Source organism: Lutjanus erythropterus, chromosome 2 (assembly GCF_056507025.1).
Source record: "Lutjanus erythropterus isolate fLutEry1 chromosome 2, fLutEry1.hap2, whole genome shotgun sequence".
Classification (NCBI taxonomy): Eukaryota; Metazoa; Chordata; class Actinopteri; order Lutjaniformes; family Lutjanidae; genus Lutjanus; species Lutjanus erythropterus.
This window is the reverse complement of record NC_139318.1, coordinates 14,127,880-14,416,237: the sequence shown is the minus strand read 5'-3', so window position 1 is coordinate 14,416,237 and position 288,358 is coordinate 14,127,880. Positions and strand designations below refer to the sequence as shown.

General features: G+C 40.0%; 1 protein-coding gene across 3 annotated transcripts; it reads left to right on the top strand.

The window, feature by feature from the left end:
* The first annotated feature begins 76,613 nt into the window (after positions 1–76,613).
* Positions 76,614–255,933, top strand: tafa1b (TAFA chemokine like family member 1b). Of its 3 annotated transcripts, none has more exons than XM_084729250.1 (6): positions 76,617–77,300; positions 80,754–80,890; positions 223,067–223,207; positions 241,447–241,571; positions 245,178–245,269; positions 248,279–248,915. In XM_084729250.1, exons 2-5 carry the CDS (start codon positions 80,767–80,769, stop codon positions 245,202–245,204), a joined length of 417 nt encoding a protein of 138 aa, XP_084585376.1. In that variant the 5' UTR covers positions 76,617–77,300; positions 80,754–80,766; the 3' UTR covers positions 245,205–245,269; positions 248,279–248,915. The 3 variants fall into 3 exon arrangements, with proteins under 3 accessions (XP_084585383.1, XP_084585376.1, XP_084585367.1); XM_084729241.1 differs by lacking the exon at positions 248,279–248,915 and adding an exon at positions 254,562–255,933 and having other exon boundaries at positions 76,619–77,300; XM_084729257.1 differs by lacking the exons at positions 245,178–245,269; positions 248,279–248,915 and adding an exon at positions 254,562–255,933 and having other exon boundaries at positions 76,614–77,300.
* Positions 255,934–288,358: the final 32,425 nt, after the last annotated feature.

Below are 288,358 nucleotides of genomic sequence, written 5' to 3'. Positions count from 1 at the left end.
GATGGGAAGTCCCAGCTGTGATTGGAGTTGCGTGTGCTAAGAATGTGTTAATGTGCTGTGTCAATTATAGATGTGTGCCAAATATTATTTTGTGGATGGAGTTGCACTCATTTAATTTATTGACTGTTCTCACTGTGCACTGAAAGCACCTCCTGAATGCTCTCTATGATATTTATTTACCACTCTCGTTTACCCTTTTTTTTCCCCACTGGTTAATCCCATCTCATGAAAAAGTGCCAGGTTGTGTGAGGTGGGCATCACTCAGCTGGAGATACGCATCTGCAACATTAAGCCTCATTAAATCTCAGGATGTTCACTTTATGCCACAGATGTCCCACAGCTCTTACCTTTTCCCATTGCACCTTGTGATCACACAAGGATTTGTTCTGCTTATGGAAATAAAGACATGAAAAAACTCTTCTTTTATTGTTTTTCGCATTAATGGTCACTCAATCATCTATAATAATGCTATTGTTTAAGTCTGAAAAAGCGTTATATGCATTTGGTTATGTGCTGCATAAGGCATCTCGATTATGCATCATGAATTATGCACATAAGCTGAAGATTTGTATGCGAGCACCACACACCCGGAGTGGCTCAGTAATTGGTTTTATGTAATAAAACTTTTCCCCCCAAAGTATTTCCTCTCCTTGTGTATGCAGTGACCCAAAGTTATCAACTGACAGCCAGACTGGATCAGGAATTTAAGATGAATAACACAAATCAGCTTACTCACAATAACACAAAAGGTCTGGCGAATACAGAGAGGCGCTGTCAGCACTTTGTGAGCGGTGGCGGCAGGAAACGAGCTCCACTGACAGTGTAAATCATAGATCAGTTCATTAACAAAATGGCACTGATGGATTTACATTGGGGTCAGAACATTACCGAGCGCCTGGAGGATCCTGACTCTCTCCTACAACCTTGTGAAATGTTTCGCCGCTCCATCCTTTTCGCTGAACATTTAAATTCTCTGTTCCACACCTCAGGCACAAGTAGAGGAGATTTACACCTTAAAAAAAGGCCAAGCATGAGAGAATCTTCCTCCCATTCAATGTATAACATTCAGCACAGCACAAAGAGATAGAATTCATGTGGTGACATACATCCATACATAGCATCTTATTTGCATTCTGTCACAGTGACATTGCCTCTAATGCTGTCACATAATCTTCCACATGAAATCTCCATAGAAAGCCTATTAGTTACAAAAAGCCAAAATCTTAAACATATCTACAGATATGTAACCAGGCAACAATCTGCACATCTCTGAACTGCCAATGTTAATGTCTGTGTCTGATTTCATGAAAGCAGAATAAGTTGTGCAGAGGCTGATTGCTTCACAACAACAATGCTCATGGCTTGTGAAGTTTTCACATTATTCCTGCATCTATGTATCAACAGGTGCAAATTTCAATGTGAATGTGATGGTTTCAATCTGCTTTTTTTTTCCAAAGCATGCTGATAGCAGGCTCATATTATCTTGAATAATCATCAGATGCAGTGGCAGCTGGGAGCGCTAGGGTGCCACTCCACCTCTCCCCACATCCTAAATCTTCAGTGAAGAAGACTTAATTACTTTAAAATATTTACTGTATATTTCTTTAAATGTGCAACGACAATATTGTGTAGTTAGTGAGTAAAATGTATCATCTGCACTAAAATGTGTTGTTAAAAATGTTTAACAATGTCCAAAGTTATGGATAGGTCACATGTTTTCGGCTTGGGGAACAATTTTTTCATCCATTTGCTCTCACTATAAGTTGTTCATGCACAGTTGGATCCTCTCAATACAAGTGATAGGAGCATGGTGAGGCGCACAGAACCTGCGCCCTCAGCATTCACCTGAATGCTGCTGGTTTACACATCGTCAACCTCTGGGTGGCAGCAGAGAGCGACTGGCTCGATCTACATCTGACAATTAATACAGCAGAGTGAGATGTGTTGATACTTGGAGGAAAATCCATGAAGTCATCATAAACAACGTGTTCTGAGAGGAGAACATTGGAAGAGAAGCTGAGAGTTAAAGATCAGTCCGACATCATAAAGCAACAACAATGAGAGGAAGATGATAAACTCTCTGTGGAGAACATAGTGACAGTGGAACTCAGCCTCACTCTGGGACCAGGTGATCTTCAGACAGGTGAGCTGTGCTGGATAAAGTATTCACATCATTTACTTATATAAAAACACTAATACCACACTGTGAAAATACTCCACCACAAGTAAGTCCTGTATTCAAAACCTTACTTGAGTAAAAGTGTGTAAACATTATCAGCTGATCTCAGTATGAAAAGTAAAAGTAACCAGTAGTAGTAGAAAGTAGAACTATAAAATAATATAATATGGATGTAATTCGAAATTAGACTTAGGTAAAGTACTTGAGTAAATGTAGGTAGTTACATTCCCCCATTGGAGATGACAGAAGGTGAATGTGTCTTTTTGGTCTTTTACAAACTTTTAAATAGTTTCTGTTTTGTGAAAAAAAGAGTGTGTGACACACCTTAAAGTAGGTACTTTATATAAACCTGTTTTATTTGTTATTTTGTAAGAGGTTTCAGTGTGTTAATTTTTTTTCCCATTGTCTAATGGTTTGTGGTATCAGATTTCTTCCATACTTATTGAGGTACTTTTTTCTTGCTTCAGTCTTTCAGCATAAATTGTAAAATAAAATATAATTATTATGAAGGATTTGCATAAATTGAAGTACCTTCACTTATTTCAACTAAGCAAGTTCCATTAGGTTATAAAACATGTTCATTTAGTTCTGCAAGTACAAATAAAGGACCTTTTCATACATTAAAATACACCTATACCTTAATACGTTCGCCTCATTTTCGCCGCAGCCCCCCATGGAGAAGAATTCACTGGCTGCCACTGATCAGATGGAGTCTGAATGAGTGAACACCCAGTGCTGACCATTTTATTCAATCAGTCATAATGTGCAGCTCATATGTAACAAGCCATCTATGATGCAATTAAAGAATATGGAATTGTTCATGAGTGATTTGTGCCCCAGGGAAAAAGACTGCTTTTCTGTGGGATACGGGGGTAAATTAGGCTGTGAGTCACTGAGCAAAGGTTTCTTTCTTTTCTTCTCTTGCGTGAATTACCTTTCCCTGGAGCCGTCTCTTTTGAAAGTCAGAAAGGACATTCACGCACCATGCACAAACTCTTCAACAGAATTACATTCTATTGTAAAATAAAGAATAAACTCCTTTGAGCTTTGGAAAATCCATTGACTACTTATTTTGGTGGTTAAAGATTTAATATCAAAATTGTCTGTCATCTGATGGTACTGGATTTTGTTGGCTAAAATGATGACTCTTGCTAACAGATTTCCAGTGGTGGAAAGAGTACTTAAAATCTGTACTCAAGTACATTGCTAAAATATTACTCAATTACAAGTAAAAGTACTAGTTTTAGAAAAATACTTAAGTAAAAGTACAAAGTATTTGTCAAAAAAACTACTCAGAGTATTAGTTCCTTTTAACCGATGATGTCACCGTCACCTCTCCAGACTAGGGCTCTAAATTTTCTGTGTTTTGCTTTACCAATAGTTAAAACACTAACAGTCAATTAATAATTGATTTGATACAAAACAAATGTTTTTTTCCCTCATTTTGATTTGCTGTCTTTTTTCTCTCGTTTCAAGTTTTTATTTCCTTATTCAGCAAATGTCTCCCAGAGACAAAACAAAGCTAGATGAGGTACAGTTACTGCCATGATGATTGATTAAATAGCCATGAATACATTTTTTCACTGGTTAAATTCTTAACGAAAAATCAATTAAAGATAAGTCATTAAATATACTTTTTTTTGTTTTGTTTTGTTTTTTGTCCATATGTCCTGGTTTTCATTGGCTTTTTTTCTACAAAATCACTTGATTGGCTACAAAAATGCAGATAAAAGGTTTGGATATTAATTCAAATTGTACTCAGTACTCAACTATGATTTTAAAAGTAACAAAGTAGATTACATGGAATAATGAATACTTAAGTACAAGTAAAAGTACAGCCTTGAAAATCTACTCATAAAAGTACAAGTACCCCAAAAAACTACTTAATCACAGTAATTTGAGCATTTGTAATTAATTACTTCCACCCCTACAGATTTCATAACCATAGCTAGCTAATGTAAGCTAATGCTAACACTTAGACTGCTTGTGGTAGCTGAAAAGTCCATCTCCAGCTAACTTTTTAATGGTTCCATCTAAATCTGCACCAGTCTGCATCCTCCTCCTCAAACTCCCCAAATTACAAATCCCAATTTACCAATTCACTCCAAACTGAGCGAGCCGGGTACTGAAGGGGCCTCATGTATCGTGGGGCAGACGGCGAGTACTCACCATCCGACTGAATGTCGTGCAACACTGGGACGGGACAGATCTTCAGCTCCGTGCAGGGAGTGGGTGCCGGGCTGAGAGAGCAGTGCTGAGGAGAAACAAGCGCCAAAGTAGCTGCTTTTCTCACAGGGCTGATTAATACAGTAATGAACTTGATACATTTTCAGAATTACTGTTAATATGTTAGAAGTACAACTGACATGTGATCTCACCTCCTCTTCTCAGTTTGCACTTGTTAGCAAGCAGGAGGGGTGAGTCAGTGAACAAGTTAATTAAGATGTGGACTTGGCACTCCCACTTAACTGATGAGAATCTTGAGTTATGAACGATTGACTCATGACTCGCACATCACTAGTCTCTCCCCGCTGACTGCCATTCCCACGTTCCCGTGGTGCACACTAGAAATGGAGGGACTTTGCTTCTCTATTGGACAGTTGCTGTTCAGAGTCAGAGGAGGGGCTTAGCAAAAGGTCGATTACTGTACTTTCACGAGGTTACATTTATTCACAGCTCAGTGCTTACACAACCACTGTATTGGAATGAATTAGTTATTTATAACAGACTGTCACCTGTATCTGAACCCAACATGTAATATCATTCAGCCGCCCTGAGGGGGATGTGTGTGTGTCATTGTCTGTATCAGAGCTGTCCAGTGATGACTGGCTGCTGCTCAGGGGCTGTGAGGTATCTCTCACTGACTTTTTTTCCCCTTCTTTTTTCAGAGCAGCAGCAACTGGCCGCTGCCTGCTGAGAGCAACTTAGTCCATACAAGGTCAAGTAAAGGTGAGGCGCTAGTCTCTTCAGCCCCGGCGTCTGCTTTACTACTGTGTGAGGAGTGTATTCTGGGCTCTGCTCTCACTCCACCAGACTAGAATGAGTGTCACTCCCCCGAGAGGAGCTGTCACAGGCAGGAACTGTGCTCTGAGAGGACGAAGGCGCAGTTTCCACCACCGCTGACCACTGGCTGACACGCACAACTATGAAGAAATGAATGGAAGCCAGGACTGGAGCAGCAAAAATAGCAATGGCTCTTAATTAGAAAGGTTTAGCTGAAAGGGTTTTTATCAAATCTTGTGGCAGGTGGTTATTAGACATGAAATAGATTCTGTTCAGAGTTGAACACTCCCTCCTTCAGGACCTGGAAGAGCCACGGAATTACAATTACACACCTGGAGAATTCTGCACCGCAATCAGTAAACATGATTAAAAAACATTAAATATGAGGTGGTCTCCCATGAATTTTAATTTTCTGAAGCGCTGGTGTGGTGGAATTCATTGTTTTTTATGATCTCCAAGTGGTTTTAAATGTTTCAAATTATTATTATAATTACCAATTATATTATTTTCCCAGCTTTACATTTCAGCCTTCATTCAAGATTAGATTGTATTTCCAATGCAAAAGAACTGTTTATTTATCTTGCATTTAATGGCTGACTGGCATATGTGTAAGATAGGTGGGTTGGGGGAGATAAAAGACTTTACTATTATTTAATTCAACATAGAATTGTCTCACAAAAAGTCTATTATAAGTCTCAAACACAAGCAATGCCTTAAAATACCCTTAAAGGGTAACTACACCCTCAAATTCTACTAGAACTTTGCTTCAGTATATTTAAAAAAAGACAAAGAAAAGAGAATAGAGATGAGTATAGGGCATCGACTATAGGAGGCTTGGCATAATGAGTCATGGCTACGCTGTGTGTGTCGTGTTGGGTCAGCAGGAGACTGAGTGACCACTACTTAGTGTAGCATCGTGAGATAATATCAGGCTCTGTCTCAGACATTTATGGCACTTGTGGAGAGTTAATGTGTGGGTACCTGTGTTTCTAACTGGGCTGGCAATGCATGAAAAGGGCACAGACACTTTGAAAATACTTAGCATAAAATACAACTACACAACCTTGTCAAACAATGGAAAAATGCCAATAACAAATCTTCCATTGAAAGCACCAGTGCATATTATTCAGCCCGGTGGTAGCAATATCCAAAATCACTGCCCTAAAATGTGACACAGTAGAAACAACGGAAGGAATAATGTTAACAACCCTAGCTAAAGATTTATTTATATTTTTTAAAATCAATCTTAAGGTATTAAGTTAAGCTGTCTTGAAGTTTCAATGCTGCAAACTTCAACCTTAGAGAAACAGAAAGTTCAGGAGTCAAGTACAAACAATTCTCAAAGTGTTCTCATTTATTAGGTAATATTTCTTGGTGCAAGATATTTTTCAGAATATTTTTGGCAAACTATGCTTATAAAAAGTGAGGAGGACAAAATCGACCATTTCAAAAGGTGGTGTCCCCAGTCTCCACGATGACAATGATGCCTATGTCAATCCATAGGCATAGCCCTTATGTATATAGTGGTTGTTCATAGGCCCTAAATATCTCTTTTTTTTTTTTTTTCTGACGGCACTCATCAGGTTTGTTAACACAGTCAGAAGCTACATGTGAGAGGCTCAAACTGGGACCATGGCTGCTACACAATCAGGGATCAACATACCTAAGAAACCTCGGTCTCTTGCCTATTATATCACAATTAGGGAACAGAGAAACCGGCTGAACTGAATTTTCAAATCCCAGCAGACACAAACAAGCAGAAAAAGCAGTTTTTACATCCAATATGCGTATTGTTAGAAAAATAACATCATACATCAAAAAGAATCTACATGATTAGTCTATGTGTACAGGGCAAAAATAATAATGCAGTGTGGAATTCCTCTTTAAAAATGCCAAATGAAATGAGGAAAATTAAAGTAAAAAAAAAAAAAAAAAAACATGATGAGAGCTCAGAGGAAATGCCAGGTACAAAACAAACACTTTAAAAGTTCACAAAAATTATATATGTAAATATTTATCCCTGTAGCCTTAATTATGGAGTGTAATTGACTAGCTCTTGAAAATGAAGACCCTTGGCTGTTTTAAGTTATTTAGGATTTTTTGAAACAGTTTTTTGTGAGTGGTAAAACAACGAGAGAGAGAGACATAAAATATTTCAAGGAAGCATTAAAAGATACATAGGTGCACTGAATACATGGAGATTGGCCTGGGTTGACACCAAATTCCTGAGTTGAATTGTTGTCCCAGTCCGACCCTGCATAGTGAAAGTTTTTAGACAGCAGAAATTACAACTACACTATAAAAATGAAAAAGACAACATACAGCAATAGATTTTTGAGGTTTGATCCCAACTCAAACTCCTTTGTTTGGAAAATGTTTGACCAACAACTAATCTTTTGTTGAAATACTTTACTTTTCTTTGTGACATAAAATTGAATCTTTGAATGTTAGAAACCCCAAAAAATATTATTAAGTAAACTGACTGAATTGAAGGTGAATGATGGTTAATATTGTAATATTTTTAATTAAAAACATTTAATTTTGGGCCACACAAATAATGACAAATAAGGTTCACAGCTCACTTGACTCCACAATCTATTGCAGTAAGCTGCCTTGAAATTTTGAGTTGTCAAAACTTATTTTTTACTGTGTAAAAAGGTTTTTTAAAAAATTACTTTAGAGGAGAGCTTTTGTCACTTTTATTGATATGGATGACACTAAATCTCAATTACCTAAGTATTGATGATGAAAATAACAAGAAGTACAACATGCTTCATTTTATCAGACTGATGAAAAAAATGCTGCTTGAGAAAGTGAGTGCAACAGAGATTAGCTCAGACTTAACGTTATGACTTACAAAATGGAATTGTCCTTCAAGTTTGACTGCAAGAGGATTTGTGTTTGCTCCGTATCATTTTTGCTATCAAAGACTGCAAGCCTCCCACATGTTTGTTAAATTATTTACCTGAAATGTACACTGCAATTCAACCTCAATATATGTTTGAATGGCAAGTACAAGCTCAGGGCCAATATCAATAATTCCAATTCCCCACTCTTCAGAGGCAGAGACAGACTTGTGTGTTTCCACATGATATTGTCCTCAGATGTGATTTTATGAGGCATTTCTCATTGATTGTCTAGTTTTCACCCACAAAAAACACGGTGATGAAAGTTAATGATGTGTGTCTGGTCTACCTACAACACTATTAATTATTTTTAGACTGTGGGTGGCGAGGTCACGGTGTGAAATGGCACTGCTCCAGTTTGTCTGAGTGATTTCCCTAATAGACAGACAGACAGGCGGCGATGTGAATTGTAAAATATATGCGTGTGTATTGCTGTGGCCGTTGCATAACCCAGACAGACGGATCAGTGACGGGGGAACGAGGGAACCCTAACTAAATTTGGACATAATGGCAGATGCTCTGCTGTCTGCCAAATGTCTCCGGAGAGACCTGTCGACGAGGGTGGAGGAAGGGTACGGGTGAGTGTTGCGACATGGTGTCCGATGGCAGGTCTTTTGAATGTTGTGAGGGTGATTCGGCTAGTTATTCTCACCTTTGCCGCGGCCTGCTGTCCTGTTTGTTCCAACCTCAGGTACACCTCCAGCTGCACCGCCATCGAGTGCACCTTCGCAGCCAGAAGCAGTCAGACACGGCTCCATGTTGCTCGTCAGAGAGCCTCAGGGATAAATGGTCCTGAGTGTTGACAATGGCTGTAATTTTATGAAGAGGGTGAGGAGCTGTGTCTCTTTATTCAGCTAACCTGATTACAGACCTTCTCTTTGCCGCTGTGAGCACACAGTGTAATCTAAAAGCAACACCTGGGCCACTAGGCGATGCAAAGACGGCGTGCCAAAGTACTGGCACACCACCAAAATGAATTAAGGTGGGCTATTCAGGTCTGTCCTGACCTTGGGGAGACGTGCACACTGGTTTTTGCTCTCGGAGAAACAAGCTGAATACAGTCTTTTATTACAGAGTCACTGTGAAATGTGTAATGTATGTTAATCCATCCGGGATTGGGAGGAGGAAAGCCAGGTTCTGAAGGGACAAAATGATGGCATTAAGAGAGACGAAGAGACGGAAGAGAGAGCAGGGAAGGAGAGAAAATTAGTTCAAATGGGACAGTGAAGGAGACCAGGTGAGGAAGAAAGAGACATTGAAGAAATGATAGAAAGGTGACAGGCGCAGGCAGACACAGGCAGGCAGGAACAGCCAGCAGAGGGAACAGACAGAGAGAGCCAGGATAGACAGATGGAGAGACAAGGGCACATTCATACCGCAGCTGAAGAGCTCCCTGATTCTGATTGTCCTGATTTTTCTCTCATGTCATATGTACCACAGGTTTGATATTTTCGAGTCATGTGACACAAAGAGCAGTCTGACATCTTTATTTTTTCTGGTCTGTAGCCATGTACCACAGAAAGTCTGGTTCTGATGCATGTGAGAAGCCTGCAACCTAACAGTGCTGACAGCTTACATACTGCTGCTCTCCATGCTTTGCTGAGGTTAAACAAGATATGTAATTTTTGAGAGAATAAATAGCACATTGCACACTTAGAATTCCTTTTACCTATCTTTACCTATCATACTGTACCTTTCCCATGCAAACTCTGTGTTTCATTTATCTCAGAGGTTGAAAGTCTAAGCTGGGAATGATGCCACACCCGTTTTGACTGCGTTCCTGGACAAGAAGTTGGAAAAAACTTTGTGCTTTAAAACGATACATTTCGCAGTATTAAGTGCATGCAAACAGAGTAGCAACATGTCCACAGACAGTACTGTGTTTGACTGATCTAATGAGACACAAGTGTTAATAAACAGCTGTTGTCACAGCTGTTGATTGCAGAGCAGCAATATTGGATTTTGTGGTTGAGGTTGGTGAGGTTCCTCAGACTTTCCGGCTTCCAACTGAGAACCAACCAAATGATAACTCGGAAATTTTGAGGTGCCAGTTGAAATGGAACACACCGTTAGATATGCTACATGCTAGACAAGCTAACTAACTACCTAATCTAGATCAGTTGTTAGTTAGCTAGTTACCCAGCATTTTGCTAACATTAGCCTAATTAAAGCTAGTACAAGGAGTTTTAACTGATTATAAACAGTCTCGGTTTACTACTGATGCTGCTATATGACCTACGTAAGTTAGTGAGCTGACTGGCTATTTCTTGCTCTTAATGCACGACATGGAGTCAGTCTCTCTGTGAAATCAGATTAAACAAGCCTGTGTTTACATTTTCCCAGCCAAAGTTGCAGTGAGCAGTACGTTACATTTTAATTTTTGACATTTGTAAAGTCTACAGCCTGTAACATCTTTTGACCATCTTAAAAAAAAGCAAATGAGAATGTTGACCAACGTTCCAAAGTGGGCAGAACTTCAGAAGGGTCAGCTGTGGGGGTGGACCTTGAAAACGACTATAAATTCAATAGTTCTACTACAAAAACAAGCCATACGTGTTATCAATAATTCTAATAGATACTATGGTCCCACTAATCCACTGTATTTAAAATCCCATGACATTTTAAATTTAATATTTTGGTTTATTATGAAATAATTCAAAAATCAAAGTCACTGTTTTTTTGTTTTCTTTTTCTTTTCTAATACAGGAGTCCAAACATGATCTGAAAGATGTTTGTGAATTTACCTAAACAGCTAAAACAAAGTGATTAAAAAGAGATGTGTTTCTACTGTTGGGGTAAGGGTTTATAAAGCCATTTTGCTACAAGTGTAAATGATTTTTTTCTTTATCGTTTTTTTTTATCATTATTATTTCAAGACAACTGCTTAAATCGATAAAAAAGTAGGACAGGCATATCAGAGCATTTTGCCTTTGCCTGTTCCTTTTCAGACACCTCTTAATACATAGACTGTTGACTGTGTTTAGTTTATACTTATTGTATATTATACTGTGTATGCTGCTTAAACCTACATTCTTTTACATGGCAAGTTGAATTAATAGGCATTCTTACTGAATGAATTACTTCAACACACAGAGGAGTTTTGCTGCTACATGCCCAGTCAATCAAATGAAACAATCAGTGTTGCTGAACTTTGACATATTAATTTGTGCCGCTGACTAATAGTAAGCTGTCTTGACAGCACTGACCTTTGAGGGAGCAGAGAGAGGGCCACAGAGTCCACTGGTATGAAGTATGAAGAATGCTATTGTGGCATATTAACTGAGACACAGCATCCACTTTTTATTTAACTGTCCGCTGTCAGAATATAAACTGCTCCACAAAAAGGGGTGGTTAGTTATGTTACGTGACAAGTTAAAAAAAACATTCACTCGTTGTCTGTTACAAGTTAAATATATAGTGATTCATGGTCTGTTATGAGGTTTAAAGGATAAATATATTCACAAGGAGCATGCCTTTAAGCTGGGTTTATGGGTTTTCATGGTAGGCCTGTATGGAGCCTATAAGCAGTGTGGGGCTACACAGCTGACTGCTGTCACAGAGTGTGAAAATGGTGATGGCACAGCAGTTTTCTCCTTGGTAATGATACAATAAGCAAAATAGAAGTGATCTGATGTGACACCAGTTCAGTGATTTCAGCTATTTTTATTAGGGATGCACCAATCGACTGGCAAGAGTGTCACATATCCTATTCTGTGCTTGTTATCGTCACACACGTGTTCTGCACGATGGTCACGTCATGCGCGCAGCAGGCAAACTGACCGTGATATCACACCCGCCACAGCGCTGATCACAGCTACACACATGAAGATGGTGTCAGAGACAGATTCCAGGAACAGGATAAAGAGAAGACAGACAGACTACAACGAGACAGAGCAGCTGACAATGTCACAGAACAGCCATAACCTTTGTAGTTCTTCAGACTGCTGTTCACAGAGGGACAGTTAAAATCTCACCTCCTGTTCTGGCTGAAGAATAAACAACCTGTGTTGATGTGTCTCCTCAAACATTTTCTCATCCAGACTCGTTTGACTTCTGCATCTGTTTGTCTCATGGCAAAGTTTTACTACGGCAAACAGTCTCCAGTTTGTTTACATCTGCTTCTAAAGGAGATCACGTGAAATCACGTCCTGCAAAATCCTGTGAGATTCCATGATCTTGGGAGATCACATTCCCCCTATTCATAATTTTACTATAAAACTATAATAAGACCTGGCTGTAACCTGGAGGACTTTGGAGAAAATTTTAAGTTGTATATAATGAATATTTAATAGTCAGTGTCTTATTATGAACATCCAATTTAATTTTTACAAGAAAAGTTGCAAAAATGTCCCTTTTTGACCCTTAAAAAAGAAAATTGAAATCGGTACATCTCTAATTTTCATGGGCACTGGTTTGTTAATTAAAAACATTATAACATTATACATCTCCTCTTTAAACATTAAGCATACAGTATGCATAAGACTGCATAAGCTGGGGCTTTAATTTAGTTTTTTTATGTGTAGATTGAGAGGATTAATTAATCTGGGACTACAAACTGAAAAAAGATAATATGAAACTCATATTCACAACAGAAAAATCAGTTACCATAGAAACTTAATATATACAGTATTGTGCTATTTTGGGCTTGGAGGCTGTCGTCTCAGATAACAATTCTACAAAACTTGGCTAAATTTTAAGATATGTTTCAAATTGGTCTTGACAGTAAGGCTACGTAATGTCAGCTTTTATTTTAGCTTGTTCATAACAACTTGCTGTTATCCTAATGACTGCACTGTTTTTGCTTGTTTAATGGCCATTTTCATCAGTTACTCTTACTGACTTTTTGCTTGCAAAGGTTTTATTGCACGTACAGGACCAAGCATAGTTGTTGTTAACTTGAATAAAACGTTATCATTCACTTCTCTCTGCTGCTGCCTCTGCGTATGTGTTGCTTTGTGTGTGTGTGTGTGTGTGTGTGTGTGTGTGTGTGTGTGTGTGTGTGTGTGTGTGTGTGTGTGAGTGTATGTGTGTGTGGAGGAGCTCAGAATAGTTTTCAGTCAAATACCGACACAGAGAGCTGAGGAGTGAGACAGAGGAGTGGCTACATGTGCGACCATAAATTACACCAAAACCATTTCCTACGATGCACTAACCTCACTCAATGGTTCCTTCAAGCACTAATAAAATGTTCAAAAGTTGTTGTAAAATTAAGAATAGGTTTGGGGTGGCATTCTTAGGAGTTATTTGCATCAGTGGACTCTTTTATTTTTTATTTTTTTGGCATGCTTATACTCTAATTTTCACTCACATATCTCATCACATAACTAAGGTTCAGGAACAAGACCACACCACTCTTTCTCTGTGCCTCTAATCTATTCACCTGTGTTTATAAATGTGTCTAACCCTTATATCCCTATTTGTCTCAGTTTTCATCCATGGGGAGTTCTCACAGTCTCCCTTCTCCCATACCATCAACGACATGCATGTTAGGGTTAATACTAACATCTAAGTAATTCTTATCTCCTTCTTTTATTATAGGAACCATCGGGGGATGGATGCTGAAGCATTGAAGCTCATTGAGACATGTATCCACCCTGAGTCTCAATCCCTTGGTTTCTAGCCTCTCCAGCTAAACCATGAACCTAGCCAGCCCCATTCATCTCCATGCAATCTACCCTCTTCATCCCTCCACTCAACCCCTATCTTCCCTCGGTGCATAACCTTTATACCATCCTTCCCAAATCCCATTGCCATGCTGAATACACCATCTCTTATATTGCACATGGTCTTTATGAGTGAACCATACATTTAGTGCTGCTCCTGTTAATACTGCTTTAGGTCTGTTATGACCAGAAGAAGAATTTTCCTGTACTTTCCCTGGGGGGAGTTACATTTTTCATGCTGCTATAATTTTATATACACACAGGCCTGAAATACATACACATGCACAAACAGGACCTATAGGCATTCATCAGACAGACAGACAGACAGATACACCCACATATGTAATGTTGGCATGCCCCCCCCTTCAGAAGCTGAAAAAAGTTCAGGGCCCCCACCCCACATGTATTATCAATCATTAACAATATTTGTGAAAGCAACGGATGAAAAGAAAAAAACATTCAAGATGAATTAGTGAAATAATGAGCAGTGTGATAGCATCAGCAAACTCTTTTTTGTTTATTTTCCCTACATAAATCATATTCATTTAACTTTGTTTCACTCTATATTTCTGCCCTCCTCATCCACACCTTCCCTGTAATGGCTTTGTGCCATTTCACTCTCTTGTGACTAGACACTTTTTTGTGTACCTTATTGTAAAGTAATTCCAGATTATCTAAATGACATTTACTTTTTCATCAGTCCACATGCTGAGGTATTTCTACTTTATTGAATCAAAAGTCTGTTTGTAGTAGAAATATTGACATTCATTGTAATTTTAGTCCATAGCTTGGTTTTATATCTGTAGCTCTGGCTCTGGGAAAGACGTGTTAGCACAACAGATGTGTGGACTTTTTGACTGTGATAAAAGAACTAATGTGAGCTTTTCCAGAAACAACCAGATGTGTGCGACCTAGGTGTGAACACAGACACAAAGAGCTGATGGAAACACAGCTAACACTCCAGTCATATCACTCAGCTCATGCCAGCCCTTCCTGTCTCCACCTATTGAGTGGGAGAGTGAGCGGCGCCTGGGCTGCACCAGCAGCTGTGGGATCAGGTGGCTATTCTTCCCAGCGCCTGGGCCATACGATCCTGTCCTGCCGTCCTCTCTCCCTCATCTCTCCCACAACTGATCAGCATGCACGCTGTCGCACGCTGTCCGCCTGCCAAGAAGAGTGAGGGAGAGGATACTTTGTAATCTACGGCTGCCATGATGACTTTGAGGAACCCAGTTGTTACCTCCCATTCCCTCTCACCTCACCCTCTTCCCCACAGTCGTAATCCTGGAGCTGTCAGCGGGCAGAGAGTTATGCTCTGAGCGGCAAGAGGGCATTTTGTCATAGAGATGAAAAGTGGGGAAAAAGAATGTGGGCAGCGGAGGCCTATAAACTTGTTTTATTGCATTGCAGAGAGGCGCTTCCGTGGAGCACATGCTTTTAATTAATGATACCCCCACCTGACCCTGCGCTGTACATCCAACAGCCAGAGTCTGTGAGCCTCAAGCAGAGAGCTGCTTTAACACCGCATTGGCTTGGTGCATCCAGCCTTGAACTGAACAAATGAAGCACAATTTATGGCTGCAATATTTGCCTATTATTCTCAGTATGATCATCCCATTAGTTGTAATAAGTTATAAAAACTCTCAGTGTAGAGGCTTCAGCATGCTGGGAAAATTGTTTTTTATTTTAAAAGGCAAGTGCTGTAAAATTGGGGCTTTTGACCTCAATTTATGATTTATCTGATTCTGTGTCTTTTTTTGTAACTGTTAAATTCCTTGGGTGTTATCACTTTTTATATCAACAGTACTTTATTATCCAAAGGATAAGGCTATTTCATGCTATATTTGGTGGGGACAGTTGGGGGTATGGGGGTGGGGTGTTCATGAGTTGGATCGCCCGTGGCAAGTGAACGAAACGAACAGGATTACATCTTCTCATCACCATAAAGTCTGCTGCAATAGGGCTGGGCAATATATTGATATTACATTGATACCTTGATATCTTTATATTGTGACATGGCTTAAGTATTCTTATATTCTTCTCCTGTTTTAAAGGCTGCATTAAGGTAAAGTGATGTAATTTTCTGAACTTATCAGACAGTTCTAGCTGTTCTATTATTTGGCTTTACCCACTTAGTCATTCACATTACATGATGATTATTTATCAAAATTCCCACAGTTTTTATATTTTGTGAAATCACCACTACTCATCCCTACAACATTGTGACAATATCAATATAGAGGTACTTGTTAAAAAATATCATGATAAATCATTTTGTCCACCCAGCCCTTCTATATATAAAGCTGGGCAGTTTAATTTACAGCAATGCGTCATATTCCATCAGATCATTATTATTTGAGAATTTAAAGTATGTTATTGCCTGAAAATATCATCCAGCCCTATTCTGCAACTATGTCCTCACCCTGCCTTGTTCTCCTTCTGTATTACTTGCCTGCTCTTTTATTGCCCGTTGTTGCAAACTGTCAGAGTGAGAAAGACACGAAGTGTCCCTATTAGCTGAAAAAAAGCTGTCAACCTCCTGCCTCAGGTGCCCAGGACAGCAAAGTCGTGACCCACCCTACCCTGACTCTGACTGACTAGTATTTGTTGCCTTCTCTGGTTTGAGGTTACGCACAAGGAGTGTAATTAGGTATGGTTAGGGTGAGAATATCTGGATAAGCTAATCATAGAAAGAGTAGCAAAAAAAATATTGTGCATCGTGTGGGGAAGATGGACAGATGCTGTGCTGCTGCCAGAGGAATGCTGACTGGGATTACAACATGCATGGGCATAAATTATAAAATAATATATTTGTGTGTATTTCTCTCGTTCCCCCAATTACCTGAATAATTCTCTAGATTCATTGTTAGTCACTTAATTTTGATATTAAATATTTTAACAGTAATGATCAATCTGTAGCTACAGAAAGGCAAAGTCACTCTGCTTCTGGTGGACCACCATGGGACCTTACTTCAGAGGAAATATAAATGGTAGTCAGTGGTGACTGTGAAGATACGTAATTTAAAGAAATACTATACACCCAGAAGTCACAAAAGTGATGTCATGACTTTTTTTCTGCAACATTAGCCAGTTAACATTAGCCACTGAAGTTAACATTAGCCACTGAAGTTAACATTAGCCACTGAAGCTCCGATGCCTGTGTTTTCACACAGGGATGTATTCACATGAGTAATGGGTCATCTCCTTTGCTCCCAGGCTGATAAAAGGATCTGGTGACACTGGATAAAACACATCAAGTAAGATAACATTACAAGTGACAGCAGTGTTGGTGTTGATGACATATATTGTGCGAGACATGTAGTTCACTGAGCAGTTTCACACAAAACTTAATTAAACTACTACAAACCTACTGCAAACTACAACTTTCTTGACATTTAAAAGGACCTTTTAAATAAAAAAAAATCATATGTATAATGCATTACACAATTCAAACAAAAATAAAGAAATATGTGTCTCTCACCATTAACTATTTGTAATATTTTTTACGAAGTAAGGTCACATGGGGCACACTGGACCAAACCAATGTGAGACATACTGAGGGGAATCACGCAAAACTACAACAGGTGTTTTGTCACAATGCTGAATCTCTCTAACATTGACTAAACACTGACAGACAACATTTAAATTTTTTGATCAAGATTATTGCTCGGGACAATATATACTAATAAAATACTTTTGACAATACAATGTGGAATGCATTGTGAATGTGTAGCTCCCAGTAAGAGAGGACATGAAAAATACATGGGATTCAGGTAGGGAAAGTGCAGGCTAACATCAAAGCCATCACACAAAAGACAGGAAGACCGGCCGCCATGAAAGATTGATTAGGCACTTAAAACTAAGATTAAAAAAGTATAGAGGAAAACAAAAAGGAATCTTTTATAACTCATCATAAACAACAGAGGGGCTTCGCCTTCACAAGATAACTCTTGAAATATAGATTACTGGATTTGAGACCTGGAATGACCGACGTGCTGTACCAAGTCTGTCACTCTCAGCTGTGATGGTCCTTGATAGTGGATCATGTATTATGGATGCTACAGCACAAGGACGTGGGGAGAGTTTCTGCCCTCCATTGTTTTATTAATTCTCCAACATTTGATCTAAGACCTCTGACCTTGGATTTTTTAGTTTTGGAAAGGATGTATAAACAACCAAAAAGACATGATGATGGAATGATGTTAGGAGCACTAGTTCTGTCCCTCCTCCCGTGACGAAGCAAAAGCTTTTCAAACAATTAGACAAGGCAGTCATTGATTGGACGTGTATGAGTCTCTGTTGGCATAAGACAAAGGCTTTATTGCTGCAAGGGGCTTCTTTTAAAGTGTTCAGACAGTTTGGTGCCTGGTGTGTGAAATCTGTGATATCAATACTGAAACTGGAGTCACTCTCTCTATGCCCCCCTTTCTCTCCCTCTCTCGTGCTTTCTTCTCTCCCCCTCTCTCTGTCTCTCTCTCTCTCTCTCTCTCTCTCCCTCTCTCTCACAAACACACACACACACACACACACACACACACACACACACACACACACACACCCTGACAGCTTTGGACAGACCAGGATCTGTACCTTGAACTTGAATTCTTTGCTTATGAGGCTAATTAATCCAACTCTGTTTGAAGCTAATTGTTGTAACTGAATGTAAAATACAGACGCGCTCATTTCTGAGTGAAAAAAATCTACGGGTTATTGAGAATGTTTAGCCACCCTAGCAAAATGGCTCTGTGGGTGTGTTGGTCAGTCAGTCAGTCAGTCGGCCCACCACCTTGGTCCTGACTGAATTATCGCAACCACTATCGGATGTATTGAATGACTTTTAGCAGAGATCAATGGTCCCCACATTACTCTGGTGATCCTCTGACTTTTCATAGCACAACCAGCTGGTCAAACCTTTTTCCTTATTGTGTATTGTGTAAGTATAGTACAAATATTAGAATATAATGATATGGTTCCCAGATTATTATAGTCATCTTGGTTATCTCCTGACTTTTGTTCTAGCACCACCCTGAGGTCACATTTTTGGCTCTGAACAATATCTCCACTAGGGGTGTAACAATTCACTCTTGCATCTGATGCATCAGGCTTTAATGTGTAAAATGCGAGCGCATCGATTCAGACAGCCGTGACAGCCAACTGTATAGGTATAAAGCTGGAGAGGAATCACTTGGAAAATTGATGCAGCACTAGTGTATCTGCTAACCCTCATGCCTGTCACCCAGAGGTGTTCCACTTGTCTGGCTGCCCTGATGCCTGTTCTCCAGAGGTGCTTGCCGGTTCCGTCCACCTCACGGCCATCGTCCAGAGGTGCTCTGCCCTCCAGACCTGCTCTGCTCATCTGTCTTGACCCAAGGCCGTCCACCTGAGGTCTCCAGCTCTGCTTCTGCCCTGCCCCAAGGCTGTCCTCCTGACGTTTCCTGCTCGGCCTCTGTCCTTCCCCCAGGCTGTCATCCTGAGCGGTGTCGCCTATCTGCTCAGGCGGCAGGCCATCTTCCCAACTGTTTTCCCTGCCTCCAGGCCGTCCTCTGGAGCAGTTTCCTTGTCCGTCTTCCTGAGGGGCTGCCCGCCTGAGATGATGTTTTTTGTATTTAGTCATGTGTCTGTTCCCTCCTTTTTTGCAAGTTTGTGTTCATCCCAGCCCTTTCCTTTGTTTTCCTGTGATTGTGGACTTTTACTTTGTTCTGGATTTAGTCAGCTTTTGGTACTCATGATTTGACTGCTTCTTTATCCCTGCAAGTGCATTGCATATTTACTTTTTGTTATTAAAACTTTTGAACAGCTCCTGCTCGGCCTTGATCTGAATGTTTGGGTCTGTCATCCGGCATAACAGTAGCTTACCTCACTATGTGCCAATGCTTCACCAAATCAAGTTTACCCTTGACACTATTTTGCAGGGGGGGGGTACCTTTGCTGCATCCTGCTTTTACCCTTAGGGTGGTGGTGTGAGCTAAGGAGGGGGACCACCAGGCTATAGTGAATGTGTGAATGTACAAGTAGGCTGCTCTCCTTAAGCGTACCTATGAGAGTGCCACAACAAGGAAGCCATCGGGAAGGAGGGAGAGGGGCCTAGTAGCGCTTCACGTCCCCTGGCCCGACCACTCGCCATCCAGCAGCAAAGCTACGAGGAGCAGATGCCTTCGCAGAAGATGTACCAACCCAGGCGAACTACGCAGAGTCTGGACTGCCAGGGCACGCTGTCCAGACAAAGTGTGAGCATGATGAAGTGAAGGGTGAGTCAGAAGTAACTGGTGAGTTGCTGTAGAGCTCTCTGCTGGCAGTTTGTTCCCTGTCCTCCTCAGGTGACAGTGACATCATGCGATGGTGGCAGCCAGATCAGGTGGATTTTCAGAGGACGTGGTGCTGGAGAGAGACTTTAATTTTAAGAGACTTTCCTTATATCTTTAGAGACTTTTAATTCTTTTGGATTTTTATCATGTTACTTTTTTCTTTTTCTTTACAAAGCCTTGTTTTTATGTTGTTTTTTTCTATTCCTAACTGTTTTACATTTTCAGTTATTTTGTAATAATTTAGTTAACATTTTTGTTGTTGAAAGTCTGTCCTTTCTTCTGATCATCCCTATAAAAAGAACCATATTAAGAGTCCTGGACTCATTCCTGAGTGACGTTTTTGCAAAAGTACAACAAATTATAAACCCACCCCAGTCACAGAAGCGTGTTGTCAAGCTGACATTAGCATTTGGCTCAAAGCACCGCTGTGCCTAAGTACAGCTTAATAAAGCCACCAGCATGACTGTAGACTTCAGTCTTGTTTATTGCTGCCCCCAATTTACCCCTCACTGTTAGTCTGCAGCATCTTGTGACACTTCAAAATCTAATCTAAGACCCACCTTTTAAAACTTCTTTTTCACACAACATCTCCACAACTAACATAACTACACAATTGCTTCAACTGTGTCTATTATATAAAGCAATTTACTTACTTATTTTGAGTTTAATTATCTAAATGTATATGTAAATTATCTGTGATGCATCTTGAACATTTGTTGTATTTAATGTACTTCATAACTACTGTAAATATAAAATGGCTTGAGTGTTGTGGTCAGATTTACAACATAATTATCTGTGATGGATTCATCCTGAGAAACCCAACGCACAGAAGATCTGTACTAACTATTTATATGCACGGCATTAACGATTAAGTTCATGGTACATTTCACATGACATCACACTGCTGGAAATACACCACAGTACGTATACATTTAATGGCCTCTGACGAGTGTGTCCTGACAAGTTGCCATCATACTGTGAGCATGTAAATCCCCTCGAGGGTGGAATTAGTCATGTTAATAACAACTTTTTAATTCCATCAGATGGTAGGGAGAGGGAGACAGAAAAGCAGTTATCCAACAGCCAAAGCTGGAACGCAGATCATGTATTTTTAATGAGCCCATGGTAAGATCAGACATTGAAAGGGGCTAAACATCTCTGGGATATTTAGTTCCTCTAAAAGCCACAAATGAAATGAACAAATGTTTTGGGTTATGAAGTAAACAGCGGCAGTGGCAACATAAGCGTAAAGTGGCAACTCTGGAGGGTGGGTTGGCTCTGACCTTTAGATGGTTTTCATATCAGCCAGCAGGGTTCTGCTCGCGCGGAGTTATATCCAAAGGCTGTGTTTTACAACAGAGAGTGTTTAAAAGCATACAAGAGCACAAGACACACGTATATGTTTTTAATCTTGTTTTTCGAGCACTACAGACACAACGCTTCGTACGCTCCAGGTCCTGAGGGAATGGAAGTGGCACTCTTTCTGTTTTTCAGTATAAATATTATTTGAACTAGTGACAGGTATTCAGAGAACCTAAAGAAATGAGGAATTATATTGAGGTTGTACAATGCTTTACCCGGTGTGCTGTATTTCTGTTGCTGGAAGGTTATGTGTATAGAAAGATGTCCCTGCATGATATAAAATTCTGAATTGAACTGTATAACAATTTCCTTTCACTCATGTTCTTTTAAATGTCAAATGTGTGTATATGAGTTTGTGTGTCCGTGTGTGTGTGTGTGCGTATGGAAACAGTGTCCGCATTAAAAGTGAACCATGGCTATGTTTAATATTTAAAATATTGAAAACTAGGCCTGGCTGCCTGTTGGGATAATGAAGACATAGATAATATAATGTTTTTTCCTCTTTAAATATTTTCTTTGACTAAAAGTGAAGTAACTGCTGCACTGTCTCATATCTGTGAATATATGAATATTAAAGCTGTAAAAGGCCAGTTTCGTTACATTATAGGCTGTAACTTACAGTAATTGTATCATTTAAATAACATTTAACCAAAAATGTTTGGACGCTGTTGGTCCTCTGCAGAGGTTGCTGGCTCGATTCCCGCCTGTGGCCCATTTGCTGCGTGTCATTCCCCATCTCTCTACCCCCTTTCCTATCATATCTGCAGCTGTCCCTCTCCAAATGAAAGCAAAAGCCCAAAAAATAATCTTTAAAAAAAGCTTTTTAAATTTGCAGTCTCATAGAAAACCAAGGCCAACCTGAGGTCATCTATGTAACAACTAATTCCAGCAGTGACAAGTGTTTACTGTAGAAAAAGCATCTAAACATTCACAGAAAATTCTCATATTGCTTCTGCTACATAATTCACCTCTCCTCTGTCCTTACACTCAATTATACTCCAAAACGGATGCACACACAGATAGCTGCAGACATCACTGATATCACTGGTGCCTATTAGTTATAGTACTTTCTGGAGTCCGCTTGGAGGATACGTTCCACACATGTGCAGTAGCTCTACATCACAGTGGCCATTTGGACAAGTCAAAACAAATTGGGGGTACGCAGATGTTTAGCATACTGAAGGCACAACAGGAGAGTGAAGCGCATTATGGTGACGTTTCTGTGGTCGTTTCCATTTTTCATTCGTCAAGTAAACCTTTCCAGCATTCAGAGAGAGAGCATTTCTTAAAAAATTTCAGATCAAGAGTTACTTTAAGGTTGTTTAAAATGAGGCCTTTTGCAGTTTGGGTGACTTTGCCGGCCACCTGCATGCTTGAAAGGGAGAGTCAGACAAAGTGTTTGCAGTCTGCAAGATACCACTAAATCCTACTGTAACTGTCATGGCACATTAATGTACAGTGTCTGTACTTCTGCTGCTGTGCATGTATGACTATATGTGTGCAATCATGGTCAAGGATTTTCTGCATGTGTATGTACAGTATACAGTATGCATAAGTGTGTTTATGATAATACATGTACTTGTGAGAGTATTTTCAACAAAACTCTATATATAATCTTAGCAATTAAGTTGTGCTGTAGCTGACAAGACCGAACATCTCTCGCCTACAATTTTACTGCTTTCTTTGTCATATTCAGGTGCATATGTGATCACTTTGTCCTGGATGAAACACTTTTAAACAGTCGCTAAACCATTGGGCTTGTAAGTTCACTATCAGCACGAACACAAATGTATAACCTTTTAAACAAAGGCTCACTTGCTCTGCCTCGGGCTACACTTGCCAGTTTGCTTTCTTGTCAAGGCAGAAAGGAAGCGCACATAAAAGAGAAGTGCGCATAGATGAAGAAGAAGAACATTCGTGACAAGTCGAAACTCTGACAGACAGATGCTGAGGAGCTGATAGCATTCTATTTACATGTCTGGAATACACATTTACACATCAAACACTTGCTCAGTTTATTTAAAAGCCATGTGCTTTCCTAAGATGTCTTCTGTTGCCAGCTGAAAGGGAAATAAAACCAGGAATCGTGTCTTATTTGCAAATCTGTACACAGAATGTGCACACAAAAACATGGTAACACAATACAGAGTCTACACGAACAGGAGCTAAATGTAACACGCAGTTTTCATGGAAAGATACAGTCTGCACACAAATACAGTGAGCTACACTCGACAACAACAGACGAACAAATATTCAGCTTTGATACCAGATCTTCACACTAACATTGAGCCAAAATCATTCCATCTCATTGCTTCGTATCTACCAAGTGCTGCTGGCTTGAAGACTGATGCTAGTAGACTGAAGGTTTAGTTGCACATACATTTAGACAACTTTGTTGTTGCTGGATGAAAACCTAAATCAGACAACATGTTTTTCAGTTGGGCATATGTTTTTTTTCATTGTTCTTCATGAATATATTGCAATAGCTTGCGGTTACTCACTTGAATAGATGTTAGCCTGTCTATTAAGCAGATGTAGCATCTGTTTTTAAGCATCTCAGGCCTTTAATTTTGCTTTCAACTGCATATGAATAAGCGTAATATGAGTAGCACATTCTTGTTTAACACTGAAAATGCTGATACTTTATTTAACATGCCAGTTAGTCTCCTGTTATCATACCGTCCCAGCCTTCCTGATTTCATTATTGAACAGAAATGTCATTTAATGGAAGAGGAACAGGTCAAAACATTTAACCAAGCCCCCCCAGATTAAACCATGTTCTTTGTAACTGCCCTTTAGGACAACACAGAATCATTTTTGTCTGTAACTTCAAAAACTGTGACAAATCACTGTTGAAAAAATAAATGTGTATCATGATGACTTTGTTAGGTCTGTAGAAACATTGTGGTTTGTGTTAAAGTTACTACTAACACCTGAACCACACTGTTTGCACTGCATTTTAAAAGGTTAGAGCAGTTTAGAGCATCCACACAGGCCACGTGAGCGGTGCAGCTGCAGCCATGTTTCTTCTACAGATTCACCTATTTTTTCCAAAAAAATAGAGAGTAAAATTGATCTGTTGATAATTGTATCAACATCAAACCTCAGTATGACCTCCCTCACTATAAGAGAGAGGTCTGTATCCATAGAATATGTTGGACATGAAAAAATCAAGTGAAGGTCAGTATTTTTTCTTCATCGCTTCCTCTTTGTCCCTCAACTTTTCCTCACTGATTTTTTTCCCCTCTTTCTCTGAATGAGTCGAAAAACTTACTGCTTTCTTCTCTTCCGTAGAAAGATATAGCTGACAGCGCTGCTACACCATTGTTGTCATGGTTACAATAATAACCATGTGGTTAAGACTGCAATCATAGTCGTGGATAAAAGACAACCATGCTGGCTAGCAGTAGGAAACAGGAAACAACCAATTCTTGCTTGTCAAAGTCCAGCATTTTGCTGACCAGACCTCCTCCCTGCCTGGACTTTTTTGGATCTCTAATAATGTCACCTGATTTCCTCCTTTACTCCCAAAGCACAAGAGTCATAATGACTTTGGCTACAAGAGGCCCTCACTTGAATGTCATTTTGGGACACTGAGTTTGTCTTTTTTACTTGGGTGGACAGTCTGAAATGTTTATATATGACTCAGGTATGTGTTCGTTAACCAGTAAAGCTGAAAATCTTGTTTTTGTGGTTTGGAGGATGAGTGTGTAGGATTTAGTGGCTTTTAGTGGTGAGCTTGCACATTGGAAACACCTCGTCTCTCCCTCCCCTCTCAAGTGTGTAGGAGAACCCACGGTGCCACAGAAGCAAAACGTGATACAACATGATGACCTCCGTGGAAGAAGACCTGTGGCCTCTGTAAATAGAAATAGCTCATTATAAGGTAAAGAAACCTCAATGATTCTTATTTTCAAGTAAGTATACACCAGCAGGCTGATAAAAGGGTTGGAGAAAAAGTCATCATTGCAAACTCAGTGCTACTTAAACACCACAGCACCGTAGATTCATGAGTACACAGCACAGTTAACATACTGATATTTCAGAGCCAGAACCACGGATTCAAACATGCGCAAACCTTAATCAGATAAAGGATCAATGAGTCATGCTGACTAGACGAACATGTTCAGCCTACAACCCTGCTGCCTCTGCACTCTCTCTGCTTGTAGGAGACGGAGGGATGGCAGTTTAAGAAGGGGACTGCCTTTTGGTAATTTTGCTAATGACGGGGATGGCACCTCCTCTCATCCCTCATCTCATCTCTTACTGTATATCCACCACCCCATTCTGCCCATAAAGCCCTGTGAATCTTACATGCTGGACTTGTAACCTCACTGCAGTGATGTGGACGTGTACTGAAGTGCACTGTGACCAAGCTGTTGGGAGATGTTGCACGAGCAACGGAGCGAATTCAGACCCAGAGATCAGAAATGAAGCATTGTTGTGACTTTCAGCCAAGTAGGGCGATGAAACCTGCTGGTAACTTACTTTTTAAACACATTAACACTTTTCACATGCATTTGTTAAATACTTAGTTTGCATGAAGACATTTATACACTTATCCATGCCACATTTGCTCATTAATTAATGCATTGTGTCATGTTAATTGATACAAACATTTAAAGTGTTACTAATGAACCCTACTATGAGTTTTAGCAAATTAAAATTAACTACACAGTGGGGTAGATTTTTACAGATGAATTGATTTGGTGGATTAGTCTTGTTTTACAGCTATTTCTGGAGCTGGAGAATGTATAATGCATCATTACCAATTGCAAAAAAAAACTACTTTTTTCTACAATAGACCATTCTACTGTCTAACACAATTAGGATTTGTAAAACCACACTTTTTTTTTTATCATTCAGTGCATTTCAAAGGCAATATGTTTGTGTATCTTTCAGCCATGTGTCTCTGCGCTCTTCTCTGATATTGATTTCCCTCCTGAGGCAAAATTGTTTTGGCACAGCATTCTTCAGCCACGGACTGGAGTGAAGAAGTGTGAAAGCTTGTTTTGCAGCATGCTGTTTTTTTATTAAAAAAAAAAAAGAAGCTAATGCTCGACAGTATAATGTGGTCAGAAATGCTGATATTTAAAGACAGAGGGGGAAAGTGTTTAAAAAACATCATAGGAGATGACAACCCTATACTTCCAAAGGACAAATATATAATATATTTACTGTACTGAATTATAAAATAACCATGATATAGCATCAGAGACGCCAGAGACGTGCTATGTTGAAATGTTTGAAATTTCCATCCCAGACCAGAAGAATCTATTTATGTCTACCTATTTCATGTTTATTAGAATTAATATTAATGCCGAATGTTCGCCAAATGAGTAGGTGTGTTGTTCATAAGCCATAAGAAATCATCAATAATCTTTTAGAAGGAGCAGATGTTTAGAACAGCTAAATTGAGGAATATGTTCATGGAGTGCAGCAGGCAGTTACTGAACTCTGACTCCAGTGTATTTTCAGAGCAGTGGACCTTTGGCTTTGGAATAACAGGCTGAACTTTACATGGACAGACAATGAACAGTTTTAAACAGGTGAACAATTTACAGTGTAGGACTCATCATCACTAGGGCCTGACATATTTCTCCCTCAAAGGAACAATATGTAGCTATTGCGCACCCAAAAATGAGTACTGCAGTCCAAATAGCGAGTTAGAGCCACTGACAGTAAGTTAAATAGGTTGAATCCCTATTTAATACGATCTTTGGTTTCCACTTGCCACTTTCCATCATATGACTCATAAACAGACACTTATTCATTCGCTAAACATTCTGCATCAATTTGAATTCTAAGAAATGTGAAATGGGCAAACACTAACAGTCATTACAGGCTAGAATATATATTTAAAGGGATCTCTGATGGCATATCATGGTCATTTTATGATAAATTACAGTAATCATCTGTAAAATATTACAGATCTCTCCTTTAAGTCAACCCAAAGTTGGCAAAAGTAACCACGTTTAAAACCCTGAATAACTGATTTAGCCAGGGGGAATGACTGCTGTCCCTCATTGTTTGTGTGCATGAGCTTATATCGAGTCCATTATAGATAGATCGATACGTTTTTCATGGAGCTGAGCTGCATGCGGCTCTTAAAGCAAGCAAAAATAATCCAACGTAATGTGTGTGTCACTCTAAAGAACCATCACTCTGACATTTTGGCAGATGCCCTTAACCTCCAGCCTTAACCGTAAGGAGCACAAACAACAAAAGTCGGCGAGATAACGTTTTCCTCATGCATGGCTGGGTCTCAAATCATGGGAGAAAAAAATCTTTGTGACTAACTACAGATCCATTTTCTAATGGTATTCATGTATGTTAGTTACAGGAAAACATGCCTGGCGGCCATCGATCCAGAGCCAATGGGTCCGGAGGCAGAAATGTCTTTATTGTATTTCACCTAAACAGCCCTTTCATCTTACTTACAGTATTGACAGCACACAGAGGGAGAATGAGACATAGAGGAGAGAGGGACAGAGAACGGCTCACTCTAGCCTATTTTTTCCCGTGATCACTTGATCCATGTGCCTCTTAATCACATCTGTATTCAAGGGGATATTATGTGTGACTGTCCCTGCATAAACAATTGGAATATTAAGAAGTTGTAACACAATTCATTTGCACAAAGAGATAAAACATTTGAGATGTCTTATATAAAATGCAGAGAGGAAGAAGAGGCAGAGGGAGCAAATAGAGGTTTTATTGCAACGCATTCCAAATATATCCAGGCGATGTGTTACCAAATATGCAGGACCTATTTATGTCAGTGAGCATCAGTGCATCCCACTTACAGACAGAAAGTGCTGCTTCGACTCCTCAGCACAGCCAGGCGTACGCGTGTCACATACATAGAGCAGCCAGCAGAGCTGCGACCACCTTTTAACCTGGATTATGTAGCTAGATTACAGCCCTAAATAGGATCTCCATTTCCAAGGCCAGAAGACAGTAATGTGTAATGACCAACTCAAATGACCCATGACTGAGCTGGGAGGAAACAAGGCTCGGGGGCAGACAAGAATCTACTGAGTAGTCCTTCGACTTTTAGGCATTTAATTATTTTGCACTTAGTATAGTGATGACTATGGGAAAGTGGAGGCAAAGTTTGTGTAGTATGGAAGGAAAGTTTGTTGTTATCACATTGTGCTTAAAGATAGCGAGGTGCTTGCAAAGGGAGAGGGGCGGCAGCACCGAGGAGATAGCAAGATTTGGGAGATGGAAGATGGAGGAGGAGGGAGGAGATTGTGCTGCATGCAAACTCTGTATAGTTCCTCACAGGTGCGAAAGAGAACAGCAGCAGAAGGAGCACAATGCCAGGACGTCAGGCTGTGCTGCTCGATGTTAACCACTGTTGGCAATGAGGGGGCTTGACTCCTCCCACCCCGGCTCCGGGCTGGGTGCCTCCCAGGAGGCCGCTGCTGATTGAAATGGAAATTCAGGAAGTAATGCTTCAGAGGGAGGAAGTGTCTCGCTCTCCCCTGCCAGTCAGTCTGTCTGTTCATCCTGCGGTGCTTTATTACTGTCACTTTCTCCTTGCATTAACCCATAATCATTCATGGCACATAATCACTTTCAGTATGCTCGCCTCTGAAATCCACATGCAGGATCCAAAGTTTAAAGGATTTAAGAGAAATTTTATACTGATCTTTTAAAATGTCCTATCAAGAGGGGCTGAAGGTCTCTTTTTCCATTGTCAAACTCAAACTGAAAGAATATTGAAATTATTAATACACTGTACTGCACACATTAAAGGTGCAATGTGTAAAATATGGCCAAACTTTTACAGCTACAATATGTTTACATATTTACACATTTCTGCATTAAAATGTCTAAAAATGCTACACATATGTGATGTACTTTGTGGAGTTGTTTTTTCCAGCAATCTTCAATCAGAGAAATTCATAATTTATTAATGGTGAATAGTGCATTTCCTGTTAGCAGTTTACTTAACATGACATGAATAAAACTTTAATACATTACTTCGTGCATGAATATGATTTCTGCATGAGTCTTATCAGATTGATTTTTAATCAGCTATGGTGGTTGTTTAAAAGTGAACTCCCATGATCCCACGCTGCTTCACAACATTAATGTCTGAATGTGAGAAAGACTCCTAGAAGCAGAATTTCCACATCTGTACATATGATTTAACATGTTCAAAAACTGAACTAACATTATGAACAGAATGTTTCTGTTATATTAAAGACATCTATGTATTGTGTTGCTGAGATATCTACCGAAGTTAGCATGCTGACCAAGCCACAGCCTGTCATGTCTAGTGATACCACTTCATGCCTCAAGAGGCGAGTCTGAATCCCCTGTACTTTGAACTGGCTGATATAAGGAACAGTGAGTTAGCTACTTTCACAGCAATTTAGCTCTCATAGTTTAATAAATAAAGAAAATAAATAACAAACAAAAAAGGAAATATAAATTTAAGTTTCTCTCTTTTGCCAAGCTGAGACAAGCTTGTTTGTGAAATACACTTCAAACTAGACGTTCGTAGCGATGGTTGTCGTAGGCAACCAGACTTAATATTAAGTTCTTCTTTCTACTAGACAGAAACAAAATAAAACTAACCAAAACGGTCTTGATTTGTCTTTCCACTGTTCAACAATCACCACCTCAGGTTTGGTTCAAAATAAATCCTTAATCCACTGCATTAGATGTGAAAATATTCTGGCTCCCTGGTGACTCTCTGATGCCTGGACCTTTTTCTCCTCTCCACTGTAAATCACCTCAGTAATGTATTCCCTGTCATCAAACGGGCCTCCATTGGTTCTTGGAGGCTGTGTTTGGTCCCAGTCCAGCCGTGTTCACTGATAGGCCTTTTCCACCAACATTGAACTGTCCCCGTTCTGGTTCGTGCACCTAATTTTGAACCATTCACAGCATTTTGCAAAGATGGTTCCCAGCTAGAACCAAAAAATATCAGGCTTTCATGGTGAAAGTGGACATGTCATATTCTACAGGTTGTTGTGTATTGTGAAACACCTCTGATTATGACATCCTTGATTGCAATGGTTGAGCTCAACACTGGTGGAAACAAGGGGTGGTTCGTTAGATAGCACCGACATTACAGAAATCTTAAAGATTCAAGAAGCAGAAATAATTTGGTGGAAAAGGGCCTTGAGAGGCTGTTGAGCCTGTTTTTACTGCCATAAATACTCAGCCGGTTCTCCGAGCTGCAGAACTGGACTAGAGTCATAATGGAGTTACAGGGCTAACTGAGCTAACATCAGCTAGAAGGTTAGCTATATCCAAAAATAGTTACAGCAGAGATTATAGTGTACAGCATTTCACAGTTACTCCGGTTATATGCTGCTCCCTATATATTTGGAGTTATCTTCAACAGGTGGCCATTTTTTACAAATTGCTCCTTTAATTAAATGAATCAATTTCATTTGAATACAGTTTAATAACAACACAGTTTGAAAGATTTCCTGCAACTAAAATCATCCTCTAGCCAGCCTCTTAGAAAGCCTATAAATGTTTACAACATACTATTAAGTCATTTATTGAAGACTATAAACTTGTACATATATTGTAAGTTGAATGAAGCTGCCAATAAATAATGAGTCTCCTCTCAAGCTACCTAAGAAAATCCTGTTTATACAATATATTTATCTTTGTTTGTTTATGGCTACTGGCAAATTACACATGTTAAATATCAGAAAGAGCACAACAGCTCTTTTCCTATTCATGCCTGCCTCTGTCGTTTTCTGTTGTTGTTAAAAGGCGAGATATGAAAATCTTTAAACCTTTGATTTATGCAGCCCGAACACTTCAGAGAACAAAGCAGCCGTAGGCTAGCAAGAGCTTTGACAGTGCAGCCTCAATACAATGTATTCAGTCTGTGTGTTTGAAAAGGTCATTAATGATGGGCACGGACCCCTCTGGTCAAAATGCCGATATCTCTTTATAGGGCAAACAGGCCTGAGTCAGTCCCTGCTGTGCCTCTCTGTCAAACCCTGGTGTGTGTCACTTTCCAAACAATACCAAACAAAATCACACACGTCACCCCTCATCTATTTTGTTATAAAAGACCAGAAGCCTGCGAGCTCTAAAGAGGAGAGGAAAAGGGTAAATTATATGCAAAGTGAGTGGAGCAGGGGGGGCGTTGGGATCAGCAGGACATAACCTTGTTTCCACCGTGAACAATATGCCATCCTGTTTGAAGAGAGATGGTGAACATAGCGAGAAGGTGAAGTAAGGAGAAGAGGCGAGAACGGGACGGTTGGTGCTCCCAAGTGAGCCCAGTCTTGGTCATTTATGGCTGAAACAGAGTCTGCAGTCATGCTAGCGGCTCTGTGTGGCTGTATTTAGGCACAGTGGTACTTTGACCAAAACACGAATGTCAGGATGCTAATATCCTGTCAAGGACAATGCTAACATGCTGATGCTAAGAAGGCTAAACAATGTGAACCATGTTCACCATCTTTATTATCTTCATTGGCATGCTAATGTTTGTAAATTAGCACTAAAAACAAAGTACACCTGATGCTGATGGTAACTTAATTTGCAGATGTTTGATCATAAACCAAAGCGCTGAATAAATTTTAAATATTTTCGGGGCATTTATGTCTTTATTAGATGGTGTCAGTAGAGAGATGAAAGGAAACCAGAGAGAGAGGGAGATACAAGAAAAGTCCTCAGGGACACTGCAGTTCGTGCTCAGTGTCTTAAGGCCCTTTTAGACACATTCAGACAGCATTATGGCTGACTTTACTTTTTAAAAGCAATATTTTAATACTGTCGACTTTACAGTTGGCAGTGGTTCTAAAATAGGGGTCCATGGCACTCTGCCAGGGGGTCTGTGTTTTCAGATGCATTCACTTACATGACCATGATATAATTTTACAAATGGCTTGAGGATCCCTGGTATAGTTTCTGATTTCTATAAGGGGTGAGAAAATGATCTACACTGACCTCATACTGAACCTTCTGTTACATCACCTAAAATTGCATATGTTGTAGATTGTCATGTTGTGTTGCCCACCACTTTTTAGGACAGTGTCACCCTTGCTTCAAAGGCTCCTGCCATGACATGACAGCTTTTCCCCACGACGTGCAAAGCTTACATTCAACCTAATTGAACTTTGGCCACGAGTTCAACTAGTTTGAATTGTGGGTGATGCACGCTGTGATGAAAACCCCCATGGCAACAGAAACGAGGCAGGCAGCCAGGCACAGACAGAAAAAGAGAGGAAAAGCTAATATTGTGTGTGTGTCTGAATTCCCTGATTATGTAGACTTTGGGAGGAAAGCCCTGTCTTGGACACGTTTCCAACCATGTGTACTTGTCGAGAGTTTTTCAGTTAGCTTGTAGATAGAAAATATATGTAGCCCTAACTCCCCTGTAGAGTTCTGTAGACATATCAAAGTAAAGAGGTATGATATATAGCCATTTTAATTAACAAGAAAATGACATGTTCCCGCTGGAAGTTTTGAACAGTGTTTTTCTCCCCATGTGCCCAGTCAGGTGTGTGCTGAACCCAGCAGCAAGCGCAGTTCAAATTGCATTACGTGTGAATGGGCCTTTAGACCCTCAGCTACTGGCATGACCCTCAAATGAAAATTTTGAGTTGATGATGCTGCGAGATAAAACAGCGAGGGACACATGTAGAAGCTCACATATGGAGAGTAAATGTTGGGGGATCACGAAAGTCTTTAGGATACGTCCTCTGGGAGCCATAAATGTCTTCACCAAATGTTGTCCCAATCCCTCGAGTGCGTGTTGAGATATTTCACAGGATAAGTGTAATCTTTGACCTGCTGGTGGCACTACAGGAAGGGTTATGGGATCGTCAAAGTCAGTAGGATTAATCCTCAGGGGACCATTAATGTCTGTACAAAATTTCAACCCAGTCCATTTAACTTGACAGTTCTCCTCAGTATCAATACTACATATTTTTTCCCTGGCCTGTAGTGTCATTTAGCCATCTTTGTTTGGTGTGAGCTGCAGAGTTTTGGAGATAGAGATGTCTGTCTTCTCCTCAGTATAATGGAACTAAATGGCACTTAGTTTGTGGTGCTAAAACAAAAAAAAAAAGAAAGACTCAAACCAGTGTCTCTTTTCAGAAATCATGACCCAGTTACTCAAGATAATCCACAGACTTCGTTGTGAGCAGTTTCATGGAGGAACTACTTTCTTTCTAGCATAAAAGAAAGTAGTTCCTCCATGAAAGCAAACTGCTCACAACAAGGTCTGTGGATTATCTTGAGTAACTGGGTCACAGTTTTCAGAATGAGACATTGGTTTTGAATTTTGCAAATGTATTTTTGGTGCTTTGAGCACTACAGCCTAACTTCCATTTACAGCCTAATTTCCATCCGTCACATTACATTGAAGAGAAGGCAGACAACACTATGGCTGATATCTCCAAAAATCTGCAGCTCATACCAAAACTGTCTAGATGGCTAAATGGCACTACAGGCCAGGGGGAAAAATATGTATTTTTGATTTTGGGGTGACCTGTTTCTTTAATAATTTCAGTCAAAAATTAGCTAAAATTGGGTAAAGTTGTGTTAAATGTCTACCATTATTTTAACGGCAGTTCTCTGTGTATAATCCAACATGTGGTTATGACCTGCACTGGACTAAAATATGGTCATTTAAATGCTATTACAATTATTTTAATATGTAACCTTGCAGTCTAAAAATCACTTGGAGACCTTAGAACCACAGAAGAGAAAATAACTACTGAAAGAGTATTAAAACTATATAAGAGAAGAGATGAGAGGAGGACAAAAAATGAGCAGCAAGGCCATGAATGTGTAGTAATGTGACGTCAGTGAAACTTTTGAAAAGAGAGGGGGTTTCTGTTTTTGGTGGCCTCAAATAGAGCTCCAGTGGTGTTTCAAGCTCTGTCAATGGGCACTGTCTCACACATGTGTTTCATGTGTGTTTAAAGTCCAAGACACACTATTTAAGCTGCCTTGCTGGATCACTGTTTGACAAGATCATCTAGATTTCCTCTTGAATGAAAAGTGACATTTCATTATGAAGATGCCAGCTGTTAACATCAGCTATCATGTGGTTTCTGTTGCAGTTACTGCTGCTGTGGTTACTGATACTTTTATTGCTGTTGTTGTTCATTATGGAGATGATAATGATGATGCTGATTAGAGATGGAGTCGCTGGCTGCGGGGGGTGATGGGGGAAGATAGTAGTGGCAATAATTACATTTGATCATACATGATCTAATAACATGACAATAACATGGTTGTTGACTCAATTAACAATCAGTGACATTTTCATGTCATGAGATGTCTCTTTGCCGCTTTATTACTGATTAATAAACAAAACAGTAATTGAGCATGTAGATATGATAATTGAACAGTGATGGAAAAAGAGAGAACAAAACCATTTGGAAAAACTCAAGCTGTTTGAGTGACAAGCTTTCTTTGCAGAGAGCATAAATATCATGGCAGAAGTTTATCTCATCATAATGAAAGGGAAAAGATCTGATAAAATCAGATACTATATTTATCTGACCACTTTCTTTACTAGTTACTTTGCAGATTCAGATCAAAAATACAAAATACAATCAATAAATACATTTGGTAACACTCTATTTGAAGGGGTGTGCATAAAACTGTTTTTACAGTCATAACCATGTCATGGCACCTGTTATTAACAGGAAGGAGTCTTTATAAACATTTATGACTGTTGTCATTAAGTGTCATTCAGTTCAATTCAATTTGTTGTGTGTCACAATGTCAACTTTGCATTATAAGTTTGTTAATTTTTCATTGACTGAATGACAACATTCATAAAAGACTCCTTCATGTCTGTGACAGGTGACATGACATGGTTATGACAGTGTAATGGCAGTCTAAAGTGATTTTATTGCTCATCCAGAATAAATTATCACAACTGTGTCGATAGCAACAATTTCTAACGTTGCAGTCATATGTGCAAATTAAGGTAAGTAATGCAAACTAAACTATTAACACATGAAGCTGCTTCGGAGACATCCTGCTGTTTCCATATATCGCACACTGTCGCACTTTAACTTCTTGAACCAAGATATCTGTCTCCTTGCCTTAAAAATCTTTTCTCTTTGTTTCCTCCTGGTAAATCCACCATCATGCTGCTTCCGTTTGCGCTCCTGGCACACCTGCTTCTTAAAGGTGATGATAGCTGACTTTCTGATTGGTTTATTGCATGCTCGGCTTAAACTCACCTGTGAATTAATTAGGATACTTGGGTGCTGTGCGCTGCTGGTGCAAGGGGCAGGACAGGACAGGATACCCCTGTGCAGCTGGTGCAATATGGCAAAGGTGGATTTATATTTTATGTGTTAAAAGGTATTGTGGTGTGCCCTGTATATGCCCAAAGTATGCTGATGTAATATCTAAGAAGCAGGTTTGACTCTCAGTATTTGGTTTAAGATTGTTTGTCATGTTGGAAGTATACTTCTTTTTCTCCTCCTCTCATTGTATCATGGTATTTACTCCTGTTCTGTTCTCTTTTTGTTTGTAGCATCTTGTAAGTCCTTACCTATTACAGTAACAAAATAATAAGCGTTATTCTCAGTTGGGCTACTCTGCATAATGTATATTCTGCCACTAGAGGTCTCTGTCAGGTTGACGTAGCGTGATGACAAGTTAAGTAGTGTGGGATCATGGGAGTTTTCACTTTTGAACACCAAGCATAGCTGATGAAAATCTATCTGACGTGACTCAGTCAGAAATCATGTTCACGGACGAGGTAATATTCAAGTTTTAGTTCACGTTATATTTAGTCATGTTCGCAGACTGACATATCCGATGTATTCTGTGTTTTAACTGAAGTTACAGCTACTAGCAACACAAGAAAAATACTGTTACCTTGAATAAATTAGATTATTCAGTTAAATTTCTGTGCTTGAACATTGTTGGAAACATTTGGGATAATTTAAGTACAATATGTAAGATGTAAATGTGTTTAGCGTTTTAGGCATTTTAATAAAGAAATGTGACATATTACAACTTTAAGTTAGATCAGTGCAGGACTTTCACTTGTACTGTCGTACTTGCAAAAGTGCATTTGATAAATTTTTGCGGGCGAGAAAAACTTTAAAAAGAAAATAATGATGTACGATTCTTTTATTCTAAAATATAATGAGTATTAAAACAATACCTTTTTTCTTGTTGCATTCTATCTCAAAAAGCTCCAAAAGGCTTCATTTGCATATTAAAATTAGTACTTTGATTACAGTTTTGTATCATGTGATCTATTTCACTTCTTTAGAGTTTGCAAGTCTAACTTTACTTTACATTTTTTTCTGTCAGCACCAGGAAGCAATACAGTTTTTTTTGTGTGTGTGTGTGATTTGAACAAGCCAGGCCCTGAACAGAGGTTCTTTACAATGCTTCTCTTTTTTCATGAATTTGTATCTAATATTGTGCATTTATTAGCACACGCTGAAACACAGCTGCTAAGATCACTGAAAAGAATGTGTCACCCCCAAAATAAACACTGTCACACCGGAGCGGTTTTCACAGGAGCTCACAGAACTGATGAAATGATGAAGTACAGAGGCGAAGGGGGCGGGACCAGGAACAGATATAGCATCCATAGAAGAATGAGACACGGCGGTGGTGAGGGGAGAGCTGAGGGATAGGAAAATCAGCATTTCAATTACATGAAAGCAATTGTTTTTTATCTTGAGTGCAAGTTAATGAAACTAATTAGTCTTTGCAGCATGAACCCTCTGGCACGTCAGATAATCGCCAGGGGCTTAGATAGTGCCAGTCAATTTTTAGCTTACCGCAGTAGAGGGGAAAAACAAACAGGCCTTTATCGCTCCAGCAGGCATTACACCTGGGGTTTACATCAAATTCAAGACCTCTTTTCACCTTTCCAGGTTACTTACTGGCCGTTTACATGAGGTATTCACAACGTAACGCTTCTATCAACTACAAGCCTCGGGGTCCTTAGAACATCTTAATTAGCATTTGATTGAGAACTCCACCAGGAAATTTGAATATCTATCTGGAATAGTATGGAGCAGCCTTTAGGAAGCTTATAGGCTTCTATCTGCTTTACAAAAGTGTGTGCATTTGATGCATTGCTATGCAGCACAGGTAGACAAAGCCCTGCACATTGCTATGTCACAATGAGAATATTAAGAATTTCACTGAAAGTCTGAACTACCCAAGAGTGAAGACACCTGCAGTGAGCTTGTTTGTGTGACTCATTGTGTCTGCCAAGACACTGAATCTGAATCAGACAGCGCTGTGGTGCTGTAAAGGAGACTGGAATTCATAGTACACAAAGGATAAACATTATTGCATGTTTCTGCTTTATCTTGGAATGCTCTCAAATATGCTTTCAAAGTAAAGTTACAAAGAGCTCTACGAGAGAAGCAAAAAATACAAGTAAATAAAACTGTTCAGTTACAAAACAAGATGACATAATTTGAACAATTACAATAAATACCATCAAGCAAGAAAAGGCCATAAGATAAAAGTGAGATGTCAGAGGAGATTCAAAAGAGGATCTCGAGTTTAGCAAACTGCATTATGGTACTGGAATAATGTGTCTTGTAATGGTCAAGGATGGATTACTGAACGAGCATCCTGGGCACAGAGTGTGTTTGAAATGACATTTGTGAGAATCAATTAACTACAATGGCGTACAAAGTGACAAAAGAGACATAAACTACCACAAAGAGACACAAACTCATCACAAAGGAACACAAAACTATGGCAAAGGGAAACAAAACAACTACAAAAGACACAAAACTACCATGTACGGACAGAGAACAACTACAAAAAGACAATACTACCACAGACACAAAACTTCTACAAGGGAACAGCTATAGAGAGTAACAAATTTGGGGCGCCCCTGTGACTCAGTTGGTGGAGTGTGCGCCCTGTGTGCTGGGGCTGTTGGTCCTCTGCAGCGGCCTGCCTGCGGCGCATTTGCTGCATGTCGTTCTCTCTCTCTCTCTCTCTGCCCCCTTTCCTGTCATGTCTTCAGCTGTCACTGACAAGATGGAGGCAAAAGACCCAAAAAATAATCTTAAACAATAACATAGGAGCACAAACTACAATAGACTCAAAACAGCTACAAAAGGATACAAAACTACCACAAAGAGACACAAAGCTACTACAAAGACATGCAAAACAACTACAAAGGGACACATTACAAAGGGATGCAAAGCAACAACAAAGGTATACAAAGCTGCAATGGGCATAGGGACACAAAACTATCACAACCAGACACAAAACAGCTACAAAGGAGCCCAAAATAGTTTTGGACTCCTGTGTGTCTCTACAATTATTCTCACTAGTAAGGAATAGGGAATTATTCTTGTAAAGCCTAAGAAATCTCAATAGACCTGTAATGTGGGTGCAGGATAGGATCACAGCTGTCAGTCGTCTTTAACAGATCAGTCAGTGTGACAGCTGGAGCAGCTGTAGTGTTTGTGTCTGTGTGTTTATTGGGATCTAAAAAAAACAAAGATTAAAGAATTATAATCTAAAACATGAAAAAAGACATTATTTCTGACCTCGTACTTTAATTTCACAGGTTATCAAACTTCAGAGACACCTTCTGATTCTGTTTCCCCCACCCACAGTAGTGTTAGTGGGAGCAAGGATGGGAGGAGGAGATGAGGATGAGGAGTAAGAGGAGAAGAAGGAGGAGACGAAGCACAGGCGGCCGTGAAGCTGCATCTTGATCTGGCTCAGGGGTTGTCCAGCCGGATTAAGATACAGTTTTGCCTGGGTCGGTTCGCCTCTCCTCTCGAGCGCAACGTTTCTCGCCCCCTCTCTTCAGCCAGTGGAGCTGCATAATAATGATGATGATAATAATGAATTATGCAGTATAAATTAATTTGAAGGTGCTTCAGTGTAAAACACAACCAGTTACATATCTGCATGACTCTTACATTCATGTATTGTATTATTTTTTGCAGGTGTTAATGTAAAATGAACTATTTACACATGAAGCTGCTTTAGAGACACTGCTGTCTTCATATATTCTGCTGCTCTTATGCTTTCAATTCTCAAACCAGGAAAATCTTTTCTCTTTGTTTCCTCCAGTAAATCTGCTGTCATGCAGCCACTGCTTGGGCTCCTGGTGCACCTGCTTCTTAAAGTTGATGAGAGCTGATTTTCTGATTGGTTTATAGCGTGTTTGGCCAAAACTCACCCATTAATTAATCAGGGCACTTAGGTACAGCTGATAGGTGTATCCCGCTGTGTGCTGCTGGTGCAAGGGGTGGGACAGGGCAGGATACCCCTGCACCCCTGGTGCAAGCTAGAAAAGATGAATTTGAACACAACCCTTGAATAAATTAAATCGATTGCACCTTGCGCTTTCAACTTGTGCTTTAGATCAGCATAAGATAGGGCCCTGTGTTTCTTTCAGTCTAGGTGTGCTCATATAAAGGAAGGGTGGGGGACCTTTTACGTGTCTCATAATCCACCCATGACAATAGTCAAGTCTGGAGGAGAGAAAAACGTGGATGACCTTTTCTAGATCTGCAATTAATGACTTGATCTTGTATAAATGTCTCAGTAGGACAAAGCAGGACCGCACCGTCTTAGTCACCTGAGCATCAAAAGACTTCTCACACTTGGTTTATTTTGTTGTTAAATTGTTGATTTATCATCTTACAAGACAGTCTTAAAAGGGTTCAGGGGCATTCCATCAAACAGTAGAGATGTAAAGACTGCACACAAGGCCAACGTTTTCAGTTTAGCTAGAACAAAAAGGTTAGTTAAAGATTAGCTCCAAGGTCTGTGATGATGGTATTCAGTCATGTAGCAGCCCTGGAGAGCAACACAGGAGGAGAGAAAATGCAGGCCACCTCATCTTAAGACAGTGAGAGCTGTGGGAGCTGTCCGTGGTTCTGAACTCACACTGCAGCCTGAAATAACAGACTGTCCATGGAACTCTACTATCACGTATCAACAGAAATCCTCTCATTGGCAGCAAAAAATAAAGACAATGAAACGCTAACCTTTTTCTGTGACATCTAACATGAACTTTAGTTTATAGCATATTCATAATACAGCTTTCTAACAGCTACATGGAAGATTCATGAATAATTGATCTCCTTTGTTGTAACCTAAGTTCATCTGGTTTGTTATCCGGGTGTTTGGATGTGAATGTTTAAGCGTGTTAAATATGTTTCTAGCAAATATTTTATGCATTCAGTTTAATTTTTAAATTGATGCGTACAGAGAACTTGTCCAAAGCTAAAAACAGTGTGGAAAAAAAAGGCACCCGAGTGATCCAAGGAGATTTTGAATTTAATTGAAAAGGTCAGAACTTTGTGGCGTTACAGCGATGGATTGGTCGCACATTGATCTGACAAAGCATCACCTTGTGTTTCTTGTTTTAATACCAACTATTGATTCACTGACCTTCATGTATATAAATGGACACTACCCTCAATGTGGCCAGCATGGATTATTTCCACTTATATCTGTTTGTCAAAGCTCTTAGAACCCCCAGCTTGTCAATCAATAGTCAGAACTGCATGGGGATCTTTCGATCCACATCAGAAAGTAATGAAAAGCAGCATTAGGTGCTTTGGCTTCAGTCATATTGTAGAATGCATGAGGAAACTGCTGTACTTTGCAATGCCTTTCATACATTAATGTTTTATTTATTATTCTTCTGTCTTTGGGCAAAACACCTGTATTAAATTATTGGTTGAGAGAATATGTTCTTTATTCAACAGTATTAGACAAGTTATTAGAAGCGTATTAGGCTTATAAAGGGGTAATTAGGGACACATTACAACAGAACTGTACTTCAAACTAAAATCTAACATTTTCCCACTCTTAATAGACTTTATTAAACATAGACTTTATCTAAGAAAATATAATAAGGGCTTAAATGATACACTTTAGTATACAGTACAGTTCTGTTACAATGTGCCTCTAAGTACCCTTCAATAGCATCTAATAAAGGTCTACTAAGGTTACTAACCCTAATACTAATGAATAACACTAATGAAAAACATGTTGTTTCTAGTTTGGTCTAATTTGATACAAAATATGGCTTCTTACATCTTATTAGTGTACTGTAAAATAAAGTGTGACCAAATTATTAGTCATTTGCTACTTTGCTAAACAATATATGTCAGGAATTATATTAATATGTTTTAAATTTTGACAATTTCAAGAAATCTATATCTCTCAGTATTTTTAGGTATGTTCATGACCTGCAGTGCAATTGCTTAAAACACTCTGCTTTGATTGGACAAATATATGGAAGCTGAACTGCAGCCAGTGAAATCTGACTACTTATTGAAGAGAACTACACACAAACTTACAGGGTAAAGTTAGTGAAGATATTTGGCTGTGGTACCAAGTGCATGGCAACCCAGAATCTAGAGGGAGATAGAAGTTTGATGGAAGAAGTACAGAAGCTCCAACTAGGTCAGAACTATTCCTGGTCTCCCACCATATGCTAAAAGGTGCTCCAGTATACTGGCGAGTGTGAGTGGAAGAATATCAATGTAGCTGCAAATTCATCAGCTGGCACTATGGGTATACAAACCTCAGGGTGTTTATAGCAGCGCAGCCAGTGTCCAGTAGCTGGTCATCCATTCAGCTCTCTAATACTGGGCCTGGCTAAAACCCACAAAGAGGAGAGACAGAGAGAGATAGGCAGCATGCATATACCAGAGGCTGGCTGATTTATCTCTTCTCTGAAGCTGGTATTTAACACCAAGGTACTAGCTGAGGCAGAGCTTATTCCAAATCTATACATCAGGGGAAATGTATCAGAAACATGCACTAAAATCTGTGAAATCGCAAAAAAAAAAAAAAGATTTTTAATTTTATCTCTGGACTTGATTCATGTTTAAACCTGACATTAAGCTAAAACCGCTGCTGCCGCTCCATCTCTCCAGACCTTCAGCTTTGAAACACACACATACATGTGAAAAAAAGGATTGGATCGGATGAGAGTCTATAAATGATATTCTGGAGCAAAGGGCTACAAATGTGAACCACAACCAGGATTTGTACAGAAGGCATGAAGAGGCGGCTCATGCATTTTTATTTTTTTAATACCAGGCAGCATTCTTGGACAGCATCTTGCAGCTGTGTAGGTACATCTCATGAATACATTGTGGTTTTCTACTATTAGTTATTTGTGAGTGCTGAAGAGCATACGCAGTATACAAGTTACTGTAAAATGCATTTCAACATTCAATGTTTATGGGCAACGAGTCTTTGTGTTGTATGTTTTAAATAATACCTGAAAATGTGGTATGAGCAGTAGGTGATTTGTTAATTTTGAACAGGAGGGATGGACCTGGTTAGTTTTGTTCATCCACAACTAGTGAACTGACTTATGAATGATTCTTTTCTCATTTGTTTCTGTATTTTTTTTTTTTTGGTTACAGAAGAAAATACCGTAACTATAGTGTGACTCACCGAATGCATGCTGCAGGTATAAGCCTGCCATTGGTTGCTTGTTTTCAGTCCGCATTACAGTATCTATTACCTCCATTTTCAAAGTTTCCGGGAAACAACAAGAAGCTCCTTACAGTAAAAGTATAAACCAGCCAGCAGCTGTTACCTTTTCTCGTGCAATGACGTAGTCATGTTAATGCCAGAGCTTGCCTCCCAACGTGTACATGTTCCACCAAAACAAGTTCAATCTCATCCCTTTTTTGCAGCAGCAACATGGCTGCATCCGGGGCTTAGCACTGCCCACAATGTTTGTAATTAGTTTAAAGAAATCTAAACATGGCAGGGCATTTTTTTCCCTCACAGTAGAATATGTGTATGTGGACCCAGACCTGTCTCCAGTGCTGAGCACTGAGGAGATATAACTATAGTCTAGAAAACATTAAAGATCTAAGACAAAACAGACCAAAGGGCAGGATTCAAAGAAAAAGACACAATCACCGATATGTCTGCTACTTTAGGAGCATGTACAGTCCCGTGAATATTTAAATACAAATCACAGTTAGGCTACTGATATTTCAGAGCTGTGGTCAGGGTCACAGATTCTGAATTGCAAACGTCATTCACATAAAAGATCAATGAGTCAGGCAGGCTAGACAGACCCTCAGCCTCTGCACTCTCTCTGGTGGGGTATGGTGAGGGGACATGGCAGATTAACAAGGGGGATGCATTTGGGCCATTTTGCTAAAATGGGGGACTGCATCTCTATTGAGTCATCCTACTTGGTTAAAGGGTTTTATGAATGACATTTTAATATTATATTCTGTTTTTCAGGGTGACTTTGTAACATCTGTCCAGGAACTACAGATAAGAAATTTATAGGAATGTTTATGAATGCACTCTCCTTGTTAAATAAACCAACCAAAAACCATCAGTGTGTATCACCTGAAAATAAGAACTGTTTGTTTGTTACCTTAGAATGAGCTCTTTACAGAGAATGCAGGTTCTCTTCTATGGACGTCATCATGTTGCACCACCATGTTTCTACAGAAGCCTAGAATGGATAAAGTTTCACAGCCACTGTACGTTCTCCTGTCTGCTTGGAAGGGAAGAGCAAGACAAGGTGTTTGCAATTTGCAAGTTCATTGCTCGATGGCCCTCAGTCCTACATGCTAGTCCTTTAAAGAAATCATATCTAAGACCCTAGTGTATCTATCATCTAAAGTGTCTATTTGTACTCTAGTACAAATAGGGACACTGCAGCAATTTGTTTTTTCACATCCAGCCCCATTATTTGTGTTGATAAGAGGTTGCCCCATTGATTATTTACACCCCAGATGCAAACAGCTTTGTTAGTTATGGACCCCTGGTTGCTTGCCTTAGGCTATATACAGTACACCCTGGAGTAAATAGCCACATTGGCTGTTCCAGCCTTCGGGCAAATAGCATCTGCCTTTTATGAAATAGTACAGTAAAATATTTCAAACATATTTCTCCTTTAAAGGGAGAGTTTGTCATTTTTGGAAAACACTTCTTGTTGTCATGTATATGTGAAGATAACACTCTAAATAGGAAAGCTGCCACCAGCAGTCAATTCACGTACCTTAGCACAAAGACTGGAAACAAGGAGAAAAAGCTAGCTTGGACAGCTGTCCAAAGGTAACACAATCTGCCTATGACCAGTTGCCTGGCAACCAGCAGAAACCTGTGCAAGAAACAGTCAAACACAACCATCCGCAGAACGGTGATTGTTACAGATTACTATGAACAAACATTATGTAACATATTAATAGTCAACCTTTGAACACTGGTAGGTGCATTTTCTCACCTTTGGACAGAACCAGACTAGCAGTTTCCCTCTGTTTCCTGTCTTTGCGCTAAGCTAAGTTAGCCAGTTGCTGGCTGGAGCTTCATATTTAGGATGTAGATATGACAGTGGTATCTTCCTATCTGACTCTTGGCAAGTAAGTGAATAATTCCCAAATTATCAATTTTTTTTTATAAGATTAACAACAGCATAAGTTGGTAACTGGCATGTGACATGCCACCATCAAAGATCCTAAACATCATGATTGTTTTTTTTTTCTCCTGGAATCTGTGAGATGTGTCCAGAATCTTTAATTAAGTCTGCAGTGTCAGGAGGGGATGTCCATATTACTCCTCTGACATTTCAGCTCCACTGATATGGAAACCAGAAGTGCACAGATTCCATTAAGTGTGCAGGGTGCGTGGCGGCAGAACACGGGGGCACCCGCGGGATTCCTAAAGTGGCATTTCCTCGGCCTGTCATATCCTCTCTGCGAGTAATGAAATCAGTTTGGCTCCTTCACTCCTCGCTCACCGCTGTCTGATATATAGTTTTAGTGAAAGAAAGAAGGATAATGCAGCAGGGACAGTGATGAAGACAAAACAAGTTAAAATTTTGATTTACACTGCTGTTTGTGAATCAAACACCTTTATCACTGCAATCATAGAGGCTATGATTAGATGAAAGATACAGCAATTGCTTAATCAATGAGGTGTTTCCACCAAAAAAATCTATCTGTCTCATAGTTTACAGGGTTGTCTATTTCCATAAAAGATTATATTCAAAGCGTTTCTTCTAAAAAGGACTCCTACAAAGTACAAAGTACACCTTACTGAGCTCTCCATCATTTTCTTTTCCAGCAACTGCCTCATTAGAGAAATTCTTTCCTCGTGGCTTCCATTAAAGGACAACATCGCCTGATTTCAACTCAATTTAGAAATCATTAGATCCTCACTGCAGGTTTTTAATATTTCCAGTAGAGAATCTTTCACGAGTACATTCCTAAAATGCCTAAAACATGCTCTGTTAGTGTTCCTGAGCAGAAAAAGTCTAATGCATCATAGTATCAAGTCTGATCCCACATAGACCTGCTTAAGGTTTCTGAAAGGAGCCTTGTCTTTGTGTGTTAAGACCCGACCAATAAATGAACCCTAACAACACCCTCCTCCGAGTAGAGGGCTGTGTCAGCCAAGCTGTCAGAGGAGCAGCTGGATTCTTTCTGAGCCGAATCTCTTGAAGACAATTGAACACTTTGTGTGCTACCTCACCGGAATGAAGCTTGAAGTGGGATTATCTGGTTATCTGCTTATGCCCTTGATATCTGCTATGACTGACTCAGAATCTGAACTGATGATGACACAGAAAAATACTGGAGGAAGATTTTTGGGGCTGCCGCTAAAGCAAAAGGCTGAGGAAGAAGGAGCTTTGAGGTGAAAAAAGAAGAATTCCTTCAGACATTTCTGCTGGAAATGAAACACAACAGCTGGCGCTAACTGCACAAAGGCAACAGCAGCACAGAATTATATTCACTCTTCAGGGCCACATGTCCTTGTCATCATACAGTAACAAAAACTCAATTTAAGGACTAGTTTTTTGAAGTGGAGCTGTATGAGATATTTATACATAGTTGTGAATAGTTATAATTATGATACAGTACGATTCGACACAACAAGATATCACTATGGTATGGTATGACACAACACGACACACTAATACTTCACACCTTATATACCAATCTTTGAACCATTAATTAATTATCTTATTAATTTGTCTAGTGTATATTATTATTTTTTCATCCTACGCAAATATATATTTTTGTAAATGGATAAGCGCCTCTATCCCTTTAATTTATTCCAAGTGCAAACAAGAGGATTTTATAACTATGGCTTCACTTTTCAACAAATTGTTTTATATCTTCTAAGTTAGTCTATCTTATGTTTACACCTGCAGTATGACAAGATCCTGCTTCTTAGTGCGTCAAACACGCTCTACAAGGTGAGCATATATCTATCACCCCGTCCCGTTCTTACATGGAAAAACTCCGGCTGGGTTAAAAAATGGGCTGCCGGCTCAGCGCCCTAAATTTCACTGGGCCCTGACAGGTTGATGCCATATTTACTGTGTGAAATATAATGCAATGAGATGTGGCTATTAGAATGGCTGTAGCTCTTTTTGATCAGAGCCTGCTGCAGCACAGAGCTGTCATCGGAGCTCTGTGAGTTTTTTATTGGGTCGGAGATACACAGCTCATCAGGGAGCTGGGGGTAACAGATAGATGGATCCTATGGGGTTCACGTATGCGAGTCCAACACAGACAAGCTCAATAGGTCTGGATGTTACTGCGGCGCTGCTTTACTTATTGTTTAACAGCCTCTTGCAGCGTCGAAAGGGTGATGAACACACACTGAACTTTTTTTTCTCCTCCCGTCAGATCTTTTGGAGTGCCTAAATGAAACAAGATATTACATATAAAGAAGTGGTGACCTTGGAATGATATGATTCTGTCTGCTGAAGGAGCTGAAAAAGAAGACAGTTTAATCTTACCTTGTTTCAACAGACAAAAGCAAGTTATGTGAGAAGATATTTGGGAACAGACAGTAACTCAGAAACATAATTTAGGTGCTAAACAGCTTAACTTTTAGTCAAATTTCCTACCGACAGATTTGAACTGGAAATACAGTTTGCAAAATTTTACGGATAACACAATTCAAGTTTATTTTTTCTATCTGCTGATGATTTCTCTCTTTGCTTTACAATCTTTTTCTGTTTTCTATTTTCTGTTTGCCTTGTAACTTCTTTTTTCTGGTGTGTTTTTTGTTCGAAATTTGCCTTCAATTTTCTGCTTAGACAAGCTAGAGTTATCACTGTTAGAATACAAACAGAGTTTATACAGTAGTTTATATCTACTGAAGTACACCAGCCCAGAAAATAGACAGTTTATTGTTTTATAAAACTAGATAATTAAATCCAAAGCATGATCTTTTCCTCAATCTAACCAAGTACTTTTGGTGCCTAGACCTACCCTTGGAATGAGAATGTTTGAAACTCTTGCTGACTGTCACCTAAAAATGGAAAATTTGTGCCCATGTACACAGATCTAATACATTAAATTTTGTAACTATTTCACAAACTGCGGTTAGACGGTGATGAGTACACAATTTACAGGCTGAACAAACACAATAGCATGGCAGAGTTTGCAATGTTTAGCAACTAGCAGCAAGAAAATATAGTTTACCTTATTATATTTATGCATATGGGCACAATTTAAACTTTAAGGTATTAATAATAACATTAATTCTTACTAACAAACATTAGCATGGACAGTGCAACTTTAGCAAGCTATTTTTTTTAAGCATGATCATAGGTTATATTAAAACATTTAGTATGACTGTAATAAACTCATCAGTTCTGAGGTTTCCATATTTTAGATTTAGCTCAATTTCATGATTTCCTTATTCTTCTTTACCTCAGTCACAGAACAAAGAGGTGAAACAGTGAAGAGGCAGAACCTGATTGGTCCTCAACGCCAATTCGTGCTTTGAAAATACAAAATGGAGTGGGTTATCAGTGTGCGCCACCTTTATGGTATCTAACAAGGTAAAATCTTTCCAGTCAAATGATATTTCCAATGGATCCTTTTTGCAACCACATCTGGAAAAGAATTAGTACTTGCATGGTTTTGTTAAATCACCACAAATGTGATGATTTAACTGTGATGTGATGAAGTCCAGCAAGTGTATTTGACGGAGTTCGTGATTCAGCATGCTGAGTCTGAAAAATTCTAAAGTATGTCTATACTACCGTAGTTATTTAATAAATATTTTACTTTGAACACTTTCAGAATGTATTTGTGTATCATTTGGATGGGGAAGAGTGGTGCTGCCATTTGATGCAACTGAATGCTTCCATGATGGATATTAAATGAAGGAGGAAAAAGGTACAAAATGCAGTCCTGTATAGGTATCACTCTCAGGATACTGGTATGGCAATTTTTGAAATGACACTCAGCGCTAGATGTGTTTGCTTTTTGCAAAATTATAGGGCCAATAATGGGTTGACCTAAATATAAACTATATAAAATAAAATGTGAAATGTAAATGATTCATGTTAGATAAAAAAAAATGTCAGATATAACCCTCATAAAATGAAAAGCCTTTTGAAAACTCAAGCAGAAGCATACGCATCTGCAAACATGCACTATGTACATGCACATACTGCATTTTTATGCAGGTCACCACATGACAGACACGCCCGTCAACAAAACACAGGCACCAGGAGAAGATTAAGAACATAGGCTGAACCAAATAACAATGAAATAACCGTGGAGTTCTCCAGCCCAGATCCAGCTCCATTGTGCCAGCTGACATTGACGGAGGCCCTGAGCCTTCCTATAAGAGGAGCTTCTAATATCTCGGAGCCTGCTGATGACTGTGCCCTTTCTTCCCCTTTTCCCCATTGTGTCCAATCCACAGATTCGATTTACAGGCCTTTCACAATGATTCAAACTTTTATTGCACTGCTCACTGAACAGAACCCCACTGAAATGAAATATAGGAGGAACATGGCAGACATATTTTATTTGAAAGTTTTACTCACTTCTAATGTCACAGCTGGTACACAGTGAAGGGTCAGACTTTCATTGTTTTAGCTTTTTAAGCTCCATTTTCACTACGGCTGATAAAATATATTTTACTGTTTTTGCAGGAGAAATGGGCAGTCCAATTTTAAAGGGATAGTCTGGATTATTTGAAGATGGAGCGAATTACCTACAATAGAGGCCGGCACAGCTGCAGTTTGGAGAGGCAGAGAGGGGCACCAGCACAGAAGCTAAGCAATGAACTTTTGTGGACAGGGACAGCAAAAATCAGGTAGCCACTTAAAAAAGGCTCCACCTAAAACAATATCAGTTTAAGTTTAAGCTTTATATAGAATATTTCCACCTCTTTACTTTGCTGTCACAGAGCAGGGAGCCAATGTCATACAAAACAGAAAATATGTTCTGTGAAGTAAAATTACTGATTTCGTCTTTGGCGTTTGGTTGTTTTGGAGAGAACTACATTTGGCTCATTTAACAGAGGTTTAATGATAGAAAGAGCTCTCTGACAGCAAAATAAAGCAGTGGAAATATTCTAAATATAGCTGGGGGCTTTCTGACCACCGTCTATTGTAACTACACTGACTCAGTAAGTCAGTATGTACTTCATACAACCCCACTTCAAACAATCTAAACTTTCTCTTTAAAAGGACACTGATACACAGCAGATGACAATGAAAAGTTTGGAATGAAGAAGTGTTAATTTCCCTGCTGTCCTCTCTTCCGCTCATGTCTCCTCTCTCCAGATGAATTGGATGAAAAAAAGGGCCACAGCAGTCACTTTGTCTCAGCAGGAAATAGAAGAAGGCCTGATATAGATTCATTTGAGACGAAGATGCCAATAACGCACAGTTATGATGCATTTACTTACCGCGGTGGAGGTGAGGGAAAGTAGAGGAAAATAGTTTGAAAGTTACCTCTAATGACATGCTACATTATGTATATTAAGACGATTATGCAGACCTCACGTTGAGTAAATATACAGAAATTATTCTAAGAGCGGCAGACGATATCCAGCCTTGCCAAGGGGCACTGCATTATATATACAGTACAGTATGTTAGTAATGCATATATGTATAGGGAGAAAGAGGAGTGAGTTAGAGGTAAAGTGCAGGTGGTGAGCAGTAAACAAATTTCATTGCCTAGCTCTCTTTGTGGCTTTGCAGTGAACTCATTGATCTGACCACATGTAGAGGAGGAGCAGAGGCATCACACTTGGGAAATCATCTTTGACCTAAAATGTCACCAGTGGATTTCCACGCGTGAAACGGGCAGGGGGAAATGAATGTTAAGGGGAGAGGACAGCCTTGAGAGGATTGTCAGCATGGATTTCCCGGATTAGTGTTAAGGGGCAGTGGTGCGGAGTGACTGAAGCTGTGTTTGTGGCTACGGGAGGGTAATTAATTAAAACTGCTTGTAACGCACCCTGCTCCACCTCATAATGCCAATGCTGATGCGATGTAGTGAAGGAGGAGGTTATCTGAGCCCAGAAATCATTTCATTAGGCCCATGTATCGTCTCGCCACATCTCTCTTACCGTTATTATCTGCCTCTTCTGAAAACGCCGGACCACGTTTCTCAACATTCTCCAACAACCACCACTTAAGCTTCATCCCATTAAAGTCCAGAGCAGTCAATTTACCAGCATGCTTTAATAAATGAGTCAGGAGGCAGGACTTAGCGGGAGATTGGAGCTGATTGTGCCCTTGTTCTGTTCATTTGCACAGACCCCAGTTAATTGACTCCTGAGCAGCGATCCATTGGACACACACTATCTGCTGCCAGCCTCTTCCTGACCCCACTCACGGCAGGGAACAAAAGAGCAGCGCTTGTTTAAACAAACCGTTTGTTTTTGTCTGGGGGCGTCTGTGCGGGTACCTGTTTGTGTGTGTGTAAAACAGAGATAGGGACAAAGAAAGAGAAGAAGAAGAGACGGCGAGATGTTTTATCTGTCGCAGGATGGGTAACAGGAAGATGAGGAGGAGCAGCATAAAAAGGCTGAGGTAAGATTGATGTAGATAGCAGAATGTGCTTAATGTAATCCAGCAATTGATTCATAGCTCTATAAAAGAAGAAAGTACGCAATGAACATGTCTAATGCTCTGATGATACATAGACAGCTGCAGCCTCTTATCTCACCAGTTGTTGCACAAGATGCAACGGACGTGAAGATAAAACATAAAACAAGAAGAGGACATATTGTTGACTGTTATTTTCTGGTCCAGTTCGTGTTCACGCTTGCTTTTTACAAACTAACCAAGAGGTGAGGTAATTTTTATCTGCTGACAAAGTTTTAGCAACTGTCATCCCGCGTCATCTGTGCTACATGGACCCACATGGGGAAATCAGACACACAGCAAGTCATGCAGCACATTGCTGAATTTATGAGTGTTTTTTTTGTCTAGTAGTCACAGAGAGCTGAAAAAAGACTGCGAGTATGAGCATTCTTAGTTGACAGTGCAACTGGACCCTGGATAATAATAAAAAAAAGATGAGCAGACAGAAACGGCACAAAAAAGCGGCATTTTGCACTGTATCGTCATGACAAGACAGTTACTATGTGGTCACTGAGGTTCTGTCTTTTTTCAAACTACACAAAGTAGAGCACAAGGTTTCGCAGGACTCTTGGTATTTCACCTGGATGGGTGTGGTTTTGCAGGATCTGTGATATCTGTGAGCTCATCTGGATGAGATACTATTCAGAATACAGACCCCACATCTTTGAATTTTTTTGTTGTTGGCCATAATTGAGTGCATCTTATCAACATATTTAAGCACAATTTAGTTCAAGGGGATAGTGGGGAGCAAACCCAAGTAAACTCACTTTATCCATCTCTTTGAAATGAGGCTGAGGGTTTCCTCATCTATTTCCAGATCAAGTTTATCAATCAATGAGGGGAACGTACAGTTTACCCACCTCTCTATTTACCTCTACACCCCTGATTTAGTTATATTTTCCAGTATAATGTTATGTTCAATTTGAGAATTCACCTACAGTCAGATAAAAGTAATTTGGAGATCTGCAGAGTGACTAATGTTAGTCGTGGTTGCAGCTGATGCTGGCAGTACTAGGAGCCAAAATCAAAGTGTATTTTAGCAAACTGATGATCACATAAGTCTAAAAATTAATCTGTTTGAAGGTGTGAGGTTTAATCTGGGGGTTACGGTAAAGACTGGCTTCCTAAACAACTTTTTTGATAACAGTTTTGCTAGTTTCTTTGCTAGGTTTTGCTCGTTCCATTCACACACAGCTGTTTAAACTGTTTTTGAGTGTCTGATTTAAAGCTGGGTAATACACTGATGCCTGATACATCAGATTGTTTGGTACACAGAACCATCTGAGAAGCCGTCCATGGAAACTGTAAAGGGCGGGCACTTTGGCAAAAATTGAAGACGGCTAGAAGAAGAGTGAAAACATTTTTCCATCGAGAGAATCAGTGGCATTCTTTGTTTTATTCTTTACACTAATCTCTTCAGGAGCTGCTGTTGTTTGTTTGAGACAAGTCGTTGGATGCTTCTTGCTGTTGGCGCACCTGAAACCACGCCCGCAGCTGCAATCGTTCCTCCTGGGACACTGATTTGCTCGCACCACCTCTGGTGCGGACACAAAGAAATAGCTTGGAGCCTGGCAAGATGGATTCTCGCATGATCTCATTATCCAGCTGCCTCACAAGATAAAGACAACAGATGACCAATGTGAAAGAAACATTTTCATGTCTTTGGCTGTGGCTCCAAAATGGCGATCCTACATCACACTGAGGGAGAGACAGTCTTCTACAGTCTTGCAACCAACAAACCAGCCTGGAACAAAAATCTGACACTGTTGGAAATTTTGAATAACCATCTCCCACTGTGACTGCTCCTATGACCTAGATCTACTAACCAACCAATAGTAACACACAAACCTACAATTGTGTATGCTATTTTAGCATTCTTAGCATACTACCACTAATTAACGTTACCTTAAGCTCTTTGCACATTTGGTGTTCCAAGTTGTTTTTCTCTCACCACGACTGGGTCCACATTCTCCTTCTTTAAATTTATTAGATACATGTCACACAGCGTGGCTTGCAATAAACTTATAAAAATCTCAGAATCTGTAGGAGGCTTAACAGGGAAAATGTCTCATGTGCCATATGTGCATATACGCATCAATATGTGTTTCCATGGATTAAAAATGATCCTGTGTAAATGGGGCTATACATATATGCTATATATTGCTTTGTTAGAGTTTGAGAGATTTCATTTTAAAAGATCAGATGTATTTATTAGTAGTTTGTCCATTTAAGCCAGAGCCATGTATCTACTGTCATAGATGCTATGATGCCTTCACACCATAAACGAAACCGCACCAGAGTCTGCTTGGGGGTTTATCAGGACCCCTTTTTTCATACAGCCTCGATGAGTCCAACTTTCACAGCAGCCCAATTGAGGTGGAAATCACAATCACTTTGCTGATTCAAATAATCTGTAAAGTCACTTTAGTGTACAGCAGTAAGTGAACACATCACCGTTCATCAGCCTGATATTCAGCACAGATTCAGATGGACTTTACTTCAGTGGTAGGTTCAGTCTGCTGCTACAGTATTTCAAGCTTCAGAACAAAATAAGCCTACACAAGCGCTGCAGGTGAGGTTAATGGCTCAGCAGCCCATTATCAGAGTTTTCAGATTATGGCTGTTTCTGTGGCTTTCAAGGTCTTTTAATATGCTTTTAATAGGAAGTATGTACTCAGTGCTTAGTCACCAGTGAGGGGAACTCCACTGCTAAAAGTTACTAATGTGTTCAATGCTCAATCGTGATTCAGTACCAGTTCAGTTTAAAGATTTGTTGTTGAAAGATCTGCTTACAACCCAGCTCTGCATCCTAAATGAACTATACTGAACAGGCAAACCAAACAGGTTGGTTAAAGCACAGTAAGCCTTTGTTAGAAGATTTTTTTTCCATGGACAGCTGAGGGGGCTGCAGCACCCCCTTAAAGCTGGCATAACAAAATCCATTATTATAAGTTTAAACCTAAACTCTCATTTGAACTGAAATTTACCTTTGTAGTATTTGTGGCAACAAAGAGTTTTTACTTCCTGCAAAGTGAAGTATCTTGTAGCAGGTCCAAGCTGCATAAACACACTGTGTCATTTAAACTGTCCCACCAAGTGCTCTTAGACTTTCCCTCCTTTTCTCGTCATCTGACTGCCTCACCTGCCTTCATACCTCTTCCTACTTCCCTCATCTGCTCTACTATAGACCCTTGTAAACAATTGTAAACAATGAGCAAATTGCACGCGCAGTTTGGCAACAGAATTATGGCGGACCACAACAGTGACCAGTAGAATATCAACTCTGACAATCGTATACACAAGAACCAGATATTTTGGTGATCGATAACTTGTCTGGATGACTAGGAGAGAAGACTACTTGTGTTGCCAAAATGCAACTTTTTGATGACGTTGACTATAAAAGGGCCTATTGCCTGGCCATCGGCCAATCTCTACATAGACCAGAGATTGGTATATCTTGGTAGACCTTGTTCTTCTGTAAGGTCATCCCAGCTGCGGTGTTCCTGTCTTGCCTTGTGTTTTTGCCTCTGAGCATCTGTCACCTGAGGCTGGAACAGAGCCTGTTTACCTACCTGCCTGCTGGCCCATGTACAACTGCCTCCAAAATATTCTGATCAAATAAACCACTAAAGTTATCTTGCTGCATGCTTTGTCTGTGTTTGGGTCCAATTTAGACATGTTCCGATAACATTTTTCCCTTCCTGATACTGATTACAATATCTGAATTTTGCCAATTGGCCGACAATGAGTACTGGTCTGTTACCTGAGCACTAAACAAAAATCTGAGTTGAATCCAAGTCCAAAACAGTTCAGTCCAATCCATTTCACAATCACAAGACAACTCAAAAAGTCAGCTCCTTTTTTTTATTACAGATCCCGACAAAACCAACCCAAATCGGGAAATAAATATTAAAACAACAGTGTCTGTATTCAAAGTTCAATAACAGAGATTATATATAGATATTTACACTGGGTACTTACGGTACAGATGGTCAGATGGCTAATAAATTATGTGACATCGCGTCAGTGTCTACACTTATACTGGCCAGTTCCCAGTGCTGCATTGTAGGCAGTATCAGAGGCGTTTACTGATACTGATGTCAGTATCGGAACAACGCTAGTCTAATCCTGCATTTCCTGAGCTGTGAGTCACAGTGACCAAAGACATCAGAGCACGGACCTCCCTATCAGACAGGCCCAGAGAGTTCAATCCAGCTAGAGTACATACGTTAACTGCAAATACTGCTGCTGCACAGTGACACATACAGGCCATTCATACAATAGGATGTGTGATTGGGTGATGTCTCTTGTCATTATAAAATATATCTATGTCAAACCACAACTGGTGACTTAAACTCTGCTATGTGCTGTTGTTTTCGCCCTTGCTTTCAATGTGAAAGCACATCACGCAGCATCAACAGTGGTGTGTGAGTGTCCTGGATTTCGAAGATTGAGCAAAGCAGCCCCTTGCTTAGATTTCCGTCAGGGGTCAAAGGTGACAGATGAGCTTGTGACAGGTGAAGCCTGCACTTGTCACCAGCCGTGGCACAGAAACAGAAGTAACCATGGCAATAAAGCATGAACATGTCAGCTCTGGAAGCTTGAACACACACTGTTCCTCCTCTATCATTATCCTGCTATGGATATGCCAGCTGCAGAAAGTACCTTACAGTAGACTGCAAAACAACCCAAACAAAAACACATCTTGTAGAGTGATGCTGAAATCGATGTAGTTGTGCTGAGTCCAAATATTTTTCCACTACTTTTTAACATGAAGCATATATCTGGATCCAGCACCGGTGCTTAGTGACTCACAATTTTGGAAGTGAGGCATTGGATTTCACTCATAAATGTTTTAAAATCCAGCAGTATTTATGATCATCCACTTTTATGGCTAATCCATAGTGGAACCATTAGGCATGCATTAGTGAGTGAAGTATATTTGACCTAATCCTGGTCCTCATTGAGAAGTCAATAGCCTGCATTAAGCCTGCCTAAATAAAAACTATGGCCTGGCAATGTTTTTGCACCAGTCACTTGAGTACCACTTTCAAGACCCTCTCGCTCCACCTCCCGCTAATTGGGACATTCATAACTTGAACATGATCCCTCTGTGACTATTTTAAACCTCAGGGACACAGAAGAGGAGGCAGGAGACGGGGAACGAGAGACAGACTGAGAGAGGGAAACAAAGATAGTCACATTAGGAACAGATGTATTGTTACGTGTACAGTAGAAGGAACAGTGACTGTGCTTTCATAGCCACACTCTTACAAATAAAGGTGCTAACTAAAACCATAAAGGGCACTTTGGCTTGTCCCAGTAGGATAAATCCCTTTTTGGTTTGGTAGAGCCTTTTCTAAAGGTTCTACTTAGAGCCCAACAAAAAAAGATTATTTGTAGAACCATCTGTGAAAGGTTTCACCTAGAACTCTCCACCAAATTAGTTTTCAAACCAGTTTTGTTCTCTCTTTGTCTTGGAACCTTGGTGCTATCTAGTGAACCAGCAATGTTTCCACTAAATTTGAGAAAAAACATTGTAATCATCAACTGTCATCAACAGAGAGGGGCTGCATGTCCCAGAGTTTTTGGGTTAAGACCCAATTTAGTTTTGATGGAAATTCTCCAAGTGGTGCAAAATTGGGTGTTTGCTGGTCCCATGTTGGTGGAAAAGGCCTATATTGGCCCTTTTCTACCACATTAGCTCTGGTTCTTCAAGCAGTTCCATTCAAGATCTTTGGAATCTTGGTGGTATTTAGTGGACCTGCCTGTATTTCCACCAGTTTTGAGCAGAACCATTGCAATCAAGAATGTAATCAACAGAGGGCGTTGCACAGTGCGCCAAAACCTGTGGAATACGACACATCCACCTTGGTTCCCAAGGAAAACCTATTATTTATTGGTTCCAGCTGGGAACCAACTTTTCTGGTTCCAGTTTCATTTTGGTGAAAATGCTCAGAACAGTTCAAAATTAGGTGGTAGAGCCGGTTCCATGTTGGTGGAAAAGGTCTGCATGAGAAGTTCTACAGAGAACCCTTCACTGGTGTAATGATTCCACCCAGAACCCTTTCTGAGGATTCTATCCAGAACCTTTCTACCTTTCTACCTTCTAAGGGTGCTAACAAGAACCCATCAGGGGGTTCTAATGAGAACCTTCTTTCAAAAATGATTCTTTGGCTCTTAATCAAACCCTTAGTCTTACAAAGAAACCTTGCCAAACCCTTACTTCAAAAAAGTGCTCTTCAGTAGTAAATGGTTCTGGGTAGAACCTTAGCCCTTCAGAAAAAAATCCCCCTGTAACCCTTACTTCTAAGAGAACACTCCACAGTAGTCCCAAGAGCACAAGTACCCATCTAATTACCTCTCTTTCAAGTGACCTTGATATTTATAACTTTGAATATTACTTGAACTACAGCTTGGTTCTTAAAAACCTCTGAATGAGCTTATCAAATTTGTGTTTTGATAATTACATCAAAGCAAGGAGCAAATGTATAAAAACTGGATTAGTGGCGCCATGGCAGCTTCTATGAAAGCAGCCTAATAGGCAATTTGGCGTCCTACTGAGTGCACTCCTCAGGTACAAAATAAAATATGAATATAGTTGTTTTCAAATGCCACATTGTTCTTTTTCTGCAACTTACTTCTGAGTCACGCACAACTTACTGAAAATAACAAAAGGTCCCATCCAAGCATTCTGATTTTCCCTCCTGAGAAGAAAGAGAAGTCTGTCGGCGTACTTCCACCTTCTCCGCTTTGACAGCTGGCTGGTGCAAACCGAGGCCGCTGCAATATTGTAGCTTTGGGCGTATGTGCTGTGTTTGTGAGATAAATGGCGACATGTGGAAGACTCTCCACAACACTCCACCTCCTTTGTCACCTAGTCAAACTCCCGGGCTGCTCTGGATCAGCTGTCTGGCTGAGGTGAACGGAGACATGAGGGGTGGGACGGCTGTCAGGAACTCTTCCCAGCAGCCCCTCGGCCACTGCGGCTTATCGCACCCTCAAGTGTGTTATATCTCCGCTGCTCTCATCACGCCCAGGGATCTACTGGGAAGTACAAAGGAAAACCTTCAGCGAAATGATTACCTCAGTTCAACCAAGATGTGTCACATGGCTGTCTTACAAAAAAATGCACCGGATAGGTTTCAGTTATGGCAACGTTGTTGAGGCGGGCTAATGAGAAGAGACATGTTAAACTGCTTAAAATGCAAATGTCCTTTGCATTTTCCCCAGTGCCTTTAAATGGCTTTTCCCGGTGCTTTTAAGTGGTTTGAGACGTTGCATGTCTACAATTTGAATCCAATTTATAGACATATTGACCCATGAAAATCACATGCAAATGGGATCAGTCGTGCCCAGGTTAAGTGAGCGGGTAGAACTTGACGGCTCACAAATAGCAAATGGATGGCTGGACGAGGCCCACTTGAGTCCCTCCCTCCCTTGCTTCTTCCTCAATAACTCAGCCCCGGCATGAATATAAATGGAGACCAGTGAAGAGCAGGGACCGGGTGCCAGTGAATGGCTTTCTGCTCGGCCTCCGACAGCAGTGCTCCCCTAATGGGTTCAGCCTGACTGGATTCAATCATGTCCCCTGATACCCTCTGAAGAGGATGCAAATTGTCAATCAGACCTCTCTCCCCCTCCCCTCATAGCTTCCCCATCTTTCACCGCTGTCTTCACCTCGTTCCCTGTGATCATCTCGCCATCATTCACCTTGCTCTTACTTCCCATTTTCTGTTCTTACAGCCTTTTACGTATTAGCCCCACCTCCCGCTTTTGTGTCAGGTCTGTCTCGATCTGGCCCTGGAGATATTGACATGAACTGCATCCAGGTCGAATGAAATAATGAGTGCGGAGAAGGTCATGTTGATGGAAACTTCAAGGAAAATATTGCTTGTCTTGAGTGTTTATGCTGCATGTAAGAGTCTGTGGCATTTAGAATTAAAAAACGGGGAGATAAACAGAAGATTTTATATGAGCTTGTCTATTATTTTAGCAGAGAAGAGGAACAGGTCCACTGACTCAAATGACACATTCATTTTTACCCAGTAAAATGAAACAGGGTAATTATGTTTTTGTTTAATCCAACCATTTTTAGGCTAACAGCCACAGCAAGGAGGAGATGACAAGCTTTGATTAGTAAAGGTTAATGTATTTATTGCATTGCTTCATAATGCAATAATATTTCATTAGCTTCATGTAAAAGCAGTCAGCCTGTGAAAGCTCTTGCTGGGGGGCATGCATGACAAGGAGACAAATAAACATATTTCCACAGTGGATGACAACTTAATCCACCCTGTGGGCTACAGGTACATCCAGCTTCCCTTTGAAATGAAGAGACCTCTTTAGGGACCTCTCATTAGTTTGTGCCACACAATAATCAAGCCAGCAGACACAAGGAAAAAAACATGTGGTGTGCTTGTGGGCTTATGGTCCAAGACTAATATCCCACGACCCTTTCTCCCACTCTCCCAATCAATTCTTATTCCCAGGTCACCAAATACTGATGCTTTATCACATCGCTAAGTGTTTCATACAGATGCTTAAGGTATCCTTGAGCATCTGCATGAGATGCACTGTGCTTTCAAATAACTTCATGTAAACACATCTGTGTAAGGCGATGTAATAGAAAGAGCAGGAAAGTCTGCATGCGGAGGAGCTGGTGTGGGTGGATGAGGCAAACAAATGCAGGAATTTCACCCATGAGGCCCGCGTTCATATCCCATGTGACACCAAAAGTCAATGTTTCATAGAGTTAGAGAGAGGGACGCACATGACTTGTGTTACCTATTTCTTCACTTAGGCCATGTGATGTACGTAAAGTAATGTATATAACATACATATGTAACATAATACACATAATGTTATGTAACATAAACTGTGTCCTATAACATATGTACCATAACATACTTAACCAAATTTAATTAAACCAATGTTAAGATTTTACTTGGAGGACAAGAGTATTAATATTAAACGTATTTCCACACTGGGTGACGAGTGAATTTACTCTGTTGGTTACAGGTGCACCTAGATTCCTTTTTCTTTTTTCCTTTTCTCAAATCACTTTGGACTCTGTATGATGTTGAAATGACATCACTGTGAGACACACATCCACTGATGTACTGATGATGTGACGAGGCTCAGGTGTGTGAGTGCGTGGCGATTAAATGAGTGTTATAGAAACGCCAGCTTTTGCACAGTTCCGCTCGAGACACAATACAGCTTCACCACCTTCGAGCTCAAGGACTTGTGTATGAAAACCAGGTCTTTTATCTCAGGATCCATTCTTCATCGACCTAAACTGAAGCAAAGAACCAAAGCGGAGCTCGCGGCCCATGAGAGGAGGGACCACAGCTGGCGAAGCCTGAGTCGAGGGACCTGATAACTGCTAGCCTGCTACTTGGTAAGCTAACCTGTCTCTTGTTTCTCTGTTCTTGAAATCTGGTCCAGGTTCCCTCTTCTACACTCTCCAGGTTAGGGCTAGTATCAGATATGTGAAATCCTTAGACTTTACTAATCCATAACACAAGTCAGTACAGTTTGCACTACATTATACTGAGGACACAAGCATATAAAGAGGCAGAAGTCCCTCCCCTGCTGCTGTCCTTATTTCATGTAAATATGTACAGTAGTCAACAGTGAGAGAAAAATAATTGTTGTGTAATCTCGTTTGAACCTCACCATGAAGTACACATTTGTTTATGATTACCACAATTTCGTTTTGTGTGAAACCATTCAGTGAACTACAGTACATCTCTCGTCACACACAATATATGACACCAAATTGGCTATCACCTTGGCACCCCGTTCTTCCACCATGACTTAAGAAGTATTAAAAAAGGGGTGAAAATCACTACAAGTCTGGCCATGTCAAGAGCAACAGCAGCTATGCGAAAGCAGAGTTAGTGGGTTTCATAAGGATTAGCATGCAGGACTGGCTCTACAATGCACTTGACTTTTATAGTGTTGTGTTGTCTTTCTAATTATGTATTTTAATGGTCTTACAACAAACTAGGGGGGACTATTTGTCTGTCACCACTAATTAAATAATTTTTTTTTTTTGTGAAGTAAGGTCCCATGGTGTCCTGCTGCAAGGGAAGGGACATTGCCTCTATGAAAACTTTTAACATGTTAGTAGAGATGTCATGAGAAACAATGCTTCAGTACCAAGTTCAACGTGACAGTACTCATTTTTCTACAGTGCCATAGGTACCGGGGATGCAGTTCTACCAGATCTAATGGAGTCAGCATATATGCCTGCAAGTGTCCTAGTCTGCAGTTAAATGCCAAAAGAAGAAGGAGAACAGAACCCAGAAGAACAACAACACGTTCAAGATGGCAATACATACAGCTGCGGCGGCAGTTCCATCTCGACTTGTCCAAAAGAAAGACGGTAAAAGTTATGTATGGCAGTGCTAAATGGTGCAGTCAAACTTTTCAGATGAAATGATTAAGTGAGCAAAGCACCTCAACAACAGATATCCTGATTCTTTTCAAATAATTCAAGCTTTGTGAGTTTAAATTCATGTAAATGTTATATTAACAATGCATCCAAAGTCTTTTTGTTCTTACCCTGTTGCCATTATTTTTGTTTGAGACAGGTGGCATAGCTGTGTGGCTAACTATGTTCCACAGCTTTGTATTGGTTAAATGCTAAAGCTATCGTATTTAGGCTAAAGTAACGTAACCATAGCTCATAGTAGTGGACTACCATCTTGATTCCTCATGAGTTTTATTGCTTTGTTTTTGTTTTTTATTGTAGTGTAGAATTGGGTATCAAGAATCAGAGAATTTCACACAATACATTGGTATTGACTAATATCTTCTGTAGTGACACCCTTCTTGCTGCCATTATGGTTTTAGATGGAAACAGAGACAAAGGAGTTGCCAAATTCTTTTCTCTATGATTTCTACTTGAGTGACTGAGTCAGTACAACTGTGTTCAGGAGAAAGATTTATTTCAGGTACATTCAATTCATTCAGTTGCTTTGCCAAAGCACAACATAAAACCAACACTAATTGTCATCTAAGTTCCTGAGTTGTCAGACTTTTTTGTTTTATGGCTAATGGGGCTCAGATGAAAGCTAAATTGCTCAGCTCAGTTTCTCCCATTTCATGCCTCGCACTGTCAGAAACATTCACTACGTCTCCTCCGCCATTTAAAACAAAGTTGAAATAGAACAAGATGGGGCCGACATGATCGATGTCAGGGGTGATGCACTGCAATTAGCCGTGATGAATTGCCAAGACTCTTTAGATACTCTGTAAATAATTGATTTTTAAAAAGAAACATCAGATGTAGGCATTCCAAAACTACAAGCATCAGTGTCAGTGGTGATGTATGGAAGCCCAGTTAAGAGCCCATTTCCCTCCCATTCCACCGGGAGAAGAGAGGCCGCAGTAAATAACCACCACATCGCCAGAGGGGGAAAAGGGAGAGGAGTCGAGAGGAGAGAAAATCCCCTGTACTCTCACCACCTTTTCTTCTCTTGCTACTTCCTGCTTATGCTTCTCCATGCATTCATTTTCACCTGCTCCACCCCTCCTAACCTCCTCCCCACCTCCACATCTCTCCTCTGTATGTCTCAATCTCCTTTGCTTTCTTGCCCTCTCAATTCTGCCTCTTTCATTCCTCTGTGCCTGGCGGACGACCGCTGAAAGGAAGGTGGAATTGGATGCCTCCCTCGCAGAGCTTTCCTTTGAGACTTGTAGGAGATTTTGTTTTGCTGGAGTGAGGTGTTACAGCTCACTGGCTCACCGTCATCCAAAACATCAACTGTCTGTCTGCGACCGTCAGCTGTGGCCCTCAGAGAGGAGAGTTCAAAGGATTCAGGACGACAAAACATGCTTCTGTCACGCCATTCAGCACTTCATACACTTGAGATGTGACACAGGATGATGCATCTATGACATGCTTTTCGTTGGTGGTTTTCATCTCATGTTCTGATAGAAGGGACAAGAAAACATGCTTCTGCCACGCCATTTAGCACATACACTTCAGATACCATAACCATAGACAGTAAACTAGTGGACAGAGCCACGATGATGTCATCCTTTGGTTTGTGGACTACGGTTTCAAAATCTCAACTTTGGCATAATGGGGGTCGCCATCTTGGGTTTTTTGCAACCAGAAAATGTTTACCAAGGCAATTAATCAAGAGAGAAGAGGGGTAGTTTTCTGATAAGACTGCAGAAGAACGCACTCCTGCATTGGCTTCACTTTTCAGACCCAGAAGCTCCGTCTACACATTCTGCTGTCTGTGGATATAACTCATGATGATGTATCTATGACTATTATAAATGTTTTTCAATGACGGTTTTCATCTCATGTTCTGATTGAAGGGATGAGAAAACATATTTCTGCCACTGCACTCTCCTCAGGGCTGTACTCCGGTCCTGGATTAAATTGCAGTCGTTATTATCTAGATTTGGTGAGTCACTCTAACAGATATGTGCTCTCTAATGCTGCTCTCAAAGAACGGCTGAGTCATCCCTAGTAAGTCTCAGTAAAGAGTTGGAAGTCCTTTTCCAGCTCCAGTGAGTCGTATTGGAAAATGCGATCCTTTGTGGGTGGAACTCTGGGTGTTTGGCATTCAGCTGCGGCTGTATTTTTCCTCAGGGCTTCACTGCCACTCCTGACAGATCATAATTGTCAGCAGAGGGAAAATGTTGAACACCCTTGTCTCATGGCTGATGAAAAAGGTCACTTCAGTTCTTCCATATTACACTGACCTGCTGAGTCACCGGTACATGCGGCGACGGCGGCTGGAGCGGTGGCTGACAACTCAGTTGCCCCCTTCTCCCCCTTTTTTCCTCCCCATCTCTCCACAGCAAAGAAACAGAGGGTTTAATCCCTTTCCGCAGGTTGAAACCATCTCCTCTCTTATCTCCCTCTCTTTCTGCGTCTCTTTGAGTGATGGACAGGCCGCCTGAGCTGTTATGGAAGGCAGCCAGACAGGTCAAAGGTGACTGAGCGGAATAATCCCTTTATGAAACCCTCCTCCCCCACTGAAGCAAAGCTGGCGTAAGGAAGGTCAGCGTGTAGGCTCTGTCCCTCCTCAGCATCAGCCGCAGATTGTACCGCTCTATTCACTCCCTTACCTTGAGAAGCACACAGCTGGCTTATCGCCCTGGAATTGGCTGTGCAGCATGAATGCAGCAGAAGAGAGAAGCCAGATGAATGTTTGAATGGGGCTCGAGTGTGAATGCCTTACCTGTTTCACTCTATCTGCCGCCAGCCTTCTCTCTATCCTCCGTCTCTTGTTTCTCTCTCTCCTACTTTTATCTCAATCTATTCTTCCGCACATTCTCTGAGCCTGTGTGAAGGGGATTGAATCCGTCCCCTGTCTGTGATCTGTGTGTTTTTAAGATGACCTGAGAGAAGAGTGAGTCTTGCTGAAAGGGATCATACCCTTTTGTACAGGTTAGGATCAAGTCTGTTTTACTGCAACAATGTGTCCTGATGAATACAGTAAAAATCAGTTGAGAAAACATTTAATTAACTCTGAAGCTCGTCTAAAACCATATTCACACTCTATTTTACAGTACACTAACAAGCTGTACTTTGTATCAAATCAGGCAAAAAAACACAAATAATATGTTCTTTATTAGACAGTATTAGACCTTTAAGTAAACCCTTATTAAGATTTTAGATTAGAAAGTAATTAGGGACACATAACGACAGAACTGTACTGTAAACTAAGATGAAATCACACAGTGAAATCTGCTACTTGAGACATACCTTCTTTGACTGATCTCATACAATTGGCAAAGCAGCCAAGGCCGATGTCTACTTCTTTGATCATATCACAGCATCTGTCTGTCTGAGTATGACGATAAGTCTGTGGAGTCGCCCATAGACAAAATATTCCTTTGCTTCTATAATTTTGGCCTTTACTTGGTAGATCTGGTTAACATATTGTCCTTATAATGGGGAAGCACCTGATAAGTGATTTCACTTTAGTTAACAGTACGGTTCTGATGTAATTTGTCCCTAATTACTGCTAATAAAGTGTAATAAACATCTAATAATGGGTCTAATACTATCTGATTTGATTTACATTTTATTAGTATACAAGTAGGTGTATGGTGTCTAATTAGGGTATAATTGTGTTTGTTTAATTTCTGATAAAGGACTAATTATTCCTAGTTTTCATTTAATTTGATACAAAGCACAGCCTTTTGCTTTTATTAGTGTACTATCAAATAAAGTGCAACCTATATTTGTAATAATTGCAGAGGTCATCTGCATCTGTCTTTCTCTATTTTGTGAAGTACAAATTCCACCCAATTGTTTCACCCAACAGGCCCTGTGGTTGTATATTAACCACAGGGCCTGTTGAGTGTGCTGCAAATCAGTATCTCTGTGATTTGGGGTCGTAATTTTTTTTAACATCTGTTTTCTGTTGTCAAACAACTGAACAAGTACGAAATTTGATTGTGGCTCCTAATATGGTCAACAGTCAACAGATGTGCTGTGAGATCAGCCATATTGACGTTTAAAATGAGTAATGATGACAGAGAAGGTTAGCTGCTCAAGTCTATTTATGTTTGTAACACATGCAAAAAAGTGGGCAAGAAACTTCCAAACGATATTATTAACGTGGCTGCTGAAGAACAGGTGCTGTGCTTCTGAAGCACCGATCTTACCCAGAGCCTTAAAGAAAAAGCTGCACGCTAAACTATGTCAGGTTGTCACTTGACGAAGATCCAAATGGGATCGAAATGTTGTTATTACTAGACTTTTGTGGCATGGATTTATTCTTTGACATTATTTCTGATGCGAGTATGATTTACCCTCTCAGTTTGTTTTTGTTTTGCATCTAAATGGAGGTCCTAATCAAAGTCACAGACAGAAACAAAGAGACAGATACAAATTATGGTGTCTGAAGCTGCACTGAACAATATTTTTATATTAACAATGAAAAAAATGACTGTTATAGTGATGAACCCACAGATAATAATCACACAACTATGCAGTTTTCCCCGCAGCTCGACAGGGACTTTTAGCACCTTTCAAGTCAATGTTTTTGTTGCAGGGACCTGAAACTTTTATTTTTTTTACTCACTCTCACTGTTCTCATGAACTCTGCTTCCCGCAGCAGGTGGGTGTTTGAATATGGACGTGACATAAAAACTTTATTTGATCATGAAGCCTAATGATACTCTAAAATTAGGTTTATGAGCTACATTGCAGACTGTAGTTTGTGTTGCAGTAAGAAACAAACAGACACTCATCTCCTCTGTCCTTCATTTGCAGTTCTCATCAGTGTGTTGTTGTTGAATGTGTAGTTGCTATTGCTGCTTTGACACAGTATGTTTGAGTTCAACTTTATCATTATCTGCGGTGTAAAATGTTCTCAGTTGTAAATAACTTGTAGATCTGAGTCATCCTGGCTATTCAAATTAAACAAAAAAATTATTATGATATCATTAAATAGGCTGACCTTCTCTCAGTGCTCCCAACTGTGACTGACTTTTATTTAGAATTACATAATAAATAAATAAATTAAAAAAAAAAGAATGAATAAAATAAAATACAATTGGGAGAAATTAACATGAACCAGTTATATTTTTTTGACTGTGAACTTGTAAATGTAAAACTGTGAACTAATGTGTTGTGCCATGCTGAACAGTGTTCAAATACTGTCAAGTCTAGTCGTTTCTCTTTTTATGAAATTCTTTGGTGGTTATATATAGATATATTTTTTTTCTTTTCAAAACTTATTGCTGCAACTCTGCTGTCTTAGTCATCTCCAGACACAGCAGGAAACAGGTTTCAGTGGAAAAGCTTTGATAAATTCACTGCACACTACCTGCCCAGTACCAAAAAACAGACAAAGTTAGTGACTAGTTGCTATGGAGGGTTGTGTCTATGGTAACTCTAAATTTGCATGCTCATTCACACTTCATTCTGCACAGGCTTTAGGAAATCAGGTGATGTAGTATAACATGCAACAAAGTCCACATAGGGATGAGGTTGTGGAGAACAGGGTTTGCGTATCATGTGAAACCAAAAGTAGATGTTGTCTTATGATTCTTGGTTATTTTAGAGGGTTTTTTTTCAGCTTTCGGTAGCAGTTTCATTAGGGTTAGGCAACAAAATAACCGTACATACACAGTTTTAGGAAAAGATCATGGTTTGAGTAAAAAAAAAAAAAAAAGTCAATGCAAACAACAGCTTTCTACCAGAAAACCCTGAAGGCAAACTTCTCCTATATGCTGCCACTTCAAAACATGGAGAAAGCATATTCAAATCTTGCTGGAATTTCACAAATATAAGGTTACCATTTAGACGAGACTTCTGTAGAGCCGGATATTTCCCTCAGAGGGCTGGAGACAAAACACAGCTAAACAGAGATTCAGCTGAATATAGATGCTAGTCCATGTCTGCTGGATGTGTAAATTGGCAACTGTTTGCTAACATATCAACTTCAAGAGGTGTTAATATGACGTTGTGTTGTTTACAGCTTGTTGCAACACTCCCCAGGCGACCAAATAAAATCAATTAATGCAGGTTTAAAAATCAACACTTGCAGTTGTACGTGTTGTTGCTGTGCGACTTATTATGGATGTTTAAAATGTACAGAGAACTCTCCCAAAAGGCTCACATCAGGCTGTTCATCACATTTCATTGTTAAGGTTTGAAATGTGATTTAGGTACGTATGATGGATGAAAACCTGAGTCTTGTCACTACACAGTCCCAATCTGTATTATCAAGCAGTCAAATAAATCACTCGCTCTTTCTCACTCTGACTCCTTGATTCATTTCTGATATCAGTTAAGTGGTGTTGAGCGACGCTGACAGCTGTCGTTTTGACGAGGCCTTGAGCAATTACGTAACTGCTACTTTTCCAATTTGAAAAGTGAAAAGCAGTGTGGGTGCTGTTTTTTTTGTCTCCTTGTTCTCATCAGCATCATTCTCTTTATCACACTTTTTTCTCTCGGCGAGTCCCCCGTCTCATCAGTTTAATAGTGGTGTATTGAGCAAAGCATTTCCACAGGTGGTCTCCTCGGGCCAGAACCCAACCCCACTGTCCCCGGTCCAATTACAGCAAGAAGGAGAGGACATTTTTATTGGTCTGCGAGGGGACATTTCCATGGCTGCCATCGTCTCCAGGAGTAGAGTCATCTAGCGCTCAATTACTCCTCCATTGTGAACCGGCGAGGGAAAGCAAACGTCCCCTGCTGAGACCTGGTGAGTCCCAGCGCATTACCAGCACAGAATTTCTGACCTACTTCAAACACAAAAACCCCACAACTTATTTTCACTGCTACCTACAGTATATGATTGAATATGTGGCAAGTAATATTCCCCTTGGAGTTTGGCAGTGAGGCACCAGCAAGCAGACTCTTTAATAGCATAGTTTCCCATGCAACAAATGACAAAAGCATTTAGAGCAAATTCAACATGATTGAGTGCAAAGATGCTACAAGTGATAAATTATCTCAAAGGTGCACATCTATAAACAAGTGAAAGCCAATTTAATAATAATAATGGCTATAATTTAGATAGCATGTTACATAACAAAGTAGCCTACAGAAGTGCTGTTTACACTAAAAAAAACATAAATCCATTACAGACTGTATTATTTATATGCAGATTATTTGGTTGTACTTCCTCTCTGCAGTATGTTTATTTTAGCAATGGAAGGAAATTGGACTATGGATTATTTCGCAAAGCAGCAGCATAAACATTGAAAACTGTAGAGGGCCTGGGTCAGAACCAAGAGGAGCTCCACAATTCAGAGTGTCTGTTGAGGGTATAAAACATTCAAGTGCCCTTTTGAGAGGTTCTGAATGAGCCACTTGAGAGCAGTGTCAAATACTGTCATCAGCTATAAAAGCAGGAATAAAACAGGAACTAGAATAGAAGCCAAGTGAGGTCATTTTGTCTGCTTAGCTAAAAAAAAAAACAACAAATTTCTGATGACAGGTTGAGCAGGACTAAGCAGTTTACCCATGATTTGTTAGGACAAGGTGCAGGGCAGAGACAGACATCATTTATCAATATGACACACACCACAGGGATAGTAAGTATACGGCAGCAGGGAGCATGGATGAGGTGGAAGAGTGTGTTAGAGCAGAAGCTCTTGTAGTTTGTTACCTGGCAGGCAGAACCCCACCAAGAACAAGACTGAGGCATTAGCATGTCTTCTCTTGCCCAGTCGCCTTGGAGCATGTCCTGAGCAGCTGCCCAAAGACCTTCATAGAGGTGGCAGACAGCATGCCACCAACCAACTGGCAGCCATGAACGGACCTTAGCAGGCAGGTGAAGTTGACTGACACCATGACAAACATGTCACTGCGGCCTGATGTGGTCATACTGTAAGAAATCTCAAAACAGATGTTCCTGTTTAAGCCCACAGTGCCTGGGAAGAGTGGAGAAAAATGGGCAGACATCAGCAGCTGGTGGATCAGTGTCAGAGGAATTCCTGGATAATTGCTGAAGAGATACAGTATAGTCTAGATTGTTAAGAAAATGATTGAAAAAGTAAGCAGTCATAACAGCTGATCACAGAGCTGGAAACCAAAAGCAAACCAGACAAAAAGCGATCTTTAGCCAATTTCTCATATACGCTTGCCCTTTTACAAATGTAGCCCACAACAGAACAATGTTACTGAGTTGTTCTAACCTCCTAGAAAAACCCTACTAACTAATTCGTAACGATAATCGTATTTGTGTTGCTATCAGTACTACATGTATTTGGACTGATCCACAATCACTGTTGGGGAACGTTAGTTGAATGACTGAAAACCCCCTTGTGATTCCTTGTGCATGCTGGTTATGTTGTCCTGACGATCTGACAGTGAACCGATCAGAGGTGTATTACACAGCTGCACTATGAAAACAGTAAAACACGGGCTCTTACAGCGTACAGTAGCCTACATCAGGTTTCAACATGCAATTAATGAACCAGGTGGCTTCTCACAACACATGCCTACATACAAACTATGACAGAACACAGACTTTTTCAAATCATGTAGACTCAACACAACTGCTGTTCTCTGTAGTTTACTCTTTTATAATGCAGGAGAAGTTTTTCAAAACGTGTTTTGGATTGCGCCTTCCTCTGACAAGACTTTTGAGGCTAAAAAGTCTCTACAGACGCACTGGACGATGTTGAGATCATTGACAGGAACGTGTTGAATTTATTCAGTACAGTACTAGTAAGACCTGACTTGAGATTGCCATGATTGTAGAGACTGTAGGCTCTGTCTGTCCTCTGTCAGTGGGGCAGGAGTTCTTCAGTTCTTGCAGTGGTGAAAATGTAAAATTGAAACTGTAACAAAATGCTTACTTGTAAACACAACTAAATAACACTTATTGGATTGCAAAACTAACGAGTTATGTTGCTACAAAAAAGTAATCTGAATACTCACAACACTCACATGGTATCAACAAAAGATTGGAAAGCCATATACAGGTAAGCAGAAAAGAGGGTGAAACAGCTACACTCCACTCTCACCACGTCATTGATGCGCCCACTCACTTGCTGTGAATTCTTTGGACCTGACACGTGGGTTCAATCCAACATTACATGGACATTGTACTAGAGAGCTGGCAGGATAAAGCCAAAGTTTTCACATATAGCTCCTCTAGGTAAGGTCTAGATAGGTTTATGGTTGCAGTGAATGCATGAAAAGGAGTCTTGTAGAGAGGCAGGTTAACAGTGTGAAGACACTCAGGACAGGCAAACAAATCGAAAGGACAATAGTAAGCAATCAGGTCATAACAACAGGAACAGACAACGCACAACAGAGACGCAAATCCTGAGATCGGCAGAAAGTGACCACTCCAATCTCTACAGACGTGCTGTACTAATGTGACGATATGGAGGCAGCTTTACAGACAGATGACTGGGTCAGGTGATGACAAACTATCTAACCTGACACCCCCCAAAAGACTTGATACTGTGGTATGATGTCACACTACTTCCACCTTTGCTGTTAAACATGATGATAAACAGCAGTGAGTTAAAAAATAGTCCAATTATAAGGAGTGAAGTGTGTCAATGACTGACTGACTTGAATTTGCCCCTTGATGAAAATGTAAAAAGTAATTAGTGACGTGGCAGCTGGAATTATTTGTTTATGGCTTTAAAATACCAGTCTGCTTTTGTGGAGCTGCGCATCCCCTTCCTTTTAGAGTTCACACAGACGTGTTAGGGTTTATTCTTACAGGATCTGCTGATAGAAGAGAAAAGCTGGAGGTAAAGCCTGAGAGGTTTATGTGTGGAGAACTGTATATCCACCAACCTTACCTTCTACATTTAAAATTCCACTGTTACAAATCGACAGTATCCTGAAAGCCAGGTTCCCTCAGTAATGAACACCTGTGAACCAAAGCAGAAAAAGGACGCGCTGATAAATGTGAAATAAATTATTTCTACAGATCAGGCTCCTTCGTTTCATTAATCATCTTCTTCCCCTCACCATCCACCACTGAGCAAGACTTGCCGCTGCATACTTCTTCCAAATGAATTTTCTCCCCCTCCCTTAATCTTTACTTCTTTCATGCTATTCTCTTCCTCTCTTTCCGTCTCTGCCTCCCTGTGTCACTCCATCTTTCTCTCTGATAGAATGTTTTATGGAGAGAGTGTCTACGGAGAGCAGGTTTACTAACACAACAACTCCCCTCATCAGATGAGGAAATGCTTGGTTTGCTCCGCTGAGAACTGTTGAGACGTATGTAGGAATAATAGTGGACGAAGGTTCGTTTTTCAAAGGAAAACAGAGAGCTGCTGGGGGAGGTGGGGTTAAAATGGTATTTTGGTACTGCTAGCGGCTGCATATTAAAGCTTGTTGGCTTGTTGGAAGGAAGAATCTTATTAGCCAGAGGGAGAAACAGAAAGAAAGGAATAACAGAATGAGACAGAAAGACGGAGAGCGAGGGAGCGATATTGGCAAACGCCGCTGTTTAACGGGGCTGCCCAGATCCAAACACAGAGTTGGCCAGTGATTGGTCGGTTGTGGTTAGGTCTTGGCATGAGCTGCGGCGACAGCTGTTTGGAAATGATGGAAGCCCCTGAGAAGGGAGACAGGAAAAGAGCGGGACCACGACAACAATCCAGAATTACTGTGAAATTCTGTTGTCCCCCTCCATTTTCCCAACACAGCTCAGACTGACGCAGAATGAAAAATAGGAGGCCGCAACAAATCAACAAAAGGAAACAAATTAAGATACAAATGGGAGACTTGTGTTGGTACTGCACATTGCTGAAAGGAACATGTAGTAATTGGATGCCTTCAATCTTAAGTTCTCCTCTGAGGCTTGTTTGTGGGCCTGTTTCATTTCACGCCTTCATCTCGGCCCAATGGGACAGATCATAAAAACATTAAGCGCTGAAGACAAAATGAAATTCAAGCGTGCATGCTATTAATGCTCCTCACAAAAGGAAAATATCAACAACTATGCACAAATACAAATAAGCCTATTTATTGGTAATCAAGCCATTTTGTGCAAATATAGCTTGACAGTGTAGAAACACTAATCAATGCAGTAATTACTCCGCAGTTCCTGCTTAATGTGAATCTGGTCACTTAACATGTGGTGTGCTTTACCCAACAGAGATCCAGATGGCAGCTTCACTATTCATAACTGCTTCCCCATTAGATTGTTACAGAACTATGTGAATACAAAGGACACAGTCCAAAGGCAAAAGCACATCAACACGTCCATGATTAATTATGACTACCACAACACACGTATTCTTTTATTGCAATATAATATGCACAAGCAAATGTAAAACAGTCTCTCTTCAATCTTTTTATTCCAAAAATAATTTGTTAGAATGGTCACTCACTCTAGCTGGAATACTGCCTTAAACCCTGCAGTTGTTAAACATATTCGACCTTGATAAACTTTCTTAAAAATCCGCTCCCTAGTTCCTTTCAATGTGTCTTTGTAACAAGGTCTCAGATACACTGTTATTACACCAGAGCTGTTGATCCTCTATATACCTTTCCACCCAAAGTACCCAAGAACTACTATTCAAGGACCTAAAAGGTTCCTTCAACATGCTGTTGTCTTTATTTCCACCGTGGTCTAAAGTTCTGTGAATATTAGGCAGATTAGTCCACAGACAAATGAAAAAGTGACAGCTGTTTTTACACATCCTTTCTCCATATAAAGTCACAGTAATCATGAAGGAAATTCAAGTTGTGCTGCTGCTGATTGTGATTTACTTGTGGCTGAAATAAAATGCTGTGAGTACTTGATCAGAAATGTTCAATGTTGCAAGCCCCTGTCCCAAAGGTCCTTTACTTTTGGAAACTGCTGCCCCTCGAGCAGGGACTGAGCGGTAAAATAATTTCCCTGGAACTTAATTTAGACCTGCGTCCCTGCAGTGGAAACACACTTTCACAGAAGGGACAAGACACAGCAGGTTCTTAGTCCCTGGGGGAAGTTCTTGTGGTGGAAACGTGGCTATAGTCACTTCTACAGAACTACGCTTGGCAGTTTTTAATTAGGGACAGAGGTCCAGTCATATGGGACAGCTTTTCTGCTTCAATCTGCAGTCACTCCTCATTTGAAGGACTATAGTACTATGTAAATGAGGTATCATAATACTGTACGAATGCAGTCCAAGCATAGGTTACTGTAATCCTTGTTTTAATTTCTTTTTTTTATTTCTGTGAAAGTTGTATTCTCTTCTGTCTTTTAGATTTTTAAAAACTCAGACTCTGACAGTCATCAACCACTGAACCCTCTACAATCGTAACATCGTGATTTAAAAGCCCTTTGTATTTGATGTAGTGTTTCCCCTCATAGATAGGTGTTTTTGATATGTGGTAAAGAAAAAAAGAAAGGTGTTGCTGCTGGTCATTGCACTACATCTCCATGTGCCTTTTATTATTTCCTTATCAAACCTGCCCAGTTAGACGAACCCATGACACTCAGTTACATGGCAGAGGCAGACATGTTTCTTTAAATTGTTCATCAGTGGTGTTTCATTGTGAAATCGTCATATGGCAATTTGGTAGACGTGCAGAAATAAAAAGAACCTACTTTTTGCCCAGTTTGCAGGAGGTCTCTGTTAACAGCAGCTCTTACCTTACCTGCTCAAGTGCTCAGATCACAATTTCAGTAATCCAGCAGAGGGAATAATACCCGCCCCCCCACCACCATCACAACGTCTCTTACTCCACTGCTGCACTGTATTTTTCTGTGTTGGGCTGTGCACATCTGGCTGTCAAATGCCAGTATGGCATGTGGAGAACAAGCAGAGGTGATAGCAGCAGTAGAGATGGTCCAGGATGCCCTGTGGCATGGCACAGTGACCATCAATTGAAGGGCTTGTTAGCCATCTTGAAAATTCCACCCTGCAAGATAACTGGATAACAACAGGCAACTGGGAAGTTGGTAGGTCAACAGTGTAGCTCTCTGACACATACTGAACCAATGTTTTTAAAAAGAAACACAATATGACATAGGATGACTTAAAAACATCTTGTTTCATTGTTAAGGAATATTTGGACATGAAATCGAGCAATATATTAACTGTTAACAATTTTAAATTTTACTTAAATATATATGGAAATACAAAATGTCTAAATTTACATTTACAGTTCACATTTTAACCACCCGGTGTTGGAATCCTTTTAAGTTCACAGCCACACTTTAGATCATTTAACTGGTGTGAGGTAACTACTAGCTACGTCATGTTAGGCTAAGGTTACTTGCCGTCAGAGCCAAACATATTGTTGTCATAACTAGCAGTACAGTGATGTGGGTGTAATGTCTGCACCACAGGGTAACTATTTCAATCAACAGCTCAGGCGTGTGGCATGAAATCAGACACTGTAATCTGTGTTTTGATTTGGTCTGGTAAGTAACAATCGTATAGAGAGCAGTGCCATATTCGCACCGTGTTTCGGTACCCAATCCTAACTGTAATTCACGCAAATCTTAGCATGGAAAGAAAACAGCTCGGAGACAAACTTAATCCGAATATTCATCATCAAGTTCATCTGTCTGTACACCCCCACAGTACCAACACCATCCTCACTGTCTGCCAGCTTATTTAGCCCGTCAGCTGTGTATTGTTGTGAGCAGCATAGGGTTCATTTTCTGTGAAATGTCAGACTGTGAGTGAGTCAGCCATGGCAGGTGCGTGGGATTGGCATATACTGTAAATCTCTGGTTAACAGTATAATGAGTTAAAGGGGAGCTTCTCCATATGGAAGAAAATGTGTTGGAGGAAAAACATACTCCACACAAACAAGAAGACGGGTTGCTTACACCTGCCTGCATGGCTCAGGCACAGCGAAACCACACACACACACACATGCATACACCCACACAAACACACAGAAAAGACAATGAATGTCTTTCCTTCAGAGGCAGAACAGATTCAGTTTGCGAGTGACAGAAGGATGACTCTTTCAGGCTGCTGCTGCAGATGCAAGTTTATCTCAGAGGTGGGAAAAATCCAAAAAGGGGCAGGCGGTAAAAAACAGTGTGTCGATTTGGATCTGGGGAGCTATCTGGCTATTCATGCCCTACCCTCTTATTTTAGCTATAACAAGCGTAAAAAAGATTGATAAATGGTTGTGGTAGATGGATGGGTTAAGCACAAAACTCTTCTGCAGGAGAGCAGGGTTTGAATCTCACCCTGGTTTTCGGTCACAGTCTGATTAAGTTTGGGCAATTAGGCTTACTTGGTTAGGTTTAGGGAAAAGCCCTAAGTGTAAATAGCCAGGTGCAAATACTGTTGTTGGCTACAGACACTTGGGTGCTTGTCTCTTTCATGCTACACCAACAAAACTAGCTGGTTAGGTTTAGGGAAAGATCATGGTTTGTCTCTGGCATGCAGCCAATGTGGCTATTTACATCTCAGGTGTAAATAGCCACACTGGCTGTTTATATCCTGAATGCAATTAGCATTGTTGACTACAGACACCTGAGTGCTTGTCTCTGTCAGGTCCCGGGCTATTCCAACCTGGGCGAAAATAGCATCTACCTAAAAAGAAATCCCCACAAAAACAGGTTTAAAGAGCAGAGCTGGCTCATAATGGATAATATGGCGATGGCAGAGCTCTGATGAGGCACTCTGCCTTCTATTAAAAGTGCAGCGCTTGGAGCATCTTTCACTTTCACCCCTCAAAACGCTGAAAGGCGATGACTAAAAGAGGCACACTCAGTCATCCGCCCTCCACACAAGTATACGAGTGCACAGACACACTCAGACACACTGAAAGTGAGCTGAAGGCTATACTCGCACGTCTCCTGACGTCGTGGATGGGAGGTTAGGATGTAAAGAGGGGTGGGTTAATAAAACATGCTTCATTTGCTGATGAAGTCTTGATGCAGGAGTGGGCAGTCTTGCTTTAAGACATGTGATCTGACTCTCTCTCAGCTCTCTCTTTCTCTCTTTCCAGCTGGGCTACATTGTAATACACACACACGCACACACACGCTCCCTCACACACTCGCTCTGCTCTCTCTGACACAGACTCTCTACTTAGTGCGTTGGAGAGAGGACTGAGGCTCACACTATCAGCGCAGCTTCTCAATGGGGGGACGCAGCCAAGAGCAGACAGAGCAGTCATTCCACTGGAGCCTTCCGCCGCACGCGTGAGAAGGAGACGACAAGTGAAAGGGGGTAAATTAGCTCCCTGTCATCACAACAGAGGAGTTCTACTGACGGAGGAGGAGGACAGGAGATCTTGCTCGTATGTGGCTGATACAGCACTGACATGATCAGCCTGCCATCCCTCAAATCCTGGCCAGTTTGTGACTTAAACCCCTGGGTGCCTCTTTGCCTTTGGTGACTGTTTGTGTTGGATTTGAACTGAGCAGCAGTGGGGGGGGGTCCAATACAGAGGAGAGAATACTGAGGAGAAAGAACAGCATTTTTTTTTTTAGCCCCCTTTTGTGCGCTGCGTTCGGCTTTATCTGGTACTGGAATTTCAGGCGGGAATCCCTGGCTTCCAAGTATGGATGGATATAAGACAGAGGAGTGAGTCTGCTGGGCAGGCAGGCAGGCAGGCGGTGATTCTGACTGAGCTCCTTTCCTCCTGAACACACCGCTCAGGTAAGTAAGGGTGTGGAGACTTTCGAGGAATACCTCTGGTGTTTGGGGACGGGATGGGTGGGGTGGCAGGGGTTGATTTAGGACAAGTGTATTTTATGACCCCCCCCCCAAAGTACAGCATGTTGAATATGAGGAAGAAAGATGATATGACTGAGCTGACAGTGTATGCAAGTGGTAAAATATGAAAAACAGCTTCTATTGTATTAAAAACATCATCTATTTCATAGTAGAGGTGCTCTTTATGGTCAATATGATACATATGGGTGGGGTGGTGCAGTTTGATTTAGGATAACTGTATTATATGATTGCCCCCCCCCCAAAAAAAAAAAATAAAATAAAATAAAAATAAAAAAACAGTTGAAAAATGTGGTGTAAAGATGATGATGAAAAATAAAAACTTCCTATATTCTATAATAGATATATTATATTTGATCAAATTGTTATATAACTTTCAAAATGTTTAAACTGGGCGTGTATGTTGCATTTATCTTGTAAAAAAGACAAAACGGGAGACTGATATACAGACTTGTGCATGGTTTTATAAAATTAGGGTTTAGATGTATTTATTGGGCAGGATTCTGCATCATTAGGATTGTTTTGAGCAGTTTACTCCTTTTATGTGGCACCTTCAGTGAGCTGAAGTTTTGGCTGCAAGAAAACAAAACGAGTCTAATTTCGCAGGTGCATCAGAGGGTTATACGCCTGCAGGTGTGTCTGCTGCTTCTGTTCCTCGACCGCATTTTACTATCTCACGCTGCTGGACGCGCCAATTACGCATAGAGGAGCTGTCGTCTCTCGTTTCATGTGATACTACAATACTGAGAGTAAACTGCTTTCTATTCCGGCTGGAAAACACGATGGATATTTATATGAAAAAGGCTCTATTTGCGCTGAGGAAAATGAGGCTGCAACAGCGACTTTGTTGAAAGCTGGTCTCTCTCCCTCTGAAGTTGCTTTAAAACGATGCCCATGCTTGTTCGTTTTACTTACAAGTCCGCCGCTCGACTTAACCTCTGGTTAAAACGCTGCTGGTAAGAAGAATTTTTATTTTCAGCAAGAATGACTCCCGATAACCGAGAGGAGCTCACAGTCTCTGTGCAATATGCAGTTAACCATGCGAGCGCAACGATCCTGTTTGAATATTCAGCCAGCTTTTGCGAACAGAAATACTGTGTGGTTTAAAAAACAGGAGAAGAGGAAAACAAACCCATGGGACCAGTTCACATTTCCACTAAAAAAAAAAAAAAAAAAATGAAAGAAAAAACGCGGATTATGTTGGATTTGGTGCAGGGGTGGGGATTTACAATGTGCTGTTCATAATTATATGCTTAATTTTCGCTGAATATTAAGCAGTGTCAATGTCACCGAGGGCGCGGAGCACACGGGCAACATTTAGTAGCCTTAATGGCTTTAATCTCACACACACATCAGCACACAAAGTGGGTTAGTTGGAGCAAACACGGAAGCAAGCAGTGGCTTTGGTACTTTTACTGGATCAGGCCTGCCTTTCATGCCACTTTCCACACACATTTGAGACCTTTATGTCAATACAGACTCCTCATTTAAATGTGAGATTTCCTTGGTTTGAAGTTCATGTTGAAGAGACCCCCTGGGGCTCATATCTGCTTTGTATTCTCCTGTGCATTACAGATATGCTAGAATCAGACATTAAAGGAGTATTAGATTCACGCTGTTGCATTAAAGCGTCAGTTGTACTCAGAAACTCACCCACCTCAGTGATAAAATGACAAATGTAAAACAAATGCTGTCAGTGCCAGTGATACAGTGAAATATAATCTTCTTAAAGCTATGATCACCTGATCATTTTTCCAACAGTCTCACTGAGTAGGATGTAGTCTGCAGGGAGTCTAAACACACCAAAGCCACAGTTTGGGTTAGAGGAGTTGTTCGCAGTCTTTTGGAGTCGTGTCCCACAAGAATAATCAGATTGGTGTTCATGAGCCACACAAATAAATCCAGCGTTTTTCAGTCGATGGTGCTGCTGTCGGAGTGTGACCTGCCTAGAGATGTACAAAACCATACCCTGTTTGAAAATTTAGCCCTCATTTCCTATTATGCTTAGTAGTAATGTTTGGTTTTTTTTGTCAGATCATAGTGACTTATGCTGGTATTTTTTAGCTGGCTCATAGTTTTAACCATTACTGAGGAGGCTGTTAGTTTCTGGAGGCCTGCTGTACACTGTAAAAACAAGAAAGTAGAGAAGATGCACAATTTCAAGACAACTTTAATATTTTCAGTTGTGACCACTTGCTTTTCAGTAACCCAAATAACAACACATCAGAGTCACAGCTCACTGTGAACAATTTTTGAAATATAATTTCTTTTTGCATACTAAAACTCAAAAGTCAGGTTTATCTAAAGAAGAAAATTACATTATTTCAATAAAAGATTCTAGTTTGGGAATACTAAACAAAACTGTGCAGATTATTTCAAAACTTAAGAGCTTGAGTTGAATTCAGAACTCAAAAATCTAGTGAAGGTAGTTGAGTTTTCTCATCTTTGTTTTACAGTGTTTGTTGCATATTTTTGAATTCCTGTCAATTATGTTGAATATTATTAAGGAGCTGACATCGCTGAGAGCTGTTTCCTGGACCTCATTCTGTGTTGTTTGCCCTGATATTTTGCTTTATTTTATTCTCCACAACCATCTGCCAACCCCCTGGAAATTAGCCCAAGACCCCTTCGGGGTCCCAACCCCCAGGTTGAGAACCACTGGTTTAGAGAGATGAAGTGATGCTTTTTAAATTTCCCTTTGCGGGCTGAATGGAGAGAAGCGCTAACAACACCTGGAAAGGAGGAGAGCCTCATTATTCAATGAGGGCTAAGGCGTGTCTCCATATGCTGGCCCTCAGCAGCCATTAGACAGTCACTCGCTGAACAAATCTGTGAGAGGGAGGCTGTTAACTCGTGCCTGGAAACGCAATCTTTTATAAACTTTTTAGAATATTCAGTGCTTACTGTCGCTGCTGTAAAGAGGTGACATTTCTCATTGTACAGTTATTATAGTCTGACAAAGAGATAGCAGCAGGTTATTTTCCTTTTTTGAGCTTTTCATTATTTATTTTTGAGTGGTTCAAGTCAGACTACAGCAGGTTTGGACAGGAAGGCAGATATTGACAAGATTAACATGTGTGATCATTTGCTTGAGTATTTTGTCTGCAGGGTCTTTTCCTTGAAACCTTAATCTCCTCTTTTTATTCTCCTTCCGTCTATGATTATAGAAAAACACCCATGCATTTACCTTTTGAATAAATCAAACTACTAGACACATCGGTCCAAATCTTTTAACCTTAAATCTCTAACAGTATTCTTTTGTTTGGCACGTTAAAGTAAACACAATATGTGTGCTGTAAATATGTATGGCGACATGCTGTAATACATTTCTGTCCCTGTTTCCCTGTTGTTTGTCCCCCGCTGTGTGCCGTCCTGCAGACTCGGCCTTACCATGTCCTGGTTGTTGGCCATGTGGATTAGCCTCGGCTTCCTGCTGTTGTGCCAGGCCACTCTCTACCAGACCATCCAGCAGCACCATGTGGCCCGTCCCGGCCGTACCGACATTCTCACCCTGGGTAGGTGTACCTTTTTGTCAGGCCTCCCCGGCTTCAGATCACACAGCGTTACAGCGCGAGGCGCTGCCCCCTCGATGGGGCAGCGGGAGTTCTCTGCTTTGGCTGTTCAAAAGCAACAGCAAAAGACTGCTGCAGTATGTCAGAATGATTCGCCACGGCGCGGTACTGTAACATGATGATTCACCGTGCTCGCAGTCATATAGGATAAGCAAAGGGGAAGAGTACTAATTGTGCTTCTAATTGCAGGTTACATTCTTAAATTCAGTCATATCTCTCTGTATACATTTTAATGGAAGAAATACACTCAACAAAAATATAAATGCTACACTTTTGTTTTGGTTTTTATTTTTTCAAGAGTTGAAGTAAAAAATTTAAGACCTCTGTGCACACAAAAGGTTTATTCCTCTCAGATTTTGTGCACAAATTTTTTAAAATCTATGTTAGTGAGCACTCTAAAATGTGCAGTTATACATTAAAAATTACATTTATTACACTTAACTGGATATTTCCATTTGGGCCACAGATGCCAAGTTTTTTTTCCAGGAGGGCAAAGTCATGACCTGCAGTACTCTGCCTCTGATTGGCTAGTACTTTTTTCTTTCTTCCGGACGTGTTGGTGAGGTTTAGACAAGAGGAGTGATTGGCTCTTATACTGTGATCAACCCAGGGCACATCTGTGTCATATATGCGCTGTTTAATCAGCATCTTGAAATGCCATTAATGCCAGGCGCATGGATTATTTTGGCAAGTGTTGGTAAGTGCTCATATCTGTGAAAAAAAAATTGAGAGAAATAAACCTTTTGGTGCACAGAAGAAGTCTTAGATCTTTTACTTCAACTTGTAAAAGATGCGAGTAAAAACAAAAGTGTTGCATTTATATTTTTGTCGAGTGTATAGAGGCAGTACATTTTGTTGACTGACAGAGCTGCACTCTTCTGTTTAAATCTGAACCCTGTTACACAAAGAGCGTCTTCAAACACTGAAAGTTAGCTGGTAGGGAGACGAGGAATTTTTGCTGCTACACCCTGAATCTTCCTGGCAGACTGTTACGAGTAGGACAAGCTGTAGGCAAAAATCCCCATTACTGTGCTGGTAGCCGAGGGAGCTTTGATCACTGTGGCTTAGATGGAAATGACAATTATGTTTCCCTCTTATGCACTGGAAAAGTTTGGCAATTAAGCCCGACGCCTTCTGCACCGTAGGGGCAAAAGGGGAGGGTAGACGCCGAGGCGGATCTAATTCTCTGATTATGGAAAAGCTTACCAGCATTGCTTATGTGGCGTATGTGGGAGTGTTACAGGGTAGGCAAAGGTTTTCTAGAGCAAAGCAAAGGCTTTCTTTAAGCTTCTAACAATGAGTGTGACTCCCATGCTGAACCCTCTCTCCAGAAGCAAAGCGGCTGTTAAACATTGATGCTTATCGTCTGCTTGTGTGTGTGTGTGTGTGTGTGTGTTGCATTGCCAGGCAAAAAGGCAGTAATTGAAGCACGGTAAAAGCAAGTGCAAAAAAAAATAAAATAAAAAATCTGGGGTTGAATTCTCCATGCTTGTGTTGAACATTGGTGGCTTTAAGCAGCATGTCGGAGACTTGGCTTACTTTTACTGTGGAACAGCTGACACATGAAAATCCCAGCTATGATAGATAGAAAGTTCTCAAAGTATCCCGGTGCCGTTAATTGGAACAAGAGGGTGAAGGGATGAGCGACAGAGAGCTCCGAATGAATTTTTAAAGGCTGGCTTCCAGTTTTTCTGTGTTTTTTTTTTTCTTGTCTTTTTGACTGGTTGGCAAGTCGAGCTTGGTGCCAAAGATGTACAAGGAAGTGCAAGGCTCAGTAAGTGTCTCTTGAATAATGCAGCGGTCCCAAAGGGGAAGAAAGGGAGAAAAAAAAAAATAAGAGCCCCCTCCCTCCGCCTCTCTTCGCCCTCCAACCATCACCCCCAGCGTAGATCTAGAAGAGTCATCCAGGCAAAGGATAGTTATGGCTGAGAGTTCTCTGGAAGGCTTCCTGTCAGACAGATCAACTCACACACTTACTGCATACAACACTGAGAAGGGTACAGACACGTACACGCTCGCACACCATTTCCTCACTGAGGCCCATTATGGTGTGGCATTTTCATGGGTCCTCTGGGGATACTGGAGCTGTGTTCAGGACACGTCAGGTCTGAAAAGATGCAAGCTAACTCTGTAGAGACGGATGATAAACACACACGTCGATCTGATCTTTAGAAAGGGATAGTTTACATTATTTGCAGTGCAGTTGTATGAGGGACATATTAATAGTCAGTGTTTTAGCTACAGTTTGGAGAAGCAGAGAGGAGTACCAGCAGAAAAGCTAAGCAACAAAGGGTTTTTAGCCACTTAAAGGCACAATATCTAAATTTTCTCACGTTAAAACAAAAGACATAGTTTGACAATGTTGTGAAATAGTGTGGGATTATGGGAGTTGCCATCTCCCTTTTAAACAACCACCACAGCAGATGAAAACTGATCTGACATGACTCAGGCAGACATCATGTTCATGCATGAGGTAATGTTAAAAATTTATTCATGCTACATTTAGCCACATTCACCTACTTTCTTCCTCACCAGCGTATTTAATGTATTGTTTTTTTCCAAGAAACATATGGCAACTAGCTAGCAACGGCTATCAGGAAACGTTTCTGGGCTTTTCTGCGGTAGAACATTGTTGAAAGCATTTGGGCTAATGTAATTAGAAAACTCAAGAAAATATATGTCTAGTGAGCTTAGACATTTTGTTGCACAGATGTTACATATTATAGCTTTAAAAAAGTCCACCTAAACTAAAAATCAGTATCACTTTAAGTGGGAAACTGTCGTTTTAACAATCAAATATCACTCTCTCCAAAGCAACCAAATTCCATTTGTGAAATCAGTCATTTGATGTTTTTTAAATGGCTAAAATACTGTCTTTTGCTGACCCCGTCCACAGCAGTGCAATGCTTAGCTTTTGTCCTGGAGTCCCTCTCTTTTTCTCCTACGTGGGGGTGTGCCGACCAGCATTTACTGTAGGCAATATACTATCTATAAATAAGTACCTCAACCCCTAAAACCCCACTTCAAATAATCTGAACTCTCCCTTTAAGTCTTAGATTTCATTTACATTAGTAGACTAGGACACACGATTTAGACTAATGTAACCAAGAGTTAATTAAAAGAGAGATGTTTTACAGTACACACCAGCGTTCACAATGAGTCCTGTTACGGTGTTATTTTAACATGAGTACTCTCAAGAAAACTTAAAATCAAGCGAACTGTGATGGATGACAGCCATAATTGGTGCTGACAATCACAATCGGAGGATATGTTCTGATATTTTACTATCCTAATCAGCAGGCTTCCGAGGGATAATGGTCTATCACAACATGAGCGCTCGACGAGGAACGCGTCTCTGTGTGTTTTTTATTTTTTTCCTCTGCTGCTGCTTGGCAACTGTACAATTTACTGTATATCATGTTTTTTTAAGAGGATTAAGCTGACATCAATCTTCCTCAGCCGTGGAGTGGCGTTAACCGATCTAACCAGAACTGCTCTCTCGGAATTGAAATGCTATGATGAATATTTGAATTAGAATTGATTTTATAATTTGAGAAGCTCTCTGGTTTCATTGAGGCCAGAACCCTCAGATATAAATAGATATGGCTTATGTAGGACGTAGCAAAAAGAGACGTCTTGCCTTGAAAAATCCATTGGCTTTCATGCTACGCTGTTTCCCGTAATCAAATAATGTTTCTGTTTCTAAGGGATGATGAAAAGATGTGTGCTGGTGTCTGCCATACAGAAAATTAAGTTGTAAAATGGGTTCATTAATGAAGCATGAGATATACAGGATTCAACATGTCTGTGCTGATAAACAGATTAATAGAAATAGTGTTTTATCTTAGACGCACACATGCTGTCCATTTGCTGATACTATTGATTAATAATAATTTAAAATTGCTTGATGGCAAGACAGGTTTTGCTATCTAACATGCTTTGCTACTATATTGTCTTCTGAGTCATAAGCCGAGTCTTGAAGTGAAATAGGGGGTTAGTGTTTTGTAAGAAACCGTGTCCAGAAATAAATTTTTTGTGGATCCTGGCATGCAGCCCGGCTGACTGTCTGAGAGACTGAGTGGTACAAAAACTCACTAACCATCCCACATCGACAAAGATACACAGACAGGGGGCTGTGTGGGTATTTGAGGAGGGGAAGTGAAGGTCATGTTGACCTGGGTATGGCTGTAATCCTCCAGCCTGTTGAAGCATCTAACAATGTTTGAGAAATCTGCCATCTGTAACAGTGGGCTGACGGTGCATACCAAAAAAAAAATGTCACTGCCGAGATAAAGTTTCAAGATCGCATTTATTTATTTTTTCTGAATGTTTCCGTGACAAATCGGCATAGTCGCCGCCAAGGTGGAGATTGAGTAACGAGTTGCCTGACTGCTTCGTCACCTGCTCAGGAAGCGGCGCCGCTCCCTTTCCCATGAGCCTCTGCTCCACACAGCCTCCCCCTGCGTCCTGCTAGTGCGGCTGAAGATTGATGGCGGCCTGATTCTGGGCAGCCAATTCTGGTCTCTCAAGAAATAATCCACTACATTGACAGATGAGCTGAATGTGACATGACACACACACGCCCGGCTCTGCACTCTCCCCACCTGCCAACACAGCGAGCACAGGCGCTCACTGCCAAGACCGCCGCTGCACAAACCAGGCCACTCTTGACAGCACATAGTGTTGGACTCCATCACAAGTCAGTGAAAGTGTAACCAATTTACATTGTCAGCGCGTCATTGGCAGGAGTTACTGTAGATTTGCTATCAAGGTCATTTATTATCATTACAAAACACAGGGCTGTTCAACAGAATGAGAGTTGTAGTTCCTTCATGCTACACACTCACAACATATATACAGATAATCAGAGCTGGGCAATATTGAAATTATATCAATATTGTGATATGAAACTAATAACTAATCGCTAACAAATAATGTTGCAATATTAATATAGAGGTATTAGGTCAAAAAGTCCTATGTTTGTACAATTTAAACATTTTTGCTACATTATTTAAGGGAAAATGCGCACATGAAAATATATATTGTATATTTCGGATTTGCTTAAAGATATTGAGATATTATTTATAAGCCACGTAAACACCCAGAAAATAATTCTTTAGTGCATTTTTGAAACAGCAGCAGCTAGATGGTGATGATATGGTTGACATTTTCACATGTGAAGTGCCACATCTGGGAAATATTGTACATCAATTTTGACCACATTTGTCCCAAATATTGTTTGAGCATCTTGTAATTCACCAGAAAGATAGCTGACTGTCGAGTCTCATTTTCAGGGTGTCACATACTGATGTTCTGGGTTGGTAAATCGTCTCAAGCCCAGAAAAATAATGAGAAAATAAGGAAATCTGGGCAGATGACAGAGTCTCTGCAGATATAGCCACCACCTGAAATATCTAGCAGGCCATAAGTGATGATTTAAAGGGATTATGTTTGAATCTATACATTTTTTTAAGACAGTGTTGCATATTATGCCTTTAAATTCAAGCCGGGTTAGGTCTTATCTTATCTTCACTCCTCCTCAGGTGGTCTGTGGCAGTGCGTCCAGCTGATCTAATCCAAACCCCATGCTTCCTTTTTCAATGTCTACGAGTGTTTTTCTTTCACAGGTGACACATGTACACTATCAGTGGTAAAGCTGGAAAAAAAATAACAGAAAGAAAAAAGAGAAAAGTAGTGAAGTTTGAAGGAGCTACCGGCTATAGCGTCTTCTGAAATTAAAATGATGCTCTCCCTCATGTGTTGTCTCCTCGGCCTGTTGTTATTAAGTTTGTGTAACTTAAGTTACACGTAAGCAGGTGGTGTATTTATTTACCCTTGTTCAGCTGAAGAACGCATACACTAGTCATGTTCATGTAATGTATCAATACCCAGAGGGGCAGTCTGACTATAACAACACTTAAGCTGCTGCTTTGTTTTATTATGACTCTGACAGGGCGGTTTAAGAGAGTCTCAGATCTAATAGAACATGATTCTTGTTCCAGGTTCAGCTGTAAAACTAACTCCACCACCCTGTTACGCTTTGATAGAGTCTGTTTCTGATGTTTTGTTTGACCATTTTTTTGTCAGCAGTGATGACAAGGCAGTACAGTATATATTGCAGTATTACAGAACTGCAATTATTAAAGCCAGTATTATGTATGTTAACTGCTGTTCATCTGAAAGAATATTTTAGTCAAAGGATTGAATAAAATATGGTTAAGCTGATTTTACATGTACAGGAAAAATGTTGCGTATGATTGCACAAAAGAACAGGATCAATTATCAGTGACTCCCAGAACGACATGTATTACCAGTGGACAGTGCTGACAGCAACAGACTTTGTTTGTCATGACACACTTTGTCTAGTTTTAGGCACAAACTTTGCTATACATGGTCAGGTTTAGCCAATACAAGTACTTATTTAGGTTTAGGAAAAGATAGGGTGACCACACGTCCCCGTTTCCCAGGGACAGTCCCTATATTTGGTGGCCTGTTCCCAGCTGGAGCTGTCCCCGGATGTGTCCCTCTTTTTTACTGTGCCTTAAAAACAGACCACAGAGTGAAATAAAATCTCACTTGGCAAGACAGAGTGGGCAGCAGAGTGTGCCGTTTGACGTCTCAATCGCATTGTGTTTGAGGAAGAATGAAAAGAAATTATATGTTGTTTTCTCTGCCTTGTACGCATAGATGATTAAATAAGCTGTATAGAACCATAGTAGTTTACTATAGCTTTTTTTGTTGTTTTAAAGATTTTAGAAAAGATTTTAATCTCACTGAGGCTTTTATCTGGTTCAGTAATGATATATATTTTTATTTCATAGATGCAACATTGGTTATTTTATACTGTTTATTGTCCACTTAACTGGAAATGTCTCTGACTGTGGTTTAGGTTAAAATAATTTCATCAAACATGTCATGTTATGGATGTGACATCACTTGTGTGACAGAAGTCATGTGATGGGAGTCACATCCATAACTAAACTTAAATTCCTCGAGGCATTAAGTAACGATGTTGTGGTTTGTTTGTCACATGATGGAAATCACATCCAAAATGAAATCAAAATGACTACATTACATATTCTGTCACTCGGGTGATGGAAATCGTGCTACAGGAGTCACGTCTATAACGAAACATAATTGTGTTTTGTTACACCATCCATCCACCACAGCTCATCTATATGAGAACTTTCTTGTGACTCATATGTCTCACGTCACACCTTCCACATCCACTAGGGGCCGCCGCTTAAAATTAACCACATAGATCAGTTGGAGTGAACTGCTCGTGCCTTCGACCCACATGTTTTACTGGCGAGGATGGGCTGGATGTATGTAGCTGAAAAGGCTGCTGCTGTTGATATTTTCATTGATTTGAAATGTCTTGTAAAGTCTAATCACAGATGATTGGAAGGCACTTTAATGAGCTCATTGCTCAATGTGGCATAATGCTCCCTGAGTGCAGAAAAGTCTTTGAGTGGGAGAAAACTTGTGCTTACTTTGATAATCTAAGATGCATCATACGGTCAAACGAGAACATGGATGAGTTTCTTAAGAAAAGTATCTTTGGTTTTAAGAACACAACCTGACAAACTACTGTAGTGCTCGACTTTCACTTTATCTATTGAAGCTCCGGTTTTTAAAGTTGAGATCTAAGGACTGGGGTTTTCTGGGGAGAGGAAAATCTGACAAGATACAGGGTGTTGAAATAAACCTTGAACTTGATTTAGGATAGCTGTCTTTTGGTAAATGAGGACGAGGTAGAAGTCTAGAAGCTATACATACACACACTATGAATTGATTTTTTTTTTCTTTCTTTCCATTGCCGAACGGATGGCTGCGTCAGAAGATTGATGATTTCTCTGGCAGTGTTTGCGATTGTTAAGAAATTAGCTTCACTGGTTCACAAACTGGATGCACACATTGTTTTCAAGTTGGAACTCATTTCCATAGTTGTCAGACTCCTCATAGCGATAGCTCAGCGCTAGCGGCGGAAACACTGAAGTGAACATGCACTTTTTCTTTTACACAGTCATCTTCAAAGTGCTAATCTTGCTGCTTCACTTCGTCTGCGGAGGTGTAAGAGCTTTCATGAATGGCAGATCCGTCCATAGACTACCCACAGGAACGGCTTGATATATAGGCTCTCTGTGTTTTTGTTTTGCCTTTAAATCGGCTTTATTTACATCCCTATTAAACTGTGGGGACTAATTAGAGTGAGAATTGATGGTGAAAGAAAATTCAATTGAGTTAGTCACTTGAATGGATGAAGCCTCAGTCATATAAGTGGATGAAAAGGAATTGTTTGATTTGGCTGAGAGCGTCGGCTCAGGTGGAAATTCAGTAACTTACAATATAAACCACATACATATGTAAATATACAAACAAACTCATCCAAATCATTACTGTCCAAGGTTGAAGAATAGCCTTTTATGTGGTTGCAGTAAGCATTTTTTTCATCCACGCTATTTAGTTTAGTTTGATTGAAGATTCACTTGTGTGTGTCTCATGTAAAACCACCTCTTTAGGAATTAAATCAACCTATAGGGTGATGAAAATCATAAATTATTTATGACACAAATTTAATTACAAACATTCTTTTTTTTTTTTTTTTGAACGTAGCATCCACAAATCCTGCCAACTGGGGAAATAAAATCCTATAATGTACCTCCACATGGGATTATAATTGCTTTGAAAACTGTGGGCTTAGGTGGAGAGCTCATCAGCGCTCCGTGATCCCGCTTTCTATCACACAGCATGCCCTTCGAGGTAATGAAAGCAACCTTTCTAAAAACTAGGCAATAACTGCCTGATCATTCAGGTGCCGAGCGGCACTCTCTCCGCGCCTGGCCTCTTCCCTTAGCCCTCCATACTCTTGCCCCCCCCCCCCCACACATCCCCCTCCCTCCATCTCCTCGTCTCTATCGGCCCCTCAGACGATTTGTCATGGATCAGATGAGACAATTTGTCATGGATTAGTGCACTTAAATGTCTGTGTGATAGTGGAAGCAGTCACTGGAAAAGCTTAGGAATCCTATTACACTGCGTTTTATGGCCGGCGAGAGGGGCGGGAGGGGTGGGGGTTGAATTGGCACTTTCTATGGCCTGTGTGCCATTTCTTGACTTTTTCCTTCACACATAATCAGATATTCACTTAGAGGTGAGCTCCACTGATTTGTCTGAACTGGGAAAGTAGACCAGAAGTTGTATATTCTTTCTTGGTTCACCACTTGCTGCGTACAATATGTTTCTATTATCTGACCGCTTGCTAAGTCCCGCTACACTACTATTAGCTTTCCATTCTGGAACAGCGACCATGCCAATGATTTCATAGAGAACTAAACAAAAGCAGGCTTTGTATTTCTTGCTGACTATCTTGAATTCTGAAATGACACCTGTTGCTAGCTGATTTAATCAGCTGTATCTAGCCAGTGAAAGCATATTCTAAAAGACCAGAGTTGGTTAAAATTATTCACCAAATGATTTGTTTTAAAACAAGAACCTTGTAAAGAGGTGATACAGATGTTATTACTCTTAGGCTGGGTTGTGGGTAAATCCGATTACGTCATATTCCAACTTAAAATTATGTTGCTCCAAACTTTAAAATAAGCTTAAAGTAAAGAAAGAATAAATTCAAACCTCTATTTAAACCTCAGTGTGGTTTTCACTTTGAACCTAGATTACCTTTAATTCTGTTGCACCAAAACTTTTAAACTCCAATTTAAAATGTCAGTTTTTTGATCTTCTATTATTTAGCCTACATTGCTCCATTAATTCAGCCAACAAGAGGAGAAATGAGACTTTCTCTGTCGAGTCATCGTGAGTTGGTTTACTGGGCTAAACTTTTTTAGCTTTCTAACAAGCCATGTAATGTTTTGCTAACTTTTAGCCAGCTAACAAACAACATAGCCTAATGTTTTCTGTGACCCCACACAATATAAGCTACTGACACACTCCTTACTTTGGGATATACTTGCATCAGAACAGACAAGCACACAGTTGAATCAGAACTGCAGAATATAAATAAGCAAGAGACAAGATTTTGTTATTGGAAGGGTAATAGCCTATTGACCAATCATGTTTGAATGGAGGTAAGCTGGCCAAATTGCACTCTTGGAACCCACCAGCTATGGTTTGACAATGATTTAGCTTTTTTTTTTTTATCTGCAATTATATGCAGATATCTGTTTATCCACCAACTCCATTCTCATGTCTCAAGTTGCTAATCGGACCGAAAACAATGACCAGCAGTCTTGGCTTGGATATTTGCTGTTGCCCGTTGCCCCAAGAGGCTAATGACCTGATTGGGGTGTTGTTTGCCTTTTTCAAGATTGTTATTGTACAAACTTTCCCCCTTACTGTAACCACTCATTTCAGTGTATTAGTGATAGATTTGTTGGTAATGTGAGCAGCCTGTATCTTGAGAGCCATTTCCAGGTATGAATGAGTCAGTGAGAAGAAAAAAACCTGTGTTTCTCTCACTGTTTCATATTGTTTCTTGGCAAACAAATTCTGATTCACCTGTGGCAATATTGCCGTGTCATTAGTATTTATTTGCTCAGCAGTCTTTCTCATTTCAAGCCTTTAACTGCATATACTCTGGTGCATTCTCTCCCGCTTTGACTGAGATTAGATGGTAGTAGATTAGATCCTATCGTCCTCTGATGTCAGATGATTGTCTCAGACAGGAGTGTGTACAGGTGCTATTTAACACAGGCGGTTCATTCCCCAATTATTTCCAATAAATGGAAGAATATGAAGACAGACAAACCAGTCGAACAGTGCAAAGTGTGTTCAAACAATCCATCTGTCGAGCAACACCTTGGGATTAACGTTTGTGTCTCACAGTATGTCTGTTTTCAGCTGTCTGTTTTAAATATTCCTCAATGTCTACTTTTTTCTGTCAGGTTTTATTCATGCCAGTCCCTTGCAAAACATTCCTTTTATTTATCCTAAACAGAGCAGCAGAAAGTTACTGTATCATAGATCATTACCATCTTTATTCATACAATATCTTATGGAGCTTCTCCATCACCTCCGGGCCCCTCAAGCCCTTTAGTAGCGTCTTGCTGAAGTGAAATAGCTTGCTTATGTTAATGGAGCAAAGAGACACACTGCCAGGTAATTGTGATGCAGCAGAGCTACTTCGTGGCATCATTTAGAACCACTGCGGGGGACAAATGTTACTCATTGAGTGTTTTGTTTGCAGAGGAGTCACTTTGCCCCAGCAACTCATTTACCCAGTGGCAGTCAAATTAGGTTGTCTTAACCATACTACTAATTTACTTTCTCAATCGTTTCACTTCGCTGCATCTTTTTGCAATCAATTTTGTAGAACACTTTAGTGAGATGTATAAAATGGATAATTTAGCATTGATCTTCATTCGCATTTCAGGACATGTGAGTAGAATTTCCACGACATAAGTGTCTCAGAATATATCATGGTTTCATGGTACATGCATACGGTATTACACAATTATTACTGTCAGTTACAATGACCTTTAAAGGAATGAATAGAAAACCCTGTTTCACAAAATATTATGTCAAATATTTTCATTAATACTAATACTGTAGAATTCAATACAGTGGATAAGCAAATGTACATGATGTGAAAGCCGTCAATTTTCATTCTTAACCCTGACAGACAGCCAACAGAATCCAAGGATAAGGATGTTGACACCCATTGTCTTTGCCATATATCTGGTAATAGAGTGCCAAGAGCAAGTGAATATTTTAGTTTTTATTTTACTTCTCCTCACTTCTGTTGAAATAGACACAGATAGAATCATTGATTCTGAATTTCAGCTTTTGCCACAGGGTTGATCAGTTCCTTGTTCACTGACATTTTTGCCTCTAAAATACAGTTGTAGTTTTGTATTTCTGCTTTAAAGTGGCTATAGTAACTATAAATACATAAACAGTGGATCATATGAGTACTTGTATGTGAAAGGGGGTCGCTCACAGTGACAAACCCACAAACAATTATTACCCAACTTATTTTTCCATCCCACAGTTTTGTTTTTTATTTTGGGCTGTCAAACATAGGGTTATGTTTTGGCCAGCAGCCAACAAACAGCAGACAGCTATTTTCACCAAAAAAGCTCAGATGAACCCACACTGTACTCTACCTGCCCAGCACCCAAAGTCTAGCTGGTGAATACAGAGTATTTCGCAGCTTAAGAGGCAAATACTTCCTTTTGGAGGGGGTGGAGAGCTACAAGCAGTGAATATTGGATTTACATTTATCAGGTGGACACAGATATGACTCCAGATGAATAATGCTTTTCCATATGTCCTAGCTGTAAATAGGAAACTGTCTGCTAACAAGTTTGCCATATAAAGTGAAAAGGTTACAAAATGTCATGTTATGTTTAAAGTTTCTTTCCACTGCCCCAAGTGGCATAAAAACTTACATACACTCAGAAACTGTGTTAAAATCACTTAATCTTTCAGAATTGTTTTCACAGTCATAATAACATGAAATCCGAGGTGCATATATTCAGGTTGTTGCCAAGGTGACTTGCCTTCTCAGTTCAGTCCAGTGAATCATTCATTCGAGCCCTGACAAGGGGACAAAAATTGATTATGGGGTTTGGAATTATGGAAACAGAAATCCTCTTGCTTGAATATGTCCCCACTTGTCACAGGAATGATTGAAAGTCTGTCTAAATTTTCCACCCGGGGTGCTCCGTCAGCATTAGCTGGGGTCTATTTGTCTTGTCTGATGTGTCTGGATGAATCCATGCGGCTGCTGTGCCAAGGCAGCGCTGTATTGTCTTATCACGGCTTTATCTGACAGCAGATGTCTAATAATGGAACTTAGGTTGAGATGTCACAGCTAACTGCTCGCCACCGCTGTACTGAGATGGACACAGCAAAAATGCTTGAATAAATAGACAGAATATCTTGTTGTGGCTTTCACACTATTGTGTATCTTTATATTAAAAGTGCCAGTCACTCGTACTGTACACAGCGAGAACAGTGACAGACTGTTGAAAATGTAGGGAGACAATTAGTATCCACTGGCCCTGCAATGTATCTTCATTTGCCACAGTATCTCCAGCACATGTCAGGTTCACTGAACATGGCTCAATGCCTTCATACCTTCCTGCTCGGTGCCTGTTGGCCAGGAGAGTGATACAATGAAGGATGAGGTGGCACCTGCATGTGTCTGTCTGTAGCCTAATGACCCAGAGGAGCCTTTTCTCTCTCGCAGGCTGTCTCTCTCCTCACTTTTATGCTCTTTGTCTTAGTAGTTCTGCGGACAGCACGTCTGCCTATTAGCTATGCAGCTCATCTGCCTCTGGTCGTCTCCCGATCTCATTCTTTTACCCACCAACTCTTCTACAGTAGATGTCAGTTTCCTCTGTGGACTTGCCAAAAAAGACACGTTTAACTTCAATTACCCTGGGAAACTGAGCAAAGCTGGCAGTGTGTACTTGCGAGGAAATATTATTTAGAACCTCGGGCAGCCAGGCAGGCTGTGTAGGATTTTCTCTCGCTCATCTCATGTCCCAGAGGTTTAAGTGGTAGGAGCTACTGAGCTTTTCCAACACAAAGACCTTTTGACCTGCTTTCTGTTAAGTTTTGTGAGTTGAGTTTAAATGAGGATTGATGCCCGCTCTAAGGAACTTGTTCAACCTTTTTCTCTGAAGGCATCAACGAAAGCATGAGGATGGCATACATGTGTACAAAGTAAGAGTGTTATTGGAACTGAGCTGATAGAGCTGAGTACCTTTCCACATGCCGTCTTTGATCATAACATCTCTTCCTCGTCCTTGTAGATTTCAGTCGTCTCCGAGGCATAAACTGCAAGGCACACATGCATGCTAAATAAAGAGAGCTGGAACTGTACTGATGTATAACTGGTTCCCTCACCTCGTCTTTTATCATAATATTTTTTTTCCTCCGTCCTTGTGGAGTTGAATCCGCATCAAGGCCCGTGAGCTTGAGCTCCTTCATGAAAGACAAACAAAAACATCAGTTTTTGTAATCTTGCCGCTGAGCTTTTACATTTGTAGGTCGTTCAGTCTAAGTCAGGGTGCTAAATTATTTCCTCCCTCGCTTCCACAAAGAGGAAGCATGGGGAGCTGTAGCAGCATGTCTGTGCCTAACATTAGGCTCACTTACTGAAAGTCAGTGTATTACCAGTGTGTCAGTAGATGCTGGTCAGCAGCAGGAGTACCAGCATAGAAGATTAGCAATTTATTGCTGCAGACAGGGTCAGCAACAAAATGTATTTTTTTAGCCATTTAAAAAAGGTTCACCTTAAAAAAAAAAATAATTATACGTGTGTGTGTATATGTGTATATATATGTATATATATATACACACACACATACACATACATATATATATCAGTTTAAGTGTACACTATATTTAGAATATTTTCGCTGCTTTACTTTGCTGTGAGATATTCGTTTCTGATAGGAAACTGCTGTTATTTAAGCCAAATAGCACTCTAGGTGAAGTCAGTCATTTTACAATGCAGAACGTGGGAGTTGCTGATCTACCACTGCCTCCATCTGTTAGTTTGTGTTATTGTGTGACTTTGGTGAATCTGAAACATTCTTTCAAAATAGTGAAGTCACACAGTAATGCAAACAAACTAACAGATCGAGGCAGCAGTTTGGTTGATCAGCGTTTTTAACCACTTAAATCAGTATCAGTTCAAGTGCATGTTGCATTTAGAATAAATCTTTTCACCACTTACTTGGCCATCGGACAGATTTTTCTGATGGGGAAACTGCTGTTATATAAGAAAATGTCGCTCTCTGGAAAGCAACCAAACTCCATAGGCAAAATCAAGTTATTTGTCCCTTGATCTGTTAGTTTGTTCGTGTTACTGTGTGACGTCTTGTATTACAAGGAAAGTTCAGATTCATCAAAGTCACAATAACACAAACTAACAGATTGAGGCAGTGATAGACCAGCAACTTCCCTTTTCTGCAAGGTAAAATCACTGATTTTGCCTAAGGAGTTTGTTTGGTTTGATATTTGCCATATATAACAGCAGTTTCCCATCATAAAAGGCTGTCTGATAGCAAAGTAAAGCTTAGAAAACAATCTACATATAGTGTACTAGTTACTTTTTTTAGGTGGCTTAAAAGCTTTTTGTTGCTGACCCTGTTCACAGTAGTACATTGCTCAGCTTTCATGCCGTTGCCCCTCTCTGCTTCTCTTAACTGGGGGCATGCTAGTCATCGAGCACTGTACCTACTGTCCCTTCAACTCCATGGCAAACAAGACAAACTGTCTCTTTAATGTAAACTGTCCAAACAACAGCAAGTGTAAAAGCAGGAAAATCAATGGACTGGACCTTCGTATTTAATCTCCAGATGCTGTTTAATAATTTACCTATTTTATGCTGTACAAATGATTTCTTTACACAAGTTAATGCTGCTTTTTTCTCTTTTCTTGCAATCCAGTTTTTCCCCATTGACGGCCTACATTCCTGTAAATGTGTGTGTGACTTGGTGTAAGCGTGTAATGAAAAGTCTACTCAGAGCTGAGCCAATGTGCTCTGCTCTCGTCAGGATCAAGGGCTTTAGTTTCGCTCTCAGCAGATGCAAAGGAGCACAGTAACAGTGTGATGTTTCGCTGAAGAGAGAAGAAGTACCTCTGGCTCACTTACTGTATATTAGCTTTTAGTATTACATTCCACCTCTTCCCCTGTTTTTGCTGAGTGCAGGCCTCGCATAGAGCTACGCTCGCATCTCAACACAACTCCCCCTCTTCTCTTAGGTTCAGTCAGAGCGTGAGTCTTTGATTTAAGCATGAATAAAATACAGAAATGTTTTGTGATACATTCAGTGGAGTCGAGCTTGGATGCTACACTTTTTTTTTTTTTTTTTTTTTTTTTAACAGAATGCATGTCAGGCTGAGACCTGCCAGAAAGAGAGGCTGGCTCTGTCTCAGCACTCGAATTAGTCACAGTCACCAGTATTATTCATTCACTATTTTAGTCACTTATGTCATACTCCTTTATCTTGTGGGACAGATATGCTTACATGCAGTTAGTGTGATCATGATTCCCTATATATGATGGAGTGTTACCTTAAAGGAGCAATAAATTACAATTGTGTATCTAAAAATGAGCACTACAGTCCAAATAGTGAACTGGAGCCACATATGGTTGGAGTTGAAGTTCGACTCCTCCGCCCTAGACTCGAGGAAGCTCAGGCTGACTGCAGGAGCACAAGAAGAGCACAACATTTTAATCTGACGACAACAAGCGAGAACAAGTCTTACACTGTCAGTTTATCACTGTCAACAAAAGCCCACTACCCTGAAAATACACAGTCTGGAGTTTGAGTTCAGCGACTGCCTGCCAGACCCCGTTAACACATTGCTAAACTTAACCGTTTTAAACATCTACTCCCTCTACAAGATTATTAATGATTTCTTACAGTTTAAACAGACACTCATTTTGCAAACATTCTGTATTAATTTTGAGGAATCTCAGGCAGGCTGCAGGAAAACTGCAGGAGTGCAAGACGAACGCAACATTGTAACATTAACAATGATGAGCAATGACGACTGCCTTACTGCCTGCCAGACTCCATTAACATATTGCTCAATTGAACCGTTACAAACATCTACTCCTTCTAAACAATTATTAATTATTTCTTATGACTCATAAACAGACACCTACTCATTCAGCAAACATTCAACATTAATTAAATTCAAATTAACATTAAATGGGAAAACAATAACAAAAGTCATGGACCGGAATAGAAATTTCCAAGGAGGACACTGCAGCATGTTTCCTGGTCCATGGTCATTTTATGACTTTTCATCACAGAAAATATATTACAGAGTTCTCCTTTAACTTTGAGCTTTTGGGAGAGTTGTTGGATACAGAGGAGCTGTGCGCATCCTGTCAGGGCAGTCACACCAGACCGGGTCTCTGTGCAGCAGCATGTTGCCGTAGTGATGTTATTACAGTTTTGGATGATTCACATGAGAGGGCAGGCAGGCAGCGTCGCAGTATTTCTTTTCTTTTTTTTTTTTCTTTCTTTTTTTTTTTTTTTTCACGGCTCTTCAGCAAATGAGAAAATGTCACCCACAGCTGCAGCTGGGGCGGGCTCGAGAAGGTACATATTCAAAGAGCTCTGACTATTTGTTCCACTGGTGTAATGCAGTTGGAGGTATACACACCAGAGGGTAAAGAAGGATGTTGGTAAAGGGAATATTTAGCTTGTGAGGAGGAAGAGGGAGATGGAAAACCCTGAATAAGGCTCATTAGGGGCTGGAAATGCAAGTTTGGTTCAGAGAATATTTGACAGGTTGCTTTTTGCTCTGACATTGTGACATCCACCCAAATAAAATTCACAGAGCGTGTGTGTGTTTGTGTGTGTGCGTGCGTGCGTGTGCACATGTGTGAGATGTGTATGCATCTATCTGTGTATCACAAGCTTGTGTTTTGGGTTGAGATGTGCAAATAGAAAAGGTATCATTTCCACCCAAGTGCACACTGAGGTGCAACAGTGTTATCGCATTCACAACCTTGAAGCACAGCCTTTTGATAACTCTGTGTTGGTTATGTGTCATACAGCTTACAGTCCACAAAACAAAACTAACTTTTGTTGACTTTTATTGACTTTTCTTCCCGTAGAATAGAAGTGTCGTTTACAGTAACATCCCATTCACTTCTTTATATTATACTGCAAGTCACATTCTTATCTAATGCTGTGTCATTATTTCATTTACTTAGCTTAAATTGCATTTACAGGACAAACTTTACAATGTCAAATCAATCTTGAAATTAACTGCTGTTCTGGCTCACAAAGACGCCTCAAATAAAGATAAAGGGATGTGGGAATAAAGTTTATGGCAGCGTGTTTGAGAAGCGTTATTGCTTGTGGAGACTGTGTCCTCCTGTGAGAGACTCAAAGCTCAGTGTAACACAATCACCAACCATGTTAAGAGTCAGTTAAGTTTTAAGATAAATCAGCCGTTGAGTTCAGACCAGATTAAAACTATACACTGTTTTGTCAAGTCTGGTTTCAGCTTATTTATTTTTTGACTGCTGATTTTGACGGCTTTCCATTTATTAAGTTTTTCATATCATTCTGTAGCTTTCCAGCAGTGTTTCTTAAATATTGAAATCTGCATGTTCAAATTTTGGTAAAATGATATTTCCCCAAGCCCCTCTAAAAAACATTTTTGATGGGGCGTAGGTTTCTGCATGATAATGTTGATGCATACTATAAACCCCCTCAGTTGAGAGAAGAGAGAGGACGGCATCAGTGTTCTGACCTACGTCGCTGCTTTTTGCAAATGGCTAAGTGGGTGTTTTCATTTCAAAAACTGGGGAAAAAATGCAAACGGAGGCTCCCTTGTAATCAGAGCAATACAGTTAGTGAGTTACAACAGTTTTGACTTTGTTACAAAAATCTAACTTAGCTCTAATCAAATTTTAGGTCATTAAATGCTTCAATGTTTGGGGCTCAGGTCTGGTGAAAACTAAACCTAGACTGCTTTTGTGTTTGATCAAAACTAAACAAAGACTGGTACGATTAGGCCTGTAGATGCATAAACTATTATGAAATCAGATTACAAAAACAAAACAAAAAACCTCCCACAAACTTTGACAAATCAAACTATGGGTTTATATTTAACCAGAGTGTGAAAACCACCAGGAGAGTGGTGTGAATGTAGAAGTTGGCACCAAGCTGGCCAAAGTTGGGCTAAAACCATTAGTCAATGAATAAATGAATGGGTCAACAGAAAATTAACCAGAAACTATTTTGATTTGATAACTTTTAGTGCAAAATTCATTTTCTAATATTTGCTGCTTTTCTTTCAGAGATATTCCGATGCCACCTGTTTCTTATATCGATTCAGATACCTGAACTTTGAGTGATAACAAGTACTGATCCAATACAAATGTGTAAGGAATGCTAATGAGTGAGATCAGATTAGTGCATAGACCTTACATACACTCAAATACCCAGTTCAGCATGTTCTGCTGTATAGAGGACATTTTCAATACTAATAGCAGTATTTGAACCCTGGGCTTTGGGAAATGAATACAACTATTGTTCACTATATTTGACATTTCATAGAAAAACAATGAATTGGTTAATCAGGAAAATAAATAGCAGATTAATTAATAATGAAAATACCAATTAGTTGCACCTCAATTTGCCTATATACAGAAGTATGTGTTTAAACAGTTTAATATCAAATGTTCAACTTAATTTCAGACTAGTTTTTTAGGGGGGAATTCAAGTTTTTTTTCCCATTTTATAGTCTCCATAATGCAGCATAATACAGCACATTACAGTAAGTCAATTGACAAAGCAAATGTAACAAAACAGATCTTGGCACTGGACAGTCTAAAAGAGGAGAAAGGAGCTTGGTACAAAGCATATTTACCAATTAAAAAGGGATATAAATTGTAAATAACTTAAAATACCATGCAAGTTTGATGTAAATAAAATCTCATACTTTCCTAATGAATTAGAAAGAATTTGATTTGCTTGAGTCTTTAAGTGTAAAGAGCCTCAGGCAAAACACAATATCCAAGTATATGCCCCGCAAACATATGAGCAAGACAATTAATTGCATCAGTGTTCCCAAACGTTATGAATCTCTCATTCTCTCAGTAGCAAAAAGTCAACAGATTCTGTGATAAATGCTTCACCTACCACTGTCAGAATAGGATGAAGACACCTGGAATTAACTTGAGCACCACTTCAGCGCTGAATCAATGAGGGGAGATTTTCTGCAGCCTGAGGAGATGAAAGGCCCCACAGTTGTACCTAACAGATGTTATCCATGCCCGCCGCTGCAGACGAGGGACCCTCTTTCTCACTCTCAAGCCAGACGTGCGGTGTACTAATGTTAGTATTATTGGTGATATTGGAAGGTGAATACGGGCCCCTCGTAAGGTCTTAAAGGCTCTCGTGAACATGCCATCTCATCCGGAGGTGAATTGGATGAGGAGCGAGTACAGATCTCGTAAGTCCCCTCTTGGACTCGCAGCTCTCTCTGCAAGGGCACTCGTAATAGGTGTTTCTCACACATGGGACAGCAGTGATAGAACAGCCTCATACTCCTTTTCATGAGGAAGAGGGGATTATGTAGTCTTAAAAGGGAGAATGTGACTCTCGTACTGAGCATGTGAAAGATACAAATCAACACTATAAACTGTTGGTTTAAGATTAGTTATAGTGTAAATATACAGGAATCATAAAGTAATGACTTGCTAATCTCTTATTGTTAGTCAGGCAGAATGCTTGTGCCTACACTTTGTGGCTGAATACAAGAGTGAAGACAATTAGATGCACGTTTTCTGTGTGGATGTGTGGATCCTGTTCAAGCCGTGCTGCCAGTTGGAAGAGGCAGCAGTGTGTTTCAACAGTGAGAAAATTTGGCTGATCGGTCTCGCGTCCCCTGTCCAATGACTAGACTACCATCGATCATCGTTTACTCGTTATATTTCATTCCCAGCAAGATGCTAGTTGCCGTCTCATGACAGTGTTTCCTCCGGACATTTGCATGTCTGGCTGGATTCACCTCTTTGTGTGCGCCTGTGTGTTTCAGACAGAGAGAGAAGGGGGGAAAAAAGAGAATGAGCTTATGTGTATGCAAAAGAACAGGCTAGGATGTGTCCATCTGAGCCAGCCAACCAGCTTGCTGTGGTGCTGTCGCTGAAGCTCGGCCGGACAGATGGCATCCATTTGATCAGGGAGATGCTGTAATGGTGGGCCAGGAGCAGCTGAGAGAGGTTGTTATTGGGTCTTCATGAGCAGGTCACACTCTGAGTCTGCCAGGCAGTGAAAACTTTAACCTTTTTAAAAGCTTTACCTTCTTTTCCCTCACTGCTCCACTGATGTGTTGGTTGACGTGCCAGATCGTTATCAGGACCGTCTCAGGGTTTATTCATCTTGTTTGCCTGTCTGTTCATACTTTGAAGGTGTTAGCTAATGCTAGTGTCATCTAATCTTTTCGCTATTATCCACAAGCCCAAAATCAGCAAAGAATGTGAACTGAAACTGTTGATGTAGCCACAACCAGATGTAAGTTATGGCTCCATGCCATCTATTTGGACTGGACTATTTGGTTTTTGTAATTATGGCCGTCAGTGGACATTCCCCATCAGAATGTTAACATGCTCAAAATGAGATGCTAAGATGCAGATGTCATCACTGTCTTATTGTAGTGTGTTAGCATGCTAATATTTGCTAATTAGAACTTAACACAATGTACAGCTAAAGTTAAAGAGCATGTCACTGTTTTCATAGGTATCTGGTCATAAAACAAACTATTGTAAAAAAAAAAAAAAACTTTAAAAACTGATCTGTTGATGGAGCTGGATGAAACCTTTAGTGATCTGATGGAGAACATTAATGTTTGCACCAAATTTATGTAGACATTTCACCTAAAACCTTAAAGGAAAAGTCAAGGGCGTCACCAAAGTCATTCATCGTCAGAGGTCAGTGGAAGTCTGTACCAGATGTAATGGCAATTCATCCAATACAAGTCGAGACATGTCACTAAAAAACAAAAATGTTAACCTTCGGGGGGCAGAGGTCTGTATCATGTCTGTCATTTTATCCTCTGGACAATGTGAACAAAATTTGACAGCATTTCATCCAATACTTTTAAAGATATTTCAGTCTGGACAAAAGTGGTGGACTGACCGGCGGACACAGCCATCCCAAGAGCTACACTGCCAGCATGGCTACAAAGTATTAAAAGAGAACAAAACAACCATACTCTTAGAGTAGCTCCATGATGAGCTGATGTTATAGAACATGCTCGAAGACGTGGTTTTGTGTTACTGCTGAAAAAATCTGCTATGCTAGGAGTGTTCATTGTAATACAGAAATAGATTTAACAATATGGCTTTGTGTTCTTTGTTCATGGATGATAATGGAGTTGTTTGGCATGATAGCACTGGCTATATCTGACTGTAACTGTAAAGACGATGCATACTGTCTTTATCTTTTTATGGGTGTTTCTGAAGTAATACAAAAGATAAAATAATGCCACGCTTATCCTTTAAATGTAGAAATGTGCTAATGTATGTGATACAATAGAGAGCTAACGATGAACTCCAACCTATTTCTACGATCAATAAACAGTGTTTATGATAGCTAAGCAATTCTGGAGAAACATAGCTGATTGTTGAATCTCATTCTCATGTAGTCACACAGTGACACCTTGGGTTTGGTTGATTGCTGAGTCTGATCGTTTTGTTGGTCTGAGGCACCAACCCAAAGGGTCGGTATTTGAAGACCTGGGAATAAGCCTCAACAATCAAATATTTTTCTCTAGAATCACTTACCCCACTTATAAAGAGAACAATGTATTTCTTTGTAAAACTGAGATATCAGCTATGTTGCTGTTGAACGTCGGCCAAACAAGCTTGTTTCCACTATTTTCCATCACTGCCAGTTACACGGATGGTGCTCAGCTACTTTTAAAGGTGTTAGATTTTAATGAGAATAGCTTTGTGCTGCATTGTCAAAATAGATTGTTTAACTCCAACAGAGAACATATGCTAAGCACACAGTGCTAATTTTCCATGTACACACCTTTGATAATAGATGAAAAGCGACATCTTAAGCTCATAGTGCATTTAATTTCACTATGAACGCTGTGATTGTCTCCCCCTCTCTCAGTTCTTTGTCACTGGGCGGAGACATTTTCAGGATCATATTCGGCCCTTATCTCGTCACACTTGCAAATCCATTTTTAAAAGGTTAGACATTAATGGCGAGGATCCCTTCCTCCCTCCTCAACCTCTCCCTCCCACTTCTCAGATACGAGATTACACATTTCACCCTGAGCAACAGACAGAAACTAATCCGTGGTCCGTGTGAGATATTAGGCCTGTGCTCGCCGTGTGGCTGACAGCTCTGCAGGGCCAAGTTTTGATATTGGGCATTTAACAGGCCACTGTAAAAATCCAGCTTCTGTTAGGCACTAAACCACACATAGACGCACACACAAACACACACACCCACACACTTGTTTTTCCTTGTGCTTAAATGAAGACAGAAAAATAGAAAAATGTGCAAACACATTGAACTTCCACACACACGGAGCAGATGTTTTATGTGAGTGTTGATGAAAAAGTATTCAGTGTGATTTCGAGTATAGCAAATATTAAATAGCAAGATAAGCATTGGGCCTATCAGAGTAAGTGTGATAAGTATCCCATTAAGTGCCCTATGACTTCCACTTTCTCTCCGAATCAGTGGATCCTAAGTGGAGAAATTAATATTTAATGCCTCTGGTAGAGTGCTACAGACACTTCCTGGGTGATTGCATCAAACTCGCAGTAAGTTTGACAGTATCAGACCCCCCTTTTGACTCGCTTTTTACAGCAATTGGCTTATCTAGACCTTGAGATATGTTTCTAACCAACATTCTCTCAGTGCTGTTGCTATTTTACAATACATTTCCATTTATTTTCAGTGTGCACACACGGCTGCATATTTTTACCTACAGTACATATTAGGGATGAGAATCAATAAAATTTTATTGACACCAATTCATTATTGACTCTGCTTATCGATATGATTCTTTAACAGTACCCTTATTGATTCCTGATCAATTTTCTGTGTGGAATAAAGCAGGCCAGCAAACATTTTCAGTGTCAGTGCAAGTATTTGATTATCTCTGAGTCTGAACACTGTCCAAGAAAGAAAAAGAGAGATCAGAAAAAAAGGCTCTCTGTCGTGTAGCTGTGTAGATGCATGAGTTTGACGTCACTGTTTTGCACAAAAGATGCACAAAAGTCAGAAAAACATGCCACAATGGATGAAAGGAATTTAGTGAAGCGCAGAGGCGTACGATTCCAGTGGAACGGACAACCAGGAACCAGTTCTCAACAAAAACTGGTTCTAAATTCCCATCCCTAGTACATACAGTATTTGGACTTTGGAGTATTCTTCAATTATATGACAGGCATGTTTCTAAACATGCACAATTAAAGGGATAGTTTATTACTTTTATTATTTGAGGTACTACCTCAGTGTATTAGCTACAGTAGATGGTAGTCAACATACCACCAGTTTGGTGAAGCAGAGAGGAGTACCAGCACAGAAGCTAAGCAATATACTGCTGTGTGCAGAAAAGTTTGTTTGCTACATTTAGAATATTTTCACAGCTTTACCATGCCATCAGAAAACCCTTTCTGACATAAAACAGCTGTTATGTAAGCCAAATATCGCACTCTCCTGTTCAACCAGACTCCTTTTGCAAAATCAGTAATTTTACCTCACAGAACACAGGTCTACCTTTACCTCAATCTGTTAGTGTGCTTAGGTTATTGTGCAACTTTGGTGAATCTGATCTAACCTTTTAAAACACCAAGGTCACACAATAACACAAACAAACTAACAGATTGAGGCAAAGGTATACCAGCATAATCTTCTGTCAGGTAAAATTTTTAAGTAGACTCTTTTTTTGGTGAGTAAAATATCTTTTGTTGCTGACCCTGTCCACAGCTGTGCATTGCTTAGCTTACTACGCTGGGACTCCTGTTGCTTCACCAAACTGGGGACCGGCATCTGTAGGTAATACATTATCAGCCTCACTTCACTTGAACTATCCCTTTAAGCTTTGTGATGTGTAATGGACCTGTTAAAAATGAGCTGCTTAGTCTTGGAAAAGTGGCTGCTTTCAATAGTGCTACTTTCAGCAATATTCACAGTTTGAGATGTAATGACTAAAAAGTCATGCTCATAGGAAATGTTACCAATGAACCAGAGCAGAAATGTTTCTGAAAACAGGAATTAATTCTACTCGTTAGTAATTAATACTTATTCATCAGACTGTGTAGAAAACCACAGGAACTGTTGGCAGTTTTCCACCGGTTTCTCTACTTTAGGACACTAAATATGGCAACAGTATCAAACAGTGCCTCAGTATTTGAATATGAGTAACTACTGTTCCCTCTGTTTCAATGAAAGACATGCTGGACAAGCCAGGGGGGGATTTACTCAGCATTCATCATGCATGTCCAATTCATTAGCACCTCTCACTTTATAAGGGCATCATCAGTTTCAGATCTGAATTTTAACATCAAGAATGCAGCCTTATTAATAAATTACTACAACACGATTTGGATTAGTCTGAACCAAAATTTCTGTGGTTTGAATAAATCAATGCAGGGTATTAAAACACAGCACGTCTACACTTTTGCTCAGGACATGAGCACTTGCATTACACAACGTGTGGATGTGTGGTTTTTGTGGTAAACCAGCCAGCAGAGTCCGACAATGAATTATTTAGTTATTTATAGTTTTTCCACCATGTTTTTAGTTTGACTTGAAAGTAAACAAGGCTGGGTGACGTGACTCTGAAGACTCTGAAGCTTCTTTTTTTTCCTTTCACTATCTTTTGCCTTCATTTACTACATTGTAGATATGACAATTTGCCTTAAAAAAGTTAGTGTCCAGGCTGCCTTAAGTTGAGGTAATTTTGTAATGATTCAGAACAACAACACACTTGGTAATAATTCAGCTGTACTTAAGAAACATGTTCAGTAAGCATTACATATTAAGTTGAACCAACAACTGACTAAAATTATAAGCAAATTTGATTTCCTTTTACATTTTCTCAGTCCAAAAAGCAGCCATATCTTCAAGTGTAGGGACACATGGCGAGTTTTCTTCAAACTATAAAAAAAAAAGGGTTTCAGCAGTTTTAACTCTCAAGCAATGCATGCTGCAGGTCTGCTAATATGCTGATCATATTTCTTTAGAAATGTAATTTAATGAGTTGATTGAACTCTGTAATACATTCATTTAACTCAATTTAAAATTAAAAGACTAGAAGAGCTGTTCTAGAAATTTTAAGCTTAACTTCAATTAATTAAACTTGTATATTTATAGTAATTTAATGAGAAAATAGTTGATTCTACTAAATTCCTGTATTATTTTTCACAGTGTATCCTAAAATTAATGGCAGCATGTAAAACCTGGGTATAAAAAATAAGTGCCAAGCTCTTCCTCACTCCTGAGCTTAGATCAAAAGCTGTTCAGTAGATGTAAAAGCTCATATTAGCAACATGAGAAAAGTTTTGACTGTGGACACGTCCTCACATGGCCCCATGTCATTCACACCACAATGATGAGATTACAGTGTCTTTTGTCTCCTGAAAGAACAGTACGCTCAATGCACAGGCCTGTGTACAGCATAGAATAGATGCCAACTGATAGACAGCCAATTTTCTATTGTGCCTCTGTTGTGAATAGAGCCGTGAGCCCTGGACCATGCTAATGAGCTACTATACGTGTGTTCGAGACATGCACCAACACCAAGCCAACAATATTCGCAGAGTTACAAAGGCGTGTAGGGAGTGGGGGCTGTCAGTTTGTGTGCTTAGACCCTCCATTCACACCAGTCTGCCGGTCTAAATCCAATTCATCAGCCCTTAATGGGCTGCACAAATTGTCTCTCTAGGATCTTAACTCGAGGAGTGGCTGGACTAAACAGGAGTAGAGTAAAGGTGTATGGCACACAGTGTTGAGCACAGTATAAAGGGTTAGGGTTGTAGAATTAGTCATGAATATGTGAAAGCAACCAAGTTTTTGGTTGTACCTTATTTGACAGTACACTAATTAGACGTAACAAGCTGTACTTTGCATCAAATTAGACAAAATCTAGAAATAATATGTTCTTTATTAGACAGTATTAGATCTTTTATTAGACCCTTACTAGACACATTACAACAAAATTGTACTGTAAACTAAAGTGCATAGACAAACTATTCCTCTGCCTCTATAATTTTGGCCTTGGTAGATCTAGTTTATCTGATTCTCTCTTTCTCTCTGAATTCACACTAATCAACAAAGCTAAATCTAACACAATCAATCAGTATCAATCGGATTTATTTTTTTCTTTTTCATTAATAGCTGAAAATCTCACAGAAGGTGTGTTTAAATTGTGCAACTGTCACACTTCCCATCACAATCACAGTGCAGAAGAGCTTGAACGAATGCGTGTAGCCGTGGTTGAGCGGTTGAATATCACTGCACACACTTCCAGTCTGCGTGCACCTGCAAGTAGAATTACAGATGGCATGTTTCAATGGCAACGAGCATCAGTCATAGAGCAATGCTCATTGGCCGGTGGATTCGGCTGTGTGCAGTGTGGTGGAGATGTGAGAGCTATCCTTCCTCCTAAAATCCATTTGCTCCCTCCATTTCCCTGCATTTGAACATGATCACACAGCTCACAGGGCTCAACAGCAGCAGCAACAACAACAACACTGGTAAATTGTCCGTCATTTACTCAGGGGCAGCAACACTTACTGGGCACTCTGTTCAACTCCATCATGCCTTTGATCCCATTTGTGAATGGTGTCTATTTATGAGTATCATACACACCAAAAAAACAGAAAGAAAAAAAGAGAGACATTGTAAGAGTCCGGGACTCTCTCGAAAAGGCGTATGATATCAGGGCTTTTGAACAGGAGCATTTACTGTAGAAATCTCATTGCAAACGCACCTTTAACTCTTTCGCCTCCACAGTTTCTCTTTTCTGTTTCCCAGCTTGGTTTGTCTGCACTCTCTCCAGCTGTCAATTTACTAACCCTCTGACTTGTTTTTGCTACAATTGATTACTTAGCACAATTTGGAACGGAGAGTAACACAGGTGGTAGGCTGCCTCACTTTGTCTCTTTTACTTCCCTCTCTGGGTTTTAAATGGAAAGGAGAGTGGGAGAGAATGAACCCATCTGCACCAAAATGATTCATCAGTCCTCTTCCATGGTTGATAACACCCCTAACAATCTGGGAATGCACAACAGTCCCCCAGCTACTGCTGCTGTAACATCACCTGTTGTCGGACAACATGCAGCAAAATCCTGGCTAGACCACCTGTCAACACAAAAGCTCTGCAAGGAAGCTTTTTATTTGCTTGAGAAAACATCTTTGCTAATACTGGACAATGTGAAGTTAAACTCTTGGATAAAATATTATTTTGAGTTTCCATGCAACGTGGCCAGACCAAAAACCCTCCTAGACCAAGGGAGGATATTTTGATGAGATGGAGAGACACCCTGTTGAGATGGGTAGGACTCCTGTCACCCCGGGGCTTACTCATGGCTAAACAAGTTAATAGCAGTTAGCGGGTAGCCACTTTAACAACAACAACAAGTAAATCTATCTTTCCATCAGGAATCTCTATGAACCTTGGTACTATATTGCTTGTCAGTCTTGGAGGCTGTTTTGTTTCAGTTGCCACCTGTGGTTACCGAGAGGCTACCAAGCCAAGGCAGCTAACAGTTACCGTTAGCTACTTTAGCAACAAGTAAAGCTATCCTCTCATCAGGAAACTCCATTAATGACCTTGGCATCGTATATCCTGTCAGTCTCAGAGGCTGTGTTTGTCCTGGTGACCGTCCATGGTCACTGAGAGGCTGCTGAGCCCGGTTCAGTTGCCTGCTAATGTCCGCTAACAGTTATGGTTAGCAACAAGTAAGCTGCTAAAGCTATCAGTCCATCAATAAATTCTGTAATTAAATCACAGATATTTGAAGCTAAACAGCTGTGGCACATAAGAGCAAAAGCAAGAAAATACTTTTTCCATAAAATATGATCCAGTTTCATCCACATGAATGAATAATGTTAAAATTGTTTTGTTGTGCAGTGAAGCCCGCACTCCTTCCATGCTGAAGCATCATGAGTGACAAAGTGTTTCATTGGATACAAACTTAGTAGACACCCTCCATTGCAGAATGCGCCATCAACATTTTTCAATTGTTTTCCAGAAAAAGACAAACTCTGAAACATCATTAAAATACCCAAGAATATCTACAACACAACTTTTTTGTCATTGTTGGGCCAGATACTGGCATATAGGTGGCATATAGAGCAATACATATGTGATAAAAACACTTAAACATTGATTTTGACTTCATAGGAACTTTAACGTGATGGAGCTTTCCCTTCTTTCCCTTGTTTGATAGAGGAACTCCTCTCCTCACATTCCTTCTTCTCCTCTCTGCACTCTTGCATGCGGCTGTCCTGACCTTACTTCATGCTCCGCTTGGCAGGAACACTTAGACTTCCCTCCATCTAGACACTCCCTCTCCCTCTCTCACACCTTCGCTCTCCCCAGCCCTGACATAACTGAGGGGATCGACTCTTCATGATTTTTTAATATCTCCCTCATCTTGGGACTCCGTGGCCGAGGTGAGGAGTGTTTTGTGTGATCAATGTTTTCTAGCCTCTACATCTTGTTTTAATCAGGATATCATCTCCCTGCTCGGGCCTGCAGAGACAGGTGCGCACTCACCTTTTTTGCTCTCCCTGTATCACCTTTTGTCTTGCACTTTCTTCCTCTACCCTGAAGTGTGAGCATGTTATTTAAGTATATACTATGAGAGGACTCCCCAGGGCAAAGGTAGAAAAGAAGGTGTTTGGTGCAAAAAGGAGAGCTATGACTGGAGAGGTCATGTACGTGCTGCAGAGCAGAGGGTAGGGCCGGGGCAGAGCACACTGATCAAACCGAGCAAATCCTTTCCGGAAATATAAATCATCACCCTATCACAACTTCTGTTTTATTTCAACCTTGTGGATATATTTGTTGTTCTAATACTCACCTTAAAGGAAACTTTGACACCTGTGAACAAAGGCAAGATGCTAAAATAAAAGACTCAAGTGTGAGATTTTAGTTTATGTTCACACGATGCTGCTATAACACCTCACTTAGAGGTGCAAGGCTGTCATATTAACTCTGTGCCAACATTTCAGAAGCGTAGAAAACAAACTTTGTTCCAAGCCATATTATAAGGCACGGTGACAGTTTGAGCAAAACTCCTTTGTAGATTTTTATTTCTTCCCTTTTTCCTTTAATAGTTGCTAAGACGTTTGCTTCTTGTGGATTCACTTTGAGGTAAATATTGTCATTTTAGGGATCAGAGTGGCAAATGGTGTACAGTATAGTCTATCAGAGGCTTTTTACCTCTGTGGGTCTCTGAGGGCTTTGGTGTGGGTTGGATCAAAAGCACTCATCAGATCAGAAGGATGCCAGAGCAGGCCTGAACCCACACTGCAAAGGTCACGGTTCACTCCATTATTCATCAGGTTCCCATGCTAAAGCCCGGGGAGTGTTAGGAAAGAAAAGAGAAAGGGGAGAGAGCGAGATCGAGAGATTGATTTAGAGAGGCGTCCCCCTTTTTATACCTGTCCTCCCACAGAGACCCCTGCCAAAAGTCCTCCTTCGCTATTCCAAAAGCCCCAGCTCTCCTGTGGATAAAGGAACAAAAGAAGGAGGCGAAATGAATGAGGGAGCACCAGAAGAGGGAGAGGCAGTAGAGGGACAGCAACTCCCTGTTGTGTAGCCTGACCCGCTATCTCAAAGACCCCTTCTCTTGATTAAGCCATCTCTCCCGTCTCCCTGCACTACCACAGAAAGATGCCCTTTATCTCCCCAAATATGGCACCTACAACAGCACCTTGATGTCAGCAGCTTCCGGCACCATTTCACTCCAAGATCCCTCGACCACAGGCCAAGACGGGTGGAGTTGCCAAGAACTGAGAAAATACTCATTTGGTGGCTCCTCTGAAATGCTCCAGCCTTCTGTGCCATCATCATCATCATCAGCAGCAGCAGCAGCAGCAGCAGCAGCAGCAGCAGCATGGCATCCAACATTCAGTTTCTCCTCACCTCTTTCAGCAAAGTATCTGTACCTGTTATTCTCTGAAGGACAGAAAAGAGCTGAAAACATAACGCTGGAGATGTGCTAGAAATAGAAGTGCTAACCAGATCCTTATGGGGTTCTTCAGCTTGGCCCCATACGAGAACCATTTTGGATTATACATTCATTGGATTGTACCAGGAACCATATATAAAAGGTTCCAATTCAATTCCAAACCCTTCTATGGTGTATTGGTTCCACCCTGATCTCTGTCTAGGTGTTCTGTTCACCTTTCCACCTTTTATGGGTGCTAATGAGAACCCATCCAAAGACTACCAACATGGAATCAGCCTCATTCCAGTTCAAGCACCTAACTGTGATTAGAATGGATGAAGGCTAGTTTGCTAGAGAGCACCAAGGTTGTAACAATTTTGAACATAATTGGTTTAATAACCAGATATTTTGGTGGAGAAAGGCCTTTAAAGGGTTCTACCAAGAACCCTTTTATTTCGCAAGGGTTTCATGTAGAAGCCACCCAAGGGGAGCTAAAAAAATATTTTACAGGGGTTCTATATATAACCTCTTGTCTTCCACAAGTTCTATGAAGAAAAAAACATTCTTAATAGAACCCCTAGTCTTGCAAGGAGCCCTTTAGAAAGCCGTTCTTCAAAAATGAAGCAGAACTAGAACTGTTATTTCTGAGAGTGTACCATAGAAAGATGCCCTTTATCTGCTCAAATAGGATACAACAGGACCTTGATCTCAGCAGTTTCCAGCACCAGTTCGCTCCAAGAGACCTCGACCACTGATGAGCTGAGTTGCCAAGAACAGACAGAATATTTATTTGGTGAGCTTCCCTGAAACACTCCAGCCTTCCCCCATCACCAGCAGCACCAGCTACAGCTTACCATCCAATATAATGGTGTCATCTCTCCCCTTTCAGTAAAGCACATACCTTATATTCTCTGTGAAGAATGGAACAAGAACTGGAAACACAAAGCCAAAGATGCACTCATAGAAATAAAAGTGCTAAAGAGAACCATACAGGGTTCTTCAGCTTGTCCCTGTAGGAGAAAACTTTCTGGTTTCTGACAGAACCTTTTATAAAAGATTCTCTTGAAACACTTTCAGAGGGTTCTCTCTAGAACGTAGCATATGGTGGAGGTTCTATCAAGAATCCTTTTGTATTCCAAGGGGTTATCTAGAGCCCACCTTGAGGGTTCTGTCAAGATTCCTTTTATATTACAAGGGTTTCATTTAGAACAAACCCAGGTGGTTCTACAGGAAACCCTTTTATTATTATAAAAGGTTCATCTAAAGCCACTGACTAGATTCTAGCAGGAACAATTTTATATTCCAAGGGTTTCATCTAGAACTTACAACCCTCTTTTCTTCCAAGAGTTCTACAAAGAGCCATATTGTATTATACAGATAAGGCAAACCATTATTAAATACCATAGCTTGTACATTGTGAGCCATCCATCATTCTAATGACCTATATTCAAATTACCCTTGTTCAAAATTGAGAAAACCTCTTTAAACACCGATGCTTTCAACAATCCTCGAAGAACTTTCTTCCAAAAAGAGGTTCTTTGAATCAAACGGGTTCTTAATGGATACCTTAGTCTCTCAAAGAGCCCTTGACAAACATTTTCTCAGAAAAAGGTTCTTCAGAAGTTCGAATGGCTTCATTTCTTCAAATGGTTCTGGAAAGAACCAGTAAGAACCCTTATGGAACCCTAATTTCTAAGAGCAGGGTGAGCACATTCACACTCCCCTTGTAAAACCTAAATACGTCTGGGGCCCTTGTTGTACATTATGTTCAGCTTTTGTATTCCCCGCAGAGCATATACACTATAGCTGTTCCGGGTTGTTTTACTTATCCGTTTTTTTTTTACGCATCAGGCTTAGCATTGGCCATCAGCGAATCTCTCTTTAAACAGTGACCCAGCCTCTCTAGAAATCCTGACATCTTCACTCCAACCCAGGGGAATGTTTCAGGAAAGGAGCACGAGAGGTGAGATCTATAACTGAACACATATCACTTTCTTCTCCCCATCCACCCCCGCAATCTCTCCTATCCTGACAACACACACACACACACACACACACACACACACACATACACACCACCTCCGCAGAACAATGAGAGAATTCTGTGATCCCTTGTTGTGCAAAAAAAAACTCACCCCCCCACTCAACTTTTTTTTTTTTAATAGCAGCATACAGTATCAGCAGAATTACTGCGGTTCGGCTTCGACGCTGCAGCAGCCTTGCTAGAGTGTGTCAAGCCCAGAGGGGTTTAAGGCTTTGATCTAACGCACAATACCCAGTGTGTGAGGGGGAAAAAGTGAGCATACGTGCGCACACACACCCCGTACGCAAATGAGTGCGCAGTACAAACACATACACCTCCACACACATACACACACACTCCCTTTGATATGGTTCCAGGCTTTTAGTGGGTGATTAGGAGAGGCGACCCAGCTAAGGTCTAGAGTGATAGGAGGAAGCAGGAGCCTGCTGCTCTTTAGTTAGAGGAAACCAATACTCTGTCTGTAGATAGAGGAGTAATTATGCTCAAGGGTTGAGGGGAAAGAGGAGAGGAATGAGCATTTTGGAGTGGAAGCCAATGAGAGCAGGAGGATTAGGGTGAGGGTGAAGAGTGAGGAAGACTGTGCTGGGGGGTTGAGTTCAGATTCCCCTTGTCTCTGACCCCCTCAGACAGCAATTAGAATTCCTCCAGAGGGATTCTCACGTGTGCTTATTGCATGTGGGAGGCTGAGAATATGTGTATTTACATTATGGTGCAGGATCCAGCACTGAATTCATCTGGTGCTGCATAAATGCAGTTGAGGCAGCCGCTGTGCTGCATGCACACACACGTGTGTGAGCGTCTGTTTACTGAATCCACTCCAACACTTGTTGGTGGTCTAAGGACTATGAAATATTAATGCCCTCTCTCTCTTAATGATTCATAAATTGTATTCCGATACTCGCCACTCTGCTTCTCCTCGCAACTTTCCACTCCCTATAATTGGACCGTTGGCTTGGTTAAAAAAAGAGAGAGAGAGAGAGAGAGAGAGAGAGAGAGAGATGAGTGTGGAGCATGTGTGGAGCATGAGATGAAAATCAAGTTTTCCTTCCCTCCTCACACATTTCAGCAAAGCCGCATGCAAGTGCTGAGGGATCATAATGTCAGTAAATAGTATTCATGAACAAATGCTCTCCCAGGGAACGTGCTTTTAGCATTTATACGGCTGCTGAACCGCGCTGCACGTTTGGTCGGGAAAACCGCAGCAGACTGCCACTGACACCTTACAACATATCAGCTTTAGCACACAGGAAACAAAGGAATGCTTGATTTACTGTAATAAACCCTCCATTATCAGGAGAGAATTTTTTTTCTCTTACTCTCCCCTCACATTAAGATATGGTGAGGCTTCACTCTAATGTGTGCTAATCTAAAAGAAACAGATTCACATTATGTCTGTTTTATTTATTTATTACCCGGCATCGATCGGAGCCAAGAAATCACCACTCAGGACTAAATGAAAAGAAAATAAGCTTCTTACTCTATAGTTTTCTTTATCTGTTTTTTTCTCTCAATTCCCCAGCCTTTACCTTGCTCTATTTTTGATTAAATAACGCTTTGTCCGATGGGCACATAAATATTAGGAGAGGAGAAAATCTCCAGTGGGATGAGATTGGCTGCTTTAGATGCTCGTTCTCAACACTTTACTGTGTCTTTAAAGCCCCACTCCACTGGATTTTTGTCATTATTGTCATGAACTGGAGAGTGAGAGCTATGCTTCAATTGGTCAGTGGTGGTGAAACAGCGTTGTCAGCAGGCATCCAGAGCAGGCGGGCAGACGCACACTGCGAGTAAAGCGAGGGAGAGCAGCATTGAGTTAACCACCAACCAGCAAGATATAAACAGCTGATTAGTCAAGTTCGCATGAAGGAGGCCGGGGAAGAACGCCGACTCGCAGAGCTAGGAGGCTCGTTCTCAGAGAAGCAGCCACCCTGTCCAGATGTGGTCCCTCTCACCATCAGACCCCTGCCTCATTGGGTTCCTCATTTTCAGGTGGAGGTGCAGAGTGACCACTGACACTGTCCATGCTAATACCCATGTTATTGTTCTCCATGCTGATGCTATTGACTGCTCTGGTTGCCATGGTAATGGATTACGCCCAACTATTAATCACACCCTATTCTCTGTTTGAGGAAAAAAAAAAACTAAAAATGTCAGTTAGCATTCACTGGAGTGGGGCTTTTACTCTCTCATACATACACACACACACACACATACAGGAACATAGGAACATAAGTGGCTCATCTGCAGGACCAGCTGGATGTCTGTTTACAATAACAGGTGAAGTAATAAAGCGTAGAGCTCTACTTATTTGCCTGTCTCATTGGAACTCATCGAAATGATTGGTTTTGGATTGTGACATGTCTGCTCTCAGTGAGAGCATACAGTTGTGCTTTAGATGAGCTTCAGCGTAATCTTCTTCATTACACACACACACACACACACACACGTAATGAGGGATAAGCTGCTGAGGCTTTTTGTCGCAGGTGGGTTGCCATTCTTGTACAAGAATCAAACAAACATTGAGTATGAAAAAAACAGATGACTTGCACAACCACAGACCTCATTGCAGATAAGATGCAAAGACATATACAGTCTTCAACGTGTATGCTCAGTCACGCTTACCTCCGTTCGAGGAGTCATCAGGAATTATGAGTACAGCTGTAATTCCCTCCTATATGCCTCTCATGAATAGAGAATGTACTGAATATTACTGATCATCAATCATTTACACACTAGAATGTAGTGGAGCTTATCATCCACATCTTTAATATAGAAGACACGAATGCAGATGCATCTAATTGTGAATTCTGGGAAAAAGAGAGGAATCAGCCCAAAGATTTAGCAAGAGGCATTCAATAAACCGGGGCCAAATGTCTCCTCAATCACCCCCAAGCCCTACTGACTACAACAAAGGTCAGCTCCTCTGAGAATCTATCGAAAACAACCAGTCCAAGATATCTTTGCTGGTGACAGAAGATTCGTTTTTTTGTTTTTTTTTTCATGGCCTGAACCCACACTGACCAGTGACTAATGAAGATTGATCCAGTATATTATGGGCATAACAACTTCCAGGAGCTAATAAATTCTGTCAGAGCTGTTGTACAGAAAGACAGACAGGGACAAAGAGACAGAAAGACAAGTAAGAAAAAGGGAAGAGTGTGAGCTCGAGGGCTGCTGATGCACCTTTTTTCCCTCCTCGTGCTGCAGATGCTTTCCCTTGGATAGCATGGAGCTATGTGGGTCAGAGGCCACGGGGTGATGTGTGATGTAAGACCATGATAGTACTTGGTGCAGAGCTGGAAATGTAATACATTTCACAAACACTGTAAAATTAAACAGTTTGCTTTGATTTGAAAAGGTTAGTGCAGGGGCTGCTTTTAAAACTTTAAGTTGACTGAATTTGAAAAGTTGAGGTAATTATGTAATGATTCAAAAAAAAAAAAAAACTTTATCAATTCAGTTTTACCTGAGAAAACATGTTAGATATTAAGCTGAACCAACAACTCTTCAGTCTCACTGACAAACATTACACATTTGATTTCATTTTACATTTTCTTAGTTTGAAAAGTCAGTCAAAGAAAGGGTCTCAGGAGGGTTTTAAGTCTCAAACAATGCATGCTGGGAAGTGTGCTAATATGCTGAAAGCATTTCTTTAGAAACTTAATTTAATGAGTTGATTGCACTTTATATAGTCCATTCATCCAACTCATCATTTCAGGTCGAAAGACTGTTAGAAGAGCTTTTAAGTTCTGAATTGTTATAAAATTAAACACTATAAATTTTAAGTTTAATTAACTTGGGTAAACTTATTCATGTTAAGTTAATGAGAAAGGATCAGTTGGTTACACTAAATTCCTGTTTGATGCTTTTCTATAGTGAAGAAAAAAAAACAGAGGGAAACACTGACATGGACTGGCATGTAGATGTGGCATCCACACACATCATGGTTATAATGAGCATATCAGCAGTCTGTCATCCCACTACATATGTCAGTGCAGGCGGAGTAGCCTCCCACATGTTCAGTGTTTTCATGACAATGTCACCCACGCACAACGGAGACAAGTTCTCATGGCTGCCAAATGTCCACTGTTGGTGAGGTAATAATAACTATACAGCGCGTAACATACAATTACATCATTTAACACACAGCTGAAAAGGGAAGGAAACACAGGAACTTCCTATATTTAACTAAAGATAGGAAGAGTCTTAGGTGGGGTTTCTGGCATTACAGAAGCAAATCCTAACAAACTTTAGACATGCTGACTTTATCTCACCTTATTGTATTTTATCCTAAATATTCAATCCAGAATTGTTTATTGATTTTTAAGTCTGTTACCCTAGCAACCATCAACTCTTTTCTCATCTTGCAGAAAACAACTTTTTTTTTTATATAATTACTGAAACATACTGCAACATGACGGATGAGTCTTGTGCAGTCAGTCTGCTGTTATCCAAACCAGACTTTTTCACTAATGATGGCATATTACATTTCAAAATCAAGAGATTTAGAGTTTGAAAAAAAAATTATATTTCATAATTATATCAACATTATCCTGTTTGACTACATTTCAAATTATAATATAATTGTAAATTTACATATAAATCCTATCATCATTCATTCAGTGATCTATTATTACCTGCTGTCAGGTGTACTAGTCATATATCTGTACATGCAGGTTTATAAAGTCTCTGTCCATTCAAACATCCTCGCTTATTCAAACTTCCCTTTGACCCTCTCCTTCCACTGCAGTCATCGCTCACCTTTCATTGTGGCTGTCCTGAGTCCTTTTTTTTTTCACTGTAGTCATTTTCATATCGAGAAGTTTCTTCTTCTTCTTTCTTTCTTTTCTTTGTGTCAGTGATAGTCTGACCCTCAGCTAACACGGCAACAACAGCATTCGCTTTTCCTGTTTCTTTGCTTGAGCAGGTCTTTTAATTCCACTGCTGACGCTGTTAAAATGATAGACTTTTCGTTATGGGTCTCTTGATACCATTTTCATGGATGAATTCTTCCTGACATATGGGGCAGGAAGCCGAGCCTTATATGGTATTATTGGGGCATTGATTATGCCAAGTTAAAAATCCATGCACATGCACTCAAATACACACAGTAAGATTATTTACACAGTTATCTGAAGTTATGAGTCTTTGCTGAATCTGACGTGAAATGTTCGTACAAGCCCTACACATGACAAAAAGACAAATTTAAGATGAGAATGTGAAAATATTCTTGCATGAGGCCCATTCACTTAGGAACTGTAAATCTGAAATTGTTTTTATTTTTCCCAAACTGGGTTCTAATTCTAATTACTGAATTAACTGGTTATCAAACAGTAAAAATAGGATCTGAAAGTTAGGATGTTTCTGTAATATGGATAATAAAGACATGCACAACACTGGACACAAGCATGGGCATACAAAGCCATCCTCTTCATTTACACAGTATTGTCTTTTTTTTAAATTTCATTATAATTATTTTTAATGAGGCTAAGGGAGCAGAGTCAGGCATAGAGGGAAAATAGATAGCTAGCAGGGAAAGCTTTTTATCACTGGGACAAAAGTAAAGGTTGGCTGGCCACCAGCATGATGCAACATGGTGACATTTTTATCATCTATCCTTACGTAAGCTCTTCCTGAATACAGTAGGTACAGTGCTGCGAAATAACTCACCAAACTCTCACTTTTCTTTACAACTCTCATCCTTTTCTCTTTTTTTTTTCTTTTCACTGCCACATGAACGAACACGACCACGTCTGTACTCTCATGGGTACAGCACAGATAACACACAAGTCATTAACTGCCCACACATTTCCCATCTCTTCCTCCCAAAATGAGACACAATGCAGTCTGAGGCGTGCAAACCATCTCCCATCTTTTCCATCTAAGTGATATATTCAAGCCAGCAGCGACGTGCCCCGCCCCCCCTTCATCTTTCCGCCCACTCGTGGGGTATGTTGTGATGGGTGGAGACACGCAGCGTTCGAGGCCCCCGGGTCCTTACACATCTGGAGCCTGCCACTACCGCTCTGTTCCAGCAGTATTGTGAGCCGCTGTGATGACCACCACGGGCCACCCCCTCATCCCGTGTCCCTGTTGCTGCCATCTCCTCTGGCTGGGCGGGGGTACACCTCCGCCAGCTGACATGGATGCCGAGCATGTTTATGCATGTGTTGATTCTAATAACGCTCTGCTTCATTTATGTGCCAGGCGAGACAGTGGTGGACCACCATAATGCGACTTGTCTTGCACTCTGACTCGCCTGTCTGCTACATTTCTGTACTGCCAACACAGGCATTGACTGAGCATTGTCTGGGCATTGTCTGTTTATTCACTCGCCTCAGGGTGTTCCAGCACAAGCTGCTGCATAGACTGTAAATGCCTTCCCTTAACGTTCCTGTCGCTGCCTCCCACCTCCACCCGTGTCAATATGTCATATTTATAGTATGCACTGCTCGGCATAATAGCGAGTGCTAGCTTTTGATTAGGTTGATGTCTCATGGTAATCCACTTTGATGCTATGTATAGAGGAGGAATCGAAACGGACCAGTCTCCTAAGATGTCCTTCACCACCAACACATACACTCTTAGACCTAAGGGTTTCAAAAAGGTTCTTCTTGAAGGGCTGAGGTTCTACTCAGAACTGTTTGCTTCTGAAGAATGCTTTGTTGAAGAAAAGGTTCATCAAGGGTTGTTTGTGAGGCTGAAGGTTCCATTAAGAACCCTTTTCATTCAAAAAAGCCCTTTTGAAAGAAAGAGTTCTTCAAGGATGTTTGAAATCCTTCTTTTGTCAAGGGTTTGTCAAGGGTTCTTTGTAGCGTAACATAAAAGGGTAGTTCTAGATAAAACCTTTCGAATATTAAAGGGTTCTTGGCAGATTCCCCTCAGTGGGTTCTTTAGGATTCTTTAAGGAATGCCCGGTTGAGTTTCTAGATAAAACCTCTAGAATGAACAACAATCTTAGTAGAACCTCATATCTTAGTAAAACCGTTGGATTATAAAAAGTTCCTAGTAGAACCCCACCCCCACTCCACCCTGCAGCTGGGTTCTAGATAAAACCTTTCGAATATTAAAGGGTTCTTGGCAGATTTCCCTCGGTGGGTTCTTTAGGATTCTTTAAGGAATGCCCGGTTGAGTTTCTAGATAAAACCTCTAGAATAAACAATGGCCTCAGTAGAACCTCTTCATCTTAGTAAAACCTTTGGATTATAAAAAAGTTCTCAGTAGACCCCCCACCCTGCAGCTGAGTTCTAGATAAAACCTTTAGAATATGTAAAAGTTCTCGGTAGAACCCCCTTAGATGGTTTTAGGTAAAGCCTTGGGAATATAAAAGTGTTCTTGAAAAAATTCCTGGGTGGGTTCTAGGTAAAACCTTTGGAATATTAAAGGATTCTCAGTAGAACTCTCTCTGTGGTTTCTTGTTGCACTCAGAAGGTGGAAAGGTTCTTGATAGAACCCCCAGGATTCCAGGTGAAATCATTACATTATAGAAAGGTTCTCTGTAGACCCTCTCATAAGGTGTTCTGTGGGATGGTTAAAGGTATAACCCTTTGTGTTGGGTTCTAGGTTTAATCCTCCAAAAGGATTCCAAGTTGAAGATTCTACCAAGACCCAGTAAGGGTTTCCCTATGAAGACAAGCCAAAGAACCCTTTATGTTCTAGTTAGCACCTTTATTTCTCAGAGTGTGGTCTGGATCGAGGCAGCAGGAGAGGGAAGGAACAGCGAGGAGCAGAGTGGAAACCCTCCTATATAATAGTGAGGGATGGTTCCGTGACGCAGCCCTACAGAGAGAGATAGCCCTCCATCTCACTTATCTCCTGTTTGCTCAATTTCCTCTGTGTACGACAGTGCACCTGGGGTCTGGCTGCAGCCTCCCAATGCTCCTCAGCAGCAGCCCCCGCGAGATAATAGCCAATCCCACTCTCCCCACTCCCAAATCAGACAGGGCCAAAAGACCTTGTGCTTTGTTTAAGATTTCCAATGAACAAACCCATGTCCCTGTGGCAGCAAGTCATTACAAAACCAGACAGACTTATATCAGACTCCTTTCTGCTCAGCTAATAGCACAAAGAGAAAAGATCTTTGGTCTCAGACAGGGGTCGTGTCGACTAAAAGGGGCTATTTGGCTATTGTGTGCTACAGGATGATTACTGTGAGGATGATAAAGAAAAGTATTCCTCTGTGATTACCTTCAAGTCAGTAATCCACAGAGTCACCTCAAATCAGTGCATTACTTGCAGTATGATTGGCTGCTAATGGGCGCGGATTGTGTGAGCGACACGACGCGCTGATAACAGCGATAGCAGAGCGATCTGTATACAAAGTTGCAGAGCTGCCACTAATGCTTTGATGTCCTCTACCATTATCTTCCCACTCGACACCTTGTCGTCTTTGTGTTTGTTGAAGGAGTCAGATGCAATTATCAGACGCTCGCGGCTGTGTCAATCAGTCTCCCGTCTCCCGGATACCTAATTCCACTTTCAACTCGGACGCCATATCTGTCATTATTAAAACACAACAGCTGCCTTTAATGAAAGGGAGTCACACGTCTCCGTATGAGCCTTTCAAATTCATGTGATTGCTGAAGGCCTCAAAGTTTGCAAAAGGCGAAAGAAAATAGCTGGTAATTGGATATTTTTTTGGGAGCATTTATATCCAGAACATTTGTGAACTACTAAAATGATCCAAGCATGAATTACACTTGACAAAAATATAAATGCTACACTTTTGTTTTTTGCTTCCATTTTTCATGAGTTGTAGTAAAAAATCTAAGACTTATTCTTAGAAAAGGCTTATTTCGCTTTCATTTTCAGCACAAATTTGTTAAAATCTTTGTGGAGATAATCCATCACCCTGACAGGTGTTGCACATACAGATGTGTAGTGAGGCTCAGACACTCTAGGACACACTGAAAAATACAGTTCTGTCTGCACACAGTATCAGCCTAGTACCCCATGGGAAGGCCAACAGGTACAGTGGGTACTAGCGTTTTACAACTTTGCACCAATTAAAAGATCCAGGCTAGTGTTGCAGATAAAATGAGACAAAACTGGTTTCTGAACATTTCTAGTAAGAAAACTACACTTGACAGAAATATAAATGCAACACTTGTTTTTGCTCCCATGAGATGAAGTAAAAGAACAACTTCTTTGCACACAAAAGGTTTATTTCTCTCAAACTTTTTCCATAAATTTGTTCAAATCCATGTAACTCAACACTCTTCTTTTGCTGAGACATTCCATCCACCTGACAGGTGTGGCATATAGAGATGCTGATTAAACAGATGGATTATTGCACAGCCGTGCCTTGGATTGGTCATAATAAATGGCCACTCTAAAATATTGTATCTTAAAAAAGGCATTTATTAGGAACTTAACTATGGTTATTTCACACAGGGCTACAGATGCCTGTATTTTTTCAGTCATAAGCTGCCTGACTCTGCCTCTCATTGGCTTATCCTGATTTTCTTACCCTAACCCCAACAGATCACTCCTCATGCCCAAACCTAACTAACCCAACCAGCAATTTCAAGGTGTACTTCCCTAATACAATGTTTTACACCAAATTTAGCATTTATATGCATTTTTTAAAAAAAACTGTTAAAACAGACCGTTTTCTCCCTGCCAGTGGATGAGTTTGCCTGTTTTTTCTGATGTTGTCACTGGAAAGGCAAGACTCAACTCATGTGTAAAGGACAGAAGAGAGACAGATGTTTGTCTTCAGCTCTCAGTACTTTTATAGCTTCTAAATGAATCTCTGTTGTTTAAAGTTTAGTTTCTCTCCTGCATTGCTGTTTGTACTTTCAGGTATCTGCTTTATTTACTACTGGATAGGAGTCGTGTTAAGATTCTGCTGATGAAAACCCAACGTTTCTTGATTTTGCTGCTTCATAATAAAACCGGAGTCAAGCCAAGCATCACGTGTATGAAAAATTAGAAAAAGTCATAGAAGTTATCATGAATGTTGATCATACCTTTTCCCTCTGATGACAAAAGCCACACATCAGTAGGTGTTAGTGGATTTTATGTCAAGTGTAAAATGGGCTTAACACAGGTTTTAACACATTTGTGGGCGAAATTTGAGCAACATAAACCTTCAGTGTGCATTTTTCACTTAAACTCATGAACAATGGAAGCATTTATATTTTTGTTGAGTGTTTTTTCGTCCTAGACATGTTCAGAAACCAGTTTCATCACATTTTATCTGCATTCGCCACACTATCCAAGAGCTTTTTATTGGTGCAGAGATGTAAAACGCTGATGCCCATTGTGCCAGTCAGCCCTCCCGTGGGGTAGCAGGCTGATACTGTGTGTGGACAGATCCGTATTTTACAGTGTGTCCGGGAGTGTCTCGGCCTCACTGCAGCAGAGATGGGCCAAACAGATATAGCATACAGTAACATCCCAAGGGTACGCTCTTTCTGGTCAAAGAGGAAAAGAACCGCAGGTGAATCGTTAGGAAATCCAAACCCTCAAAAACCCAAGCACAAATCAATGAGCTGAGCTGCCTGTAAGGAGCGTGCACACCAAACAGCCTTCGACTTCCCGATTGCCGCACTATCAACATTTCATGTTGATGTGACGGGATCAGCAGCACGCTGGGGGAAACCACTTGGGCCCCGTCCGTCATGGCCGGGACATACGAGCCGCTGAGGCCCCTTAGAGATGAAAACACAGACATTACCTACAGGCACTCAGGCGCACACGTTCACATCTACAGTCATGCTCACTCGCACATAATATGAACAACAGAGCTATCAGAGCTTGTAAGCTGCAAATCCATTTGATGTGAGAAATCCGAACAGAACAACGGGATAATCAGCAACACCCTGATACGCAGCTCCTCTTTCACTGCTCTACAGCACTTCACATTTTCTTCGCCAACTCCTTAGTTGTCTACACTCTAAAGGAATCCAATCTTAATATGTAGCATACTTGTGAGGGCTTTTAATGTCTCCTGTTTCTGCACTCTAAAATGCCAAATCATTGCTAACCTACTTAACCCAGCACCTCCGGAAAGGATGAGAGATTACAGCAAGACTTTTATCCCTCTAGTAAAAACCACACTTGCCAGGGAGAGAGGATCGAGCTGGGGTGGTTCCTTCTTAATAGGGCCCCTCTCTAACTAATGCTCTTAAATGATAGATTAAACAAGGAGACACTTGGTGGTACAGAGGGTGCTGGGGAGATCCAAGAAATCCGTGATTGAAATCAGAATTAGAAGCACATGATGGGAGGGAGAGGGAGGGAGATGCGGTTGGCTGGAGTCGAGTCTCAACACAGCGAGTCATTCAACACACGGATTCTAAATAAAGAAGGTTTAGACACACAAAACTGAAATGCTTTACCACGTGTGGCTGTCCAGCTAATCAATTACAGCGTACAGGATGAACCAACAAGCCAGGTTGGGTGTAATGGGAGACAGTTTAAGCCTTTTATGGTACAGTGGATGTGGTTCTTTAAAACTAAGGCCTCCGTTTGAGAGTTGTCTCTTGGGAGCTGCCATTAAGCAGGAAGCAAAAAGGAGATAGTGAGTTAGACACAATCAAACCCGGGATCATAAAGAAACAGATGGTGCTAGGCTGCCTGTTTACACTACTAGTCTTAACTGCTGGGACATTAAACACACCCACACTGGTGTACTCACAATCACTCACATTAGCATGACTCAGACAAGAGAATTGGGGAATGTCAAGAGAAAGTCAAGAATGCTTGTTAGCGTTAATGGAATGTCAGGCGCCATTGTGAAATGCGGCAACGTATCATTTAATGTTTTTTTACTGCCACTGCTCAGACTCTGCTCAGAGACGCTGCAGTCGCCGCTCTTTGTCTCTTTACGACAGCCAGGAGGTGTAAGTTAACTTTCCCTGTTGAAGAGAGGCACTTACCATTGATGTGTGCATGCTGAGATATTTGCTGGTTCATTTACTTTTGAGTGGACGTGCTGTGCTCTCTTTTGTGTGTGTGTGTGTGTGTGTGTGTGTGTGTGTGTGTGTGTGTGTGTGTGCGTGTGCGTGTGTGTGAGCACAGATGCATATTCATGACAAATGTGTGTTTTTGCATACTGACTCATGCATCCTTTACAGTAGTAAAGGAAGTATTCAGATCCTTTACTTAAGTAAAAGTACTAATGCCACACTGTAAAAAATGCTCTACTATTACAAGTACTGCTCCTGCATTGAAAATATTACATCAGAAAAAGTATGGAAGTATAATCAAGAAAACATACTTAAAAATTAATTAATATCATTAAGTATTAACATCGGGTTAATTGTAACACTGTCAGTTTAAAAAAATAAAAAAAAAAACTCAGGTGATGTCATCAAGATCGTTCTGTCTCTTCTCCTTTTTGAGCTCACGTCACTGCAAGCAAACATTGTGGATTTATGACCAAAAGACTGATTTTCAGGAAAGAAAGTAAAATTCTTTAGCAAGATGATTTTTTTCTCCTAGCATTCATTGTGCAGCAAATAATATAGTTTGACTTATATAACATAAAGTAGTAGCTTCTTTAGTTTAATTTAGTGCTTTGCATTCATGCTGCCTTCAAGCCCACATGCTAGAACAGTGAGCTATGTAAAGACTACCTGAGGTGTTGATAGTCGTAACAGGTGATTAAAATGAAGAGAATTTCTGCATCGTGTGCTTGAAACAAATGCAAGGAAAAACAATTAGTTCAACTGATCAACTGTGTACATTTTCAGTTCTTTCTTCCTCTAGTTTGTATCAGACAAATATGGCTACCGTGTATCAAATTTTGAGAGATCTAGCACGAACAACCACTGAGTTACCAATGCTCAAACAAGAAGTGTTACTATCATCCCTGGTCCCCCCATATTGTTAGATTTTTATTACTCATGCTGTAAAAGTAGAATTTCATTAGTCGGTTGAAGTGGACCTCATATTGAACTATTTTGTACAGGACTGCAACTAATCTTTCCATTAATGGATCGATTGTTTGGTTTGTAGAAATTCTTAAAAGGCCTAGTTCTAGTTTCACAATATTTGTTTTGTCCAACCAATAGTTTAAACCTCAAATTTATTAAAAATATACTGATTGAAATAATCCTCACATTTGAGAACCTTGAAAGATTCTTGCATGAAATGATTATCAAAATAGATAATGAATGTTTCATCTAATAATTTCAGGACTTGTACATTTTCATATATTTTGTGCAAAAATCTTAATTTGTAAATTAACTTGTAACTAAAGCTGTCACATAAATGTAGTAGAGTAATAAAAAGTACAATGAAATTAACATACTCGGGCTCAACCAATATATCTGTTGGTTGAAGTTACTGGCACCTTTTATAGACCGATATAGCTGGATGATATTGCTAGGACAATATCTGTATCAGCATATGTTGTCTGATATGATCACCTAACATAATGCAGATTGTTTTTGATTTGTTAGCTTTATAGGCAGCATTTTATGTATGCATGTATCATTTATAGTCATTTCTAATTATTTAAAACTGGTAAAAGTTTAGTTTCAGTGCACTGAGATAATTTTGGACAATAAAGTTTATTGTTAAACTGTAAAGTATGTGTATATCCTATTGTCTGTATATTATTTTGTATATAAAGAATATTGGATATATAGATATAAGAATTTATCAGAATACCAGCACCGATCCCAAAAATTCAGCATCTGTCAGGCCCTAGAATATAAAGTAAATAATAAGTAAAGTACAGTTATCTCAAATTTGTAATTAGGTAGGTACTTTAGTAAATGCATTTAGTTGCACTCCACTACTGATCCTTTGTAACTGCAGCCTTTCATTGCAGGACTCTGGCTACAAACTCCCCCCGGCGACCTTCCTGAAGCTTGTTCTCATTCAGGCGGCAGTACTCTATTTGTCTGCGCCTCCCAGCTCATTAAACGTGCCGGTCTCTTTTGCCTCACAAGTGCTGTTATCTGAGAGATGAGCAAACACACAAATAATGACTCATCCACATGTAATTATGTCAGATTATTGTCACATTACAGTCATTGCATTTGATTGCCGGCCTCCTCGTTATCATATGTAATCTATGCAAAGCCCCCATATCTGTCCTCCTGCTTTTACTTCTAGTAGGCGTGTGCTCTGACACAGTGCTACATACAATTAGACATAATTGGTGATGTTTCACGAAGACCTTCTCCTCTCAGGAGCAGCCTGATGATTACTTATTGAGATATGTATATCTCTTATACTGCCCAGCCACTGTGCCTGAATGTCACAATTTATTAGTCAGTCTAGCAGTCACATCAGCTATTCTTGCACTGAAAAATGTACAAGTAACTCTTGATTATCCAGAGAGGATACTATGAATTTTCTGATTCCATTATTCTGAGAGGACTCCTGTCAGAGACAAGGAGGCGCTTGTGTAATTTGCTTTTAGAATGATTGTCCAGGGCAAATTAGAAGAGCAAAATATTATTGGATATCATGGTGAAATAGAAATTTGCTAGAAAGAGAGACTGTCAGAGAAAATAGAGTGCACAGACAACACAATGTAGTCTATAAATGATTTAGAACAACTGATAGTGGTATTGATCAAGTGTTTCCTCGCCTATATCAGATAAAAGTCAGCACTGGGTTTTAAACATGAATCATCCTGCATTTATCACCTGTGTCTAACTCTCCACATATCCAACTTCAACACTATATACTCTTAGAAATACCTTTTTTTCTTCATAGAACACTTAGAAGACAATAGGTTATATATACAACCTTATAAAATATATATTTTTTTAGCTCTCCCTGGGTATGATAGCTCTGGCTTCTGAATTAGTTCTGCTAAAGATTGTTAGAACCTTGGTGCTATCTAGCGAACCAGCCCACAAGGTTGTTGCACAATGCACAGCGACCTGTAGAATGCAACATGCCCATATTGGTTCCCAAGGAAGTCCTGCTATTTTTTGGTTTCAGCTTGGAACCAACATTTCAGGTTCCAAACCTGCTTTAGTGGAAAGGCTCTCAGTGACTCAGTCATATCTTTTCCACTAACCTGGAACTGTGCCCGTTCCTGTTTAAGCACCTAAATTTGAACTGTTGGAGCATTTAAACCAAAAATAAACTGGTTTGGAACCTGAAAAGTTGATTCCCAGCTTTAACCGAAAAATAGCAGGTCCTTACAGGTCACTGTGCAACAAGCTCTGGTGATGACATCCTTGATTACAATGGTTCTACTCAAACTGGTGGAAATGCAGGCTGATTCACTAGCACCAAGGATCCAAGGGTCTTGAACAGAACTGGTTCAAGAACCAGAGCTCATTTGGTGGAGAAGGGTCCTGTTGGGTGCTTGATGAGGCCGGTTCCATATTGCTGGTCTGTGGGTGGATTCTAATTAGCTTAGTTGGTGGAAAGGTTCTGGATGGACCCAGAGAGGGTTCTGGGTAAAACCAATAGAACATAGGTCTAGGGTCTGGGTGGACACTGTCACAGGTGGTTCTAGGTATAAGCCTACATGTTGGATGGACCACCCCAGAAGAGTTCCAAGAGGAACCTTTATAAAAGGTTGAACGAAGAACCCTCCATGGTTCAAGTTAGCACTTTTATTCTAAGTATAAATTATCAGTTTCTGATTGTATTCTAAGCCATGAGGCAACAGTATGTCACCTTTTTTATTCTTCACAAAAAAGTGTAAAAATACCCGGTCTTTGCTCTGCTTGTGTAGTAATGGGCTCAGTTAAAAACAATACCTTGGCAAACAAAAGTGTTATTAATCCTTTCTATGGTTTTTAAAAGGACATACGTGCCTCAGAGGGCAGACTGCAGCTTTTGTGATAGTTAAAAACTAAAATCTATTAGACAGCCAGGCCTTGGAAGTGTAATTAGGCAGCTACCTGGCAAAATTCTCTCTGATGCCAAAGTTTTCAAAGCCCACCCTGCTTCAAAGCAAAGGACCCCTGAAGAAAGGAATCAATTAATTCATTATTTATTATTTACTGACTATACACCGGAATAAACAAAATCTTTTTTAAGCACCTAATGCAACCTCTAAGCTAGGCTCCTCAGAGAGTAAACAATGGCTGGTTTTAGCCTTCCATTTCTGCATCCAGGCTCTGCATTTCGTTTCCATTGTGCTCACTGCACTCTTTAAGCTAGAAATGTTAAAAACATATGTGCCGTATTGTCTGTTGCTTGCAATTATATGACTTATTCATATGAGTGTGCAAGGGAAAGAGGTTGGATGGAAAGCATAAAAGAGACGAGTGAGTGAGACTTGGAACCATAGTAACAAACGGCAGCTGTGACTCTGACTCACCTATTGGAGAGGGTCTGATGGACCCTGCGTAATGCTAATGTTGAGTGACGCAGCATTGGCTCATGGGAGGGGGAAAAAAATGAAAAAAGTGTCCCCTTCACACACTTGGTGACCTGGCTGAAACCAAAATCTTCCTTTCTCACCACACACAAATCTTTATAATTTCATAAAGAATCCAATTTCAGTGTGACATGCCTTGTAGCACATCACAGCTTAGCAATAATTTAGTTTTTCCATCTTAATATTTTTAAGCCTGTTAGTGCAGCAAACTTCTCTATGTGCAAGTAATGAGGTTGTTTAATGTGATTATTGTGATGTCAACATGATAAATGTGTTTTGGTTTAAATTTTGAAATATTAGATGTTCCACTGGCCATCTTAAATACCTGTTTTATTAGAAAATAACACAATAGATTATAACAATATAGGAAATAAAAAGATGAAAGAAAGAAAAGCACAAAACCTCCAAATGAACCTTCATCCTACCAATGACTGGGATCCTTGGGGGGCCCAGGAATAAACTACTGTAAGAAATAATCATCATAGCAAAATGTTTATTTATTTACTATAACAGTATTACTTATATAATTATTATATAAAATATAATTAATGTCATCTCAAGAAAAAAAAAATTATTATTGACAAAAGTTAGTTCCATATTTTGTAGTGAAAATAGACTGACACAAGAGGAAATCTGTGTCTAGGGCAAACCAGAACTCAATCAATAATTAATTCCATCTATTAAAAGGAAAAGTTTTCAATGTTTATGTCCAGTCAGTGTTAATTTTAAATGTAATCAATGGAAGCAATAAATTCCTAACCAAGGGAATTCAGTTTTCCTGCTCATAGAGCCATAAAGCAGTGCCTACATGTACCAGAATGTATTGAGGGTAAGCTTGTGACTCCCACAGTAACAGCCCATGTTATCAACATCCTAGCCTACATATATTTCTTTGTTGGCTAAAATGTGGCATTAGGCGACAACAATACTTATCTAGCATGTCCCCTGGCTGCACAGAGACGGAGACTAGAAATCCAAGCTGAAATAGTCGGCAGCTCTTGCCTTACATTTAGTGACATCAGTGGTGCAGGGAGAACAACTGATTTTGCAGCAGAAAAACTTGGTTTCCTTGGTCAGTATTGCACACACTGAAGAATGCATTGCTTCAGCTGACTACATTCCTCACCAATACTGACTGGAGATCCACATAAAAAGTTCTGAATTTTCTCTTTTAAAGGGCCAATGTGTAGGATTCAGTGGTTTCTGGCAGTGAGCCTGCAGATTGCAAACACCTCGACACCCTCTCCTTCCAAGTGTGTAGGAGGGCCTAGGTGACCATGTAACTCACAATAAATGCAAAAAGCCCTCTATTCTGGGCCACTGTAGAAACATGGAGGTACAACATGACAGCCACCATGGAAGACAAAGTGAAAACACAATGACTATTTTCAGGTGATTTTTACGGCAGTGAAAACATACTAATGAGTATCATATTTAATTTCTGCCATATTATTTCCATAAATGTCCCTAAATCTTGCACACTGGACCTGAACTGAAACTGAACTGAAAACCGCATTGATGGAATTTAGTGCTTTTGACTGGGGACCCTAGTACAGCAAAAGCAGAAACAGAAAACACTGATTTTCAGTCATTAGGAACAAACTGATTGACAAAGTCATAAAAAAGTGGATTGATAGAACAAAGCACCTGCAAGATATGACAAAATGTAGACCTCTGGGCTCTGTGAGTACCTCAGTTGGTAGGATTAAGCTTAAACCGCAGCAGAGCACTGAGCCAATCAGTGTCTTTCGAGGTGAAGCAAACTTTGCCTTCTGACTTTGCAATAAATAAAGTGAAGTCTTGTAACTCAATCAGGCCTCTCTCAGCACATATTTCTGAGTCTGTTTGAAGATTCAGCTAAATTAAGTTATATGCAACAAGCGGCAAGCAAATGTGTGTAAGACCAAAGTCACGTACACAATACTCAGACCTCACTGATCACTTTCCATTCAGGCAGGATGCGAATACGTGAGAGATTTGCACATATGACTGTGACTGCGCGTCTGTGGGGAACTCCTTTCATTTCACGCTGTAATTTAATGATTCACTGCACATGGAAATAGCAGGGGTGCTATAGAGAGAAAGAACATGCCTTCACAAATGTGTGCTCTAAAGCCAGCAGGATTTGACATGATTGCTATCAGATCTCACTGTAGAGGAGCTGCAGCGGCAGCAGTAGACACTGAGGAGTAAATCACTCCGCGTAGATGATTCGGAGATGATAAATTAAGTATTCAACATCTCAGGGTGAGTGCTGTTATTGTAAATAATGACCCCATCAACCTCCTGCGTTATGCACAAAATCTGTTCTTCAAACATTACAGCACGACCGATGTTGTTATTCAACATCAGCAGTGCTGTCACACCGCTCTGCCAGAAGTAAAGCCGCCTCTGACAGCCGTGCCCTTATTACCTAACACTTAATTAGCTGGAATCTTTTGTCTGCCATCTGATTTCAGCAGCTATTATTGAGCAATGAATATTTTCACAAGAGCATCCTTGGGCTTGTGCAAACAATTACCCTGAGGGATCTTCACCCAATGTACTGCCAAGCTGGAAACTCAGCGAGGTTCATTCACACACAAGTTAAATGTGGACATGTTAAAAAATAACAGGCTTGACCCTGGGCATCAATCAAATTCTCATCCCTCCATCCCCAGTTGTTAAGGAAGTGTGTTATAATTGTTGCCCTTAGACACTAAGAGCCATGCAATGCTATGCAGTGCTGCAGATTCTATGCACAAGGGTTGAGGGTTGCCATGGAGACAGATATCTGGACTACCTAAGTTATGATTTATCAAAACAGCCTCAGGTATGTAGCCTAGATACTCGAGGCTCTCAGAGGAAGAAACTTGGCTATACAGTGTCTGGTCAGTCGGGAATGCATTGTGTGTCTGTCACGAACACAATGACGGCTTAAGAGTCGGCCTTTGAGACATTGTATTAAAATGAAAGATGACATTCTGGCTTTTGTGAGCTGCACAACTTCATGTTCTTGGTGTGTGTATTCTGCTTAACTGAGTTATGCCAACAGTGTGAAGCCAGGAGCAAAATCAGTCACGACTTCTGGAGTTTAAGTCAGCTCAGGGTGTGTAACCCAAGTGAACTGGAATCATTACGACCTCTTGGACCCAGCTCTGTAGAAATAAAGCTCCCAGCTCAGGGCTGAGGGAAAGGAGGTCAGGGGCCAAATGGTGGCTGGGGAACAGGTCAGTGATTACAGTAAGAGGCCCGGTCGCTCATCGATCCCTCGGCTCAGGCTGGAGCGGGGTGAACGACTGGAGCTCTCACAGACACTCAGAGACAAAAATGGAGCTGATGCGAGGAAACGGGAAGAGATGGGGGCCAAGGAGAGGCCAGGGACACCGAGGAGAAGAGGCACGCTCTATGAAGTCTTTCCAAATGAGAGCTGGAAGGGCCGTGTCAGCGAGTGTTGCGTAGAGACAACACAAAATGTGTGAAGTGAACCTGAACTGAGCACCCCTGGAGAAATGCTCTGTTCTTGGTCTGGTGGTAAGCTAGAAAAATGTTTTAAAGGGATAGTTTGGATTATTTAATATGAGTTTGGATGAGGTAGTCGGTGTATTACTGACGGCAAGCCGTCAACACACCAAAACATCTGGAGCTGCAGAGAGGAGTACCAGCGGGGAAGCCAAGCAATAAACTGCTGTGGACGGGTTCAGCAACAAAATGTATTTTAATCACCTAAAAAATATCACCTATATTTCACTTCGAAGAACACAGGAGTTGCTGTTGCATCGCTGCCTCAATCTGTTACTTAGTTTGTGTTATTGTGTGACTTTGGTGTCACACAGTAACACAGAATAATAAATCGAGGTAGCAGTAGACCAGAAACACCTGTGATGTGCGAGGTAAAATGACTGGTTTCACTCCTGAGTTTTGTTGGTTTGGAGAGACTAATATCTGGCTTACATTACCATGTTTTCCTATAAGAACAGGCTGTCAGACAGCAAGGTAAAGTGGTGAAAATATTCTAAAAATGCTACACACTTAAGGTGACATTGATTTTATATGTGGATATTTTTTAGCACTGTGATGAACTGGTGACTTGTCCAGGGTGTACCCTGCCTCTCACCCAATGTCAGCTGGGATAGGCTCCACCCCCCCGCGACCAGGATAAGGATAAGTGGTTACAGACAATGAATGAATGATTGATTGAATCTTTTTTAGATGGCTGAAATCTATTTTGTTGCTGACCCTGTCCACAGCAGTACTTTATTTAGCTTCTATTCTAGAAGTCCTCTCTGCTTCTCCAAACTGGGGGTAACATGCTGACTACCAACAAGTACCTCATACAATCGCACATTAAATAATTCAAACTATCCCTTTAAATTCAGTGTATTTAATTTGCCTCCTTTGTGTACAGATGCATTCTATGAATCCATAAAAATAAGCTCTACCTTGACATGCAAAATACTTTTGACTGCACCAAAACTTTAATTACTTTCAAACACAGCCGTGATTATCTAGCTTGCAACCATTTCTTACTGAGAATCACAGACTAATGTAGTCCAGTAATCACAGTGAGTAGGGCTTATTGAAAAGCTAATTGCCTATTAGGCTCAACTTGTTGCCTTGGATTTTCCTAGCCCGGTTATGAGGCAGAGGACTAAAGGGCTTGAGAAAAATATGAGGCGATGTTTTCAAACTTCAGAGAGAAGCTGTCAAGCTGTAATGGAAAATGCCAAGTTCTGCAATGATGGTTTTACACAGCCACGGCAACAGAAAATATTTATTAAGTTCGAGTCACTCCATCACGCTCTGCTTGTGTGAAAAGACTGTAATAGAACAAAAGTACTTTCTGAAATCCATACACTAAAATAAACATCAATATTATATAATATGCCCTTGAATTTAAAAAAAAGCAATGTATGATTTGCTGGTGATTAACAAGAATATGTTGTGTTTAAGTTATTTTTTTGCTATCAAGTGGCTTTCTCATATGGGCTCATTCTGTAATACAAACAGGTTTGAACTTGAGTAGAGCGATATATGACTTATAAGTAATGACAATATTTTTTGGCTATTCCAGTATATGTGTTATATACCTCAATATACACAATATCTCTGAAATGACAGAAATTCTCAAATAGTGCAAGCATATGATGATCTTATAGAATATAATGCATTGCTGTAAATTAAAGTACCCAACAGTATATAAAGTAGTTAAATTAACCTTGACCATGAATATCTAAAGCAGTTAAATACAACAGACACATTCATAATGTAATGTTAATCCAAAACATCATACAAAATACTAAAACACTGACACATTTTCCTGCAGTGCCTGATTCAGTCTAAATGCAGCCTCAGCCCTCTGTTAACTTGAAAGGGGATAAATGATTTAATCATGCAACTCTTCTAGGTTTTCCAAGTATCATTGAACCAAATGGATCAAATCCTGATATCAAAACAAGAACATTCAAAAAACTTAATCCACCATTTTACAGCCTCTACTTTCATAACGGAAGCTGATGGGAAGTGTTTTGGAAGTGTTTTAGGGTGCATTGCATCATGTGACGTGTCATTACATGGTTTGGCTACTGTCAAATTTACGTCAAAGCCTGGTACTCTTCCTCGGGGCTTGGATGGATGTCTCGTTGGGTTTGTTGTAAAAGTGAGGTAGCTGCTATGAGTCTGCTATGAGATGCTACAGTCAATTAAAATGGCCTAAAACTGGAGGTGCATTTTGGAGCTGGAAACTAGATAGAGCAACAAATGTGATGAGATGATCAGTCGCGTTTTCTGTTGTGGTTTTTCACAATGACTGGTAGCTACTAACTGGCTAAGTTAGCTTTTCACAGACCAACTGGTAAGGTTACATAAAATAAAGGGGAACTTTTTCTTTACTTTCTGTGGCAGCAAACACAATACACAGCAGTAGAGCTGGGTATCGGTTCAGATTTCCCAAATCGATTCAATTCTGTACACAAAGTCCAGTCGATTCAAAATTGATGTGGGATATTTCAGTTACAATAACAATTTTGCTTGGATATGAAACAGATTCCTCTGCCCTGGTGCATTATTAAAAATATTATTGTTTAGATTAAGAATTGACTCCAAAGCAGTTACATTAACAGTGTTTCCCCTACCATTGTTTTTGGGGGTCAGCCCCCCCCCCCCCCCCCAAAGGGACCCCCCCTGAACAGAAACTTTTTTTTTTAAATTTTATTTTGAAAGTACACACTTGTTTCTTTCCTTTCGCTCCACTTTCTGTTATGTTTCTGCCTTTGTTGCAGACTAGAAGGCACAGATGATGTGCTGTCTGGGTCTTGTTGCACAATAACTGGAATATCTCTCTGTTGTTCGTGATGTTGCTCTGTCTAGTTGATGTTACATGTATTTGCTGGACTGCTGTAATGTCTGTAAAGACTCGTTTAAGTAATTAGCCTGTGGAAATTTGCCTTGCCAAGTGATAAGCTAACGATTTTTTGTTTGTTTGTTTTTTTAACCAAGCCCTACACAGCAGTGACTATTATACTGCACAGCCTGATCTTATCTACACACTTATGGCTGAATCAAGTAACATAACTACTAGGGGTGTAAGAAAATATCAGTCCACTTAACTATTGCAGTATTATGTTTTGTGATACTGTATCGATTCTCAAAAACACTATCATGATATTGAGTTCACTATTACAGTTTTCCTTAAATTTGATTATATCGCAACATAATGAATCATAACCCCTGTATTGTGATACAAATTGTATTGGCAGATTCTTGCCTGTACAAAGGCAGGAGCTGTCCCTCAGTGGCGACCAGCAGAAACACTGAAGACACGATTGTGACAATACGGTCGTCTCTAATATACTAAATATATTTTGCCCAGCCCAAGTTTGTACCATCTATACACACTATAAAAAAAGAAGAGTGTTGTTCAACTCAGACACGCATGCACACACACACACACACAAAGTGGACAATCTCATCAAATTGTCCACCCACTCCTCCAGCCAGCCCCACTTCTTCTCTGCACTGTTATTTTCCTTTCCGAGGCCTCTTCATTCCAGTCCCCATGCAGCCCTCACACTCATTTTACCCCCACTGAGTTAATCAGAGGTGGAGGCTCCAGCAGTATGTCTGGAGAGTACACACTATAATCTGCCTAAACACACACACACACACACACACACACACACACAAACACGCTACACCTGTACTTGTATAGGTTATAATCAGGCTACTTGGCTCTCTCCTGGCGTGAGTAGAAGAGAGGGCCGGACCAGGCAGCGCTGATGACAGCCTGAGAGGTAATCACAACCTGATGGCACTTGAGGGGCCCATTCAGGCCCGGGCTCGTGGCCCCTCCGCCCCATCTCCGGACACATATTATACCCCCTGACCACATCCATCATAAAAATGCAAATTGATGTGTTTCGTGCTTCATACACCTCCTTTTCTCACCCTGAGATATCACTGCTATTTGTTTCGGTGCCACTTGAGGACAAGAAAGTGATTCCTGAAATTGTAGATTACCATGCCTGTCGAATGATGGTTTTTAAAAACAGCAACTACCAATGTTTCATCCCAGCGCTTGCAGAAAGCAAGACGAGTCGGAGCCGGAGCCAGAGCCACCCCCAACCGAATGCTCGTGGGGATACTAAATATAGAAAGCATTTTCCATATTTCTTTTCATCAACACCAGGGCCATTGCCCAGCATATCATTTTCTCATCATGCAAATTGGCAGAAACTTGTACCATTCGCGTTGTTCATCTATTTTGGCGGAGACAGCCTGTCCGCTTGATGCCACAACGTTACAAAGCTAACTGGAGGCTTTTTGCTGGTTTATTTGACTTCAATGCATTGTTGTGGAAAAATGTAAAAGTGAAAGACGAGACTGAAGGAAGTTTGGAGATGTGATTTGATCTGCTGATGCATATTTATGGACTTAATGGTGCAATGACATGTGAAGAGAGAAAGATAAGAGAACTTCTTGAGTCTAAATTAAAATGGGAATAATGTGTCCTGCTGGGTAAAAACTGTCTTTGTGATGAGAATATGAACAAAAGCAGCAAAAGATCCTTCTTGAACAATTTTTAGAAACCACACAAGTCTGGCTGGCCCTCATTGTTTCTGGGTGGGGGATACTCCAACTTATAAAAGTGTAAATAATTTATGCTTCAGCTTCAACAATATCCAAAATACTTATATATTCATTTTTAGGGAAAGAAGACAAACTCCAGCCAAACTGCCACAGGCAATAAAAAAAAGTGTTTGCATAGTCTGGATGCTATTGAGAAAATATAAATAAATATAAATAAAGAAGTGTCTGGTGAAAATAGCGTGATAGGGATGAAAATGCAACAAGAGGAGGAGGAGGAGGAGTGTCTGCCACAGAGCAGGCGGGCGGAAAAAGGGGGTGGGGTGGCAGAAGCAGAGAGGTAGAGGAGCTGTAATGGATCAGATCTGCTGCCACCGGCTGCACCTATGCTGTCAACGTCACGTGTCTTTAAAGCTTTAAGGAGGGAATATGTAGCCAAGAAATCTGGCTGATAGGGTCTAACCTACAGCGAAAACACTACAGAGCCTCGGTTTTGCTGCTCACTTAAAGCTTTGAGGTTGTGTGCTTTTGGAACTATTTAACATAGCATATCCACTAAAGAAAGGCGCATAAACATTAAAAGACATGGCACAGGTATCGTTAAAAATGTGTCCTTTCTTCGACCCCAACGCTGCAGCAGAGATCTAACAGGTTCAATCGGTTCAAACTTGGGTCGTGTGCTGTAGTGTGAAGGGAACAGCTCGGTTACCTGCAGAACATTCACAATTTCCTGTTTTAATGAGGGTGTTTCCACATTTCTTGTTTTATTATTAAATATGTGTTGACTAGACTTGTTGATATTGGCCAAGCAGTGCAGACAGATTTCTTAAGTAAATATTAATAAATAGATAAATAACACAGTTAATAAAAGAGGAAAGATATTTGTGTTGCAAGAAAAAGCCATGCATTCCAAATATTACCCAGGTAACATAAATATTATCAGCAAAATTTTCTTAAAGTATTAAAATGAAGAACACTTGTTGGGCAAAATGGCGCCTTATATTCCACTGATAATCAAAATAATAGCCCCACCAAAATAAAAGCGCTTCACATAAACACCTCAATGGGAAGAGACTGACCTGATCCAACCAATCAGGTCGAGAGTGGTGGTGTAAACTTTTCATAATCCATTCAGTTTGAAAGCAATAACCATGTTAACACATTCCAATCGTTTCTCTTTGGTCGAGATGAATATATCCTCTGTGTGCGTGTCTGCCCCATGTGCCAGTCAATGATGTGTCCCCAATGAGTTTCTGGGAGAGAAATAAACATGGTGGGAGCAAAACAGAAGTGGTCAGTAGCACTTTCCTGTCAAGCCCCTTTTACACTGGACAAAAAAAAAAATCCCACCAACACCTGCTAACATCAACAATTTTTTTCCTTCAATGGGAAAGAGTAAAATTGGCATTCATTCCAGGGTCAGATGACTCTGCTGTAGTCACAGCTATTTATCGTCTCCAGCTCCGATCAGCAGCGATGTAAACACAACACCCGGGTGAACACCATTTTCACCCTTTTTTGGCAGAGGCAGTAGAGGCCTGTCACCACTTTTGTTCCTTTTTCATCCACATGTGCTGCTTAGTTTGACTCAGTCTAGCAGTTTGCAGCCACTTGAAAATGTGTATTTAGCAATGAGGTGCTCAACATTTTAATTCCTATATATGCTTCATAATAATGGTCCTCCAGTATTTTGTTATCTAAAAGCTTTTATTATGAAGCAGCAAAATCAGGAAATGTTGCGTCATCAGCAGTAGCTTAATGTGACTTCTCTGCAGCTGAAAACAAACATTTGAAAGTACAAACAGCAACACAGGAGAGAAACTGAACTTCAAACCACAGACATTCATTTGGAGGCTACACAAGTACTGAGAGCTGAACACATAGAGACTTTTAAAAACCTCCGTCTCTGCTGTCCAACATGAGCTGAGTCTCAGCACATATTAAAAAAAAAAGAAAGGCAAGCAGGTCTGCTGGCAATTGGAAAAGGGTTAATTACCTATTTTTGCGTTTAAAAACCTGCATATATGCACTAATTTTGGTGTAAAAACATAAAAAGTATTAAAAACCTTAAAAGATTTAAAGATGCTGATATTGTTCTCAGGATATGAGATCTGTCTTGAAAATTACCAGGTGGAAACATTTATTATTCTTCTTTGTTTACTGGCAGTTGGCAAACTGGAACCACTTCTTCTTCTGTTATATTTCCAGCAGATTAGACGCTTCAGAGCAGGTGGAATCAGTTTGCACATGTCAGAAAAGTTATATATTGATTAATGCTTTGGGGGACGTAAACAAAAGTCCAGTTAGTGTTTAGCATCCATGTAAACAGTTAAGTTGGAATTTGTAAATATAATTATTTATCAGATTGAGAACATGTCCATGTAAACATAACGACTGATGATACTAATCAGATGTACTTTATTGATCCCTGGGGCTCTATTTCAGGAATAGAAGTTAAAAGTTAATATGTGTGTTATACTACAATATATGACAACAGTGTAAATGACAATGCTGAGAAATACAGCTACCTCAAATTTGTACCAAAGTGCAGTACTTGAGTAAATGTACTTAATTACATTCCACCACTGGCACCAGGACTGTATGACCTTTTCTTATTATTTTTGAGATACATGCAAACTTAAGTTTTCTGTATAATTAAGCACCATCAAATAATGTTTATGATCAATTCCAAACCAGATTTTGTTTGCTACTCGTCCATTGATCCAAATGCTAATTGCCTGGCAACTTGCTGCTAGTTATTTCACATAAATAACAAGATGAATTTATGATGATTAATTAATTTGTTTGGTTTGTTGATTTGTACCAGCAGGATGTAGTGAATATGACTTAATGATGTGTCTTAAGTCAATGACGTATTAATGGGATGTAAATATTTAAAAAGTAGTAGATATCTGCATGTTTTTTCCATCAAGATATCTCAAGTCAGTGGCATGGCCCCTGGACATCACTGAGGACTGATTATTGTGTCAATTTCATGTATTTTACATAATTGACACAAGAGCTTTAACTGTTTAACTATTAAATTACTTGCCAAATATTTTGATCATCGAATTGGTTCAAGTAATTTTTAAGAAAAACAAGAGTCAGAATTCTCTTCTTAAATGTGCATATTTTCTGGTTTACTCAGTGCTCTGTGACAGTAGTATTTTTGGGTTGTGGACAAAATGAGACATTTGAAGACAACACCTAGGGCTTTGGGAAACACCAAACTTTCAGTCATTTTTTTTCAGGATTTACTGACATTTAATAGACCGAAAAACAAATAAATTAATCAACAAAATAATCAACAGATTGACAATGAAAATAATGGATAGTTGTAGCCATAACTGACACTAAGTTGACTTTCATAAGTCGTCTCCAACTCATTTTCCAGCAGGGTCCCTATGCAGCAGGTTTTTTTAATATATATTTTTGGTCAATAGCATACATAGTAAAGCCCTTTGACCAAAAACACAGTTTTATTCAGTCTCACGTACTTGGACTATATTGCTATTCCCCACTGCAGAACACACTTTTTTTTTTTTTTTTTTTTTGCAAATGCCAGAGTTTCAAAAAATGTTGGATCAAAATCTTAAGTGAGATTTTTTTTCCCTCCTCTGCAAGTAGACTTTTTTCTGACATGGGTAAACTTGCCACAAACATCCAGACTTTCACTGCTAGAAATACCTGCGTATAGAAAAGAGCTCGTGTGTGCACTTAAGGGGAGAAAAAATGTCTCCAGGCATATTTTGTGAGTTGAATGATAAAATGATGCCCACAGGAAACAATATATAGTTGCATAGTGAGCAGAAATTACGCTTAAATTCAACTAAACTTGTGGTTTTCTTCCTGTGGTGGGCCCTGGGTGCTTGTCTGACACTTAATCCACAGTGATGTGTCTTTGAACTCATCTCCACTCCTGACCACCTACCTCTAAAAGACTTGTGGTCATTTTTATTATATACGACCATGAAGGAAAGCAGCACTCTCCTCTCAATGTCCTCGCTCTTAATTACTTGTGATCGCTCATTTCATTTCCAAAAGCGTCTTTTCACAGCGGCGCGGCTTGACAAAGACAAGAACAGAGATGATGCTCTTATTGCAGGGATGGAGGAGAGAGAGGAGGGAGGGTGAGGGAGGAGGAGAGTGAGCGTGTATGTGGTGTGTCAAGTCAAATTGTTTTTACATTTCATCTTGTTGGCTCCTTATCTATTCAACTGTTTATCTGCATCTCTGCTGGGGTATGTGCAAGCTCCTGGCGTGTGTCTGCGTGTATGTTTGTGTGCAGCAACTGCCAAAGTAAGGAGGCAGACAGCTTGCTGTGTCGAGGGCTGTAGGGGGAATGTTCAAACCCCAGTCAGCGGGGGATTGTGTGTGAAATACAGATGTTAGAAAAGGCTCGACTGTTTGCCTATTGTTATCGCCACTCTTTGGCTAAGAGAAGAACAGTCTTGGGTTTTGACTTGACAAGGGAGAAACAGAATGATAAATTGTCCCACCAGCTTTCATCCAACCCGCCGCCCCCAATGCACTGCCGCCCCACCCCACTGGAGATAACATAAAAAAAACAAGAGATTACAAAGTAATACACAGACAGCGACACAATGAGGAGAGGAGATAGCAGTCCACGCCCTCTTGTCTCACCAGCTGCCACACAGGAAAACAGGGCATGTATTAATAAGGCAAAAAGAGGGTTACAATAGTATTTTTAAAATGAGTGATTTCTCAGGGCTGGTTGGGTGAAACAGACAGGTAGAAACAAAGAAATGTCAGCTCAGCCATGTGAATATGGCTAGAACTTTGCGTGTGTCATGATGAAATTAAGGTGTTAGTTGAGCAGAATAAAGCACTGTGTAAAATATTCATGTACACTGTAAAACAATCATAGAAAATTTTCATGGAATCAACTAATCTTTTCTGTTAACTTAAATATTCAAGTTTTATTTATTCAAGTTAGGCTAATTAAACTTAAAATTTCTAGTTTCCACTCTCGGAACACTTCAGATCTTATAAATATGAGTTCTTCTAACTCTAGGCTAAATTGAGATCAATCAACTCATTAAATTAAGTTTCTTAAGAAATGTGATCAGCATATTAGCACACTTCCCACCATGCATTGTGTGAGAGTTAAAACTTCTCTCTGATAGTTTGAACTAGGGACAGTGGCGGCTGGTCAATAGAGGGCGCTAGGGCGCCGCCCCACCTCTCCCCACATCCTAAAACTTCAGTGTAGAAGACTTAATTACTTTAAAATATTTACTGTATATTTCTTTAAATGAGCAATGACAATATTGTGCAGTTAGTGAGTAAAATGTATCATCTGCACTAAAATGTGTTATTAAAAATGTTTAACGATGTCCAAAGTTACAGATAGGTCACGATGTACATCTGACAATTAATACAGCGGAGTGAGATGTGTTGATACTTGGAGAAGTAACCTTACTCAAGTAAGGTTTTAAATGCTGGACTTTTAGCTTACTTTACTTTTTTTAATGTATGTATGTAAACATTATCAGCTGTTATCACCTGTCTGTCAGTAACTAGTAACTACCTGTCAGGTAAATGTAGTGGAGTAAAAAAGTTAAGTGGAACTATAAAATAATATAATATGGATGTAATTCAAAATTGGACTTAGGTAAAGTACTTGAGTAAATGTACTTAGTTACATTCCCCTACTGGAGATGACAGAAGTCAAATGTGTGGTGTTGGTCTGTTACATACAGTGCTTAACATATGTATTAGACCACCTGTCATAGAAGTGAGAAAACATAAATATTTTAGAAATCTTTCAAAAACTTGTTTAAAACTAAAACTGTTAGTTATTTATTAGGCAAATAACAAATTGAAACTACTAAATAGTCACACATTTCACACATAATAACCAAAAAAACTTCATATGTTGTATGGCCTCCTTTGACCTTGATAACAGCTTGCATTCTTGCTGGCATTGTTTTTATGTACTTTTCGACAGTCTCTTTTGTTATTGAGTTCCAAATAGTGTCTAGATGAGCAGTGCTCTTCTTTCTGTCTGTAGTACTTAAAATCTTGAGGTGTCTGACATCTGCTTCAGTTAACTTTCGTTTCCTGCCTCTTCCTTGGTGCATTTTTGTAAGAACCAGTCTCTGCGATTGACTCCAAAGCGTACTTGACCACACTGTGAGAACACTTTGTCTTTCCTTATTTATCTCGGAGACCATCCAGCATCATGAAGAGCTTTAATGCGGACTCTTTGATTTTCAGTGAGCTCTCGATGTTTCACCATTTTGAAGGAATTTCAAACTGAATTCACCTTTTTATACCCAAATTTGAGCCGGCTCACTGGACTTCTCTGAGAAGTCAGAATTAATCAAGCATAACATTCGACCACTAAAACCCATTTTTCTGTTCAGGAATGCAAGTAAATAACTATAATTTGACATCTTAATCAAGAAATAATAATGTGCTTCACTATTTTTTTCTGTTTTTTTGTAAAACAGTAAATTGGAAAATTCTTGGATAACAATAATAATTATATTTTAGCAGTAAAAATATCATTTCGGTTAAAGAGCTTCTACACACTGGTGTATTAACCATTACAGAAACATAAAAATTGATTTTGGTAATTACCAATGCTGTTAATTTAGGGCAGCTGTAGCACAAACCTTACATTAGGTGGTGGTCTAATACATTTGTTAAGCACTGTATGTCTAAATAGTTGCTGTTTTATGCAGAAAAGTGGGTGACACACCTTTAAGTACGTACTTTATATAAACCTGTCCAGAATATTTAACCACAGTCACTGAGACATTTACAGCTCTCAGGGGCAATTGTACAAATGTACAAAAAGTACATTTTAAGCCTCAAGATGGCAATTTTAAATTAATTATTAAATCTTGTTATTTTCTAATAGGTTTTAGTGTGTTCATTATTTTTCTTCCATTGTCTGAAGGTTTGTGGTATCAGATTTCTTTCATACTTATAGAGGTACTTTTTGCCTACTTTAGTCTTTCAGCATAAATTGTAAAATAAAATATAATTATTAAAAAGGATTTGCACAAATTGAAGTACCTTAACTTACCTTAACTAAACAAGTTCCATTAGGTTATAAAACATGCTCATTTAGTTCTGCAAGTACAAATAAAGGACCTTTTCGTATATTAAAATACACTGGTGTGATACCTGGTGTAATTGATTCATCACTGAACGATTAATCAGCAGTAGAATTTAACTAATTAAAAATGTATTAATCTATGATCTAGAAATGAAAGTGTGAATAAGGAAAATTAAACTTAAACTTAAAAGGAGAAATATATTTGGAAAAAAAACAGGACAAAATGATATGAAGTAAGAAATAACAAATCTTACTAATTATCAGTGATTAACTGATTCTTAGCCTTTAAGGAAAAGACAAAAAAAAAATGCATTTTCTGTGTGTCTCTAATGCACTTCAAGATAAGTCATATTATCTTGTTTTCACAATAATGAAAATATTGCAAAAAGTGATGAGGGTTTATATTGAATTCTTAAAATTGAATAAATTCACTGGGAGCAGTTTCACAACAGTTTCTCCAACAGGAGCAGCTGCAGCTGGAAGCTAAAATGAAGAACTGACTCTTCAAACTGAGAAAATGTAAAAGGAAATCAATTTTGTTTGTAATGTTGGTCAGGGTGACTCAAGGGTTGCTGGTTTAATTTAATACCTTAAGCTCACTGAACATGTTTTCTCAAATACAACTGAATTAATAAAGTTTATTTTACTAAAAAGTCTTATTTATCTTGAATCTTAAGTTAAAACAAATACACAAGTTTTTTTTTACAGTGTATTCTGAGCTTTATGCTCCTCATGATAATGCCTTTTACAACACTTGTTTTCCGCTGGCGTTACATATACATACTAATTAGCCAGCAGAAGAAGAAAGAAGTCAGCCCTCTGATCTCTCCTGCTGAATGCTGACGAAGGGCAGTTGGGTTGCAGCAGTAATTAAGTCCAATTGCTCAACAAAGTAACATATAATGTTTCTCTGTAGAATGAGGTCTGTTTTTTTTTTTTAAAGAAACACCAGACACAAACAACACATTTAGGTTCAGACACATCTTTAGTAGATACGTCAGCGTTTGAGCTGTTTGTGTGGCCTCTGTTCAGGCTGACGCTGCACAAAAGAGGAGATAACAAAAGTGTTTGACAGTAAAAATAGCATGGAACAGAAAGCCTTGTGGCTAATTAAAGGACTGGAACATAACGAGAACAAAGTTAGGTGTTAGTCTGAAGGTGGGGTTGTCTATGCACTAATTAATCTATAGAGACCAGGACATGTTTGTGGCTTTAGTGTTGCTAATAGGTCCATGCATTTTCTTATATAAACTTAAATTAACATATGCAACATGCTCTTATAGTGTGCCAAATCTAAAGAATACAGTAGGAGTTTATGAAAATTAGCAATGTACTCATCCTCCTCTTGTTCTTGGCTTAGCCCTGTCCAATTTCAGGTGCTTTATGGAGTTCACTAGAGCGAATCCAAGCTGTACGAAATGTACTCAGATACAGTAGAGGATAAAAGGGGTAGTCTGGGGACAGTTGCAACTAGGAATGGTTGTAACAAGGCTTATTCCTCCAATCAGAAACATCCTGGAGTGATGATACTCATACTGCACATGCTCAGTTAGACCCTCTCCCCACCAGTAAGACAGAAAACACATCCAACATCTGCTGCTGTATTTATTGAAAAAAAAAAGGAGATATGAAAGTAATCTCTTCATGAGCTGTACTTTTGTCATACTGTCCTGACCTTTTGTATGAATTAATCAGAACTGATTTACTTTGAATCCTTGTTTTGTTGACTTCTAAGTGACATGTTTGCATGTGTTGAGGACAATGTGTCTAGCTAGTACATGATGTTCAGTCATGGCTGATAGAGTAGGAACGGTTGCAACAACATGTTGCAACCCTCCCCATCTAAAGCTAAGCAGCCATATTAAAATAAACTACACAATAGTATGTCTCAACATACACAGTGAGTTAAGTAAATTTGTGTAAGTGCGAAGTACAAAAATCAAACAAATGTAGTTTTGCCATATAAATACATGTTTCATAAAAGTTTGTTGCACTGAAAATTTCTGTCCCACACTGAAATGTAGACAGCTTGAAAATTATCTGTAACCTCTGGCCTGTGTTCTACACATAAACAAACAAACAAGCTAAAAAATAAAATAATATGACATTACTGTAAATCAATGCATAACTAATCAAAAATCAAACATTTATCAGTTAAATTTTATGTATTTTAATATGTTGCAACTGTTCCTTGATTGTCCCTTGCCATTGTTCCCAAGGTTGGGGTCAGTTGCAACATCTAACTTCTATCTTCAATTAATATTGTCAATAATATATCATATGTAATCATCTTTTAACTTTATGGGTGATTAGCAGACAGGTCTTTTTTTTTTTAAACATGTTTTGGAGATTCTACAACGCTGTTTTCCTCTGAAACTCCAGCAACTTTTTTTGTGGACTAAAAAACTAAACCCAGACTTCAGTCAGCATGAGAATAAGTAGATAATGATGGAGTTTTCATTTTGGGGTGACCTATCCCTTTGATATATAGAAGTGTTTTTTCAAGTCCAAACAGTGTCTGAGTAACTGAGAGAAATGCAGTGTTACAACAATCCCAAGTCTCCCCTATATATTCTGGTCATTCCACAAATTGGATCTAGAAGTCTTTCTTCTGTATGGTTTCACATTCAAATTTCACTGTCCTCTATAGCTATTTTTGGAGGATCAGTGGAAGTTGATGTTAGAACAGATATTCAAACTAATATAATTGCCTTCATCCCCCTAATTGCACACAGAAGAATTCTGCTGCTGTGGAAATCATCTCTAACCCCGTCTTTTAAATCTTGGATATAAAATGTTACGCCTCTTTTACAATTGGAAAAAATCCAAATTTTCCATGAGAGCTTTTTCTGATAGATTTTATTCTCACTGGCAACCATTAAATAGTTATTTTGACCAGCTGCCTGCCAGTGAAATTTTAAGGTAGAGGTATGCTTTGGTCCAGTTTGCCAAGTGTGAGTGATTTGCTTCCTGTTCACCACTTAGCCCCAATTTACTGATATATTCATACATGGATATGTGTGCTGTGTATATTTGCAGTGCTGCAGTAGCCTTGGTGCAATTAATAACAGATTTCTCTTCTGTTTGGTAATTTACTTTTGAAACACTTATACCCCATCTTTTCAATTAACTTTATTTTTTTTTTCTTTCTTGTTTCTTTTGTCTCATTATTAAAATTTATTAGGATCCATTTCAGTTTTTGTGTGCTGGGGTGCAATCAGGGGATTGAATTCTTTGCTGGGAGAAAATATGCTGCTATTTTCCTATTCGTGTACTGATGCATTTTCTTTAATTAAGTGTTGTGTGAAAAAAAAGACTTGTTTGTTGAGGTGCCACCGCAGGGTCACCCAAGAAAAATGAGAAAATTAGAGATATTCTCGAGACCTTTAACCATGCAAGGCCAAAACACACGATGTACCACAACCCCCACGTGAATAGCACACACAACGATCCTAAGCATCACTCTCCCACATAAACACACAAACGCACTGTCAACCCACCATCCCCCTCCCCAAAGGAAAAGTAAAAGATCTAAATTTCTCCACCGTGAGCTGCAGGAGCACTCTGGCTGATATGTAACATTAATTTCTCATGATGTCAGTCAGCTTTCATCAGCGTTAAACTTTAGCATACCCACAAGATGACCGTCCGGGACAGACGTGGGAAGACACCGGAGGGGCTGTGCGGAAAGATGACTGTCCCCTCCCCTCCTGTTCCGGTGGTGGCATATACCCCCACTCTGAACTGCCATTGCAAAAAAAAAAAAAAGAGAAAAAAAGGTGAAACTTATACATTTTAATATCTTCTGCCTGGATGCTCCCCTGGCTGTGTGGTCATGTTTCCCAGAATGCCTTCACTGGCTTTCCAATTACAGTGGAGAACAAAGCAGGAGATGGGAACAAAAGTGTGTAATAGAAACACACGCATTGCCTGGGTGTGTGTGGGTGAACGGGTTGGTGTACGTGTGTGTCTTGGCTGCGTGGTTGGTGCTATATCGAGGTTTCTTTCACTGGTATCCAGGTGCAGTATTTAGACACATTGTTACATAAAACAGTGATGTAAAGCCTTATGTAAATCCTAACAGTAAGAGTTGATTGTCCTCTTCATTTAACCTGGGACCATCCATCATCATAGACCACTATATCTATACTCTATGTTAAGACTGGTTGTAAATATATACAATTTCTAAATCTTTCTTGTTTCCTCTAATTTGTCTGCTTGTACTTGTACCTTTTTGTACTTTTATCCTCATAACTTTCAGAGACATCTGTGTTCTTTTATATTTTTTGTACTGTTAGCTTTGTAACTCTAAAGTCCCTTTTCCAATGTGCAAAAACACACTAACATCTTGCTTTTGTCTTCAGTGGGAAAGGGTACAAGCAACTTTCTTTTCCGGGTCAAATGACTCTGCAATAGTCTCAGGTATTTATTGGTTCTAGCTCCGACCAGCAGTGATGGAAACATGGCAACAGGTTGGGCAAGAGGGAAGTGTATGGGCAAGAATATGGTGATACAGTATATATCACGATATAGGGGTTACGATTCATTCATGTATTGCCATACTGTAAGCAAGGTGATATATTGCCATTTTTTTAACTCTTTTTTTAGGAAAACTGACACAGCACCACCACACCAACATATGTATAAAATCAGAGTTAAAAAGTTCTATTTTTCTGTAATCAGAACAGTAAAGATCGATAACAACACTGTTGTCTAGCAGTCGTGGGTTTAAACACAACATAGAATGAATCACTGTTATGAATCTTTGCACGTATCACAATACAGGATCGATACAGTATCATAAAACATATAGAAATACTCAAGGGTATCAGCAACGCTTTCACCCCTTTCTCTGCTGGACTCAATGCATCACAGCAGGGAGTTGCATGTATTTAACTAATAAAAGTCTTGAGATGAGCAGCTGTGAACAGTGGATAAAGACATTCATTTCCTATAAATCCTTTGCAATAAAAGTCCCTCAATATATAAAACTACAACTACTAACTGCTTCAAAAATACTGAGAGCTGAACACAGACAAACAATCTTGGCTTTCCGAGACACATCAGAAAAAAAAACAGAAAGACAACTTGTCTTCTGGCAATGGCAGTGGGTGAAAACAACTACTCTAATTTCACTGGTGGTCAATATAAAGTTCTGTGCCAGTTTAAATGCATAAAGTAAGAAAGCTGTGTCACCATAGAGATTGACAGATGGGCATTGTTTTAAATAAATAAATAATGGTACTTTCAGTCTGCCTCCTGACATATACAACCAGGTACCATACTGAATCTCCAGGTAATGTATTTCAGACATTTCATGTCACCTATTATATCATTAAGACACTTTATTTTGCTGTTTTGGTAAACTTTCTTTACTATAACATCTGTGGCAAAGTGGCGCTGCTGTCTATTTAAGCTGGTGACCTTTTACTACGAGTTGAGAGAAGTAGAAAACAGGTCGGTTTCAGCCCCACTTCCCAGGTTACTTTATGCTGTTTACAAGGTTCTTCATCAGAAGGTCAGTCAGCTCAATTTCTGTGAATTATTAAAATGAAAATACCCTCTGCTCCTCGCGCCGAACCAAACTACATTCTAAAAGCAGCTGTCTTTCATTTTTTCACAGTGAAGACTTTAGTCACACCATCACTCAGACTCATTTCTGATTCACTTTGATCTACAGACACAGTCTGCACACGTCATTTACTCAGTAACATTGTTAACTAACCTGTGGTGAAGTGTTTAACACCGACACATATACTGACTGCACCCTTTAACTGTGCTTTTTTTTCTCCAAGAGGGGAGCGTGGTAAAGACAGGGAAGTGACGTATGGCTGCTGACTTATTATCCAATGAATTTGAAACTGTTTTTAACCAATGATCTATTCACAATTTGCACACCTGGTCTAGGTTGACTATATGTTGTTTGCTTCATGTCTTTGTCCACTCCGACTGATGAAGACACAGTAGTGTTGAATCATTTGGCTGGTTGTACAGTTAAGGTTGTGAATTAATCAGTGTGCTCTGTTTTGCTGGAAGATGCACAGAGAAGCTGTTGTCTGTGTAGGTGTGAGGCTTTGCTCTAAAGTTAATCAGAACTGTGTTACAGCACATTAAGGCTTTGTCACACTGCTCTTCACTGTGTGACAGACAGTGAAGAAACTATATGTCTGAATATTTAACATATATTCAGTATGTGTGATGAAGCATATTCTGACTGCCATTATGCAGTGAGAACACTCCTCCAGGTTCAGTCATAATAGGTTTTATTCCTGTGCAGAAGAGTTGGGGCAACAGTGACACAGAATTTGACCTCGCACTGTAGGTAGCTGATAGCTCCCGCAGGAACAGAACGGAGAATCGTTAACCAATAGCGATGTGGTAGATGGAACTTAAGATGCTGTCTGCGAAGCTCAGCAGCCTCCTCTTTTCACTGTGTTCAGCCTTTGAGGGCAGAGCAGCATTTCCATCCATCATGCATCACCTTTCCATGATAGCATAGCTTCCACAGCCAGCTAGTTTTACATTATGTATTGTGAGCCAAGTGGTCTTAGGCAGGCTTATTGCCACTAAAGGAACAGCTAGCGCCTCTCTTACTAAAAGGATTTTTTTTTTTTTTTTTTGCCTGTCTCACTTGTTTGCCTTTTTGCATTTCTATGAAGAGAGAGAGGCTTTTAATGTAGCACATGCTCTTGCTGCACAGAAAAAGACCTTCACTTTCCCAGTTTAAATCATTGGTTCAACTAATCCAATTGGCCATGGCTAGACAGGAGCAGAAACATGTCTGTGTGTTATCTAACTGAACTTGAACGATTTTTCTTTTGGGTTGAGTGGGAGAGCGGGCTTTCATCTACCGCAGTGATAGTATTGGTTTATTAAGCGCCTGGAATAATCCTTGAAATCATTCCCAAATGCCCTGTCCCCAAAAATGGGAGGAAGGTAAATAATGTAAAAAACAGTTATTCTCTTTTTCAGATGGTGGGTTTTGTGATACGCTCAGTTCACAGCTGGAAAGAAAAAAAAAAACACCAATGAGCGATACATAGCGGGGGAAAAAACTCTTTGTTTGTTTCAGGCTGCTGTCAAAGAAGTCCTTGCTGTGGCTCAGAGGAGAAGAAAATCACCTCACACAGTTTGAATGAATGACTCAGTAGAACGTGGTTTACCACGTAGTTTATAAATATTCAGCCAACGTGCACTCTCCATAGGGATCTATGTGGACTATCAATATGATGGATTAGTCTTTGCCTACTGGAGAAAAAAAATAATTACTCAAAGCAATAATTACACCGGGCCCCATGCTGAATTGCACAACGCTCCGCCAGTAGATAAGATTTCATTGTCAAAGTGCTGAAGTGAATAACATGCAACTTGAAGGACAAGTAGAGATCAACAAACTTCACCAGTTATCTTTGTGCATATTCGTTTCAAAGCTTTTATTTTGAAATGGGTGAACCCTAATGGAGCTAATATGATCCAGGTTCACCAACAATTCTTAGACACATGAAGTTGCCCCTCCCCAATAAATGGTTTAAAAATAAATTATGTAATTGAAAATATATATTTAATAGAACCTGACTCCACTGGTTACGGCTTTATAGTTAAACTTAATGGACGCATTAAGGTCAGACTTGATTCAGCCCACTTCCAAATAATATCCACAATAGCTCTCTGTCTGTCACTCTCTTAGTGAGTCGGCTTTCTTGAAGGTCTTGGCTTGGTTTGCAGCAGGTTTACCTTGTGAGGCAGCTGGATTTGTGAGATCACGCAAGAATCCTTCTTGCCAGGCTCTAAGCTATCTGTTTGTGTCTGCACCAGAGGTAGTGTGAGCCAATCAGCGTGCTCGGAGGGACTACTGGCAGCTATGGGTGTGTTTTCAGACAGCGAGAAGTGTCCATGGAAACGCCTTGCCTTGAACAAACAATGGTGGCTTGTTAGCATAGATACTGCGATAGCATCAGTTATATCAGAACTTGAGAGTATTTCTTCACTGTCAAAGAAAAATATGTTTTCACTCTTCTTGAGGCCAGCTTCGGCTTCAGTTCGGTGAGTTGATGTGATTGGTTGAAGTTAGCTCATGTTGGACGTGACAGAGGAGTCATCCAATCACCTCTCAAGTGTTTTTTATGCAAGCGCCCGCCCTTTTTTAAACAGTTGCTACGCATGGCTTCCCAGATGGTTCTGTGTAACAAACCATCTGGCATCTCAGGTTAGCAGTGAAGCATATGAATGTATGTAATGACTGTAACAAAAATATAAAGTATATAGTTTAATGCATGTGGCAAAAATTCAAATCAATATTAAAAAAAAGAAATGCAAAAATCTCTTTTTGGTGTCCTTACATCATGCACCTGTGACTATATAGTGATTTTGTCATTTATAAATAAAGTTAATTAATAAAGTTTGTATCCTGCTCAGTGATATGAACTTTTGCAGATCAGGTCATGTCATTTCCCTTTTTGGATCAAAACAAGTGCGGGAAAAGTGCCAAATTAAAAAGACTAGTGGCATCATGCCGAAAAGCTGCTGTGTCGCATTTTGCATGTCAAGCATTCAGAAAGAAAAAAAAGTCTATGATTTTTCTTTATTTACCCAAAGAGCGAGGGACTGTAAAAGAAAAGATCTGTGGCTTCAGGCCGTCCACAGACAGGATGGAAAAGTTAAACTGTGGGACGTGGCTAGTCAATATGCGTATGTCTGTGGCAAACACTTCATCACAGGATAATTAATGACGTTACTGAGAAAATGACGTGTACAGATTGTGACTGTAGATCAAAGCAAATCAGAAGAGTCTTACTGATGCTTATGCTGTATGTTTTTTATGTTAAAAATTATGGGCCTACCATAAAACACCCGCTTTTAGAATGGAATTTGGTTTACGGATAAATCCAGGGCTAAATTTCTTTCCTAGTACTGCCGCCTCTAATTTGTAATGAGATTTACACTCTTGATCCCACCTAAAACAGGCCTATTCAGCTGGCAGCCCATGGGCCGAATCCAGCCCTTTCACACCCTCTTTAAGAATTTATAAATATGAAAAAAAGTATATTTATATATATATATATTTAATTAAATAACCTGTTAACATTTTAGTTTGTGCATACTTGCATTACATTGTTTATTAAAAATCACTATTTTATCAGGTTATTACTCATTAGTAATATCTGCTGTTAAGTACAGAGACATTCATTTTTTTTAACTGAAGCTGTATAAGCAGAGAAAATTTAGGACAGTCAAATAAAATGAGAAAAGATATTAAATGTAACATTGTGTTTATTAAACTTTTACTTCTAGTCTGGGATTACAAAGATGCATTGTTTTTTTCTGTACTTTTGCACATAATGTTTCTTTACCAACTGTGAAAAGTAATAAAGTGGGTGGAAAAAAAGGTTTATTGATTTAAACATTCAATTCGTAACTTTACAGGTCAGACAGAGGAAATTTAAACATCTGTCCCCTTGGCAAAAAGAGTAAATAAATAGGCCTGACACAAAACACTGGTTTTCAGTTCCCCACAAGGAAATATGATGTGGAAACTGGCCAATCCCAACACTACTCAGAGCCAGAACATGTTCACCCCGGGCCTTCGGTTTTCCCATCTCCCCGTTGAAGTGGAAGGTTCCCCCGGCTGGGCAGGGCCAAACGTTACAGGCACAAGTCATCCATCTGGTAATTAGAGCTGGATCTTGCATGGCAACCCCTAATTTGGTCAAAGTTGTCAGCAGGCAGTTGTGACTGTCAGATAATTGACTAAAAATGTGAGCGATTTCTGGATACCATGCCACATCATTACAACCTCTTACAGTACGTTCCTCTGGTGAGCTGTTGGAGTGCCGTGCTTGTTAATGGTCACATTGCTCATGTTTTTGTTCTGTATACAAACACACTGACTCCAAGCTGTGTTGTTGATGTGTTCATTAAATCAGCACTCGCAGATTCAGCAGTTTAATAAGCTCTTTAATGGGGAAGAGAGAGCGGTTTGATCATGACTCTCCAGTCGGGGTTACGGTGCTTTGGACCTGTTGTAGGAGCCTGTGTGTTCACATATGCATGCATGCAAGTTCACTGTATGGTGGAGATAAGTCTGGTGAAGAAACAAGCAGTGCTCCAGTAATTAATTTATCATTGAGTGACAGTAAAGCTGTGGGGCAGGAGCTCGCCTGTCGTTGATAAACAGATAGGAGTTGATTTATGTAGAAGTCCAGGGCACAGCCGCTTATCTGCGTGTGTTTCTCTGTCTGCTTGTTTCATTTTGGCTGACATGCATGTATGTGTATTTATACATAATGCAGTTGCTGCAGCCGCCGCCTCCAGCTGTGTTTTTATTTATATTCAGAAGGGCTTTGGAGTCTTCCTAAAGTTGTTTCATAGTGAGGAGATCCATCAAGCTCGGTGCAGGAAAAACAACACAGGAGCAGAGGTCAATTGAGAGCGTGGAGCACATCAGAGGAAACAATGGCTGCTGAATTATTGAGTCCTTCCTGTCCCATCAGCCATTTGTCCCAGGCCTAATGGTTTTTTTTTTTTCTCTAAAAGGCAGTGTGTGAGAGAAGGGAAGGAATTTACTTTTTTTTTCTGAGGTGATAAAAACTAAACTGGGCATTTCTTTTTAAAGGGATAGTTCTTATTATTTGAAGAGGGGTTGTATGAGGTACTTATCAAGAGTCAGTACAGTAGATACCAGCCAGTACAGACTGCTGAGGATGGGGTCAACAACAAAAGGTATTTTAGCCACTTAAAATGAAGGTCCAACAAATCGGAAAAATTTAAGAGTTAACATTTCCGCATTTCCTGCTAGCTGTTGCTAGCTAGTTGCCAGCTGTTATAACTAGCAACTAAGTTTGCTTGTTATCGTGTTACTTTAGTGTTTTAAAATCGGATAGTTTGGATTCACTAAAATCACACATAAAAATAAACAGACTAACAGATCGAGGCAGTGGTAGACCAGCGACACCCGTGTTCTGTGAGGTAAAATTGCAGATTTCACCTGTGGAGTTTGGTTAGCTTGAAGAGAGCAACATATGGCTTATATAACAACACTTTCCCATCAGAAAAGGCTGTCTGGTGGCAAGGTAAAGCAGTGAAAATATTCTGTATAAAGTACACTTGAACTGATAATGATTTTTTTTAGGTGGACCTTTTGTTGCTGACCCTGTCCGCAGCACTTCACTGCTTAGCTTTTGAGCTGGTACTCCTCTCTGTTTCTCCAAACCAAACCAAACCGTCTACTGTAGGTGACTAACAATAAGTACCTCATACAACCCCACTCCAAGGTAATCTGAATTATCCCTTTCAGAGAGCACCCCCATCATGCCTCTGTTCATAATAAACTCTTTCATTTTCACTTTCTCTTCGGGTTATTAAAATGGCTTCAAACTAATTACATTTACATTTTGACTGCATCAATTATTCAGAGTAACAGCGCTTGACCTGGTCTGAAACACTCAGATTACACCCCCGTGGTGCGTGGGAGATGAGGGGTAGGAGAGTGTTTTCAGTACACACTCACGTACACACAGCTATGTATTGAAAAAGAGGCATTGACTGACCAGCTGTCTGACTGGTGCTGTCTGCAGCCGTGGAGGAATATGTCTGCCAGCTTCTTCGATTAATCCGCACTTCCCCAGGCTGCTTAGATTTAACTCTCATCAGTCGATATGAACTCGGAGCAGGCAGACACACACGCGTCTGCACACACACACACACACATCAAAAAAGTGTCCAGTGACACAGACAGACAGTTGATACACGATCACACACACACTCACAGCCTTCACACCTTTCCGGAGCATGTGTGCGCTCCTGTGGGTTTTATTGGGTGGGCCGCCATCCAGCCATGAGTTCAGGAATCTGGTCTGTCAGCTGGCAGTCAGGACTCGGCAGGTGTCTCCTCAGCACAAAAGCGAAGTCAAGGGCCAATAAACAACCGCAGCAGGAGAACCCGGGGCCAAATCAATAGTGAGACTGTGTATTCTTCCTTCACTAGCAGCAAGATCTTCTTAATCACATATAAACTCTCCTGCTCCTCGCTCATGGCGGCACATTCACACGCACCTCCGCCTCAGCGACATGGAAGTGACACGCCGTGGGCTGCAAATGTCTCCTCTGGAAAGCACGCCGTCAGTCGGTACGCTCACCCAAAACTACAGCTGTTGTCCCCCAGTGTCTGTTTTTGGCGTGATTGCTGTCAGGTCATTCAAATCAACACATGGAAGAAGCAGCCTTTTTTTTTCTCCCTGCGCTTCTTTCCCCCCTGTATTTCATCCAATCCCTTGAACCGGTAATATTTTATCTGGTAGCGTGCAATGTTCTCACATGGAAAGTAAGTGTTTTGGTCTTGTGGGTTGGATGCCAACTTGTGAAATCTGCAATTCTTCCATGACTGGAAATGAGCGGAATGGATGCATCTGAAATATGCTGGGGAGTCAGTTGGCTGGATGAAGTTCGACTGAGCTTTGAGTGACTCACAGCGAACTCAGATGCACTCAGGCATGTGGTTTCTACACTGATGTGAAAATAACTCTTTGAGCTCTCTGCATGTTAAATGGGAATTCATGTGGAATATAAAGTGTGGTTGGACTGGTAGCACAATGAATCCAGAACCTCTGAGGACAAGATATCAAATAAATCATACAGTAACAATGGTTTTAAATAAGGCATGGGACTTGTTATATAACCTCTCTCACAGTCATCCAGCAATTACAGGCCAAGTAAGGTTTTACAGCACAGTGTATCTGAAAATATAAAATGAGAATCAGGGTGCAAAATGTGCACCCAGAACAGAGATTATGTTGTATTTCCATTGTTTGAAATATATATTTATCTTACCTTTGAGTATTGCTTGACAGAAAGATAAGATAAGATGAGATAAAACTTATCCAGAGGGACACTGTTGTGCCAGAAATTGCTCCTAAATTACAATAACAGAGTAAAAATGATATGAAACAATAGTGTTAATAGATAAAATAAAATAAAATAAAATAGAGAAGTACAGGCAATGACATAGTAGTATTGGCAGTGATAGTGAAAAGTAATATTGCTTCAATAACAAACTTAATATCTTAATTTAATATTGTACATGATAATAATGATGAGAAAGTTAAAAGCAGTATTGCATATGATGGGGAACATAATATTGCATAATATTAAATGTAATATTGATCATGATAATGAACATAATATATGATATTAACGTAGTATTGTACATGAAAAGTAGATGTCAGTTGTAACAAAATAGCTGATGGACTTGAGAGATATTTTAGCCCCAGATTTAAAATGATAGAAAAAAAAACCTGTACAACAATTAGCATAATCATAATCTTTGGCTAAGTGCAAGTGAATCATGGGATATGTCCTGTCAGGTCCTGCAACGCGATCATTGTGAACTGCAGTCTTTCGTTTGTGTCCTTCGTGACCAGTCGGAGGAGGAAAGATGCTGCTTTAGTGTTTGGTACAAATTTCCCCTCAGATAAAGCCAATCAAAATATGCTCAGATATTACAGCTAAATCAGGCTTACTGAATGACACTAAAATACAACAGAAGAAAAAAGCAATTACCATCCATATGTGTTCTAGCACTGGCAAATATACTGACTAGCTAGAGGACACTGATGCATCCACCAGCCTAAACGACAGAATGCCAATGACTCCCAAAATGACATGTTGAGAAGTGAAAGGTAAAAACTACAAAGTTAGTTTCTGGGCTGCCTTCAAACTGACAGGTTGAGGTAATTTTGAAGCGATTCAAAATAAATAAACTTAATATTGATTCAGCTAAATGAGAAAAATGTTCAATAAGCTTCAGATATTAAGCTGAACTGCCAAGTCAGACTGATGAATATTACAAACAAATTTGATGTTTCTTTACTAATTTAATTTAATGAGTTGATTGAACTCTGAACAGTACGTTCATTCAACTCATCATTTCAAGACAAAAGACACCAAGTTATAAGAACTCATACTATAAGTTTAGAAGTGTTCTGAAAATATATAAGAAATAATAGTGTATAGGGCTCCTGATAGATTTCTACTCCATTTTCAGTGGTTCATTTTTACACAACCTCAAAGACTGATTTTGTTTTAATGGCATAAACATTGCATGAATTCATTAAACCTGTTCTTAACTTAATAGCCAGGATATAACAGCACATTTGCTTCTACCTCAGGTCGTTGTTGCACCCTGGAAAAATAATTTTACAGCCTTTTATTAAGGTTATCTCCCTCCCCCACAGCTTTTAAATCTCACACATTAGTTTTGTTTTTTTTTTACCATGGCTGGAAATGTACTTTTCCCTACCCGTTTCTTTATTTACTCTCAAGGGGCACATGCACTCAGATAGTGGTACTGTATGCATGCACACACACACACACACCCTCAGACTTCAAAGACACAAGCTGTCAGCAGCAATCAGCAGACCAGAAGATGTTCACTAAGTATGGAGATCCCCTATAGATTCAGTAAAAAGCTGCATGTGGTTGTAGCACTGCAGTCTTGTTGCTGCTAACAACTCAAGCAGCCAGAAGCTAGACTTAGCCTAGAGCACTGCTAAGTTAAGACAGTCACTCTGAATGTAAATACAGAACCGAATAAATCAATAATACAATGACACGTTGTTAGATCATAAACATATTCATAATAGATACATAACCTTTCAAAAGTTTGGATTTATCTGCAAAACACACTTTATGGCTTAGAGTACAACTCTATTTTTGAATAGTCTTTCATTATTTTAGGTTCCAGACAGTCTGCTTCACAAATAGATTTTATTTTGTATGAAGGATTCACAAAAAAGTGAAGTTGCAAAAATATTTTGTACATGGAGACCAGCACAGTGGAAAATGGCTCAGACAGACTGACAACTGAAAGGGCAAAAAGAGTCAAAGGCACCTCTGAGCAACAGTTACATAAGAAATAAACAGTTGGTAAAAAGAAAATCTGTGCAGATTGAAACAGGAACACGTTCCTGCCTCAGTGTGAAGTGCACGTCTACAACAAGCTGGAACTAACAGGTGTGTTGCTTTAGCAAAGCTAAAATCTCCAAATATAAACAGAAGGTTAGTCTCTGCTTAGCACGACTGGAATTGTATCTCAGACTATCAGGAGAACGTACTATCAACTAACAAATCACAGTTTAAACCTTTTTAATCTAACCACTGAGTAAACCACAGAGGGCACAAAGAAAAGTGGTTTCCCATCATATTTGAGTCCATTTGCACCAGTGTGGTTCAATAATCATGGGTCACTTACACTTTTCTGGTCAGGAATACTAATTCAGAATCAAAGATTACTTTGGAAAAAAGTGATTACAACAGTATTCTTCCATGTGATGCATCACTGTGAGATGTATGCTAAACATACATTTTATCATTTAACTATTTGTCTTTTGGGCCCAAAAACTGAACTGAACTGCAAATACTAACATTTGGTGTCTGAATTACAATGTTAAAATAGCATTAATAAAAGAAAGAAGACAAAACAATGTAACAAGTGACTCCATGTTTTTAAAATGGTACTGTGGCTGTAGCAGCAGTGTGTGCTGTAATTAACAATGGATCTGTCTGGTACTCGCCCTGATGCTAAATCTGCAACAAAAATATTTGGCCCTCAAGTGAGAAATGCCTGCAAACTGAGATAACTGCGCCTCATTCTACACCAGGCAGTTTGAATAGCCTTGAAATGAGGTGTGATAAATCCACCAGAAAAGTAACAGAAATAAATAACGTAATCCATTTTTTTTGTGTGTGTGTTTGTTTCAATAAATCAAGTACCCTTAAATTGAAAATAACTCCACAGCAGCCTGTTTGACTGGAAAAAGATTTCTTTCAAAACAGTTTTTCATTCAACCTTAAATATAACAGGATGATTTTTATGACACAGTGTGTGGAGAAACTATTAACTAGATCTGTGCTGCAACACAGAAAATGCATATTGCGTAGTCATTTTATTTGCCAAATGCATTTTAACATAAGCTGCTGTAACTGTGTTAGCCCACATTCTTTCATAGATGACATGACATCTGTCTCCACTGTGCCTGTAAAACACCGAGTGCCTGTGGATGAAAAATGCTGGAAAAATCTGACCCAGGAGTTGACCCAATTACTGACCCCGGACGTAGACTAAAATATGTTTATACTTATACTGTACAGCCAGTGCTAGAGGTCGGGTAATTACACTTGAATTACATTACTCTCATACAGGCAAAGGACTACAACTTTCATACACATTTATGTCTACAACAAACTTCTTCACATTTCTGTTTTTTCTGTCAGGTCAGACAGTGACCTTCATCAAGGCCAATTAGCTGGACTGCCACTTATATTTCATTTTGCAATTCAGTAGAACAAAAACTTTAATTAAAGGGAGAGCAAGCAGGATTCAGTTGCAGTGTATAAATGCACCAGGACATCAAATTCTGACATTTTGGGTTGATAAAGCGTGAAATGTGATAAAGCACAGCAAAATAATGAGAAAATAAGTAGGTATGGGCAGAGGGTGGGGGCTCTGCAGATGCAGACACCACCACACACCTCCGGTGGGTCATGGGTAATGATTGAGTGGTATTATTGTCTTTTATCTATCCACAGAGTCAATTTTAAATCTGGAATCAATTCTAAATCAAATCAGTGCAGTGGTTCCTAAATTTTTACTGGCACGCCCCGCTTCAGAAGCCGAACACAGTGCACACCAGTTAGCATTAAAGCTTACAGTGTCTCAGCTTGATGTATTTTGTATACAATCAACATTACTGTCTTCTGGAACAGCAGTGAAGTCACGTAACATTGGACATTGGATTTGCTGTCTGACACACTATAACGCCTCCATAATTATTTTTTCAGGGTCAGCTCCACCTTTTAAGATTAGAACTGCTTGTTAAAAAATATTGGCTGGGTGTGCACATCACATCACAGAAAGCTTTAGTTCCTGAATTTAATGCTATGCTGAATACATATTTTACATACAGTATTTATGGGTAGGAAAACGCTTTGTGCATACGAGCCAAGAACTTCTAAGATGGCTTTTCTCCTAACAGGGAGGGTAGGAAAAAAAAAAAAACCAGGGTATCCCAGTGTGGGGTCTGTTTAACACATCATTTAACTGAGAAATTGTGTTTCTTTTTCAACATATCCCAGCAGCCATTAGTAAGGATTTGCCAGCGCTTGCTGGAAGTTTTTGGTACGCCGGCATTACAGCCACGCAGCTAACTGTTATCACGACTTGAGATCCACCAGAGCCCGAACAATTACAAGTGCCCGTGTTCTTGTGAATATGTGTCACATTACATTTGCTCTGACAGGAAGGAAGGAGGGAAGTGAGGACAGAAATGCTGTAGGGATTAATGTTGAGCTCGGAAGCCCATTTCTTCAAGGCATTAGCTGCCTGGTGGAGCGCTGAGGGCCTGACAGGGAACTATGACACAGCGCGTTGAGCCATTTGGGAGTGTTACAGCTGAACACACACACGTTTCCTTTGGCCCCTGTGTGTATGTGTGTGTGTGTGTGTAAGCTACCTTGCAGATCACACATCTAACCCCTGTACCTCAGAGAGAGCAGGTAGCTTAGAAGTACGTAAGTAAGTAAGGACTACCACGCGTTGACATACATGACTGATTTCAGCTGTGGTGGAAAGTAACTAAGTACATTTACTCAAGCACTGTACCTAAATAATTATTTGAAGTATTTATACTTCCATTTTAAGCTACTTATACTACTTATTTATACTTCTACTCCACTACATCTCAGAAGCAAATATTGAATGTTTTACTTACTTTGTACCTATTACATTTTTCTGACAGTTTTATCTCAGATTACAATTCTTCATATCCTTTGTGTCCAGTGAAAACCATGTATCTCCAGATGTGTTGGTTCTTTTGATGAACTGAAATTTTTCCTTTATGGGTTGAGAAAATTCTACTTTTTAGGAGAATTTTCTCAACCCATACAGAAAATGCATTGTCACAAAGCTGTAAACAGGGCTGTTTGTGTGAGCTCATGAAAAGTTGAACTTTATTTAAAGGGGTGTGCACGAGACTGTCATTATATGGTCGTTACCGTATCATGACACCTGTAATGGACATAACGAGTCTTTATGAATGTTTTTGAATGGTTTTGTTGAGTGTGATTTGGTCAATTATGTCATCCTTAATGCACAGATGACATTGTTTGAGATGTCTCTGTTATGACAACTTGACACTAAACAATACACCCCTTCAAATAAAATGCTACCAAGAGGATTTTTATGACACAATTGACTGAATATCACTTAATGACAGTAGTCATAAACATTCATAAAGATTCTTTATGCACATTAAAAGTGTCATGACATGTTCATGACAGTGCAATGACCGTCTTATGCACACCCTTTAAAAAAAAAAAAAAAAAGTGTTACCAAGCTGAATTTTTAGAGATATAAGGTTCTCACAGGACAGTAACACTGCAATCATATGATGATCTAATAAAATATGATGCTTTGTTGTAGAATCAACTACCCTAAGTTAAAACTAAAATTAATCCAAAAACATCTCGTATAATAATAGTTAAACACTGACAGGGACCATTTTACTGCACAGTGAGTACTTTTACTTCTTACTCTTTAAATACGTTGTGCTGATGATACTTGTACACTTTTTTTGAATGCAGAACTTTTACTTGTAGTAAGCTTATTAACATTGTGGCGTTAGTGCCTTTATATAAGTCAGGTATAATGCTTGCACCACTGGATCACAGCACCATGTAGGACTCACGTTCCAAAGTTGAATTTTCAATCTAAAAAGTATGCGGAACAAATTAATTATCATAACAGAACGAAATTTTTGTAAATGGGAGAAGACATATTGTCAACAGGACCCCGGGCCACCAAACATAGAAGAAAAATAGAGGTTGATAAATGATGCACAAATGCATATATCTACCCACACCCGTCTGAGTTGTATGTAAATAAGTTTGCCCTACAGGTTTGGTCTATTTGAAGGGACGGAGCTCTAAAAACAGGCCAGAGGATTTCAGATTGGTGTTTTAACGGCGTGACCTTTGAGTGAGTTGAATACATGCAGACAGCAGCGTGGAGCCTGATGAATAGCTTGGGTCTTTTCCCAGCTGGGGGAGCAGATGCTGAGAGGAGAAACAGAACATGTTTTTCTATCCTCCTGCACTCTCTTTTTCTCCCTGCGTCTAATCTTATACAGTATTAGAGATGTGGGGAAGGAGGGGGGCGGGTGGTGTGGTTGAAAGGAGGGGTTGGGGGCTCAGGAGATGACACACTATTAACTCTCCTGGCGTTAATCTTAATGCCTCATGCTAGAGGACTATACACAATCCATTTTAATGCAATTAGCTCTTGCCAGGAAGGATGAGTTATTCAATGGGAGCATAATTGCATCCTCAAGTTTTTACACTGGTTCATTCCAGGGATGTAATTACTTTCATACATGGTTTAACACATGGCGCCACTGACACATACAGTTTGTACACACACCGAGGCACTCATGCAGACACATGCACAGTCGTATGAAATTAAGTTGACATGCAATACATCACACAATTTTACCTGATTATTCCAAGTAGAAAAGTAGAATTGGCCAGCATCACGTTTCATCAGTGTTGGCATTCACACAGAATTCCCAAGCAGCGGACCCAGACGCACCAAGCGCGTGGAGATTGATGGGCTGGCTTTGGATGTGTCACCCTGAGGGGGACAACTGTGTCTTCCTGCTGTCCTACAAAGCCATCAAGCTGCTTTGTATTAAAATCAGGATGACAAAAGCTCCAAACATTACCCTTTTAAATTTCAGAGGAAGATAAAGTAAGATGCGCAATACACATGCTGTCATTTTTTTTCTCTCAGTCTGTTTACTCCTTCCTCCCTCTCTCATGCCTTCATCACTCTTTTTGGCTTTAAAAGTCGGCTTTGTTTTAAAGTATTTCCAAGGAAGTTGGCAACTACCCCACCCAGCCCTTCTTCTCATGAGTTCCTTTATTGCCATTTGTTATAGTCAAATGGATTGTTATTTAATGTGAGGTTTAGGTACTTGTTGATACTCAGTGTAATACCTATAGCAGAGGCTGGTTGACCAGCCCCCAGTCAAGAGAGACGGGGAGGGCCACCAGCAAAGCAATGTACTGCTGTGGATAGGGTCAGCAACAAAATGTTAAATGTAATATTTAGAATATTTTCACCAGTTTACTTTGCCATCTGATGCTGAACCACTGTTATGTGAGCCAAATATCTCCAAGCCAACCAAACTTGGATTTGGGCAAAATGAGTCATTTTACCTTGCAGAACATGGGACTAGCTGGTATGCAGCTGCCTTTATCTGTCGGTTTGTGTTACTGTGTGACTTTGGTGAGTCTGAACTGTCCTTTTAAAACACCAAAGTCACACAATAATACAAAGAAACTAACAGATTGAGGCAGCTGCAAACCAGAAACTCCCAATTTCTGCAAGGTAAAATTACTGACATGGAGTTTGGTTTTCTTGGAGAGAGAGATATTTGGCCTCTATAACAGAGGTTTGCTGTCAGGAAATACTATCTGATGGCAAGGTAAAGTGTTGAGAATGATCTAAATACAATGTACACTAAAACTGATTTTTGGCTTTTTTAGGTGGACCTTAATTAAGTGGCTAAAACATAAAACTTTTGTTGCTGATCCTGTCCACAGCAGTTCATTGCTGGGCTTCCATGCTGGTTCTCCTCTCTTGTTCTCCTAACTGGGGGTGTGTTGTCTGGCGTGTACTGTATGTAATGCACTCGATTTCGACAAGTACCTCACACAGCCCCACATCAAATAACCTGAACTATTCCTTTAAATGATTAGGTTTTTGAAAAATGAAAAAGTTGTAAATCAAACTGTAGCGTGATTAGTTCAGGCTTGACGCTGCGCTCTCTGAGTTGATTTCTCTCTCCCTTCAGGATAATAGACTCCGAAAACATGAGGACATAGCAAGATGATGACATCTAGTTGAGAGCTATTGCACAGATACAAAGCACAAAGAGTGGTTTCTCGAAACTTGATAAATTCTCTTGCAGCTCACGGTGAATAGCTTAAGACTCCATTCCCTTTTCCCTCATATTGTAGTATATTACACAGAAGGCAAAGATGGAAGGCTTACAGCGTTGTCCCTGTGAGGCCGGTGCTTAACCAGTGATGTCTGTGTAAATAAAGATTCTGTGTAATGGGGGGGGGGGGTGGAGACATATGCCCAATGAGCTGCCGCAAGGGAGATTGTTCCTCTGCTTTAAGTCTATAAATAATGGAGATGAAAGGGAACTAGGCCTTGAAATGATGTCGAGTGGCCGTGGGCAGCCCACAGGCCCCTGTCAGAGCCAGGGGGAAGCAGGCCCTGCGTCCACCCACAACTTCAGTCCCAAGCCTCTAGTTAAATTTGGCAAGACAGCAACGCTCATCCATTTACCATGAGGGGGCTGATCAATTGTTATGCAACTGTTTTACTTCTCCTACCATTGTATTTTATTGAGCTAATACACGACTGTGGAAAGAGGCCAGAAGAACTTACTTTTAAAAGCTTCTAGCTTTCTTTTTGGCATCCAGGATCCAGTTAACAATTATGCACGATGTAATTAAATCTTGATTATACTAGCACTTCAAAAAGCACATAATCTTGAAGTCACTCAGGAAGTATTGTAATGGTCACCTCTCCAAGAACCTGAAAAGGATGTTTGCACTCAAGCCCAAATTCTCTGACACGGCTTTTGAAGGTCAGGACCTCGGCGCTCCCGTGATCAACCATGTGCCCTTCATAGTGGCTCCCTAACATGTTCCCCTGCAGTGTCCAGATGCACTGACCCCTCCTCTGTGCAGCAAATCGCTGACAAGCCGCTTTTTCCGGCGAACTCGACATATTTTCCAGTGTTCTTTGAGACCCTTAGAGGACTTTGCCAGTCCTCCAACCTGCCGCAGCACACATGACCTTGAGTGCAGGAACTGAAAGCTCTCAGGTATACAGACAGATGTCAGAGCTGTCATGGCAGAACTGTGGGCGGAGGTCACTGATGATGGGCTGGATGCACACAAAACCCCCTAAGCCTGTGAGGCACAGTATGACTGACTGACACCTGCACACCTTCAACCCTCAGGTAGCTGGATCTGCCATCCCACACACAGACGTGCCCTTTCCTCCGGTGCACCACACACATTTCACACAGGTCAGCTGTTATGTCTTGGCACTGGAGCATCAGATGTCTGATGTTGGGTTCAGACCAAAATCTAGTGTCTGGTGATAGAGCTGAAAAATGTATCTTGATAAAATGTTTCATTTCAGACAATATTGATAATTATTGATCGTTTTTAATTACCTACTTTAAAAAAAAAGGTTCAGTTTAACCAAGGTAGAGGCATTATATATTTGGGTTGTCCATTCCATTTCTGTGAATGCAATATCTCAAGATTTGAAGGAATTTCTTCAAACTTGACAAAAATGACAAGTTGGACACAAATATAAAATGATACGATTTTGGTGGTCAAAAGTCAAAGTCACAGTGACCTCAAGTCCGTCTCATTTTTGTGAAGGCAACATCTCAGGAATGCCTGAAATTTTATTACACCTGGCACAAATGTCCACTTGGACTCAACTAACTCAAACACAGTATCTCAGGATGAATTGATCTGAACAGTCCTTTTTATATCCCCATGCTGGCAACAGCTGTAGCTGGAGGCATTATAGTTTTTGGGTTGTCTGACCATCCATCCATCTGTCTGTCCCATTCTGGTGAATGTGATATCTTTAACACTTTGACAGATTTTTTTCAAACAGGGTGCAATTATCAGATTCTGATGGTCAAAGGTCACTGTGACCTCACCAAACACATTTTTGGCCAATTAAGAAATCATATGTGAATTATGGCATAATTTCACACAAATATCTACTAGGATAAAACGATGAAGGGATGGCATTTTATGTCAAAAGGTCAGACTTCACTGTGATATCGTGATGTTCCACAAAAACAACTGAAGCCTTCCATCAGTCCTCTGTACTAAAAAATAATCTCTAAGTGGAGAGAGATGTTTCTCACCAGAAACTATTGACACACTAACTTATTAATGTGATAAAGTGTCTTGCCATTGTAATCACTTTTGTGTAATTGCCCAGACCCACCAAAATCTACAGTGGACCACACATGTATTATACGAATGTGTAACACACACAGTTCAACCTCTTGAATGTGACAGCACATCATTGCCTTAATCCTAGACTCCAGTAATCTGTAATACTGTTTTACTTACTGACCTGCTCTCGCAGCCATGTTGCTTTTTTTTTTTACCCCCTTTCTCTTCTCCAGTAAACTGCCAGGATTATTTAGATTTGTTTCACCTCTAAGCTGAATGGATGCTGCGTGAGTGCATGCTCGCGTAGTAAGTGTGTGCTAATATGTGTGTGAGCATGGAAAACATCTTTCCTGCCTATTATTTCTTCAGCTTCCACTGGATTTCACACTGAAAATTGGCACAGAGGCCCAACACGAGGAGAAAAATTTACATGGCTGCTAGTGTGATTCTACATAATAACCCTCACCGTAGCCCACTTCGCTGGAGAAAACTGACGCCCAGCCAGAGCCAGTGTGTCTATTATCGTGCTCTCGCCATGCTCAGGCACGTCTCGTGATGCAGACATCCCGCCAACTCATTTATAAATGATCTGAGAGTATGATACAGCCCTAGGAAAAAAAATAGAAAAACGTGTAGCTGTCCAAGTGAATTTCACTGACATGGAGCTTTATATAGAGCAGACTGGACTTCAGAGCGGAGGGAGCGAGAGAGTGAATTCTGTTTGGTGTTGAACTCCACTGTTGTACCTTCAGGCTACAGTTGTGGACACATAAGGTCCCACTGTGACATCCATTTCATTGACTTGGTGCTGCAGTATTTACCATTCCATTCCGGCACACTGCATAAAACACACCTTTCCCAGTCATTGTCTTCCTCACCAGTCCTGCCACATACATTCTTAGAAATAAGGGATCCAAAAGGGTTCTTCCTGAAGAGCTGAGGTTCTACCCAGAACCATTTGCTCTTTTGAAGAAAAGGTTTGTTAAGGGTTCTTTGTATGAGTAAAGGTTCGATTAAGAACCTGTTTCATCTAAAGAACCTTTTTTGGAAGAAAGACTTCTACAAGTGTTGTTAAAATCACTTTTGTCAAGGGTTCTTTGTGCCATAATTTAAGGGTTCTCAGTAGAATCCCCTTGATGAATTCAACATAAAACCCTTGGAATATAAAGGGGTTCTTGTCAACCCCTTTGTCAAGGGTTCTTGACATAATGTACTATATTGTAAAAAGGTTCTCGGAAGATACCCCCAGGGGGTTTCTAGATAAAACACTCTAAAACTTTCAAGATCATTGATACCTCGGTGCTATCTAGTGAACCAGACTGCATTTCCATTAGTTTGGAGTGGAACCACTGTAATCCAGGATTTCATGAACAGAAAGCACTGCACAATACACAACAGTCCTCCTGCAGCTCACTTTGGTTCCCAAAGAAAGCCTGCTATTCTTTGGTTCCAGCTGGGAACTAATTTTTCAGGTACTGAACCAGATCCACCTTTAGTTTTTGGTGGAAGTTCTCAAAACGGTTCAAAATTAGGTGGTTGAACCAGTCGGTTCCATGTTGGTGGAAAAGGCCTATGAGAGGGTTCTGGGTGGAAGCATTACATCATGGAATTGTTCTCTGTAGAACCTCTCATAAGCAGGTCTAGGTGAAACCTTTCACAGATAGGTATAACCCTTTATGTTGAGTTCTAGGTAGAACTCTCTGAAAGGGCTCCAAGTGCAATCTTTAGAAGAAATCCTACCAGAAACCAAAAAAGCGTGCTTGTATGGGGACAAGCCACAGAACCCTTTATGGTTTTAGTTAGCACCTTTATTTCTAAGAGTGTATGGAGCATTTTCCACAGATAAAAGTGCATTGTTGGGAACTTTCACCATTTCCCTATAATTCTTTAATTCTCATAGCTGTGTTGATTTACAGCCGTACATGTCTGCATAATGATAATGCTGTTAGCACCAGCCGTCTCTAGAGGAACTATCTGGAAGTGGAACGCTCGACTTGTGTTTTTCTCTACACGTCCCAGAGAGGCATGTTGGGAATGTGACAGTGGCGTCTCTTGTACAACTGCTAACCCACAACTCCAGCTTCGACAACATTAATAAACAAGATGATACACACATTAGCAGATCAACACCAGAATAGAACAGAATGACAAAACGATGAGCATGGGAGTGGAAACAAGGCAAGCTGATGAAAATATGCTGGTATCACAAAGCTTTGAAGAATGCTAGAATAAAAATACATTTCTGTCATAAATGCAGTGAACTAGCATAATTCCTTTTTAATGTTTTAAACTCCTCAGACCCATGCCCAGCTGAAGACAGTAAGAGTTAACTAGGAGCCTAGTGAATGGCAATCATAAAATTTCACATTGTAGATCTAAAATTGGACAATCGTCTTTCCCCATGAAGGGCTGTCGACTCTGGAACACATTACCAACTGAAATCAAATTAAGTGCAGGCACAAAATATTTTACAACAAAGGTTAAGTGCTGCCTAAAAGCAAGCAGAGCTAGTCCCATTTTTTAAAAATCTAATTGTACTAAATTACTAAGGTGTATTGGCGTGTAGTGTTTTATGGTGATATGTGTTTTTTATTGTATTTCCATATATACACTGTATTGTGGTTTTATGATACTTAAAGCTGTATATTTTAATTACACTCTTCAGATAAAAGCCTAACTAGGGTGAAGAGTTGGAAATTAGCAGCACATCAGTTTCATGCTCTGTACTGTTAAATTGCAGAATTAATCTATTAAATAAATAAAACGTACAATTCAGTTACCACTCCTTCACTCCACATGAAAACCTCCTTCTGCTCTCTTGAGATAATCCCTGGTGAACTCTTTTCAATGTGTCAGTGACACAATTAGTCTTAGCATCCTCTCAATTAAGAGCAAGATGATTACTGGTCCCTTTCCTGTATCCTGCAAAGTTGCAGTTGTTCAGGGATGCACAGCACAAACCACAACCAGCCAATATTATCTGCTGTCTGAAGCAAAGTGACACAGAGGAGATAAGAACTGAAGTTGTGGACATACAGTTCCAGTTCTATTTGGCATATGTGTGTATAAGTAAGACTACTGATTCTCATAGTGAATGACTTTTTAAAACTTTATTCTCTTTACTCTGTGTGTGGTACGCAGTGCCATCTCACCTGCACCCACTGTACCTGGTCCAAAAGCCAACAGTGATAAGTTTCACTGCAAAAAGTTTAATTTTGTACCTGAACATAGTTGGTCCCAGAGCTGACAACCAGAGCAAAGGTTTTCTTATAATAGAGCTGACATGACAGATGGATAATAGCTGCATGAAAATTGAAAAAATCAAACTGAGAAAATTGAAATTTGCTCTTTTATCCAAGTTGTTTTATTATTGATAGTTAGCCCGTAGGTCTGTCATATCTGAATGGTACCAGTTTTATTGTTAAATAGAACATTAACAGAAAAGTCTCCTCCAAGAGTAGCATACAGTGTTTTGTACCTGCATGCCAGTATAAAGACTGTCTTGCCCTCTAGTGGTTGTAGTAATTATAATGGGAGCAAAGGAGGTCAGGTGATGCTATGATGGATGTTGAGTCTCATTACCAGGATATAAAATACAGATGTTTTGGGTTGGTAAAGCGTCTCAAACACAGCAAAATAATGAGAAAATAAGAAGGTATGGGTGGAAGGTGGGATGCAGGCGCTGCCACACATTTCTGGTGGAGTCTTCAGTATTCTGATTTAATTCTGTGTTCTGGGAAAATCCATTAACAAAGTCACAATTTCATCCCAAATCATCATGTTTCCTTAAATCTATGCAAAAAGTTTTATGGCTTAAAGCTAACAAAACCTTGTTAAATCACAAAACAGATTTATTCAGTGAACAGTGATTTGTAACACGTTTGGAAAGCTCTGACAAATGATACCAGCCCGCCAACAGGGGGCGACAGATTAGAAAATGCTTCTTTGTGTCATTCTAAAGAGCATGGACAATTTAAGTATTTTGTAGTTTAATTTCAAGAACTTGTTGCACCCTAGAACGGCTCTACCATGAAATTAACTACAATGAAATAGTGCTGATGAGAGTGCACATGTCACTGGCTCAGGGTGGCGCATCCACGGGCACCAAAGCATTCAGTATTTGAGCCATTTTCAATTAAGGTCATTCTAAATTTGCAAACCTCTCCACGACTTGCTTGAGTTCAATCAAACTGCCCTCTGTTCATTTTTGACAAGGCGATGTACCCCAGGGTAAAGCCAGGCACATTAACCTTGCCCATCCTCCTGGAGCATCTGCTGCAGGATACCCTCCATCAAGGCTGCGCTTCCACCAGAGGTGTGACAGGTCCTCTGTCATGCCTCGGCCTCACAACTCCGCGCTGAAGATGGATGGGTGTGAGCCCCAGTGTCCAGGTGAACAACAGTGGGCTCCTCTCTGCCATCGTGCCACTAGCTGCCAGCCCACCAGCCGACCTGGCTGGAGCTGACAGCTACCTGGCCCAGGCACAAAGCTGGATTAGGCAGGACAGAGCTGCCAGCATCCTTTTGGTAGTAGGACCATAAGCCTTACGACGATTACTCAGCAGGCCTGATTGAGTCAAATCAAACCCAACTACAACATCCACTTTGCCTTTTATCAGACTGAATTGTCAGCTCATTACACTCCATTTCCATATTCAGTCTCGCATTGCTTCCACCATAACCAATTTCCCTGGGGGGCAAGGGTTTTATCTTCTCTAATCAATCAGTAGAGAGCAAAGTACACACCTGAATCTAACACATTTAACACTGGTATGTTGCTATACCAACATGCATTGTTTTTGCCCCCACAGTCAATGGTTTTGTGAGAGAGTGTGTCTATGTCACTTTAGTCAGCCACAAAGTGTGTAGATAGGCTGTGCATTGTGTTTGCTGTCACAGAAAAGAAGTCCCTGTAATGTTACAACAGGGTGTTCATGTACTCCTCACAGCAGAGTGGGTCCAGACTGTGAAAAGCTAACATTAGCTACTGGTTATGTTAGCTAGTTAGCAGCTATGAGTCAGGCTAAAGACAATTAAAATGGCCTAAAACCAAAGGTCTCCCAGACGTGTTTCGGGGGAGAGTTATAAATATGACCAAATGACTGATCTTGTTTTCTTATGGTTGTGGACTGCAATGAAATTAACTTGTAGATATTAATTAGTTATCTCTGCTCCTGAATAAACATGTTACATGAACAAGAACTTTTTATTTCTTTTTTGTGGCAGCAAACACAGCCTTTCAACCTGAGCTATTCACACACTTCTCCTCTTTAGCCGTCTGAAAACAACCTTGATAGCAGCGTCTGTCTTGTCTATAGCAGTGACCACTGTTGTTATTACTCCTCCTTGGTTCAGGCACACAGCAGACAACCGTTGTGTTATAGAAGAGCTGGTTTTCAAACAAAAGTCCCTGAGCTGGAAGATGATAAAGATGTAGTGTGTCCTCAGTGGAACTTTTAAAAGCTGCTGTCTTAGTACCACTCATTCAACCACCATGCTCTCTCTCGCACCTGATTGTGCATCCCAGGTCAGAGGTCGGAGCTGGGAATGACGTCACACCAAAACTGACAAAACATGTCTACAAAGGGTACTGTGTGTACAATGTACGATTCATTCAATGATGATTCAATACTGTTGATGTGCAGAGCAGTCATACAGGATTTTCAGGGTCGGGACTGGTGAAGTTCCTTTGACTTTCTGAGTGTGAAATCTGACTTTAAGGGGGTATTGATGTTGAAATTTTCAAGTGGGAGCTGAGAAATTCTGACTTCCTAGTACAACGGCATTAATTCAGCCCCATGGCACTGATTTAGTCCTCCTGCAGCACTCATTTGACGTTTATCTTTTACTCGAGAAACTGCTGTTACATGTCACAATGCCAGACCAGAGAATCAGTCAACTCGGTGGATTGGGCAGATTCAAAAGTCTAGACCCAGGCAAACAACTACTAAGAGCGTAAGCTCGAGCAGGCTGGCGTACAGAGTTTGAGTAAACAGTTACTTTAAATACCCAAGGTGACTCCAAGGTGGTACCCCACTGTTGTTGGGGTGGAGATGCTGGGTAATGAGCTGGCGTGATAGATCAGAGGCTGTCAAGGGACATCAGCTGGAGTCTGGCCAGTAATTCTCGCCCATCAGCATGGGACCACCATCAGAGGGCAGCCATGCTCGGACGTGAGCTGCAAGGATGTCCTGCACCACACAGCTCGCTACAGCAGACCTCCAAAGCAAGAGGGTAGAAGAAATCCCACATGCTGTTTTTTTGTTTTATGCACCATTGTCACAAAATTTTGGCTGTGATGTGTTCAGATACTTCAGTCTTGGTGTCTATGTCGTGGCAGTGTTATGTTTTCCATTTTGCTGAATAACTTTATGATGTGGTAATTGCACAGAGCCACAGATAATAACAGCCGTGGAGATTGTTAGAGGACAAACACATTTTTCTTTGTTTTCTTTTCGGCTGTCTGCTGCCTTTTCTTTGCGCCATTTTGTTTTCCTCCCTGTTGTTTTCACACTTTCCTTGTGTGTGTGTCTCTCAGGAGTCTGTGTTCATAGGCACAGTAAGATTGCCTCTAAACGGGCCGCTGGTCTCTCTTGGTAGGAGATAGAGTAGCCATTATTCAGGGCCTGGCCTCCTCCCAACTTCACCCATCCCCGGCTGAGTGACAATGAGGCTGGGCAGCAGAGGAGGCTCAGGGAGGCGAATATGACAGGGAGCAGGCGGCTGTGAATATGGATGGAGGTGCTGCTGGGGAGGTGTAGGTGGTGTTTGGAGGAGGAGCGGATTCACAGAAGCCTGGATCCAGGGACCACTGCTCGCCTGTCAGCGAGGTGGCGGAGCGGACAGCTCGAGCTCTCCCTGCTCAAGAGCCCGGTAACGCTTTAACACCGCGGAACATCGCAGAACGTTACTGCTCAGTGACTGCTCAGCACAGGACTACACATCACTTGGCCCAGGGGTTCAGCAGAGTGAAGTGTAACTAATACAGGTGATAATAAATAATGTGGCCACCTCCAATGTGAACACTCAAGATGATGTTAAAATGGTTGCCTTTGTTAGGACTTTGTGACACAAAACGCAATTCAAATGACAATCCCTGCCTTCACTTTGAATACTTGGATGAAATATTTTTCTCATAAAAATCACTGACCTGCGGGTTACAGCTGCTGCTGTAACCCACCAGAAAGGAACATCATGCAAATGATTCATTTCCCTTTTGAAAATTAATAATACCTTGGATCCATAAAAAAAGGTTCATGGCTGATGACTTTAACAATGACAGCAAACTTACAATTCATGTCTCACTACCTTGGCTTTGGTTACAGTCTCTTTCAGGCTGTTATTAGAGCTTTATTCTGTCTTGAGCAAATTGAGGATATATCTGGGATCTGCAGTTGATCTGAGCTCCCAAGAATCCAACCGCAAACCTGCCAATTATTGCCACAAGTGATGTACACCCGATGGGACTCTGGAAGGCGTCCTTCCTTTGTGGGAAACACAATGACAGGGTTCAATTCACAGGGAGCTGATACAGTATATCGGGTTTGTGAGTGCATCTGTGGGTTCACTGAAGTGTTTCTTTGCTTCTTTGTTTTTTCTCTATGATGATTCTTCTTAAAGGTTAATTGAATCTGTTGACCCCAGAAATACTTTTTTTCCATTCAGGAAAAAAAAAACATATTACTTTGAACAAACAGCAAAAACACACAAACTCAAAGCAATATCCCAACATTTTCTAGCCATAATAGTGTGGCATTTAGTGTTGCATTGTCTGTAAAATTAGGCACCTGTCTTTTTTATTCATCATTTATTGAGAAATGATTAGGATTGGGTACAGAACACATATATACATATGTACATATATATATATATATACATTGTGTGTGTGTATGTGTGTCAACAGAGAGAGAGAGAGAGAGAGAGAGAGAGAGAGAGAGAGAGAGAGAGAGAGTTGTTACCCCTGTAGCTTGTCCAGGTCACAGTGAGTCAGAATCATAGTGAGCCGAAAGCAGTCGCAAGTCTGGTTAAACTTTTCAGAGCTCATCACAGACGACACTTGTTGTATCCTGCAATATTTGCAATGTAAAATGCAAAGCTGGGGAGAGCAACATGTCTAACTTAACACAAAACTTGGTTCACCTAAAAACTGTAGTGTGTTTGATAGCCTGAAAGCAAAGTCTTTCACAGCAGCTGCAGCTAATGTTAGCAGGTCTGCAGCAAGGTTTTTCCAACTTGGTGATGCAGACTCAGCATTGTTGCTAGTGTTAGCCAACACTCAGCTACATGCTGGGTCGGCAATTCCTCACCAACGTGCTATTTAGCACACTACAACAGTATGTGAGATTTATCAGGATGTCCAAAACCTTAGTATAAAACCATACTTTGTGAATTACAGACTATTAACAGGTAGGCAGTAAGCAAAAAATAAAATAAAATGTTCTACATAAATAACTAAATGACAAATGAAATTACATTTTTGTTATCACTGAAAGAGTAAAGTACCAAAAACAGGTGTCATCGTCTACCAGTACCAAATTCCAGATACTGATACTGTATTGTTGCAAATGTAAACAGTATCCAACCGGTATTGTACGTTGTAGTCCTGTACTTCAGCTGCAGAAAAATATTCAAACTATTCTGCATGAATCCCAAACGTAACTGTATGTGTACAGCAGGTAGAAACATTTCTGGCAACACTGGCTTTCCCTGAATTATGCTGCACTCATCCCTACCATCGATCAGCACCTCTGTGTGACGGCAGGAAATCACATCATATTACTAGCCCTTCACTAATGTCGTTAGCGGATATTGTTCTGAGGCGAAGTGTGGACTTGCCCAATGTGATTAGGGCCTATGATGAATTTGCCCTGTTGTTTGGAGACCGTTAACTGACTAGAATGATTGACCTGAACCAAGAGCCTTGTGGGCATTTATTGATGTTCCCCTAGTGTTATTCCTTTAATGACTGCACTCTGATCATTGCCAGCTTTATGGCTTAAGGGAAGCCAAGTTGAGTTAGCAAAGTTAGACTAAATGGAGTTTTAGAGGTTCATGGTCGCAAAACAGGGTTACTGGGCACACGTGGTTTGGCAGTGGAGTGTTTACAGCTAGATTGCTGTTTTTTAGTGGATGTTTTTGATAACTGTAAGGGCTTTCAGATAAAGGTAAAGGAGAGCCAAATGCCTGGAGGGCTCAGTTTTTGTACATTTGAGTATGTTAGGTCTCTCCTGAGGTGAGGCCTGGCAGTTTTAGCTAAGACAGAGTGGTCATGATACCCCATGTGTCCTCTAGGTTTATTTTCAGCAGCCTCAAGAGGTGCAAGAAGGGAGGAGAAGTCAGAGGGCTGAGAATTTCCCAAAGTTGCTGAGATTCATCAGAGAAAAGGATGTTTTTTTTGCCAGCAACTGTTCTTTCCCCATACCTCTCTCTACATTATACTGTATCGTCCAGTAGGCCTATAAAAATGGACACTGTGTGTATATGCGTGTGCGTGTCCATGCTCTTGGAATAGCCTATGCCCTGCGTAGGTTGAAGTGTAGTCCGTCAATCAGTGGGTTATCTGTGCACTCAAGCCGTCCCAAGAGTCCGACCCTTACTTGTTAAATTGACTCCCCCAGGCCATCTTGGCTGAGAGCTGGGGAATGTAGAGAAACATACAGCAGAACCACAACACTTTCCAACAGAAGACGGGCAGCAAGTGTATCACCTGCTCACCTGAGTACAGTCTGCCCAGCCAAGGGAGGTTCAACAGCAGGGTGCAAATCAGGTTTTGGTTGGGCAAAAACAAAGCTAGACACTATTCCCTTATCCTAGTTTCCCAGCAAACTAACAACTTGCTCTGGTTGTCTGCTGTTTGCAGTACAAGTCCACCTTAAATTAAGTTTCAAATGTAAGTTGGTCCCTTGAGCAAAATATTCCCTTAAACTGAGTGGTTCACTTAGGAGTGTGCATAAAGTATCTTAGGTTGTCTCTCTGCCTTTAGTGTTTACATTAAGGCTTTCATAATATAGTACATGTACCCTTCAGTTACCATGATTACACATCACTCACATCATTCTTTAATGTTACCAGACAGAATTATTGTTAGCTAGCTTAGCCAACACACTTAGTTAGCCTGTGGTAGATGGCTTCTCCAAAATGGGCGATAAAGAGGAAAAAAAAAGAAAGAAACTGGACAGAAGATGAAATGGTTGTTCTCAGAAAAGATTTTGGAAAGCACAAACACATAATCCAGAGTAAATTTCACCCAGTCAAAAAAAATACACATAAACAGAAGACGTGGCGAGGAGTAACTGACAAAATCAAAGGAAAGGAGAAAGCAGTCAAAAAAAAAGGTGTGTTTCAAGAAAACGATAGAGCTAATAATATGACACAGAGTTATGCTTAATGTTTAGCTAACTAGCTACAAAGTTGCTCGTGCTAATGTCAAATATATATCCTCTAAGAAGGACATCATTCATATTGTCCAGTGGTTTTTCTCTGTCATGAAATAAGTGTCTTGGTGTCTCCTCCTCCTCTTCAGTCACTGTGCATTCAGCCATTGTCTGTTATTCCACAAATGATTTTGCTTTTAAGGTACTGTTATAGAACCCTTAAAATTTCCTGAGTAAAATGGTCACTAAGGACCTTCTAGCAAGGCATAAGGGAATACTTATGTAGCTAAGGGCAAACAATTCGAAATTAAAAGGTTTTCCCTTACAACATCCAAAGGAAATCCTTGTGGAGATTCTCCATGCTTTATTTCTCTCTTGCTTCATTTCCTTTTTATCCACTGTTGTATCCCTTTTAAAGACATAAAATGCCCCAGAGAACCTGCTCTTATTGTTGTACCTGCCCCCAGTTTTGTCAGCCTGTGTTGATGCTGCTGTTGTGCTTTCAGTGGCCTGAATTTTGCACAGACCACTGCACTCCACTGTTAATGAAGAGCCAGATAAGAACTAAGTACATTCCCTCTTACATATTCCAGTCTATGTGGTTTGACTCAAAAAAAAACTGTCTCATAAAAAAGTCTAGATAACTCCTAACTTCAGTTATCATCTGTGTTACATTCTTTACGTTAGTAATCATGTCTGATGAGTCATGAATTTATTTATTTTTTTATCCTCTGCAGTTACAAGGTTCAGTCTGATTTCTATCCCTTAGTGCAATATGTATGGTACCTTTACAGTGTGCGCATGTGACAGCTTTCTGCCACAGATAGCACATCACATGTGTTTCTCATGCCTCCTCTCCTTCAAAGCTAAAAGTCATGCTTGTTAGTGGGGGTGAGTGACTTATTATTAGCTGAAATCTCAGGTTTTACTCATTCACAATGAAAGACTACAGGACAATATTTTGGCAATTATCTCTTATGTTGCAAGCAGCCTTTTAAAAGCAACAAATCCTGTGTATGGGTCCTTCTGTACCTATGGCAACAGGACAAAAAGCTACACTCTTCTGAAACATGGCACAGAACATCAGAAAAAACATGCCACGCTTTTGTTCCTTCAATATAAAGCCATATCCTTTTGAAGCCATCTTCATTTTCTGTCATCTGCAGCCCTGCAACAAAGACCTAGAACCCTGCTCATTACAGTCCACAAAGCTCATGCTTAATGACGCCCATGTTATGTCATTACCTTACCCTATACTGAAAGTATTATTGCATGTACAACTAAGTCATCATTTTTCAAATTGTTTAGTGTATTTTGTAAGGTTAATACACTTTTTATTGTACATACAGTTTGATTAACTTGAATAAATAAAACTTTTATATTTACATTATAAGAAAAGTTAATTCCACTAAGTTCGGTCTGCAGAATATGATTTCCAGGCCAGGGCATCTCTGTAGCACCACAGTGCTTCATTTTATGATGGTATGTTGTGACACATTTTACCTTTATCAAATAATTACAGCTTCTGCAATTTGGATATTTCACTTGGCCTTATTGCAAATTTGATAATAATTCGGTTAATTGTCCAACTCTACTTTCATACATAATTATAGCTTCCGCAAACTCCAAAAACAGTGTGTGTGGTTGATAACAGCTCTCGTGTATCAAGCTGTTGCTGTCCATATGCTTGTAAATTTCCTCCGTCGTGTGAGAACATTGCCCACACGCCTATCAGAGCGTATCTGTCCCATTAGTTGCATGTAAGCCTGCCCATCATGTACATGTGGCCGTGGTGACCTCCCATGCCCCCTCCATCCTTTTGCCCACACACACACGCACAGACCCCATCCATGACCACCACACAACATCCCATATGTGCAGTTGCCCACCAGCAGGTGAGAGAAGGCTGATCGTGCTGCATGTTGATTTGGAAACAGCCACTCACCATGCGCCCGGCTGCCCACACTGTGAAATAAGCGCCTGCCTACAGGTATACACACGTTTAAGATGGCACATTGTTACTGTACAGTGGGAAGAGAAAACAAGCACAATGTACATGCATGTTTCAGTCTTTTCATATAATCTACACATCTTTTTTTTTTTTTTTTTTTTTTTACAAAAAATACCATGTTGAACCAGTGAATAAGCCTAAACACTAATAGCATGGTGACCTATGGTGGCAGCAGGCCACCTTTGCAATACAACTTGCACACAATGACAGAACTGATTACAAGCCATCAAAAGTGCAGAGGCAAATTGTTATTTATTACATGTATTCTCAGTGCTTAAAGGAGAAGTCTGTAATATATTTACTGTATTAAATCATAAACTAACCATGTTGTGTCATCAGCGGTTAAGAAAACATTATTAAATTTGTATACCAGCTTCTCTGACACCAACGCTATTGCTTTCTCTCCAGGGCTGGGATAACTGCTTTAGTTTATCCAGTTTGCATTTATTAGAGGTGAGATTAATGCTGAACATTCACTGAATTACTTAGTATCTGTTTATGAGTCATAAGAAATCATTAATAAATGTTAAAAACTTTAAACTGAGAAATTTGTTGATGGAGACAGACACTCACTGACCTCAAACTCCAGAGTGTGTATTTTCATAGCAGTGGGCTTTTTTTTTTTTTTTGGGATAACAGGCTTCACTTTTGGAGGCAGCAGTGGTTAAAATGTTGAGGTTCTCTTTGGGAGTGACGAGGATGGATAGGATCAGGAATGAGTACATCAGAGGGACAGCACGTGTTAGATGTTTTGGAGATAAAGTCAGTGAGGCCAGACTGAGATGGTTTGGACACGTACAGAGGAGGGATAGTGAATATGTCGGTAGAAAGATGCTGAGGATGGAACTGCCAGCCAAGAGGCCTAGAGGAAGACCTCAGAGGAGATTTATGGATGTAGTGAAAGAAGACATGAAGTTAGTTGGTGTGAGGAGAAGAGGATGCAGAGGATAGGGCTAGATGGAGGCAGATGATTCGCTGTGGCGACCCCTGAAGGGAACAGCAGAAAGGAACAGAAGAAGAAGAAGAGGGCTTCACTTAACACTGACAAACACGTCTAAACAGCTGATCAACTCACAGTGTAGTCCTCGCTTGTTACTGTCACTTAACAGTGTTGCAGTTGTCTTGCACTCCTGCAGTGTGCTGCAGCCTGTCTGAGCTTCCTCGAATCAGGGGAGGAGGGGGCGGGAGGAAACAACTTGTTTCAACCATGGACTGTAGATTAAATAGGGATTCAACTCATGTAATGTACAGCACATGGCCGCCAACTCACTATTTGGACTGCAGTACTTATTGTCACACTTTATTGCTACATATTGCTCCTTGAAACATGCATTCATAAACACTGTCCAACACCAGACACAGATCACTGTTGCAAATATGATTAAACGTGACATTTGTTATGTATTCATGAATATATCACACAAATGATGAATGCGTGTGTGCTTAATGATGTTATTTGATTACAATGTATCATAGCTGCTGTCATTTTAAAGTTCCATAAAATATAAAAAATTAGAGACTTACATTCAGAGTGTTTTTGCATTTTTCTCTGTCGCTTTCAATTGTTGCACACACAGCAGGAAGATTATGGCTACTTTAACAATGTAGGGATTGGAGAATCCATGAATACTTAAGTGTCTGGTAAAAATGATGTAATGGTGATGTAAGCCACTGAAAGCCATTAGTCAGAACAGTTAAACCTGAACCATTTTTTCTGCTCCAATTCACCGTTTGGTCGTGTCCTTATGGTCCTCTTTGTGCTTCACTGGTGCCTGTACAGTACATGCAGCGCAGAGAACATGTGGCACACTGAAATGTGTGCGTGTCTGTGTTTGTGTTCGGAATACTTAAGTGCCTTAGCGTGAAAATGCAAAACTGTTGAGATTTGCTCATTCTATATGATGGAGCAGGACAAGGGCCTTTGGTATTCACTTTGAATGTCTGTTCAACACTGATGTCAGCCTTTCAAATGTTAGAATAAAACATTGTAGATCCCTCGCACAGTGGCCCTGAGCTCTACCATACGTTTGCATACGAGGATCTGAGCCTTAGTGGAGCTGACAATATCACTTCATGACTCACTGTACGCACAGTGGCAATCCTTTGATCCCCATCACTTTGAGTGTTGGATGTGAGACGCGCACGCTATCTCATGCACACTCATAGACACACACACACAATGGGAGGCATTTGACTCCCACCACAGGGGATGCCCATGCACTCAATAGCAGTGGTGGAAAGTAAGTACATTAGTACTTGCTACTTAATTATTTCCATTTGACTTTATACTTTCAGTGCACTATAGCTCACAAGCAAATATTACACTTTTTACTCCTTTTCATTTATTTGATAATGTTAGTTACTACTTTATTTGTATATTCAGATGAATACAAAAAAGTTATAAAATATTAGTTTAGTATACATTTCAGAGGGGCCACAATGGCCATGGTTGTTGTGCCTTACCAGTTACATGCCCTGCAGCCACAGTGGCCTTGATGTCCTGCCTGCACTGCCCCATCTAATCGAAATTCTTAACTGGCAACACCAAACTGTGCACATAACCAGTTGTGGGTTAGATTTCAAGCCTGGCATGGACCTCTGATAGTGTGACACAAATCTAGTATTAGCCAACCAGGAGGCTTACTCAAACTCATCCTGATGTGTCACTATTGTAAAGCTGTGACTGAGTGAACTTTTGAGAGGAGAAGGTAGACCAAGCTGAGATAAGGAAGTTTGAAAAAATTAGCAAACAAATAAGACAAGAAACCACAAACAGACTGGCCATTAGGAGCACCAGGAGAAAATCCGGTGGGCATCAGTCATCAGTCAAATCAGTTGCTCTGTGGGCCGCTTGAGCAGCCCATAATACAAAACCAAGAGTGAGAGGGTTGCGTTGTCTGCCCACTTTGATTATGCATATGATTGTTGATTTTAATCAGTTTGGCTGGTTGTCTGTTTAGCTGCATTGGGTGCCTTTTGATGTGGCTTTTCATAAAGTTGATGTGCTCGTCTCATCACTATGCCTGAATCACAGCCTAAATGAGGCAGAATATTAAAAAAGCTTGATGTGATACAGTTAAGATTTAAACTCATTGTTAGGCATGAATAGTTGTGATTATTGACAAGTCTGCATTAAGGATTAGCAAACTAGAGAAAATTAGAATAAAACTAAAAATTCAGTCCACATCCAGACCTCCACCCGGACTTTGAGAAACCCAGGAATAGAAGTTAGCCTCACCTTTAAAGTAATCAGCACATTAATTATAATCTAATAATTATTCTGAAATTATTGTAATTATTATTCCAATTATTATAATGAAAATAAATTATAATCTAATAATTATTCTGAAATGGGCCATTCATTCATTAGTACTATTTTAACTTTTAATGCCAATACTTTGATACTTTCACTTACGTAGAAGTTTGAATGCAGGACTTTTAGTTGTAACACTTCTACACTGTGGTAGTGCTACTTTTACTTATGTAATAGATCTAAGTACCTCCTCCAGCGCAGCTCAATGGAGCCAATTAGAACAGGAAGCATTTAGTGATTCATGCAACATTTGACACATCCCAGTGGATCTCCCCCCTTCCCATCTTTTCTCTCCCCCTCTGTCTCTCTGTTCCCTTTCTTTCAATCAGTCCCTCTGTGTATGCGTATGTCTCTTACAGGCAGATGAGAATGAGACTCCCCCATCCTGTTCAACTCCATTAAGCAGCTAGTGTGCCTCAGTTCACCACGAATCATAATCTGCTCATGGTGAGAGGAACTATTCAGCATGGATGGGACTTGACGGCGGAGAGTCACACTGAGTTTAAGTGAGGGAGTGTGTGTCTTTCTTAGAGAGAGAGAGTCAACCTGAATTATTTGCATGTCACATCTAACACACATCATACCTACATTCGTGTCACCTCTTGTACCAAACATGTACCGCTATCACTATCCTGCCTCAGATGTGACATTTCTTGGCACATGGCTGACTGCTTTTTCAATCTTTTCGACTCCTAACTCTCAACATGGACTGCGTCGGGGCTTCCTTCTCAACTCAGCAGGGGATGGGGGGATGGTGGGGGGTCAGATCAAGTACTCCCCCTGTGCAGACCTCACAGTGGGACACAGCGGGACTTGTCAGCCACCACTGCAGCGAGTTGTATTGATGAATCTCGCCCGAATTCGGATCCGACAGCCCGGCGTGTCACTGCAGCAAATAGCTATTCCCCACATCTCCCAAGTCAACAAGATGGATCTATTGCAGTGCTGCTTTAGTCAAAAGTGTTCATGCGGTTTCTCTGCTTTTGGAAGCCTATCAAAGGGTTTTTGTTGCTGGTAACAAGAATTGAGAAGGATTGACAGGAGTGATTGACAGCAGGTGGACTGGTCATAAAAATGAACACTATGATGAACAGTGGAGGAGGGGTCATAGGAGGGAAAGAAGGTGTGTCTCCCCAGACAGAGAGGCTGTGTGCGCATTTATGCACAAGACAGCAGCTTAACTTCTTTGATTTGATGAACTTTACTACAGTTTTGAGTTTTATTGCTTGAGTGGCTCTCGTATTTTCTGCAGTTACATACAGAGCCCATGTAAACGAAACTGAAAGCAGTTTCTGCAATTAGTGGTAAATTGTTAAAGAAAACACTCATACATCAAAAAAGAAATCACCTGGAAAGCTCATGCTGCTCAACATAATTTAAAAGGAAATATAGCCTACAGAGACAGGTAGAAGTGCAGGTGTGAGTCTTTTTGGAGAATATGTTTATGTGGGTGGCAGGTGGATGATTTATGCAGACTCTACTTGGATTAGTAACTGTAATAATTACTGATTTGGAAATTGTAATCCCTGACACTACTCATTACTGGATAAAGTTATATTATAGTAATGCATCACTAGGTAATTCGTTACTGTAAGAGGAACAGATCAGATCCAATATTGGTATCAGAGCATCGGACTCAGACTCAGAACACAGATCCACGTTCCAATCTAAATTCTCTAATACCCCATTTTCCATGTGTTTACCACAATAGCACTTTTAACTTGTACTCTGCATTTCCATGCAATATAAGAGAAATGCATTCAAAATCATTATGATACAATGCAGCTGCAGTGAAGAAATGCACCAGCCACCTCACTCATGGTGTAACAATAAACTGGCACAAAAATGACAATTACCAATATAGCTGATCAAATGATCAAATATCAACTATGTTCTGAACAAACACATTACAAACACAAACAAACATTTGCATTGCTGAGAGTTTAAGTTTGCAAACTTAAACTCTCAGCAATGCATCATGTGAAATTATGCAAATGAGGGCCACCTCTTAGCCTAGCAGTGGCACATGTAAATTTCAGAAGCCAGAATCCTACAGCGCCCCACAATGGCTGAGGGATGTCATTACACACAGTTACATTACAAAAACTACACAAGATATCCAGGCCACTACTACTAGTAGTGGTACTACTACAACTAAAAGTAATAATAATAATAATAGTAAGAATAATAGTGGATAGGTACATCTCTGGTTACTGACCAGCACTGATTGACAGAGAGAGTAAAGAAAGGACAGGATTAAAGGAAATACAGAAGCCAAAGACTTGATATAATGGTTGCTGCCTGTTTTCTCTTTACCCTCTTTCTCCATTCCTCTCTCTCTAAGGCCATTATTAGCATGCATGAGTCTTCCGTTCCTCAGTGCTCTTGGGGAGACTCTCACCCAGCCAGTTCATATTTAGTCTCCTGAATGAAACATTCATAACTCAGGTATGTGGTCTTAAAAACAATGAGTGCTGCTGCTTCAGAAAGGCCTGCATCAATCACCAGCCTGAAGAAGCCAAGCATGAGATAAAAACAAGCGCCCTTGTCACAGCAATTTGGGCTCACCTCGGGGGTGGCGTGGGGGTCACGGGCACAGGGGTTCTGCAGCGGGATCCGCAGGAACTAACAACATCATTTGCATTTTCAGGGACCACCCATGTCTCAGTGGGATTATTATTTTTTGCCTTTCAGCTGGTTTTATCTCTTAAACACACAGAGCCGTACAGTTGTGCAGCTTCATGTTAGCTCTGCCTGGTTTATTTTCAGACTTCATCCGCCCTCGGTTGTGTAACCTACCTCTCAGCCCCCGCTATTTTTCTAAACACATTAGTGCTGAATTATGGGTATGCATCATGTAATTATTGAAGAAATGCCTGCAGAAAAGGCTCTCCCAAGAGACGCAACTGTTGTTATTGTTGTTATTATTATCATCATTAGTGCTATCAGCTTGTCTGCAGAATAAATATTCCAGCTCTCAATTGTAGGACAATTGCTGATTAATCCAGTACAAACAAGGCCTTGCAATTTGTGCCTCAAGAACAAGCACAAAGACTTCTTCTGATCAGTAACCCCTTCTATCTCACAGACACAGTCCTCTCCAATACTATAGAATCTGTAATTAAACCACTAACAGGGGGAAAAGGGAGCAGTGGTGCCCCCAGAAATGTTTCATAGGGGGTGTCTAGATCAGCAGTGACACACAAAAACCAAAAGCCATAACTGACTTTCAGGAACTCTTTTATACTGTTGTAGTGATAGATGGTCAAAAGTAGCTGGCTGGCTATGTATTTGTTATTTTCTTTCACATTAAAGGGATAGTTTGGATTGTTTGATGTGGGTACAGTATGAGGAGTACCAGCACGGAAGAAAAGCACTGTACTACTGTGGACAGGGTCAGTAAGAAAAGGAGTTGTTGGTCTACTGCTGCTTCAATCTGTTAGTATGTTTGTCTTGTGAAAATGTTGAAAATATTCTAAATATGGTGTGCACTTAAACTGATATTGATTTTGTTTTTTTCATGAACTATCCACAAATACTTCACACAGCCCCATTTCTATAAACTGAACTGTAGCTCAGCTGGTAGAACACACACCTCATATACTGAGGCTATCAGCCGCCCAATCTCTGTCTCTGTTGTGCAGTGATGTTTATCAGGGTGGCCATGGCCACTCCTGGCCACCATTTGAATGAGAGCACCGTGAGATGCTCTAACCCACCCAGCGATAAACCTTGATGTAAACTAACAAGAATCCCCCCCCCCCCCCCACCGTCATCTTCCCCGCTGCTCTCACTTGCAGTTGGACTCAGAATATTTGCTTTGATTATATTAAATAGTGCATTTCCAATTTGTGGGCCGATTGAGACCCTGTCAGACCCCCTACCTCTTTAAATTTCACACCCCTGCGGGTTTCCTTGCATGACTAGGAAGAAGCTCCACACAGGAAACGTGCAGAGTGGATACATGCTGATACTGATGCTTTCAGTGAGTGGTGAGCAGTAGCCTACAACTCACCACATGCCTTTCCTCTCTTTCTGTTCTGAAATATCACAGACAGCTGCCATGTATTTTAGCATGTGGTCCAGGTGCTGTTCAGTTGTCCAAAGGCTCCCTAGTGCTGGAGAGAAAGGCAGAGCCTCAAGGTCTCCTCTGCCAATAAAGAAAGGGAACAGGTGAACACAGCAAAAAGGAAATTAGTAACAGTCTGCTCAGTCACACACACACACACACACTGGCAACTGCCATGTCTCAGAAGAATACACACATACTCCAAATTGTTTGGCTTAAAAACACAATGTTGAACAAAGCGAAGCAAAACAGGGGTTATATTGTACACACTTGAAATCGTTTGGTAAAGTGCCAGCTGGTGTATGCAGCAGAGCTTTTCTTCCAATGAAAATGTGTTCCAAATGAGAGCTGGTGCACAGCTTCAATCAGAACAGAGTATGAGAACAATATAAAAATAGTGTTGGCAGTCAGAAAAATTCACTTAAATGTGGATATCAGGTTTGGATTATTTTAGTTTGCCTCAATATAACCACATGTCCTGCATGTTGAAGGAGTAATTGGATGCTATAATAATTCCTCTTCTCGATACTGGCCATGCACTATTATTATGGTTAGAATATTTCACAGCCTTACGATGGATTTGCAGGATTAAGTTTAGTATCGAATACCACCATTATTCCATTATCATTTACAGCATTTTAACTATTATTTAATTTATATATTTTCATGTGTAGTAATTAAGTTACTCATGTCCCCTTTCCTTTTAGTTAACACTGAGAATGAAGTTGGGTGTAAGGTACTGTCTTGCCGTTTTTGTGTTGATTAAAAGGAGAATAAAAGAAGCAGCAGCCTGCTTATTACCCACTGCTCATTATCACTCTTCTGTCCCCAGACAGACCAAAAAATGGTAACCACCAAGAAAAGAGGGTTACATCACCATCAATCAGATCAGGAGCTACTTTTAATAAAGACACTCGGGTCATGTTCTCTGTATTTTTTCTTAAATTTGGTGCCTATGAACCCAAAATATTTTTTGGCCACTTGGGAGAAGCAGAAACAGGCTATGAACATACATACGTTTGTTCAAATTTAGGGGGATTTTTGCCTTTTTTTTCATAGTGCTGGTAGAAATTAATCAGAGGAGAGAGAGGGGCACGCCATGCAACAAATGTTTCCTGGAAGCTACAGTTTGTAGTTTTTTCCTCATCCAGCAGACACAGAGCAACATTAGCATTCATTTGGAGTTGTGTTTTCTGGCCACGTGGTGAATGAAAGTCTGATATTCACTCACCTTTTAGCTCAGTTTTTCATCTCCACCAAATCCTGAGGGAAAAATCTGTTTCTTGAATGATGATTGCTTCACTATGTTCAACAGGTTGCCACCAACTTTAGTCCTTTTTAAACAGACATCCTACAATACTATCACAAAGAAGGCCGATCATTATGCCAGCTTTGTTATTTTACACAGAACCAAACAACGCTGGCATAATACTGCCCAAGTGTGTGATTTTAGATAGCATGCCTGCAAAAGAGGCATGTAATGCAGCATCAGTGTCTAAGGTGACGACTGGATGTCCTGTCCTGCCATCTCTTTTTACACAGACGTTGATTCGGCTCCGTTTCTACCTCCGCTGCCAGGCTCAAAGGTGGAACAACAATGCCCGCCCCACCCCCACCCACATATACATTCTGTGTTTTGTACGTTTTATACTAACTGCGAGGTGGAATGAGGTCGCAACAGTTCTGCCTTGAACAGGCTGTATAAAAGGGAGCTTTTGTCTGTCAACCATTTGGTGCCAGACAGGTCTTTCAAGCTTTCTCACTAAAAGCAGCTTCCTGCAGAGACCGAAAAAGAAGTTAAATTATGTCCCTGGAAGTGTTGACAATTCTTTTAAACCCTGTTTATACCATCATGCAAGGAAACGAAATTTTACAGAAAATATTAACTGTCCCTTCCGGGCTACTGTAGAAACGTAGTGGAGCAACATGGTGGCTTCCATGGAGGACGACCGACACCCTCTGTAGACATAAACAGCTCTTTCTAAGGTAACAAAAACATATTATACACCAATGTAATATGAATATTATAATCCATTTGTGCCATATGCTGTCACTTAATCCTTGCAAATCTTGATGGACACTGGACCTTTACATGAATCAATATAAAGTAGAAAATTAAAATATTTATTAAATATATTTTCTGGTATGAAGTCAAACATTTCTTTGGAGTGTGGGGGTTGCAATGGGAGATGTCTGACAAACTTCTAAAATTCTGGTAACAGCCGTGTTTACAGTGAAGTCAGGAGGAATCAGTGGCTATATTTTTTTTTTACTTACATATGACATGAGAGAATTTTATTAAAGGAGAAATATGCAATATATTTACTGTGCTAAAGCATAAAATGACAATAACGCCAGCATATTCTGCTTTGAAACTTGAAGCATTCCAGTCTAGAAAGTCTGTTTTTATTTTCCCATTACACATTTCTTAGAGTTCAGATTAATGCAGCATGTTTGACGAATTGTAAGTGTGTGTCTGTGAGTCATAAGAAACAATCAATAATCTTTAGAAGGAGAGGATATGTGTAACAGGAAAGTTGAGCAATATATTAATGGGGTCTGGCTCATTTCTCCTTTAAGACTGACTCTTTTAAGGCTAAAAAATAAAATATTATTTTTACACACCAAAATCACTAATATGTGTGTTTTCATACAGTGTGTCATAAATAAATGTGCCTGCCTTGTGTTGGCTGTTATTCTCTAAGTCTAAAAATACATAATCTTAGTCAGCATCATTGACCGTTGCTGTTTTTCCTCTCTGTGCAGGTTGCACTGATGATGCAGGCGGATGTCACCTTAGAATGAGTGTAGGTGTTCAAGTGTAGGTGTTATTGAAAGAGGAGAGAGATAGAGAGACATACAGGGTCCAGTTGTGACAAAAGTGAGTCAGGCAATGGAAACGGGCTGGTTGCTGCCTGCCTCCCTCCCTTCCTCCCTCCCTCCTCCTCCTCCTCCTCCTCTCTCTGTGACTCTGTGGGGATTTAGTTATTGTGTATTTTCTCTCTTGTTTGGCAGGTAGTTTTGCCTGATAAATGAGCAGCATTTGAATCGAACAAAGAGAGCAGAGGAAATTGCATTCAACAGTAAAAAAAAAAAGTTTCCTTATCCTCCTCTTCTTTCCACCCTCACTCCTTTATTTTTCTTATTTTTATGCTTCTCCTTCTCTGACAGTAACAGTCGAGTCGGATTGGTGACAGTGTTTGGTGGTGCGACTGAGGAAAAGAGTGTAGGGGGGCATCTTTATGTCTGGCAAAATGGAAATGTTGAGAACTGGCACTCACATACTGTACCTGCTCTCAATAGAAGAAAGCTGTAAAAAGCCCTGTTCCTACCAATGCCAGCAGCAGGCTCATTTTCTCACTGAGATGAAGAAAAAAGAAATGCCTTTCAACCTGCATCCGCTCCTCTATGCTGAGAACAAGGGAAGCTTTCAGTTTAAGTGGAGTATTCAGGGGAAAGAGCGACTGAGAGAAACAGACAGGGAGGAAGAGGGAAAGTGAACGCGGCAGTGAGCTTGGTGCGGGAGCCATTTCATCACTCATTGTGTTGTGAGACTGTCCCACTGCTCGGGCTCAGGGATGCCAACTGCTCGGCGGAAAGCGTCCTGCTGAGTGCTGTCTATTGGCTGCCACTCTGAGAAGATTTGAGGCAACATAAAATGGGCAGTTTTGCATAATGCTAACCCCATTTCTGCTGGAGAAATTTTCTAAACTTCTCGGCTCTGTATTGAAGTGAAACCCTCAAGACAAACTGTCACTTTCAGCCTTTTGGACGTTAATGTTTCTGCTAATGTGGCTCAGCGCCTCTGGACCGAGCTCAAGTTAAAAGTGCATTGTCAAACCTGCCACTTGGAAGTTTTTCAGTTCTTCTGACTTCAATTCAAACACAGGACACTGTAATTGAATATCAGTTTCACCACTGCAGGTGACCTCCCATAGTGAAAATTATGTTTTGAATAATGACTCAAACAATAGTAACTCTGACTGTGGCATGACCTTGTTTTCTTTTCTACTCTGTCTGCATTTCTTTCTCCAAATTGTGTTGCCTTTTGTGCACTTTTCATTTTGTGCAGTATAATAACTTAATACCCCTTTTTTATGTCCAATACCATATTTTTCCCTCTCTTAACATTTCTGCATTAAAATGTCTAAAAATGCAAGGCCGATGTTATATATTTTGTTGAGTTGTGTATTGACATTATCCCAAATTTTTCCTACAATTTTCAATGCCAGAGAAACCCATAATTTATTCAAGGTAACAGTTTGTTTCCTACTAGCTGCAAGTCTCTGACTTTCAGGAAAAACGCGGGATATGTTGGATACGTCAGAGTAAAAGAAGGAATGCAAGCAAGACTAAACATAGCATGAATAAAATTTACTACATCACCTCCATGAAGATTGTTTGTGTCTGAGTCACGTCAGACTGATTTTCATCTGCAGTGCAGTTGTTTAAAAATGAGCAAGACAACTCCCATGATCCTACACTATTTCAGATGTCATCAAACTACATGAATGCGAGAGCGACCCCTTGCAGCAGAATTTACACATTGTGCATTTAAACAGCTAAGCTCTTAATAATACATTTGTATGGATGCAATTTGTTGAGCCTTGCTCTCTAAAAAATCATGTCCAAAATGTGAAACAAATATTCTACTTCCATGAAAGAAGAAATACATAACCATCTAATATACTCAGTTATGCAGTGTTGCTTCTTTTTATTTAAACTTTTTCACACAGAGAGCATTTGTGATTGGTCAGCACCATTCAAATATTCAAAATGAAATTTAAATAAATTGCATAAAAATCGCACTTGGCTGTTTTCCTTTATTATTTTGTTAAGCTTAAAATAATTCCACATGATGATCTGATCTCTCTTTACCAACAATTACCAATGTTCATGTTACGTTTGCCCAAAAAATAACATAATACAAAATTCTCTCACCTATTTCCTTATTAAACAGAAAAATACAACCAATCACCTCTTGAATTCAAGTTTCTCTCTTTTACTGAACTAAGACAAACTTTATTTGCTTTGTTAACTCTGTAAAATATACTTCATTTAAATCAAATAAACAGAAACAAAATAAAAGTCAGCAAAAGCAGGCCGTCTTTCCACTGTTAAAACAATCGTTAACTCTAGTTTGGTTGAAATAAATCCATAAATATGAATTAGATGTGAAAATATTCTGGTACTACAGGCTATTTTCCTCTCGTGGGTGGAGGCCACTAAATTTGCAAAATAACAGGACAAAAATTGCCCTGAAAAGCAAACTGGTGATCGACTCAGCAAATTGCTGATAGCCAATATATTTATCCAATCACCCAACCCTAATTTTTTCACCACCGTTCCAGTAATTTTGGCCAGTAACAGACGAATATTGACACTAAGTATTGGATCAGCGTACCTGAAAACAAGCATAAATGTCTCTCTAACACACAAGTGTGTTTCTGTGCAAGTCAACATTTGTGTATAACTGTGTGTGTGTGTGTGTATGCTAATTGCTCCAGTGAAAGACCGATTTCTTTCCAGCCAGAGCTTATCCCTGCAACATGACCCCTAAGTCACAACTAAAAAGGGTCACCAGCACGAGACCTTCATTATGCCACAGCCACATGCAAATCCACCGCACTGACACACTCCAGTGTTTCAAAAAAAATAAAACCCATCCCTGAAAAGGTTAGAAGGGGCCCCGTCCGCCTGTCTCTGAGTCGTCCTTTTTCAAGGTGAGCTCCCCAGCGCCACCATAATTGAAAATTAAGTATTTGCCGCGGTATAATTAAATGGTGACTTTTGAACTCAAATGAGACCTCAGACGCATATTAAGAGATTAAGAGGGGCTCGGATCTCTTCACACACACATGCTCACACACGCAGACACGCATAGTCAAACACATACAATGACAAGGTAACAAACGGTGACAGCTTAATTATCACCCTGCCTAAGTCGTTAAAGCACAGTCTCCTACATCACCTTTCGATTTCTACAGCCCATAAGTTCAGGGAATATCTCATTTATTTTTAATTAATTATCAGATAGCACCATAAAAGGTGGTGGTAATGACGCAGGAGGCAGCTAGACGGCTCTTCGGGGGCTAATTCGGGGACTCAGTATGTGAACTTTAAGTTTGGGGTGAGCAAGAATCAAAAAAGTTGTTACTTTTATGAAAGAGACAACTACTTAAAACACCATTTTGGGTAGCATGTGGACAAATAGTTAAGACTACTCCATGGATATTTCTGGAAGCTTTCATCTTGTAGACACGCGTACAAAGCAGCTTAATTGAAACAGATTAGTCAGGGTAAGGTTTCTGGACCATCTTTTCAAAGTGCTCCTTACCATGTAATATTATTTTCATTTACTGACCACTTGCTACCTAATGTCTCAGTTCCAATTATGCCACTCTGCAGAAAACTGTGAAATACTATTATTACTTTCGCTATTATGGATTCATAATGAGTCATAAATTAAAGTGTGGGATAGTTTGATATGTGGAACAGAGAGAAAAATGCCAAGAGCCCTTTCCCATTTCAACAAATGGAATTATCAGCGGAGTTTGGTTAGAATAAATCTTTTAGCAATGTTAATATAAATATGATTAATGATTATGGATGTAGGCATTTCTATTCATACAGAATAATCCATTACTTTGATAGAGCTCACTTAAATTCATCTCATTTCCCTTCTATCACCTTCTATTTGATTCTATTTCAAATCTTGATTGCCCAAGTCAAGTTTTGCTAAACTCACTTTAATGCACTCTTAGAAATTAAGGTGCTAACTAGAACCATAAAGAGTTCTTCAGCTTCAGCCACCATTGGATAAAAGGTTTCTGGATCTTGGTGGAACCTTTTATAAAGGTTACACTTGGAACCTTTTCAGAGAGTTGTACCTAGAACACAACATAAAGGGTTATACCCAGAACCATCTGTGAAAGTTTCCACCTAGAACCCTTGATGAGAGGTTCTACAGAGAATTCTATTATGGTGTAATGTTTACACCCGCAACCCTGTCTGGGGGTTCTATCCAGAACCTTTCCACTTTCTAAGGGTGCTAACAAGAACCCACCCAGGGGCAAGTACCCTTTAATATTCCAAGGGTTTTGTCTAGAAGTCACTCACTTTCCACCAAATATCTGTAAACGGGTTCCATTCAAGATTCTTAGAACCTTGGTGCTATGTAGTGAACCAGCCCTCATTTCCACCAGTTTTGAGTGGAACCATTGTAATCAAGGATATCATCAACAGATGATAGAACTGAACCAGTTCCATGTTGGTGGACAAGGCTCATCTGGGGAAATCTACAAAGAACCTTTTTATATTCCAAGGGTCTGATCTTGAGCATGCTCAGGGGGTTCTACATATTCCATGGGTTTTATCTAGAACCAGAGATCCAGGGGGTTATATCGACAGTGTTTTTATATTATGATACAAAGAACCCTTGTCAAACCCTCAAACCCTCTTCAATTCTTGAGGAATTCTTCTGAACATGGTTCTTTGAATGAAATAACAGAAGCCCTTGTCTTACAAGGAACCCATGATAAACTCTTCAAAAAAGGGTTCATCAGAGGCAGGTGGTTCTGGGTAGAACCTCTGCCCTTCAGGAAGAACCCTTTGGGAACCCTTGTTTCTAAGAGTGTGCATACAAAATAAATACTGTAGCAGTAAAGTATGAGTTGATAGGAGGAGCATATTAAATATCTATGAAGTGAATATGATGCTCACTGATATGTTCTATTTGCTCTACTATTGTTCTAGTATTTTAAGTTTTGTGGGTCAATTGACAGATGGACTTGAGTCTCATAATAGCATCACTTAAGTGGGATCAACACAACAACATAACACTCACTTCAATCCCCTTACACAAACTGGGAGGGGATTGTTATGCGTGATGCTTTGAGCTCAGCAGTGGTTTAAATTGATTAACATGCAGTGTCTCCTACTTAGCCAGAGAGGAGGTCTGCATTTAAAAAAATCACAACAGCTCTTAATCTTGGCCCTGAACGAGGCAGAGCACAAGCAATCAATAGCATTAGAATGTAGTTCTTACTCCCACTTATCTTGGTCTCATTCTGTATTATAAGGAGTAGAGAGAACAGAAGACTTGAAAAGGCTCGGTGCATAATTCAAGCTACATGTCAGCAGCCCATACGGTGATGTCCGGAGAAGTGATTCGGCTCACAGCAGCTCAGGGAACCCTCAGTGCTGCACAAGACCACCCGTCCAACTGAATATCCCAACTGGCTTCAACCAGTGATTGAGTGAAATCTTTTGATATCGACTGGATTTTGGACTTAAGTGTCCTTCCTGCGGCTCAGCCTTATTCACTGACTGCATAGGAAATATTTCAATGACATATTACGCTTCATTTTGTATCTCTCGCCTCTGTCCACTGCTGTATATAACCGCCTGCGCACCAGGGATAAATCACTTCCCAGCCAGCTTATTACATGAAATGAAGGAATTCATCATGGTGACAGTTGGCCGTTGCGAGGCGTTCACTGTGATTTATCTGGGAGAAATTGATTGATTCATTAACACTGAGTGAACAGTGCTTTGCTGTGGGGGCAATGCAGCGCACCTTACCGCATGCTGCTGTGCGTGTCGAAGGAACACGTATCTAGTCTCGAGGTCTTAGATGGGCGTCCCCTGCAGCAACGTGCAGGGGCTCCTCCGTCAGCCGCTCAGCTCATTACCTGGCCAGTGTAGTCAGTGGCCCGGAGCTGGGAGCAGGCACTTTGTGGCAAAGAACAGAGCGTTCTAATTAGTTCATCCATATGCCTTCCAACATAATGGAGAATGGTTTACGATATGACGAGGCCTTCTGAGTTAACAGAGATTCTGCTCAGAGACACTGCAAAGTAAAGTGCATAGACTTAGAAATAAAGGTGCTGACTAGAACCACACTGCAATCTTCAGCATGTCCCCATGCAAGAACTCTTTCTGGTTCCTGGTAGAACATTTAGAAAGGTTCTACCTGGAGCCTGTTCAATGTAAAACCCAACAAAAAGGGTTATACCTAGAAACATCTGTGAAACCTAGGACCCCCTATGACAGCTACTACAGAGTACCCCTCTATGGTGTAATGGTTCATCCAGAACCTTTCCACCTTCTAAGGGAGCTAACAAGAACACACCCAGTAGGTTCTACCAAGAACCTTTTTATAGGACCTAAATTTTATGAGGGCTCCACCCAAAACCCTCTTGTCTGCTGAGGGTTCTACAAAGAGCCAAATTATATTTTATAGATGAGGCAAAAGGGACAAGGACACAAGTAAAATTAATTGATTAAGGGGATTTGAGATCAATGAACAATCCAGAGTACCATTTTAAACATGGAAAAACATTTGAATATTTGAGGGTGATGATCTTTTAACACCCATGCTTTACTGTTTCTTCCAAAAAAGGGTTCTTTGGATAAAAACGATTCTTAATGGAGCCTTTAGTCTAATAAGTAACCCTTGACGAAGCCTTCCAATGATTGTCCAGACCTTCAGGAAGAGCCATTTTGGAACCCTTATTTCTAGGAGTGTGGTTGCGTGGTTGATGCAAGACCTGTACTGAGTCTTATACGACAGCTATGAATGCCCTTTAGAGTGCAGCACAGTGTACGCACTGATCAATAGTATGATGCTTTGCTTGACTGAACTGAGAAATTTCTGTGGTTAACTTTCCGTGTGTCCTCTGGGTGCTGTGTACGCACTTTCATGAGAAAGCCTTATGTCCTTTCCAAGACTGTAGTGTTCCTAAAGTGCATGACAAGAATGATGTGTTTAAGTGTTTAAGGAGAGAGTTGACAGGTGATATTATAATGCCAAATTTCAAGGTTTTCATGCCTCCCTGTGTCTCTCCTCAAGTGCTGCAGGAAGTGTTCATTTCTCCTCCTGCTTATGTGCATTAGTGAGAAAAATCTAATGGTTCCACTAAAGTTTTGATCAGAGATAGTGATAGTGATTAAAGAGCTTTTCAGGGCCCTTCTTTGCAGCCAGGTTGTGCATCAATAGTTGTGTGATTGAAAGTCTTCAGATGTTCCCACAGGCCTGACCCATATTCCTGTTTATTCCCCTAAAAGAGAAGCAAATAAGTAGTGTGGAAAAGTTTAGTTCAACTGTATCCTCTGAGAAAAGTTTTAGTTAAGTGTTGTGACAAGGTCAGTGAGAGTCCTAGTCTTGATGAAGAAAGGAGAAAAAAGGAATGTGCCTTGTGATGAGTTATATGAAGAGACACAACAGTATGGCGAGCTTGCTGGCTGGCAACCTGTTCCATCTGTCTTTTTATCCCACTTCCCGTTCCTCCGTCTCTTTTCATCCCTTTCATCTGCTGCTCTTGCAGGGCTGCAACTGAGGATTAGTTTCATCATAGATGAATCTATTGATTACTTTTAATATTACAGTAACTAATAAATCACTTAATTGCTTAAATTTTAATTCTATAAAATATAACAAAAATGACAAACTGATCCCAAATTCCAAAATGATATTCTAATTTAATAAGGATTACATATTTTTCCACCTCGGTTATGTAAAACAGAAAACCAGCATCTTGATACTTAAATTGCTCCAGCCAGCAAACACTGGGTATTTTTAGCCATGTTGGCAGCATGGCTCTACATCTAACAATGTCGGCTGGTCAGTTGATCCACCACTTTGGTCCAGCATCAGATATCTATTGGAAGGATTGTCATGGATTTCTGCACAACCATGGTCTCCACAGGATGAATTGTTGTCACTTTGGTGACCCCTTAACTTTTCATGTAGTGCCATCATGGGGTCCAATTTTTAATTTGTCCAACACTTTGGTTTATGACCAAATAAAAGCAAAACTGATGAATTTTCCTTCAGCCTCAGCTGTAGCAAACTCTCAGCCAGTCACATCAGTGGTCTCATCACTCTGAAACAGCTGTGCCAATCACAGGGAAGCATGACAACAAGAAATGAAAAGACAATTCTTCAAGAAATCATATTATTGTCTGGCTGCAGAGTGGCACAGCAGACACACAGGACTTAAAAATCTTTAGCCAGAGGCTTTATTTATTTAATTTTACAATGATTATAGAAATAAATAATAATATGCTGATGAAATTGATGTCCTTCAACATATTAAACTTTAATTTTTGATGCTAAAGGCATCCCCTGCTTGCAAAGGGATGAATTAAACTACGCTATTTACAATTTAAACATTTTGCTGTCACTGCTGGGCATTTGCTCCAAGTATTCTGTTTGCTGTTGTTAATAAAACCAATGGCACCAAAACATCACACAGAAAGGCAAAGTAAATTCTGAAGTCGAGCAGGAAAAAAAACAAATGGTCATAGCACTGTTTGTGCGGGTCGCTGCCTGGCGCAAAAATAGTGTCCCTTAGTCTTGTTATTTTTCTCAAAGGACCAGTGTGTAGGATTTAGTGGCATCTAGCAGTGAGGTTTTAGATTGCATCCAACTGAATACCGCTCACCTCAACCTGGTTTGTTAATTCTTGGCTACTGTAGAAACATGGTGATTCAACATGGCGGCTTCTACAGAAGAGGACCCTGACCCTCTGTAGATATAAAAAGCATTCTAAGGTAACAAAACACAGTAATTCTTATTTTCACTTGATTATACTAGACTTCGGCCTCGGAATCAGGCCGGTTTTCACGTGACAGGCACTGACCAGTGACCGGTCGGTCAGTGTCACATATCCGATTCTGTGCCGGTCATTGTCACACATGTTCTGCACGATGGTGCGTCATGCGTGCAGCAGACAAACTGACCATGATATCACCACAGTGCTGATAACAGCTACACACTCAGACACATGCTTGCTTGAAGCTGGTGTCAGTGACAGATTCCAAGAACAGGATAAAGAGAAGACAGACAGTCTACAACGAGACAGAGCAGCTGACAATGCCGCAGAACAGCCGTAAACTCTCTAGCTCTTCAGGCTAATGTTAGCCAGCAGCAGACTGCTGTTCACAGACTGACAATTAAAATCTCACCTCCTGTTCTGGCTGAAGAATAAACAACCTGTGTTGATGTGTCTCCTCAAACATTTTCTCATCCAGGTTTGTTTAACTTGTGTCTGTTTTTCTCACGGCAGAGTTTTACTGCAGCAAACTGTTGCAGTGCATCAGTCTCCAGTTTGTTTACATCTGCTTCCACAGGAGATCACGTGAAATTGCGTCCCGCGCAAGATCACATTCTGATTCATAATCTTAATATAATACTATAATAAGGCCTGGCTGTAACCTGGAGGACTTTGAAGAAACTTTAAATAGTATTTAATGAGTATTTAATAGTCAGTGTCTTATTATGAACATCCAATTTAATTTTTACAAGAAAAATGTTTGTGAATGCTGTCAATTACAGTTCAGAATCAGTACATCTCTAGATTATACACTAATGAAAACATGCTTATGAATATTCTATTCCATTCCTGCCATATTCTGCCAATAAATGCCTGTAAATCTTACACACTGGATATATAATGGAAAACTCTCATTTATTAAAACTTGAATCTTATTTTCATAACTGTGGCCATCATTTCTGTCGGCAATGACAACATTGTATTCATCAAAATAATTGCCAAAATCTGGGGACACAATGAAATTATAACAACAAAGTAAGACAAGGACAGGAACACATTATTACCAGTAGCAATCACTGCCAACAAATATAACTGAGGTCACATGAAACCAGAATTTGCCTTGAAGCGCTTAATTGACTATCAGAATTTGTCAGCTTGTTTCTCCCTCCCATCACCTCATCTGTGCTGCAGTGCGTTAGAAGTAGCCTGTGCATATTCCAAGCGACACCCTCCATAGGGTTCTCAGGTTTGAAACTAAACCTGAGAATATGTCACATTTTGCGTCTGACGCTGCTCTTCTGTCTTATCGGCACCCTTCAGCTGATGCCAATAGAGGTGTGTAGGCCAGATGAGGCGAGCCAGACTATACTCGTGACGTCAACAAAAAGCAGCACTGTTCTCAGAAGGCCACATGCCAAATTTGAAGGTGATTAATTAAATTCTAAAGAGAGCAGGCGGGTCTGAAGACATTTCTATTTTGAATAGAGCTGGCATCTGCCTCAGCTGCAGAACTATGAGAATGAAAGATAGGAGACCTTTAAAATACATTTAAACAAGCTGCCATTGTGTGCAGCTGAATGAGTCTGTCTGCTTTAACACATACAGCAGTTTAACGGTTACAAAATGCCATCAGTCGTGGGAACGGATAAATGATGGAGCTCTTCCAGAAAAGTCCGCGGAGATAAACATAGGAGTGTCATAGTACAGTAACTACTGGGGATTTACTCTCCTCTCGATCAACCATCTGTTGCTGAGCCTTGAGAGCTGCACTCTAATTTAATTTGTGTGCGAGAAAACAGCTGGCAAATATCGTTATTGCATTTGCTTCTGTTTAGAGTGCATAGGTGTTGACAGATCAGAGCAATAATGTGAAAATTAATGTACAAATTACCCCATGATGAAATTAATCAAAAACACCCGTCTTTGCAACGGTGTCAAGCAAAAGACAACCTGTACAATGCCATTAGTTGCCATTTAAGAACATTTACGTGAGCCGATTTGAATGCCTCCATTGTGTGACAGACTTAATTGCAATAATTACCACGACTCACAAGAGCTATTATGAAAGTTTAATGTGTGTGTGTTTGTGTGTACATCCATAACACACACACATCTTCTTTTTTACTGTCTCCCTCCTGCATGTTCTCCATCGTGGTCCCACCTGGCCTCCTCATGGTCCTACGCTGGGGTGCATCACATCCCAATGTAGAACTGGATACATTTTCAATATAGAGGGGGTGGCAGTAGCTTGGTCTGTAAGGACTTGGCTTGGGAAACGAAGGGTGGCCAATTCAAGTCCAGTATCATGTACCACAATACAGACAGTGGAGTGGTAGCACAGAGAGGTGCCAGATCATCTCCTTGGCACTGCTGAGGTGCCCTTGAGCAAGGCACCTAACCGCTCAGGGCGCTGCTCTAAGTACATCTCTCCATTTATGCATATCTATAGATCCTGTGTGTGTATTTCATTATTGTCATTAATAAAGTATGCCTTGGACACCTTGACTTCCTGGTTCCTGAACAATACTTTTTTGATAGAAATTTTCTAAATTCCATTTCCACAAAAAGAAAATTACATTACATGGCACAACACAATTTCTCACTTTAACCAAGAAAGCTGTTTGAGAAACTTGTTTTTACTCCAGGCACTGTCCTCAACCTGGATAACTGCAATAAAATGAAGAAACTACATTAGCACAATATGTGTGCAGTATCTGTTTTTAATTTGTATTTATTATAAAATATAAAAAATTTCAAGAACTGTCAAAATAACATTAGTACCATTAATAACAAGCAGGAGTTTGCCTAATCCAAAGAAGAGGAAAGGACTGAATGTGTGGGTGACAACTGTGGTACTGGGAAATACAGGCTGAGTGAGACTTACTTTTCTCCTGGTCTGATGGTCAACTTATGTATTGCTCTATTTTTACGTGCTGATTTGTAAGCAACACCATGCTTGCTGTCAGAAATGCTCTGCAGCTCAGCTCCAGATTATCCATCCCTGCGGTGGTGAGGAGGATGCACTGAGACTTCCATCTGAGCAGACATTTAGGTGAACAGACTCGCAGACGAGCTAACAGGTTAGCCACACTGGCTAGTTAACAAGGCCACTTAGTTCACAGAGTTATTTGTGTAGATCATCGGTCTAGATAAATAGTGTGACAGCGTTTTTGATTTCCTGCTTGGAAAAGCTGGATGAGCCCCCACTTTGTCACAGCAAGTCTCAAGGGAAGGACGCAGAGGAGACACACACAGACGACTTTTAACTAAAAGATTAATTTAACCAAACTATAAGTTAAACAAGGCAGTTTTAAGTATGTGAGTCAGTAATATCAGTAGTGTTTTGTGTGCGTGAGTAAGTGTCTTGTGAGGTGTAGTGGACAAAAGGAAACAAAAACAGAGCAGAAAAAGTCTTACCCAAACCACAACCATATGCCTAGGTTAAGAGACACACTGACTGAAACAAACAGACTGTATTCCTGAGAAGAAGCAGCACAAGTGATAATCAGCGTTGCACTTCCTGCCTCACACCTAACGAGAAAAAACGACAAGAGGGCTGTCATTGTAGCTTACTGTAAAAAAAAACTTTCCCCACTTTGTTGTTTTCCTACATGCCTCTACAACGTGTGGCTGTAAATCAACAGCATTATTAGATCTTCATACAAGCATGCTGTGTGCTTATTTGCTTACTGACACTGATGAGATTAACCCCTAAGGTATCGCAATTTGGCACCGAATGACGAGGCTTTTTTAACACTTGATATAGGTCAGTGCCATAAAAGTATCCAACTTTGATACCCAGTGCACCTACCCAGTGCATGTTTTTGCAGTTTTTTTGGAACAGCTGCCAGCCAGTGGGAGCACTGAGCCTCGATGACCTTTGGTCAGTGACCTGGAGTAATGAGAGCCCATGCATGGTGTGATCTGCCCGCATTGAACACGTTGCAGTTCAGTCCGGTCAGATGCTATACCTCCTTCGTACAATCCACCGTCAGAGACGTCTTTAATGAGAGGGAGACATGAGAAGGGAAGGCAGACAGCGAGAAAAGTGAAATGGAGACATTCTTAGACAAGTATCAGAGTGAAAGATAGCGCTGCAGTTTGTGAGTGTGTGCGTGTGTGTGAGACACAGAGAGGAGTTGATGAGTCTCTAACAAGCGGCTTCATCAGAGTGAGGAATGAGCTGCCAAACATGGATCTTTCTTTTGACCTACCTTGGAGAGCGATGGATGGATGGATGGATGGGTGGATGGACAGACGGATGGGTGGATGGATGGAGGGAGACAGAACAGCAAGAAATAGGGAGAGACTCTACTGAAGTGCTTTGCAGAGGCTCCTTTCTTCATTGCCTGTCAAGGCAGCTCGTCTGTCTGCCAGGAGACAATCACTTATCTCCGAGCTCAGATCCCACTGTCACGACTTGGAGCACCACAAGTACACAGGCAATGACCAGGGAAATGATGCAGCGCATATGATGGATGAAGAGGATACACACGGTGACTGCTGCTTTTGGCTCCACACCAGTCATATTTCTTACAAAGTTGATCGGTTAAAGGTGTGGGGGTGGTGTGGGAGCATTTTTCAAAGTACAATGTGTGCATGAAAGGTAGATATCAGCATGGAAAAGTAGTTAAGGTGGACCTTTATGTACCTGAAAATTGTGTTTAACCTTATTTTTCTCCTGGATAAAATATTCACTAAATGTCAACACAATTCAGTTTTTCCAATATATTTATTTTTCTTTGAAGGGAGATTTTCTCTGGGTGTTTTCCTACTCTCTCGCTCCCTCTCCTCTCTCTCCATCACGGAGCTCGGTGCATGCATTGCTCTCGCATTAGTATGCACACTGAGTTCAGTCACACTTTGATGTGCAGCCACATGATTTCACAGTCCACCCTGGTGGCACAGATCAAATTTACAGGTATGTAGAGGCAAGACTGATGAGGAGATTCAGGTTTTCATTTCATTTCTACTTAAGGCTTTCACAGTTACGAGACAATATAATGCCCATGGTATATGCACTGTATGTGAATATTGGGCACTGATGTTGATACAAGACTCTAAAAATTCAATCATTCGGTCGTTTTGTCACCACAACTTTTCACAAGAGAATTTTGAGGCAACAGAAAAGTGCTTGGAAAACTATTTTTACGCATTTAAAGTCCAGATGACACAGTCTTTCTGTGAAATTTTTCCAAGTGAAACAGGATAGAGTGTAACGTAACGAAGGGGAAAATGATCAGTGCCACAATATGCAACCAAGGACTGATACATAAGCAAAGTGGCTGTAGCTAACTAAAAACATGAGATTTCAGCACATCAAAGATTATTTTAGCACTGTATCTCTACCAGAGAGAAAAGTGAAAGCTGACAAACTCAATATTGTCGGTCTATCTCAGTGTCCCTGCTTCTTCTTACATTATTGTCTTGGAAAAATGGCCAGAAGTGAAATACTTTGATATTCACAACTATTTGACCAAATTACCAGGTACAGTCACATTTAACCTTAAAAAAAGCCCAAAATGAGACATTTTAATAATTTAATTAGCTTCAACCTCTACAGTTTGTCTGGACAAATAAGCACTTGGACCTGATGACTCACATCTGTATCCACTTCTGCCTTGTTAAAGGCTCAGTTTTTTATTTTTTGTTTGTTTTTTTCAGTTTGGCAGCTTATAAAAACTTAGCTCCCCATTTTTCTGACCTTGTTTGCTGACCATCTTACTTTCCCGCCTGGTATACATTGAGAAAAGTTTAATCTAAACTTTCAAACATGGAGAACATACCATGCTGGTTGTAGCAGCTAACTAATGAGTCTCAGCTCTGCATCACAATAAATTGATAATTGAGCAATGTGGATTATGTGGTACTGTAGATGTTATGATATTATCGGCTGAACCTGGTTGGTTTAAGCCTGTGGATGCTCATATCATATTTTGTTTTATAGGAAAAAAGAGATATGATTGCATTTTCATATAAGAATATATAATTTTTTCTTTGTACATTTGTTTTTTGGCATATATTGTTACATTTGTACACAATATGACAAGGGCAGTGTAAATTTTGACAAGTCTTGATTTGGTTTTAGTCATATTCTAAGTCTACAGTGAAGTTAGTTGACAAAAAACTAATGAGCTTAGTTAGTATAATGCATGTCATATGTCTAATATTGAGTATATTATATTTCTTCTTCACATCACGTGGAATTTATCTATTATATTATGTCTGTTCTCTTTCTCCCATATATTGACATTTCTGTTCAGTTGATGACATTTTAAAAAAATATGTTAGTTGACGGGGATGTGATCTAAAAGGATTAAAAAAGGCATTGTTTCATTTCATCTCAACTTTAATTCATTCCATCTCTCTGTTATGAGTCCTCTTATAAGAGAGAATGACCTTGAGAATCAGCATGGGCCTGAGTTCAGTCATGATATTAATCTTCATAATTAATGGCTACAAGAGCCTGTGTCATTCATTACGATTGATATTTAATCTCGTAGATGGAGGATAGTTTCTGCGACTGAATCGCAGCATATTTCAATTCATGATTGATTCCTCTCACTGGAGGATCGCCACGGAAGACAAAATAATCACTCTCAGTCGAAAAAGAGAGTGAAAGTTGGGGCTTTTGCTTTTCACAGAACTCCAGCTTTGAGCGAGTCAATTCAGTGTGTTCCCAACATTACGACGTTTGATAAGAAGCCACAGGAAACTTCAAAATGCTTGATTGCAATATTATCTCTGCACACAGAAAATATGTGATTCATATAAAAACACTCTAAATAAACACTTAAGTATTGATTCAAAGAGATGTCAAAAGTGGGGAAAAGTTTTTTGTTGTCTTCATCTCTGCAGGGATGTGCGATGGCAGCTTGTTAATGATAAACTCGTCAATCATTTTTGTAATGAATCATCTCACATCTCATTGCTGTGGCACGCAGTTCATTTTTCTCTGTTGTGGCCTCAACAATGGAAACAGATGAGACTGAGACTCTTCTCCCCACTTGTGTTACCACATCAAGATGTTATCTCCAGCTTAAAAGCTTATCAAGCCGACAGTAATGATATTGAGTGACTGAATTGTGTGTTTTGATGGATATCGCTGTGAGTAATCTGATGCCAAATTGTGTTCCAGTTCTCATATTGTTCCGATTTTAGAGTCTGCAAATAACTACGCTCCCCTTCGCCTCTCACTCTTAGCTCCACCGATCCGACCCCCCCCAACCCATCTCTTGTCTCGCTTATAGTCATTTGTCATAGCTGTGATTCTTTCCCACAGGTGGAGAAATGGGCTGAAAACCCATTTTAGTGCTCTGTGACACAAAAATAGATTATCATTGTCCAATGTCTATTTGGCCCTAGTTAATCTGTTGCACATTGTGTACTGTACTGTATTTTCAATCGTCTCCTTTATACTCTCTGATAGGACTGACAACCTGACTATAGAGGTATCTGTGATGCTTTATAAGGAGGATAATTAGCTTCTATAGTGAAGAAACACCATAGAGGATGGCGGGAATTAACAGTGATGACTCCTTTCATGATTTACTGCAATTACATTCAATTATGTGTCAGAAATGTATAGACAGATCCCTCTTTGTGATGCCTCTTTTGTTGGAAACTTAAGGCCAGGTTAAGTTGAAAAATAACTATTTTGAACAACGCGTTGTCAAACCTCATTGGAAGGCAAAAGTGTTTACACCTGTTCTGAACGGCCACACTCGAAGGTGGGATGAAAAACCTGCTATCATACGAAGAGGCGAGATGTGATAAATGTGTAAATACACGGATGATGGCCCACACTTGCTGTCAGTATCTCCTGGAAATCATTCATGTTCTCATTTTGTACAAAATCTGACTGTGACTAGCCATTTTAATGGAAAATCAATTTAGAAATGTAACAAATAACATAACCAAATGTCTGTTTTTGATTAATCCACAAATTTAAAAGAGCTATATGTAATAATTGTTTTATAAACCTGATAAACTGGAAATAAAATGATGGTAAGAAAGATTAGATGCTCAAGTGACTCTTTTGTCGCCTCTTGAGGTACAAAGTGGTATTATGAGGCGGTGGGCGGAGGCTAGTTGTTAGCATGCTAATTTCAGTACAGATCTCTGCACCAAAATACATAGACGACTTATATAAAGTCAAACCTATTATTTCTTCACATTCTGTTGATAATTTTAGCTCATTTATGGTTGCTTCAAAGCTCTTTTACGCTAGATGAAGACAGTCCAGATACATTGATGCTATCATTATATAAAAACATTAAAAAAAAGAAAGAGGTACAACCATAAATATTAAACTATAAAAATTTTGACAAATAATGCGATGGTTGACAAATTTAAATAATATCAGTATAAACCACAATGTTGCCACTACAGTTCAAAGTATATACTGTAAATGTAAGAGTAAAAGTACAGATTTCCGTTGAGAAAAATCACAATGGAAGCAATGAATTGGGAGAGCCTATTGACAAATGGTGGATATCTTATTTAAATAACCCTTAGGCCCTTTGTTTGATCTGTGGATTAAACTAATGATGAATAAAATGTGATTCTAATGATTTTTCTAGTGTATGACCCATCATCCCATAGACAGGCATGAAAATGGCTGTTGCTTGATCAATTTAAATAAGACTTCTCCATGATAAATTATAGAGCTCTTTATGACAGCTTCATGCTCCCGTCCTGTTCATACTTCGCAACACAACCTTCGTCCTTGCTGCTACAGAGAGCAAGGTCAGCTGCTAAATGCCACATCTGACATCGTTACTCCGCATTGTCAAACAGGAGCTAAGTGTTTAGCACATCGATTTTCCTCGGGAGACTGATCAATGCTCTGCCATACAATTATCATCTCACGAATGCGTCATTTAAAAGCCAATATCCTTTTTAATAAGGTGCTTAGCGGAAAACTCTTTGTCATGTACATGTCAGGCGCTGGACCTAAATAGAGAAAATACAGGCAATGAATCACAGAACATGTGTAGGAGCTGTAAGCTTTCTGTAATAGATCTTTTACATTTGACACATGTATGTAGTGACACAGTGCGCAGTGTACTGTACATGGTTTGGTTCAACCGGTTGCATTCCAAAACAGGATCACTTTTCACAGCTTTCTAGCCACATTTGCACTAACTGCCTGGAGTTATGGGTTTGTACAGCACGTGTTCAAGTACATTTAAAATGCTGTTTGTGCATGCAAGTGTTTACAATGAAATAAATAATTAAATGAATAAATAAGGGAGAACATTAACAGACACACAGTGAGATGTAGCCGGCTGCCTCGGTGCTAAAAGGCAGCATTAAAACATGCAAACATTCCAGTGAGATGGATTTGAGCCTATTAACATTTATTGCATATGAGGCCCAGTAATGCAAAACCATGCAGCTCCCTGATTGCACGGCTCCACAGAAAAGTGGGCAGATTATTTTCACAGCAAAGTGCCTTTTCTCTACATACACAACTCTGGGAATTTTTGCATGCATCCATAATTTGATGTTAAGTGCCTACTGATGCATTATGCATATTAGATAATGTATTGTGTGTAATCCAGGCAGACCTCGGCTGAACCTGGAGTGACGTGTCACTGCAGACCCCACACGCAGAAGCCCCAGCATAGCGTGATGACTGATTGAGACAGCCACCATGTTCTCCTCATCACACCTCCTCCACTGTGTCAGTCTGTGTCACACGACTTGCAAAACAGACCTCCAACCAGACAGATGCTCTATCGTAGTCAACAATCTTATATTGCATCGTACAACTTTATTTTTAGACATTTTTATGCCCACCAGGCGTAACCCTGGAGGGGATCACATAATCACCTTCGTGTGTGTGTGAGTGAGTGTGTGTGTGTGTGTGTGTGTGTGTGTGTGTGTGTGTGTGTGTGTGATCACTGGGCCTATAGCTAGTCTGCAGCTAAACTTGAATACTACTGGACCGGTCAGCTTAATTGTTTTTTTTGCTCAGTCATGACTGTATGCTAAAGGACCTCTGTGCTTTACAATTTCTGAAAAATCTTGACAACTCTTCTTTTATGACTTTTATTCCTTTTATATTTTTAGGTCACAGGCATTTTCAGGTCATCCCATTCTTGTGAACAGTAATAACTTCCATTTGGACAAAAAATATACTTAATACCTTTTATTATATTCCTATAGTGTTGTGTTCCATATTAAAGTCCTTCAAAATATTCAGAACATACGTTATGTGAGAGTGGACGGACATGGATGTAAACTGTAACTTGACTGGTTGGTGGAGACATAACAGCGAGGCAATTCTATTGCAGTGGGTGCTTCACCATGTTGCCAGACAAGGATTTGCACTCCACTGAGTGCACTTTTCTAGTCAGAACTTTTTCCTTTCTTTTCCTTATTCTTAAAAGAGGTGAACTGAAACGCGCAGCCTGTATTCAGCCCATTTTCAAGGGCTCACAGCGTTCAATTGTTTTCTACCAAGGAATGTCACTTTTTGAAGGCTGCTCTCTGGTGCCGTTCAAAAAAGCAGTTTTGTGATTTTGAATGGACAATTTAGTTTCTCATTTCACCATCCGACTCTCATTTAGAGCGAGCAGTGACCTGTGTCATATGGACATTGGATAGAGGTCAGGCACCGCCAACTGTACTGCAGGGTGCAGTAAAACACAGAGAGGTGCGGCCTCACCTGTGCACTTGGATCTGATGGTTGTGCTGGTTTGTAATGACTCCCGCAGAGACACACAGCAGAAGAGAGGAATAAAGCAAGAAACAAGACGTCATAAATAGAAGTTTGCTGACTTTATCTAATGTGCCTCTTTATATGACTGTGACAGCATGTAGTAAATTCAGTACTATAATGTTTCTGGCACAGCACTACACTATTTCTGGCTTCACCCTCCTGTCAGGGAAATAAGATAAGCAATGTAAGTGAAGGGACACGAGCCATCTCTCCTCTTTACTGCAGGATTTTATTTTGATTCCACATTTAAAATGCAATGAAGTCCTTTTACATAGAAAATATAACTGCCATGCGCATAAAAGAATATCCAACAAAGTTATCCTTACACCTGAAAGACCACAGAAGTAGGTTACATCCTGCATATATTTACCATAATCACCCCCGTGTTTCCATTCGTCTCTAAGGTAACTTCTGAGAACTTTTAATGTGTTTTCTCCAAAGCGGTGTTTTTGTTTTGTTTTTGTTTTTTTTTTTTCCTGCCAGCTATTAGTTTTCATCGCTTTTTTGAACAACCATGTAGGTAATAAAAGCTCGAATTGACATTTAAGCTATAATGGTTGTCAGCAGCCCCTGTAGAGCCCCTCCTTCCCTTTGCTGGGCTCGAGCTTGGCAGTGGGTCCTCTCACAGTGGGCTGAGTCCATGACACGGAGAGTTATATATGCCAGGGCATTACAGAACCCTTCTTAATCCGGTTTGTCACGCTGCTCCCTCTGGACTGGGGTAATTTCATGGTGCTGAACTGGTATTGATAGAGCCTTGGTAAATGAGGCACGCAGCAATCGTTAACTTTAATAACCATAAAGATGTGAGCATTGGAGTCATACAGGCCCACGAGAGGAAACCCATACAGGTGATTAAGAATCGACCAGGGCCGTGGCCAGCAGCTCCTCGCATCTCTTATTCGTACTAATGGAATTACCTGTTAAAGATGTCAAGACTATTACCACCAATGGTGCAATTTCTGCACTATACTGTTCCTATTCAGTAAACTGGAGGCTTTTTTCAGGAGGCTGTTTCCAGGTCTCCATGCATGAAGAAAACAAATAAAAAGCAAAGTGCATATTAAGGTATTTCTTTCCATAGGCTAATTTATGTTAAACATGAGGGACGGGACGATATACTCATCTCCTGATTCAGTATGTAGTGTTATTCTTACGTTTTGCAATTTTACAGGTATTGCAATTTGATATTGCTATTTATTGCAATTTTGTTTGCTTTATTAACATTAGACCATGGGAAAAAAAATTTTATCATGTACTTCATGAGACTGTTTACTGACAGTTTCATATTTCCAAAAAAATGTTTTTATTTCAGCAACATTACTGATCTGCGTGTAAAAGAAGTAAAAGGAATCTGTCTGAAGTAAACAACTAAAATTAGCTGTTACAATAAATAAAGTAGAACATATAAATATATGTGCTGCCTTGTCCTGGCAAGCAACGGTGGCTGTATTTTTAAAAACATTGGGAATTTTTGACTTTTAGATTTGACCCTCTGAGGTTGCTGTAGCCGATCAGTGTGGAGTACTGAAGCCAGAATAGTGAGATGACTTTGCAATGTTGAAGTCAGCAGCTATTAGTTAGTTTCCAGTGATCACAGGAAATATATGCATGAAAGGGAGAGCACACGCCGTTTTATGTTAAGCATGTGAAGTAAAGGGATTCATTTGTAAAGATAACATCACCACGATTGGGATGACAATTTCTGTTAAAGAGATTTGCATTAAAGAAAATTCTGTCAAACTAACAATAATGAATAGCAATAATAAGAATAATAGTATTTGACAGAATTGATTTTTTTTTTCTCACACCCCTATTAAACATCTAAACATTAGATACCCATATGGATATGATCAGAACGGTTTGTCTGCTCTGTGTTCATTGCATCTGTACTTGTGCACATTTACTGAAAGCTTACGATACAGACAAAATGGAACAGTACCAGCGGCAGCATCGCCATATTTGTTGTTATCAGAACCTTTTGACTCTTCTTTTCCCTCTTTAGGATAACTTCTTACTCTGAAACAAACACATCTATTTTCACATGTAAAGGGGACATAAATCCTTTCCTGGGCTTCTCCTCATTTGCTGAACCTATTCATAAGAGGTTTCTGTAAGTTGGACCCACTGTGCAGTATTCAGTATTCTGTGAGACTATAGCTAGATTCAGAAATAAGCCATACCAGCAGAGGGGAAAAAACAACATTGATTCGTGTGACTCCAGTATAGCTGGGTCAGTGGTTCCTGTCAGTCAGCTTGAGCTCTGGAGTTTCTACCCCCTCCCCCCCACTCCCTGCCTCCCTCCTTCAGGTTTGTGGTAGCTCCAGGCGCTACTATAGCTGCTATGTCCACTTGTTTGTCTACTCCCATTACTGTGGGTGATGCTGCCTCAGGAGGAAAGTGAAATCCAGGCCGCAGAAGGGTCAGTGAGAAACCAGCCCGAAGCCTTCACACAGGCTGAGGTCAGACAAACCATACGGATCACTGCAATAGGCTGCTGATGGGCCGCTGAATCTACTCCAGCACTTGATTCAACAGTGACACGTGGGTCAAAAGGTTTTTAAATTGGATAAACAATGGTTTAACAACCACTGAGATTAAATATGTAATATATTTACTATACTTAATCATGAAATGACCATGATATGTCATAAGAGATTAATGTCTGTGCAGTTAACAACGTAGCCAAATTTGAATTATTAAAAATAAAAAAATTAAAAATGCAACAAATGTAAAATTAAGTCTCAAATGAACACTTGGGGTGCGTCCGCTTCACTAGTCTCAAGTTTCGAATCCCACTACAACCTGAAAGATGGAAGTGCCTTCTAGCAGTTTTACTGGACTTGTACAGAGATATTTCAGCCACCAGAGCTGGAGGACAGTGAGATATCAACTCGCCTGAGAAACAGCTCTTTCCCCTCAGTCTACAACAGGATAATATTTTTTTTCTTCAGCACTGGGTTGTTGGAACTCAAGTGAGCAGTAACTTCTGATTTGGACTGAGTGAGTAGCCCCCACATTCCTCACCCTCCCATTAGGGAGGGTGAGGAATGTGGGGGCGTTGTCGTTCGTAAATCAATTTGCAAGGCTTATAATCTGTTACGGGACCGTGGCTCCATTGCGTCACCGAGACATAGTTCACATCTGGACAAAAAATCCTGAACACAGAAAAACAGTCCAACTCCACAATTCAGTACTATACAGTTCTCAGTCTTTTCACATGTTATCAGCAACTTCTTTCTAACATCAACAACATCAGTTACTGTCTGCCCGTGTCACATTCTAATTAAAGCCAAATATTCGCTGAATGAGTCTCTTACTCCAGAATGTGTGTTTCCGGAGCAGTGGGGTTTTGTTTTCGGGATAACGGTCTTAGCTTTACACTGACAGATAAGTGACAATTATGAACAGCTGATCAACTTACAGTATAGGACTTGTTACTAGTCAGTGTTGAAATATAATGCTACAGAGGCAGTGGAGGGAAACAACTTGCTTTAACCATATATTGTACATTAAATAGGGATTTTACCTTATTTAATATACTGTTTGTCGCTCCAATTCACTATTTGAACTGCAGTGCTAAATTCTGAACACACTCACACACAACACTTCTTACATATTTCTCCTTTAATTTGTTTGTTATTCTTGGAGACAGTCTGCACTGAAAAACCTCCCAGAGAGCTCACGTTCCTCCCACTTCTTCATTTGATGCATTTAGTGGTGAATGGTGCAATCTCCTTTGGTAGCCCTCCTCCTCCAGGCTACCTTTTTATTATTCATTGGCGAGAGTCCGTTCTCCGGCAAAGAGCTTCAGAGTGAGAAGTGGCTGGAGCTCAAGCCTTAGTGGACGATTTATTCTCAAAGGCTCGGAGAACTTCAGCGCTACAAAGAAGTACTTCATGTCCGAACCATAAGAGGAATGGTGTCTTTTTTATCCTTTCACGGACAAAGGACTCCTTTTCATGTGCAATCCACACAGCTGGTGTCCATGTTAACACCTCTAGTCAGCGACATGCATAACAGCATAGGTCTAATGCGACACATACACAGAAATATGCACTATGCATGCAGCCACCATCTCTCTCTCTCTCAGGCGAATTCACACGTCTCCTCGTGAGGTGTGATTCAGGGAGCATTAGCACCGATATATTCCATCATGAAAATATAGCAGCGAGATCTAATTCCACTCCTCCCAGGGATTTCTCTTCACACACTATTCATTTTAAATGGTCCTGTTACAGAAGTGTAGGAATTTGAGCAGTAAATGAGGGTTGTGTAATTTCTGATAAAATATATAAACTGTATCAGTTGCCAGGAGGACGAACATGAAAAGTTGTTCCCTGGCACTGCCTCTAAGGCCTCCATTTGGAATCCACTTGACGGTGCTTTGTAGCGTGTTTAAACATTATCCGAAGTAATCAGGGGGAGTGTTCATGAAGTTCCAACTTGATGTTTAAGTAATGAAAAGATAAATTCTGATGAGCATCATTAAACATATATGCAGTGGGACAGCTGGCTCACAGCCACTTTGATGCCTTTGCTTCTTGAAACAGATCATTAATAATCCTTCTTTTTTTTACGCCCCCCCTCGAATCTGAAAAACATAAAACTAATCGGGACAAACAGAACAGAGCTTTTTTTTCTTTTTAACTTTGGATGTATCTGACAACTTTTCAATCAGATTAATTTTATTATGTTTAAAAAGTCATAAAAACAGGTCATTTTCCATTATGCATGATTTCACAGAAAGAAAAGTTGACGGGTGAAAAAAAACAACTGAATAAACAATCTGCTGCTTAATAAAACTTTGTGGGGGTTTGAATTGACTTCTCTGGCTCGCAGTACAAAGTAACTTTGTTCACTTGCAAAAAGGCATTTGGCTACTGCGAGAGTCTCAGTTTGTCTTCCAAATGTGCAGCATTTTCAGCAATAAAATGAAATGCAGCTCTCGCTCTGCTTCTTGAATAAGAATTGGGTGTCAAATTTACATTTCTTAGCTCAACACATGTCTACATTTATTTACTCACAATGGAGACCATAATTCCTCTTGCCACCTGAGATGTAAATTGACAATTAGAAGTACTAAGACGGCGGATAGCTGTCAGTTACACAGAAGCGCTGGGGAACAACAACAAGCCCACAGAACAGGGAGGAACTGTGAAGAGAGATGGACTATAGTTGATGCAGCAGCTGCCTGTCTGGCAAAACAAAACAGGCACTCCAGCATGCAGGCGGAAACGGCTCATTTTTACCCGAGTGTGCACTGATTAAGTTGTTATGACGAGTCCTTGAGAGGCTTAAGTTTTCCCGGCTGCTGTGTTCCTTCCCTCGGCCATATGTCATTACTTAATAACTGTAGCAGTGAGAGTAGCAGTGTGAGAGGGAGAGGAGGTGACAGAAATGCTTGCTGATGGTGAGCCAGTGATTACTGCTCTTGGCCACTCTGCATAGATTACAGTTGTTGATGCTGAAGCTGAGCCAAGGTGTAGCGGGGAAATTTGGTTTGTTTGGTTTTAGATTTTTTTGTGGTGACATGTCACAACCACCTGCATTTATCTCGGTGTCAAAATGCAGCGAGATCAGGAGGAAATCAGTTGCCACTTAGAGTATGTTCATCTTCACTGAAGAGATAAAAAGGAACCGTCACTTTCATTCCTGTGAGCCTGGAGTCTTTGGATGAATAACTGGGTTTGTTACTGTAACCTTGAGTTTATGCGCAGACATAATGGAGCCCATCTTCAGCTACATGTCGTCGCTCCTCGTGACCCGTCTGTCTATGGCAGCAAAACACAAGCTTTCATACACTCCTGTACGTTAAACTGGGCCAATGAAACACTCTTAGAGATGACTAAAACCAAACGACAATAAGACATTAAGGCTACAAACAATCCATAATACAACACTTTCTGTAGGAGCAGGTCGGGTTGGGTCATAGATGTAATATATGAATCTAGATCAATCAATCAATTCTGCTCTGCCTTGCTTCCATTTTTTTTCCAGTGGCCATTTGTGGTTTTGACAAAGTCCCCTGCAGCCCATAAAGCATTTTCCCCATAAGACAACAAAATGTCTGAGACTACTGACAAGACACATTGAACTCTAAACATGGTCAGTGACTTTATTATGAATCTTTGATCCATGGAGGTTTTATATTTGTAAAGCTTTCCTCAAGTTGAGGAAAGTGATCTAAAGATCAACGACCTCACCTCAAGTTTGAGTAAGAACTTGGGGGTGTGGGAAAAGGTGAAACACTACTGTGCATGTTCAGTGGGCCGCATATCCAGGTCGTCAACCTGGAAGCTAGAAAACTTTGTTGGAGTTTGCACCAGGCAAGCAATGCTCATTGAACCGAATGGTGCCATCTTTGTATTATTATAATACATATATGGGCACCAACTTCGGTACTTTTAAGGGTACTGACTGACTTACATCGGTACTATCAAGCACTAATTCATGCTAAATCAATCAGTGCCAAATTTTGGCTGCTGAGAGCACATGTGGGTGAGAACGTAGCAGAGTATAGAGAGAGTGAGATAGCGAGATGTGTAATTATACTTTTCAAAACTGCAAAACACATTTAACCTGAGAATACACCTGGTCAAATGCAAATTATATCTAAAAGTAGATGAGTGTTTAATAGCTTAAAAGCCAAGTCGCCTCACAGCAACCGCAGTTAAATGTTAGAGCGCCAGCGCATAAGAAGTTCAGCCTTCAATGGATGACAAAACTTTAAGCGAGGTATCAACAACTTTGTCGACATCTTCAGCTGATTAATTAGCTAGTTGGATAAACTGTTGTCAGAGATAACTGGACTTTTTTTGTCTTGGTTGATGTTATCTTAGCATTTTTAGCCACCACTCAGCCACTGGCTGCATCAGACATTCCTTACCAACAAGTTATTTAGCCCTAAGAAGTCTTGCCCATTTTTGAATGCTTCTGATTTTACCTTTATTCCATGTACTATGCCAATATTTGATGTCTTTTTTTCAGCATAGCATCACCTTTAAGGGACCTTTTTCCACTTACACATAATGCATCAACCTATTGGACCCATGAACACATATGATCAAATTTATATGATCAATATCACCATTTTTACTTGGTCTATCAACATCAAACAAAAGCAAAATTGAATTTAAAGCTAGCACTGTGGAATAAAGTTAACAGCAAGGTTCAGTGTGACCTTATTTTTATGCGGGCAAAGTCTTGCATCACTCACATGATTTGCTCACGCCAGCATTAGAGGGTTAGCACACTAATACATTTTTTAATATGTCCAAAAGTATAATATGTAAACAATAGTATGCATATTGCATACTATTTACATGGAAATATGACAGTGTGTAGGTACTGTGGTGGTGATGACAACATTTACAGTTCTTGGGACTTTTACAACTGAAATATATTTTTGTTATTACAGAGAGGGTAAAGTACGGGAAAAGTGTGGCTGAGTATCACCAGTACCGAATTCCAGGTCTGTATTTTTTCAAATGTGAATGGTCCCCAAACCTAGGAGCCAGTGCTACAGTGTTACTCAATTTAAAGTAAATCTAATATTATCAAGGTGTAATTTCCATGGTGACAACCTGCACTTTTTCAAGCGTATTTGCCAGATAATATATCATCTTATGTTTGGGTCAATATGGTGCATTTATGTACGTGTAAAAAGTTATGTGTCTGTGCAACCATAAATTTCCCTAGTTTCTCTTAGTACTGCTGAAAATATCAAGTATGGCTTTTTGTCTTGAGCTCCTGTTCCTTCTCCCCCAATCTATCTCCACATTTTACAACATTACCTCATTAACAGCTCCTAATTGGCCGTTGGGCTAAGCTGAAAACAATGAAGCATTGATTTCCTTAAACATAATCACCTCGTCCAGTCATTTAATGGCTGCTGTCACTGTGGGCCTCCAGGAGAAAAATGACCAGTCAGTGGTCCCATCGATGCCCTTCACCTCCCCTCACCAAAGGCTAGAGTGCACAGCCACCCACTCCATCTTAACAGGTTGGTTTAACCCCTTTAGCTGCCTGACAGGCTCCAAGCACTACATCCATCAAGACCTGTCTCAAGTTATTGTAATCCCATATTGCACCATAATGCACACACAGTTACTCATGTGCACTCGAGCGTTTCAGGAGAAGTTATGAAATACCACAAAATATCATATGCATAAATGCACAAATAAACTGATACGGGCACAGACACACACAAACTCAGACACAGATAATGGATAGTCATTTACCCACCAACTACCTGAATGGGATTATGTCTCGTCCAAGTGGCCATTTGTCGTCTAAGTGGCTCTCGTGACTGGCCCAGTAGAGTCATCGTGAAGCCATTTACACTGCTCTCTCCTCCACATACCAGATGGTTCATAGTGATCACGCCTAATGTCCACCTGGCTGATGATGGCTGGACCTCACCCCATGGCTCACACACACACAAGCATGTGTTTGTGTGTGTGTGTGTGTGTGTGTGTGTGTGTGTGTGTGTGTGTGTGTGTGTGTGTGTGTTCGGGATAATCCCAAATTCTGATGGCAATAATTATAATAAACACCATACTGTTCATAATAATCAAAATTATTTGTTCTGTCCAAATTATTTGTATTCAGTCAGAAGTCTATGAATAAAATGTACAAAACAAATACAACAGTTTTAAGTTTTAAAGGATCGATTTGTCCTCCAAATCAGCATTTTTACAAGTTTAAGCCCCACAAATAATGTATATTTTACATCACTGATGATCATTTAGCAAATTATACCATATTTTTGTACAATAATTTATTGAATATGCCTTAAGGCCAACAGTCAGTTTTTAATTCTTTCAGTACAGGTTCAAAATCAACTGGCACTGAGTCAATACTTGCTGGATTTACTGTAGGTTGTTACTGTTCTGTTTCTTGTGAGTTATTATAAACACTTAATTTACAATGTAAATGGGGTTTTTTTTCCGACGTTTTCATAGTTCTGATTGGTCAGATTTTTGCCTGTCAAGGTGAAGCCAGTGTAGGAGGGGACATGCTGGGAACCTTGCATAACGTTTCCTAAAAGTTCTTGAAAGGTGAACCTTTACAGAACATTAGGGATGGTCCTAAAAGATTGACTTTTGGTGTTGGAGCTTAAAGTTCCCTAAAGGACTTTAGGTAGACATTTCTATTTTGGTTATTTTATGCTCAAATTGCAACGTCACAAAGAGGACATCTGTCCCATGTGATTCCCTTTGAGGCTTATTACAACATTCTAGTAAAATATAGACTATTTCAATTTTTAGGTCACCTAAACGTTCCACAAACGTTCCTGTAATGTAATGTAAAGGTTCTAGAAACATGACGGAAAGACCTAAATAGGATCTAAAAAGTACATCATAGGTTGGTCTCCTAAAGGTTCCTGTTACGTCACTAAAGGTTTTGCAAATGTTATGGGAACACAGTGTAGAGACTAAGGGGGAATGTCCCACAGTAATGGTGTCCTAAATGTTCCCAGAATGTCCTGAATGTTCCCTGAATGTCTGCCAAATAATGTCCCCGTACACTTTAAACTTTAGAGGAGCTTCACATTGTGACCGTTTGGGAACGTTGAAACGTGATTTCCTTTACCCCAGTTGGGATGTTCTCAGAAAGTTCTGGGTGGGCTTCCTCCTACACTACAGCAACTTTACAATTATGGTGATGATTCATTTATTGTCCAGCCATGTCTTCAAAAGATTTACACTTTTTCCTTCAACAGAGGAAGCTGCACTTAAATCAGCTGATTGACAGCACACATGTATTGTTGGCACTTCGTCTGTTTGGCTACCTCCTGACTAATAGCTCTCCTGATACCCTCATGCCAACACTCTTTGCTGCCACAACTTCCCCCCAACTCCCAAACTGCCATTATGTCACAGAAATTTTAGGTATTGTTGACTTATATGTATGTTTACAGCTAACCCTGATTATGTTCTTTAATGTATTGCTGCTCAGGTTCTTTGAGAGCTTCTTCAAAGAGCAGAGCCTTGTTCAGGTAATCTAACTACATGTAACTAACTTAAGCATTTGCATTAAGTGGTCAATATGTGGACTTTCTTTGACAAAAAGTGGAAAACACACCATTTTGAATATTTGAGACACTAACTTGCTTCTGTAACTTTAGTCCCACTGAGGAAATGAACCCAAGAGTCACAGATGAGGGTGAGTCACGTCACAAGCGAGATGGATATGATAGGTGTTGCCTTTCTTGTCCCATGTTTGCCGGTGACAAGTCTGTAGCGCTAACCTGCAAATAAGGCACCGAAGCTAGCCGAGGGGATTCAACCCAATTCAGTATTCTGAGATGCAACGTAAAGTCCTCACTTATTCAGAGATCTGCTTTGACTTGAAAGCAAGTCTGCAGGTCAGGAAGCTGTCAGTAAAATATTCAACAAGCCAACACATTGTAGGGTTTGGGGTTTTAGCACACTCAAGGGATTTTTCTCCTCACTTTTATAGTCTGTATTCTGCCTCCTCCTGCCCAGAAATATCTAACAACAAGCGCTGAGAGAGTGACATTAATACTGCACGACAGCACGGTCCAGCAGGACTGCAAATGTTTGCCTTTTAATCCAGGACTCGGCGGCCTTTGGTCTGGCCACGGCAGACGTTGATGGGAATGGGAGAAGAAAACTGTTGCCAAACTTGTCGAGGCTGCTGGGAGCTCAGTTCCGTAATTCATGACCCGAGCCATTTCAAACATTTGCACAGCCTACCCAGCTAGAGAAACACACACCAGTTGTTGTCATGCCAGTGGAAGCAAATGCATCTTCTCACCGCAGCAGGATGTTCTCTTTAAAACTTGGTACGGCTGAGTGAAATAAGGCTGAAACAAAATGAAATGTGGCGTTTCGTTCTCCTTTTTGCACCGTCCTTTCTGTAGATTGAAGAGGATAAGTTCAATCCTTTCCCATTCCTTTCCTTTCCTTTCCTTTGCTCTCCTCTCCTCTGTCCGGGGATGAGCTCCAGTTTAATTGTTGGACGCTGGTGTCTGTTGCGGTGGCTGTCAAGGGAAGATAAAGAGTTTTTCCTGGGGCGTAAGGAAAGGGGAGAGCGGTGATGGAGGGCCTCTCTCCCGCAGCTCCGCTGGCTGCATTAGCCCCACGCTTTATAATTGTGTGAAGGGGGCACTTCCACTGGCTCCCTCATTACTCACTGGCATGGCCGGTCCCTGGCAGCCAGACACACCTTGTCCTCTAGCCCTCTCTCTCACCGCCTGTCTCGCTCATTTCAGGATGTCCCTCAGCTCCATCACCCCCTCTCCCTCCCCTGGGCATTTCTCCCTATTGTTATTTTGACCCAGTACCGCCATCGGTGCATATCGCCTTCTCTTTTCACAGAATTTGTTTGACATCCTCCTTTGTCAGACTGGGACCTATTGTACAGCATTTGCTCTGACTGATCGCCTATGCTTTGGAGTTAATGCTTCAGTGCAGTGTATAGCCTAAGACTGTATTGGCTCCGTCATGAAACCGAAAGGTATCAGCCATCTGTAGGGCAGGGTTTAGTTTAAAAAATTATGATACCAGTACTGATACTAGTACCCTTGGTGATGCCAATACCAATAGACTTGATATGCATCATGCGAATGGATAAATTCCTGAAATAATCTTTTTATATATATATATATATATGTATTTTCTTATCAGATGTATAATATAGACATACTTTTGAATGTTTTGGTGCCATGCTGAACTGTCAAATACACTGCACTCAATGCCACCATACAAAAAAACAAAAGCAAAAAAGTCGAGAAAACTCAAAATTTTAAGGCAGCTTACTTTTGAATAACTTAGGCAACTTAGTTTTGAGTGAAACACTGTTTTAAAAAAAAGTTTTACCAACCAATAATTTACTTTTCTTATTTAGATAAACTTGAATTTTGAGTCTTAGAAAACCAAGTATACTCATTGAAGGAAAAGTGAATAATGGTATATAATTGGTACGGTATAAATATAGAATTTAGAATTTTTAAAGCATCCAAATAATGACAAATCAAGTTCACAGCTCACTGTAAAAAACATTTTTTCTAGATCTGGGCACAGTGTGCATCCCATGTACTGAGGCTGGGAGTTCTGTGCATGGGTTCAGTTCTTGCCTGTGGTCCTTTGCTGCTATTGTTCTCCAACTCTTTCTGCCTCTTTCCTGGCATGTCCTCAGCTGTTCTATCAATAAATAAAATAAATTCAATAAATTAAAAAAAAAAAGGATCAAATACAGGCATGGATTGACTGGAGAAGTTTTGATACTTGGTTTTGGGTTAAAAACCTCAAAGCTATCAAGCACTGACAGCTGGCTCTAGCCATCTCAATGTATGACTAAAGCCTGCAGCTGCCAGGTCTTCACTGAAGAAGCCTAGACAACAGATTCATCCTTTCTTAATATTGACAACACATGGAAGGTATCAAGATGCAAAGGCAGCCATATTAAGACATAATGAGAGCATGATGTGATCTTCATCATGGGCTGATTGGTATGGAGTGAGGACAGCCGTCACTGAGTGAGAGGCAATTAGATGACATAATTGAGATGCCTTGAGGGCCAATTTGTTACACATACTTACAGTGGAAGTGCCCAGTGATTGTACTGCAGTGTGCCTCTGTTGGTTCAATGTGAGATGGTTGAGTTTCATTCTTTTCATTCCTTCTTTCTTTTATTCACAGTATTGCTGCTTATTTGGATTTCTGATGTTGATAAAAAAAAAAATGCGTATAGTCAGCCAATTAAAAGTTACAGGACATTTCTGTGTGGCTGATTTGCATTGACATGTTTTCCATTAATCTCTTGCATGTACTGACCATGTACCTCTGTGTCTGTGTCTGTCTGCAGAGGGAGGTACGTGTGAGGTGATCGCCGCCCACCGATGCTGTAACAAGAATCGTATTGAGGAGCGTTCTCAGACAGTCAAGTGCTCCTGTTTACCGGGGAAAGTGGCCGGGACGACACGCAACAAACCCTCCTGTGTGGATGGTGAGGAAGTGCATTTCTTACTGAAGGCAGCTGTACGGGAAAAAGTCTTGCGTCTTTTCAATACCTATTGTACAATCAGCCCGGTATCCCTAGGAATCATGCACGAATTGCATCCAACATGCCAACATTCAGTGCCGACAGAAGTACTGTACCCCATGTAGAGAAGCAGAAACTAGCAGTATTGAGGTGTGCGTGGTTGAATGGTGTGTTGTGTTTGACTTTTAGGATCACGGATTGTCTTGTCACAGACCTGCAATTAGCATTTATGTCTTAACTGTAACTGCAATCTTTTTGTTGCCCAACCTTAAACCACTTTCAGTCTTTCCCTAACTCTACTGTAGCTGCTGTGTGCGGATATTATTGAAAGCAAGATTTTAAAAATTTTTTCACCAGATGGAGAAAGAAAAATTGTTATATAATAGAAGGTTTTGAAAAACATCCCATGTTGATGTTCCTTTCTGCTCATGGAGTTTCTTTGTCCACTAGTTAGTAATTCTACATGAACGCTGCACAATTCTAGTATAAAAATAGTACCTATATCAGATTAACAATAAATAGAAATGTCTCTATAATGAAACAAAATATGGGTATTACTTACGATAAAAGATAATATAATCATTGTTAATGAAAATAATTTGTATTTAAATTGCAATAAATCAGAATGCAGTTTTGAAAATATTTAAAGAAATTATTGACATGAGACTCAGGAAAAAACCTGAGAAAAAGTTTTTTATGCAAGCACACTGGAGGCATATTTCTGCTGAATTTGCTCATAGTTTTACTCTGACTGTATATACATGATGGGGGCTGTGAGGTACAATACTACAGTGTAAAAACAATGTGTTGCATGTTGAACATTCACAGACAGAAGTGTTCGTATCAAAATAAATTCATTATAAAGCACTCATTATGAAAAAATGGCTGCTTTCTGATTAATATGTAGGATATTACTTAATTATAATAATTGACGTATTCATCATGTGCTCATCACATTTTAATAGGCTAACATTACAGAAACAGAAGATGGTTCCTATTCTGTGGTGGAAGAAGTATTCAGATCACTTAAGTAACAGTCACAATACTACATTAAAAATACTCTACATTTGTACTCTTACTTTGTTTCTAACAATGCATTTTCTAGCTAATCCAAGAGCGTTTAAAATGGTTTATTTAGCTCAAATGGTAAATATTAATAAATGGTTTTCACTAGACAGACATGGTATGAAAAATGATGATCCAAAGAGTAACCAGACAAATATAGTGGAGTGTAAAGAACTATATTTACCTCTGAGATGAAGTGGAGTGTAAGTATAAAAGAGCATAAAATAAGAGTGCAAGTACAGTACTTGAATAAATGTACTTTGTTACATTCTGCAACGCTCAATGTGTTCATCACTTTAATGTCACAGGTGGCGAAGGTGCAGCTACTTTTAATTACTTTATATACTGCTAAAAACATAATCTACAATAATATATTATATTTTATAGGTTCCATAAGTATAGGTTAAGTTGAATTTTTGTTTTGTATTAATAATCTAAATCTACAAAGTAACTATTAACTAAATTTCTCAATTTAGCAATTGTAGTGCAATTAAAAGTACAATATGTAGTGGAGTAGAAGAAGTACTTTAAATACCCAAGTAAGTCAAGTACCTCGTAACTGTACTTCAGTACAGTAGTTGAGTAAAATCACTGTTCCAAGGTAAAATTATCATCAGGTTGAAATCATATCATATTCTACTCTTTTCTGCTGTCTCTCTAATAATAAAAATACACAAAAATACACTGAAGAGTCCAGTAGTGCTATGTTGCTGGGCATCATGGGAGATAGAGGATGATCCAGTTGGGCTGTTGAACACCTGAGCAGGGAGCACGTTGCAGATCACATCGCCTAAGGCAGCTCAGGCTGATGGAAATGAATAACTAATAAACACAAGTCAGGGAAGCTCCAGGCTAGTGCACCTGAATTACCTCAGCTGAGAAAAACAATCAGGCAGAAGCAGCTCCATGGAAAAAAAAAAAAGAAAAAAAAGTCGACAGGAAGTCACAAGTCTACTGAGACAGAACTGCGATGCCCCCTTCGCTTCGCAGCTCATTTACTGCTCCTCAGTCTCGATCTTTTCACCTCCACCTTCGGCAGGGATCAAAGGCATCTCTCTGACTGCCCTCTCGCAAAGAAATGACACCAAAATATCTTCATTATGAGGGATGTTACATGAAGGGCCAGACAGGCTCGCTCAGTGGGTTTCACAGAGTTGGTTATCCACAGCTGATGCTCAAGAAGATTCAAGTGTATGAATTAGATACGAGCACAAAAGAACTTTTTCTTGTTTTGATGAAAAATTACCCATAACGATAGAAAAAAATTCAGGCGAACAGCTGAATTTTCAGTCCTTGAGACATTTTCTTCAAGAATGGGATGTTTGCCCTGTGGTTGGAGGCATCACCTGAATGAAACATTTACTGAGCCGACCTTGAGATGCAGCTTTTTAAGCAGAGTGTGTTGTCCTTGTACAGAGAGGCACACAACCAGACGCCGTCTCCTCTGCAGCACTGAGCAGACAAGAGACTTTGGAATCCTTTTATATTCATTCAGATTGTGTCTTCTTCACTAAACATGGCCTAGACAGACCTAATAAAATCCCTGAAAACCCTCAACATCAGACTGAGACATTACCTGACTGACTGAGACAAGTAAAAAGTACACATCAGCCTTTAAGATGAAAACCATGTAATAATAAAAGGGGAGATAAGGAAAGAAGTTGCCAGTAGAAGTTGGACAAAGATCTACAAATCAAAAACTAAATTACACGGAAGAAGGGGTGGAGGTAGAGAAGTTGGAGATGTTGTTAACACTTCATGCCTCTGTGCCTCAGGCCCCCACAGTGAGAGAGTCCTCGCTGTTAGTGTATTGATTAACGCACACTTATAGAGGGAGTGGTGATAAAAATGGAAATGACAAGTCACTGAGCAGCAAGAAACGGTATTGAGCACCATTGAGCACCACACTGAAAGAGTTAAAGGGATAGTTTGGATTAGTTGAGGTGAGGTTGCATGAGGCTGGTGTATTACCTACAGTAGATGGTGGTCAACACACCCTCAGTCTGGTGAAGCAGACGGAGTATAACACTGAAGCAATGTACTGCTGTGGACGGGGTCAGCAACACAAGGTATTTTAGCTACTTTTCAGCCACATATTAATATCAAGCATATGCTATATTTAGTTTGCTATATTTATTTTCACCACTTAGCCATCAGAAAGCCTTTTCAACATGAAATGGCTGTTATATAAGTAAAATATTGCTCTCTCTCTCTCTTGCTTAATTAGGCTCCTTTATTATATTATATAATTATATTATAATTAGGCTAAAACAGTTATTTCACCATGCAGAATACAGGAGTTGCTAGGCAACCGCTGCCTTGAGTTTTGTTTGTGTTATTGAAGTATCCTGTCAAAATACAGAAGACACACAATAACACAAACAAATCGATGCAGCGGTAGACCAGCAATTCCTGTGTTCTGTGAGGTAAAAGTAATGATTTTGTCAATAGAGTCTTGTTGTTGTGGAGAGAAGGCATGTCCAGACTTTTTTGAATCAGGTGGCACTGACCTGTGCGGGGGTGAACACACATACCATTTCTCACATTTAACATTACAGCACCTTACAACTGTCTCACATTCCTGTTTAAATTTTTAATTATATAACAGATAAATAGCACCACTAATAACAACACAATGGAATGACACCATAAAAATCGAATAATAAAGTTTCAATTCTTTATTCCTTAAAAAAGAAATTGTACATTCATTCTACCACTATCCTCAGGCTTTGGGACTCTTTAATTATTGCACAGCTATGAAAAATAGCTTTATTTTTTATGGTTTATTATTTTTTATTTATGAATTATTAATCTACTTGCTATATAGTTTGTGTATGTTATTTGTTTTTATGAGAAGCATGAGGGGAACTACAACTACTATACAACTTTTTGTTGTAAAATGATCCATAAAGTAATTTAAACAGCTGCAAAAATTAAAAGTAGGCTACATACAAAAGAAAGCAATGGTCAGAGCTGCGGATTTCTGTCAGACAAGGCTGTCTGACAGCAAGGTAAAGCGGTGAAAATATTTTTAATATACAGCATGCCAAACTGCCATCTCTGTAGGTAACAAACTGACAATCAATAAGAACCTCATACAACCCCACTTCAGATAATCCAAAATATCCCTTGAAGGTGAGCTCACCTTTTAATAATTTTATTTTCTTCATTTGGGGCCTTCACCTCCTCTTTGGGATAATTTTCATCTGCTTGAAAGTGATTCAGGCTGTTTGTTATTTATTTAACACTGAAACCACCACGGGATAAGGGCTGAAGGGCAGCCGAAATAATTATGTGATTATTCATAAGAGCTCATTTGTAGTCAGAAGTGTCACACAGAGCAAACACGCCATTTAATTAAAGGATCTTTTTTGTAAGTGTGGAAATAAAGGGAGACAGGAGGCACTAGGAAAACTATACCTGAAAGTTGCGAGTGTTTGTCAACCGAGCCCTGCAGGCTGCCGTAGCGCTATGTGAGGGATTATAGACTTGTGGAGTCAGTGGTCTGTCCCCTCAGCAGCACACCGGCCTGGCCCAGATGGAGCTTTCTCCCCAGGTCCTGGCGTTATTAATGTTCCGTCCAGATGAGGAACGATGCCGCAGCCCGGCTCATCTCTCCAACCCCCTGGGGGACACCTGCCACCACTGTAGCATACACAGGTTATGTTCCCACAAAAATAATAAAAAAAATATATAAAGAATAGCCAGTGCTCTGATAGAACAAATCAAAAGTATATCTTCAGAGGTCGTTTGTTTTGGACACACATACAGAGCCTGGAGGAGTGAACGCTCCTTTATCTTTGGCCAAATTTGCAGAAACAGGCAGTCTCCCTGATGTGCTGGATTATCGGTCATTAGCGTCAAACTCCAACATCAAAGCACACAGTGGAGATCAGTCCCATTGTCGAGTGTTTACTACCTCGTGAATAGCGGCCGCGTGGGGTTATTTCAGTTGCTATTGGTAACTGTTTGGGTTGTTATTAATATATGGGGATGTGACGACAGCTTGCGTTGGGAGGTGTCATGCTCAGTGGGGGGCTGCTGTCAGATTATCCCCGTAGTGGGAATTGATTATTAGCTTTGACAAGGAGAACTATGTCCCAGTTATGTCAGGGCCAACGAGGCTCTTAGTAAAGAACATCCCTTTTAACAAGTCAAACGCTCATATCTCTCCAGCCTCGCCGGGCCGATCACATGCACTCAGATTAGGCGCTCATCACTGCACCACTGCCTTTATCCCAGTGTATGAGACATGTAAGTCCTCAGCCACAGTATGGACACACACACACACACACACACACACACACACACACACACACACACACAATACTGTACATAAGCACCCATTTACCCAACACATGCATGCAGACGCCCTAATACGCACACATGCTATCGCTTTGTGTTGTCATGTAGCTGCTGTAGCTGTAAACTCTTTCAACAAGAGACGCACACAGATGCCCACTCGCCGCTGATCACTGATGGGGAATGAACCCTTCTGTTTGGCTCCAGGCACGTATAGCTGAGCATGACAGGTTGTCATGGTACATTTGAGATGCATCCAGGGGGGAGACACATGGACGCTCCTTGAGGGGAGGGACAAGAAGCGCTGCCGTTCTTCCACATACATTACTAGTCAAACAGATGCAATTGGATCATGCTCGAGTGAGAGGCAGCTTGACACGCTCTTTAAAACCTAATAGTCTCATTACAATGAGGGCTGCCATTGTTATCAGCAAGAATATAATTCATCAAACAAAACGCTTCCTTATTGGCAAAGCTTGGCATTAAAGAAACAGTGTGTAGGATTTAGTGTCATCTAGTCATGGGGCTGCCCCGACTAAAACTATTCCTAGTTGTCGTTGCATGTTTATAATTATGAAAAAAAGGTGGAATGTTGTGTAAACTTATATTCAGTTGAATGCATTGCAACCATAAGATACTTAATACACAAACTAGAGTTGGGCGATATGTTAAAATTTTCCAAACGACCATCAGCAGGCCGTCAAGCGGCTAATTCACTGTTACACACACTGTGGATGTTCACTATGTCAAATAAACTTATAAAGTGTCAAGAAATTAAATATTCTCACACTTGTTTTCCTTTTTAAACTGAGAAATACAATCGTACACCTTCTAAATTCCAGTTTCTCTCTTTTACTCAACTAAAACAAGCTGCCCACTCTTCCAACAACCACCAACTTGGTTGAATTAAATCCTTAATTCACCACATGACAAGAGTGCAAAGTGTCTTATTCTGCAGGCTGTTTATCTCTCACTCCCCACCCAGCTCAGCGCACTCATGGTCCGGCGAGTGGGTGTGTACTGTGCCGCTGGATGAACATTACATTAGCAAAATAAAATGACAAATATCGCTCCAAAAATTGGTCCATAAATGGACAGGCCATGGATTCAGCCCATCGTCAACAGACAATATATTCATCCAATTGCCCAACTCTAATTCAAACTGATCACCAGTTGGGACAGGAGTATGTTTACCAATGTGATACATCGCCTTTTCACTCAGTAAGTGTTAAGGAACAGAGGACAGTAATTGTTGACGTTTTAGTCTGTGGTTGTAATATTTTGCAGGTCTGGACTGCAGGTGGGTCAGTCTAGTAACCAAGCTCTTACACTGTGAAGCCACACTATTGTATCACGTGCAGAATTTGTTTCTGGATGTTGTTGATATTTGGCTTTCGCTTTGCATGACAGTCTTAACTTTCATTTGTAGATGGAGCGACAAACCGTGTTTACTGGAAACTGTTTTCCAAAGTTTTTAATGCAGCTTTTAATGCACACTTTCATCCTGGCCTTACTGATGAGGTAGGACCATTTGGACTCCCAGATGGAGTTTTTTTTTGTTACTGAGAGAAAAATGAAAAATTAATGTAAACTAAGACTTTTATCACTGATTAATGGTTTAGTCAGTTAGGGAGCAGCCCTATCTAGTGAGGTTCATCTCATCTCAATCTCTGCTTCCATGCATGTAGGAGAAGCTAAGGTGGCCAAGAAACTTACACAAAACACGTAAAAGTTTTTTTGTTTACTGTGGAAACATGGCAGTGCAACATGGCAGATATCTGTAGATATAAACAGCTTATTCTCAGCTAACAAAAATACAATTCTTTTCAGGTATGTAGTAATTAAAACATACTAAATATAACTATAACTATAAATAAAATCTTCCATTTCTGCCACATTCTGCCAATAGTTTTACACACTGGACCTTTAAATGTATTTTAAAAGATTATTTATGCTTGTATGGACAGCAAAGTCCAGACTGATGACTAACCAGAATAGCCAAGCAAACATCTCAGCCTCCTACTATAAAATCTGCCCCACACAGTCCTCTCACAGCTCTCTTATGGCTCCACAGCCCTCTGCTGCTGTATGTGGTTGGTAAGCAGCAAACCTGCTGCAGCTACTGCCTGAGGGGATGGACAGAAGGAGCATATTATACTGTACAATGGAAAACAATAACTCCTTTCTCTCACTGACAAACAAACACAAAGGCAGACATAAGGAGAGACTAACAAACAGTGAAATCCTCCTGGGTCAAAAAAGATGTTTGTGTCTTTTGGAGAAGTTGAGGATAATGATTGTGAAGCAAGTTTTCTCCTCCATCTTTGTCACATCCCAGTGAGCTCTCACAGCGCTGACGATGTGATTAGACTCTCAACCTTTAACCTGCCAGGAGAGGATCCGACCCTCAGCTGGAGTTGAAAGGTCTCCTTAGTTTTTTATTTATTTATTTTGTTTTTTACTCTCTCTCTCTTTCTCTGTATTTTCTAAAGTAACATTATATTTCTTTTCTGCTCCCACCTCTGGAGTAACAAGTCTGTGGTTGTGCTGAGAGCAGTGAAAAAACATAAGGCAGATCTACAGTATGTCAGCTGTGTGGGAGATACACTTTCGTAAATCGTTTTTGTACCCACATAAAGGAAAGGAAGTAACCACACAACAGAAGGAGTCATTGTTTAGCCATTAATAGGCACGTACGTACACACCTACTCTCACACACACACACACACAGGCACACACACACCAACTTCACAGGCACAAGGTTACACTCAAAATGCGCACAGGCACACTCACAAATGAATCATGATATCAAATGAAACTTTTAGATACTGTTTACTTTTTAATGTATTATTAATACCAAATACCACTACACCACTCAGGCTGGGACAAGATGCTTATCCAATCTGATACTATCATGATACTTGAGTGCTAATTTGATTTGTATTGTGATTTGAAATTAGAATTTTAGGCAATTTTTCTTTGTGTGAACTTTGTGATCATGGGAAAAAGTTCAAACATACATATTTAGAGATATCATGAGTGATATTTCCATAATCATTTAACATCAAATGTCAGCTTTTTATTTCAGCAGCATAATATAAAATAAGCAAATAAAATATTTTTTGAATTAAAGCTAGCACCAAAAACAATAAATAAGACAAGACGAAATTAAGAGAGGCCCTGGCTGTTTTTTCAGCCTCCTGAGAATTTGAGTTTGAGCTTTGACCTTTTGAGGCTGCTGTAGCTGGTGAGTGTGAAATGTTGATGTCAGAGCAGCAAGCTGAAGTCAGCAGCTACTACCTCGTGTCCGCAAGTGTGAGCACACCTGTCATTTCATGTTAAACACGTTAAGAAAAATAGATCCTTTGTTAAAATAATATACTGCAAATGTGTTGCTAATTTCTGTTGCATTACTGATAAGTCATGAACAGACCATGCACTACTTATTTAAGTCAAAAGTTTAAGTAAAAAGAAAGATACTTAAAGGAGGAATCTGTAAGATATTTACTGTAATAAATCAAAAAATGACCACGGTATGTCATCAGAGATGAAGGAAACACATTTAAGTTAAGATACTCACTTCACTTGACATGAACGCTAGAGCCGCGGTGCCCCCGTTTGAGATTTCCATTCTCCACCCGAAAGACTGTTTTCTAAGCCCATTTCACATTAATCATACATCAAATTAATGCCACATTTTTGCCAAATGAGTAAGTGTCTGTTCACGAGTCATAAAAAATCATTAATAATGTTGTTGAAGACATGTATATTTATAACTGTTAAACTGAGCAAAATGTTATTGGAGTTTGGCAGGCAGTTAAGTCATTGTCCAGTGTCTTATTTCAGAGCATTGGGCTTTTTCTTTTAACGGGCTAAACTTTGCATTGACAGACAACAGACAGTTTTAAACAGTTGATCAACTTACAGTGGAGGACTCGTCTTCGCTTGCTATTGTCAATGTACAAGGCTGAGCACATCCTACACTCCTCTGGAGTGTCTGCAGTCTGCCTGCCTCTGCCGTATTTGGGATGGAGGGGGCAGGGGGGAAACAATTCACTTCAGCCATAGATCGTTTATCAAACAGGATTACAACCTATTTAATATACCATCTATGGCTCCAACTCGCTATTTGGACAGCTGCACTCATTTTTGCATGCGCAGTGGCTATATATTGCTCCTTTAAAACAATCAATTTTACTCCCAGCCCTTTGCACCACATACAGTATTTTCTCCACATGTCAGTACTTTGCATTATACCTGATAAATGCCGCTGTTTGTATGTGTGACTGTATATTCCACTTTTACTTGAATGAATCTGGGGTCATGAAAAAAAGGAAACCTTCTTTGTGGCATTTCTAAGAATTCATTTGAATTCAAAAACCATACTGAAAGCAATCAAATCGAAACACAGGAATTCTTCTTCAAGTCTGCGGGTGCCGGGGAGTCCATTACACATTCAGAAAAACAGAAAAGCTGTGTGATTAGAAAACCAAACGATATTTTCTGAATAGCTAATCAAACCTCGGCTCTCTCTTTTTTGAGGGGGGCAAAGATTAATGCAGAATAATGACTCTCTGAAGCTGACCCCGGGTTCAGGGGTCCAAGTCTCAGTCCCGCTGTAATTATACACTTACTTCATTTGCTTCATGCTCCCATGACCCTTTCAGTGCTTTACTGCTGTTGCACGTTGCTTGCAGTCGTACCTCTGTCTCATTAAGATGGAAATGTGTTTTTTTTTTAATCAAGCAGTTCACTGTAACTCTTTTCACTTACGTGCATGATTATGTGAATGAATGACTGATTGATTGGCTGTTTTGTTTGGTTAATAACTGAGTAATCAGCGCAGTTTCAGAGCAGTGACGTAAACTGAAAATCAGGTGAAGAGAAAGAGACAAAAGACTTTCTGGTTGTACGCTCAAAAATAAACAACTTGTTACAAAAGACAGTGTCTTGGCTGCCTTTTAAGTGTAAACTGATTAAGTTGGGCTACAGATTGAATTCAATACTAATCACAACTTTTTGCAGTGTTTTCATTCAGTATGAGAGACACACAGCAAGTTTCCATCATATGCTTTCTTCAAACCATTAAGAAAAAAGTCTGAAGTCTTGAACCATGCATGCTGGGATGTCTGCTAATATGCTGATATGCTGAACTCATGCTTACAAAGTGTTAGTTAAAGCTACTAAAAGTAGTTTTTGACTGCTTATGAAACATCTCAGTTTTATACTGATGCCTCTATATGACCTACATAAGCATTCGAGACATGAAAACAATGGCTATTTTTCTATAGTTATTCTTAACCCTTGCCATTTGGTTGCATTCTCTTGGATATCAGATGAAACAAGCCTGTACATTTTTCCAGGCAAGGTCACACTAAGAAATACATTAGCCAATTAAAAATAGGTAGTATTATCATTGGATATTTTTAATTTTGATGTTGTGATATTGGCCATGGAAACACTGCCACTTTTTTCCACAGGGCTCTCTAAAATCAACAAAATATGAAATTTCCTTATACTAGCTTCAATGAGACAAGTTAATTTAGTTTATTTCACCTAATTCCTGTATGATGTCTTACACTGTAGAGATGGATGACTTGAATGAGTCAGTGAAAGAAAAGAAGTGAAGCTGGTTGTTTACTGATCGATCCTGCACCCCAAACTGTAAATGTAACATAAGAAAATGGCATGAGAATTTAAACTAATTGCTCTCTGCTCCAGATCTTGACTGAAGGCGGCTAATTTAAGTGAGTCACCAAAAAGGAGACGCTACGGCTGACATCAGAAAAGCCATCGTTTTGCTATGATTAATTTAAATCCGCCGAGTGCTGCACGGGCCACTTCAAGTTAAAAAACATTAACTATTCATTGAGCTCACAGACACGTATTCACATTTTGACACAGACTGAAATCAATTCTCTTCCTCATCCGTCAAGGTGTTCAAACATTCTGTTACCTGGCAGGGACGTGTCAGCGAGTTCAATCCATCACACGGCCCGCTCACCAGTGATCTGACAGATGCACTTGTAAAAGGTCCATCGCTTCATGTTTTTCAATCAATTCAAGTCCCAATCTCGGTTGTTTGTCCATCAAAGCTAAAGACTCCAGCCTGCTACATGGCCAACATCTTGAATCAAACACTCTTTCAGTCCTTGTTTGCTGATTATTCTGAGCCCATCTGTCATCTCTGACAGTGTGCAGCAGCTACTTTATGGTAACATGTGAGGATCGTGTTAATTGGTGCTGGTGCTTTAAATCACATCGAAGGCTTTCAGCTTGTAAACAGATGGATCTGAAAATTAATAGTGGGCCCAGACGGGGTAGTTAGGACAGTGGTCAATTGTGAGACCCCCACTTCTCCTCCTCTTACGCTCCCCAGCAGACGCAGAGGAGGAGTAAAGTTTGCTGATGTTGGAACAAAGGTTATACCCTCCATGCTGACGGCTGCACTGGGAGTAGTTAAAGTAAAACGACTGTTGGAGGTCAGTGGTCACCAGAGAGTGATGCATGGATCCCAGCCCGGAGATGGCTCTTCTCCAGCGGTCAAGGTCAGAGCCAGATGTCCTGGCCCAGGTACAGACACAGACATGAAGTGTGTGTGTTCACATTAGACTCGACACTGTCTGTTTTTTATCCTCGTGGCCATCGGACCAGACGTGTCACTTATAGAACAGGTTTTCATTAATGACCCTGCTGCCTGAAATAGATTTTTAAGGCAAAGATCAAATTTGAACATGAATATTTATACGATGTATTTCATAGTCACTGCTCATTAAAGTTTTACTCTCCTTTTAACACAAGACGGGAAGCTGTCAAGAAATTAATTAGGGTTGTGCAAAAGTGCATTTTTAAAGATGGTGGATAATCCACATCATCTGGTGTGTGCTGTAGAATAACTTTAATAACTTTATAGTGTTTCTGTTTTTTTCATTCATGCTGTATTAGTTACTGGATGGTGACATATTTTCTGGCTAACACACTGCAAAAGTCATGAAGGCTACTTCAGCACAGCTACAAATCCACAGCTTTGAAAATGTTGTGATTAGGCAACTTTATTGATCTCACATGCATCATGTGTTGATGCATGCTGCCAATATTAAGTTTGTAAATGCAAAGATCCCCACATACATATTTTAAGATGTAAAAATACTATGCTTTGGATCATAATTTGTTTCAGACATGTTTTTTTTTTTCACAAATAAGTTAAATTACCAAGTTAAAAATTCTTGATCATCTCTCTCAATGAATCTCTATGAATATGCATGTATTTTTTTTGTTTCAAAGGTTTAATCAGCAACAGTTTCCTTAAAAAAATTAAACAATAAATAGACTGATAAATATAATCCCTTTCAAACATGACTGATGACCCAGTAGAAGTGTGCAGTGGACGCTGTATCTGCAGAAACCCTGCTCTCTGCCTGCATTGCCTTATTTTTTCTCATTGTTTTTCTGAGCTCAGGGTGTTTCATCAACCCAAAACAATAATGCTTGACATCCTGATGTGTTTACAAACAGCTCAGACAAATCCTACCTTTAACTACTGGACACAAGTCTCCGACTTCACTGAAAAGTCCATTTTCAGTGTATGTCCACTGGAGGTTTGAGGTTTGAGGTTTACACATCACATTTGTTTAAGTTTGTTTGTTCCATAGAAAATCACAACATGGTGAAAAATATCCGTGTTTCCCAAAGATCAAGGCGACGTCCTCAAATATGCTGGTTTCTCCACAAGATATTCAGTTTGAGATTTTCAGTAATTTAATCATTCAGCAAAATAGCAGATGATTAATTTAATAGTTAATAACAGATCAACTAATTTGTTAATCTTAAAAATGATTAAAGTCCCTATCTATCTGTGGTGCAACATAAAGGTTCCACTCCTTCTGTAGAGATAATGGCTCCTTCTAAGGTAACAAAAACACACACATTATACTCTAACGAAAATATACTTATGAGTGTTATTTTCCTTTTCTGCCAATAAATCCCTGGAAATCTTACACACTGGACGTTTAAAGGTGCAATATGCAGCAGTTGCATGTAGAAAAATGAGTACAGCAGTCCAAATAGCGAGTTGGAGCCACAGACTGTATATTAAATAGGTTGAAGTTAATATACAGTCTGCGGTCTATGAAGGTCTATGAAGTTGTTTCCCCCACATGACCCAGAGACTCAGGGAAGCTCAGAATGGTTGCAGGAACACTGCAGGTGCACAAGACACACTCAGCATCATAAATTCTTAATAACAAGCAATGATGTGTCTTACACTGTTAAATTAAGCCTGTTATGCTGAAAACATCAACACTTATCTCCACTCTCTGGTGTTGGAGATCAGTGACTGGCTGCTTTACTGCCTTCTAGACTCCATTAAAATATTGCACAATTTACCATTATAAATTTATACACCTTCTACGTGATTATTAATAATTTGTTATGACTCATAAACAGGCACTTGTCATTCGGCAGATATTATGCATTAATTTGAACTTAAATTAATGTGATATATAACAGGCATAACAAAAGTTATTCCAACCCGGAATAGACATTTCAAAGGGGGACACTGTGGCTGGAGTGTTGCTGTCAGAGCAGTGAATATTTCAACCTAACTTGTTTCCTTGATCCCTGATGACATATTGAGGTTATTTTATGATTTATTACAGCAAATATATTACACTTTTTTTTTTTATTTTAAGCATAATAACATAGATTTATTCTGCAAAATGAATGTAGTGCATGAAGACCCTTTGTTACAGCCTTTTGGTGAGTTTGAGACACAGCAGAGAACAGCAGAGTGAAAAAAAAATTCTAAATTTCAACATAAAAAACATGAATCTCAGGGGAGCCTTTCAATGCCAAAGCCCTTAAGTTATAATTAAGCAAACTAACAAAGTGAAAGGGGTAGACATTAAAATATGAGTACAGACACAAGGCCCACAGATGACTCAATGAACCTTCATTTAGATGATGATGAGTTTTCCTCTGATTTGACTCAACATTATTAGCATTAACAGCTGAGCAGCCATGCTGTTGTCTTGACTGTTGGCTTCAATAAAACTCATGGATATTAAAACACTGCAAACAATATGGAAAACACACTGACATTTTAATGGCCAAAACATACCACAAAACCATGTTAGCCATCAAAACAAACAATAAAAATCAATAATCCAGGTCAAGTAGTGGACTATTGAACAACCAGTTGGCCTTCTGACTCTGGCTTTATTCAAAAACATTGTACAGGCATTTCATACAGGTCGTCATACTCATAAATAATGAAGGCAAGAAATAATACTACGAAAAACTTTACAGGCCTGTGTAATGCAGCCGTTTACTTGATTCCCTTTGTATAAATTATCTATGCTTTGTGTGCACACATTCCAGGGCACACAGGGTGAGGTGAATTTAGTTCTATGAAGTACAGTAAATATCATTCAACTTTTATGCAAAGCGGCTCTCGTGTTTTAGCAGCTTGCGTGAGGCGGCATTTTAATCTCTTCCTGCCTCGTTTTTCGCTTCCTTTTTCTCTCCCTTCTCTTGCTTTCTCTCAGATTCCATTTTGAAGGAATCGATTTTTGCTTTGCAGGTATTACTTCACCGTTTTCAATTGCAAGTGGATTCTGCATTCACATTGTTGAATATAAATCCTCCTCGGTCGGTGGTATAATGAAAAACAACTCCATTCCCCTCTCCCTCCGTAGTGAGGAGAAGGGGCTAAACAGAGTGGCAGCACATCATCATCACTGATTAAACACATCTCCTCGAGACTCGTCATAATTTGCCACTTAGCGAGGACTTCCTGCATAGTTATGGTGTTGCACCTAAAACGCAGCTGAATGTAAACATGATTAATGATGCGAGACGCATATTTAGCCCATGGATGAGGACAGGGGGGAGAAGGAAGATAGACGGAGCGCAGTGGATGATGGACCAACATGTGGTAATTAGTAGGTAAGGTAAACAGCCATGGGGGGAGCCAAAGGGCAGGTTCACAGCCTGTTAGTGGATGGTCTCACTCTGGCGTTGAGTATCCTCAGGGCTCGTGGAGAGAAAAGCGAAGGAGGAGGTCAGGAAATGCAGCAAGTTCAGTGAGCAGCAGTGGGGTGTTACTCTGTGTCCAGTCTTTTTCTGGTTTATACGTGTGTGTGTGTGTGTGTGTGTGCTTGTGTGTCCGTTCACACCGAGCCGTAGCATGCTCTGTGCTGTGAGGGACTGCACTTTACCCGTCTTCCTCCATCAGTTGGAGACGGCGTGTTGCTCATACTCACAATTGATTGGTGGTTGGCCTGTAACCTTGGCAACACAGGCTGGAGGGGAAAAATATTTTTTTCCAGATGGTTAAAAAAATGGGTTTGTAAAATGAAAGGATACTGGTTTAACTCATCACGTTCACCCAGTCATTTGACCTTCACATTTCACTTTATGTCAACGTGATAAAAGGAAAGATGCTGTTTTAAGAAAGCACACTACGTGCTAAAAAGCGGCTGCAGGGGAAAAGATGACTTACCATCTGAAAAAAATGCTTAGAACTTTTGTCACGTCACATTTGCAGTCAGAAATCTCATACGGAGGAGTGTGAAAAACAAAAGGAGTTCTTTACACATCATGGTTAATAATGAATTAGAGCTGACTTTGAAGGAAGGTTTTAGATGTTTGTGCTACGATTTATTTCAAAGAGTGGTTCCCACTGCAAGACATCGGATTTAACAAAAAGAGGAAAACTTGGTAGCACTTTATTGGAACGGGTGTGCATAAGACTCTCATTACACTGTCACAACCACGTCTTGACACCTGCCATGAACATGAGGGAGTCTTTATGAATGTTTATACTGTGGTTATTAAGTATTCTTTTGGTTATGCCTTTGTTAATGCAAAGTTGACATTTTTTGAGATGTCATTAACATTAATCAAGCACATAGTGTCTTTGTTATGACAACTTGAAATTAACCAAGCTAATAATTATTTTGTTATGACAACTTGACATTAACCAAGACAACATAAACCGTCAGTGTCTTTGTCATTACAGTTTGACATTATCAACCTTAAAAAAAACTGTTTAGCTTTAAGTCTTAACATTACATTAAACTGTTACATGTGGTTGTTTTGACACTGGGCGTTGTGAGACCATTTTAAGTGTGTCATTAATAATTTCCTGGACTGAAGTGGTACCATTTGGACTAATTAACTGAGTCAGACCCTGGCTGCCAGGTGGCAAACCATGCAAGGAAACTACCTCAGTACTGTACTCCCTGCCATACAGGCCACGATTGGTCTCAGAGGCTGTGTTCAGTCCCTGTCCAGCCAGACTCAGTTAGACACCGTCAACGTGAGCATGGCAGGTAAAACTGCTGATTGATACTGCGCATGTGCAACACTCAACAGTGATGAGAAGGAAACAAAACCAATCACTCCTTCATGTTTTTCTTTTTTGGAGCTGATTGCATCCAGATGACTTTAAATAAAGGAAAATATTCATGACGCACTTATAATGCTCTCATGACAGCTGGTGTCAAAACAACCACGTATTACAGTTCAATGTCATGTTAAAACATAAAGCTAAACAGTTTCTTCAAGTCTCATACTGTCAGGTTGTCAAAGACAAAGACAATGACAGTTACTTTGTCTTGGTTAATTTCAAGTTATCTTGAGAAACACATTACTGGCTTGATTAATGAAATGAATGAATAATTTAAATTAAATGAATAATCAATCAAATGACACTTAACAGTGACATAAACATTCATAAAGACATATTTATGACAGATGTCATGACATAGGCAGTGTAATAAGTCTTATGTAGACCCCCTCAAATAAAGTGTTACTGAAAACTTCCTAGAATACATTTTGCAACATTTTTTTATATATATAACTACTATTACAACTCATAATTCAGGTGTTCACCTCAAATACTTTGCATTTACATGTTGTGGAAGCACATTTCCTCATGTGATAAATTGAACATATGGTCTGCGGTAACTTAATTAGGTACTTAAGTTTATTTATATATCTACCTTCTAACTAACCTATAGAAGATTTCTTAAGGGACACGTCACACATGATGAAAGGAGTGTTTTGGTATCATCTACCACCTTCAACTTATTTTCAGGTTTTTGTGCTGCACACTCACTCGTACACACACATATGGCACACCCAGAGACATGCATGGAGAAAGAGGAAAAAGAGGGCGGCAGATCTTGATGAGAAGATGAGAACATATTTGTTTTTGTCAGATAGCTGGAGGTAGAATTCAGTCGATGTTAATGAGAGGCAATTAGTTTTGATTAAAAATGAGATTGCTCCCCTACATGCAATGTAGCTATATCAAAACAAAATAATGATTAATTTCTGTTGGTATAAGACATTATTGTCAACAGCAAAAGTACCCATGCAGCAAGGATACGATTGCTCTGAGGCCGGAGAAGAGGAAAAACATTCATTTAGGGAGTCGGCTGGATGTTCCTCTGGAGCTGCTCATAATAATGTGTGTGGGTGCTTTTGTATGTGTACATATACGGGTATGCCTGTGTATATGGACACAAAATGTGTTTGCGTGGGAGGTTTCTGCATATGTTGAACTTTTTTATGATCATTCTGCCTACATTTTAAACTCTGTTTATTCCCTATTTTTAATTGTATTTTATTGTTATTAATTTTACCTTTATTCCTCATTTAAGGTCCATTTATAATTACGCCTATTAACGTTCTTTTGTTTTCCATTTTTATCTAGTTAATTCGCTACTTTTTCATTTCCCTTCTCCTTCTTCCACATAAATGTGTGTGTACACATGTCTATGTGATAAACTAACCTCTTTTCATTATGTGTCTGTGCTCACCTTCCCCAGCATCCATCGTAATTGGGAAATGGTGGTGTGAGATGGAACCATGTCTGGAGGGAGAAGAGTGTAAGACTCTGCCTGACAACTCTGGATGGATGTGCTCCTCTGGGAACAAAATCAAGACCACAAGAGTGAGACCTCACACACACTTAAGCACAAATGTACTTGTATGTACCTGCGTGTACAGACCTACACTCATGAGGCACAGGTGCACATGTACAATACATGTATATATGCCTGATTCTTTATATACTGTCAGCCCATTCTCACTCCCAACATGCCAAATGCGACAGCTTGGTTAGTTCCCCTACGTTTCAAACTATGACACTGTAGGTTCCCCTCCAGCATCATTTCTGGAGGAACCTCTAGCATTATATTTTGATGTACGCTCAAAGTCAGGTGATGTGGTACAGAGAGCAAAAAAGTCCATGTATGACGGTGGGGTGGATGGATGTGTCAAACAAACACCATCATCAGGTGACTGAGGTTCATGTCCTCTGTGAAAAAGTCTACACTGACTTCTTTTTTAACTTGCATAAGTGCTTAAGTTATATTACGTATGGTAACTTACATAACAAATATACTTATTTTAACTCAAACCATGAGCTTTTCCTAAACCTAATAAAGTCGTTTTGGTACCTAAACCTAACCATACTGTGACTGATTCACAACGTAAACCACATTACTTTGTTTCTCGGCAGGCTTTATTTTGTATGTCTAACCAGATGTTGCATAATTATGATTGCTAACTTGACCAGAGAGCCCTGGATGTGCAAAACTAATGCTAGAGGGGCACATGGAGCATCATAGTGGGGCTAGTGACAGACGGGTTTTTTTTTCTAATGGTGGTAAAAAAGCAACATATTTCTGTGGGATGGTAGTTTTCCTCCACCCACAGTGATGTTAGCGATACGGAGGAGCAGGGATGGGAGGAGGAGATGAGGATGAGGAGAGAGAGCAGAGAAGAAGATGGAGAATAGGTTGCCATGAAGCTGCACCTCAGTGCAGCTCAGGTGGGTGTTCAGCCGGATTGAGGTGCACCTTTGCACCTCAGCTCTTGACTGCACAGTCTGTCTCCCCCACTTTCCACTCCTCTCTCCCGCTCCTCATTGGTCTATTGCATGTTCCGCCTAAAACCCACCCATAGATTAATCAAGGTATTTGGGCACAGCTGATAGGCGTATCCCACTGTGTGCTGCAGTTGCAAGGGTCAGGACAGAGCAGGATACCTCTAAATCCCAGGCAGAAGATGGCACAGGTGGATTTGGACATGCTTTAAATTAAAACCAATGTGTTTTAGTTAATTTAAAACTGTGTTTTGAACATGTGCTTTAGATCAGCCTAAGGTAGGGTCCTGAGTGTCTATAGTGATTATTTATTAATTTCTCCATGTTTAAAACAATTCTTGTCATTATTAGCATGCTGTTATCCATCACTAGAAATCCCATGATGCCTTGGGTTGAGTCTGTCAGCCAATCAGAGGCTGTGTTCCTGATTTGTGTGACAGTGCCGATCCAAAGATTAGATCCATGCAGTGGTCTCAAAAGTATTATAAAATGGAATAACATGGCCTTTCAAAATAAAATTTGCACTGATGACAGTAATAAGCTCAACCCTTCTTCAGGTATCACGTGACTACAATAATGCACATCACAGCCTTACATCACAGTTTGAAGCTTGGGGCCACTGACCAAGCTGCTGTATTTGACGAGTTGGGAGTGAGAACATGTTGGTAGTGAACATGCACATTTAACCCAGGCATACACAAATTTGCACACATATCCTAACATGCACACCAGCACACTCAACATTTTCACAAGCATATTCCAAAATGCCAGTCAGATTTGATTTTATTATTTAACCTCTCTTCTTTGAAATGAGGAACAAGAATCCATGTTTGAATACTTTGATTAAATGCTTTAAGCTTCTCTGTCAAGTGCCTGTTTCAGTTTTAATTAATCTTCTATCATTCAACAATCAAACATACACAGTGTCAAACCTGTTGGTACAAATCTGCACAAATCACACTGTACAGAGAATACTTAAAAATCACAGCACATCTGTGCCCTCTGTATAACAAGGTGGATTCTGTGCGGTGTAAGCAACCTATCTAAGAGCCTATAGCAGTAAAGAACAAACATAAAGCAGCAGTAAACAAACAGGTGGGTCCTGCCTCAGGCCACGCTCCTCTCAGAGATAAAGTTAACGGCCACTCTGCTTCACCACTGCCTTTCGGCTCTGTAAACTGACTCCGAATGCGGCATGCAAAAATAATGAAGGGAGTTAAGTCCTCAAAGCCAGCAGTCCAGCACTCTGTGACAGGTTGATCACCCGATTTGTATTCATTTAATTGACTCGCCCCCCCAACCTGCTCGCGATCAGCAAACCCTCGTCTCCTCTTAGTGCTTGGTGACAATGACTTTGAATAGAAGCAGAGACTAATGTGATGCTAGGGGAAAGAGGGAACAGCCAGTGAAGGTTAGACCACACGGGGCTTCCCAAGGTTGTCCTGCAGATTTATATGCCAGCAGATAGACATAAAGCTTTCACTGGGGCCCTTCTCAGCCACCACAGGCCCAAAATTTTCAGAAAGAAGTTGATCGAATGGGATCTTGGCATCCTGTCAAGGTAAGGTGTAGTGCTTGGTTCACTCTAAAGAATGCATCTCTAATTCTCAATTCAGTCCTTTGCACAATTTTGAAATAATTAAACTTGAAATCATGATTGTTTTTATATAACATAGGACAAATTAATGTCTTTATTCTTTTGAGATACATTAACGTGATAGTTAAGATTATTTGAATTGGGGTTCTATGAGGTATTTATTGATAGTGTCTTACTTACAGTAGATGGCAGTCGGCACACCCCCAGTTTTGAAAAGCAAAGAGGAGTACCACAATGGGAGCTAAGCAATGAGCACTTAAAAAAGCTCCACCTAAAAAAGTTAATATTAGAGTGTTTTTACCACTTTATCTTGCCACCAGACTGCCTTTATTGACAGGAAATCACCATTAAATATCACTCTCTCCCTCATACCAAACAAAACAAAATCAGTAATTTTACCTCATAGAACACAGGAGTTGCTGTTCTACTGCTGCCTCGATTTTTTAAGTTTGTTTGTGTTATTTTGTGACATCAGTGAATAGTTCTGATTCAAAGTCATCCAATAACAATAACAGAAACAAACCAACAGAGTGAGGCAGCAGTAAACCAGAAACTCCTGTGTTCTGTCCAGTAAATTTACTAATTTGCCTATGGAGTTTCCCACCTGAAAAGGCTGTCTCACGGCAAAATGGTGAAAATATCCTAAATACAGCGAACAATTACAGTGGTATTGATTTTCCTTAGCCGGAGTTATTTAAGTGGCTTAAATACGTTTTACTACTGTCCACAGCAGTACATTGCTTAGCTTCCATGTTGGTAAACCTCTCTGTTTCTCCAAAGTGGGGGCGTGGCAACCACCATCTACTGCAGGTAGCACACTGACTGTCATTAAGTACTTCATACAAACCCACTTTAAATAATCCCAACTATCCCTTTAATCAAGATTGTACATTTCTGCATATAAATGGAAAATGAGCATTAATACATATATATATATATATATATATATGAGTAAAATGGCTTTAGTCTAATATTATCAAAACCTTTAAGAGAAGAGGGCCAAAAGGTCAGGCCTGAAGCTGCTTTTCTACCCAATACACACGTGTCCTTTTCTCTTGACCCTCTCTTTGCAGAACACCCAGCCATACTCCCCTTTTTAGCTTCCGGAAGCAAAATGCAGAGGATGCGTCAACAGAAATTGAGCTGCATTCTTGCTTCTGTAAAGGTTAGTCTTTTTCTCAAGCTGTTGTTTGTTTTTGTTCTCCCGCCTCTCTCACACACACATCACTGTAATGCACTTGAGTGTCGGGCGGTAGGAGTGGGACCAACTCATGTTCAATGACTTCTCATTAACCCAAATACTCAGTGCGAAATAATCAAGTGTGTGTTTACATGCTGTGCATGATTAGGCAGGCGTGACACAAATACTGAACGCACCGCCACCCACTGTAAATATTTATCACCAGGCACAGGCAGCGCACGCATAAATAAAAAGTAAGTTGCTGCATTTTCATATAAATGGTGAATCTTGGATGACTAAAATATTCCCACTGTGGACTCAAGGGGAAGTTAGAAAACATGCCCTAGAAGTTGCCCTTTGCTCACTTGGATGATACCACAGTAGATGACACATGATAAAGCGCCCTCTCTGGTTCCCTTCTAGTGGATAAAACATGGTGAGGTGCCTTTCCAGTGGGAAAAACATGATAAAGTCCCCCCATAGGGTGCCCTTCCAGTTGAGAAAATGTTCCCTCTAGGGTGTCCTTCCAGGAGATAAAACATGGTGAAGTGCCCTCTTGGGTAAAGCATAATCTAGTGCCTTATAGGCTGGCCTACATGCTAAAAAATGAGTTTTCCTCTATGTGCTTCTAAATGGTTAAATATTTACTAGTTTTCTACTTTTTTATTATAGAGGTGTAGTAGTTGTTGTACTTAAAGTCATACAATAAAAGTATTTTAATCTAAACAAGAGATTGAAACTGTTTGACCACAAATGCATCACGACTTTAGGTGCATTGGTGCCCTACATACAGCTGGTGCCCTATTCATATTTTTGCCCCTGCCTCTCTGACAACCAGAGTCAACCACTGAATTTACTGGTTAGTACATAGATGGGTAAACATGCTAAAACACTGCAGCAGCACACTCATGGCGCACTGAAGAAACACACACACACACACACACACACACACACACAGCCAGGTCCAGCCCATAGCAGAGCCGTGCTGCCTGTGAACAGTGTGTAATGGCAGGATCAGTCCCTCTTCCTTTCATTGCCTCCTTTGTTCCATGTCCTGTTTTTGCTATCGGCCACTGTGTGGGTTTGATTACAGTGCCTTACGCTGGTCTGCCAATCCCATTAGTCACTAATCTGTGACATGCTACTTGCTCTTCTCTGTGTGTGTTCTCCTAGTTGTGTATGAACGCACATGTTTGATGTCTTTGATATGTCTGTGTTTGTGTGTGTACACTCACATGTGTGCACGAGACCCCCGGGCAAAGCTTCTTCCCTTTTTCGTTGCGTGGCTTCTTATCAGAGGCCACTTGATACCCTGATCCCCCTCCGAGGGTCTTGTTGAAGCAGCTATCAGCACACAGCATAGCCCACAGGCTACATGAAAGGCCTTTTATCCTGCACTCTGCTCTCTTTTTTAATCAACATTCCTCATTCACCTGCCTCGCAGGCCAAATTGCCTCATTTGTATTTGTTCCGTAACAAGCCAGCAAGCCCACAACACGCCATTGTTTTTTGTTTTCTTTTCTTTTTTTGAATTATCAGCCATTTTAGTTCATCTGCAGGGTTTCATTTTGCTCTGAAAAGTGTCAGTGAAGCACAATGAGGCCGGCACACACACGTCGTTCACCCGCACACAGACTTCATTACCATCTTTCATGAAAGGGACAGTTCGCCCCGTAATCAAAATGACATTTTTTTCTTCTTACCTTTACACTGTAAAGTGTAAGTGTAAAGTTGAGAAAACTTCAAGACAACTGGCTTCAATACAATAATTCTGAGTTTTAAAGGAGAAATCTGTCATATATTCACTGTTATAAATCATAAAATGACCATGATTTGTCAGAGATTAAAGAAACAGACTGAAATACCCACTTCTGACCTCAACAATACAGCCGTGATTTCCTTCTTTCAAATTTGTATTCTGTTCCCTAACTTTACTATATTAAATAGGATTTCAACCTATTTAATATACTGCCCATGGCTCCAACTTGCTATTTGCACTGCAGTACTATTTTCTGAGGAACAATTGCTACATATTGCTCCCTTAAGTCAAACTTAAACTCCTCAGTTTTGAAATAAACTAAATCAAGTTTTGCTGACCTGAAATAGACTTGAACTTTGCTTTATGGCACTTACTCATGTTGTTTCTCCTGACTAGATCCCTGATTCCATTGTATTAGCTCTCAGATGTACGTCGCTTTAGATAAAAGTGTCTGCTAAATGAAATTGTAAATAATCTGTTGTTGAGAGAATTTACTCTTCTTCTTTAGATTAACTTGACTCTTTGAGTGTTAGAAAATTTCTGTATTTAACAAATGGTTCACAGTGAGCTATGAATCCAATTTGTCATTATTTGGGTGCTTGAAAATTGAATGGTTGCAAAGTTTTTTTTAAAGTAGAAAAGTAATTATCTCAACGAAGGATTATAGATTGGAAATTCTTTTTTTTATTGATTTCAAAACTTGATTCAAAAATTTAATGAGGACAGTTATGTTTAAATTATTTGTATTAATTATTATACTTTTTCACTGTAGTGCTGTTTATTTATCCATTGAATTTGTTTTAGTGTGAGTTACTGCGTTTTGGAGGTATCAGCTGTAGAGATGTCTGCTCTCTTTCGAACACATTGGAACTAGATGGCAGTCGGCTTGTGGTGCTCAAAGTGCCAAAAAATATATTTGAAAAATTCAACACCAGATTCTCTTTCCAGAAATCATAACATTTTCAAATGTGTTTTTTGGGGGGATACTCTGAGCGCCACAATCTGAGTGCATGATAAATTATATTTGAGAGACATCCTCATATTTCCAAAATTCACCAGCTCACACCAAAACTATCTTGATGCATAAATAGCACTTCTGGTCAAAGTAAAAACATGTATTTTTGATTTTTGGATTTACTGCCCCTTTAAAAATAAATTGGCATGAAAAGCAAGAAGCCAAGCAAAGCCAGTGCCTGACATCCATGTTTCTTCTTTTCTTTCTTTATGTCTTTCAGAGAGGGAGCCCTTCATTGCCTGTTCTGTAGCAGCAGACAAGGCAGGCCCTTTTGTTTGTGGAAGTCACAGTGAGAGCGAGGCTGGGGAGCACCTTCCAAAACACTCGCCCACCATAGATCTGCATTACCCGCTCCACTCGCTAAATAGATCAATCCATTTCTGCTCCCTCCAAACAATTTATACACCTTTAGAGAGACATGCAGAATGAGAGGGGCTGTAATGAAAACATCTTTTCTCCCACTAATTCTTCTCTCTTGCTTTTGATGATCGAGAAAAGAATTACGTTTATTTGATAACCCCACTGTTAGCGTCCACACTCAATATGAATTTGTCATCAGTACCAAGGCAGGAATGTCATACATACGTAATACAACTCTCATCAGGCGCTCGAAGAATTTTAATGACATTTTTAGTTATTTCACACCACAGCATAACCACTCATGTCCAGAGGGTGTTTTAACCGTATAAGGCCACATAATTTCTACTAAACTGTAAAAATGAAAAAGTTGAGAAAACTCAAAATTTCAAGACAATTTACTTCAATAGATTTTTGAGTTTTGAGCCAAACACAAACTCTTCAGTTCTGATACAATTTTTACCACAAATTATATTGAGATAATTTACATTTCTTCTTTAGATAAAAAAAAACTGTATTTTAAAAATTGTTGAGAAAACTCACCGAAGTGAAATTGAATATTACTTAATAATTAGTTAAGAATATTTTAAGTTGCAACCATTTAATTTCTAAGCACCCAAAGCTCAATGAAAACAATTTTTGAAATCCAATTTTTGGGGGTTTTCAAAACTCAAAGATTCAAGTTTATCTAAAGAAGAAAAGTAAATTCTCTCAACAAAAGATTATAACTCAGCAAAACTTAATTTATTTCAAAACTTAAAGCCACTACAATGAACTTAAATATTTTGTTGACTTTGGAGATCCCTCTGGACAAAAGTTATGGAAATAAAAATATCCTCCTGCTTTCTTGTAAGTAACAAAATGTAAATGGTGGCTGATTTCATCTGATTTCAAGAGAATCCGATCTGGTGGCAATTAACATTAACTCATGAAGGTCATGTAGAGACATCAATAACAAATTGATAGAGTTTCATAACCAGTAATGAACTCCCTGTTGTAGCTTTAAAACTTTGATTCAAAACTCAAAAATCTAGTGATGGCCTTGAAATAAAAAAAAAAAAGTTCCCTCTTTTGTTTTTACAATGTGTGGTGTATGTCATTGTTCAGATAAGTGAGTACAAAGCATTGAACTCAAGTGGCTACACCACCATGTTTCACACTTTTCAGTGTGAGTCCCCTCCAACTAGTCCAACATGATTTACTTGCTGTTCAGAGACTCACATGGCTCTTATTAAAAGGAGCAGAGGGTACTTTTTCAAGCAAAATATCACACCGTGACAGGATGTAGCCCATCTGTGAGACAGTTTCAGAGCAAAAGTGACCTGCCAGCAGATGCATCGCCATCTAATTTGTCATATCGGGAGAGCGCACTCTGCAGTTGATCAGAATGAACTCCGAGCAACCACGCCACATACAGTTCAACCTCGCTGAGAAATCATCTGTTCCACCTCCGTGCTTGACAACACTTCTGCTCCTCCTCCAGTCCTGTGTAATGTCATCATGAAGACAAACATACAGTTGTACACAAATGGTGAACGCTGCTTCTTTTGGCATAAATAATAAAACACTTTTGTGGAAAATATGCTGTCTTAAGCTGACAGATGCAGACCAAGCCGCCAAGAACAGCCAGATTATTGTCATCCTTATGACATTTTCATACAGGTTTAGGATGGAGTTCATTCCAAGTGCTCCTGATTAATTTATACCAGTTTTCTTTGCTTTCTCCATTGTCAATGTCACATTAAATGGATCTTGATGTATTTTGTTGTCTGGAGTCTTCTGTTTTTAGAGGGTGCTCTTTAGTGCTGTTTGAAGAGGTCTCTCGGCTGGCATGATTGATTTGTTCAGCACTAAACGAGAAGGGGGAAAGGCTAGGCTGTGTTTGCACTAAATTCTTTTTGCTAAGGCAATTGTCCTTGGCTCCTTTTACTAACTGAAGTCTGAGTAAATTGCAATTTAATGCGGCCTGCAAATTAGAATGCAGACGGCTTAGTTGCCAGCAAAGGTGGGATAGGCAGGAAATCCTTGAGCAATCCACTGCTACCTGCTGCACTGTTCATTTGAAGAGACAGAGGACAAAAAAGAACAGAGGACACTTTTAGTCTCACACACACACACACGCATGCATTTGGGTTGAAGTGACAGCATTTGCATACAACCCCTGTTCTCCCGCTAACAAACCTCTGGTGGATTGAGTCTGAGATGGAGAGTGAGCCGTAACGTGTGACCTGTTACTGCTCTTGTTCTGGCAGAGGTCATTGTCTGCTCCAACATTTTCATATGTCGTTGCACAGTAAGATGATACAGATGCAAATGTTGGACAGATGAGCCCGCAGGAGAGGATTACTATGTTTAAGGATCATGGGGGAAAAGGACCAAAGCTGCACAGAGAAAGACACAGTGACAAGACCTGGAGGAGACATCAACATGTTAAATAAAGATACTTTGAAGCTACTGAGAGCACACAAGAGGATCAGTGGCAGTGCAGCAAGGAAGAATAATTCAGAACTGCTAAGTGTTCCCTTAATGTGGATTTATTTGATTATATCTGTCTTAACTAGTCATTTGCTCTTAAAAAAAAAATAATTTGCTATAGCCCTAAAAGAAATCTGCCAATGGGGCTCCACTTGTTTCTAGTGTGTACGTTAAAATGTGATTAAGAAATGTGTGGTGCATGGGTATTATTCAGGTTTTAGCAGCTCTTTTCATAAAAATCCACATCCTAAGTTTGCTAATGTTAGCAAAGCGCTAGCAAATCAGCTGGTTAATTATTGACATAGATTAGGTAGCTAGTTATCTAACATTTTGCTAACATTAGTTATCTAAAATATGAATAATGTCGCCTTAAAAGATCCTCCAGCAACATCTTTTGATCAACTTCAAATTTTGATTTATTTTCAGTCTAAATGAGCCTCACAATAGCATATCTACGTACAGGAAACAGGAGAGGAAACAGTTCAAAAAGCTCATATTTCTGGTTTGAAGAAGAAACACACCTACTTGTAAACACTGGCTACATTTACGTGCAAACAAAAATCCAGTTTTTGCCCTTTTTCTGAAAAAAACAATATTCCTTCTAAGCTGTTTCCATGACTAATGAAAAAGAACCTTCCTCTAATATTTCCATTACATGAAGTTGTGCATACTCTGATTATGGACACTTCTTTCTTTTTTCTTTCTTTTTTTCATTTTCCACCAGTGGCAGACTCTTCTGTGCACAGATGTGAATTCTGAATTTGCTGTTTACATGTCCAAACAATGCCTCTAAAACCAGAATAATACCAGTGTATCCCCCATGTCTTAATCAGAAAATGCTTCATTCAGAATTAGGCATAATTCAGAACATCTAACCGGAATATGCTGTTTACATGACCTGTATCAAATTCAGATTACTGCCATATTCTGAACAATAGTAGAAAACAAATGTGCATTTAAATGTAGCCAGTATCAAAGACTTTAATATCAAGAGGTTTTCGGATATGCAAGAAAAGTGTGAGGTCAAGCTTTTCAGGAAGGTGGCTGAATGGATAAAAGAGGGGGGCTTTGTTCATGCAGACAAACAAGTCTGCCACTGGTGGAAAACTGTGGTGCTGGAAAATTCTGTTTTGACGTAAAGAAGTAAAATGGCTCAAGCAGCTCCAGAAAATATGCACAGCTGCATGTAAACAAAAATATTAGTGGAATAATAATTTTCTTTAGCAATGTAAACAATGTTTACATTTTATTGGTCTTTATTGAAGCATACTGTGATAAGTGTAGCATAGCTTCTTTAAAGAAAAGGGCAGTGTATAAGTGTGTGCAACGTGCAAGTGAACGACAGCGAGCGGTAGACTGACGTGCTGCTCAGAGTGAAGGAGAAACGTATATTTAGCAGTGAGTTGTCAGTCTCAGGTCACAGTGTGTCAGTTAATAAATGCTGCAGCTTCTCTAGACCAAGAGAAGTCTTGTCTGTTGTTTCCCAAGTGCTCAAAAGGTGATGGGGTTAACCCCAAAGTAAACTGAGCAGGAAAGGCTAATTCTAATGCTAGCATTGTACCTTTACAACATCAGCCCAATGAGGTCAGATCCCTTTCAGAAGCTTTGTAATCCAGCCTTGAACTGCAGCATCTGTTTGGTAGGTGTGGTAAAAATAAATCCATGAGAAGTTATTATCCATTTTCCCATTTGGAAAACAGTTGTTGTTGATAGCATGTTGTTAGTCCCCCACTGGCGATCCCAAGATGCCTAGGGATGAGTCTGTTGACAAATCAGAAGCTGTGTTCCTGACTTGTGTGTGACAGTACTGACCCTTAAGTGTATTTATAGATCAATGCGCTCATACCAACACAAGATTGACCCTTCAAAGTAAAAACTGCAGTGATGACTAATGAGCTCAACCCTGCAGAAGACGTCATATGACTGCAGTACTGTGGTAATGCGTTTATCGTCACAGCTCTAGGTGTCACGATTCTCAAAATCCACTATTGAAGTTGATAAAGATAAATAATCGACCAGTCTGATAAGTTCACAAATGACATCACTTTAATGAAATGCAGCCTTTAAAACTAGGAAAACACAACACTTCTGCCACATCAAGATGTGCCAATAAGACGATATTTTGTCTCATATCAATATATCACTCAGCCCTACGAGTATCCCTGTAAATAATCAACTCTGAAGTGTTATAAAAACATACTAACGCTGATGAAGGAGACAGCAGAGCTTCAAATGACACATTAATTTGATTTCCACTGAAACAATTTCACCCCATTGGCAGAGTTTTTTCAAATAAAGTTTATGACTGCAAAATGACCTCAATAACTGCTAAAATGAACACATTCATTACCTAGTATCAATATGACTGTACTGCATTATGTTTTCAGACATTTTTTTCTTTTACTCAGTTGCATTGTAAATGAGGTCTACATCAATGTATTTGAGTTAAAATAAAGGTTGAATGAATGAATACTCAATGTTGATGCTAAATTAAACCCAATTATAGTGCCTGAGAGTCATCTCCTCCTCTGATTGTTCTCTGAAGCATAATCTCAAAATAACACACACAATACGGTAGATGAATACAGGTGCACACAATTCTACCCTCAGCAAATGGTTAATAAAATCATTTGGCGAGGATGTCGGACACATTGGAGCTTTGAGACTCTCCATGTGCTTTAGCTCAAAGAGTCCCAAGCAGCACCCTGCACAATCAAATCCACACACCTGGCTACCACCTGCCAAGCCTGCTGGAAATGTCATGGCTGTATTTCTTAGTTGAACAGGATTATGGGATTTCTAATTGGCCCCACAGTGTGCAGGGGGGGCTTCAGGTTTCTTCACCATACAGTCTTAAAGCAGTAGAATATAACTGGAAAATGTGATGAAAGCGAGGTGAAGAAATATTCTGGAGAACACGCTTTTTGCCACACAGACGGTCATGAGAGGGCAAGGAAGTCGACTGCTTTAGCTGTGGTAGACGTCGTGAACACAGTTTTTATTGAGCTTCAGGTTGAGCAGGATGCTGAAAAGCAGGACATTCAATAGCAGTCTCAAGGTTGCACAATGTACCATTGAAATGTGTCCAGGTCTGCAACCGAAGCTGAATAAGAGTCCCTGAACCAGAGTCACGGAGAGACAGCTCAGACTCCACAGCGGGTGCCGTGATCCCATTTAGCAATGCCAAAGTCATTTTATCAGGTTGGAGGAAAATTCTCAGCTGGGATTGGCTGGCTTGGTATGAAGGTGCAAACGAGAGGGCGGCAGGGGTGGGGTGGAGGGGATGTGGCTAAAACAGTCTGAGATAAAGTCAAAAATATGCCAGAGTGTCAATTTGCGCAGCAGACATACACAGCATGGAAACACACCAGGATTTTTTTGTACAAAGAACTTTCCTAATATATCCCAGTATATCTATAAATGCCAAACACACTTCCATTTTCAGCTCTGTTTCCACACATATAAGCTGACTGTTTTTAGTAACAGCGGGAACCGGGAGGTGAGACGGGGCTGTACAAAGCCTCAATAGTTCAAAAGACTCTCCTTGTTTTTTTGAAACACGCGAGCGGGAGCAATTCCTCTGGGTCTAATCCTTGCGCACTTGTATACCTTTGTTCTATCTAAGTGTATGTGTGTTTTCTCTCCCCTCCTCTTCCTCCTCTGTGTTGCAGATTCATCCCAGGACCTAACAGAGAGCTCCCATTGCAGGGCTGCGTGCCAGGCTCCTTCCCTTCCCTCATCTACCCTTTTCTCTTCCCACCGAACGGACTAAAACTATTACATCCGTGGCTACTGACTGGATTACCTGGGACCACAGAACGGATATCCACCCAGATAAAACAGCTTTGCTCGTGTGGTGCCAAGGATTTGAAACCAGACTAATCCCCTGTTTGATCAATGAGCCCCATGTTGGTGACTCTCCTCCTCCACACAGCTGCGGCCAGTTTCCGACCTACTCTATCTCCGTTTCCCCCTCCGTCTCCACCCTTGAAAACTGAAACAGCTTAGCAGGGGTTATTTAGAGGTTGTTAAAACATTATTTGATAGACATTCACCCCACCTGAAGGTAAACCGGTTGAGGAGCTTACACGGACCCGAACATAAACACGGAACTGAGGGCTGCAAGGAGGGAAAATTACCTTGATATCCTTTTTTTCTCTGTGTGGAAGGCATTTGTATTTGACTGGCTGCCTGAACATGATGGCCCTGCTGTGGTGTGCCTATACGGAGGCGATTTGGTTGACAAACACGGGATTTTCAGTGATGGAGACCACAAGCAGCCTATAACAAGTTATTGAGAAGTCTTTGAGAGGCTTTAGTGTCCATCATCACGGCCTCACCTTCATCGTCCATGATGGACATTTTGACTTTTATTCGAGGGCATGCCCGATGTAAATTCATGCGCACTTCTTTTCTTTGTATGTAAGATAATTTGTGTATATATACATATATAAATACATTACATATAAGATGACAGATCCAAGAAGCTGAAAAATATATTTAAGACTCTATTAGGCACTCGAGCCCAATGGTGTATTGATCAGCCACTGAAGGCTGTTGTCCCAGTACGGTGTGTGTGTATAGGACTGCTTTGCAGTATTAAGCTTGCTTTGGAAAAAGCCTCAAGAGAGTCATAAAACTAAGTATTGGTCACTTTCGTCATTCAGCGATGTCCTTGGTTAAGCCAGAAAATGCTTGTAGTTTCTGTAAAGATGAGGAAAAACACTGTATAGAACTGCCTCACAAAAGAAAGCAGCACTAACAACAACCCCTGAGCTTTCCACTCTGATACAGGGACACAGAGCAGCAGCAGAATAACTTGGACCATAATCGGACAGTTAGTCATGGGCGACTGCTCGACTGTGTTTCTTGTGTAGATCTCCCTCTCTCTCACACACACCAAAGAGAGATGATTTATTGAAAATGAAAGTGAGAAAGTGTTAGTCACATTGGAGAAACATACAGTTACCCCCCCCCCCCCCAGTAGATGAAAGTACATTACAGGACAGCCTTATGAGAAATAAAAATGGTTTTCTATACTGATACGCTGTCTCTCATTCCTTCAAATTGTAACTGATATGTTGAAAAATGTTCCTCTCATGATGATTTGATATGTCTGTAATATGTGGGTGTCAGAGTTTCATTTATATGATATGTTAACACTGTGAAGTTTTTGCTTGAGTAAACAAGCAATCAACAACAGCGCGAGGCAATGTGAAAATGACTCACGGCGAGGCAAACACACATGCAGGAAACACACAAATGAATCTGTGATTCTTCATTTATACAATTCCTTTGGTGGCAGAGAGGATTTATCAGAACAGCACATTCAATTCATTCATGCAATTAGAATAAAGATTTCCAATATCGTACCAGGCAAAATTCCAGATGATTTTCAATACCAACCTCCTCTCTCGGCTCATATGAGATTCGTCTCTTCTCCCAGTGGACGCACTAGTGTACATTCATCATTTAGGAATTTGGCTAGTTTCATGGAGCCCGGCGCCTCGCTGAGCAGTCACAGAAGGTATGAAAAAGACAGACACATCAATCTCCCAGTGGTCTTGCCAGAATCATGAAGGAATATGCAAAGGGAGACGGAGAGGGAGCAAGAGTGTGTTTTTTCCCCTCATTGAGCCGTTGCCTTCTTTGTTTTCTCATATCTAATAGGATTCACTGTCCTGCAGTCTTCTTGAGAAAGAAAATGAGTCAGGGAATGAGTTTGTGTTTACGGAAAGAGTCTGGTTGCTTTTCTCTTGCTCTAAATGAATACATCTGAGTGTACGCGTGCATTTGTCTGTTTTGCTGTGCTCCTTCTGTGTGTATTTTTAGAGAGTGTACCAAGAGTCTGCGAGACAGGCGTCCCGCAACGACACACTGTGAAGATTATCCTCAAATTCAGTGCTTGTGTAGAAAATCAAGGGATTTCTCCCTCCCTACTTATGCAAGTTCTAAGTGGATTTTTGCTTAAAAGGTGCTTGGGGATCAGAAATGGAAGAGGTGCTTTTTCTTATTCTCTTTTATGCACTCCTTAGCTCTATCCAGAAATGATGGAGCCGTGCTGTGGAGGGAGGTCCTTCTCCATTTTAGGCAGAGCAGAAAGGAACACAGCATGAATAGATAACAGGGGCCGGGTCCTCCTCCCTCCTCACCGTGGTGCTGTGCAATCTCAAAAGAGAGACATCCATCAAGTCCGGCCGACCTCCCACCGAGACGCAGAGACAGCCATGTGCACATCACGCTGGACGGCTAATCAACGCCTGACAGCAAGGACAACCTTTTTCATACAGCCGCAGACGTGTGCAGAAGATGCCGGAGAGTGTTGTTTACGGAACTTGCATTTGTAACTTCCAAGGGTATCTCAAGTAAAACACAAACTTTTGCCCTGTGTAGATGTTAAATGCTTGTTTGCTTTCAGGAGCTTTTAGCAGCTTTAGCTTTGACACCACTTCCTGTCTTTGCACTTTATCACAGTCATATTCATTAATAATATTGCATAGCAACCTATAATTTGTTGAAAGGGCACACTCCTTACCTGTGGGGGCTTTGCGGTCTATAATTATAGTTATTATGGCCATGAGTCACTGTGAATGTCGCCTTTACAATTAACATCCACTGGAGCTGGACAACTGAGAGCAACTCAGAATCATAAATGACACTAAAACTTAAAGTCTCAACGATGGCTGCTCAGAGACTTCGGGCATTATTAACAGAGGTCCATTTGCCAAGAAAAGTAATGACATCAGAGGGTCTTATTTGAGAGAGGACTGTTGAATAATCATTTTTCTCACTGGACATAAGAAAATTACATGTCATTATACACAGTTAATGATAAAGAGGCTGTGATCCTTTTCAAGGCTACATCATCACAAAGACTAAAAATCTTTTACAAAGAAACTTGGGCTGCCCGAGCTTAAGATTTTCCTAGTCGACTAGTAGTCGTTAGTTAAAGGAGATATCAGCCATAGAGATGGCAGTCTTCTCTTCAATATAATGGGACTAAATGTCACTCAGCTTGTGTTGCTCAAAGCACCAAAAAAATACATTTGAAAAATTCAAAACCAGTGTCTCTTTCCAAAAATCATGACACGGTTACTCCGGATAATCTACAGGACTTGTTGGTAGCAGTTTCAAGTAGTTCTAGTAGAATCTAAAATAGTTCTGATAGATTCTGCTGCAGAAAGAAAGTAGTTCCTACATGAGACACCATTACACTAGTTACATTACAAGTTTGGTTACAGCTTTGTGTAATCTTACCATTACAACTACTAGACTACTGCTATAACTACTGATAACAATGCTACCATTAGTGCTACTAAGAATAATAATAATAACTAGAACTGCAAGCAGTTATGAACGGGGGCCAAGCCTCCCCGCGCGAGCCGGTCCCCGCGGCCCTCGGAACCCGCCTCCGCGTGCCCCGAGGGACGCGGGGCTCGGGGCGATCGCGGGGACGCGCGCCGTCGTCCGAGCTGCGGTATTCATGACCAATCATTAGGTAACTTTGCGGTCGGCCTCAGGAGAGAACCCACATCATGCGCAGCGAATTTAGGACGACTCCGAGCAACTTTTGGGAAACCTGATGTTTTTGGGTTTGTAGCGCCCCCTATTGGCCGATCCGCACCAAATTTGGCACAGCGTCTGTGGATGACCTCTGGAATGAGCGTGTTAAGTTTGAAGCCAAAAGACTTTAGTTTGACCTAAATATGACACAACATGCGTTTTTTGAGCTAGCCAAAAAAATCGTTCGGTTATAATTAGCGCATTTTTTGGTGTGCAACAATTCTTTTGATAACTTTTCGTCAGACACGTTTAGACATCGTATGTGCAAAGTTTGGCGCAGATGGCGCTTAAACTGTAGGAGGAGTTCGAAAAAGTAGGTTTTGGACATGTGGTGACTTAGCGACGGCAATTTGCGGCAAAAGTGGGCGTGGCCCACGTCAGAAAATCCAGCGCTTTTCAGGGAACAAGGCAATGTGAGCTTTTTCAACGTCTCATTTAAAATGTGGAAGTTATAGGCAAAAATGGAGGGAACCCACATCATGCACAGCGAATTTAATACAAATCTGAGCAACTTGATGTTTTTGGGTTTGTAGCGCCCCCTATCGGCCGATCCATACCAAATTTGGCACAGAGTCTGCGGATGACCTCTGGAACAAGCGTGTTAAGTTTGAAGTCAAAAGACTGTAGTTTGACCGAAATATGACACAACATGTGTTTTTTAAGCTAGCCGAGAAATTGTTCGGTTATAATTAGCGAATTTTTTGTCGTGCAACAATTCTTTTGATAACTTTAGATCAGACACGTCTAGACATCGTATGTGCAAAGCTTGGTGCAGATAGCGCTTAAACTGTAGGAGGAGTTCGAAAAAGTAGGTTTCGGACACGCGGTGACTTAGCGACGGGAATTTTCGGCGAAAGTGGGCGGGGCCTACGTCAGAAAATCCAGCGCTATTCGGGGAATACGGCAATGTAAGATTTTTCAACGTGTCATTTAAAATGTGGAAGTTATAGGCCAAAATGCGTTATAGCGCCCCCTAGTGGAGCACAAACGCGATTTTCGGTAGGCGGGATCTGAGTCCTATTCTACATGTACCCATAAAATTTCAAAACCCTAAGTATTATACTTTGGCAGAAATTAATTTTTTTTGTTTATCTTGTAATAAGCCCCGCCCACATTGACCTGGCATGACCCCCTTGAAGATATGGCCTCAGGACTGGCCCTACGTTGTATGGACCAAATTTCGTAGAAATCGGTGCAGCTGTTCTAGAGATATAAACTTCCCATATCTCTAGCGCCCCCTAGGCGCCAACATTCGCCAAATTCAGCTCATAGGCTCCCAGTCTCATGCCAACCAAGGATCTCTGATTTGGTGTCGATAGCATTTACTTTGACCGAGATATGCAACATTTTCCATTTTTACGGCTAGCTACGGAAATTTGTTCGTTAATAATTCGCGGAATTTTCAACCCAATAAAATTCTTTTGATAACTTTTTGTCGTGAGGAGCAGAAGAGCATACGGGCCAATTTTCGTGCAGATCGAAAAAAATCCCTAGGAGGAGTTCGAAAAAGCAGGTTTTCCAGTTTTCGCGATTTTGCGAAAAAATTATTTAGGCGGAAGTGGGCGTGGCCAATTACAAAGTGACTCAGCTCCATTCAAGGCATATGGGGATATAAGGCTTTTGAATGTGCGACATACGGTGTGGGAGTTATAGGCCAAAACGCGTTGTCCTTGGTTATAGCGCCCCCTACAGACGTACATGTGCAGTTTTTTGCGTCTGAGGTACGTGCCGGGGTGTGGGCCAGCCCTCAAATTTGCATCGTTCAAACTTGCACGGTTTAGCCTGCAGCATGACTTTTATTGGCGGAAGAATAAAAATAGAGAATAATAATAATTAAAGCTGCAAGCAGCTGTGACCGGGCCCGAGCACCGCCGCGCCACTCGGGGGGCCGGCCACCGCCGCCCGCCGGCCGGACCCGCCCCGGGAGCAGAGAGGCCACGCGTCGCCGCGACCGTCGGACGTCGCCCCGAAGCCACGGTCCGCCCCGAAAACCAAACGGCTCTCGACACCCACTCACCCCCGTGCCGATGCGAGGACGGGTGAAGACCTCTAGTGCGCACAAATAACCCACAAACTGTCTCCGTACCGCTCCTGTGGTGTGATTCAAGTGTCTGTAAGAGGTGACAGTAAAATGTAACCCAAAAAGACACCATTTACACCGTGTTTTCAGCCTCATTGTCAACTGTAGTCTCTGACAGTGGAAGTACATGCACATAGGTGTACTGGAGATCTTCATCCCTCCTCACATCAGCACAGGAATGAGTAGATATTGAGTGCAATTTCATTCTTAGGTGAACTACTTTTGAAAGGAATTCACTGTCATTTCCTGCTCCCAGTATTATGTAGATGTGTTCAGGGCATGCCTATTATCACACATGTTAAGTTTGATGCAGATTAGACAAGTTACACTAAACTTATAGCAATTTCCTGTTTCATGGCGAAACGCCAAAATTCGCCGCCACGCTGCAGCCACAGCGTTTAACGCTGACCAAATCTTTTAATAAGTTTTAATCACACACTTGTCTAGATGGTCCACTCAAGTTTTCAAGTCAATTGAAACATTTCTGTAGGAGAAATTAGTTAAAATAGGACATGTGAAAAACGCCAAAATTGAGCACGAAATTCAAAATTGCCGACTTCCTGTTGACTTTAGCCTATGGGTCCAAGAGACTTTTTTGTTCATCTCCATGTGATACATATGTGTACCAATTTTTGTAAACATCGGCGAAACTCACTATTTGCGGCGCCGCACGTCAAAGGGCGTGGTCAAGCCATTTGGCCACGCCCATGGACAAAACTCATATCACATGTTCAGACTGGGACTGTTAATGAACATGTAAAGTTTCAGGCAGTTTTGACCAAGTACAGGGAGGCTAAAGCCACTTCCTGTGTTTTGGCGAAACGCATTAATGGGCGTGGCCACGCCATTTGGCCATGGACATGGACGAAACTCATACCATATGTTCAGACCAGGAATGTTAATAAACATGTCAAGTTTCAGGCAGATCAGAGCACGTACAGTGCAATTATAGCAACTTCTTGTGTGTTGGCGAAACATGGACCTTCGCCACGCCGCCAGGGCCACGCCGTTTCACGAGACGCCCTGATCTTCATGATGTAGCATCATCATGGTCTTAAGGCTTTTCAGACCAGATTGGAGTTTGATATGGTCAACGTGGTGGGAGCAGGACCTCAAACAGTAAAACAAGTCATTTCCTGTCGCCAACAGGGGGCGCTATGAGAATTATTGAATATTTTCATATAGATGTGTTCAGGGCCAGACTATTATCAGACATGTGAAGTGTGGTGCAAATTGAACTATTTATACAGAAGTTATAGCAAAAAATTAAAAAATTGAATTTATGGCGAAACGCCAACATTCGCCGGCCCACTATGGCCACGCCCTTCAACTTGAGGAATATCTTTCAGTAACTTTTGATGAGAGTGTAGTGCAGAAGGTAGCCAGCGAATTTGAAGCCGTTCTGATCCTTCCTCTAGGAGGAGTTTGTTAAAATGCGCGACAAGTGAAACGCCAAACCTAACAGGAAATTCAAAATGGCGGACTTCCTGTGGGGTTTGGCCTATGGGTCCAAGAGACTTTTTAGTGCGTCTGGGTGTGATACACGTGGGTACCAAGTTTCGTGCACTTCGGTCAAACGTGGCGGGGGGGCTGCTGTTTAAAGGGCGTGGTCAAGCCGTTTGGCCACGCCCATCAACGAAATTAATAACATACGTTCAGACCGGGACCTGTCATGCACACATGAAATTTCATGCTGATACAAACTTGCACACAAAAGTTATTGATGAATATGTCGTTTTTTCGGGCCGCCGTCCTTCGCCGCTCTCTAGCGTCGACACCCTTCGCCGGACCGCCACGCCCTTCAAAATGTAGCATTACCCACTTGTTAAGGTCATCTTCACCAAATTTGAGCTAAAAATAATGAATGCATTTGGAGCAGCATGTCAAAACCCGGAAAAAGTCATTTTCTGCCACCACCAGGGGGCGCTATGAGTATTATGGAATATTTTCATATATTTGTGTTCAGGCCCATACACTGATCAAACACATGAAGTTTGGTGCAGATCTGACCATGTACCCCAAAATTATAGCCATTTCCTGTTTCATGGCGAGACATCAAAATTCGCCGCCACCTGGAGCGCAGGCCCTTTATCAAAAACGTAAACCTTCAATAACTTTTGATCACAATGTTGTCTAGATGGTACACAGTGATTTTGAAGGTGATACGACGAATCGTGTGGGACGAGTTCGTTCAAATACGACACGTGCGAAACGCCAAAATCGGCCGCGCCGTCCAAAATGGCCGACTTCCTGTAGGGTTTAGCCCATGGCTCCAAGAGGATTTTTTGTGCGTCCCGATGTGTTCTATCTGCGTTCCAAGTTTCGTGCACGTCGGACAAACATGCCGTCGGGGCTCGTCTATAGATGGCGCTATTGAGCCAATTCGCCGCGCCCATTTTCGAGACCCTTAAAATACGTAATTTTTCGCCGGGACTGACGCGGCCGCCAAATTTGACGGCCCTACCTATATGGCAAGTCCCCCAAAAATGCGATTTATTTGTCATCACGAGAATAATAATAATAATAATTCCTTTGATTCCAATAGGGTCCTCGCACCGGTTCGGTGCTCGGGCCCTAATAAGGAGTATAATAAAAATCAGAACAATTACAATAGGGTTCCCAGCACCGCTGGTACTGGGAAACGCGTATGCTTGCATCCGCGTTCCCCAGTCCCCGCGGGCTTGGCCCCCTAATAACAATCATAAACATCAAGTGCACTGGTATTGTATAGTATTGGTATTGGCAAATATCTAAATTCAGATATTGGCTCAGATGTTACAAAAAGTGGATCGATACATCTCTATCAGTAATATCTATCTCTCTATCTGTTTTACAAGAGAAAAGGTCCATGTTGCAATACATGGTCTAACAGCGAAGTGCAGTTCCCAAATGGAATTTGAGGTTTTTAGGGTTCTTTTCTGTGACAAACAAGTCAATGAAAACTAAATCTTAAATCTTCAATACAATATGAATAAAAAAAAAAAATAATACTCAATATCTTTCAACAGCACTGCAAAAAAGGCAAACAAAATAGGATTTTTTTGCACAAGGTGCAGGTTCAGAAAAAGTCACTAAGCTCTGGTTTTGATACAAGCCAAATTTCAGGCAGGACAATAAAAACTGAACTGACGTCTTGAATGAGCACTTTGAGCATTTTTTGTAGTTTTGGTACTTTTGATATTGTTTGTTTAAACATGTGGCATTGAAAACCTATCAATACTTTTGACAACCTTAAAGCAGCCACACTTAAAGTCTGTAAAACTAAATAGCAAACATACTGTATAGGAAACACACCAGTGTTCTGCTGCAACGCCATTGTTTGTAACAAATGAACACACACTCCGATGGGTACACAATACATCACTGTCATAGTCCCATGACACTGCGCCATGCCCGCCAACTACCAATACACTTGTCAGCGAAATGACTTGCCAGTCCATGATTGTCAGCAGCTGCCATAACGACAATTTATTTATCTGCAGCCTTACCGTTTCCTCCACCTTATTTCCCCTCCTGTTTCTACCTAAAATGTAGCAACTTGGCACCCACCAGGGGCACCAATGTCGTCACAGACCAGCCTCGCTGGGAGATTTCAAACGTCACACTTCCTCATTAAACAGGGAGCACTTTTCAGAGCAGTGTCTCCACACAGCTGGACAGACGTCAACACACAGGCTCTGAACTGTTCGCCACTTGAGACTGAGTGACCGAGAGATGGATTTTGGAAAAGAGAGGACCAGGTAGAGAGAGGGGCTAATATATTTTTCAGAGCCTGAGGGGAGTGTAGAAACATACTGTGTATATTTTTATATGTCTTATTCTACCCACCAACTATACATCTCACACGTTACAGAATTGTATAGCAATACATAAATGTTCACAAACACATCTTCAGTCCCTTGTTTTCATGACCTTTTCATGATGGATGCAGAAGCCAGTGGTCACTGCAGACAGTGTGAACAGTCTGGACATGCAGCACAACTTGCCAAAGTCAGTCCTGACCTCCCTGGGCCCAAAAAATTCTGGCCCCCCAACCTGATCCTTGAGCCATGTAAACCGCTTTGCCAATGCCACACAGTCACACCTGACAGCCCTGTGCTCCCACTACAGTTCTTTCTCCTTTAAACCAGTTTGCTCCATCTGTCGGTTCAAGAATACGCAGATCTATACAGAACAGAATGAGGTATAAACAAGCAATATTTATTAAATAGCATATATTCTATAGAATCTTTTTGTCTGCTTTAACCAGAAAATATAATATCAAAAAGAAAATAATTTAATTTGGATACACACTGTAGGTATTACAGATAGAAATTATAAATTATAGATACAATATTTTTTTAAAAATACAGTACTACTATTCATTCTGTCAGCTGCATCAGGTCCATTTAAACTTGCTCCTCCAGATATCCTTTGATACATTTTTTAAAATAGAAAATACTATTTATATTATGCCGTGTTTCCCCTTGGGTAACTGCTTTGGGGTTGCAGAGCAAGACTCATCAGTTGGATTTTAGCTTTTTACTGCATATCTTTGACTTGTGATAACCAGCATTTAAGGAAGTGTAAAAGGAGATCAGCATTCTCTATGTGTGACTGTGTGAATACGAAACAAGCGTTGGGTGACCACATTCATCTGTGTGTGCACAGTAATAACAAGAGAGCTACCCAGGCTAGTCAGTTCACTGAACCTTTGGTGAGGCTAATTTACAAACAGACTAATTACTAAAACGAGTCCTTGCAGAAAATGCAGTGGTTCAATAAACATACTTAACAGCAAGACAATTAAAATCTTGAATGACTGAGAGAGAACTGAGTAACTGTGCTACGTGACCGTGAATTATACCAAGTAAACTAGGACTGAGAGACCAGGTAATGATTGTCTTATTTTAATGAGTGCTTCCATCACACCAATATATTGTCTGGACTGGCTCCACAAAGGTTGCTGCTAGAATGTGCTAGAAAGTCTTATGTCATGCATGTGCATATGAATGTACATTCACATGTAGAGATGAAATGGTATGAACATTTCAAATCACAATTACAGTGACCAAAAGTACCATGATTATCAGTATTATCATGGTATTTTGTTAAAATGTGCTGAAATTGTTTAGAAAGTAGAGATACACACATTGAAATGCTTTCACCAAATTTTATATTGAAAATCTCTTAATGATCTGAAATGACGTCATGTCCTATCAATGTCAATATTTTAAACGATGGAAAACAAACACACGACAAGTCTGGGAGACTTGCTAACTTTGGTTGATGCTGGACAGTATCTGCTATGAGTTTTCCAAACTGCAGTAATCAAACAGTTCTCACAATAATTACAATTTGAAATGGTAATACTACTCATCTCGAATTTCATCATGTTTGGCATTTATTGAGCATAAAAAAAAAGTTTTATTTTACTTTCACTTTTGTCTGGCAAGAAATCACAGAACACAGAGAGCAATACACAGACAGACCAAGAGATAAACTGCCTAACTAGGTTAGGTTAGTGAGACAAAGAGAGAGATGCACTGCAGGAGCACATCAATGTTAATGTCAATTAATGATAGTTATTTGCTGACATCAAACTTTGAAAGAACACAAGTTTACCTGATTGCTGTTCCTGCAGTTCACTCATGTGGTGTTTTTTTTTTTTCTCCTTTCATGACCAGAGGGATAGTTCTGCTTCATCCTCTCATCGAAAGTAAACATTACACACTGTCTTTGTACATCTATGACTGACACCTGCCTTGACATGCGGGGCCACCATGTAATTTGCACAACTTAACAACTACATACACATATACGTGCATACAGACATACATACGTATATAAAGTTTCTAATAACCACAAACAGATTATACTTGTTCTGTTTTTAGTGGAGGTCAGATGAAATTTCATGTTCTCTGTCCAAGTTTATTTGGAGAGTTCACAACAGCAGCTTGGCCTTCAGGCTTCCTGCCAGAGACAAAGCACTGTGCCATCAGTCCAAACCTGCCCACACACACAGTATGTTGCAGTGAACTTAAAGTTCGGTCCATGGAAGGGAAAACTCAAGTATTGGACTTGCCAACGCACTGAGTGAAAAGTTCTGCCATGTCACTGAGTTCATTCTTTCACTCTCTGTAAAGTTACCTGTGTCTCCTAATAGACAGATTTTATCCTGAAATGGGAGTATACTTTTAACCAATAGTGCTGTTTAATGAGACAATATATATCTGAATATAAATCTTTATATTGTAACAGGTTTTGCCACAGTACACCAACAGTGTACATTTTCACCTGATAGCCATGTGGCTTAGCAGTTTAAGTTGACAAGATGTTTTCAACTACTTAAAAGAGAAAGAAAAAAAAAATGACCAAAGCACTGTCAAGCTCTCATACTTCTACAAAGGGAAAATTTAATAAGTTTAAACTCTCACCTTTTCCATACAAAACCTGTTAAGATGAAATATTCATCTTAACAGTTCATGTGTTCACTGATAAACCTACTTCATCTTGTCTACATTCTACCCTCCACGCCTCAAGGACTTCTTACTAATAGTGCTGTACATTCTGTTGCCTTTAAAACTGAATCACTGTCCTTTGTCATTCAAACATATCATGTAACAGCAAGCCTGAAACCATGATCACAATAACAAATAAAAACAGTTACACAATTAATAATAGTCCCACAGAACAATACAACGTTACGATATTAATTTTTCACATACCGCCATACCGGTGAATAGTCCAAACAATGTCCAGAACGTTTAAATGCCGTGGAAATGCGCGCTACTTTGCACTGTGCAATGTAAACCTTACATATTAATGTACAAACCATGACGTGTCTGCGGGTAAAGGACCCAGAGCTAACGTTAGCTGCCAGCCCGACATACAGTATGGCTAACGTTAGCAGTGCTAGCAGCAGCAGCAGCTCCGCTTGCAGGTTTATGTCTGCGTCTGTGCTTAATGTGCGCATGTTTCTCCAGTCAAGTGAATATATATCAGCTTATTCTGTCACAGTCTACATTCATCTGTCCAACTTTGCTGATATAAACATCCAGGGTTGCCATGGCAATCGGTTCATACGCGCTGGGTGAGAGGGGCTGCCATCTGATAGTGCCATGGCCCTGACTACTGGCGTGTGGCTGCATAAAATCTTAGAGGCAACAGATAACTGGCATCATGCATGAATGAAATATTGATAAATATTGTATTTATCAATATTTTAAACTATTAGTATTTCTGGTGCCGACTAGTTTGGGTGGGGACATTTAATTGTATAGTCATTCCCGCCATATGGTAACCATACTTTGAAGGGGTCATGCTTTTACCTGTGTCTGGACATGGAAAAAAACATGATACAGTCCTTATGACAGTAAAATGGGCTATTTAAAGCCAATCCACTGCAGTAATTCTTTTCTCATTAGAAGAAAATGTGGGTAAGAACACTGCTGCATGAAAAAAAAAAAAAGTCAAATACTGTGAAACCAATATGATTTTTTAAAAAACCGTGACATGAAAATTTTGTCATACTGCCCAGCCCTAGTGACAATAAAGGAAAAAGGGAAATGGCTCATACTTTTCTATGTTTAATTGAACATTAAAAAGATACACTGAGGTGAGATAAAATGGTCAGGCGATAGCACCTGTGGGAAAAGTTGGTTACAGCAACACTTAAAAGCGATATTCAACAAAGTGAAATGTAATCACATAACCAGAACAGAAAAAGACATTTTGGAAAAACTTAAAGTAAGGCTGAGGATGCAGTTACAGTATGCCTTTAATATATGAGTGAGTACTTTTTACTCTTTTGAGAATGTGCTGCACATAAAAATTCATGTGTTCATTGGTTCTTGTCACATTATTGTAAACTTTAGGCTTCCATCGGTTTGTTTTATGTTGGAGCACTCCTTTAATTTGGTACTTAATTTTTGTACTACTGATGATCGAAGTTCAATCAATACATTGAATCTGTAGATGTAAATTTGAGCAGTTACCAAAGCTGTATTGTTGCATTGCACTACCTGTGTCTTTTATCCGTTTCATCTATATATAAATGTATCAATAGCATATTCACAGTCTGAATCAGTAGAGTCAGAAACAGCTCTCAGCAGAGTCTTTAGTCTGGGTTAATGATAAAGGTGATTGTCTAATGGGTGCAGGATGGAACCGCTTTTTCCCAATTCCACCCTCATCCAACGAGCTGCTTCATTCTCTGGTATGCAAATAAGAGGCACAAGGGCAAGCAGGGATTGTGAAGGACACAGTCTTTGGACCAGGAGGAGACAGAGCCACCCTGGAGGGCCAAGCATGCCTCATTTAGATTCAACACTATCATTTCACTTAGGCAGGTGAAATCTAAGTGCCATGCTTTGCACTCCGTACAGTGCCAAGAACACAAGCAGGTGTTCATATAGTATAGAGACAATCATGTGTGACCTGTAGTCACTTTCCAAGTCTTATTGAGGCTATCAAAGCTGAATTTAATGTGAATTACCATAATGTGCTATCTGGGCCCTAAGCGCATATAACTTACACCAGCTACGCTGTTTAGCAAATCACCATAACCTAGCAACACAGACACAGGAGCACACAAAAGGACAAGACACCTTCTTATATCTAAGTAGCCTCTATAGCAAGCCCTGCTGCTAGAATGTAATGTTAACATGAGCATGGTGCAGAAATCAATTTAGATGTTATTCCCATGACAGGACCTGGGCATGACTGTCCAGGGTATTTCTATTTTGTATTACCTTCCCCATCTTGTTTTTCCCCAAGCTATCATCCCAAATAGAATGGTGTCTGTGTCTCAGGGCGATGGCCATTGATCCACATTGGAAGTGAGATACTACTGCCTGAGCCATCAGCACAACGCATTTTATTCGTCAGGCCACATTGATGAGTGCAAATAGACAGACAGACAGTTGTAACAACATGGCTTTGTTAGAACCAGCTGCTACAGCACGCATCACCATGTTTTCTTAATGCCTTTGGAAATTTGACTTGAAATAGTGAGAACTCTATATCATCATGCATTTTTACTAAGCATCCACAAAAATGTGAGTAAAAATAAACATTCACAACTACTGCAAACCTAGTTCAAAAACAGCTCATTTTGCTGTTTACATCATTTGTATATGTGTGGCAGATCAGGTTTTTACTGACATCTTCCTTAGGATTACTGCCACGAAAGCTAATAAAATGTACTTTAGCCAACTAAACAAGAACCTAAAAAAAACCATATCAGTTTAAGTGTATGCAATATTTTTTAATATTTTCACTGCTTTACTTTCCCATCAGCAGGCCCTTTTCAACAGGGAACTGAAGTTACCATCTTCAAAGCAACCAGACTCCTTTGACAAAGACAGTAATTTTACCTTGCAGAACATGGGAGTTGCTCATCTCCTGCTACCTTGATCAGGTATTTATTTATGACATTCTGTGATTTTGCTGCTTTTGCCTTGCTTCTGCAAGGTAAAATTACTGTATTTGTCAAAGGAGTCTGGAGCAACATAACATCTTCAGATCCCCATTGTTTAATTGGCTCAGAGTCAAAGAAGCAATTTAAGCGGCAGTAGAGACATACTGTTGCATCCATTTGTGTGTGAAAACTGATGTGACGATTTTATGATTAGCTCACAGAACTACTGAAATTTGAATTTCATGATAAATGTCCATACTTTTTAGATGCTTACCATTATGTACATTAGACTCTAAATTACATAGTTAGAAGCATATTGTAGATACAGATTTCCAGTTTCCTGCAAAATAGTCATGTCATTAAATTGTGTTGCTGCAGCTTGTTCTTGCTATGTTGTATGTTCACAGGTATAAAAAGAACCCCTTGGAATTAGTTTACATGGATGATTATGTAATATGCAGTCACATCTCATAAGCATGGTGTTCTGTTTGACAGTTTGGAGGACTGCACCATAATATGGTGTACAAGTCATAGTTACATCACGACTGTGCAAAAAACTAATTTAAAATGGCACTGATGCCTGAACAAATTGTATGCCTAAGCACATGGATGCATAGGAAATCAATGCGAAACACCCACTATGCTTAAAAAAAGAGTGCCCTGTTCACTCCTTGTCCCTCATGGATCTATTAGGGAGAAGTTGTTGACAGCCTTCTGGATAGATGCAGTCCACAAGGACATCTTAATATTATCTCATATAGTTTTATATTCCAAGTAAACTTGTACAACTTTTACATTCAAAACTAGTTACACTCACTCTCTTACATCCAATGTCCAGAATTTTCATCATAACTGTCTAGAACAAATATACTGTACAGTAGTTCTGCAAAGCTACCTTTAGAGGTTAAAAATTGATTGTTTTGGAAACCAAGTGACATACATAACATTAGTATTTTTCTAAATTATCTTTATTGTTGGCTGTAATGATCCAATCCAATCATATCTATCCCTCCCTAGCAGACAGCAGACAGAACAAAAATATGCCTTTAATAGACAACTCTTGTAATTGACACGAAGCTGTCATAATGCAAAGTGACAAGCTCAAGGCTCTGACAAAATAAAGGTGAGTTATTTTTTCCCCAATATACAGTATGTTCATCAAGGGTGCCCACTTTGCTGCTGTGTTGTGGCGAATGTTCAGCAAGTGAAATAAGATCATCTTTTGTTGACAAATATTTAACTTAAAGCAACTACAAGGAACTTTCATTTTGTGTTGATATTGGCAGTCCCTGTGGACAGTGTTTCCCAGAATGGCATTTCCCACAAGCACCACCTTGAGTGCAAAGATCTTAATCTGGCTAGCACATTCATTTGTTTTGGAAGAGAGTGAAAGAAAGGTGCAACTTATTTTTTTTCCTGGCCTGTAGTGCTATTTATCCATCTAGATTTTGGATTGTTGGTGATATCAGCCATAGAGATGTCTACCTTCTCTCCAATATAATGGCACTAAATAGGAATCAGCTTGTGGTCCTGAAAGCACCAAAAAAAGAAATTTGAAAAATTCAAAACCAGTTTCTCTTTCCAAAAACCATGACCCAGTTACTCAAGATAATCTACAGACGTTGTTGTGAGCAGTTTCATGTATGAACTTTGCAACTCACACCAGCACAATCTAGATGCATAAATAGCACTACAGGCAGGGGAAAAATATGTATTTCTGGGAGGAACTGTCCCTTTTAATACCATTTTTTCATTTTTAAAGAGCTGTTTGCAGGATGTATTGCAATGAGCTAACGTATCTTTTTGTGGCTATATAAGATTAAAGCTACTATAAGGAGCTTTTAACTGAACAGTCTCAATTTAATACTGATGCCTCTAAATGACCATTCACGGGAAGATTTGCTATTTTCTGGACTTTGTTCTTAATGTGTTGTGAGTTCTGAGCAGAGTAGTATGTGAGCCAGTTAAAACGAAGACGGGGGAGATTTTTATTTAGATAATTTATTAATATATAATATATAATAATAACTTTGCCGTAATGATAGCAAAACAAAGTAAATTTTGTTTTACTAAACTTTGTTTTAGAACTGGTCATACACCTATGTTACATGTAAGCCACTGACGGATTTGATTGCTCGGGTATTGATTAAGCACCCAGGGTCACTAACACAAACCTGTTTTTTTCTGCAGGGTCCCGAGTCAAAAAGGAGTGAGAAGTAATGCTCTAAATTTTCTGCTCCCTTTTAACTGGCTAATGTGCTACTCAATTCAAAACAGCTCTTCCAGTCTGTGTACTGTAAATCGGTTAGTCCGATTTTGTAGGTCACTGGACCCGAGAACAAGGATTTAAAATAACTACACAGAAATAGCTAATCTTTGCACTGATGGTCTTGTTTTCTTACGTAGGTCATATAAAGGAAACAGTATTAACTTAAGACTTGAAACCAGTCAAAAACTTGTTTTTCTACAGCCAATATCAATATTCATTTAAGAATGCTATAAATAAAATAACAATAATATATCAGAGGCAGAGGTACTAGCTTTTTGTGTTTTCAATATTGTGTTAAACATGATGCTGGGGATGTTAAATTGTAATATTGTCAAGTCAAAGCTACTATAAGGAATTACAGAATAACAGCAACAGTACATAACAGTAATTGTTATGAAACAGTCACAATTTAATACTAATAGCTCTATAATATAGAGACATTATATAGAGTTTATAAAACCTACATAAGTTAAAAAGACCATCTGTGAGAGGGCTGGCTATTTCTATATAGTAATTTTTAATGGGTTTAATGGGTCTCCTTGAAATCAGACGAATCAAGCCTGTGTTTACATTTCCACAGGCAAAATTACAGTGAGATGTACGTCAGCCCAATGAAAAGAAGCAGGAGGAGATTTTGCTTTCAATAATTTTTATTTTTGACACTGTATTTTGTGCAAATTACAGTGGAAACACTAACTCTTTCATCCACAGGAGCCTCCAAATAGGCTTGAGCGGTATCTATTTTTTCACACCTTCATACCCTCCTGACCAGGGTATACAGTATTCCAGTGGTATTTGTGTAAAACTTGTATAAAATGGCTCATCTGACTGTACACCCTAGCAATACACACACACACACACACACACACACACACACACACACACACACACACACACACACACACACACACACAGGAGCTCTGCTTCAATCTTGAGAAGCTGCAGCTTTCATTCACTGACAAACTCAAACTCACACTGCCGCTGTCACAGTACATTCTATGCCCAGGCCGACAACTTCACTGTTCACCTTTCACTCCGCTCAGCACGAATTTGCCATCACTCTCTGCCACCATAGACAGTCTGTCACTTGCTCTCACACTCCCTAAAGTTACCAAAATACGTGCAAACAGACCCTCAGCTGCACTGTTGCACAGAGACTGACCACTGGAGACATAAGCTGTGCACTACAATACAGTGTCTCCCTATCAGTTTCAGAGGAGCGTCTGTATTTAAGACAGTATTGAAAGTCATACCATTGGGATTTATTAATACCCTGGTTCTCCATAACACCTTTATCCCCCTCAATCCTACCTCCAAAACCAACAAATTATGAAATTTCTTTGTAGTAGCCTGAATTTTATTTGTTTGGTCACCATAGTATTACACACACAAAGTACTCCGGTGTCGCTGCCATATACACTTCCATAGTTTGCCTTAACGTATATGCATGTCCCAGAAAAAGTACCATTACATTCAATGTTATTGTGACCCAGTGATGGTCAGTGGGGTGCAGCTTTCAACTCTCACCGACCACATATATACACAGCTGCTCCCTCAAATGACCCCTGGCATGAAAGCTTCCACCTGCCAATTAGAGTGTCCATCATGGTAACATAAAATGCACTTACAGCACCAACAGCTATGCTTCACTGAAGCTGTGTAGTACCTATGAAAGCAGTTCTATGTGTTACATGGAGCAATTTTCAGTAAAGCAAAGCTTTAATGGGAAAGGTTCAACTACAGTGAAACTGTGATCCCCCGATACGGCACGCTGCAGCCGCTACAGGGATGTCCCCTGCCACCACTCTCATTTTATATAACACTGGCACTGCATTTTCCTGAACTGCTCAGAGCAAAACTATTTAAACTCGCTCCCCAAATGAACAACTTAGTAAATGAATGCCTGGACTGTGTCATCGATTAAACAGCACAGTCTTTCTCCTATGATTCATAGGCAGGGTGTGTGCACTCAGCCACATAATCTCTCTTTTTCATTTCAGCACCTCCAGAATTGCCTTCTAAACACAAATAATGACAGTGGCAGCAAAGCTCTGCGAGCCTATCCACAAGCCCATATGAAATGTGTTGATCATTTGGCTGATTCATAATTTTACGCTACCCGGAAGCACAGCTCTGCGCTGCAGCAGTCAGATATTTGTTATACTGCATGCTAAATAGCAATATATTGATAATACCCAGGCTACATGTGAGAGACAATTAAATTACACCCTTTAAGGATTCTGTAGTACACTAAAAAGGGCAGACGGTGGATTGTCCAATTATATACTACACAATTCATTGTATTTCTTCTTTTAAACATATTTTAATCTTGTAGAATTCTTTTAATCTTGAGGGATCTAAAGTCTACTCGTCTCAATCATGTTGAGATGAATGAAAGAAGTTGCGCTTTGTTCAAAGTGGAAAGCTCTGCCTCCTGGGAACAGGCTTAACAACAGCCAAGACACTTCACTATTTTTCCTCTCATGTCAGACGATTTGTTGTGGCACTCCAGAGGTTTCTACACAGTGAAGGTAATTAAAATGTATCAATTCAGGCAGATTTACAAATGGTCTTTTAAGATGCATTGGTTTTACAGAGCTGTTATCCAGTTAATTAATGTTAATGCACATATTAGCTACCATTCACTAGCCATGCCTACCAGAGCTGTAGTGTTATGTGTAGAAGCATTGGAGCATACAGTTTATTTGTGGCTCATTTCGAAGGTGAAGGTAACTACTGTCTACAGTTCACATTGTCAACTATAACTGACCACACACAATTGAATGTTAAGACTACAAGTTTCATCATATTGAGAATGTTACATGCAAGTCATCCAAACATCTGTAGTATTAGGTAAACTATGGATTTTTAGTCATTCATTCATCATTGATCATTCAGAAGTGCTGACCCTTGATGGGTCGTGGGCGGGCTGGAGCCTATCCCTGGTGGCATTGGGCGAGAGGCAGGGTACAGCCTGGACAACTCGCCAGTTCATTACAAGGCTGACACAGAGAGACAGACAACCATTCATACTCACATTCGCAATTTAGAGTGACCAATTAAACTAATTAATTGTTAGTCATTTAAATGTATTAATACTATCAGAAAAAAATATCACCTCAAACTCTCTCTATTGCAACACGGACCTTTACTCTTGTAATGCTGAAGTCACCAGTGCAGTGCTACTAACTCTGGAATACAGTACCAAGTTGATTTAACATGACAACAGCTCCAACCAGGACTCTGACTCTGGAGACAATGAAGACATGGTGGACTCACGCGGGGACGGGAGGCGTAAAGCAGTTCAGGAGCAAACTTGTTACATAGCGAGTAAGTTTGTAGGTACAGGCCTACATCATCCATCATGATTATAAGTCCACTAGTATTTGTTTTTGTCAAGTTAGAAGTTATTTATTTTTGTGTTTTGAACAAAAAGGCTATACTCTGTTGAAATTAACAAAATGTTTAATTCTTTGCTGGTGGTTTTAACTAAGTCATTACTCTTTTTACCATTGATATTTAAGAGGCAACTTGCTTTGTATGTTTGAATAATTAAATTACTAATATAAATGTCCAAAGACTAGTTGACTAATGGCTTGAGCTGACAACTGCTGGTCAGCTAGCAAAATCTTTAGTAGGGGGCAGCCCTACTATATACACCAGAAGTACTTCTACTACATGGATGTAATAGGTTGTAATTAGTGTGGCATTAAGCTCTATGAATGATGAATGAGCACAAGCAGTTCGTGTTTTATATGATGTAATTTACTTACTTGAACCGAGTAAATAAAGCCACATTCGAAACATCCATTCTAAGCAAAAGCTGCAGTGCACGCAGAGGTCAAGCTCATCTAACAGGCTATGCTATGAAAATTAAGCTAAGCAAGCTTTCATTACCTTCAGGCATTGTGAATGCAACACACGCTGGCAAAGTTTAACTGACTGGCTTTGTAATGTTTCTTTGCAAATGCATCGCAAATGGCCTAAAGAAACTGCCAGAAGAATGAATGATGAACAAAAGTCTCTTTTTCTGCCTTTTCATCTTTACTAATAAACATTAGCTCACTATAGAACGGAGAAAAATATATTTTAATTTGCATAGCCACTCAAAGGCTGCTGGCCTTCAGCTACCATCAACTTTTAAGGTGAAAAGTTTTCTTGAATATTACTTAATACGAGTTGATGTATAGCTATATGACTTTCAGCTGGATTATTTAACTGATAACTGCAAATGCGTTTTCTCACTTTGAGAAAATAGGTGGTGGAGCATCATCAGCAGCAGCACAACACCCAATGCTAACATTAGCCCACATTAACATTCCACAAAATGTGTGTAAAAATGTACTGTTGGAGTTGTTGACTCTCACACTAATTTCCTCTCTCCACAGGGACATACATGGGTTAGCTTTGCTGTTGGAAGTAGAGGCATACAAGTTTTTAGAAGTAAGAGGCAAACAACTCAGTCACAATCAGTTGGCGATGTGTGAGTGTTTTATTTCATATGACAGCAGCAGTTCAAATAATACAACTTTTTCTAATCTTGATGCCTTTTTTTTTTTCTTGTCCAGCCAAGAGCATTGCTTCTGCTTTGCTTTGAGTGATGCTCTAAAGTCCTCAGTGCATATTATTCGCATTAAATCATTTTATTTAATTTTAAACTGCATTTTAAGGTGATTGAATAATTACTTCGAAGGGCTATCCTAAATTTACACTAATCAGAAATGGCCTAATTTCTCTAAAGCTTCACCAAGCAGTTGGGAAAACAAAACCGATTAAAAAATAACATTTAATTTTGTTAGTGTATAGGCCTATAGGCTGCTCATCCAGCCATGCCCATTGATTAACCAATGCTTTACACTGAGTGGTGCTCCAAACCCCCTGTGGTAGTAGTGAGCACTCAAATAACTTTAATAATTGTATTACTTTTTCACACAACTGTTCAGATTGATTATACTAACACTTGGATGGGATGTCTCAGATTTAGACGGGTGGGAAATAACCTAATTTCTCTTAGGTTTAATCAAAAGCTTCAAGAAGTTGGAAAAGTCACATTAAAAATAAGGTTTATTTGTTATTGTACAGAGAATTGAAATATGTTGGGGGATGTTGCAGCAGCAAACTAAATAATGCACAGGGGTAAATAGTATTTAAAACATCTTAGAAAATAATGTATTCAAATACTAAAGGCAAGAGATCTATCAGTTGTGAAATCATTTGCTTTCCATTTTGCCAGCTGTATGGATTTCTTATGCATATTCTTTTTCTTGTTTTCAGATAAATGCCAAATTTGTTTATTACCACCATCCCCTGCAGTCCTGATCTGCAATCTAACAAGCTGCTGAAGATATTCATAAAGAAAAGACAGAGAGCCAAACATTAGAAAGCATTATGCCACCTATGACTCAAGTAAGAATGCATTCAGAAAATAAAAAAAAAAAACAGCAACACTGCTCTTTTGCTGTAGATAGAACTGCTAGCATGTGAGTGAGAAATAAGGATTTTAATCAATTAACCTTTCTTAACAGGGATGACTATGGTGATTTAAGATGAGAGGCACAGGACTTATATTGTATCACGTGGTGAGTCTACTACTACTACTAGTAATTCCCAAAAGGTGTGTTGTGGGATTATGTGACAGCCATACACTATTTTTTTAATTTTTTAATTTTAGTGTTACACATCAAGGGTCCTGAACAATTGACAGAAATCAGCCTCTGACCAGCTAGTACTCATTGCCAGGGTTGCGAGGGTTACTTTAAAAATGTATTCTGATACAATTACTGTTAAAAATTACCTGATTGCCTATTAAAAAATCCTAATCCAAGTATCACAATATTAAATTATGCAACTTCATTACTTTTTGTAACTTTTGGATTACATCTATACCAAATAGGGAAATTGTTTGGTCCACCGTTTTAAGATCATTGTTAACTTTATTGTTTGTCCAGACATTCAAAGCCCCTGTTGTTATGCACAAATGCACGTTTAGATTAACAGCAGTTATGCATTTAAATGTTAAATATTCTATTCACACTTCTCACTCAAACTTTAAGGTTTAAAGGACAAACTTATTCTGTTCTGCTCTGTTTTTTACCCACACACCCTACTGGTTACCAGCATCACCAACTACAGTTACAAAATACTTTACAGCAGTAGAGGTTTTAATAGTGCTGACACATTAGCTATTGCTGCATATCTGTGTAGTTAATATTAGTGGCTGGTCTGACCTCTAAAGGTTTTTCTAAATTAGATGTTGAGTTCTTGGATGATGACAGTATTTTCACAGCTGAAGACAGAACTGTCACTGTACTATGATGTTATTCATTTTTTTCTGATTTAAAGACAAGATGTTAAAATTTCCACCCAGTGAAACATTCTTCACTAGAGGACATTATTTTGAACTGACTGTAAGATCTGGTTTCACTCAGACCGGTGTGTTGTGAGACTCGTTAAGTGTTGTAATTTGTACACACTGCGCATGGTGGTATGCTATCCTTTATTTTAAAATTCTAATTTAGTAAAAATGGGAGTTATTAGCAAATAACTCCCATTTTTACTAAATGTATCTGTAATCAGATTTTTAATCTGTAATGGAATCTAGTTACCTTTTTTGGCATCCTGTTTACAAAATCCTGTTACATGTAATCCGTTACTGCCCAAGCCTGCTCATTGTCTCCATTGTATAGGCTGTTTAAAGGACATTTTGTACAGACATGAATATAGATGTGCTTTAAAGTTTGCCCTTTGGTATGCCTTGGGCACAGAAAGTTTGAAAATCACTGCTCTAGTGTATTAAAGTTCAGTATTGTTTGATTCATACTTGTTACAATCTAAAACATCCCCAGGTCTACAAACCATATTGATCAAAGTTGGTCATTCAAAAGTCAATAAGGTATTTGGAGTCTCAAAACCTGCTACAGACTTTAATTATTCGTCTTTCATATGACTATTTAAAACAAAAAACTTGAATAAACTTTATCTCAATGTGAGATCTTAATCTCAACGTGATTGCGTGGGATTTCAGACCTGGATTGTGGATTTTGGTCCTATATTTACAGTTAATTACAGTGTTGTTGTGTTTTGAAGCCATCACTTTACAGCCAGTACAGACAGGAGGAAGGATTACACGCAACAACAACAGTTTCACCCTGCATATGACATGCTGGTGTGTTTCCTGTTATGTTTAGGGGAAAAAAACCTTACTTTAAAGAGCTCCCCTCAGATCCTGTGCCCTCGAGTTGTAAGAGCACATTCCTGATTATATCTGACTATTGTTGAATGCAGCCATTTGTATTAATATCTATAATGCATGAGTGTATCTATTTGATCATGTATTTTATTTTGTGAATGTGCATTCTACAGGTCACAGATGATGAAGCTCTCATCCAGGGATCTACTGAGAAGCACACAATGGAAACACATGTTATCAAAGACCAGGATATCAGTGTACAAACTAGAGAACATCATGAATGTCCTCAAGGGCAAGATGGTCTTCTAAGATTGCAGAGAACTGCATTTGCAGCTGCCATTTTGTTTGAACGACCCTTCTGAACTCAAGTATACCTTTAAAGCACTTTGTAGGTTGTCATGGAGCTGGACAGCACACACTCATCTGTATCAAAGACTATCAGTGTGCTCTTACCAATGTGTTCGCCATCTTGGATCATGGACATTATTGCTCCCTCCATTACACAGACCACAGTCTCAGTGTGTTATTCATTCTAAAAGCTGCAAACATGCACTTTAGTTCATCTCACATGGAGCTGGACTATCTTTTATATGTTACCCCCTCCTGCTTTGAAGTTGTCTGTATTAGTGTTTGCACCTACATCATGGTTTGGTCAGTAACTCAGATGCATGACCATATTGGAGAAACTGGGATGTAAACAATGAAATGAATTTATTACTGAGTATTTAATTTTCACCAACTTTAAGATGTCTAAACTACAGAAGGATCCCTGTTGGTCCCTGGATCCCAGTTTGAAAAACTACTGCCTTAGAATCTTTCTGCCACATTTATTCACTTTAATCTAGCAAAAATCAAGGTTACAGTAATCAATAACTCCTGGTAGCACTAACTCAAACTTCACAAGATGATGTAATGGCTATTTCAGCCATGGCGTGTAACATGACGTGTAACTTTCAAGGCTCTCCCTGACTCTCTGTTGTGGAGCAAATTAAAGAACCGAAAACCTTCCACCTGAACCTCCCCCCATCTTTATTACATTAATCACACTCGCCTATATTAAATGAAATCCATTTAAATACCCCTGGTTGCACAAATAATTTGTGTAGCCAGGTTGAAAGAGTTGGGAGTCAAAGGCGGCATAATTAGACGGGACGATTCTGAAACCTAATACAAGATGTAATTAAGGAAATTAATAAGGTGCCAGCCCCCTTTCACTGGGTGCTCCGCCTGATGATTAATCACAGCCTGGGCTAATTTGATTTGTGACAAGGAAAGGGATGACTTGGTAAGTCAGTTAGGAGAGCCCAGTTCGACAGCATATGACATTAATAAAACATGAATAGTGGGCGCTCAGAGAGGAACGAAAATCCACTTGCGATCTACATGAAGCGATCAGATTAAAGAAGTCTTTGGATAGATAGTCTTGTGACAAAGTCACTGTCAGGGGAGTGACTGGAATTTAATCAGTGCCTCTGATGTTACGTTATTGTCATCACTGAATAATTGGACTCAACACCTTTATAAATAAGCAAGTGTTAACTAGAATATTCTCTTATCGAAGTAAAGATGAGGTAAAACCAAACTACATTCCAGACCCAACGTGAACTTTTAAGAAGCAGAGAACGGTATGTGACAGATCCAAGCAGTAAAAGAGTAAAAAATGAGGGCAGGGCATTAATCACCATGCTGCCGGTTTGGAGGATAGGTGGTGTAATACCTCTCAGGGACACAAAGAGCCTGCCCCATGGCTCAAAAGGTCACAAATTATTGGACACCCGCAAGCATGGAGATTAAGGTTTATAAAGGACGGGTCAGCCCTTTCTATTGCTATGCTGTCATTGTAATATGACATAATTCACCTTCTGCCCTCTCCAGGTGAAGCTGAATGAGAAGCTGAGTGGAGGCAAGCCAACAGTATGTAATTCATTTCTCAAGTGAATTCAAATTGATTTGTCCTATCTTTGAGCAGGTGAGTGGGAGATGAGGTGTATATATTGTTTGTTATTGTGTTTACCTGTGCAGAGGGTAGACACAATAACAGAATTTAAAGAAAAGCTATAGGATTGCATTTTATTATACAGACATTTTTAAACATATATTTTGCTTTCAACCCCTCTGTCTTACAGATGATGACTGACAGATGTTTAGTCATGAGTACTTTGAGGCCATAGTACAGTAGGTGTTGGTGCTCCTGTACAGATGTTCATTTTATAGGGTCTATTAACTGCATATGTGCACAGAAATGCATGCAGGAGTAACTACATTCACATGTAATGTATTAAAGAGCCTGGTCAATATATTGGTCAATTAGTATTATCAGTCTAATATTGTCTTATCAAAGCTATATTGGTCTTTAACAATATCAGCATATATGTGCCTATAAGATTTTTTTTTACAGAATAGAATGCATATTTTCTTATTTGTTAGCTTTGTAGACAGTATGTTTGTTTATATGTGTCTGTATATGTATGTATATTTGACCCATTTTCTTAATTAAATTAATTAAACAAATATTTTGGTTCATTTGTGTTTCTTAATTTATAGTTATTTCTAATTATTAAAAAGACCGGTGAAAGTTTACTCTTTCAGTGTCCTGATATCATTTTGGATGTTTATTGTCAAACTGTAAAATATCCTGCCTCCATTACATATCTTTGTCACAATTTGAGGGATCAACGCAAAAAAGTGCTTATGTATATATTCTGTATTAAGAATATCAGCTCATCTATCGATAACAGAATTTTTATCACTCCTGAATGTCAGGATTCCCCAAAAGTCCCAGATAGCCAGTATCAGTCAGGCCCTAATTCATCATGTAAGGAATAATGTACACAGAATGGGCCATTTTTATGAAAGTCTTAAATCAACCTAAAGGGGTTTATTTTACAATGATGAACCACACACTGTATATTACTACACATACATTTTATTGATTTAAAAATTATTTTATTGCTTCTGATTTCTCCAGCATCTATGACCAGAACTGCTTCCATAGCAATGCTCCATTCATTCATTCATTCATTCATAGCAGCGGCCTGCTATTCAGAAATAACAGACCACTGAATGTCATAAGTGAACAGCATCGAGTTTTCAGCATCAAGTATTCAACACAGCCTTATAGTAATAAATGAAAATGTCACATACATGCATTAACACACTAGCACTCACAAACACAAGGACTAAGATTACATGGATGCAGCTGCAATGAAAATAATTATCCATTTGCAGACCTATGCATATGTGCACACATGTAAACACCAAACACCTGGACACACTCTCTCCCATGAGCCTCCAGAGTACTCCAATTGTTGCCAAACCACAAGTCCCCCTTCTGTTTAATCTTCCAGGTTGACAGAGTCACGGCCTGCCCCTGGAGTGTGCATGTGGGGAGGCAACCCTCCAAGGACCGCAGTGAGACCAGCCGCAGAATGAGAAATAGTCAACAGCCATTACAACCAAGTCCTTGAAGACTGTGGTGACGGAGTTTGTCATACACATTTACCACTGTGATCCAGCGCAGATGCTGCTAATTAAGCCGTCATACATAGAAAGCATTATGCACAGCAGCGGCAGCTCTTTATCCGTTTCATATATAGAAAGTCATGTATGTGCTGAGACATGCCTGCAGTGTGTTGTAATTGCATATTCATAGGTATTTATAGAAGGGACATTTGTCAAGGTTGAATCAGAGCCTTCTGCAACCTGGAGCAGAAGTGTGTTCATTGAATAATAGAGACAGAACACTTTCACAAAACAACTGAACAATCTACATAATTACATACATACTAGGGGTGTGTATCTCACTGACTGAGACCGATTTGATACGTATCTCGATACATGTTCAACAATACGATATATCTTAAAATTTTTAAATGGCCAACGGTTCGGTTCAATTCAATTCAGCTCTGTCTTCTGTGATGCAATGCAAGACAATGCAATGTGTGAATCTTTACATTTTGATTAAATTAATGCTACATTTGTAGAGTGCTATTAGTTGCAAAAAGACATCCTGATAGTTTTACTAAACATAGTAACAGTAGAGACAGAGAGAAGGAGACATTACAGTGGTGTTAACATCTTATTATGAGTCTCGTGTAAATGAGATACTGTAGCCTGAATCAGAAACTGTGAACAAACTTTAAAACTGCTTAAAATTTTTGTATTTTTGCAGCAAGGGGTTGAAGTGCTCCTTTTGGTCAATTAGTATGCAACAATGACACAAACTCAATTGCAGTGGTAAGGTAAGTTGACTGAAGGTAACGTTACAGCAGGTTGAAAGCTTCCATTAGTTAGCTGAGCATGCTCACATTTGCAGTTTACATTAGAGCAGATAAGGACAACGTTTAACCCATTCCCACACGTGCTGTTGTGTTAGGCTTTTGGAAGACTGCAAAAAGACACCAAAGTCCAAACTCATGAGACACTACTTAACACTCTTCTTAGAGCCCCATGCACACTGCTTCAACACAAAGAGAAATGCAAAGCTTGACGGCCCTGTGACACCCTAGTTATGGTTGCTAATCTATGATTGGACAGTTGCTGTTCACAGGAGAGGTTTAGAGAAGGGCCAATTTGACAGTGAGCACCAAATGTTGTATTTCGAATGTGAGCATTGTATGCAAGGACTAATGAAAGCCTATTTCACCCAAACAGACTGTTTGTGTTGATGTCTGTGTGAAATCCATTCACCTGTTATATAAACCATTTGAAATGATTATCTTTCTTGAGCTAATTTACCCACAGCCTTGCCAGACCTGAGTGAAAGAGGCAAGAAGTGTGGGCTGGCTTTGACAGGCTAGAAATGATGTCAAAAACTGTGAAAAATAAGGGTGAGGATATAAAAAAATGCTGGACATAATTAACTGTATTGACTAGACATGATGATACATATTGTAAGTCTGTCCACATATTTTCCCCAAGTAATGGATGAAGCTGGAGGTGGAACAGGCCAAGCTGTCAGAAATACAGCACCTGGGATGTGAGTAGGTGTAAATAGCAGTCAGGCTATCTGGCTGAGTTGTGTCGTGCCCTGCCAGTAGTAATAGAGATGTGAAAGTCCCGCTGACAGCCAGTAGCTACCTGGCCAGGGTTACTCATGAGGGGAATATTTACTTTAGTTTGAGGGAGATCTACAGCATCAGTCAAGCATAGTCATAGCTCTAACATTTACCCTGAGCAAACGCGAGATATGTCCTATGAATGAAAGTCAATATACCTGTCCGCTAGACAGACGGATTGGCAGACACACAGTCCGATCTAACCATGACTCAGTCCACTGCCTCCAACAGCTTCCTGCAGTGATGCACAAGGTGTGCTGGCAGACACAAAAAGGTCGATATAAGTAATAACTTCTACTCATTTCACTGCACTGAGGAGCACTGAAGCTTCAAATAAGGATGTGAGAAGGTGAAAATAAACCAAACATTAGGCTAGATCTGTTTCACCTCAGACTGTCTGCAGTCTGGGAGTGTGCACATGGCCGAATGTGTCTGCCTATGCTTGCTATTTTTCCTCTCTCCCAGATGTCAGACACCAGGGTTGCCGCTTGGCACTGGATGCAGATGCTGCCATTGACTATTTGGTCACCGCCGCCAGCTGAAGCCCTTCACCAGCACAGCGCTCGTCCTGGCAGTGGTTGCAGGTGCTGCCCTCACTGACGTGGACAAAGGTTCTTTCTCCTGCCAGACTCTGCATCATTACACTGGTGATGTTGTTCAGGAGAATGTTGTGCTGTGACCTTGTCAGAGACTCTTACCGTTTATGTTTGTTCTTCTCTGTTACTGTTCAGCTTCTGATCTGCTGCACTGTCCCATTATAGCTTTCATTTATTGTTTCTTTATACTCTTCACTTAGTGCAGATGTTTTTTTCATGTAGAATGGTTTTCCCTATTTCATTGTCATGCCTAAAGTGTCTTCACTTTATTTTGGACATTTTTCTTGCCATAGTAAAGGTGTTTTAATTTTGTTTCCATGTCTAATGTCAGCCTGTGAAAACCAAGAGGCATAACTATGATGGGACTAAACTTCACAACTTAAATGTCCTTGAGATAAATATTATATGTGCACAACCAAGACCAAAGGAGAGGGAAAGGCCACTGGGACAAAGAGTCGAGCAATAGCAAGCTTACTATTCTTCACCCAGAAACTGATTATTGCACATTTCTCAAGAAATCATACCAGGACCTGCATTCTCAAGACATTTCAAGGTAATTTATTATCATTATACCACAGTGGGTTGCACAACAAAATGACAGTTGTAGTTCCCTCATGTTAGACACATGGAACATATATACAGATAATTAACTTTATAGTAAAATAGGATAAAATATCAAACTAAATTAAAAAAATATATGTATACAGTTATTTAGACATACATCTACATGAATAAAACCAGGAAAAAAATCTGTAGTGCATTTTTCGAATGAGCACGAAGCATCATCCATGTAAACTCACGGGGAGTCCTCCTCTCCTCATTCTGCCAGAGTTTTCTGTGTTGTGTGTTGTCAGCTCAGAAATGATGGGCCCGCCAAGAGCACCAGCTGGGGCTTGGTTGTTGTGGTGGTGCAGGTGTGTGGAAGTGGATGTGGGCACAGTCAGTCTCTGGTTTTCCTGTTGCTTGACCAGTCCCATTTCGTCCGTTTCATTTTCCTGACCGGACGTTAGCCGGGAGCACCCTTAAGGCCATGCTGAGTTAGCATGACTCTTGTCCCCGTTCACCTCCTCTCCTCCTGGTGATTCGATATCGATATCGAATCAAAATCTTGTGAATCAAATCAAATCGATTTGGGAAATCTGAATTGATACCCTGCCTTCCTAGCTACATACTGAACTAGAAAATGAGTTCACTGATGACTGATGCTCTCCGTCTACATTGGCAGTAAATATTTATCCAATTTTAATCAGTTTTGACACTATTATGCATTTGTGCCATTATTGTGCATTTGACTTAAGTTACTGGTGGTAACAGCAAGCAGGGTTTAATACTGCAAGTCACAAAATTCTGGGCACAGCAAAACAAACTACTTTTACTTTAATTTAGAATTTAGGCAGTAATAATGCGATCTGATTTTATACCACACACAGCACGAGTCTGTGAAAAGCAGAACAAAGTAAAAGGAGCTGGTTACCTGGCTGAGAGGTTTGTGCACATCATCTCCTGCAACTCTCCATCTAACATCATAATGTAGCTGCTGCTTCTTGTTCCATTACTCCCTGCAATATTTCAACCACCGCCAAAAGATACCAAATGACTGTAGTTTTGTTTTGCAGACGTGTTTTTGATGAACAATAGTGGTAAAACTAAGCTTACTGACTACTTCAAAATAAAAGTCAAGTCTTGTTTTATCGTGTTAAGGTTTTAACATAAAGTCACGTCAGTAGGAAATGTTTGGTTTGCCTTATCAGTAACTTCCAGCCTCAGTCCAGTTGGGTCATCTGTACCCTTTGACACCCAGTGACAGGCCTGCATAGATGATATATGTTTCAGCAATAAAGCTGAAAAATGTGTTTCAATCCACATTTCATAGATTGTTAATTTTTGTATATTTTAATGTATGTTTTATTATGGTTCTCTTTTTCTAGCCTCCCAACTCTCTCAGTCACACTGAGTAAAACCAACACACATAAGAATGCTGAATTTTGCTTTGTTTTCATCCCAATATTTGCTGCTTGTTGTTGTTGCAATGTGCTAGGCTTTTCTTTAGAGGAATGCATGGCCAAATTAGTTTGACATTTGTGTCTAATAAAAATGTTTTCATAGATGCTTTCACAGCTTAATTATATGAATAGTCTTACATACACTGCATATACAGAAATGACCTGCTTAGCCTCTGCTCAAACAGCTTCAACGATGTAAACAGTCAGGTCAATGCTACTAATTTCATCTGGGGCTGGAGTGCAAATTACTTACAGTACAGCCAGTACTGTAAATAGCACATAATAATATTGACTTAACCACTATAACCTTAGTGTTGTAAATGCTCAGGTTACTGTAATTTACATAGGCTACGTTTTAAAGGTTCTGGTTGCAAACACATCAATGTCTAAAATAGACATTGATGCATTTGCCTCTTGAATGTTTAAAACTGCACCAGCATTGGTGATCACAAGCAAACATGACAAGTTTTTCAAATAAACCCCCAAACTCTCTCAAGGACTCTTCATTTCCTACAGCTTACATCATATATAGTCACATATCCCGCAACTCACTGGAGGTTTACCCAAGGACAATTGTTCACATGTTGACATCTGTCAAGACAGCTGAGAACAGGGCAGACAGTCTGATCTCTTGGGGCTTTTCCTACATTTACACTACTGTGGACGACGCCATCTCACACAAGCAAAGGTGTGCAGGAGTAATAATGAGGAGATGGTTTATGACTTTCCCTGTGGACATCTTATGCTATTACACTATAATGAGCAGTTATAGTTCCCTTGATCACAGCCCAGGGTTTCCTGTGCACTACCTGCCAAGCACACAACAATCAATTAAAAAAGGACCCTCCTCTCATGGGTTTAAATTATCAGCGAGATGGATACTGTGGATTGGAATGATAGCATTCATGAAGAAATGCCAAAAAATTACAAAGATAATTAGCGGTATCTATTATAGGATTCATTTGTGCCACTTCATATAGAGACATCAATATGGCTTCCTGTCGTGCTCTTATGTGGGCTCTAAAATCTTGTCTGAGATAGCTTGTTAATTAGATTGTGATCGCTGCGAGGCATTGGTAAGAATGTGCACAGACTTGGCTTTGACTCCACCAATGAATCTATATGCCAAACAAGTTTTTCTTTACGTGCGTATGTACTTGTACTGAAGGTGGTTCTAAAGGAGAAATCATTTTAGAAAGAAGAAACAAGCCACTTTCCCTGCATTAAGAATAAACTAGGATGAAACTGTTACTATATTTCTACACTGATGAAATTATTAAACTTAAATAAGGCTAAATAAGTGCATGCAGC

Excerpts from the sequence above, each read along its gene's own strand:
- tafa1b (XM_084729241.1), top strand. The coding sequence starts at position 80,767 with ATGTCCTGGTTGTTGGCCATGTGGATTAGCCTCGGCTTCCTGCTGTTG. Across the intron at positions 223,208-241,446 it reads CAAACCCTCCTGTGTGGATG|CATCCATCGTAATTGGGAAA; the intron begins GTGAGGAAGTGC and ends CACCTTCCCCAG. Across the intron at positions 241,572-245,177 it reads ACAAAATCAAGACCACAAGA|AACACCCAGCCATACTCCCC; the intron begins GTGAGACCTCAC and ends CTCTCTTTGCAG.